Raw genomic sequence first — 288,358 nt, 5'->3', positions numbered from 1 at the left:
ATACTTAATACTTCAGATGATAGATAGGGATTGGCAGTTCCTTATTCCAAGCTGAAACCTGTCCTGGAATTTCCATCTATTTGTCCTAATCCTTGACCTCAGAACAATTTCCCATGTTCGTTCTTCAAATATTTGTTAATAACGACAATAATCCACTCTAAATCTGCTCTTCTGTGAGATAACCCACTCCATCAAATACTTCTCATTTGATATTACTTCAAATTTTTCTTCCTTGGAATGGTTCCATTTTGTCTTTGTGCTTTTTAAAGGGAGCTATCTAGAATGCTACTCTAGGACGGTTTGACCTCTGCAGTGACCTACAGGACCATTACCCCTTTCCTCACTGATGCACAAAACTCCAGTAAGGATGTCTAAAATCTCATTAATCATCCTCCAGCTCAATGTTATACTTTTATTTATTTTACCACACAAATTTACCTTCATCTGTTTTTCCCCTCATATGGTACCCCTAAGTTTCTATTTTCAAAAACAGTCTACCCTTATTCTGATACTTAGCATGTCAGTTAACCTGGGGTGAACCAGATGGGGAAGTAACTCACCACTTCCTTAGCACGTCGAAATTTATGGTCATTGTACTTTTTCATTCAACAAATACTTATCCAGACTTATTAAGTGTTGGGTGTTGGTGAAAACGATGTGTAAATTCCATTTAAAGTAAATTAGAAAGTGAACAGAATGTGAGGAAATGGAGACAAAGAGAATGACATAAATTTCAAGGGGTTTTTCTCTACAGAGAGGGAAATGGGGGCTGTTCCTGAAAGTGGACATGGGATTGAAAAGGGTTTTAAGATAGGAAATAATGTACTTCAAATGTAGATTTATGAAGACCACTTTGAGGCCCATTCTAAATAATCTTTTCTGTGGCTCAAAGTTCTTAGTTCCTTTAATCATTTACCAAAGCAGCAAGGAAATAATATCATAGACCCTCTATAGAGTCTTCCAGTGTTTAACACATAAAAGGCAAGTGATAAGTATTTCTAGTTGGGGTAATAAGGAAGAAAACAGCTTGAGATGATCATATTTTTGAATAAAGGGCTTCTAAGAGAGATCAAAAGGAACTGTGGAACTCAAGCGGGAAATTTCTTCAAGCACTGGGAACCCTAGCAGTATATTTCCAAATCGCAGTTATTAAAGAAGCACTTTGCAGCATCATGTGACTATGGTCTTCCCTGCTGCGGCTGCCCCTGTGGATGTGCAGCTAGGAGAATGGTACACTGCGAGGCAGAAACAGCTGCTTCCTTATCTGTGCAGACCCTGCATTTATACGTGCTTCTATGCTAGAATATTAAACTAGAAATTCTAATTTTCATTTTCTTTTCTCTCTTTCTACCAGAGTAAACTCTTGGAGTCATGGCCTTTTAAAAAATAATCTCCCGAGTTAAGCACACTGTTCAATCTAGAGGCATCTGATAAAATGGGAAAAATCCATTCATTCTGGGCACTTGTGGGCATCATAGACTTTAATAAGTTTGCAAAGGAGTGGTGGATGGGATTGTATCACACACCAGACAACAGAATACTATAAAACAACACATCAGCCTTCAGAATCATTCTTACTTGGGAGTCTTTCTTGGTCATTCCCCTCCAAGCAGAAGCGAAGCCTACAAAGGTTTGCTTGCTCTTTCTCCTTCGTTCTCTTGTCTACCCTCTCCATTCAATAACAAAACAACCAGTGTCATTCTTTGTCTAAAGCAAACCAAATGACACCTCGATCCTTAAGATACCACACCCAGCAAATTCTTTTCAGGGTATTTTCCCTTAAAAGATATTTCTTTCCCTAAACTAGATTCTGGTGCCACCTGTTAAGATAATAACATTTCCAGCATGTTACATAACAATTGAAAGCCCAGTCTTTGGAGAATGACGGATCTCAGTTCAAATCTCTGCCTGTGTGACTTTGAGCTAAACTTCACATTTTTGACTCCTAGTTTTCGTAATCTTTTCCCCAACACCCCTGGTGCCAGATGAGTTTTGGAGTTCAGACTTTTTTTTTAATTGTAGAAAAGTCACATGATGCATATATTGTTCATTACAGAAAGCTCAGTGGGGTCTAGGGTGGTACCCTCTAATCAAACACACTAGTAATTCTGCAGCAAAACATATAATATAAAGAAAACAAGCAGCCTTAAATCATCTTTTGACAAATCATCTTTTGCTGTGAAACGAGTTATGAAATAAAACAAAAACTTCTGTTTTTCAGAACTCTGTGTGATTTGGAATGAATTGGGAACAGTGGACCTAATGCCTACTTCAGGGAGGTATCTTGAGGAACAAAGAAGATGATGCATGTAAAGCTCAGAGCTCAGACTATGACACTAAAGCTTTAATCAATGGCTAGTGTTACTGCTGCCTGCCCTTTCTCTTTCCTCTTGTTGGTAAAATCTTTCTATATTGTACATTAAGTTTATAGGAAACTGCCGAACTGCTCTTACATTAACTATTTTTAAAGGGGAAAGACATCAGTGTTGGAGACCACCTCTGTTGGGCCCAGAACAGTTGCGAACACCTCCCATCCAGGTTTCCTTTTTGATAAAGCCATGAGTCTGACTTTCCAGCTACTTTGCTCTTCTCCCAGCTTGGCCCTGATTCCTCTCTGGCAATGATTAACTAAATGCTCAAACAAGAAAGAAGGAAGCACTCAGGTTGAGAAATATAAGTGTTTACAGGAAGAAAAGAAAACGTTTCTGTGATCTATGGAAACCAAAGAAAACTTCTATAGCTAAAAGTAGAAGCATATGTTTGGGGACAAAATATCAATACATAACTAACCACATTTCAAAGAAGGAAATACAGGATGGATATGGAACAACCACAGCATGAGGGAGAGAATGTGAAGAAAACGAAAACACTTGGAGTAGATTCTGACTTCTGATCCTTCCACTCTTAAGCTAACCTCTCACATTTTATTAATGAATTCATTCTTGCCAATTCAAATGATCTTTTTAGTCTTTCTTACATCTCTAGATACATAGCGTATGTCTGCAGACTCTACCTGGCTTTACTCTACCATGGAGCGTTTCCACTGATGCCCTTACATCATTTCAAGCGTACTTTATAAAACAAATCTGGTCATCATTCCTGTCACTCTTCGTTTTCCAAACTTTTTCTGTTGAGAGCATCATCCTCATTTCAAATCTCAGGCTTAAAGGCATCTTTGGTCCCTACTTTTCTGTGGCCCTTGATCTAATCATCCACCAATTTTCCTAGTGCATCTTTCATCCGCATCCTTCTTTCTATTTCTGTTCCATCACTCTGCTCCATGCTTGGATTATTCCCCTATGTTCTTTCGGATGGCCTCTCCTATATGCTGGATGCCCTGCATCTGATGGTCCTTAAGAGGCAGAGGACCTGAATGTATGACTTGGTTTGGCTACTTAACAACAATGTAATCTCTGTCCCCTCTCTATCTCTTATCAGTTTACTTTGTCCCCTAACATAGTCACCAAGTCATGTTGAACCTACTTTCAAAATCTTCACTCTGTTCTCTTCTGACACAGTATCTCCCTAGTGATACTTCTAATTCAGACCATTATCAACTCATTGAAACAGTCTCCTGTTCTCACTACATCCTGCTATTTTTTAAAGTAAACTCTTATTTTAGGATACTTTTATATTTACAGAAATATTGAAAAGATAGCACAGAAAATCCATGTAGACCCCTCACCCAGTTTTATCTATTGTTAACATTTTACATTATCTTGGCCCATTTGTTAAGACTACAGAATCAACACTGGTTTCCAAGTCTTGGCTATTGTGAATATTGCTGCAATAAACAGGGGTGCATATACCTTTTCAAATTAGTATTTTCATATTCTTTTAATAAACACCCAGAAGTGGAATAGTTGGATCATATGGTATTCTATTTTTAATTTTTGGAGCAATCTCCATTTTGTTTTCCATAGTAGTTGCACCAGTTTGCATTCCCACCAGCTGTGTATGAGGGGTCCCTTTTCTCCACATCCTCTCCAACACTTCTTATTTCTTGTCTTTTTAATAATAGCCATTCTGATGGACATGAGGTGATATCTCATTGTGGTTTTGATTTTCATTTCCCTAATAATTAGTGATGCTGAACATCTTTTCATGTGTCTTTTGGCCATCAGTGTATCTTCTTTGGCAAAATGTCTGTTTAGATCCTCTGTGTATAGGCAAAATTTTAAGCAGTTTCTTGGAATTCCCTGGACTCTAGCATTGTCATTCTTGCTGCAGATCCTGACCATAGTGATCCGTCCTGTCTCAAGATTCCTATCTTTTTTCTGTTTGAGTCTTGGTGAGTTGTTCAGTGTGTCTTCCTTTTGAAAATGTGATCTTATGTGTTTCTTATTCCTGCCTCCCAAGCACTTAAGCTTCTCTTTCTGAAACACAGCCCAGTACCTGGAACTCATTTACAAGGTGGAATGTTTTCTGTAAAATTCTGTTTGATTTTGGATCCCTGTAGACCTGTCTAGGAAGATGGAGTGAGTTGTGATCAGATGGACAGAGAAATTTGGTATATTGTCAAGGACTCATTTGTCTAGGAGCTGGGGTTTAGGCCTCTGTCTGGCTCCTCACTGAGCATGTGTTCTAAGGCAGCTGGCAGGGAGCAAAACAAATATTCCCAGAAATCATGCCCAGTGAAGACTAGAGAACTGAATTGAAGAATCTGGTGATAAGGGCCACAAACGAGGCCAGGGGGCTTATAAGTAAGGCTGCTTGGTACAGGTCCTCTTTGTTTTCTCAGGCAAGGCAAAGTCCAGCCACAGGGACACTTGCAAGGGCAACCAGCAGAGGAAGAAGGAAATAGCTATGGCCGCAAGGACCTGGAAGTGTCAGCTGGACCTGGCCAGTTGGCTTTGTCTTAACTTCAAGGCTACAATGATGTAGCAGCAGGAAAAAATGGCCGGAAGGAGAATGGAGCCAAAGACAAAATGGCTGGAGATCAGCGTTTGGTACCATGGAATATTGATCTCCTTCCAGTTGATGACTTCCTTGAGTTTCATTCCACAGGTCCTATTGTTTGAAGCAATAGGTGACTTCTTCTACCACAACTGTTTCCTTGGAAGACTAAGTAGGGGATGCAGAAGGAAATTGCCAAAAACCAGACTCCAAAAGCCCCCACAGCTGCTTTAGCTGTTGTGTGGTTGTTCCAGGACCAGATTGGTCAGAAGATCACAACCCAGTGGTTCATGGAGATGAAGATCAAAAGGAAGACACTGGCCAGAAAGTTAAGGATAGACATGGTGCTGCTGCACTTACAAAGCATCCAGCCAAAGGGCCAGTGGTAGTGCAGAGCCACCATGATGAGCTGGAGAGGCAGCGAGAGGATGATGGTGAAGTCAGTCACGACCAGGTTGAGATACCACACCATGTAACTGTGCAAGGCATGAGGAAGCCCACCATCTAGATGACAAGGCCATGGTCAGCCACGCCTAGGAAGAAAGTCAATGAGTAGCCTATCATGTAGGTCCATGCCCGGGATCTGAACCTGGCACCCCAGGCTGTGGAAGCAAAGTGCGTGAACTTAACCACTACGCCACAGGGCCAGCCCCAAGAACTGAGTTTTGAGCCTAGATCTGCTTAATTAAAACTTCATATTCTTGACACTTGTCTTTGGTTCTCTCTGTATAGTCCTCCCTCAGTGGCATGAAGGGGACTCATATTTATGTTCCCAATTTAATTTACAAAGGGGCTTTCCTGTACTTCACAGTATTTAATAATTCCAAAGATGGAATGCTAGGCAAAACAGGTGGAACCAGAAAAAAGCACACATAAGTATATTCACATAAGCATACATAAATGCATATATACATATAATATGTGCATAAGCATACATAATTGAATACATTGTTGCTATTATTATTTTGAACAAACTGTTATTTGTTAGATAATCGAGAATACAAATAGTAAAAGTTTTTATTTTTACCTTCACCTATTCCTTCTTTGATGCTTTTTTGATAGCTGGATATGATGTGCTGGGTAAAAGGAACCGCTGTAAATAGGCCTCTAGTAATATGGTGAAGTGTTGGGGGAGGGGAAGTGTTCTATATCCTGGGTTCAGATATTACCCCAGCTGGTTAGGCTCTGGTTAACTACTTCTTCTTGAAGGGAGGCCTTGTTAAGAGGAACATAGTGGGGGCTGGCCTCATGGCCGAGTGGTTAAATTTGCGCACTCCGTTTTGGCGGCCCAGGGCTCCTCGGTTTGCATCCTGGGTGCAGACCTACTAACTGCTCATCAAGCCATGGTGTGGTGGCATCCCACGTAGGGGAACTGGAATGACCTACAACTAGGATATACAACTATGTACTGTGGCTTTGGGGACACACACAGAATAGAGGAAGATTGGCAACAGATGTTAGCTCAGGGCCAATCTCCTCAAAATAGAAAGGAACAGCGCTCTTGCTTATTTCAAAATAGTTCCTTTTCCTCCTTCCTCTGAGGAAAGCTCATGGGATTTTTCTCTGATAGTTACTACAGGAATCTAGTCAAACTTCTGGAGGTAAATCTTACAGTACCGTGGGGGCCCCCATGGGGTTTTTAACTCTCAGACTTGTCCACACTGAGCTTCCAGCAACCATGAATTACAGTTCAGGTTTTCCTACCCCAGCACTGGCTCCCCAGGCGGGTTCCACTCATGAGTCTCTGCTCTGGGAAGCCCTGACTGCCTGTAATCGCCTGGCTCTCTCTCCAATCTTGGGGCAGCAGTTTGCGCTGTGTTCTCACCTGTCTTATGGATCCAAGAAGAGATATTGATTTTTTCAGCCTGTTTAGCTTTTTACTTGTTAGGACTGAGTGACGACTTCCAAGCTCCTTACATGTGGAACCAGAAAACAGCTCTACCCTTTCTAAACGCTTTCTCCTATTGTTCATGATAACATGTTGGAAGTCCTGGGTTTGGCACCCATCGCCTCAGGAATGCAGGGGCAATTGAATATTAATGCAGCCTGTGTTCACTAGAATGTCTTTTTATCAAGATTCTGGCATGGCAGAAGGATCCTGAAGGTCTCCCTCTACACTGCTGAATATTTAGGGATGCTGGAAAAATCTCTGAGGATTAGAGGCTTCCAGGCTTCCAGGAACATTAGTCAACTTGAATACTGTGCCATCACTGTCTGCACATCCCCCGCTACCCCAGATTTACCAATACACATGCACATCTCTCCAAATCCACTACAATCAGTTCTAAACCTGCTACATTTGGGAGAGTCTTTCTTTTAGCTGGGTTATTATCTGAAGAGTAAAACAGAAAACAAAAACAATAAGCCCCTCCTCCCCACTTTTGATTTTGCAATTCATTATTTTCCTCTACCACAGAGCCTGGCACAAAGAAGGTATTCACTGATCTGTTGTCAAGTTGTTTTGCTTTGTTTTGTTTTGTAGACAAACTGTAGCACAAGCTCTGAACTGGCCACAAGAGGGCACTTGTGAACTATTTTGAAAATAATTCATGTTCAACATTAGATTTCACAAACCCTTATGGTTTCCCCTGGTTTGGACTTCCTGTTCCTCCCTGGAAGAAATAAAACGAGCAGTTATGGGGCTTCTGCAGCAGGGAGGCATATCAGACAAATTCTAATCCAGCTTGCCAACCTGGAGCCCCAGGTCTCAGAACCTGTGATAGTCACTCTTTAAAATATTGGGGAGGCATTGAGAGTTATTTTAAATATTTCAAAAAAGAAATATTTTAAGTATTTAAATTGCTGTTGAACATCAAGTAGCTTTGCTTTTGACTTAATTTATCATGGCTTCACTTATTTGGTAGCCAATACCTTAAAAAATCGGAACCCATAGGGAAAAATAATTTGTGCATCAACATTTACTGAGTTGGAGACTTCTGCTTGCGATAGAGTCCTAGAAATGATGGTGGGAAGCTTCGCCAGTTTTAAAGTGGTTTGTTGAAGTCTTGAGCACTTTCTTCCTGAATTAAACTTCAGTAAAGGAAGTTGTTGGAATCTAAGATCGTAGAATTGGAAAAGGTAATGAAGACAACCTAATCCATCCTCTTATCTATTACTAGAACATTTCCTATAGTAAATATGACACTAGCCAATCTCTATTTGTGGGTTTCAATACTGAGTCACTAATCTGTACATTCTTGTAATTTCTAAGCACATTTCAAAAAAAAATCTCAAATTCTTTTCTATATCCGTCTATTCTTCCTTCATCGTGATAGCCCTCCAAGTATTTGAACAGTATCTTTAGGTCTCCTTGATTCATCTTATCTCCAGGCTGTATTAATTAACTGTCTCTCATGTGATCCTTTGAAAGCCTGGCACTCTTCTTAATATGGGTTTGTTGTGGATTAAATATGGCCACATACTCTTTGCAATTTCTCTCCCTTCATATCTGGATTGGTCCTATGACTTGATTGGAATAAAAGAATGTTGCATAAGAGATGCTGTGTATCTTTTGAGGCTATGTATTAAGACATCTGCAATTTCAATTTTCATATTTTGCAATGCACTTTCTTGAACTCATGGATGACCAAGGCCTCTTGCAGACAGTCCCTGCTGAGCTCCTAGCCAAAGCCAACCGCAAATGCCAGTATTTTGTATATCCAGCCGTCCCAGTGCCCCAGTAAACATCAATGAAGCAGACAAAAAATGCTCATTTTGAAGAATCATGAAAAGTAACAAACTGTGGTTGCTTCAAGCCACTAGGTTTTGGAGTAATTTATTATACAGCCTTAAATAACTGATAGGTCCAGGTTGCAAATCACTTCAAAGTGTTGAATTCAGATCCAACTATGCTGACTGTGACTAATAACCAGTAATTCATGAGATTTTTCTTCTTCTTTGATTTTGATATCACATTTGTATAATTCTTGTAGATTTTTACAGCTGTATTTTCACGTAATCTGTGGTGTTTGAAATGACATCTGAGACCAAAACACTTCTTGCTCATGTTGATTTAAAAAGAAAGACTGTTGAACTTAGGTCTACGACTTATTTCTCAGGTCCCTCTTCTGGAAATCAAGGAATGAGTCCTGAATTTTATTCTAGATTTCATGGAATTATAACCATGACTTTCCTTGTTGTAATAGCTAACTGCTAACCAAGGGCCTGAACATATACCATCTCAATTAATCTACACAACCATGTATGAGAGGCATTACTGATCCACTTTATAGGTGAATTAACTGGGATTCAGAAAGGTGAAATGATTTGCTACAGAAATTAAATGAGATTGGGCTGGATGAAAACTTCTTTGACCCCCATCAACTGTTCTTTCTATTTCATCACTGATAAAAGTGGACAGAACTAGTAAGCTCAGGTGTGCACACAGGAGAAGAGCAGAACAACTTCTTTCACTGGAGAACTGACTTAATTAAGAGAAGCGAGAGCATTCATGGGGTTTGGCCTCGGATTGGAGTCAGGGCCCAAATGGAGTAAGAAGGACATCCACTGAGGGGATGACCAGCAAGAGTCAAACCCTTGAAGAGTGAGGAGGGCATTTACAGATACCTACATATACACACATATATTCCCCAGCTCTGTCTACTGAGAGGGCCTTGGAGCAGGACACCCCTATTGAAAGGAGCAACCTAGTGCCTGGATGATTCCGCAGTGTCACTCTGCTACTAAAAATAACTAAAGGTCACTCCTTGGAGAAAGGTTTTATCCCAGGGCTGTGGCAGAGAATGTTGTAAATGAGCCTGGAATATCTTGTAGGGCCAGAAAACAAGGAAGTGCACAAAGAATGAGGGGGACACACCAAAGGCAAGGAGGCCAGGTTGAAGGGGCTGTCATTGGCAAAATTTGGGGCAACTGGGTTATCAAATAAAACATTATAGTGATGGTTTATAATCTATTAATAAAGTAGGAAACCATGAGTCCACACTGATATTTAAATGATAAACTGAAATTTGGTTAGGAATGGGATATTTACATAATTTCAAAGTACCTTCCCACAAAAGACTTGTTAATTACAACAGGAAAAAGAGTACGATGGAGAAGTCTGGCAGACTTCATCTTGATCAAGGGATCAAGACAAGCAATATACGTCAGTAGGGGGACAGAGCGTGTGCTCACCTACAGGCTCCAATGAGAACACTACTTGGCTTCTTGCATAATCTGAACCTAGCCTTGAGGAAACATCAGTTAAACCCAAATTGAGCAACATTCTACACAAAGACTGACTATGCCCTTCAAAAATGTCACGGTCACGAAAGTCAAAGAAACACTGAGAAACTCTTTCAGACTGAAGAAGACTAAAAAGATTTGGCAGATAAGTGTAACACAAGCTTCTGAACTGGATCCTTTTGCTATAAAAAATTATTGAGACAATTGGTGAAATCTGAATTGGATCTAAGGCTTACATGGCAGTGATATGTCAGTGTTAAATTCCTGATTATGGCCATGTAGGAAATGTCTTTGCTTGTAATATGCACTAATATTTGTGAGTGATGGAGCACTGGGTCAGCAATTCACTCTCCAATGATTCTGAAGAAAGAATTCTTCATACTGTATTCAGATCTTTTCTGTAAGTCTGAAATTATCTCAAATTAAAAACCTTATACCCCCAAACCCTCCATTATTTGTTTACTGGATACAGGGATTACCCATTCCCCACCTTCTACTCTATGTAGACAGCCAAAGAAATATGAAATTCCTTAAAGGGAGAATTATAAATAAAACTCCCCAAATCTCACTGAAAATTAAATAATTGAGAACTAGTGCTCATGAACTTGTTAGTAATGGTGGCTGCTGTGTTTGAGGTTGTAGTTAGGAAGCAGGAAAAGTAAAAGTGGAGATGGAGAGGGTCCAGTACATGGCCTAGTGGTAAAGTCTGGCATTCTCTGCTTCAGTGGTCCAGCTTCAGTTCCCAGGTGCAGACCTCCACCACTTGTCAGCAGCCATGCTGTGGTGGTGACCCACATACAAAAAAGAGGAAGATTGGCACAGATGTTAGCTTAGGGCACATCTTCCTCAAGCAAAAAGAGGAAGATAGGAAACAGATTTTAGCTCAGGGTGAATCTTCCTCAGCAAGAAAAGAAAAAAAGTAGAGATGGAGAGGAAGGTGATACTAATTATAATAATAATATCTAACATATTCTGAGGTACTGATTTTTTTTTTGGTAAACACTTTGCGTGTAACTGATTACTTCTCATAACAATCCTTTAAGGAAGTCACTTCTCTTAGCTTCATTGACTAAATTAATAAAAATGAGGCCCAGGGAGGTAAAGTAATTTCCCCAAAGGAGGAGTTAGGACATAAATCCAGACAGGCTGGCCCCAGGACCTTTGCTTTTAATCTCTAAAGGAAGAATAAGGTCATGCAAGGAACAAAAAAGAATAGTCTCAACCCTGGGACGATTTGGAGACACTGGAGACGCTGCTGAACAAACATCATTGACTATGTACATTTGTGTGAGGCCTGCCAGGAATCCACATACCTTAGTAAAAAGCCTCCCCCACCCTGTTCTGCTGGTCTTTTGACTCTTTTGAGTCCTAGTGTACATATTTGGGAAGAGGAAATGATTTATTGCTGAGGCGCTGAGTGAAGACCTGTAACTTGGCACCAGGCAACATGAACATCTGTTCCTCCTTGAGTCGCAGTTGCTGCTTCTTGGAAGGGTGTCGAGCACGCACATTCAAGACAAGGCAAGGCCAAGGCCTCAGCTGCTAAAGATACAGTGAGCCACTTTAGATGTAGACAGTTTGTCACTCATGTGGACAGCAAAGAGAAGAATAAACCGAAAGTGTCAGGACATGTCATCTTTGTCTCACACATCAAAAAGAATGATACTGAAACAGAAGGGGCCGGACGACTATCATGTGAGTTGCGGGATACCCTGTTGCTGAGGAGCCACTTCTAGACTACAGCTAAGAGGTCTGGTTTTATATTCTGCAGCTCTGTTCTGAGGGAGATAGGGCAGAAAGCCCCACAGCTCATAGAAGCTGGGAGACAGTGAGAAACGTGTTATAACAGCCTCCCGGGGAGATGGGAAGGTGAGTAAGAGATGGCTCATAGCAGCTCCTCCTGGCCGCCCATCCTCTCGGGTTCCAGAAGGATCACACGCTGTTTCCTCAAGACTCAGACAGCTATGGTTCAATCCTTTGCTTGCGTGGATCTCTGCAAGGTTTACAGGGCGCATGGTGAACTCATTCCCCAACATAAGACAGTTGAAAGGCGGGACTTAGGACGGGATCATGGCATGGACAATGCCTGCGGGACACTGGAGAGCTGCCCCCCGGTCCCCTCCAAAGATAGTGATATTAGCTGTGAAAGTAGCAGTGGACCACGGATTGGCAGCATGTGGTCATCTGTGCCAGGAGTCCCCTTGGTCACTGAAAGCCCATTCTGCCTCCCTTTACACTAATCTGCTGTATAGACTCCAATGACCAGGTTTCCCCGTGCTCAGGAATCTGTATTTCTCGCTGTTGATCAAGTCTTGCTAGAGACAGGCAACAAAAGCAAAAATAAGGAAGTGGGACTACATCAATCTAAAAGGTTTCTGCACAGCAAAGGAAACCATCAGTGAAATGAAAAGGCAACCTATGGAATGGGAGAAAATATTTGCAAACCATATATCTGATAAGAGGTTAATATCCAAAATATATAAAGACTCATACAACTCAATAGCAAAAAAACAAAGAATTCAATTAAAAAATGGGCAGAGGATCTGAATAGACATTTTTCCAAAGATATACAAATGGCCAATATGTACATGAAAAGATGCTAAACAGTGCTTATCATCAGAGTAATGCAATTCAAAACCACAATGAAATATTACCGCATACCTGTTAAAATGGCTATTACCAAAAAGACAAGCAATAACAAGTGTTGGCGAGGATGTGCAGGAAAGGGAACCCTTTGAACTCTTGGTGTGAATGTAAATTGGTGCAGCCACTATAAAAAAAATTATGGAGGTTCCTCAAAAAATTAAAAATAGAACTGCCATATGATCTATCAATTCCAATTTTGGGTATTTATTTGATGGAAATAAAAACACTAACTCAAAAATATAAATGCACCCACATGTTCATAGCAGCATTATTTATAATAGCCAGGATATGGTAAAAACCTAAGTGTCCATTGATGGATGATTGGATAAAGAAAATGTGGCATATATATTGTGGTATATATATATATATATGTTCCAATATATATAATAGAATGTTATTCAACCATAAAAAAGAAGGAAATATTACCATTTGTAACAACACAGAAAACAGATTGGTGGTTACCAGAGGTGGGGGTTGGCAGGGGGTGGGGGGTGGAAATGAGTGAAAGGACTCAAAAGTGAAGGAGGTCAAAAGGTACAAACTTCCAGTTGTAAACTAAATAAGTCGTGGGGATGTAACGTACAGCATGGTGACTATTGTTAATAATACTGTCTCGCATATTTGAAAGTTGCTAAGAGAGTAGATCTTAAAAGTTCTCATCACAAGAAAAAAAAAATCCTGTAACTATGTATGGTGATGGATTTTAACTAGGCTTACAGTTGTGGTCATTTTGCAATATATACAAATTTCGAATCATTGTGTTGTACCCATGAAACTCATATAACGCTATATGCCAATTATACCTCAACACAACAACAAAAAAGTCTTGCCAGCTCATGTGCTAGTCTCATTCAGGCAATCAGAGTTTAGTCTTTTATAGTCATACCTTCTCATCTAACTCATCTGACACAACCCACTCACTGTTTGATTTTAATCTAAACATTTCTTTGAAATCTGCCGTGGTCAGACACTGTGAATGAACAGTGCTGGGCACAGGAAGATGAAATAGACACCGTCCATACCTCTTTCTTTTCAGCTCACCAAATTGTCTCAATTTGTTTTCTAAATGAAAACATTGCATATCCTAGTTTTATTTCTTGTCTTCTCTGCTTATCTGAATCTTTGAATTCAAGAAGCACTTGAATTCTTGAAGTCTTCCTTGAAAAATCAAGCCTGGACTGATCACCTGTCTCCACGTCCAATGCTCCCTAGATTTTGTTTTGATTTGGTCTTGGTTCACCCATTATTTCCTGAATTTCGCCCCGCTGGGCTCACATTCCATTTGGATTTCTCTACAGTGCCTAGAAAGGGGCTAAAAGATAGCCTCTAATGACATTGGACTGATTTTTCACTAATTAGGATTCGATCAATGTAGAAGGGAGCCAGAAACAGATTGTTTTGCTTTTCTCCAAGCCTTATGAGGTTGATATACTGAGCCATGACATTTGAATATACGTTACGTGTTTGGGTTTTCAAAGACACAATTTAAGACTATTTCCTCCTTTTATGTAGGGGAAATATAGGCCAATTTTAACCATACAATTTTCAGCAAGTAGAAGAGAGAAGATAACAAGCTCTAGTTTGACCTTTCCAGTGTGACTTCAGCTAGAAGGCAGAGTGTTAGACGAAATCTCAGGCTGATTCTTTTCTTTTTCCTGATCTGTGTCTTGCATCTACACACAGTTCACTTCTTTATAACGGTCATTCCTCTTACAGAGGAAGAAAAAAGTTACCGACTTGCTTCTAACAGTTTTAATATAATTAAAATGAGGCAAGAGGGATGCCTGTTTTTGTTCTGTTGTCTTCCAGAATCTACCACAGAGCCGGATATACAAAACATGCTCAATAAATAATTGTTGGATGGCTAATTGAATTCCCACTCTCTATTATAAGTTTAACCTCCACAAAAAATCCATTGGAGAACCACATCCAAAATTAATGTAGAAACACTGGCATTCATTTCCTTGTTGTTTCATTTCTCTTCATGAATTAATTTATTTAACAAATGCTTACTGGAAATGCATATTAACTAAATGTTTAAAGGTAAAGAAATACAAATCAGCAAAGGAAGAACTCAAATGCTGGCCATATTATTTATTACCTACGTGACCTTGGCAAATAATTCATTGCTTCTAGCTTCAGACTTCTTATTTATAAAAGGGGGAAAAAGCTCTTATCGTCTGGGATTTCGTGAGGAAGAAATGGGTACTATGTGCAAAGTGTAGCACTGGCACTGATTAGTCGTTTCTAGTGATGTGCTCAAGTGCGTAAGGCTCTGTGTTAAGATCCCAAAAAAGAACAAGGCAAACCCCCTCCCGATGTTTACAAATTAGTCCTGGGAAAGAAGACATTGATACAAATAATTATGCTGCAAAGAAAGACAGTGTCAGTACCATAACAGAGGCACAAGAATGGGCTAGATGGCTGTTGTAAAATATGTTTTATGGTTATTCAGGCCAACAGATAGGGGATGACTACCACTGAAAAGATAGTTTGTTATACGGATTCCAAAACAAGGGGGCACACCCTCCTGCAGGAGGGTGGCGGGCAATGGGAAGCACGGGGTTTGTCAGGAAGGTTGGGGGGGGGCGGAAATTGGGCAAGAGCTGTTCTTGTAGTTTCCATGGAAAGGGTTGGGTGAGACAGGGTAAGCAGGTTTAGGATAGGCTAGTTTGAATAATTTCAGTGGGTTCTGGAGTGTAGGGCTGTCCCTAGTTGTCTGGTACCTGGCCCTGCAGTGATTAGGGCTGGGAGATAGTGGCCCAGAGAGCAAGCACTCCATAAAGGAGATGGTTGGCAGTGTGGGTTCTGGATTGGTTGATTTGCATATGGAAAGCACACTCCCAGGTGAGCTGTTTGCTGTCTCTAGGAACTAGCTAGCTCTGGGAGGAGCAGTCTCTCCAGGGTCAGCCAGGCCCCAAGATGTCAAAGCATCAAAAATAGAGAGTCAAAGATATGATTACTACAAGGGCTCAGAACATAAGAACCGTGGAAGCAGCCAAGGCCAAGTCTCTTTTCCAGTCTGACTATACCCCAATCCACTTGTTCTCTACTTGAGCACCTGATTTGCTTTTTTGTAGCACGTTAATCCTAGTACTAGTGGTTACATTAGTTCTTTTCTCTGTTTGTTTACCTGTTTATTGTCTTTTTATCCTGTTACACTGTCAGCTCCATGAATTAGTCCTAGTACTAGTAGTTACATTAGTTCTTTTCTCTGTTTGTTTACCTTTTATTGTCTTTTTATCCTGTTACACTGTCAGCTCCATGAAAACAAGAAATTTGCTTGTCTGGTTTACTGCTCCAGGCCTAGTTCCTGACACAGAGCCCAGCACACAGTAGATGCTCAATGAATATTTGTTGAACAAATGAGTGAAAACAGCAGTTATGTGATGCTTGATGGTAATATATGACTTGTGTGTGTGCATGCGCACATATTACTGTTCATATAGTGTAAGTATGTGGATATTTGTGTTTTTGAGTGTGTGTGGAGTAGGTTCTAGTCTTTGGTCTACATCATCCACGTCTACAACTAGGTTTCAGCCAAGACTACAAGTCTGGCAGGCTACTAGATAGGTCCATCAGAAATCTACGAGCACAGGGGACTGAGGAGCTTCCTACGAAAGAATTGACTTCTGGGACCAGCAGACAAGCTCAAGATAATCCCAAACACTTCAGATGTTGGAAGGGAGAGGCATCTCTGTGTGTGTAATGCTATAATTCTCTTGTATGAGTCTTGGCCCTCCCCCTTGTGGACGCATACCTTGGTTCTTGTGAAGAGAGCCCTATGTTTAAACACTGAAAGATCTGTTTTTTTCCAAATCTCTACAATATTTTACGGTGCTGTATTAGTCAGAATCCAGCCAGAAAATCAAAACCATGCCAGGTAATCCAATAAGAAGAATTTAATTTGGGAGATAGATAATTTACAAGGTGCTAGAAATGCACATAAAGCGACAAGGGAGGAGGTGAGTCAATCCTGAGATTGGAAAATGCCAGAAGCTGCCACTACTTCTTAGCCATGAGGGACAGAGTGAGGAGGTGGGCCCAGGAGCTGGGGACACACATTAGAAGCTGGAACAACGGTGAGTCTGCTTGGCTGGGTGGGACTACAGACAAAGAGCCTTTCTGGAAGGAGCTGGGGCAATGGAGAAGATGCAGTCTCTGAAGCAGAGAAAGGGAAAAATACCCTGGCTTCTCTCCCCTCCAGTCTTCTACCAGTGCCTTCCGTTGGCTGAACCTAACCAGACTCAGTTGGCAAGGAAGTCTGGAAACCACGGTTTGGAAAACTCAACTTCCTATACCGCAGAGCAGAGGAGACATTAAGGGGAGGGATTTGGAAGCAAACCGCCAAATGACAAGCACAGATGAGGGCAGTGTTGGTTAGTATCCCATAAAGAGATCATGACATAAAAATAAAGGATGGCATCAACTCACCACCACTTTGCCACACAACCCTGGCCCTTTGAAGGCTTAGGCAGATCACCATCCCTGGCTAGGTGGTAAACCCAGGAGAAAGAGAAGCAGTCTCTGGCATAGAAAGCAGTAGAAGTGGCAGGATTGAGTATGCATGGTGGTAATTCATGGTCTCTTTCATGCTGTTTACAAAATAGCAGAAAAATAAAGAAATGGCAGTTACAGTTCACTAACTTATAGGAATTAATAAGAGGTGACATATTAAGTATTAATTTTGTTTGGCACAGCTACATCCTCTGTCAGCATAATTTTATTAAATCCTCATAACAATACCAGACCCTCAAATGGGGCCCCAACACCTGGCCTCGTACTTGAAAGGGGCCTGTGACTTGGCACATCTCCTTCAAGGTGTCTGAGTCCCTCTTTGGCGGCAGAGGCGGCTGTGACCAGCAGTGCCAATTGACCAGGCAGCCGTGAGCTGAAACTCAGACATACCTGGGCCCTGAGCCACGTTTCTCTCCTTCGAGGTTATTTTTTCCTTGCATACAAGGCCCCCAAGGAACTCCAGGACTGGGGCTTATAAATAGAGTCATCCTGGGGCCCCATAGCTGAGTCCTGGTTCCAGAAGGCAGCCCTGCAAGCAGATTGCTCCTGTATCCAGCTTGTGCTGCTAGAATGGTTGTGAAATGATATTTTGGTGCCTCAAATTGCTTATGTAGACAGGGTCTTGAAAAAATGTTTTTCCTAAGGGTCCTCCTTGGACTGTCTGCTGTTAATTTCCCCATTTTAAATGAGGAGACCAATACCACGGAGAAAAAATGTCTAATCCAGGATTACACCAATGGTAAGTGCTGAATCCCATGTTTTTAAAAAGGCATTTGATTGTGGATCCTGAGCCTATTATTCTATATGAGGGCACACCCCAGAGATTCCCAATATGAGTGGGAGATACTAGAGAAGGTGAGAGATCTTGCCATAGCAGATGTGTGAGTGGGGACGGAGAGGGCAGAGGTGAATTCCAGAGAAATGTGGCACTGCATGCCATCAAGCTAAGTGTATTATACCAGGGACCTCTGGATTGCTTCTACAACTGGGGACCTCATTGGGTCACATGATTCTCCGAACTTTGAATGAATAGAAAGCTGGAGGGAAACAATAGAACTTTCACTCCTTTTAATCCCAATAGAAAATCTTCCCTTCTTTTCTTCCAGAAGGACTCTTAGCGCTCTTTGCCTTCCACTGGTGTCTCCATGCAAAGGCTTGTGAAAGAGGTCCTTGAGATTGCTTTAAGTTAGGGCTTTGTTTCTCGTGGGAACATGAGGGAAAACAGAAAAGTCGTCAGTTTGTTTAGTGAGGAAACATGACCTTCGTGCTCTTCTTCCCTGGGGCAAGTCAAGTGGCACCGATTAAAATTTTTGTCCTCAGAGGGTGTATAAATATGTGCTTGTGCAAAAGCAGCTGTCATACTTGGTACAGCAAGTGGAACCACTAGCTCCGTTTTCTAGTTCAGTTTTGAACTCCAGGTACATATCATAGATAACTTGTCATGAAGCTGGTAACTCTGTTCCTCCTGGTGACCATCAGCATTTGCAGTTACTCCTCTGGTAAGTAGCCTGGAACATATGCTATTTCTCTACTTTTCTGTTAATAGGAGTGCAAGCAGTAAGCCTAGGCTCCCAGGGGAATATGGTGGAGGGAGTTTTAGAACCACAGAATGGTAAAGTTGGAAGGAATTTCAAAGAACAGAAAGCTTTGAGGGTCTTCCCCCAGAGATACGTAAGTACAGAGAAGACCTTCACCAAAGTGTTTAAAATAAAAAGTAGGGAGGGGTCTGGCCTGTGGCTGAATGATTAAGTTTGCATGGTCCACTTCTGCAGCCTGAGGTTCACCGGTTTGGATCCTGGGTGTGGACCTAGCACCGCTGACCAAGGCATGCTGTGGCGGCACCCCACATAGATGAACTAGAATGACCGACGACTAGGATATACAGCTATGTGCTGGGGCTTTGGGGAGGAAAAAAAAGAAAAAAGAGGAAGATTGGCAACAGATGTTAGCTCAGGGCCAATCTTCCTCACCAAAAAGCATACGTAAAAAAAAAAAGTAAGGAGATTAATCATGAGAAATTGGGTGCTGCCTACAGTTATGATGGAAACTTTGGCTTGTGTTTTTATTGAGTTTTTGACAAATTTGTAGCTTCATCAGTTTCTGCTATTTTGTTGTTCTTTAGTGTCCAGGGACAAATACCTGTGGGCAGAGGTGGCAACAGAAAAATGGGTGGAGGGAAATAAATATTTTCCCTTTGGGGAGACTTTTGGAGGGAAACTAGGTTGTAGAAGATGAAGGGAAGATAGGTGCACAGGCTCCATTTTTACGGTTTGAATGAGGAAATAAAAAGGATTTCAAAGGAAAATGAACGATGGCAGGGTCTTAGCCAGCAGGAGGATGTGTGCTCTCATGCGCGTGCGCATGCACGTGTGTTTACATACTTGCACGTGTTTTATAAAATATATATTATACATATTTTTTCCATTTTCTACACTTTCCCTCTGATTCACCTTTTATGTGAAAGTTATCTTTCTCAAGGCAAAGATATAAAAGGCAATTGTGCCGCTTAAGAGTCTTGAGAGCTCCCCATTGCCCTTGGGGAAAGACTCCCAGACTCACGAGTATGGCATTCAAAGCTTTAGAAAAATCTCCCCTTGACACCCCACTGGCATTCTGTGCTCCAGTCACTCTGGGCAGAACACTCACCATCCCGTGTATGCACTTTCATCTTAACACCTCAGTGCTTTTGTTAATTTTGTTCTTTTTAAAAATGCTCCCTCCCTTCTTTACCTTAGGATCTTGGCATTTGCTTCAAGACATTGTTCCAGCAACACCTCTTCTGCGAAGATTCTGGCAACACAATCCTCCTTTAGAATTAGTCGTCATCCCTTCTTTTGTGTTTCCGTAGAGCTTTGTCCATAATGTTAGCACTGCACATGCCGCACTGTGGCTTGCACAGATCTTTATTGTCCCCTAGATTGTGTGAGTTCTCCGAGTGGAGCAGCCTTGTTTTATCCATCTGTGTAGCTGCACCAACTGGCATTGAGTCAGTGCCCAATTATGTTTGCAGCATTGAGTTGAATTGGTTGGGAGCAGTTTCCTGGGCTATAGTTGGATCCATTCACATCCCCAAGTGGAGATTCATTATGACATCTGCCCTTTGGCCTCAAAGCCGTGGGCTGTGGAGGCAGCCACATGCAAAGTATATCCCTACTCAGTCAATTGCCAGTATCTTTTGAGTGCTTTCTGTGTGCCAGGGTCTGTTCTAGGCATGAGGTACAACAGTGAATAAAACATAAATTCCTTGTCCTCATGGAAACTATATTCTAGTGAGATGATGAAGGCAAAAATCTTTTAATATTTTAGGTAATGGTAAGAAAAAATAAAGGAGGATAAAGGGTGACAGGTGGTGCTATTTTAGATACCTCTCTGAGGAGGTAACATCTGAGGAGAGACCAAATAATGTGAGGAAGAAAGACATGTAGCTACCTGGGGAAAGAAAGTTCTAGGGAGATGCAACAGCAGGTGCAAATATCCTGAGGCAGAAGTTTTCATGGGCAATCGAGATGAGTGGGGCTGGAGTGGAGCCATTGGTGGACAGAGTGGAAGGCAGCAAGGCCTTAGACAGGAACCAGATGTGCTCGTTTCACTTGGTTTCTCTTTTGCTCTGCAGTTGCTGCCTTCCTCATCAACCGTTTGCCAGTTCCTGTCGACAAGGTCTTACCTTTACCTCTGGACAACAGCGTTCTCCCTTTCATGGATCCACTAAAGCTTCTTCTGAAAACTCTGGGCATTTCTGTTGAGCACCTTGTGGAAGGGCTAAGGAAGTGTGTGAATGAGCTGGGACCAGAGGCCTCTGAGGCCGTGAAGAAACTGCTGGTAACTACAGCTTGTGGAGCTAATTTGTTGAAGAGCAGGGCTTAGTCATTCTGAAGACCCACCCTCCCCACCCCACTCCCATCCCATCCTGTTCTCACTTGTGAATGTGTATTTCCCCCTTACTGACGGTGCTCACATAAAGCGTGTGTGTCCTGGAATCTCAAGAAAAGTGAAATGTCCACATTTCTAGAAGGAACTTTGAGTGAGAGAGCCCTGTATTCTAGTTGAGACTTTGCCATTTCCCACCTCGGTGATTCTGTATGGGCTTAACCACTCTGAGCCTTTATTTCCCCGTCAGTAAAATGGTGGCTAAATAGGATAGTGACTATTTCTGGAAAAGTGCTGATTACACATAAGCTGCTCTCATTTTTCCTATTTTCCTTCTGCCTTTCAGGAAGCCCTATCACATTTGGTGTGACAGCGGATAAAGCAGGAGCGGAGGTGGAAGGAGGATGAATCGCTCCTCTTCTCTGGCCAAAACTCATTCTATCCAATTATAAACCAACCATCCTAAAATATAGTGACCTGTAACCCCTGAGAAGAACGAATAAAGCAATGGATAGATTTCGGTTTGTCCTGTTTTTATTTCTGGGGGCTCTATTCAGAAGGGCCAAACTAGATAATTTTTCCTTTGGGTCACAAATGCTAGAGAGCTGTTGCTATCAAGATAACCCACAATTTCAGTAGGACATAATCATTCCTTCCTCTCTCCTTATCTCAAAGCTAAACAGCTCCATGTTCTTCAACCGTTCTTTATCTGACAGTGTTTCCAGACCCCTCATGTTCTTATTCCCTGCCTTCTAAAGAAATTTTTAAATGCGAAAATATCTTACAAGACTAGGGTCTTACAAACTTCTTTGGTTTGGAGTCTACATCACCAGAATGTGAGTTTCTATTAAGTTTGTAGTTATACCAGGGTCGCTCCATAGCTTTCAAAGACCCTTCCTCCAAGTTAGGCCTTTACTGCATTGCCCTTTGCAAATGGATTCTCAACTATCCTTTCTTTTCCCCTAGGCTACCGGCACAATGATGCCAGAATTATCTTTCCAAGACATAATTCTGGTTACATATGACCACCTGTAAACTAGATCTCCAGCTCCTTAGCCTGGCATGTGAGACCCTATGTGACCTGACCTTAGCTTACATGTCTAGTCTCATCAATATTCCTCTCTTCACGCTTACTCTAGTCCCAGTCACACTGAAAGGATAACTAACTCTCTGCTAACACTTTCTGCCTTAATGAAAAGTCAAGTTTCTTTGCACGTAGAATGTCTGCCCTGGTCTGGCTTCAGAGCTGGTCTTGTACTGCAGTCTTGGGACTGTTTGCCCTTGGATCCACTCCCTGCCCTTCCCCTGCTCTGCGCTGCAATGGGGGAAGAGAGGGCATGATGCTGACCCCTGCAGATTGCATTTTTCAGGTTCCAGGTGAGCCGACACTTGGGCTACATTCTGCCCCTGGGAGGCCCAGGCAGGAGATTGGAGAGAGGAAAAGGGGAAAGCCAGAGTGTGGCCTCCCCTCCCTCTCTATTTGGGAGGAGTCTCTGGAAGTGCCTGTACCATGTGTCAGCTGCCAGGTCCTTCTGGATAGGTCTGCATTGGTTCAGCTTTTGCCAGGGGACTCCAGTCCCTGGCTCCGGTTACACCACCTCTTTTCTTTTTCTCTCCAGCTGAGATTGGTAGTGGCTTCTGCTTTTATCAGTTTCCAGGTTGCCTTGCCATCATCTTTTGACTTTTTAGGTCTTGTATCATCTATTCAATCAATTCTGTGTATCACATTCACTGTGTTCTAAGCATTAAAGTAGTTTGTTTCCTGATTGATTCCTGACTAACATGATATTAGTTGTGATCTCCTCTGTGAAGATTATCTTGATTTCCTGCCATTTTTTGACCCCCATGTTTTTTTAAACTAAAATTTTTGCACTTTGTGAAATTTCCTGTTTTGCTTTCTCATTTTGCCTGAGTCTGTAAGAATAGATAGGTTGCCCAGTTGTGGTAATAAATAACCCTGGATTTCAAGGGCTTACATCATAATGGAATAGTCTTTGTCTTGAGCCTTTCCGATTATCATGGTACATAGAGAAAGAGAACTTAGTGAACCATGGGCTAAATTCCCATGGAAGTGGTATATATCACTTCTAGCCCTTTTTTGCTGGCCAAAGCAAGTCACTAGGCTACTCCTGACTTAGTTAGGAAGGGGCTATATTATCCTCCTACAGGAAAGGAGGCTGCCAAATATGGGTTAACATAATGTAATTTACCACATTCCTTGACTACTTCAAAGTATTTGCCACCTGAGATACCTCATTCTACTTGAAATTTTCTGCTCTTATGGATTATCTTCCCTCTCATCTCTAGTTTTCTTCTTACAATTTGACCATTATTTTTCACTTTCTTTAAATGTCACTTATTATCCTGACCTCCTCTGAGTATAGATGCCTTCAAAGATCCTGACCTTCATTCCTCTTCTTTTTCAACTTCACTAGGGAGCTCATGCATTCCCATGGCTGCCAATATAATCTCCATGTTACGAACTCTAAAATCTGTAGCTACAGTCTATATTTCTTTTGTGAGAAGAAGAGATTCAGTTACTTAGAAGACACCTCCAACTGATGCCCTTTTTTTATGTTCAAGTCAGCAGACCTCTACCTGGACTCATTATCTTTCTTTCAAAGCATACTCCTGTAAGGGCCGGCCTGGTGGTATAATGGCTGGGTTTGCACACTCCCCTTCAGTGGCCTGGGGTTCATGGGTGTGCATTCTGGGCACAGACCTACGCACTGCTCATCAAGCCATGCTGGGGCAGCATCCCACATACAAAAAATAGAGGAGGACTGGCACAGATGTTAGCTCAGGGGCAATCTTCCTCAAGTAAAAAGAGGAAGATTGGTGACAGATTTTAGCTCAGGGCCAATCTTTCTCAACAACAAAAACAACAACAAAACAGGTTCTCATGTTCTAATTTCCTATCTCAGCATATAGCACAACTATTTTCCTGGTTGCCTGAGTCAGGAACTTGGGAATCATTCCAAGTACTCCCCCTTCTCAGCCTTACTTTCTAATTGGTAAGAAAGTCCTTTTTATTATAAACCTCTTTCGTATCTATCATATACATTTTTCATTATCACTAATGTTACCGCTCTTCCCCAAACCTTGTCATTTCTCTCCAGACTACTGTGTTAATCTCCCCAAAGGCCAATATATTCCCAAAGCTGATCCCATCCAATCCATCAGCCACACAGCAGAAAAAGTGGTTTCTTAAAATACAAGAATCATTTCCAGCTTCAAATTCTGTGCGAGTTTTTCAATGCTGATTGAAAAAAAGTCAGACACTATTTTAAACCCACAGATATGTTCACAACACAGATTTAGATATACTTATTTTCACACTTATTTCAAAGTCTCCTTTCTAGACTATGAAGTCATATAGAGAGGGACTTGAACTTACCTACGTCTGAATCCTCAGCACATAGCACAGAGCTTGATGGTAGTCATTATTGGGTTTGTGTTTATTGGATGGATTAATTAGTTTCTGTTATGTTTTATCTTGTTGGGCTGACCCTTTTCTTCCCTCCCATCACTCATACTATTAAGCCACTCGTTGCTCTTTTTCCCAGCCCGGTGTGTTTTGCATATTTGAGAAGGATGATTCTCTATGTCTTCATTCAACCTGCTAAATAGAGAAGACTGAGGATAGAGTTCTGTGTCACCCAGCTCTGAGCAATAGGTGTAATATGGCAATCTATTGTGGGTAGAGTATTTTTTCTGGGGGTGTACCAAACAGAGCGACTGAATTAAGAAGGAATTTGAGGAAAGACTATGTTTGGGAAGCTAGCCAGAAACTGATAATAAACATTATGGCAGAAATTGTTGGTAAAACTTACTGTGAAAGTAACAACACCAAAGCTGATGAGGACATAGAAAAATTGGATCACTCATACATTGCTGGTGTGAATGTAAAATAGTATGGCTACTCTGGAGAAAGAGTCTAACAGTTTCTTGAAAAACTAGACGTGCAACTAGCAAAGACCCACCAATTGTGCTCCTGGGCATTTATCCAGAGAAATGAAACATGGTTATGCAAAACAAAAACATGTACACGAGTGTTCACAGCAGTTTATTTGTAATAGCCAAAACCTGGGAATGACGCAGTTGTTCTTCAATGGGTGAAGGGCTAAACAAAGTGTTGTACCTCTAGAGGATGGAATACCACCAGCAGTAAGAAAGAACGAACTATTTATACACGTAACAACCTGGATGAATACAGAGAATTATGCTAAGGGAAAAAAAAGGCCAATCCCAAAAAGTTAAATATTGTATAATTCCACTTATATAACATTCTCAAAATACAAAACTGTAGAAATGGAAAACAGATGTATGATTTCCAGGGGTTAAGAGAACGTGGGAGTAAGAGGGAAGTGAGTGAGCTATATAAGGGCTATATGAGAGATCTTGACGGTGATGGAAATCTTTTGTGTCTTGTGTGTATCAAGGTCAAAATGCTGGTTTTGATATTATAGTATGGTTTTTGCAAGATGCTGCCATTAGGGAAACTCAGTAGAGAATATGCTACATATCTCTGTATTATTTCTTACAACTGCAGGTGACTCTCATTATTTCAAAACAAAAAAATTCATTAAAAATAGTATGAAGATAAAATATAGAAATATATGTTAAATACAATTAATATAAGTTTTATAACCATAACGCTATGTAACTATGTGCATAATTACGTATGTAACTTTCATTCCTTTCCTCCACAAGTCCCACAAACTAGAGGAAACCATTGTTAACAGTTTTACGTGATTTTTCAAGACATTTTCTGCACATTTAAAAGCATGCATTTATGAATGTCATACTTTAAACTGTAATTTATGAAATATTTAAATGCTTTCTAGTAATTTTTTTCTTATTATAAAGAGTGCTACAGTAATTATCCAAATATTTGCATTCGTTTTTTTATTCATCTCTTCAGAAAAATCTTGGAAGTGGAAATGCAATGCCAAGAATTATGTGATGTTTAAAATATTGATAGCTGCTGAAATTTTCCATTGGAGAAAGCAATTGGGATCTGAGGTGACTGAGGTCAGAGAAGTTCCACGCCTGAAAGACGGGATTAGAGACCCAAGACAATGCCTAGGATACGATTGTTCTGCCTGAGAAAGCAATAAAAACATCCCTTTTTACTATTTATTGGAAGGTCAGGAGACGCAATGTATGAATCATATTACTTCTGGCCTCCGTGTTTAAGTCGGATAATACAAACAGATAAGTAAAATCTATTTGATGCATTTTTTAATTTTAGAAAGAAATGAGTTGAAAAGCTCTCAGGCTGTCAAAACAGATTAAAGACAGCAGGGGGCGCTCTTGGGTCGTTGTCTGCATCAAGGAAGACATTTATGTGCATATATATTCGAGATATGTAATAAGAAATATCAGCACCTTCTATTGTATTAAACTTCTCCCTGGGAAATACAACTAAATGAAAATTATCTGATGCTCCTCCTTTTTAGTAACTAACTCTGACTTCATTTTGAGCATTTTTTAAAAGTTTCGCCTTGACTCTCCTCTGTCACTAGCTAGGGCTGTATGTTCATCAAATGAGAACTTGTTTCCTGCCTAGATGATAGTGACAACAAATATGACTAACAATCATAGTAATAGTTATTGGTCATTTATTGTGTTATATATATTTTTTTAATTCAACAAACGATGATTAAATATTGATTGCAATATCTTTGCTAGAAATTGAGCATATGGTGATAAATAAAGTAAACACCCCCACAGATTTTACAGCATAAAAAATGACACAGAAACTATGCAAGTAAACACAGGTAAATATATAATTGCAAATTCTGACAGGAACAATAAAGGAAAAGAATAGTAATTTAAATATGGTGATAGTAACAGGAGTGTCCCTATTTCATTTTGGGTGGTCAAAGAGGTCATCTCTTTGGAAATGTCATTTAAGTTGGGACTTAATGTCATTGGATGACTTAATGTCATTGAAGTTGTGGAGAACCCATCGCAGCCAAAGAATATTCTGGGTGGGAAGTCCTGAATTGTGAATATCCTGAGGACAAGGAGAACTTGGCTTCTTCAAAATACTGAAAGAGCATCTGTGTGGCTGAAGCCCTGGGAGCAGGAGCAGAGGGGTGTGAGATCAGGCTGGACAGATAGACAGACGTAAAACTGGGTATTGTGTGTTATGGGAATGGGCACTGTTTTTGTCCCCGGGACAAAGAACCCGGGAAAGCCATGGGCAGTTTCGCATCCAGTATTTCCCATTTCCATGAATGGCACCTCTGCACATCCAGTTGCGTTAGTCAAACAGCTGGGAGTCATCTTTGGTACTTCCCTTTTCCTGACACAGCACACCCAACAGATCACCATGTCCTGTCACCTACTAATGTTTGCTTGAATCCTCCCACGTCGCTCCATCTGCACTGACACTCCTTCATCCGTTTCTCATTTCCTGAAAGAGCTTCCTAGCAGGCCTCCTGCTCTGGACCCCTCAGTGTGATCTGCACAGCTGCCAAGTGATCTTTTCAAAATGTAATAGGGATCTTTCTCATTCTAATGCATAAAATCCTTTGGTGGCTTTCCACTGTTCCCAGAATTAAGAATAAAATCCTGACCATGCCCAGGAAGTCCTGTAAGGCCTGGCACCTGCTTTCCTCCCTTACCCTCATTTCCTTCCTTCTTTCATTGCTGGAACATAGGATACCTGATACAGGGCTTTTGCAAATGCTGTTCCCTAGACTATAAATACTTCTCATTCATTTGCTTCTCCTGAATTTTCTCCTATTTAGTTGTTCAGATCTCACCTTAAGTCAAGTCTCCTTTTCTTAGGAAACCTTCGCTGATCACCTGTGCAGATGAGATTCATTTGTTATAGGCTCTAAGAGAACCATGTTCCTTCTTTCCTGAGCACATCTCTCAAAAATAATTGTATACTTATGTATGATTATTTGATAATTATTTGTCTCTCCCACTTGTTTGTGAGTTCCAAGAGGTCAGAGTCCAGTATCTAGCATTGTAATATTCAATAAGCATTTTATGAGTAAATGAGTGAGTAAGATGAATTAACCTGTACCTATTAGATGATCCATTTTCTAGATATTCTAGATCATGTTTCATTTAAAGAAAGGATAGGATAGTGCATTACCCTCAAGTTAGGTTTCAAGTATTAGTCTGGCTTTAAGTTATAACCCTACATTCTCCACCCACATTGGTAAGAAGATTGCATTGATATTATGAAAAGCCAGAGGTGTCTCTGATTTCCCTCTCACCTTGCCTGGAGCTAAGGTGGATCAATAATGTATTGTGGCTTTCCCAAGGTAGCTCAGGACCCACATAAGCCAACTAGGCACACGAAGTTGCCAAGTGTTATAAGTGCCCAAGATGGGGTTGACTAAATGGTACGGGACAAATAAGTACTTCAAAATCAATCTCATCATTCTAGAAAACGCAAGCTAATCTCTAGTGTCAAAAAGCAAATCAATGGTTGACCGTGGATAGAATTGGGGGTGGTGACAAGGAGGAGTGAGTTACAAACGGCAAGACAAAACTTTGGGGAGTAATGGATGTGTTCATTATCTTGACTGTGGTGATGGTTTTGTGGATATATACATATGCCAAAACTCTTCAAATTGTGTACTTTAAATATGTGCAGTAATTATATATCACTTATACCTCAATAAAGTTGTAAAAGGTTACTCACGTGCTTAAGATACATGTCTAATCTAATTTTTGTCAATAAAGTGTCAGTTTGAGCCAATAAGAGAATTGCTACATTGTGAAGGTTTTCTGACAATGTCTATTACAATTTTAAAGAATGTTCTTTGATCTAGCAATTCAGTTTTTGGAAATCTTTTATAAAGAAATAAAAACATCAGTGCATGAGTTTACGGTATAAGGACGTTTATTGCAGCATCCTCTGAAGAGCTGGAAAAATGGAAACAATATGAATTATGAATGTCCATCAATAAGGAAATTATGATATCTTCAATTAGGAGCTGTCAGGTAGCTTTTTAAAGATTTGTATCTGTTTACTTAAAGTAAATACCATGAGATATTCTTAAATAAGAAAGGCAAGTTGCAGAGTAAAGTGTACACACAAGCCCCCTCTACATTTGTATGTGCGTTTGGATATGTTTGAACGGACAGGGAGAATGGAGTCAATGCTGGATGCTGAGAGGGCTGGTTTGGGGATAACGATGTGAGAGTGGAAGATGGTTAACTTTTAAAAATATATATATATTTCCCTTTGCCCTCCTCATTTTCTCTTTTATATGGTGAGCATATGCTACTTAATAATTTTTGAAGAGGAATTTTGAAGAAAACATTTTGTCAATTAACAGATATAAGATAGTAAGTCCCCCTTTATCTCAAAATAGAAACAAAAACAACAAAATAAAATCTTTTCACAGACTTAAAAAACAGTGAAGTAAAAACCAGGGGTTTTGGGGTCATACAGGATTTGCTCAAGTTCAGGTTCCAGTGTTAGTGATCTGGGTGATTTTGGGGTGGGTTCCCAAAACTTCCAGGTTCTCAGCTGCCTTATTTCAAAAGGGAATAATAATATCTAATTCTTGTTCTTGGTGTGAGGATTAAATGAGGTAACATTAATGAAGGACCAAGCATGTGAAGCATCTCAATGATATCTACTCTTTAACCATCTTAGCAGCTTTTTAGGGAAGTGTCTCAATGATATCTGTTCTTTAAGTAGCTTTTTAAAAAAATTTATAACCATGTTTTATTGATAGTCATCAATTGAGTTATATATTAACATACAATTATCAACTTTATCATATTGAAATATAAAATTTTCCCTTTGCTTAACTCTATTTTCTTTCTTACTTTGAGTTAGTAGAAAAAAGTCTCCCAATTACTTGTAAGTCATCCAAGTCGTGCTCCTACCAGAAGTTAAAACTCTCTCGTATACAAAAACAAAAAAAATAAGGGTTCAACTTATTTCCAAAAGCCATAGTCCTGATTCAAAATGGCATCACAGTTTTTCAATGCAGTTTTTTAAACTATCATAGAGCCTTAATTGTAAGCTTTATTTTCTACAGAAAAACTATAAAAGAGATCTGGAGACTGAAACTAAATGAAATGGCATGCAGGTGAGCACAGACACTCCAAATCCAGAGAGCTAAGAAAGCATCCAAAATGGTCAGTCACGTAAGTTAGGTAGCTTTTGAAGGGCCATCCTTGAAAGCCAAGCATAGTCATAGTCTGTGCTTTGGTTTAAGCTATCCTTGTGGTTGAATTGCCCTTCCCCTCCTTCTTCATGTCTCCAAATTCTTTCTCATCTATCAAGACGTGGCCCAAATATTGTTACTTCCAAAAGTCTTCCCAGATCTCCCAAAGGAGCATTAACGACTCTTTGTTCTAGTTCCCATGATACTATGTCTATGCCTCTGTTACATGGTATGGTGCTGAGTGTGGTTCGTTAATTATGTGCTCATATCTCCTGCATCAAGATTATGAGCTACTTGAATGGAAGAATCATGGGATGTTCAACTTTGTATCCTTATTATCTTGTCCTAAAGTAGAAGTCCTATGATTTCAATTTCTTTGCTTAATACAGAACACAGCAAATATTTATTGATAAGTTACTCTGCTAGACACTGTTCCAATTGCTCACTTTTGTGCCAGGAACATTGAACCAAAGAGGCAAAATCCTTGCCTCATGGAGCTTATATTGTATTGGGTGTAGGCAGAAAAAGGAACAAAGTAAATAAAGTTGTAACACTGTGTTAAAAGATGAGTGTTATTAAGAAAATATTTAGCAGCCAGAGGAGGTGAGAAATGGTGGGCCAGAGGGTGCAATGTTAAGTAGAGAGCTTAACGAAAGTCTCAACGAGAAGGTGATCTCTGAAAAAACTTAAAGAAATGAAGCAAGCCACGTGGCTGTTGTTGGGGAGGGGTGTGGCAGGCAGAAGGAAGAGTAAATGCAGGCTCTGAGGAAAGAACATGCTGGAGTGTTTAAAGAAGAGCAAGAATCCCAAATGTCTGGAGTGGAGGGAGCAAAGGAATGAGTAGTAGAAGAGGTGAGAGGCAGGTGGCTTAGGTAGGATCATAGCCACTATTGTAAGGAAATTAAAAAATAGAGCTTTTGCTCAGAATGAGACGGGAAGGAGCAGAAGGAATTGATACGATTTGAATTATATTTTAAAGGAAGGGCTTTTTCTGCTCAGCATTTCTGTAAAATGCAAGATGTAAATTCCCTCAATTACTGCTCTCCTGGTAAAAACTTTGGGATTGAGGACAGAGTAGTGATGCTGTGGGTTGTGTCCTCAAAAGTCACAGGGGAGCGCTGTGTTGGAGGTTAGACAAACCTGGTTGGAGTTCTCACTCAGCCTCCACCAGCTCTGCTATTTTAGGCATGACGTTGATTAGCCTCCCTGAGCATCAGTTTCCTCACCTGTCACGCGAAGAAAATAATGCTTGACCAGCTTACTCCAATGGTGTTGCGATTATGAGGTTACAGTGGGATAATAGTGTGAAAGGATCCTAAAGGAAAAACACTATGCAAATGCAAGAGATTCCTGATCTTCACAAACAGGTGTTCCTGCTGCCTGCAGAGAGGAGTCTTGATGGAGGGTAGGAGGAGAAGGTAACAAAAGGTAGGAAGAGGAAATGCGAGTTGTAAATCAATTGGGAAATCTTCAAAATCTCCCTAGATTGCTGGAGATCTTGGCCAGCTACTTAGAAGTGAACCAAATACAGCATGGATTTGGCACTTTTTTTTCTTTAACCAACTTGTAAGAGTGATTTCAAATTGTACAACAAACAGTTGAAGATAAAGACAGAGAAGCTCGGATAGGGCATGTTTCTCACAGAGAGGTACTATGCTGATTAATTTAGTTATAGTAAATGTATTTCCAGTCTCAAATGAGGCACTTAGAATTCATAAACAGATTTTGGGTCACATTTGTTAGGGAGAAGCAGTCTGTACATCAGATGGTGAACGCAATAGAAATCTTAGGCAATTTGGTTAAGAGAATGTGATATTTGAAATCAGCGCAGTCTCAAAACAATCAACAAAGTGAAAGGCAACCAATGAAATGGGAGAAAATATTTGCAAATCATATATCTGATAAGGGGTTAATTTCCAAAATATATAAGGAACTCATACAGCTCAATAGCAAAAAAACAAATAATCTGATTAAAAAATGGGAAAATGACTTGAATAAACATTTTTCCAAAGAAGATATACAGATGGCCAAGAGGTATATGAAAAGGTGCTCAACATCACTAATTATCAGGGAAATACAAATCAAAACCACAATAAGATATCACTTCACATCTGTTAGATGGCTAATATCAAGAGACAAGAGAACAAAGGCTGGCAAGGATGTGGAGAAAAGGTAACCCTTGTGCACTGCTGGTGGGAATGTCAATGGGTACAGCCATTATGGAAAACAGTATGGAAGTTCCTCAAAAAATTAAAAATGGAACTGCCATATGATTCAACAATCCCACTTCTGGGTATATATTTGAAGGAAATGAAATCACTATCTTGAAGAGAGTTCTGTACCCTCATCTTCATTGTAGCATTATTTGCAATAGCCACAACAGGGAAATAACCTAGGTGTCCATCTATGGATGAATGGATAATGAAGATGTGGTGTACATATGTATATATAATGGAATATTATTCAACTTTTCAAAAGTAGGAAATCCTGCCATTTGTAACAATATGAATTAATCTAAGTTAGACAGAGAAATACAAATATTATATGATCTCATTTATATGTGGAGTCTGAAAGAAATGGAACTTATAGAAAGAGAGAGTAGAATGGAGGTTGCCAGGGGCAGAGGGAGTGGTGGGAGAAAAGGGTGAAGGTGCTCAAAGGTTACAAACTTCCAGTTATAAAATCAATTAAGTCCTGGACAGGGGGTGGGGTGGCTGGCCCGGTGACATAGTGGTTAAGTGTGCGTGCTCCGCTTTAGTGGCTGCCCGGGGTTCACAGGTTCGGATCCGTGTCGCAGATCTAGCATGGTTCATCAAGCCACACTGTGGCAGCATCCCACATAAAATAGATGAAGATTGGCACAGATGTTAGCTCAGTGACAATCTTCCTCACAACAACAACAACGATCCAATAAGTCCTGGGGATCTAATGTACAGTGGTGACTATAATTAATAATACTGTATTGTACGCCTGAAAATTACTAAGAGAGTAGATCTTAAAAGTTCTCAGTACAGAATAATGGCAACTATGTGAGGTGATGGATGTGTTAGCTAATCTTACATGGTAATCATTTCACAATATACATAGATATTAAATCATCACATTGTACACCTTAAACTTACACAATTTTATATGTCAATTTTATCTCAATGAAGCTGGAAAAAAGAGAAATTGGCACAGGCTCTGGAAAATACAGAAGGTGGGTTGTCTGATATTACTGTGGAAAGTAATATGAATTTTTCAGTGTTTAGTAGGTGTTCACTCTTTGTTTAGCCACCTATATTATCACAGGTTCTTTGTGTTGCATGCAGACTTATTCTGGCTAAGTAAAAATAGGAAGACAGACAAACAAAGTATTTATTAAAAATACACTGGAGTTGCCTTCAGAGTCGAGCGCTTTAGAAGGAAAGGACCCAGGAGAGTTCTAGAGAACTCAGTAGCAGAAGCACATAGATCTTTTATTTTAGACTAGAGCTCTGCCATAATTGCATGGGGTTCTTTGAGTTCAGTCTTGCCTTACTGTTCGCATTAGATAATTCTGGGAGGATCTTTCTGTCTCAGTTGGGTCAGGTTTTGCAATGGTTCAATCCTCCATGACTAAGTAGGCATGGACCACAGCAATGGCCACCGAGGTCCCAATTCTATGTAATGAGGAGGTAGAATGAACACATGAAAGGCTGCACTAGACTCTTCAAAGACCCTTCCATCCCTGACACACTGCTGTTCTAGGAGAAGAATAAAGATTCTGTAGAACAGCAATAACCTTGTTAATTTAAAAAATGGTCAGTTTTTAGTTTACTAGCCCATGAGAGTGGGCTCATATATTTTTGAAAGACTATCCAAAAAGGATGAATAAATTTCAACTCTGAAACTTCCTACATTTTTAGGGCTTAAGAGCTTGTTCTTTCACATTCCCTTCCTGTCTTTTACTGATTCTGTGATTTAGGACTTGTTACTTTATCTAGGCTTTGGTTTCCTTATTTTGAGCCACTCCTTGATTATTCTGGTTAATAACAATTTTTATATATTTTATATATTTTTTCATTATTAAATACTTTAAACATGCTTAGGAAAAACCGCTACCGCCAACACAAATCTTCTCAATAAACTAGGATATGTGACGCCAAAAAGGACACTTTTATTCTGACTTCTGGAAGAAGAAATGCAGTCAGGGTATTCAAAAGAAGTTGTGTTTGATTGAAGCCAGGGCCTGAATCCTGAGAACTTGCTGAGAGTTGCTTTGAGGCCTCTGTCCTGGAGGATTTGTGAAGCAGAAGAACTGGAAAAGCAAGATTTGGCTGCCCTTGCATTATTCTGGAGCCATGTAGGTGTGTCCTTAGAAACACAAGCCAGAGAGAGGGAAACAATTACCAGCTAGAGCAGGCTTAAGACTTAAGAAAAATAGAGAGAGTTTTAATCTATTCTTTAACACTTTTATGACCCTGCACTTTAAAATGTGAGATGATTTATTATAAAATCAACTATAATACATGTTTGAGGAAATAACAACAACAAAAGTGAAAATACAAGATATATAAGGCAAGAATCAGCAACAAGGATGATGGGAGAATGCACATAGGTTAAACATAGGGATAAATAGAGTCATCCATTTCACTTTGAGTTTTCGGATAGACAGGAAAGAAAATAAAATAGACCAAATCACGTAAGTTTTATAACCAGAAAAGAGGGAGCAGTCTCTGGGGAAGACACACTTTTTCTTACTCTAAATTCTAAAAGAAAGTTTTCCCATAAGACTTCATGGAGTAGATATTGAGTGATGTCGTGTCCAGCTGCAGTTTTGTTCATTGCCTACATGAGGATTTCCTATTAAATTTATTTATTCCTAAATTCCTTCCTAGGAAGGTCTGACTCAGCAAGTCTAAAATATGTGATGTAGTATGTCCATAGTATATTTTTTCTTAATTCAAAAAATACGTATAGAAATTAAGAATTCATAAAGCTCTTTCCCATCTTTTACTTCTTTGATAATCTTAAAAGTCCTGTGAGATTCATCAGATTATTTTTTTAACACAAGAAAGGAAATTTATACTTTAGGATGTCATATGACTTAAGACTCAGAGGGACTTGTATCCCCATGATTTCAAGAGACACAGGACAGTAGGAGTTAAGGTTGTAAGTCTATTAACTTGAGGAAATCATGCCAATGTCATTGAGCTGAGGTTGGGAAGGTCTCAGATTGATTTGGTGTCCAATTATGGGATGATTTGGTTTTGAGACCTTGCCCCTCTCTGCTCATCATCTGAAACTGCATGCAGAAGTTCACCTTCTTCGTAAAGCCCTCCTAATGACCACTCCTTCCTCCAGGTGTCCCCACTTATCGTCTTTCTCCAAGGCCCTTTTCACATAACTTTATTGTTTCCTTCCACAGTCCTGGGGTGCACTGCATTAAGTGATAGCCTAGACTATAAACTTCTCAATGGCTGGACCATGTTATTTATCTTGGTAGCACTGGCAGAACCTGACACATAGTAGGCATGGATTAAATAAGCATTGAAGGAATATATAAGAAAGGGGCAAATGTTGTAGGAGAAAGATGGGATATCTATCTATCTATCTATCTATCTATCTATCTTAATTTAGGAAATACAGTACCTTGAACTTTGGCCAAATTTTCTACATTGAAGAAATAGGCATTGCTGTGAATCACTTAATTCTAAAATGATGACTTGCTTTTGATCAGAGGAGGCAATTATCAAACTAATGCAACTTTTAAAGCTACTTATTAAATACAGAGTCACTGGGATTTAAAGAGATACTCCTGATAAAACCATCCAAAATTTAATCTTTGATTTAAAGGCTTCCTTTTCTCTAATTTTTTTATATGCATAGATTGTGCCATTTCTTCTTGCCCCTTAGGGCATCTACAATTGGTTCACGAATGTACTCAAAGATTTTTTTATATGCAATTAAAAAACATCCCCGCATTAAGATCTGGAACAATTAATTCCAAACATTTTAAATATTATTAACAAGGAGTAAAGTGAGACTCAAGGAGGCCAAGTGACTTCCCCATGGTCACATAACCAATAGGTGGCCAAGTTTGAAGTTGAATTTAATCTTCTCTATGACGTTTGCTCTTTCTACTTCTTCATGTTGCCTTATCTGTTGGACTGTCTCATACATTGAACCTCTAGGATGATACTCCCAGGATTCAGAGCATGAGTACGAATGGGTAGAGGTGTGTACCAACAGCCTGAATGAAAGCAAAGGGTTAGGACACCTGCAGCAAGAGATAAGCTGTTCCCTGAGAAGATGGAAATGGAAAAAATGCAAACGTAAGTGAATGCTTTTAGAAGCTTAGCTGGCTTTAGGGTGAAAGTCAGGAGTGCCTGGGTTAGGCATGTCTTGATTCCAACACCCAAGCCTGATTTACTCCCTTAGAAATTTATGAAAGAAGGTGGGCTAAGTTCTAGGGTATGACAGTAACTTTCTGAGCTTACACTAGTCACGCTCAAGTTATAAAATGAAAATCATAGAGAAAAGGAGCATTCCTAGACCAGATACGAAAGAGAAATTGGGAGATGCTGTGCTTCCTGGAGTATGAGGTAACTCGGTTAACCAAAGGGATCGTGTTTTATTTCTGTGGGCACCTCCAGGCAGGTCTAAGATCAATAGCTTTATCACTGTCTCCTACTGCCTCCTCCTGTGCTTTGCTCCTCTGTCTTCCAGTAGCACCTTCACTTAGGGATAGAGCACAGACTCTGGCCTCAGGCTGCTTGAGTTCAAATCCTGCCCTCCTCCCTTATTAACTTGGCCATGTTAATGAATCTCCCTAAGCCTTGGTTACCTTACTTAAACAATTTAAGAAGAGGAATGATACCTATTTTTCATGGGGAAATGTTAGAATTAAATTAGGAACTAGGTATGTAGCACTTAGCTTAATGCCTAAAACAGTAAGTACTAAGTTCATGCTTGCTACTGATGTAATTATTTTGCCAGCGCTACCATTTCTGTTTCTGTATTTCAATATCTATTCTCAGAAGAGACTTGAGTAAGGAAACAGCAGGTATATCTCAGCACTCAAATCATATTGTTTGCACATAAATCTGACTGTATGGAGTTAGAGAGAACGCTAGTCCTTTCTGCTGGAATTAGGTTCAGCAAATCTCACTCTTCTCACCAGTAACTAATTGCACGTTTACATGGGCCCTTAGATTTGAGTGTCTATGATCCCTTCGTTTCATAGGCCGGACTCACACAAAGCAAGTTCCCAGCAGGGTTGTGACAGGACCAGGTCTCCTAACTTCTAGTGCTTGCTTGTTTCACCCCACAATTGTGCCTCCTCTCTTAAGAGAATCTTATTGTCAGTGACTTTAAGATGATAAAAATATACCTATTTAAAATTAATTTTAAAAACTCCAAGAAGAGCAAGGCGAAAACAAAAAAATATAACTTTTCTGCTTATAGGTAGGCATGGGTGCCCAAATTCATTAAATAAAATCAGATGGATCCTTTTTTCTTTTCCAATATACTATTATTTTAGCTGTAAATTATAAGTTAAAAATCACCTTGGGAGGTCACTTTGATGAATGTTCTCCTCGTTTATCATCAAATTCCGTAAATCCTCTTGAAAAGAAAAAACAAAGAGAAAAAAATGAATTATGATTTAGACTGAACAGGAATGTTAGAATGATCATTAAGGTGTCTTATAGTGTTGAGCCACACTTTTCTTCTCCATATTTTCCTATGTTATAAAAAAGTAAAACGTAAGTTTTCCACAATAGTTCATAGTTGAAAAGACATTTATGCATAATTATCTCTTTGAATCTGCCAACAAATCCATTAGTTAAGTGTCTATTCATATATAAACTCTACAAAGACAGATATTTGATTGTATTTGTTCGGTAATATATACCCAGCACTGAGAACAGTGCCTGGCATAGAGTATGAATTAATTAATATTTGTTGAATGTCTAAATGAATTAATTTTTATGTTTTTTTACATATGAAAAAGCCTCTGAAGCTCAGAGAGATTAAACAAACTGTGCAGGTCACATGGTTGGTAACATGCAAAGCACAGTCCAAAATCTTAGGTCTCCAGAATCATGAATGATGCCAGAAGCATGATACTCTGCTGTTCAAGGATTGGACATGGAGTAGCCTCTGAGAAGGTAAAAGACGACTAAAATTCAATCTGTGAGGAGATTATAGTCTAGCGGAGAAAGCAGATGCATTCCGATAGGAGTAATTTAAAACAACGAGGGGGAAAAGGCTGTAATGAAGGTTCCTACAAAGCATTATGAAATCTCAGAGTATGAATACCTGAATTTCCTAATTGTAGGGATCCGTGATGATGTCTTCACAGGGTTCGTCTTTGAATTGGACTTTAGAAAATGATTGGACTTGCCAGATGAACAGAGAAGAGTTGGGTTTGGGAGTCATGCATTACTGGCAGAGAGAAAAGCATGTACAAAGATGTTGGGGGTTTATACAAACAGGACCTGCTGTGAAGCAGAAATCATTTGTCATCGGGGCGTCAGGTGTCTGGCTTCATGAGTAAGAGGTGTGACTGAAAGATATATTGGCGTCAGGCAAGAACCTTTAACATTAGCTGAATGCACTTACTCTGATTTCGTATGCAAAGGAAATGCCTGAAAGGGTTTCAAGCATGGCAGTGATAGAACCAAACTTGTGTCTTTGTTATATAACTCGGGTAGTAGGTAGAGGATGGATTGGAGTGAGAAGAGACAGAAACAGTGAAAGTAATTATAAATCCAATAAAAAGAGCTCAGGAAAGAGACGATGAAGGACTCAACTAGACCAACAAGTCAGTGGATGGAAAAATAGTAATAGTATAGGAAAAAAATTCAAAGAACAAATATAATGAAAAAATATTCAGCAATTGGATGAAGGTGGTGACGAGCAGGAAGGATCCAAGAAGACCTTGAGATTTCTGGATTCTGGGTGGATGGGGATGTGACTTCCTGAGATAAGGAAGATGGGAGAGGAGCAGGTTTATAAGTGAGATGATGGGCTTGAGTTTAGATGAGTTCAATTTGAGGTATTGATGGAAAACCTAGGTGAGGTCTTGTAGCAGAAAATTAGTCATTTCAGTCTGTAGCTCAGGAAAAAGAGTGCAAAAGATATCTGGATCTGGAACTCATTAGATTATAAGTAATATTCCCAATGTGGAAGCTGTGATGTGAAAAACTAGGCAGGATACATTTGGAGACTTGAGGAGCAATGATGTTTAAGGGGCAGATGCACGAAGAAAAGTGAAGTCAAAAGAATGAGAAAGAATGGCTAGAGGGAGGGAGAGAACCAGGAAAATGTTGTGTCACAGAAACCCAGGGCTGGGGGGAAATTCATGAGAATTGGAGACTTATCAAAAGGTTCAGAGGAATTTTTTAGAGCACTGGTGACCAGAATGTAGTTCACATTGCTCCAAGGGAATCCAGAAGGCAATTGGAGTGAGCGGGTCTATTCATCGACCTGAAAGCACACATCTAGCATTTATTATATGCCTGACACAGTAATTAGTCATCAGATATATTAGAGAAAATAAAGCAAAATTTCCATCTTTATGAAGTTCCACCATTCCTATCATTCTCTCTTTCTAATCAAGTCTCATTGAGCCCTTTAAGGACCAAATTGAATCTCACGTTTGCCGTAAACACTCTCCTAAGCATCCTGGGTCCAGTGACAGCGCCTTTCTCTAGAAATTACCTGTGATGTTTGTCTGATATTTATCTCATTTAGCACTTTAGTTATCTTTGCAATGGCTCATGTCGTCTTGCCATAAGGACTGCAAATTCTTTGAGAAGGGATTTACAGTCTAGATTTTTCCTTCACAGTTCCTGCTCCTACTTTGCACATACTAAGTGCTTAGGAGTACTTCTTGATCCTCTCCTCCATTTTCCATTCTCCATTATATTTATGATCTTTCTGTAGACAGAGGGAAGACAGCTAGATTTGTTTCCTTGAGCAAGGACTTCTGTGTCTTTCAACAAAGATCCCTCAGTCAAACTGGGGTCGATGGGCTTTAGATCTGATCTCTAAGATATCTTTCCTTAACTAATTAATTCAACAATTATTACTGAGTGCTTGATATGACTTACAAGATACTGTGTTGTAGTAATGAGCTAGATATATCCAGTCCCTACTTTCATATACAGTAATGCGCTGCATAATGACATTTCTGTCAGTGGCAGACTGCATATATGACAGTGGTCCCACAAGATTAATATCATATAGCCTAGGCGTGTAGTAGGTTATGCCATCTAAGTTTGTGTAAGTATGCTCTATGATGTTCACACAACGATGAAATTGCTTAACGATGCATTTCTCAGAACATATCTCCGTGATTAAGTGACGCATGACTGTAGCTACATAATGCAAAGTACATAAATCATTTGAGATGATGATATATGTTATAATGACACTACCACAAAGTAAAGTGGTGGAGAATAACCAGGGAATGAAAGGAGACTTTATTAATGAATGGCTATAGAATCGTTTTCTGAGGAAGTGACTTTTAGATGAGCTGCAGGACAAAGCACTAGCCTTGAGAAAAGGAAAGAACATTTTAAGCAGAAATGAAAACAAGGGCAGAGAGCCTGAGTTGGTTGTAAGTTCCAGGAACAGAAAGAACATCATTTATTCAGAATATAATGAGGGAAAGAGAAAATGGTAGAAGATGAGTTCCCATTTCTGAACCCAGAGCTGACAGCAATACTTTAGTACTACAGATGGTCAACTTTTAGGGTTAACTGAGAAAAAAAGTGCTATTTCATAGTTGGATAATTCCCCAGGGAAGGAATAAAAAGAACTATTATTGTCTCAACCCCTTGCATTGCCGTTGTTGTGATTTATAACAAAATGAATTCAATTGGGGTCTAATATGTACTTTGTACATAATGGGTGTTACTGTTTGCTTGTCAGTTTCTTCCTTGTTTACATTAACAACCATGGGAAAGCAACAGTTGCATAAGCAGTCACGATAGTAAAAATAACATAACAATACAAAAATCAACACCTGTGCATTTCAACAATTTGTGCATGAGGATTGTATGCAGAATCCTGTCCGTCGACAAAACATATTGATTTAAGCAGATCAGAGATTATAAGATGGCCCTTAATTGCTTTTATATAAAGTAGTTCTTAATCTGTTCTTAGTCATAGACCCCTTTGAGAATCTAATAAAAGTCAGAAGCACTTTCCATAGAAAAACGTAAAGATTCACATTTACACAAAACATGAATATAAATTTAAAGGCTGTGTGGCCCTTTAAGGCCCAGCGGTGTATCCCAGAGCATCTAATGAATGGCTTTCAAAATTTACTGTATATCAGAATCACCTGAAAGCTTATTAAGAAGCATGTATTTAGCCTTTTCTCAGGAAGGTGCAAGAGGAGGCGAAGAAACATGCGTTTTGTATAAGTTCTCTAGCAGATTCTGAAGCAGGTGGATAATAGACCAAAAACTTGCTCTCTCTATGCAGGAGAGAATTAGAGAGCAGAGGCCCAGAGAGGTGGGGATTGAAAGTACCTGGAAGTTCAGAAGAACCAATTGGATCCTGGAGAGCTGAAATTGGGGAGAGTAATGTGGGGAGAATGAAGAATAGGTTGAAGTAGAAGTAAAAATCAGAGCTATGTAGACTGGAGTAAGATGTATTAGGAGTTGGGCACAGGGGCTTGGAAGCATGTTGAGAACATTGAGAAAATTCTGGGCTATGTGTGATCTGCCACCATGGCAATCCCTCATGATCAGAACAAACACTCCTCGAGAGGTTCCCAGATTGTCTTTGAGGAGAGATTAGCTACGGCCTCTGCTAATCCTCTTGAGTTACTCAAACTAGAAAATAAAGGCAGAATTTATCACATCTATCACCAATGAACACATCTCTACCCCCTACCTTCACCAAAGAATTACAGTGTCTGTACTTGGTGGGTCCTTTATTCCTTTAACTTTATAGAGGACAAAACCGAGATGCTCAGAGAAGGGAGGGTTTGCCCAACATCACCCAGTAGAGTAGCACCTGTGTCAAGACCAGAACCTGGCTTTCCGTCCCCTGGTCTGGTGTTCTTCCTCCTCCCTGCTTGGTCTTGAGATAAAAGTATTTTATGAAACCACTTGATGGAAATGTGCTCACCCCAAGAGTTCAGGGAAATTCATTCAGATGCAGATGTATGTTAAGATAGAGCAAAACTTTTCAAAAAAGTAATACATTGGCATGCACTACAATTTTATTTCTTGTTCATTTTAATGAGATGTGGTCATTACCAACAGGGAACTGGACAAAAGCAAGGTTTGTCCCAGTGCTTACGTGCTTCTGGTCATGGAGCGGAGGATGAACTCCACTGCATTCTCAATGATCTCCGTGCCCAAGAGGTTTAGGAATTTTGGGAACTCTGGTTCTGAAGATTTGCTTGAGTCATCTGGCTTGTCATTTGGTTTGTTGTCTGAAAAATACAACAGAATCTCAGAAGTGATTCTCAGCAATAAGAAAGGGAAGTCTCTTTTCTTTGTAGGAAGCCCTTAGAGTCCTTTATACTGCCACTCACTCATTATGGAGCCTCATATAGTTGCATTTAATGAACATTTAATGCCTGCCTGGTTAAAGTCTTCACATGCATTATTTCATTTATTCCTAAAAACAAACGAACAGATTGAGACTTTGATAGGCATGGTTCCCCTTTCCAGATGAGAAGACCGAAGCTCATGGAGTTCAAGTCACTCGCCCAGAGTTAAGCAGCTAGTAAATGCCAGTGCCGGGATTGAAACACAGAATGCCTGATGTTATGTCTCTTTCTCCATGCAATCCCTGGGCCGGTGGTAATGATAATAATGAGGATGAAATAATAATGGTTAACATTTGATGGGCATATACCTAAGACAGGCAATCTCATGCATTGTCTCATTTTATTCTCACAGCAACCCTATGCAGCAGGCAAAATTATTATCCAACTTAAAGGTAAAGAAAAAGAATTTGAGAGAGGTTTAGGAGCTGGTTCAAAATCACAGAGTTAGTAAGTGACAGAAACAGAATTAAATCCTATGTCTGGTATTCAACCCTGGATTCTTAAGGGCTCTGTGATGAGCTGCATAGTCATTGACGGAAAAGTTGTCATCTAAGTGCAAGTGTGTTCTAAGTTTGAAAGTAGTGTAATAATAATGATGACAAGGAGAAATTCTATCTGATAGTTCTGTAAATAATTTTATAAATACTGTAATTTTATCCTTGGCCAATCGTATAGGGTGTGGTTTTCAGATCACTGGACTAAGAAACTGAAAAGATTAAGTGACTTGCAGAAGATCTCACAATAACAAGAGAAGAAGATAGGACTGTAACTGCAGGAGTCTTACGTTTGACTCTTGATCAAGCGCCCTTTGGAACGTGGGTCAAGGATCCAGAGAGTAAGGTTGCTGATATGCAATGTCCCGGAGGTGGGGGGCAGAGGGAGACTTTGATTAGTGGTCTAAAGGGTTCAGGAAATTAAAAGGAATGGAAGAGTGGCAGTGAGCAGCTACAAATGGCCTTCACTCTGGATCTTGCTGCCAGGATGAAGTAGGACCTTTATCTTTCCTTTTATTATAGCCTCACAAGTAGTATTGCCAAATTTGGTAAATAAAAATACAGAATACCCAGTCAAAGTTGAATTTCAGATAAACAAAAAATACATTTTTAGTATAAGAATGACCCAAGCAGTATTTAAGACATACTTAAACTAAAAAATTAGTCATTGTCTACCTGAAGTTCAAGTTTAACTGAGTATCCTGTATTGTGTCTGCCATCCTCACCATAAGTTTTGACTTAAGAAGTCCCAACTTGTAGACAACACACCCCATGACTCTGAATGAAGGAGATGTAACTAGATTTTTGTGTGGAGACTGTCAAGTTACATTAGAACCTTGCATCTATAGTATATTGTAAAATAGAAACTTTTAGTAAAAAAGTATGGCTTTCAATGTTCAAATTTCAAAATATTTATTGTTTGCTATGTCACAACAGAAGATTTAATAGAAGCACCAATCTAGGACCAATAACCAAAATCAATATACTAATCACCAAATATTCGTTCATTCAGTTCTTGATTCTTTCATTCAACAAGTGTTTTTTGAGCCCATTCTTATCTACATAGCACGGGCTGAATTAAGGTGAAAATGGACACGATCCTCACGTAAAGTGCAGGGCAACCACAGAGCCCAGAAGAATCACTCTGTGTTCAACACGGGAAGAGGAAGGAAAGATACTACAGATCTGTGGTATGCCAACTGTGCAGGTACTAAGCTGGCGCTCTCATCACGTGCCTTAGTCCTCATTCACATCTGTGATGGTATTACAGTCTTATAGGAGAGAAAACAGATGCTCAGAGAAATTAAACGACTCACCTAAAATCACACATCTAGAAAGTGGCTGAGCTAGGGTTTGAACCTAAATTTTTTCAACTCCACAGAGCATGTTATTTACATGATATAATACTACCTTCAAGAAATTGTTCCCTGAAGACATTTACCAGGTGCAAAGCAGCAATTCCTTGCATGAAAAGTGAGTTCCCTTTATCTGTGTTCCTATATGCCTACTTGCACAACAATTTGATTTTACTGATTTTTAAAATTTTAATATGACGCTAAATACTAGCTTTTCAATAAGCAAGGAGTCCTGGATTGGCGTCTGTAAAAATCGGATCCTTTGCCCAGCCCTCGGACTGTAGGGCCATATATTAAGAGGTATTAGAGTTTGGTGGATCATATGTTTTGGTGTCCTACACACCTGAGTTTGATTCCTGTCTTCAACAAAGAATTAGTCACAAATTAGTAACCTTGCACATAATACTTAACCTCTCTCTCAGTTTCCTTGTTGTGTTAGTGTCAGGATTGAAAGGTATTTTGTATATCTTTCATATATATCATATATATGTATGTGTATATATATATATGCACATACATATATATACACATTCTATATCAGATATATACCACTTATGGCAGCACCAGGCTCAAGGTAAGTCCACAACAAATGCTTGCTGTATTATTACTACTTTTATTAATAACAGCAATGGCAACATGGCAGCGTGAGTTATTTCCTTTGTCTTTCCCCCTTTTGAACTACAACTAAATGGACACTCACTGACCAACGGAGGAAGCCCACACAGCACAAGAGGACACTTGCGAAAAACACACAACTATACAACTGAGGGTGGATGGATTGGCCCCCCGCGCCACCCCCACCCCCACCTAAAAGTGGTGGAGATAGGTGAGCACACCCTGCTCTCCCCCGGTAGCCCTGTGCACGCACACACTTTCCAATCTGGTGCAAACGCCGCGAAAGTGGGAATACTCAGTGGCGCGACCATAAGAGGAGGCGGCGGTAACCCTTTGCCGGCGTTCATGGTCGCTCTCCCGTGGAGAAACGGAGCCCACCGCGCCCCTGTGCCATAAAGGAGCAGCCGTAGGCCGGGTCTCAGCAAGGAAGCCCAGTCAGCCAAGCTCAGCGGCCCACGGACTGCGGATCGTAAACAGGGACCTCAGCAGATTTCCGCGCTGGGGCAAACACCTCCCAGGTGCGCGCAAACACTCACAGTGCAGCTGCACTCCCAAAGAGGGAACTTGTCCGGGCGGCTCCGGGAATAGGCAATGCAGTTTTGAACCCACACGTGCTTACATTCCTGGCAGGGAGGGGGAGCCCACCATGCCCTAGGGCCGGCAAGGAGCAGCCAGAACCCGGGTCCCAGCAGGGAAGCCCCGACAGCCAAGCTCAGTGTCCCCGCAGACTGGATCGTAAACAGGGACCTCAGCAGATTTCTGCGTTGGGGAAACACTTCCCAGGCACGCACTCACAGTGCAGCTGCACTCCCAAAGAGGGAACGTGTGCAGGGCGGCTGCAGGAATAGGTGTGGTAGATTTCAGTGACTGGTGATCTCTTTCTGGTGGGGAGCGGGAGCTCAGAGCACCCCTGAGGCACCAAAGAGTGGCCCTAGCCTAGGGAGAAAGCCCTGCCTGACAAGGACAGTCCACACAAGTGCCTGAACGCACCCCAGGCTGGGGCAAGCACCCATAATACCCCCACAGCTTCCAGCAGATGGGGTGGGGCCAGAAACACTGCTCCTGCTCCCGCCTAGCGGTAACAGGCGGAATCTGCATCCTAAGAATACCACAAATGCCCCACAAAAGATAGTTCATCAAACACCACGAGAAACTGCAGCAACAATTCAGACCAGAAGGAAAATGACAATTCTCCCAAAACCAACACTGAAAACACAGAAATATACAGCCTAAATGACAGAGAATGCAAAATAGCTTTCATGAGGAAACTCAATGACTTACAAGAAAACATGGAAAGATAATGCAAGGAGCTCAGCAATAAGATGAATCTTTTCACCAAAGAGATTGAAACTGTAAAAAAAAAGATCAAGTAGAAATTCTGGATGTGAAAAACACAATTAGTGAAATAAATAATAATCTAGAAACATTAGGAAATAGAATTGATCTTATGGAGGAAAGAATTAGTCTTCTTGAGGATAAAAATGTAGAAATTCTACAGAGATTTCTCCAAAGAAGATATACGGTTGGCCAACAGGCATATGAAAAGAAGATATACGGATGGCCAACAGGCATATGAAAAGACGCTCAACATCATTAGCTATCAGGGAAATGCAAATCAAAACTACAATGAGGTATCACCTCACTCCGGTCAGAATGGCTATAATTAACAAGACAGGAAACAACAAATGTTGGAGAGGATGTGGAGAGAAGGGAACCCTTGTTCACTGCTGGTGGGAGTGCAAACTGGTGCAACCACTATGGAAAGCAGCATGGAGTATCCTCATAAAATTAAGGACAGATCTACCATATGATCCAGCTATCCCACTGCTGGGTATTTATCCAAAGAACTTGAAAACACAAAGACATAAAGATACTTGCACCCCTTGTTCATTGCAGCATTATACACAATGACCAAGACTTGGAAACAACCTAGGTGCCCATCAAGGGACAAATGGCTAAAGAAGATGTGGTATTTATACACGATGGACTACTACTCAGCCATAAGAAATGATGAAATCCGGTCATTTGTGACAACATGGATGGACCTCGAGGGTATTATGCTGAGTGAAATAAGTCAGAGGGAGAAAGTCAAATACCATATGATCTCACTCATAAGTAGAAGATAAAAACAATGACAAACAAACACATAGCATTGGAGATTGGATTGGTGGTTACCATAGGGGAAGGGGTGATTCCAAAAGAGGTGATTAAGCTCACATGTGAGGGGATGGACTATAATTAGTTTTCAGGTGGTGAACATGATGTAATCTACACAGAATCTGAAATATATTCAACAGCCCACTTACTTCAGTGGACAGATTATCTAGACAAAAAGTCAACAAGGAAATAGTAGATTTAAATGAAACACTTGACCAGATGGACTTAATAGACATATATATATATAGTATTCCATCCAAAAATAGCAGAATATACATTCTTCTTAAGTGTCCATGGAACATTCTCAAAGATAGACCATATGCTGGGTAACAAGGCAAGCCTCAGTAAATTCAAGAGGATTGAAACCATCCCAACCATCTTTTCTGACCACAATGCTATGAAGCTAGAAATCAACCACAAGAACAAAACTGGGAAAGTCAGAAATATGTGGAGACTAAAGAACATGCTATTGAACAACGATTGGATCATTGAAGAAATCAAAAAGGAAATTTAAAAAATCCCTGGAGACAAACAAAAAGGAAAATACAATGTACTAAACTCTTATGGGATGCAGCAGAAGCAGTTATAAAAGGGAAATTCATAGCAATACAGGCCCACCTGAGCAAGCAAGAAAAATCTCAAATAAGTAATCTTAAAATGCACCTAACAGAGCTAGAAAAGAAGAACAGACAAAGCTCAAAGTCAGCAGAAGGAGGGAAATAATAAAAATCAGAGCAGAAATAAATGAAATAGAGACTAAAAAAGCAGTGAAAAGAATCAATGAAGCTAAGAGCTGGTTCTTTAAGAAGATAAACAAAATTGACAAACCTTTAGCCAGACTCACCAATAAAAAAAGAGAGAAGCCTCAAATAAATAAAATTAGAAATGAAAAGGGAGAAATTACACAGATACCACAGAAATACAAAGGATTAGAAGAGAATACTATGAAAAACTATATACCCACAAATTTGATAACCTAGAAGAAATGGATGAATTCCTAGACTCATACAGCCTCCCAAAACAGAATCAAGAAGAAACAGAGACTCTGAACAGACCAATCACAAGTACAGAGATTGAAACAGTAATCAAAAACCTCCCAAATAGCAAAAGTCCAGGACTAGATGGCTTCTCTGGAGAATTCTACCAAACATTCAAAGATTTGGTACTTATGCTTCTCAAACTATTCCAAAAAATTGAAGAAGATGGAACACTTCCTAACACATTCTGTGAGGCCAACATCACCCTGATACCAAAACCAGACAAGGACAACATGAAGAAGGGAAACTATAGGCCAATATCACTGATGAACTTAGATGCAAAAATCCTCAACAAAATATTGGCAAACCGAATACAGCAATATATTAAAAGAATCATACACCATGATCAAGTGAGATTCATTCCAGGGACGTAGGGATGGTTCAACATGCACAAGTCAATCAATGCGATACACCACATTAACAAAATAAGGAATAAAAATCACATGGTCATCTCAATGGATGCAGAGAAAGCATTTGACAAGATCCAGCATCCATTTATTATAAAAACTCTCAATAAAATGGATATTGAAGGAAAGTACCTCAACACAATAAAGGCCATATATGACAAACCCACAGCCGACATCATACTCAATGGCGAAAAACTGAAAGCCATCCCTCCGAGAACAGGAACAAGAGGAGGATGCCAACTCTTGCCACTCCTATTCAACATAGTACTGGAGGTATTGGCCATAATAATTAGGCAAGAAAAAGAAATAAGAGGAATCCAAATTGGAAAGGAAGAAGTGAAACTTTTGCTATTTGCAGATGATATGATTCTATATATAAAAAACCCTAAAGAATCCACCAGAAAACTACTAGAAATAATCAACAACTACAACAAAGTTGCATGGTACAAAATAAATTTTAAAAAATCAGTTGCATTTCTATACACTAACAATGAACTAGAAGAAAAAGAAATCAAGAATATAATCCTATGGACCATTGCAACAAAAAGAATACAATACCTAGGAATAAACTTAACCAAAGAGACGAAAGACGTGTGGACTGAGAACTATAAGTCACTACTGAAAGAAACTGAGGGAGACATAAAGAAATGGAAAGATGTTCCATGTTCATGTGTCGAAAGAATAAACATAATCAAAATATCCATATTACCTAAAGCAATCTACAGACTCAGTGAAATCCCAATCAGAATCCCAACGACCTTCCTCACAGAAACAGAACAAAGAATCCGAAAATTTAAGTGGAACAACAAAAGACCCCGAATAGCCAAAGCAATCCTGAGAAAAAAGATCAAAGCTGGAGGTATCACAATCCCAGACTTCAAAATAGACGACAAAGCTATAGTAATTAAAACAGCATGGTACTGGCACAAAAACAGGCAAACAGATCAATGGATCAGAACTGAAAGCCCAGAAATAAAACCACACATCTATGGACAGCTAATCTTCGACAAGGGAGACAAGAACATATGATGGAGAAAGGAAAGTCTCTTCAATAAACGGTGTTGGAAAAACTGGACAGCTATGTGCAAAAGAATGAAAGTAGACCATTATCGTGCCCCATACACAAAAATTAACTTCAAATGGTTTAAAGATTTGAATGTAAGAACTGAAACCATAAAAATCCTAGAAGAAAATATAGGCAGTACACTCCTTGATGTTGGTCTTAGCCACATCTTTTGAATACCATGTCTACTCAGGTAAGGGAAACAAAAGAAAAAGTTAACAAATGAGACTACATCAGACTAAAAAGCTTCTACAAAGCAAAGGAAACCATCAACAAAATGAAAAGACAACCCACCAACTGGGATAAAATATTTGCAAATCATTTATCAGACAAGGGGTTGATATCCAAAGTATATAAAGAACTCACACAACTCAACAACAACAACAACAACAACAACAACCTGATCAAAAAATGGGCAAAGGATGAGAACAGATATTTTTCAAAGGAAGATATACAGATGGCCAAAAGGCACATGAAAAGATGCTCAACATCACTAATCTTTAGAGAAATGCAAATCAAAACTACAGTGAGATATCACCTTACACCACTCAGAATGGCTGTAATTACCAAGACCAAAAACAACAAATGTTGGAGAGGATGTGGAGAAAAGGGAAGCCTCTTACACTGCTGGTGGGAATGCAAACTGGTGCAGCCACTATGGAAAACAGTATGGAGAGTCCTCAAAAAACTAAAAGTAGAAATACCATATGACCCAGCTATCCCACTACTGGATATCTACCCAAACAACTTGAAATCAACAATCCAGAGTAACATATGTACCTTTATGTTCATTCCAGCACTATTCACAATAGCCAAGACTTGGAAACAATCCAAGTGCCCATTGACCCATGACTGGATAAAGAAGATGTGGTATATATATATATATACACAATGGAATACTACTCAGCCATAAAAAAGACAAAATCATCCCATTTGCAACAACATGGATGGACCTGGAGGGTATTATGCTAAGCAAAATAAGCCAGACTGAGAAAGACAAAAACCATATGATTTCACTCAGATGTGGAATATCAACAAACGCATGGATAAAGAAAACAGTTTAGTGGTTACCAGGGGAAGCAGGGTGGAGGGTGGGCACAGGGGGTGAAGGGGAGCACTTATGTGGTGACAGACAAGAAATAACGTACAACTGAAATTTCGCAATGATGTAAATTATTATGAATCTCAATTAAAAAATAAATAATAGCCACAAAATGATTCACAATAGCTTTCTTCTCTAGTGATTTAGGAGATATGAAAATCAAAACATGCTGTTAAAATATTAAGAAATTTGAAAATGTGGGAAGACAGAACATATAGATAATAATAATAAAAATTAAGAAATTTGACGTACTAGAAACAAATTACAAAAGCCCATAGTTGAATATTTTCTCTTTTCAAATATAATATGGGATAGCCTTTATTTACGTTAACTACCTTGTTGAGTTTCTTAGTCAATATAATCGTAAATTTCTGAAAAAATACAGTGCCCCTGAGTCTATGCTCAAGTAACTTTCCCTCTGCAAGCTCAGTTTATTAACCTGTAAAAAAGGAAATGATAAAACTGTGCATGTTTCCTTAACAGGATTATTATGAGAATCTAATGAGATCATACATGATAATAATAACAGTTAATATTTATTGGCTGTTTATTGTGGACCAGATACTTTTCCAATTTGCTTTGTCTCTTTTATTTAGTTTTCATAGCTTTACGTAAACGTTAACTATTGATATTCACTTTTACATGTGAGGCTCGGAGAGGTTAAATAACATGTCTGAAGTCGCATTTCTGATTAGTGATGGAGCCAGGCCTAGGAGTCTTATTCCAGAGTATTTACTCTACACCTTTGAACTAATCATCAAAAAATAAACACCCCCTGGCTCTCAAGGAGTTTGTAATATAATAGTTACACTCTATTACATGAATATATAAGAAAAAATGGTTCCAAAGTTCATACATTCACTGAGGATAGAGGCTGTAACTGACGCATATTTGAATAAAAATTCTGCTTTCCTTTTGCTGGAAGATTTGCCTCTCATCTTCCAGTCCCGTGCTCTTTCTACAGTGCCCAAAGGCCCTTCCTCCTCCCTCCCGTTTATGTTCTGGATCTGTGCCACCAACCTCCTCCAGTCACGGCTAACTACCGCACAATGCAGGGGCTGTGATCAGGAACACTTACCTGCATGGCAAGTCGAGATTAGGACAAGTAGTCCCAGGACAATGGTCAGCCGAAGCGCTGAGGCAGCCATTCTTGTAGCACAGGGTATCAGTGCAGATAAATTGTTTAGATGCAACCAAAGCCTTGCTTCATTTATAAGTCACTTACAGGTGACATCATCTGCTATGGAATTTAGGTTGTTGCACAAGATGTCTGCACAGCTTGCTCTTGGATCTCTACTAATGAGCCCTGCCTATCCTTCAAACCAAAAGTTTTTCATACAGGGGAAAGAAATCCTCTTGGTTTTTCTAATGTGTGTTTATAAGTGGCACTGGAATAACTTTTTTGGAGGTAGTTCCAATGCCATCATTGACAATTAGATGGGTAAAAGGCAGAATTACTACTCAGTGCCAAGGAGTAAGCAGCTAATCAGATTGGCCTGGTGTGGCTACTCTCTCCTTGTGCATTCTGCTTCTTTTCCCATGCTCTGAGCTAATTACTTGTCCCCACAGGGCATGCCCATTCACACTCCCATGCCTTTGTTCATGCTTTTTGTTTTTCCTGGGATATCTCCCCCCATCATGCCTGGTGGAGCATTCCTACCTATTCCTCAGGCTCAGGTTCCAATGTTCCCTTCTCTGTGAAACCTTCATGGTGACCATTCCATCTTACTCCAGAGAGATGCTCTGTCATCTGTTGTATAGAACCCTTGACTATTGTTTGAGGACTTTAATAGCTCTCTTCTTCTTTAGCCTATGGATCTCTTAAGGGCAGAGTGTTTTGTTCACTTCTGAATCTTCATGGAGCCTAATATTGAGCTTGACATTGGTCTCAGCTTTAACTTCACTTCCTTGGGAAGCTTGTTCTGGTTCTTCCAGGCAGAGCTAGGTGTTCCTCTCCTGTGCCTGATAGGTGCCTGTGTAAATGTCTTCACCAATAGGCTGTAGGCTTCTGGAAGGCAAGGCTATCTTTTTCAATGTTGACTACATGTTACTTAAGGCATATAGCAACATTAAATAGAGGAAAGCAAAAATAATTAAATTATTGCACTCAGTGAAAAGAAATACTGGGTTTGAGATACTGCTAAGTATCTCAGGTATAAAATACCCTTCCTTTTAGGTACAGACACTCAAGGGGATAAAATCTAGTTCAAGTCTAGATGATACTGGTTGTCCTGAGAAATGCTATAATTTCTGTTAATAGGGATGAGGATTTGGGGGTTCCTAAACTTAAGATTGAACAAAACTTGTGCACTGTGGTGTCAGAGGGCCCTTTTAATAAATGTTGAAATTGACTGAGGTATGGAAACAGGAGCCTTGTCTAACGTCAAGGAGCCAAGACAAGGGTATGGTCCTCTTACTCCCAGTTTAATACTCTTTACAAGGCACCAAACCGCACTTGGAAATCATCAGGCAGCTCTGCTTGGACCCTCTCAGGCCTCTTCAATGTATCTTCTCAAGAAGATGCTGCTCCTATTTCTTCTAGGCAAAGGGCTGTGATCTAGAGATAGTGGTCCACAGTAGGAAGCTTTCAACCAGTTGGATTTAGTTCATCAGGATCACTATTTAGAATTGAGCAGTGTTCTTATCCAAGGAGCTAGTGGGGGAAATAATTCAAGTGTACTCTGTTAGTAATGCCAGGGCCCTGACATGCGGCTGTGGTTGCCTGGAAAAGGCTAGCAATACCTTTTACTTTGCACAAGCTTTGAGCCCTTAGGGCTTAAACAGCCCAGAAGACAGCATATTTTTCTAATTCACCACAAGAACACTGTCTAGGCAGGCCAAGGCTCTGGATACTGCAACCTAGGAGAGAGGCCTGCTGGGCTCAAGGATATCAGCTAAATGGGACATGCAAAGTCCTGAATCAGTTGCTTTCAGTGGTCTTGGGTCAAGAAAATAGCACTGTCCCAAGGGTCAGGATAGCTGGCTTCTATTCCTGTCAACACCACTGATTCACTGTGTGACCTGATTAAATACCCTCCAGACCTGACACTCAATTGTCTCTGTTTACTGTGTTCTTAGCTCTTCTCTTCTCTTGATTTATTCCTCTAAGCTTCAGATTTCAGTTAAAATGTCTACTCTTTGGGGAAAACTTCAGTGACCCTTTAATCCAGCTCAGATCCCTCTATTATAGTCTTTTATGCACTCTGTATTCTTCCTTATTAGCATTTAAATATTATTTTTTCTTTGATTATTTAATGTCTCTCTTTCCAAGAGATGTTAAAATTCAAGAAAGAGGGATTCTGGTCTATTGTTGTTCACTAAGACAGCTCTGGTTTCTCAGATAGTGTCTTACACACAGAATATACACAAAAAATACGTGCTGAATAAGTGAATTAATGAATAATTTTGAGAAGAGAAGCCTGGACTCATGCAATAGTTCTGTCAGTTATTATCTATGTGGCTTTGGCAAATGACTGATATGACTCTAAGTCTCAGTTTCATCATCTATAAAATTGGGACATATTATAATTTCCTGCCTATTTATCTGCATTATTTTAAGGATGTAGGAGATAACAAAGATAAAATGCCTGATAAACTATAAAGAACCTTTAATGTGTGCCATATTAATAACAGTTAAGAATCTGTGACTTATTCTATGTTGGCATAAACAAACGAATTTGACTTTAGATAGAAGAGATATTGAGATTATGAAAGACGATTTTAGTTAAACTGGGAGGAGGAAGATGAAGACCTTCTCCCAGAATGCCGTTCTAGTTTGGCAAGAAGGTAAGAGAATGAAAGGAATGTGGAATTCTTTAATATCTGTGGACATTTACATGTACAACTGGAAATCATCAGAGATCTTTCTCAGGATAAGAAAGAATTGCAATTTGGGTCGGCAATATCATAGAGAGATTTTAAAGTGTGTATCAGTGGTTAAGAGCATGGGCTTTAGGATCAGACAGAACTGGGTATGAGTTTCACACTTGCCACTTAAAAATTTCATGACCTTAGAAATATTTCCTACCTTCTTTATGCCTTAGATCCAATATCTACAAAATGGGAGTAATGATATCCCTCGGAGCTGTCATGAGGACTGGGTGAGAAAATATGTACAAACAGGGAGCACGGTGCCTTATATATACTAAGTGAAAAATAACTGGTGGTGTTGTTATTCTATCCTTTCCTATCCTATTCCATCCCATCCCATCCCATGCCATCTCATCTTATCCTCTTCTACCTTGGGTTGTCCCAGAGGAGGGAGTGACAATTAGCCATTTAAGCAGCATTAAGGCCAATAATAATAGTAATAATAATAATAATAATATGCTAATGCCGTTAACCTTGGGCAGGTATCAAACTAGATGCAACATATCAACAAAGATATTGGGAGGCTGCCATTATTATCCTCCTTTTATATGAGGAAATGCAAGCTTAGAGAAGTTAGGTAATGTGCTCAGGGTTACAAATCATGCAAGAGACAGAGCAAGGAGTTGAACTCAGGACATGTGACTCCAAAGTTCGTGCTCTTAACTGCTACATTATGTTGCACTGGCACGTGCTCAGTGCTGCTACTGGCAGAAAGCCTGGCTCAAGCAAGGAACCCTGCAGTGACTAGCCTGTTTGTCCACAGATTCAGCTGTGTCTGCTCTGTTTTTCCAATTAGTCTTTGGATTTCCGGTTGACCTCTGAGTCAAGGTCTGACCTGTATCATTCACCTCTGTTTTTAGCTCAATTTGATGTATCAAATATGCAGGGCATAGAGTGCCTTCTTAATCCTTGGCAGAAAGTAAATTGCATATAGAGCTGCAGAATAAAATACAGGATGCCAAATTAAATTTGAATTTCAGATAAACAATGAGTAATTTTTTTAGTATAAGTATAGCCCCAATATTTTTCAAGATACACTAAAAAAAATTTGTTGTTTAGCTGAAATTTAAACAACTGGGCATTTTGTACTTTTATTTGCTGAATATGGCAACCCTACCTGGAGAGCCCCTCATGAGTATTTTCTTACTTTAAACCTCAGATCAGAGAGTGAAAGATAGGACTGTGGGGGTCAAATAAAAAATTAAAGGGTAGTATGTAAGAAGTTAAAATTGTATACGGAAAGTGGAAGTTATTGAAGGGCTCTAGTTTCTCTTTAATATCATATCTGAGACATGTTTTTCGCCCGTATTCCTCATAAGGAAATGATCAGCCCCTCTCTTGTCCTTGGTTCACTCCAGCCAAAGTTTCAGATCAGCCCTGGAAGGGATGCATGTGGCTTCAGACAGGGCTCCCATCCCGTGGTGTCCACACGCTAACGAATGGCCATATTCTTTGTCACCCTAATCACCTTTCTGAACATAGCTTATAACTTAGTCAATCCTCATGCCACCAATCAATTTATTAATTTCTTATTCAGTGGCCTTTATTGAGCTTGCACTATTTGCCAGGTGCTCGGCTAGGTACTGGGAACAAGAAAATGCAAAACACCAGTTTCTGACCTCGCCTTGGTTGAGGAGGCATGCATGTCACCAAATAATTGCAATTTAAATATGAGAAATGCTAATGGAGTTATGAACAGATTCCTATATTGGGAGGGGTTAACATTGCAATCGTGGAGGTATCATTTTTGGGGGACCTTGAAAAGTGGGTTTGTAGGTGTTCACCATGCAAACGACGTGTGGGGAAGACACTTTAGGTAAGAGGAATGGCATCTGCAAAACACAGAGGCATGGAAGAACATAGCATGCTTCTAGGAATGAACCCTCAAATTCTTGAGTGTTGATATTAGGAGTGAAAATTAAAGTGAGCTAACTGAATCTTGAAATTTGTTTTAATTAATAAACATACTAGGAAGAGATAATGGAGAGAGAGAGGGAGAAGAAACAGAGAACATTATGGAGAGTAAGAAATCACAAATCACTAAGTATTAAAGCTCATAGTAGTTTTTCCTTTGTTCTTCTTTCCCTGTTACAATCTCAGATAAGCACATTGCCACCCATCCAATTACCTGAGTTAGAAATGTGAATTTTCTTTTACTTCTTTTTCACCACAGAACCCATTTGCTCACAAAGTCCTATCCATTCTCCTCTCAAATATCCTTCAAATTTACCAAATTCTCTTCATTTCTTTCCATAATAAGTGTCACAGTTTGGGGCTTTGTCTTCACTGTTGCAATAGCAGTCTAGTCTTCCTGATGTATGCTTCCCCCATCTCCTCAACATTGCTGTCATTTTTGTCTTTCTAAAACATAATTATGTTTACTTCTTCTGTCATTTCCCCTCTCTAATAACTTTCATGACTCCTTATTGGTATAGATAAAGGCCTTCATATCTTATTCTCAACCAGTAGTTCCAGCTTCATCTTAATCACAGTATGAATAAGCCTTAGAGCACAGGGTCTGCAGTCACGTGGCCTGGATTCCATTTCTGACTTCATCAGGGCTAGTACTTACCTGGTGTGTATTGGAATGCTCACACTGGTCAGTTATATCTAATCCATTATGAAGGGTCCTATGTGTACTCTCAATGTTATATAATTCAATATCCTCCAAGTTCCTAACAGCACAATTTGGCAAGTTGATAATACTCTCTAAACTTCAGTGCTCCAACTCCAATATGAAGATAACAAGAGTGTCAGCCTCACAAAATTTCAACGAGCATAAATGAGATCACGCTATCAGGAACTTAGCACAACCTGTGTCTAATACATGTTACTAATTACATTATAACTTCCCTCCACTCTCTGAGCATATCACTTCCCCTCTTACCTTCCTAGACATACCTCCAGATTGTTACTTATTCTATCACCCCGTTAGTTTTATTTGGATCATCTAACCTCCACCAACTCATCCTTCAAATATTACATGCTTCAGAAAAACACTGGGACCACATCCTTGACCTAATTAATGGCAGAATTAATGACTTTTGCTATGGGCTCACTCTGTACACACCTCTATTATAGTATGTATCACATTGAATCATAAATTATTGTTTTCTGACACCTTCATTAAGCTATGGGCTCTTCAAACATGAGCCATGCTTTATTTATGCTCAAATAGCCTTTGCCTGCAACTATGACTGGCAATCATTAAATGTGTGAATGGACAGTTGGGGCCAGTGGCAGAAGTGTTTTGAGAACTCCACTTGAATGAGAACCAAAGCTCAGGCCTGGAGATCACGTATAAACCAGGAAGGCAGTTAAGAGTCCAGTGGCTTTTGTTTTCCAGCAGCTGGAGCTATAGCTGAGGGTGGAGGCAATATTCCAGAAGAGGTCCTTGGTCATGTCTCACTTTTGGACATGAGATGGAATGAGGAGGGCTTTTTTTAAAAAAAACAATTAAGCACAAATTAATCACATGGAAATAGCAACTTTCCCCTAAATTATGAAGATCCTAGCACTGAATTCATAGTGTCTATGCCAGCCATATATAATTTATCTATGGAAGATAAGGGTATAGTAATTCTTAAAGCACAACGTTTCTCTAGTATCTAGTGAGGTAGTGGATAAAGAATTGCTTTGAAAAAATATAAATTATCAAACTATAAATTGAAAACTATAAATTGAAGAAAAACTGTGATTAATTAAAGGAGGCTCATCTATTGAGTCAACAATGAAGATAAAATAGATCTATAAAAAATAGCCATTTAATCCAAAAGTAGGAAAAAGGAGGGGAAAAGAAAGAATAGACGCAATCAAAAGAAAACTTCTAGCAACATTGTAGATTTTAATATAGCCGTATTAATAATTACATTAAATGTAAACAATCTCAACACATCAATAAGACAGAGATTGTCAGTCTATACTGTATATAAGAAATTCACTTTAAACATAAAGATAGAGATAAGAGTAAGTGAATGAAAAACATATATCATTAAACACTAATCAAAGGAAACCTTGAGTTGTTATATTAATATTAGAAAATGTAATATTCAGAACAAGGAATATTAACAGATTAAGATGGACCTTGCATAACCATAAGGGGATCAATTCACTAAGAAGACATAACAATCCTATATGTGTATGCAACTAACAATAGAGCCTCAAAATCTGTGTAGCCAAAATTGACAGACAAGAAAGGAGAAATATACAAATTGACAACTATAGTTGGAGACTTCAAACTAGTCTCTCAATAGTTGATAGAACAAGCAGATAGAAAATCAGTAAGAATACAGAAAACCTGAATACCTCTATTAACCAAGTTAACCTCATTGACATTTATAAAGTACTCTGCTCCAAACAGTGGAATGCAAATTTTTTCATTTGCAGAGGGGACATTGCTCAAGATAGACTTTACTGGGTCATTAAATAAACCTAACACATTTAAAAGAATTGAAATAATGCAAAGTATGTGTTTCATATAATGGAATCAATGTAGAAATCAAATAATCAAGCACATAAAAAGTCTCAAAATCTTTGGAAATTAAATTTAAAAGTCTTAAATAGGAGCTGGCCTGCTGGTGCAGTGGTTAAGTTCTCAAGTTCCACTTTGGCAGCTTGGGGTTCACCGGTTCGGATCCTGGGTGCAGACCTATGCAGTGCTTGTCAAGACATGCTGTGGTGGGCATCCCACATATCAAGTAGAGGAAGATAGGCATTGATGTTGGCTCAGGGCCAGTCTTCCTCAGCTGAAAGAGGAGGATTTGTGGCAGATGTTAGCTCAGGGCTAATCTTCCTCAAAAAAAAAAAAAAAAGTCTTAAATAACCTACAGGTCAAAGAGAATGCCCTGAAATACTGAAAGTTATTTTGAATTGGTTAAAAATAAACATGTGAGGGGCCAGCCTGGTGGCATAGTGATTAAGTTGGTGTGCTCCACTTTGGCAGCCTGTGGTTCACAGGTTCAGATCCCAGACACTGACCTGCACACGGCTCATCAAGCCATGCTGTGGTGGTGTCCCACATACAAAACAGAGGAAGATTGGCACAGATGTTAGCTCAGGGCTAATATTCCTCACCAAAAAAAAAAAAAAAGAAAAGAAAATTTATGGGAGGCAGCTAAAGCATTGCTTAGCAGTAAATTTATAGCATTAAATACTTATATTAAAAGAGAGGAAAATCAATTACCTCAGCTTCCACCTTAAGAAACTAGACAAGGAGAAAATCAAACTCAAAGTAAACAGAAGAAAGACACAATAAAGATAAAGGCATAAATCAAATTGAGAATGGAAAAAATAGAGAAAAATCAATGAAGCCAGAATCTGACTCTTTGAAAGAAATAAAATTGATTTGTCAAAGAAAGAGAGAGGGAGAAATTGAAGAAACAAAATACCAATATCAGGACCAAAGAGGGGACATCATTACAGACCCTACTGATATTACAGAATAATAAGGAATGATATGATCAACTCCATGTCCACAGATGTGACAACTTAGATGAAATGAACAAATTCCTTGAAACAAACTGAACAGGACCATCCAAGAAGAAATAGATAATTTCAACAGTTTTATATCTATTAAAGAATGAAATCCATATTTAAAAACTTTTCAACAGAGGAAATTCTAGAGTAAGACAGTTGTACTAATTAATTCTAACAAACATTCAGGGAACAAATAATAACTAACCTACAGAGAACTCACTCAGAATATAGAAGGTGAGGAACAGTTCCCAACTAATTGTTTGAAGAGCTTTGTTGAGATATAATTCCCATACCATACAATTCACCCACTTAAAGTGTACTGTGCAATGCGTTTAGGATATTCACAGAGTGTCATAATCAATTTTATAGCCTTTCATTACCCCCCAAAGAAACCCATACCCATGAGCAGTCACTCCTCATCTGTTCCTAATCCTCTTCCCTTCCAGCCTTAGGCAACCAGTAATCTACTTTTGGTCCTATAGATTTGCCTATTATGCACATTTTATATAAATGAAATCATACAATATGTGGTCTTTTGTGTCTGACTTCTTTCACATAACATAATGTTTTCAAGGTTCATCCATGTTATAGCATTCCTTTTCTTCATTCCTTTTCATTGCCAAATACTATCCAGTGTATGGATATAATGCATTTTATTTATCCATTCATCAGTTGATGGAAATTTGGGTTCTTTCCACTATTTGGCTATTATGGACAATGCTGCTATCTACACTCCCGTACAAGTGTTTGAATGGAGTATGTTTTCATTTCTCATAAGCATATATGTAGGAACAGAATTGCTGGGTCATATAATAACTCTATGTTTAATCTTTTAAGGAACTACCAGACTCTTCCAAAACAGCTACACCATTTGACTTTCCTGCTAGCAACGTATGAGGGTTCCAGTTTCCTCACGTTATAATCAACCCTTGTTATTATGTCTTTTTAATTCTATCCATCCTAGTAGGTATGAAGTGGTATCTAATTTTGATTTTGATTTGCATTTTCCTAATAGCTAATAATACTGAGCATCTTCCATTATACTTATTGGCCCACTAATTTTATGAGATCAACTTTGTCCTGCTACCAAAATCAGGAAAAGAACTACAAGACAAGAAAATTACAGATCAATATCCCTCATATTACATAAACATAAAACATAAAGAATAAATCTCCATCTATACCTTGTACCATATATGAAAATTAAATCAAAATGTGTCACAGACCTACATGTACAAACTTAAATTCTAAAATTTCTAGAAAAAATTATAGCGGAAAATCTTTATGTCCTTGGATTAGACAAAGATTTCTTAGATATAACACCAAAAACATGATACACACACACAAAAAGACACTATAAAGAAAAAGCAAAGACAAGCCACAGACTAGGGGAAAACTTGCATATTTGTTAAAGGATTTCTAGCGAGAATATACAAATTATTCTCAAAAATAAGTAATAGGAAAAGAAAGTGATTAAAAAGAAAGGGCAAAATATTTGAACAGACATATCATCAAAGTAGATTTGTTAATGACAAACAAGCACAGGAAAAGATAATCCACAGCATTTGTCATCAGATAAATGCAGATTAAAACCACAATGAGCTATCACTACTCACCTATCAGAATAGTTAAAATTAAAGCACAAAAACCAAACATTGACAATGGTAAGTGCTAGAGAGCATACAGAGAAACTGGAACTCTTGTAGATTGCTAGTGGGAATGTAAAATGGGAAAACAGTCTGGCAGTTTCTTGTAAAGTTAAATATATACTTAATCACATGGCCCAGAAATCCCACTCCTAGGTATATACTCAAGTGAAATAAGTACTTGTGTTCACACAAAAAACATAACATGAATGTTTATAGTGGCTTTATTGGTAATAGCCCCAAACTAAAAATAATCTAATATCCCTCAACCGGTGAATGGATAAACAAACTGGTATCCCACATAAAGGAATATTACTCAGGACTAACAGGAATGGACTACTGATACATGCAACAGCATGATGAACTTCAAATGCAGTATTCTAAATGAAAAGAATCAAACTCAAATGCTGCATACTGTAAAACTCTAATTTCATTTATATGACAGTCTGAAAAGGGCAAGACTAGAAGGACAGAAAACAGATCTGTGGTTGCCAAGCATTGAGGAGGGAAAGAAGGGATTACTGTAAATTGGCATGAGGGAATTTTTCAGGGTGATGGACATTTTGTGTCATGAGTATGGTTGTCGTTACAAAATTTTCCTTTTGGAAAAACTCACAGAACTTCATATTAAAAAGGGTGAATTTAAACTGTATGTAAATTAAACCTTAATATTTTACTATACATGAATTACCCTAATAAAGGGAAAGAAAAATAATTATAAAGCCTTGATGGTGGTGGTGGTTGGAGTGGTTAGAATATATAGTGGACTGGTGGCTTATATTTGTATTCCAGATCTGCAATTAACTTGCTGGTGATCTTGGGTGCTTCTTTTCCCCCTTTCTGGGCCCAATTTTCTCCATTTTTCCAATGAGAATGTGGAATGGGAAAATGACTAGAATGCCTTCTCACCTTAGCATCCTGTGATGACCGAAGAGGCAATTTCTCTGATTGCTTTTATAGTCCCTCATTCTTGGAAACCACGTGCTTTAGCTGAGGTCTGGGCTGGGCTCCTGTTCTGAGCCATTACCATACAGGACAGGTAGGTGTGTCTTGTGGACTGTGTCTAGGGCTGGGGCTAATTTGGCCACCGCCCTTTATGCTTCATGTGCTTTCTTCACCAGGCTGTTGTGGCTGAGCCGTGAACAGCTGCCACCAATAGCTACCCAGAGCCTAGGAACAAACAAAACAAACAAACAAAAAAGCCCATCTATCTTGCACACTGCTAGGCATGCTGTTCTCTGTCTCTCTTGATTGAATAGCTCATACAGTTTAACAAGAATAATTCCCATTCCTAAGGCCCTCTCTCATGTGAGAACTCATGAATTCCTCATAATTACTTTACTTGAAATGCAGGTCAGGATAGTTAGAATCATCCTCATTTTGAAAATTATTAAAAAGAAAAAACAGGGGCTGTCCCTGTGACCGAGTAGTTAAGTTTTTGTGCTCTACTTCTGTAGCCCAGAGTTTCGCTGGTTCAGATCCTGGGCGAGGACCTAGCACCACTCATCAGGCCATGCTGCGGCAGCGTCCTACATAGCACAACTAGAAGGACCTAGAACTAGAATATACAACTATGTACTGGGGGGCGTTGGAGAGAAGAAAAAAAAAAGATTGGCAACAGATGTTAGCTCAGGTGACAATCTTAAAAAAAAAAAAAGAAAAAACAAAAACAAACTAAGAGCAACAACGTTCAGTGATAAAAATGCATTTAACTGGGTTCTCGTCTGAAATATGGGAACCTGGCTACTTCTCATATATGTGTTTATTCATTTTTGCATTTACCGATTTATCAAAAGACCCTTTCTGATCTATACTCAGAAGAAAAGACTTTATATGAGGTGTGGATATGAGAGTTACCACCAAAAAATAAAGCCATGGGAGTAGATGAGACTATTCAAGGACGGTGGGTAGAACCAGAAGAGAAGAACAGTTAGGAAGAGCTTGAGGAACATCAATATTCAAGGACCCCATAAAGCAAGAAGCTCCAGTAGGAGAAATTTAGAAAAACTTCTAAAGAAATTTTAGAAAAAGCAATCAGAAAGACAGAAGGAAAAAAGAGGATATTTAGATGCTGTGGAAACCAAGGGAAAAGAAGTTTAATGAAAGGGAAACTGTGTGCTGTGTTGGATACTGCTCCGAACTCAAGGAAGATAAGGCTTGTGATGTTTTATTAATCTAGCAACAAGGATGTATTTGGTCACTTGCAGGAGGAGCGCCAGTGTAGTGGTGGTGATGCACCTCATTATGGTGGCGTGAGGGAGTCAAGGAAGTAGATTCCAGGAGGATAAGCATCTGTTAGGGTGGGCTTCCTTATCCATGAGGCACATGTGTTGACAGCTACTCTTCACTTCGGAAATATATGAAATGTAAAGAACTTTCATATAAGGCAGAATATGATAAAGTTATCATCTTGACATACAAAGGAGGGAGGGAAAAATCATATTCTGCTCCTGCTAATTCTGCTGCTTCATTCTTCAATGTCCTGTTGAAGTGATCACTGCCTGTAATAAAACTAGTTAAAGTCTCATGTGATTCAACTCCTCATCAGCTGCTTAGAGCCTCATTCTATTGTTCCCCCAAGAGTGCATCCAGACTTGGCTTGCACACTTCCAAGGTGGGTAGCTGGGGCAACCTAGTGGATGCTGCATACACAGACTCTGAAATCAGACAGAAATACATTTTGATGCTGCTCTACCAATGATATATGGGGCAAGTTATTTAAGCTCTCTAAACCTCAGTTTCCTTATCTGCAAAATGGAGATTATAATACTTAACTCTCAGACTTTTCAAGAGACTCAAATGTGATGATGGATGGAAAACAGCATAGCCTCTGGCACAGAGAGTAGGTTAAAAAAATGATAGATTTTTAAATTGTTTTCCTTTTAACAGCTTCAATTGGTGGAACACTTCTTAATTGTTTTGTCCTAAAATATTTCCTTCTAATTCTCAAATATTTGACCTAGTTTTTCTCTTGGATCTGGGCAGCGAGTCTAATCTACTTTCCTCTAACAGCTCTTCCATCATTAGATCTTCTCTTCTCCATGGTAAACAGCTCACTTTCTTCAAAACTTCCTCAAAGGCTATGTTTTTAAAACTCCTCTTCATCATTGTTGCTGTTCTTTGAATTCACTTCAAGGTGTCCCTATTCCTCCAGAGGTAACGACATTTGACCTGATCCTGGCAGGACATTTGATCCTATCCAAAACACCCAACAGACATTTGGTCCATGCCAAAAGGTCCTTGATATCTGGTCATACTTTATCCTGTCCAAACCATCCATGGAGACGTTCGGTCCACACCACCAAAAGGTCCTTGATATTTGCAGGACCATTTGATCCTGTCCAAACTGACTATCAGACATTTGGTCCATGCAGAAAATGTCCTTGATATTTGGTCCTATCCAAAACCATTTGGCATGGGTCAAATATGCTCATGGACATTTTAGACAGGATCAAACGTTAAGGGACTTTGGCGTAGACCAAATGTCTTGTGGATGCTTTGGACAGGACCAAATGTCTGCAAATCTATCTAATCGAAGGATTATTAATAGCAAAGGCATGATTTAGATGTGGAGTTGGCAGTGGGAGGAATAGACAGGTAAAATGCATTGCTGGCTGAGAAAACAACAAGCAAAGACATGAGGTAAATCTTTATGGGAAATGTTCAGAGATGGTTAAGATAAGCTGCAGTGAGGGTATGGGATGTGAAGTCTTTGAAATTAAGCTTGAGAATATAGGTTAGGGGATGAGATCAGGGAGAGGTTTAAATAGCTTTCTAAAGAGTTGACTGTATTCAGTTGACAGTAAAGATTCTTCAGTGTTTTTGGAGTGTTTTTGGAGTGAGTGTGAACCATGATCAGACAGTCATTTTGGCACATTATTCAGGAAGTGGTATGTGTGGTAGACGTAAGGGAAAAGAGAGAGAAAAAAGGCAATGATCCTTGGGTGTGAAATGAGAACCAATACTAACAGTAGCGTGACTAGGAAGAAATGACAGATGTGAGGTCTCTTAGCTATTCATAGGCAGCATTGTAACTTTCTCTGATTCCTAGAGTATAGAATATGGACACACTTGTATGTTTTTTTTTTAAATTCTTATTAATATCATTTATTTTTACAAATGATTCTTTTAAAATGCCATGGAACAAGAAAATAGAAGTAATAGATTGGAGAAGTTCACAGTTCTGCATAGTGTGATCAAAAAAAGGTCATAGAATAGGAGACATTTGAACTTGTAATGGCTGTGTTTATAAGGATGGCTTATAAGGATGTCTACGTTTCTTCTGTGTGAAGACAGACAATCAGGTACTCCAGGTAAAAAGGACAAAGTAAGCAAAGGAAGGTGGAAAGACTGGGTTATACTCAAGGAAAATTTCATTAGGTTAGAGTTGTGCTGCTAGACACGTGTCCAATTAAATTAAACTAAAAATTCACTTCTTCAGCCACACTAGTCACATTTCAGGTGCTGTTTAACTGTAGCTAGTGACTGCTCTATTGGCCAGCACAGATATAGAACGTTTCCATCATTGCAGGAAGTTCTATTGAAAGTGCTGAAAAATATAGAGAGAAATAGGTTAGTTGTTATTAGAGAGTGGACATATGCCAGATTTTGAGTTTGAACTTTATAGTGTTGGTGTATCACCTTGGGTATTTTTGGATATGAAAAATAGAAAATACAACTCAAATTATCTTAAACAACAAATGGAATTGATTAGCTCAAGTATCTGAAAAGACCAGAAATAGCCTGGCTTCGGATATAGCTCTTCCAGGGCTTTCATTCAGCTCCTTTTCATTTTCTCTCATCTTTTCTCCTCCATGTAGGCTTTCCTCAGGCTGGATTTCCTATGTAGAGAAAAGGCTGCAATCATTCTAGGTCTTAAGTTCATAAAAACATGATTTAGAATAAAGAGCTTATTGTCCTCTTGACCACAGGAAAGAAAATTCCTTTTCTTTCCTAGACTTGCCCCATTTGTGTCCATGTCTGGTCCTGTACTCTTTTACTGTGGCCAAGGGAGTGTCATGTGCTGATTTATCCCTGACTCAATCAGTGTGGCGTGGGAGACAGGTTAATGTAGATGGACTTTAGGCTGGTTGGGGCCAATCTTTGAGTGAGGGTGAGGTCAGTCCTACTCATAAGCACCCTGGCTGCCACCCAGCTGGAGGGGAGTTGAGTGAGATTATACAAGCAGTTCTCACTGTAGTTCAGAATATGAACCATTGTATGATTTTTATTTTTAAAATAACAAATCTTCACTTTATTTGACTCTATTGGGTTTGAAAAAGTTTAAGTTGTAATACTCAGATAAAATAGAGAACAATCAAATATAGTAAAAGAATACCAGAATTAATTAAACACACACACACACTGTTATGGCTTTGTTTAAAATATGATTTCACAGAAGATGACATCAGCAAGATGGCAGACTAGTAGGTCTCAACATTCATCCTTTCATAAAAATAATGATTAAACAACTACCTTGCAATGAAAATTGCTCTGGGAGAGCTCCAGAGTACAATGAAGAAGTTGCAACAAACCAGCGAAGCTCATGAACTGAGGATGGGTGCACTGAAAGTGTAGGAGGCATTTTACCTGCATCATCACATCTCCCAGTCTTGCACAACTGAGCACCAAGAGGGATGCCCTTGTTCACAACTTCCCCTCCCATAGGGGAAATGGAGAGCAGGCAAATCCTAGCAGCCTTTGCCATAGAGGACCCCAACAACCTTTGCCACTGTTGCAGATACTCAAGCTTTCATCACTGAGAACCCCCACAGTTTTTGCTGACACTGACCCAAGCTGATCGAAGTGCCTGGAGTACAAGCTGCTGTGCACTCCCTGCCCCAGGCCAGAGCAAACACAACTCCTAGCCCCATTGGTGTTAGAGTCATTGCACCCATTCTGGCACCACTGTGCACATGACTCAGACCCTGGCTCCACAGCTACTCCATGTTCACCTGTCCTATGGATCTCAGTACTGCTGCCACTCCAAGCCTTTTTGTGTATCAGAACCCAGCTCCACAAATATGTAGAAATTAAATAACACACTCTTGAACAACTATGGGGTAGAAGAGGAAATTAAAGGAAATTTTAAAAGTATCTCAAGACAAACAAAATGAAAACACAACATATCAAAATTTATGGGATACAGCACAAGAGTACTAAGAGGGAAGTTTAGAGTGATAGACACCTACATTAAAAAGGGACGATTTCAAATAAACAACCCAACTTTATAGCCCAAAGAACTAGAAAAAGAACAAAATAAACACAAAGTTAGCAAAAGGAAGGAAATAATAAAGATTAGAGCAGAAATAAATCAAATATAGAATAAATAATGAAAAATTAACAAAACTAAGAGTTGATTTTTAAAAAAAATATAAAACAAAATTGACAAACCCTTTCGCTAGACTAAGAAAAAGAAGAAAGAAGACTCAAATAAATAAATTCAGGAATGAAAGAGACATTACAATGGACACCTCAGAAATGAAAAGGATCATAAGGGACTATTAGGACCTATTATATGCCAACAAACTGGATAACCTAAAAGAAATGGATAAATTCCTAGAAACATACGATGTACCAAAACTCAATCGAGAAGAAATAGAAAGCCTGAACAGATCAATAAAAAATAAGGAGATTAAGTAAGTAATCAAAAACATCCCAACAAAGAAAAGCCCAAGACCACATGGCTTCCTGATGTAGAAGCTGCAGCAAATTATCCAGAAGATCTAGCTAAGATATCTAATGAAGATGGCTACACTAAAAAGCAGACTTTCAATGCACGCCTTCTATTGGAAGAAGATGCCATCTAGGACTTTTATAACTAGAGAGGAGAAGTCAATGCCTGGCTTCAAAACTTCAAAGGACAGGCTGACTCTTGTGTTAGAGGCTAATGAAGCTGGTGACTTTAAGTTAAAGTCAATGCTCATTTACCATTCCAAAAATTCTAGGACCATTAGGAATTATGCTAAATCTACTCTGCCTGTGCTCTCTAAATGGAATAACAAAGCCTGGATGACGGCACATGTGTTTACAACATGGTTTACTGAATATTTTCAGCCCACTTTGAGACCTACTGCTCAGAAAAAAGGATTGCTTTCAAAAGATTACTGCTCATTAATAATGCACCTGGTCACCAAATATGTACAGTGAGATTAATGTTGTTTTCATGTCTGCTAACACAACATCTATTCTGCAGCCCAAGGATCAAGGAGTAATTTTGACTTTCAAGTCTTATTATTTAAGAAATACATTTCATAAGGCTATAGCTGCAATAGGCAGTAATTCCTCTGATGGATCTGAGTAGTCAGTTGAAAACCTTCTGTAAAGGATTCACCATTATAGATGCCATTAAGAACATTTGTGGTTCATGGGAAAAGGTTAAAATAGCAACATTAACAGGAGTTTGGAAGATCAAACAGCATCACATGCTACAGAGAAACCACTTGTGAGAGGAAGAGTCAATCGATGCAACAAAGTTCATTGTCTTATTTTAAGAAATTTCTACAGCCACCCAAAGCTTCAGCAACCACCATCCTGATCAGTCAGCAGCCATCAACATGGAGGCAAGACCCTCCACCAGCAAAAGGATTATGACTTGCTGAAGGCTCAGACAATGGTTAGCGTTTTTTAGCAGTAAAGGATTTTTTCACTAAGGTATGTACATTATGTTTTAGATATATGCTGTTGCACACTTAATGGACTACAGGGTAGTGTTAAGATAACTTTTATATGCACTGGGAAACCAAAAAATTTGTGTAACTTGCTTTATTGCAATATTCGCTATACTGTGGTGGTCTGGAACTGAACCTGTAATATCTCCGAGGTATGCCTGTAATGACCATCCTATTGCAAAACCAGTAGCATCAGGGTGTCTGGTTTAGAATGGTCTAGTTATCTCTTTCTCTTTCTTGTTTCTTCTTTTTCCCTTGGAGCCCTTCTACTTGGTCTTCTACTCTCTTTTCCAACATAGTCATCATAATATCCATCCTGAAATTCTTCTGTCTTTGAATATGAGACATCTATTTCCTCATCTCCCTTTCCCAATCGTGAGCTTGCATCATCTTGCCCTCATTCTCCTCCTCTTCCTTATATGCTTTGGGTGGACCAGCTCCATCCTCCACATTATCTTCTTTATCTTTATTTCTATCCTCATCCTCTTCCTCTTCAGAGTTGATGTTCATTATCTTTCTTATCAAATCCCTCTAAGCATGTTTTACTGCAGCCATTAAAAAAATACTTTCTCAACTTTTAGGATTGTTATCTCATAGCTAAACAAGTTATGACTCTTCTATTTTTTACTACTTTGCAGAACATCTACTGAAGTAAGTGCTTGATTTTGGTTTCATTCAGATTAAAGTAGTTAGAATTTGAGCATTTCCCTGCCAGAGCTGCCAAGCCCCAGAAACAATATTATCCCTAAGAACAATGGTCAATGAAGTTAATTCCAGTTTAGCCATACTTAGAAACCCTGGTTCTTTAAAATAACCATTCATGCTTTCAACTTCCCAATTAATGATTGACAATTATCAAGGACCAATTTGATCACTCAGGGTCTACATGACCCCCTCTTCTTCTATTACCACTAATCTCATTTCTTCTTTCTTTCTTCTTGTACTATCTCCAATTTCAAAATTTGAAAAAAAATTGGAAATAAATGAAAAGGAAAACAAATACACCACTTATCACCAACAGGAAGATGTAGAGGACAAAGAACAGAACAGCGGATGGAATCCAAAGAGGTGGAACGCTAACTTTGCCTCCCCCTCCTCCTTATCCGTGTGCATTCCAGTTCCTTTCCTTTCAACAGCTGTTCATAAGCCTGAATGATTTTTTTTGATGAAGATATGATGTGATCAGAACTATATTTTTGGAATATTAATCTGATAGTGGTGTATGTAAAGTCCCTCCCTAGAGAGGGATAAAAACAAGAAGCAAGGAATTAATTAGGAAATTGTTTTATTAGCCCAGACAAGAAAAAATGAGGAATTAAACAACAATCTTGTCAGTGGGAAACAAGCAGAGGAAATAACTTCTGATCGTATTGTGGAGCAAGAATTCATTAGACTTGGCTTTGATCCTGGGTGATTAGAAGGAGACTGACGATGACTTCATCAAGAAAAGGAACAAACGAGGAAGATGAGGGAAAAGACAGTACGTTTAGTTGGGCACTTATTGAGATGCAAGGGCTTCTTCAACAACTAGATGGAGTTTCCCCATAGGTAGATGGCAAAATGCAACTAGAGGAATGGAGTTGAGAGTGAACCACAAAGATGGTTCAAAGCTTTGAACAGATAGAACATTTTGCAATACCAATTTTTAAAAAACTATTATATTTAAGAAGAGATGCCTAGGAATGGCTCTGAGACAGGAAGACAATTTGTAGGAAAATCCAGAGAGTTAATTCTCTAGAGGATGAGAAAGAAGATAATATACAGAAGTAAGAGATGCCTACTTAGAGGAAGAGAAGAGTAAAAAGTATTTGAGCTGATGCTAGGAGAACTGGCAAAAGGTTTACACTTCCAAATGAAGAGACATATATCTTTTCCACAAACAGGATTATGGTCCAGTTCTAGGTGAAATATGCAGGCACAAAACAGAAAAGTACACCTTCCATTGCCCTCCTTTTTTTTTTTTTTTTTTTTTTGACATTTATTCCACTCTGGGTGAACGTGAGCTTTGTCTGGTCTTTACAGGGAATCAGATGTGTGTTGGATAGCTCAGTTTGTACTTCCAAAGCCACCCTCTGCTTTTCTCTACTCAGCTCTTTGCCCTTTGAGGCTGACCTGGTTGGATGATATCAATGGGCTTCCTTGCCCCCTGTTTTCCTGTTGAGTTTGGCTAATGGCGATCACTGGTGGGAAAGCGGAAAAAGGGCAGTAAGAAAGAGCTATGGAGTATTTTCTCCCTGGTTCCCTCCATGCTACGTCCTTGTGTGTTGGCTATGTCACTTTGTGGTGCTTTGTGTAGTAGGTGCAGCGGAAGTTTGCCTTGATTTTAGCTCAGAGTAGTGATTTGAGCATCAATAAATGGCCTAAGAGAGAGTGCTTTGCAATATCTGGGCTTCATATTTCGAAGTTGACCATCTAAATTTCCTCTTTAAAACTCTAACATTCTATGATTGTGGACTAGTGCTTTGCTCTTCGAAGTGTAGTCTCTGGGATAGCAGAATCAACCTCTCCTGGGAGCTTGTGAGAAATGCAAAATTGCCTGCCCTAGCCCAAAACTATTGAATGGAATCTACAATTGCAGAAGATACCCAGGTGGTTTATATGCACATCAGGATTTGAGAAATACCGAGCTAGTATACTATCAGAGTTACTTACTAGATCTATGAACTTGTGACAAGTTACTGTCCCATTATGAATCTCAAGTTTCTAATCTGAAAGTTACAATAATAATCCTAGGGTTGTTGTGAAGAGTCAACAAGGCAAAGTGGGCCTGTATTGTTGTGCGATGCTCATTAATTAAACAAATACTTATGGATACTTTCAGTGTGCCAAGCACTGGACTAGATACTGAGTATTCACCAAAATAGACACAGTCTCTGGCCTCATGAAATTTACATTGTTTTTGAGTCTTGTGGACCAAAGTTATTCCTGTTCCGGACTGTGGCAGAAAGGTGTCGTAAATAGGTTATTGACTTCAAAGGCGAGAATCTATGGATTGCAGCCTTCCTTCTTTTGTTTATTTGTCCAGCTTTATTGAGGAATAATTAAAAAATAAAATTGGATATATTTAAAATGTACAGCATGATGATTTGATATAATATACATTGTGAAAGGATTACCACGATCAAGTTAATTAACACATCTATCATCTCACATAGTGAATTCTTCTTTTGTGTGTGTGGTGAGAATGCTTAAGATCTACTCTCAGCAAATTTCAAGAATACGGGCCATGTTATTAACTACAGTCACTTGCTGTACATTAGATGCTCAGACGTTATTCATAACTCAAGATTGTATCCTTTGACCTATATCTCCCTATTTTTACTATCCCCTAGCCCCTTGCAACCACCATTCTATTCTTTGTTTCTATGAGATTGGCGTTTTTTTTTTTAATGGTTGGGATTTTCTTTTAGATTCCACATAAAAATGATACCATGCAGTATTTGTTTCTCTCTGGCTTATTTCACTTAGCATAATGCCCTCTAGGTTCATCCATGTTGTTGCAAATCAGTCCTCCTTCTTTTAAATGCAGACTGTAAGACCTTAAACAAGTCATGTCAGCTTTCCAAACGTTGCAAATGGGAGTTTAAGAGTATTGGACCACATTGGCCTATCCCAAAGTGCGTTTCATAGAACACTAAATGAGTGCGCTTCTCCATGGAGGGAATAAAAAAGATATCTGTGGTCAAATAAGTTGAGTAACTTACTCCCCTATTAGAGGATCAGAATAACCTTTTACCACATTAAAGACTTCAAGAAGTACCAAGGACAACATCGCTTTAACTTGCTATAATCCAGTATTTCTAGCACTTATTGACAAGCATTTCATTCTTTCCTTCTTTCCTTTCTTTCTTTCTTCCTTTCTTTCTCTCGCTCTCTTTTTCTTCCTTCCTTCCTTCCTTTCTCTTCCTTTCTTCCTTCCTTCCTGCTTTCCTTCCTTCCCTCCTTTATTTCTTTTCTTGCCACCCTCCCTTCCTCCCTCTCTTTCTCTCATTCTGTCACAATAATTCGGGAGGTGCTAGACTGGCTTTCTAAGGCCATTTGTGGATATGATAGTTTGCAGATCTATCTTACAAAAGTCAGGAAGGAGGGAGGATTTTGCCAATGGTGCTCCTCCATAGTTGCTGGTCAGGATGACTCCCAGTGGTTGTTGGGTTTCCCAAGAGGAAGCACCAAGGTTCAACAAAAGGGCAGGGGATTAGGAGAAGTCTTTAGGAGCTGCCTGTCATTGAGCAAGTCTCTGGCCCTCAGTTTCTGTGTCTGTAAGAGGGCGTGGGATCAACCTGGTGACTCTGTCATGGTCTGGAATGCCAGGGTTATGTCTGAGCTGTGTAGGAACATAATGTTGGAAATGCCTACTTGCCCATGGGAGAGGAGAGTGCTATGTGTGGTGTCTGTGAAATTCAGAAGTGAACTCTAGTGCTTTTCTTTTTTGACTTGGAAAAAGGGTTTTCCCCAGTGAAAACTTGGCCTCCTCTCCCAGTGTAAGGATTAGAGAGTCCTACATTTGGCTTGAAGAGGGCCTACTGACTTAGATTAAGTGCCCAAACCTGCACCACTTGTTTAGAGTGTGGGTTTCAGAAATATGGCCAGCATCCAGAATGAAGCTTGTCTCAACAGGTATTTTGAGGTTGTCTCTTCTCCTACATAAAGTTCTCAAGCTTTTAATGTGAAGAAAAGAAGCATTTCTTATCAATTTCTACTTCCTGAAGTTTATTTTCCTACATATTGATAAATAGAAACTGTATAAGCAAGTATAACGCGACTTAGTGCAGTGAGAAAAGAAGGTAGATGGTGACACATCAGCACTTTCAGACGGGATTCAACAGATGAGAGGGTATAGGTATGGAGAAAGGGTACTGAGGTAATGGAGGAGAGCCTACTGGTCACATTCACAGGAGGAGTTCTACTTACCTAGATTCAAGACAGAGGCTCAGGTACAGGGACTACACAAAGGTCCCACTAATCTAGGCAGTACAAAGCAGTTTTTAAGAACATGGCTTCTGAGGAAGACAAACTCTGTTTGGAGGAGTTCACTGAGATGACTCAACCGCTGGTTGACTCATGAGCTAGACCTGGGCAATCGGAGGCTCCTTACTCCCTCTCCTGTCCTTGGAAGGTACATCCTGCCCATTGTGCCTGGACTGGAAGCCATTTCAAGGACGCGGCCTTGAGAGAGTAATGTGTTGTTGAGACCATCTGAACAGTATATGTGACTGAATCCAATTAAGGTCTCTATATAAACTTTTAAGATTCTGGTGGGTGGGTGCAGAGATCTACTTGTTTTGTGGCTGCCCAAGAAAAGCCTCATTTGTAAATTCTCTTGCTTGTTAAACCTGCCACCAGGCAGACCTAGAGTGGTCTGCCTCTTTCTTCAGGCTCTCCTTGCCCTCAAAGTATAGGGGTCAGTTTTGAATTTTACATGGGAACTCCTAAGTTTGAGAACCAAGGGAATCCAAGTTCTACAATTTATTGGGTACTTTAGGGCAAATTACTCTTCTCAGCCCCTGGTTTTCTATTCTTTAAAATGGGGTAATTAAAGTAGCCACTTCATAAGGCTGTTTCAAGGATTCAATAAGATAATGCATACATTTTATGTACATTAATATCCTTAGCAGTTGATGCTTAGCCAACAGTTAATGTAATTTGTTACTGCTTTTGTTTTTATATTAGTGTTGCTGCTATTATTATAACTTTCTAATGCAGGCATGAAATATACCAGGTGAGCATTATATCTCAGAGAATAGATCCTCACAGTCACTCATTCATTTTTATAATTCAGTAAGAGATTTTGAAGCCACGCGGTTCTGTGAAAAAAGAATCTATCTCATCTGTGTTCAAATCCCGGTTCTGCTACTTGCCAGTTTTGTAAAGTTATTTAAACCTCTCTGAAAACTTGCAAGGTTAGGAAGATTAAATGGAGGATGAACCTACTTGCCTATAATTAGTGCCTGCCTTATGTAAGCCTTCAGTAATAATGGCCATTATTATTACTAATGCAGAATATTGGAGTTATAAACTACAAATAGATGAAGTTGGATCAGAGTGGAAAATGATTTATCCAAGGTTATAGAAAGGTTGGGACTGGAACCAAGTTCTCTAAGCTCTAAGCCAAGTGCTTTTGCCTCTACACACTCAACAGTCTCCATGAAGCAGTATTTGAAGCACATTTGAACGGTGGAGAAGTGTGGTGACAGGTCTCATGGAGCCCAGTGGACTTGCAGTCAGAGATTGAAGTTAAAATCGGGCTGTGCTACATACTGAATATGTGACCTTGTGCAAGCCATGCAACTTCTTTCCCTCATCTTGCCAAGTGGTGATGATGACCCTTGCTTGCTTTCCAGGAATGTTGTGGAGTTCAAATGAGATTAAAAAAAAAAAAGTTTGGAAACTGTAAAAAGCAGCAGATGTGGAAGGGATTTTTGTTTTCATGTTACATACTCAAAAGTGGCAAGGGAGAATAATTTTCTTAATATTGGTTTATCAGTATTTTGAAAATGACTTACTTGATTGGTTCTGCTTTGGGACAGGGAGAAACAAAAGAGAGAAGAATTGCTCATGCTAGCAAGGTGGGTGCATGAGCAGGTGCCTCTGATGAGTGTTGCTGTAATCAGAATAAACCTGAGAACTCCAGCTGGCTGAAGTGCTCTGTGTGTCCATCTTCAAAGAAACCAAGTTTGAAACCCAAAATAAATTAAAAGTGACTCACATCTTTACCTGAATCTCTTGGCAAATATCAACAGGGATGTAATTCGTACTCAAATTTTCTACAGTCCTCCAATCTTTGCATCTCTCCTACTCTCCGACAAAAATGGTAAGATTTCCTTGTTTTTTATGGCTGAATAATATTCCACTGTATACATAGGTTTCACCCACTATCTGAAATCAGAGTATTCCTATGAAATCTTTTGTAAGCTGAAATGGCATAAAGCAAAGAAGCAATTACTATTTATTTATATCGGACAATTTTTAAGTGCTCCTAGACCCCAAAAATAATGTACTAGAACAAAATTGAGAGAAAGCACAGACGCTCACACACAGTTCAGAGCACTGGTAGCGTGATGCTGAGATGCTGAGTGTAGTTCCCAGGGAAGGAACTTGGCACCACTCTCCCTGCTTGCAGTGTGTGCTGCCTCCGTACGGCTGGCTCCAAACAAACACTGAATGCTATTTTTACTTTTTCCCTTTTTTTCATAAAAGTGAAAATCCTCTTCAGATTTCCATCGGTTAGTGAAAACAGAAACTAGTGAGGGTCTTTTGTAAAAGTGAAGTGGGCGTAAAGTGAACTTTTGGAGAGCAGGGGAAACCTGTATATACCACAGCTTCTTTATCCATTCATCCATCCATGGGCACTTAGGTTGTTTCCAGCTCTTGGTTGTTGTGAATAATGCTGCTATGATCATAGGGATGCAGACGTCTTTTCGAGTTAGTGTTTTCATTTCCTTTGGCTCTCTTCCCAGAAATCTAAGCTTTTATTTTATTTATTTTTATTATTATTATTTATTTATTTTGAGGAAGATTAGCCCTGAACTAACTACTGCCAATCCTCCTCTTTTTGCTGAGGAACACTGGCCCTGAGCTAACATCCGTGCCCATCTTCGTCTACTTTATATGTGGGATGCCTACCACAGCATGGCTTTTGCCAAGCAGTGCCATGTCTGCCCCCAGGATCCCAACCGGCGAACCCTGGGCCGCTGAGAAGCGGAACGTGGGAACTTAACCACGGTGCCACTGTGCCAGGCCCTAAGCCTTTATTTTTAAATTTCACTATCAATCGTCCACAAAACTCACCCTGATTAAAAAAAAAAAAAAAAGCTGAGCCTTAGTGACTCTTCATTTTTCTTCTCCCTTATCCTTTAACCTCTATATTTTATGCTCTTAGTTGACTAAGGATTTACCATTCTGATGAAAATTCCTTTTCTCTCTTCTCCATTTGTCTCTCTTCTCATTTGCCAATTCTATGTCAAAAATAGGCCAGAAGGAGAACTGGAGCACTCTAAATCCATCTTTTGAAATTGGGGAGGGGTTAAGGCCTGCTGAAAAACCCAGAACAAAGCAGAATTCTCTTTAATACATTAAGGAAGGGTAAAAGATAAGGGACATTTATAAATTAATATATACGTAGCTTAAATTTATTATAGTTTGTTTTCATCTTTTCAAGAGGATGACTGAATTTGCAATGCAGATATGGCAATGTGAAACTTGTGTTATGGGACCAAACATGGGGTAGTTGTAGAAAGTTATTCATTTTTGGTGAACACAAAGATTTTTCCTTCCTATTTTCTTCAATTAACAATACAGATATGGCAATGTGAATTTGTGTTATGGGACCAAACATGGGGTAGTTGTAGAAAGTTCACTTTTTGTTGAACACTCAAAGATTTTTCCTTCCTATTTTCTTCAAGCTTTTAAGTGCCTCTCTTGTGCCCTACATTTGTGCTACTGACAAAACGACTTATCTACTTTCCTTAAATACTGGCTTAAAGTCCTGCTCTTGGAGGAGAATACCTTTGTTAAAAGAACTGACTCACCACCATGGGCATCATTTTGGCTTGCTTATTTCTCATGCCTCAGAGGGCCTAGCAGAGCAAGTCACTCTCTGTTACTGGGCGCCACCAGAGAAGGAGCTATGATGGTGTAATTGGTGTGTCGCAGCAGTGTTTGGGGGAGAATTCTTGGATTAGAATTCTTCCTCTACTACCTGCTAGTTGTGTGACTGTGGGCAAGCGACTTAACCTAACTGTGTCTCAGTTTCCTCTGTCAATGCAGATAATCTACCAATCCCACGGTGCCTGGTATAAGCAGGCACTATGAGTAAGCACATAGAGATACCAAAATGATGTCTTTGTCTATCACAGTTTCAGGGCATTGTCAAGTAAGACTAGATTGCTAGATAAGAGCAATCATAATAACAAGTGTTAAAAATATTATTAGTAAGATAATAACGGCCAGTATTTACTGAATGCTTGTCTTTGGCAAATGCTGTGTTGTGTTCCTTACAGGAAATATTTCACTTAATCTTCACAACAGTCCTTTGTATCAAACACTGCCATTAAGTTCAATCCGCAGATGAGGGAGCTAAGATTCTGGGGTAACTGATTTGTTCAGAGTTACGTGTCTAACAAAGGGAAGAGTTGAAATCAAACCCAAGTCTGACGTTACAATATGTCATCTTAAGTGCTCTAAGATGCTTGTGGGAGGATTGGGCAAGGAAATAATATTTTTAGGGAGAAGACAAAGTATGTGTGTGTGTGTGTATGTTTGTGTGTGTGTGTATGTGTTACACACAAAGGGAGCAAGAGGAAGGAGAACAGTAGAGGTATGGTCATTGTCTTCAAATTGCTAAATAGTTGTCATACAGAAGGGATACCATATTTTTCCCAAATGACTCCAGATGTTATAATATTTGAGGTAAGCAGATTCCTGCCCATTTACACAGCATGATTTTCTGATAGCCAGAATTGCTCTAACATGGAGTGATCTGCCCTTGGAGACAACGAAGTCTTCATTTTTTAAGCAGAGTCTGCTGATACTTGGTAGAGACAGTGTAGGGACTGTGTCTCATGGAGAGGGAACACCAAGGTATTTTCTAATCTTCAGAGTCAGTATTTCTACAATAAATTTCAAAATGCAATAGTCTTTCTGGACTGCAGCAGACTTCATGGCAGAAGTGATCCTTCAGCGGGATTTGTGCATTGGATAGTACACTCTTGATTACAAGTTGTAGAATAAAAACTGCGTTAAAGAAACAAAAGTTAATTACGAGGATTAGGAGGTATCTCAAGAAATCCACGGGCAGGAGAAAGATAACTGAAACTAGGGTCTGCAATACCATCTGTTTTCTCTCTCCGTCTTAAATTTATGCTCCTGCCTACAGATTATATTTCTTTCTTCTCTACTTCTCTGCAGACAGCTTTCTCTCTGTTCCTCTGTCTATTTGGTAGGCAGTAGATATCCATTTTATTGTTTCTGAGCTGACATGTCACAGATGCTGCAGTCTTGACAAAGAGAGAAATCTTACTTTTGGTTCCAATTCCAACTTTCTTTTTGTTATGTATTTTTTTTAGTGAAGTAAAATTCACATAACAGAAAATTAACCATTTTAAAGTACACAATTCAGTGGCATTTAATACTTTCCCAGTGATGTGAAACTGTCACCTCTATTTAGTTCCAAAATATTTTTATCACCCCCAAAGTAGATCCTTTACCTGTTAAGCAGTCAATCCCCATCCCTCTGCCCCCAGGGCCTGGCGATCACTAATCTGTTTTCTGCCTCTGTGGATTACCCATTCTGGATATTTTATATAAATGAAATGATACAATATGTGACCTTTGTGTCTAGTTTCTTTCACTTAGCAAAATGTTTTCGAGGTTCGTCCATATTGTAGCATGTGTCAGTACTCCATTCCTTTTTATGGCTGAATATTTTTTATTCTGTAAATATATCACAGTTTGTTTATCCATTCATCTGTTGGTGGATACTTGGGTTGTCTCTGCTTTTCGGCTGTTTGGAATAGTGCTAAAATTTTTGTTTGGATGCCCCTTTTTAATTCTTTTGAGCATATCCTAGAAGTGGAATTGCTGGATCATATGGTAATTCTATGTTTAACATTCCGAGGAACTGCCAAGCTGTTTTCCACAATGGCTGCACCATTTTACAACCTACCAGCAATGTACAAGGACTTCAATTTCTCCACCTCCTTGCCAAAACTTGTTATTTTCTTTCTGTTTTAAAAAATTATTGCCATCCTAGTAGGTGTAAAATGGGATCTCATTGTCGTTTTGATTTGTATTTCCCTAATGACTAATGATATTGAGCACCCTATTTTCCCTCAGTTTTACTGAGATATAATTGACATACATCATTGTATAAATTTAAAGTGTACAGCAGAATAGTTTGACTTGAATATGTTGTGAAATGATTACCACTACGTTTACTTAGCATCCTTCATTTCATATAGACACAACAAAAAGAGAAAGCAAAAAAGGAAAAGAAAAAAAATTGTTTTTCCTTCTGATAAGAACTCTTAGGATTTACTGTCTCAACAACTTTCATATGTATCATACAGCAGTGTTAACTATAGTCATCACGCTGTACGTTACATCTCTAGTACTTACTTATCTTGTAATGGGAAGTTTGTACCTTTAAAATTTTTTTTTCTGAGGAAGATTGACCCTGAGCTAACATCCATGCAAATCTTCCTCTATTTTGTATGTGAGTCACTGACACAGTATGGCCACCAATGAGTGAGGTAGGTCTGCCCCTGGGAACCGAACTCGGGCCGCTGAAGCGGAGCGTGCTCATCTTAACCACTCGGCCATGGGGCTGGTCCGTGGAAGTTTGTACCTTTGGCCACATTTCTTTTACTCCTCCTCCCCCACCCTTCACCTCTGATAACCACACATCTGATCCCTTTTCCTATGAATCCGTTCTTCTTTTTTAGATTCCAAATATAAGGGATATCACAGAGTATTTGTCTTTCTCTGTCTGACTAATTTCACCTAGCATAATGCCCTCAAGATCCATCCTTGCTGTTGCAAATAGCAGGACTTCTTGTTTTTTATGGCTGAATAATATTCCATTGGATATATATCACAACTATTTCACCCATTTATCGATCGATGGACACTTAGATTATTTCCATATCTTGGCTATTGTAAATAATGCTGCTATGAATGTGGGGTGCAGACATCTTTTTGAGTTAGTTTTTTCATTTCCTTTGGATATAGCCCCAGAAATGTAATTGCTGGATCATTCGATAATTCTATTTTTAATTTTTTGACAATCCTCCATACTGTTTTCCATAGTGGCTGAACCAATTTACATTCCCGCTAACAGTGAGCACCTTTTTAATGTACTTATTGGCCCTTTGTACATCTTCTTTGGAGTAATGGCTATTTAAGTCCATTGCCCATTTAGAAAACCTGCTTTTTTATCTTATTGTTGTTGAATTATAACATTTCTTTATATATTCTGGATAATAATCCCTTATCAGATACAGTTGATCCTCATAATTGCAAATTTGCTATTGGCTAAAATTTATTTATAACCCCCAAACCAATAGTTTCATGGTCATTTGAAGACATACAAAGCAGTGAAAAATTTAGTTGCCAAATACACATTCCCATCTGAGGTCAAATAAGATGTCACTCTGCCTTCTTCTTCCAGCTCTCATACTGAAAGCACCAGAGGATGGAGATGGCAGGGGCAGTGCAGTGCAGTGCGAGAGGCTCCAGATCTGAGGCCAGTTGGACAGGGTTCAAATCCCAGCTCTGCCACCTGTTAGTGAGGCAACCTTAGGTGAATCACTTAACTCTTCTGAACTCGTTTCTCTTTTATAAAATAAAGAAAATAGCATCTGCCATGTTGTGTTGTTTTTAGGATTTAAGATTATAATCTATGTGATTATATCCCTTATCTCTCTATATCCCTTCTCTCTCTCCCTGTCTCTCTCTCTCTATATATATATGCCTAGGAGCAATATGTCAGTTTTTGCTAGTTCAGTGTTTGCAGTGACTTTTAGAATGTAAGTACTGCAAATAACAAGAATAGATTACATGATTTGCAAATATTTTCTGCCATTTGGTAGGTTGTCTTTTCACTTTCTTGACAGCGTCCTTTGATACATAAAAGTTGTTAATTTTGATGAAGCCCAATTTGTGTATTCTTTCTTTTGTGGCTTGTGCCTCCAATTCTAACTTTTGAGGGGAAGTGACTTTGCTTAATTCAATGATAGATGTAGCAACTATGCTTAAGTGTGTGGTGTCCCATTCATTGATAAATGGCTGCAGAAGTGCTTGGAAAACAAGCTTAATTGATTTTGCCAGAGTTATACAGCTACTGAAGGGCAGAGTTGAGAATCAAACTCACTCCTGATGTTAACGCCTATAATCTTACCTTCTCTAATATACAGAGAAGGGATCATTATGGTGAACTAAAGAAAAACCTAAAGTATGATCAACTTTCTCTCAAAGAGTGGAGCATTTAGACAAAGAGGAGAAAGGAAGCACTGTTCTTTGTAGGGGATTCCTGTTTGTAGAAGATGTTCACTCAGAGCAGATCTTTATAAATAAGGAGCGACAAACCTTATCACCACCTCAACTTCTTTGTTCTATGTATTTCACCCCACTGCCTGAGGCCTTATCAGATGTCCATAATGTTTAGTGGAGTTGGCATTGTGACCACTAATTATGGACACAAGAGGGTGCTAAAAGAGCTCTGCTTTCCTGGCTCTTTGGGCCCGGGTGTAGGAAATCCATGTTCTCTTTCCATTAATTCTATTTCCATTTGCAGAAAAGACCTTAGATTACAAAACTCAGGAAAATATTGATAGAAATAATGAAAATACAGCCTAATATACAAATGTTTAGATATCAAAATTAACTAAGTCCAGGCCCAGAGTTGTTGATGATTTGGCACCATTTTAGATGAATGTAATAGAATTTCATAGCTAGAAAGAATATTTAAGATTACTTTTCCTTTAATTTGAGATTACTTCTCCTTTCCTGCTCCCCTCCCTCCCTCTCTTTCTCCTTCCTTCCTGGGACACTTTGTTGAATGCAGTCTTTCCCTTTTGGAAGACAAAACAAAATATTAGCAGAGCTATTCTTCTTGAAATGGAGGTAGGATACTGAAACACAATCTTTGATCTTACTTTCACTGCCATGGCAGGCCTTGAGGCATGTCTGGGTAACCCCAGGTGCCACATAAAAAATTTTGAAAAATCGTTGTTGAAGGTCAGGTGGTTGGCAAACTACATTCTTGGATCAAATCTTGCCCCTTGCCTATTTTCGCACAGACTATGAGCTAAAATGGTTTTTAAATGCTTTGGAAAAAATAAAAAGACTATTTCATGAAGTGAAAATTTTATGAAATTCAGTTTGAGTGTCCGTAAATAAAGCTGTATTGGAACACAGAAACATTCATTCATATATATATTGCCTGTGGCTGCTTTTACGCTACAATTGCAGAGTTGAGTAGATGCAATAGACTTTGAATCTCAGTTTCTTTAATATATATAAAATTATATAAGATGATAATTATATTAAAGTGATGTTAGATTTATAATAGATATGATATAATATGTGTAATAACAATAGCACAAAAGAGTAAATAGGGAATAGAACTGTATAGGAATAATATTTCTATGTCTCACTTCAATTATGTTAGTGTAAATCTGAAGCATATGGTGATAAATTAAAATGTATATAGTAAGCCCTACAGCAACCACTAAAAAGAACAGCAAAAAAAAAAATCATTAAAGGAATTAAAATGCTACATTAGCAAATATTCACTTTAATATAAAATAAATCAGCAAAGGAAGAATAGAAGAACAAAAAGGTTTGAGACATATAGAAAAGAAAAAGAAAAATGGCAAAGGAAATACAACTCTATCAATAATAACATTAAATGTGAATGGGTTAAACCATCCAGTCAAAAGGTAGAGATTGTCAGACTGGATTAAAAAACAAGATCCAGCTGTGTTCTGTCTACAGGAGACACACTTCAGATCCAAGGATACAAATAGGTTAAAAGTAAAAGGATGGAAGAAGATATATCATGTAAACTGAAACCATAAGAAAGCTGGAGTGGCTATCCTAATATCAGACCAAATAGTCTTTAAAATAGAGACTGTATGGAGTGCAAAGTCTAAAACATTTACTATTTAGCCCTTTACAGAAAAAGTTTGCTGACACCTGCTCTAGGTGCTTATGATGATTCACTGGGATGAAGGAAAACAATATTAAAATTTTTATCACATTTACAAAATCTAATTATTTAAACACTTTTATTTGTGGTATGTTTTATACTATGTGTAATATATTAGAATAGTTTATATGTCTGATTTATAATTAAACAAAATATACATAATTTAATGTGCATGTGCAGAAGTGTTTTTCTGATCAAGGGGTGTAAAAAAATACATTTGGAAACCACTCTATTCTAATCCTACTGTTTAACAAGTGAGAAAAATAAAATCAAGAGAGGAAAAATGATTGTTCAAGGTCCCAAAGCAAGTTCTTGGCAGTCAATTTCAGGCTCCTGCTCTTTTCACTCTATCATTTTACAAAGATGTCCACTCCATCTTTTGCTGCCCTCTAGCCTGGGTTTTCAGAAGTAAGTATCACATGTGGTGACTTCAGATTCTATCACTAGTCCTGTGACTATATAATACATTAAAAAAATCTTTTTCTTAGTCTTTTTATGGGTCTTGGTATGTTCTGGCCATGGGAGTGCTCTTCGGGCTCTAGAGAGAGGTTGAGGCATACCCTAAATTGGCCCTAAATATCTTCTCTGAGCTGGCAGATGTCTCACAGACAGATACAGCAGAAAGCTGCACATAGACTGCACGGTACAAACATCCTTTGCTTTAGGAGTGTATTGCCAGGAACAACATCAGAAAAATTTCTGTAGTTGACTTTGGGCTTCTTTGGTTGGAATGACACAGCTTATTTAGGAAAGTCACAAGTCAAGAGGGATACACAAAAACTTGTACATAATCTAAAGAAGGTCTGGGATAATGAAAAATGGAAAACACCGTGTCTATGAAGAAGAGTAGAAGGAACTGGGTGGTGTTTAGCTCAGAGATGATTCAGTTGCCAAAATAATTATCTTCAGGTATTTGAATTAATGTCCTGAAAGGAGGAGCTTAGCTGCTCCGTAGGCCCAGAACCAGGACCTATGAGTAGAATTTGCTGCGATTTAGATTGTTTACTAGTCAGAGTTATCTAATGATGGACTGGATGTCATAAAGACAATGACATCAGAGATATGTGTATATGATTCCTGTCTTCATCCCTTGCTGCCTATATGACCCTGAGAATTATGGTTATAAAGAGGGATAATACTTTGCAATATTGTATATATAGCTCTTTCTTTTTTCCTCTCTCTCATGCCCTTGTATCTCATGCTCCCACTGCCAGCTTATACTGTCAGGATTTTGAAACTCAAGGCTGAGAAAAGTGGTTTGAGAAAAAGGGTTTTCAGTACCCAAAGTCTGGCTGTAAGAATCACAGCCTAGAACATCTGGAAGGAAGTAGACGCTAAAACAATAGGTTTGGAAATATAGAGTGGGAGTCACACTGTACCACCCCCAAGACCAAATAAAAATTTCACGAGCTAGAGATTAAGGTGTGGAGGAAAGACAAAGTTGAGGGAGGAGGTTGGTGAAGCTCAGCCTGTCTGGGGCTCAACGTGCCTGAAGGAACCGGAGGGAGAGCAGTGGAATCAGTACTAAGACTCATAGACTAACAATAGGAAAAAACATCTATCACAAGGTGGGAGGCAGGTCATTAATGCAGATCATGGGATTGCATTAGACATTTGGACCAGCGTTATAAATCATCCAGGTCATACAGCTATAATAGCTGTTGTCATTATGTCCTGTAAATATCTCCTACTAAAATACCAGCAGAGTGGTGCTCATTGTCCTATAAGAGTTACAGCTCTTTGGGACCCAAATTTCGCTCAGCACCATCCAACCTGCCCTGTGTGGAAACAACTTTTGTTCACCAGATGTGTTCTAAGGCCCAGCTGAGATGACAGGAGTGATTCTGTGTGAGGGAAGTCTCACATCTGTGCCTTGGGAGGAATAAATAAAACTGGTTTGACATCCACTCTGCTCCATCCCAGTCACACTCAAAACAGCAATTCCAGTTACATGTTAACCACACTCTTACTCTTCCCATCAATGGTTACAGTTAAGTTTTCTAGATCTTTTTTTCTGTTGTAGCTTATAATGTTAATCATTATTTTTATAAGATTGCTCTGAGATTAAGTGAGATAATGAATAAAAAATTAGCACATTGATTGTCTTAGGATATGTTCAGTAAATGGAAGCTGTTATTATTATTCAAGAGATGTTGAGATTATGATACTTATAGATGTTCTTGTGAAGCTGCATGGCCACTTGGTGCTCATGTGGTAAAGAACATTTAAATTTCTAAATGTGATAGTGGTATTGGTGAGTGGCTTGTCAGTTTAGATTAAATATTTTTCAACCTACTGTGCATGGGCTAGTGTAGGCTGGCTGTATACAACACCTAGGATAACTTTAAAAGCTACATGGATCTGGGCCCAAATCCAGATTATCTGATTTAGAGAAGTGTTCAAGATTCTGTTAACAAGCTGCTTCCTTCTGGAGGCTCTAAAAGAGAATCCATTTGCTTTTCTTTTCCAGCTTCTAGAGGCTACCTGCATTCCTTGGTTCATGGCCCTGCATCACTCTAAATTCTGCTTCCATTGTCACATTTCCTTTTCTGACTCTGACCCTCCTACTTCCTTCTTATAAGAACTTATAGGGAATCATATCCTTTATGATTACGTTAGTCCCTCCAGGATATTCCAGGGCTACAGTCCCATCTCAAGATTGTAACTTAATCACATCTGCAAAGTCCCTTTTTCCATGAAAGCAATATATTCACAGATTCTGGAAACTGAGATGTAGATATCTTTGGGGGGCCATTATTCTGCTCATCATAGATGGTAACCTATTTTTTTGAACTGTCAAATACGTGGAAAAATCCCTAGATGATTTCATTCGTTCTCACCTAAGACCATGTGTCAGGGTTTTTTTCTTCTACACCACCATCCCTCTAAGTGTCCATTTCATTGTTATACAAGTGTTCCAGGAGGCTGATGAAGAGTTGAAAATTCTAGGGTTAGCTGGATGGAAACAGAACAAGCTTAAGGGATATGAATGGTTATCACTCCTGCTAGATTACTAGGCTAGATGCTGACTTCTGTCAAAGGGAGGACCTTATCCTAGCTCCTCAGTGCAGGCAACATATAAGACTTCAGTCTGAAGGCAGTAGTGCCTGTCCCTGGGCTCTGGCTACAAATGATGCACACTCAGATGGACATTGTCATTCCCTGGATGTTGACTCAATACTGTCCTCACGATCCCTCTGGCTTTGTACCCTCATTCTTTGCCCAACCATTCTCTAAGTCTCTCCTATCTCTTTTCTCCCAGCCTTGGGAATCCATCCCTTGTCTTGAAGGTAGGAAAATATTCTGTTATCATTTATATCATCATCATATCATATATTCTCTCAAAATCTCATGTATTTGTAGCTGAGTGATAATATATGTGTCGCTAAACTCAAAAGCCAACTGACCCTCTTTTCTTTCTCTACTTTCTGCTCTCAGTTAATCTCTAAGGGAATGATGGAGAAAGCTTAGCTGAATGAATGAGGGAAGGAACAAGGGTTGAAGCAAATTCTGGAAACAAATCATACTAGTTAACATTTCAAAATATTATCCATCTTCATGTTTTCTAAGATTAGTTCCAGTATTGAAATGCAAAGACACAGTTTCCTAAGTCCATGACTGGTACTCGTTCTATTGCACCACACCCCTTTGTGTGCTGTCTTTAGCTAATCCGTTTCAATAACCTTTTCAATAACTTCAAGACCTCGGATTTCCAAATTGGCAATGGCATATGGCACCTTCACCAACACACCTCCCACTGTTGCTAAATTTCCACTCTCGCTGTGACGAGAGCATCTTGTTCTCCGGTTCCTGGGAAAGGCTGAGTAACAAGAGTTCTGCACCACCCTGGGTTAGGCTGCCAGTCTGCCTTTCTACATTTTCAGCCAACACTCTCTCTGACTCAGCTCTCTATCCACAAATCAGGCAAAGACTTGTAGAAAACATCTCCTATAGTTTCTCTTCTCCCAGGGAGAATACAATTAGCATGCAGCACACCGAGCAGAGGGCAGCTCCTTTTTAGTTTGTTTGTCTGGTATTAAAAGGGGATGGGAACTAGTTTAAGGTCTGAAATGAGTTCCTTCCCACAGATACCTGCCCACTCTCTAATACCCAGGTACACGTCAAGAATGTGGACTCTGCTTGGCAGTTCAACTGGTCCAGCTTCCTTAGTGCAAGTGGTGGCTTGTCTAACTCTGTCGCATCATTCCAGCTCTTCTCATCCAATTTTAATAACAAAGTAGTCAGTACAGGGAGGCAGCCTAGATTAGTGTGTAACTTACCCTGCGTTTGCATCAGAAAAAGTCCCGATTCTGCTACTTACTAATTATATGACCTTGGGCAAGTTATTTAACTTCCCAAAGCTTCTCTCTGCTCTTCTGTAAAACAAGACTGAAGACACCTACATCATTGGATTGCTGTAAGTATGAAATAAAATAAAATATATAAAACACTTGGTGTTATGCCTGGCACACATTGCTCCATAAATGGTAGTCATTGTTATGTTCTGTTTTATTCAATAAAATTGTTCTGTGCCTTTATTATGAATAATACCATGCTTGGTACTATGGAAGTAGGTAAAGAAGAAAGATACATGTTTCCTGTCCTCAAAGAACATTGCAGAACAATGGGAGCGAGAGAAAATATCAAAGTACGTAAAAGGAATGGATGAAGGGGGTAAAGTCAGGGGAAGAACTCATGGAGATGAAGTTGGAGCAAAGCCTGGGGGACAGTACAGAGGGAAATCTCATTGCAAAGATGTGAGAAAGGGCACCTTGACATTATGTCCCATCCTGTGGACCAAAGGTTTCCCCATGTCCCTGTGTGAGACTCTTCTGCTCAATAGTGCTGCAACCAGATCATGAAAATGGATGCCTCTATTGTTCTGTATTTTGGAGGATACCCATGGATTAGAGCTAGAGTTAGGGGCTTCTAGGAAAATGAACAAAAAAGATCTCTTTCTTCGTAGTCCACCTGTCTTTCCCTTACACTACTGTGATCATTTGGTTCATAATTTAAAAGTTTAGATTTTTTGGCTAGCTGTATTCAATCACAGATAGTTTCCTGGCCAAGTTTTAGCCATCTCTAAAATTTGGCGTGAAAATTAACTGAAGTGTATGTATGCCAAGCTCAATGCTTGTATGCCCTCTCTACACGCGATAAAGCATGCAGATTCTCTGAATGCCTGACCGGATAGTCATCGTGTGTGTGTGCTGAGCAGTACTCAGGGAGATGGCTGGCTCATGCCTCAGCTGATCAGCACAAAAGTTACAAAATTCTCCTGTTCCCCAAATGTCACAAGGAGGCAGTGGAGTATTATGAGAATCAGGGCACCTATAATTTGGTATCAGCCCAGCTGTGACAATTGTATGTAAAATCAGGCAAATTTTCTTAATTGCTTTCTCAATAAGCAAAATAGGTGAAATAATCCTTGCCCACGGCTCTGTAGAACACAAATGTAATTTTCTTTGCCAAATCTGATATTTCTTCTCTTTTTTTTTCCTTTGAGGAAGATTAGCCCTGAGCTAACATCTGCTGCCAATCCTCCTCTTTTTGCTGAGAAAGACTGGCCCTGAGCTAACACCTGTGCCCATCTTCCTCTCCTTTATATGTGGGAACGCCTGCTACAGCCTGGCTTGACAAGCAGTGCACAGGACAGCACCTGGGATCAGAACCGACAAACCGCAGGCCACCAAAGCAGAGTGCACGAACTTAACCGCTGCGCCACTGGGCTGGCCCCCTGATATTTCTTACTTATCAAAGAGTAGGAAATGATTAACTTCAGCTTGGCCCACTTCACCTGGTTGTTGTGAAGATCAGATGAACATAAAGGAAAAATTTTCGGTAACTTTGTTTCCAACGTTGGTTTTTAAGTGTCTGAGAAGATTGACTATATTCCCATTAAGATTTCTCCAGCTTGCTCATTTCCTATTCTTCCTTCCAATCTCGTAGGACAGGGTTTCTAGTTCTCTGTGGACCCTCCTAAGCTGGTCACTCTAGGCTGGTGAATGGGTTGTTATCATCCACCATATACACATCTAACAGAGCATTAATCAGCCTCAGGTTCTCCACTTCCAGTAGGCAGACAGGAAAGGGAGTGTCTTCCAGGATTTGAGTTTCTCAAATAAAGCATTTTGTAAATATGATAACCACATTTCAATGTACGTAAATCATTCTAATGACTTCTCCTTCTCTGGGAATAAAATCCAGACACATTGCCAAAGACTGCCAGCATTCTCATGCTCTGGCCCTGGCCTCCTTGAGCAACCTGCATTATGATGTAGTCACACGGGCCTTCTCTCTGTTCTCCATACATGCCAAACCTATTCCTGCCCTAGGGCTTTTGCTCCCATTCTTCCCTCTGCCTGCAATGCTCTTCCCCTAGATCTTTGCATGGCTTGCTCCCATTTCTTCATCCTCATTCCTGTCTCAATTCAAATCTCACTTCGTCAAGGAATCCTTTCCCAATGATCCTACTAAGGTTCCCCACTCCATCCTCATTACCATTTCATTCCTTTATCTTATCACAATCTGTAATTGAATTATGCATTGTTTCCTTCACTTGTTTACTCTGTATCTGCTCAATAGAATGAAACCTGTTCTTCCAGAGTGATGTTCCAAATATTTAATAACCAGTATTACACGCCACTAATCAATCAGAATTGACACTGGCCAAAGTCCTGAAACAGAGTCCAGGAAGCCCCTCTATCTGCTTTTTAATCCTTAAGTTGCTGGCATGTGAGGAGGCTGGGGAGTCCTTAGGGAGGGTTTGGAGTAGATAGTGTACTGCGTGCGAACTAAGGAACTCAAGAAAATGGCTATGTACCCCTTAGTATGAAAATACTCCAATATTTTAGCAATCAGTACAGTCACTAGTTTGTACTGGTTGAATGTCAACCCTACTTGTTACCCACATTCAGCACTATATCCTAGAGTTTCGAAGAGTTTATCAGTCCCTCATGGTGAATTACTTGAGTATCATCAAGTCTTGTCCACATACCACTTTCTCTAATTTGATATTTTGTAGAAGAGCTGTAAGGTGCCCTGGGTTCATAGGTCACTCAATGCGGTAAGTAATCGTGTATTTAGGCCATGAGATCTGCTTTAATGATAACTAATATCTGTAACTCTTCACAGTTTACAAAATCGACACATCAGTTGCCTCATTTTATTTTCACAATCATCCTGAGAGGCTGGCAGGACAAGAATTATTCTATTCGTTTTTCAAAGTGATAGCTGAAGAGTTGGCAGAGCTGTGAAATAGCTCTGGTCTTCTGGGCTGTGACTGTGTTCTTTCCACTAGGCTATGTTCTCTACCCCAAGCCCTGGATGGATCTGAATCTGAGTATAGAAGCAGCTGCTGGATATGAGTGTAAATAATCTGCACTCTATAGTTAGGGTAGTATATGCCCTTATAGAACAACAACTGTGGCTGGGTTAAAAAATATGGTGTTTCAAGCAAAAGTGACCAGTTTACGAGAATCTAGAGGAACCTAGAAACCTTGTCCAAGAAATTGGATGAACAGAGAAGCCTTCATGGAGATATGGTTAATCTTCTCAGAGACTTAAAAACCAGCCGTGAAGACAAGATTGCCAAGACTTTTTCTTGGCAACCTCACAGGGCAGAGTTAATACCAACAGTGAAAAATAACTGCAAAAATCAAATTTTTGATTCAAAAATATACGTTTAAAATTGAGAAGTAATATCGTTTAGGGCAATATTTACTAAAATATGGTAAATACAAAATGGTGCTAGGGAAGATACTATTACTTAGAACACGGTTGAACGTTTTTAAAACTTTTATTAGTTATGAATTTATTTTAATATATATTAGGCAAATACATAGCTAGTAGGCAAATTTTGTGATTTCAGATATATAAGAAGTAGTTAAGGGGCCAGCCCTGTGGCCTAGTGGTTAAGTTCAGCACACTCCACTTTGGCGGCCCAGGTTCTGTTCCCTGGGCGTGGACCTGCACCACTCGTCAGCAGCCATGCTGTGGCAGTGACCTACATAAAAAGTAGAGAAAGATTGGCACAGATGTTAGCTCAGGGCAAATCTTCCTCAGAAAAAAAAAGAAAAGAAAAAACGTAGTTAAAGTAGGTATTTAATAGGTATTTAATATTTTTTAAAAAATGAAAAGATCATTCAGAGAAATTTTAAGTGCGTAATAGTAAAGGTGACTCACAGGCATATTAGAAATAAAGCAATAGATGAGTGAACAAAATTTTTGATAGTCATATTCTTTGAAGCTAGCTCTATCACTTTGCATGACCTTGAACACATTCTTAACATTATGTTTAATTTCCTCACTTGTTTAATAACTTTCTGTCAAGGATTCAATGGTTCACTGCATGGAAAGTATTCAGCACAGTTTGGCACATAGAACTCAATAAATGTTAGCTATTGTTTTTACTTGTTATCAGTAACAATGAGAACTGTTGAACCATGGAAAGCTGCCTTGTGAAACAGAAAGCTCCTCATCATTGAAGGTGTGTAAACAAGACTGGGTGGGAATTTGTCAGAGATGCTGCAAGGGAGACTCCAAGATGAGTGGGAGCTCAGCTAGAACTTTGAGGTGATTCCAACTTGGAGATTTGTATAAATCTGCTTTTTAATGAATTCCAGGATGCAGGAGAGACTTGGAACTAGAGATTTTCATCTGCTCATCAGGACTCAAAGAGCCATTGCTCTGTAAGCGCCATTGTTGGCTGTGGCACCCAGACTCGGCCATTTCATCACCCATGTCACCGTCAAGGAAAGCTGTCTGAGAACCACATAGCTATTGTCCCATAGTTCTTGCCCAACCAGGAAACATGCCTGTTCTGTGCTCACATCCTTCCTTACAACCGTGGGAAACATTATGAGGATTTCTCATGGGTACAGAGAGGATCCATCCTGTCTAACTCTCAGCTGGAACCTGGTCTTTTCTCAGTAGTGGCTTCCGACAGGCAACCAGTTCCACCTTGAGCGCTGTAAGGGAAATCCTTCTTTAAACAAGCTGAAATGTATTTCTCTGTAGCTTTCATCCACATGTCCTAGTTTCATCTCTTGAACCACAAAGACTAAGGATCCCCATTGCCTCCCATGGGAACCCTTTGGAAGATTGCAGAATGATGGAACATTTGCCCTGTGGTTGTTAATTTCCTTTGTTCCCACTGATACACTGCTCCTGTCAAGCATAGTTTCCAGTACCCTCCCTTCCTGGTCATTGACGTCATGTTCTAATACAGTTTGTCTCTACCCTTTACGAAGGAGAGAGATTGTGGAATCTGAGCCCCTTTTTCTTCATAAAAGGAATTGCTCTCAGTAACAGTTCAGTTACAGAGGATCTAGTGAATGTATTTATGTGAAGCCGTTAGTGATAGATTGTGGCATATATTTGGTGGTCTTTAGTGCTCTGGCCCCTGGGGTAACCACTATGCCAGCTTCTAACATCAGGGATTCCTTTTTTCCTGTTTTTGAACTTTAATTAAGTACATTCATCCAGTGTGTGCTCTTTTTGTATTTGGCTTCTGCTCTACATTGTGTTGATATTCATATACTACTGCATGTAATAGTACTTTGTTCACTTTCCTGGCTATATAGTATTTCATCACATCTGCATTCTATTTTATGACTATATAAAATTCCATTGTAAGGATATACAATAATTTATTGATCTAGTTCCTTACGAATGGATACTTAGACTGTTTCCAATCTTTGATATACAAACAATGCTGCAATGAACAATCTCGAATTCACATTATTTTGGGCATATGCAAATGTAACTAAAGAATACATTGCTAGGAGTACAATTACTGGGTCACCAGGTATAGGTAATTTTAATTTTGAAGGATATTGACAAATTACCCTCTATACAGCATGTACCCTTTACACTTCTACCAGCAGAGTATTTGAGAGTTTATTTTCTTGGGATTGTAAAGCTTGGAGACTTGAAAACCACATTGTAGAGCCCACTCATCTTACACAGAAAGAAACCAAAGCCCTTAAAGGTGGAAAGACTTTCACAAATCCATAGAGGAGGTTAGTTTTCATCCCCAAATTCTGAAGGAAGAGGCCTGGATGCTGGTCTTGCATATAAGAGAGAGCCAGCAAAACTTCAAGCATCCTGTCCTGCTATTGGCATGCTGCCTCTCTCCCCGCTTCTTCCCCAGCTGCTTTCAAAGACCAGCACAAAAAGGCCCAGCCACACACACCAGGGCCACCAACCTAAGCCATGTCCTCCAGTTCTGCTGCCCTAGTTTCCATCTATAAACTGAGGATTCTAATAACTAATTCTAATGTCATTTCTCTCTGGGTTCCAGGATTGTGTACAATGGTTTCCTGGATATCTACACATGAATATCTCGCAGGTGTTTCAGTCTCATGAAGCTCAAAACTGAACCCATTCACTTTCTCTTGATTTCTCCATCTCTGCAATTAGGATAGCAATAGTACCTTACAGGGTTGTTATAAAGATTAAATGAATGAATGTGCCTAAAGCACTTAGGATAGTAACTGATGAATTTACTCTGTATGTTGCTATTATTGGTGGGTTTAGGAAAACAAGTGAATAAAATATAATATGTAAAGGGTGATGTGGAAAAAAATGAAGCAGGAGAGGTTGAGAAGTGCCAGTAGGGAGAGAAGGATGGCACAAAGCAATTTTGGAAAAATGATTATATGATCCTCAAAGTGTTCTTCTTGTGGGAAATAAATGTCTGAAGAAATTCTTGGCAAACCATAAGGATATATGGAAACCATTATGGTTGTTTGGTCATTCTGAGTGTCTTTCAAGTTGATCAAAATGCTCAGCATGAGGGGCCTTCTGCCCTATGACTAGAATCACATATGGGTATATGTTTTCATTTAATTTAAAGCACTGATTTGTGATGAATAGAAAACAAACATGAACAAAGAAAAGAAAGAAAACGACAAATCATCCGAAAACCCTGAGTCAGAGTGTGGAGTGATGAGTTCTAGTCCCGACCTTGACATCAACTCATATGAGACCCTAGGCAACTCATTCGTCTTTGGGGAATACTAGCCTCACCTGTGGATTAAGAGTCTTTGAATAGCTGATTTTTAGTTTCCATTTCAGTTCTAAAGATGACATAGTCTCAAGAATCCTAGAAAATTTTTCAAACAGAAATTAACTGAGTAAAGCTCCATTGTTTGATTTCGAGGCAAATAATCCTGCTTTCTGGCAAAAACTTAACCACAGCCTTGACCTTGAGTGCTTTTCTTCAGATCCCCATAAGCAGCATCTTGTTTTCTTCGGGTGATTGTCTCCCAGTCTGTCATCCTTCATTGTAAAGATCTCTTTTTCTTGCTGCTCCCAGGTTTCTCCCTTGAATTCAAATATTTTATAGGGAAAATCTTCCTCTGCTGGGTGTTCATGGACTGATGATCTTGAATTTTCCAAGAATCCCTTTGAAGATGTTCTCTGAATAAAATCTGAGAGGACAACATTATAAGGAATTTAGATTTTATTCTAAGAGTAATAAGAAGACAGAGGATAGTGCTAAGAAGGGGAGTGACATGATATGATTTATGTTTTCAAATATCACATTGACTGACCTTTGAAGATTAGATTGTAGGGGGACAAGAACATATACAGAGAATATACAGAGGCTATGGCAGTAGTGTAGGCAGGATCTAGTGGTGGCCTATGGGACATAAAGAAGGTCATAGGTCACGCTCTCTAGCTTATTCACTAGCCTTGGCAGTACCGTGGCGTGGAATTGTTTATACGTCCCAGATGTGGCTTGTCTTAGCTGGATTGGGATTATAGTTTTTTTTACGGGGGTATAGGTAGTGGTTTGTGAGAGTTAACATTAATTCATAAGAAGTCATATCTTGTAATTATTGCTGAGTGTCCCATTCATATGAGTTTATAGAATCAGAGAAGGTGCAAGCAAAGAAGAACTATAGATGCAGGGTTTCAGAGGGGAAAGGCCTTCCATCCTTTCAACTCTTCCACTTAGAAAATGAAGCAACAAAGTGCTGCAGTGTAGAAGCCAAAAGCATCTCAGACAAAGTGCTGGCTTGTTGGGCTCTTGGGCCTGGGGCTACTGAGAAGATGAAGAGGCCTGCCTTTGGGGATCAACTGCCTTCAGTCACGCAAACCCCACATTAGCTTCAAAGGCATTAGCATTCTAGGGCATGGAGCCATGCAACCCATTATACTTTGGACTCTATCCAGGCATTTCACTGGGAAATACAAGACTTAAGGGAAAAATTAAGGACTCCACCCAGGTAAAGGCATTCTGGTGTAGTAAATTGGTTGGAGATTTCCATCTGGGGAGATGTTTGACCCCACAGACAACCAATATCAGCAAGTGCACAATGAAGAGAATAGATCTGGATGAGGAAAGAATCTATAGATCACATGAAGAGAGGCAGTGGTAAGTGATGCAAAGAGGCTGGGCTTCAGAGTTTGACCTGAGATTCGATTCCCCAGTCTTTCCTCTGCCGGCTTCTAACTTCAGCTTCTTGTCTAATTATCAGAGGCTGCACCTTCTCTGCAAAATGGGATAATTGCCCATGGCATGGTTGATGTGATGTGAGAACTGGATAAAAGTTTTGTAACCTTTGAAAAGCCACAAACTGTTTGGTTATAAGAATAAGGCCTCCACTGGGTTGCAACAGACTATCAATACTATTTGAGGAATGTGTATAGCTTGCTTGGTCACAACACTGCTAAGAGAAACTTGAAAGATACTGTGAGAAAATACCTGTAGGTGTGGAATTGCATAATGTATAAATATGGTGATTTTATGTGCATGCATGTGTTCATGTGTTTGTACTATATTAGTGCCACACTTATGCTCAAATATTAATTAAATTTTGATGGAATGGGATCAGATGTAATGTGGGATGAAGTTTCAAAACAAAGGCTTTGAAGTCAGAAAGACAGGTGTTCAAACTCTACCTTACAGGCTTGGTGATAAAATTACTTAATTTGTACAAACTTTAGATTCCTCGTTTGCAAAATCATGAGAGTAATATCTACTTCATAGTGTGGATGTGAGAATTAAATAGGATAATGAATATGAAAAATTTAGCAAGTACTGAGAAAAATAGAAGACTCCAATAAATGTGAGTTATTGTCGTGGTGGTTGTTGCATTTCTAAAAGAAGCCTATGGGTTCTGAGACTTATGGCTGAGAAAAATAAAGGAGTAAAAAATTTTTCTATAGCATCTTCTGAAACCACTCACAGAAATAAGAAAAATGAATAAGGAGACCAGCAAGGAAGGTGATGGCACTGATCCCATTGAAGAGAAGAGAAGGAGTGGGGCCGGTCTGGTGGTGCAGGGATTAAGTTCACACATTTCACTTTGGTGGCCCAGGGTTCCCCGGTTTGGATCCCTGGGGCGGACCTATGCATGGCTTACCAAGCTATGCTGTGGCAGGCGTCCCACATATAAAGTAGAGGAAGATGGGTACAGATGTTAGCTCAGGGCCAGTCTTCCTCAGCAAAAAGAGGAGGATTGGTAGTAGTTAGCTCAGGGCTAATCTTCCTCAAAAATCCCCAAAACACAGGAAAGAGGGAGTGACATGTCGGCACAGTTGGTGGGGCTGTCCTTAGGACTAAGGAGTTAGGAGACTAAGTAAGACACACTTGTTAACAGAAGTGACTTTAACATGAGGCAAAGCTAGGTTCAAATTCCACTTCTATCACTAACAATGTGTAGATGGGTGAGTTACTTAAATTCTCTGTAACATACAAAATGCAAATAAAAATAACACCTTCCTCACTGAAATGAAGTAATATATGTAAAGTGCTTGGTGAAGTGATAATATTTTTGCTTCTTTTAATAGCTAAGAATCAGAAACTTCTCCTTTAGAAATTTAATTCCCTAAAATTATTATTTTATTTTTCTATTTGGCATATACTGATGAAGATGTTCCTTTAAAAAATGCTGCTTCATGGGGGGCCTGGCCCGGCCTGGTGGCCGAGTGGTTAAGTTCGCCGGCTCGGATTCCCCTGCCCAGGGTTTCGCCAGTTCGGATCCTGGGCGCAGACATGGCACCGCTTGTCAAGCCATGCCATGCTGAGGCGGCATCCCACATGCCATAACTGGAAGGACCCACAGCTAAAAATACACAACTATGTACCAGGGGGCTTTGAGAGAAAAAGGAAGAAAATCAAATCTTTAAAAAAAAATGCTGCTTCACATTTTTCATATGAAGATCATCAAAGAAAAAGGATTTTGGTTCAAGTGAGGACACAATTGTAAATGGGGGAAGGAGTAGGGTCTACTTGAACCTAGGCATGAAACGGTGGCAGATATCAAAGAGAAAAACCCCACAGGGAAGGGAGGATTCTGGACTACCGGGTCAAGGCTGCTAGAACAGTCACACCTCTTCTTCTGGTGATTATAATCCTGGCACACCTCGCTTTTAAAATCTTGGAAATGTTTATAGTCTGATTTAACCAAATAAATTATTGCCTGATCAATTGCTTTTCTCTTTCTGTTCTTCTTTTTATTTTACTTGTCCCATAAATAATTATTAAATGGCGGTCTGTTCTTGAACATCGGAAGACATTGGAATAATGACAGTTCTTGACATTGGAAGAAACAGAGAGGACTATGATTTCTGTCTCCAAACAACTGCAACATGAGGCAGCATATGATAGGAATCCTAAAGGAAAAAGAGTTTCATGAAGAAGGATGACCTGGAGCTAGAATTTGAATTATAGTGCTATTTAATAGGTCATGAAAATAGGATTTTAGACAGAGGTGATGTGAAGACAGTAGTGTAGTGTATTTTCAAAGACTAGTAAGTAGCTGGTTTGGAGGACTTAGTTTTAAGGAATGATTCTAGAATTAATCCCTTATCAAGATATTGAAACATATAAGAGTATTGGTCCTGGTGTCTAGACTGCCTTATTTGAGTATCAGCTTTATTTTCTAACTAGCTTGTGTGATCTATGGCAAGTTACATAATTTCCTTGTGCCTCAGTTTCTGTATCTATAAAATGGAATCATAATAATATTAATAACTCTTAGAGTGATTGGGAGGATTAGATTTGGTAATCAATGCAACATTATTAGAACAGAGCCTGGCACATTATAAGCTATCACTAAGTATAAGTAGTTATTATCATTTTATCATTCTGAATGATTTTTAAGGAGATAAGAAGATTTTAAGTTTCTAGTAAGATTTATTTTAAGATACACAGCAGTTTCTTGAAACTTGGACTATAAATGATTTGTTCAGAAGATACAACAGTGAAAGGATCCTTTTAGAATATAAATCCATCTAAAGGTATAACTTGAATCTCTGTTTTTCTTTGCATAAAGCACATGTGATATAGCTGCTTCTATATCTGTTGTGCTCTGAACCAACAGAACATAATTATCCCTCATTATACGATGTTAACAAGAAAGACAATGGTGTCTCTATGCCAATTTGAACTCAGCCAGTGCTCTACTCTCTTCTGCCCTATTTGGGTCAACCTGGTGATTCTTCTAAGCCTGATTAAACAGTCTTTCTTTTGAGTTAGTGTTTCTGGTAAATTTAATGACGGTTTTGTTTTTTAAATACATTTAATTAACATACTTTCTCCTAAGCAAGACGTTCAAAAATAAAATTATTTTATTATTTATAATTGTTTATGAAGATATTAGCGAATATTCTTGCATCAGCGCTGTACTTTATAACAAACCAAGTGGCAGAGCATTATGTTTAAGAGCTTGATTTTAACCCCGTCTCTGGTACCCAGGGCTATGTTGATGCCCGATTTGAGGGATTGCCATAAATATAGACTAGGACATCAATGGTGCCCGTTAGAGTTTCTCACTATGGTGATTCTTACTGGCAAGTTATTTAAACTCTTGTACCTTTGTTCCTTATTTTTTATCTTTTTAAAATCCCTAAATATTACAGAGTTTTTGTAAAGTTTAATTGCGTTACGTAGATAAAATATTGACCATAATATTTTACACATAGTAAACCATAAATGGGAGATATAATTATTGTGATCATGATCACTATCTCCCTTAAACCTTAAGGCAATTCTCTGAACTTGTTAGCCATTTTTATATCCACTTTACAAAAAAGGAAACTGTGGCACTGTAAAAAATAATTTTTTTCAAAGCAGAAACAAAGTGTGCTTCTAGGCTGAGAGATTTTGCCATAAAATTAAGTAATATAATAATATTATTTTTAATAGAATTAATTTATACATTTAGTATTTTTTAAATTGTGATTTTTCTTTATTTAATTAAATTGTGGCTTTTGCTGTTGAGTGAAGCTACATGAAAACTAGCATCTAAAGCCCAAGCATCAAAATAGCTCAGTGGCTGTTTTGCCACTTTGGCCATGGGAATTAGGTGGGAATGTGCTGTTATCTTCACATTCCTGAAGCCTGAGAATCCTTAGGCATGTTGACTCCCAAGACACGTCATTTTGAATGCATCTTTCTCTTGATGGCACCACATGCGACAATACAAGCACTGACGAATACAAGCACTGACGATTACAGTTGTTCCCTCTGACAGAACAATGTGAAAGTTCACATGAGGAAACTATTCCCTTAGTCATTAGATTTGTTAATAGAAGGCTTTAGTACTCTATGGGTTAAATGACGCATTTATTGGTGAGTGGTATTCTGAAAGATTCTGATAATTACGGTGAAAGAACTTGTAATATTTAGTAATGGTGGGAACAGAAATGACTCATGAGTGAGAGATACAAATAGCAAGAAAAAAATTTGTAAAAATGTTGAGCAGGTCAACTTTACATTAGAATGATTTCTTCACATAATTTCAATTTTGTGCTTTTCCATTAAATAAGAAGGCTACTTCATAATTGTATACGATTTCATCAATTTGAATACTCTTTTAGATAATTATTTTATTGGAAAAGGTTTATTACGCACCAGCTACATGGCATGCACTTGTCAAGGAGCTAGGGACATATTATAAGATGAATTAGATATAATTCTTGCCCTGACAATCAAGTGGGGAAGACAGATAATGAAATGAATTATTTTAAGAAGATAACGAGTGCCAAGGGACCGTGTCACAGGGAGAGCTTATCTTGTCTGATGGGTCATGGAGGACCTTGCCTGAGGAAGTCATGTGCAAGTTGTATCTGAAAAATGAGCAAAAATTAGCTACATCCTAAGGCAGATCTAGTTCTGTGCACTCACTCTTTCATTGATTCACTCATCCTTTCTTGTGAGGAATGTGTGTTGTTTCCCTACACCGAGACATGCTCTATTCTAGGCTCTAAGGACTCAGGAATGAACAAGAACTCCCTTTCTCGAACAAAGGAATAAATAAATAAGTAAACAAACATATGAGAATTTCAGGTCCTAGGAAAGACTAAGAAGGAAGAGGAGAAGAAAATTCCAACAGGAGGATGTGTTCAGGGATGGTCTGAGAAGGTCGCTCTAAGGAGATGACATTTTAGATGACCTCTAAATTAAGAGGAACCAGCCGTGCAAGGAGCCTTTTAAAGTTATTCTCAGTATTGCACCTCCTTTCATTATCCACCAAGCTTTAGTAAATTCTAGTAAAAAAGTAGAGCCTTTGTTCAGGGATGTTTTGAGTAGCAAAGGCAAAACCGTTTGGGGAACACCATCTTCTCCAGCTGATGTGAGAAGAAATAACAATGGTGAGCGCCTCTGGACAACAGCTGTAGCCAATAAAATAATAATTTCCAAGGCCCACCGGTTGTAAAGACTGGAGTGGTGGCATGGCAAAGAACTGAGGGCAGATGAAGTAGAAGTTCTATTTCCTAACAACATGAATAGCAGTAATGGAGAAACTCTCAGAAATACTTGAGGGGCCTATGGAGGATGGATGATTTTTGACTGGAGGATCATTAATCTCATCCCAATTTGATTATAAAAGGGGAACAAGACCTTATTTTATTGTCACATCCTGGTGAAGCCTGGAATATGTGGATTATACTCAGCGATGACCATTTATATTCAATACACATTCAAAGACTACTGATGCTATAATTATAGATAGCACTTACTGAACATTAACTATGTGTCATCCTCCCCTCTAAGTGTTTACATATGTTAACTCATGCAATACTTATAACATCTCTATGAGGGAGCTACCACTATTTTTTGTATTTTATATCTGAGGGAGAGAGGAGTTAGAGAATTTGTCCAAGTTCACAGAGTTGGTAAGTAGATGTTCTAAGAGTCAAACGCAGGCAGTCAAGACCCAGGGCTCTTAGTCATTTTGCAAGCCTGTTCCTTATATGCCGCATCAGTGATTTTTCCCCTCATCAGCCACTAGGTAAGCACCAGGTAAGCATCAATGTGTTCTTGACATGATGAGGAGTGGATTGTGTGGGAGAGAGACAGAGAGAGAGAGACAGAGACAGCGACAGAGACAGAGAGACAGACAAAATGAGAGTGAACGAGCATGTGGATAGGTTGCAGCATCAGAATTATCCCTATAAAAAAATTCTAAATAAGGAAAGGAAAAGCACGATTTTCCAAGTACTGTTCTAGATGAATTGCTTGTTTCTCTTAAGTCTCAAAGCAAACAAACAATCGAGGTGTTTTTAGCCCCATTTTACAGATGAGAATATAAGGGTCAGAGAACTTCAGCAACTAGGGTCTACCTTATACTGAAGTTTATACTCCTTGAGTTACTGCTCCCTAGGGAGGTTTGTAAAAAAATGAAAAACAGAAATAAAGCCATCCTCTTACCTGTCCTCCAGCCCTCCGATCATGATGTTGAGATAGGTTTTCACACACAAGTGAAAAATTGAACGGTGCTTTTTGTTATAGACCACCTAAAGTATATTTGATCTCATAGAAATCTACATGACTCACTAAATACCAAAATACGCTTCAGGGAAAAAGTGAGGACACTTCAACATTCTCACTGTGATGCTAGGGGCCTTACCAGTGTCACACAGGGGACGTTGGCCTGTCCTTATTTTTTCCACTGATGCCACATGTACTTATATATGTGTATAGATATATATAGATAGATATGAATACACACACGAGGGAATAATGAAACTGCTCTTGTAGCCCAAGAAAAGGACATACACACAACTGTTTTGAGAAAAATGTAAACCATGTAAGAGGCTTAACACACAAAGGCCTTTTTTAATTAAGGAAAGTTTCTAAATGTCTCTACTGCCTCTAACATAAAATGTAAAAAAGAAAAGACAGTGGCCTTAAGTTACATCTCCCTTGTTATTATTATTTTTGGGTTTGATAAGCTTTTTTCTTACATATTTTGTAGTTTGGATTTTTTGATAGTTTTTTGATAGTCTTCAATGCTCTTGGACTATTTTAAAAACTCATCTTTTAAATGACCATTTTACTAATGCATCCTCCCTTCAATATTATAAAGTTTATACAGTGTTTTTTTCTTGATTAGATTCCATGATTTGAGTCTATATTGCTAGTCATATTTAAACAATTGTGCTTGACTAATTTAAATGCGCTTCTACTTTATAAATTAGATATAACAATTTTATATACTTCGTTTTCTTCTATTTATTTTCTTGTAGTGTGGTTTTATTTTCTTTTTGGCTCTGAGCAATTCTTGGACCAGATTCTATAAGTTCTACTATGTAGGATTTAAGCTTTTAGGATTTTAAATATTTTTCAATGGTATGTTTTTGTCACAAATTTCTGTTTCTTCTGCAATAGATTCATTTTGTTGCATTATAAAACTTTGTATGTGCTTCTGATCATTCTTTAAATATGTGTAACATATTTTGTTTTACACATTCCTTTCATTCATAATGTTTTTGTACGTTTTCAAGTTATTATAACTTTAATTACTATAAAGTAAACCTCTGAAAACTTCTTATTATGTTTTGTTTAATCTCTCTATTTTTTTGTCTGAGGTTGATATTGGCAACCTTGTTCTTCTTTTGTATAAACATGACTTTTTCGTCCTTTCCCCAGCCTTTTAAATTAATTAAATAATTAATTGATTTGTAATTTTGTTTTAGAAATGCCTCTTAAAAGCAGCGTTGCCTAATTTCTTTTGCAATACAGTGGGAAACTCCTTGTCTTTGACTAGGGAAAATGAGATCATTTGTATTTACTGAGTAATTTTTCATAATCTGACTTCTGTCATCTTTTTGTCTACGTCCTTGGATTTATTTATATTTATTTATTGTTTGTTTGCTCATTAGTGTATGGACTATCTTCTATTTGATTCTATATTTAAGATTGTGAGGAGAAAGAATCTTCTTTTCTGTGCTGTTAGTTACTTCCTAACATAATTTCAAATATTGCTAACCATACAATTATCTATTTATACTCACCTAAAATACATTTTTTACTTTTATAGGAAAAAAAGACAATTCTTATTGGTACTTCTTTGTTTCGCTTTCTTTAATCTGAAGAATGAAACTCCGTCTTCGACTCTTTATTGTTGCGTTGGTCATTATGACTTAAAGTTCTTCAAAACGCTACATTAATTTGAAATAATTATTAGCTTCAACTCTTAAGATTTGCAGTAAGTGTTTTATTTTATTTTATTTCTTTCTCTAATGTTGGTTGGTTTCTTTGACCATCGTAAGTGGTTTTACCTTTAATATTTTGTGTTCGGTCTGTGTTAGTTTTCTACCACTGAGTGACAAATTATCACCGACTTAGTGCCTTAAAATAACACGGATCTATTATCTCACAGTTTCTCTAGGTCAGGAGTCTGGGGGTGGGTTAGATGAGTCCTGTGTCCCAGGTCTCACCAGGCTGAAATCAAGATGTCAGTTAAAGCTGAAACCTCATCTGAGGCTCCAGGTTTTCTTCCAAAGGCACTGGTTGTGGACAGAATTTAGTTTCTTGCAGCTGCTGAACTGAAACCCTCAACTCCTAGGGGTCACCTTTCATTACCTGAGAAATGTCCTTCTTCAAAATATAGTAGTATAATTTTCAAGATCTGGAGGTGTGTGTATGCTACAGCTTCGAATCTTTCTGACTTTCTGTCTCTGACCTCTCTCTAGACCCTATTTCCAGGGCTCACCTGATTAGGTCAGGCCCATCCTTGGTGTCTCCTTTTTAATTAATTTCGAGTTAATAGATCAGGGGCTTTAATTACACCTGTAAAACTCCTTTACTTTGTCATATAAACATTGCCTAATCTTGGTGGTGGTTTACTCTTATATTCATAGGATCTCTCCCACCCAAGGGCACTCACAGGTTCTGTGCAAGAGGCAGTGGGAATCTTGGGGGCCTTCTTAGAATTCTGCTTCCTACAAGGTCTAATTTAAATCATGCAAGTTTTGCATGATCTCTGGAGAAATGTTTTTCAAATCCTATTTGAATTTCTTTCTGTGTGAGTGTCTCTTGTGGCATTTGAAAAAATTCTTACAATGCATTCTTTATCTTTAAAAGTTTTGTAAAAGTGCCGTATATATAGATGAAAGAAAAAGAAGAATGTATCATACGGTATTGGTAAACTTGTAATGAAAAGTGTATTCTAAAACGCTATTTAATTCTAATACCTTTTGCTGTCATTATAAATTAGCATAGCATTATAAAAGATTAATTTTCCTTAAATTGTTTATGCTTTTTGGGTCAATAATCCCACTCATAAAAATCCACACTAAGAAAATGATTGAAGACAAGTAAAAATCTTTGTGTACAAAAATGTTTATTTTAACAATCTATTATAGTAAAAATTTGAAATAATCTCCTAATACAAAGTTGGGGAAATGTTAAGGCGCTTAGGGTGAATTCCTTGGATACATATTGTATGAGAAATATCAATATGATAAGAGTACAAAAGATGTGTACAGCATAGGTGAAATACGGAACATAAAATTATATGTGCATTCATTACAGCTATGTAAAATATGTAAGTGGTTGCTGTAGAACTAAAATAATTTATGGGAAATTAGAAGCAGTTGATGAAACAAGTTGGCATATCATGTGTACATTTTTAAACAATTTCTTTAAGGCTATCAAAAGGTTTTACAATGTATAAAACGAAATTAGGTCAGATTCCGAGTGTCTGGGAAAGAGTAGGTGTGGACCTACTTGGCTTCTGATTCTCTTTCATCAGAAATCTGCTGAGCCTTTACTAAGCGAAGGGTGAAATCTTCTATTGCCATTGATGAGAACTAAGTGAATTATATTGGGAGTAGACAGACCCAGCCCTTCCTTCAAGATGATGACTAATTGACAAACCTTCCTGATGGGATGTGACCTAGGGCTGACCCTTGATGACTGGGGATGGGTTAAAGACAGAATGCTCACTTTTCCCTGGTTTTCTATGAGGTTTCAAATGGAACTTGGTCATTGTGATCAAGAAGGGGTTACTAGATCCTTTTAATAAAAATATCAGCACTGAAGGGACCAGAGATGATAGTTTAGTTACAAAGTCAACTCTTTCATCTAATGTGGAAATTCCTCCCAGTGCCTGGCTGAAAGAGATCACCACCTTGCCTCTGTTGGTGTAACGTGTGCTTGCGACCACTAAATGTAGCCTGGTTTTGCTAAGCAGCAAACTTATTTGACAACAGAACACCCTTTTCATGGAATACATCCTGGCAGCACTGTCCTTTGGAACTTAACTTGGGAAAAACTGGATTATGAATAATCCTTTAATCCTTGTACAAAGAGCCATGTCAAATAAAGAAACTTGGGATGTGGAAGAGGGATTTTATTTATTTTTCCAGGTCCCAAGGGGGTTAAAACTAGAATAAAAGGACAATTTTATGAGTTAAATAACTATGTAAAAAGATGGATTTGTTCTAGAAATCAAGCTTCCCATTACTGGTAGTGCTCAAACATGGATTTGATAATCATTTGCTGTGAATGTTATGGGGAGGATTCAAGAGTTAGACTAGAAATTAGAAGAATTTGGAAGGCTTGTGACTTTCAGCCCTGACTGAGCATCAGAAACTTCTGGGAAGTTAGTTTAAAAAAAGAGAAAGGAAGGAAGGAAGAAAGGAAGGAAGGAAATACCTGAACTCTATCTAAGCCCTATTGAAATGGAATATCTGTGTTTTGGGTGCAGGAATTTGAATTTTTAATAAACTATCTAGATTATTCTCATGTATACAGTTCAAGAAACTAGCAAATGAAATCCAATAGGCCAGATGGCTTTTTAAGGATACCTGCAGCCATAAAAATTTTTGTTTCCATAGTACAAATAATATGGCAAATTAGGCAACTAGGAATGCTATATGGGTGGCATTGCTTGTCTTTTTGGAATCAGAAAATAGAAATAATCTCCTGGTTTCTGAGATTTCCAGTCTAGGCACAATGGGACCAGTCTATGCTACTGAATTTCTTATCCTAAGAGACAGGAGAGAGATGAGAACTAGGGAAGGAGGAAGTGGCCCGGGAGGGCAGTTTTGGAAGAAGCCTTCTCCACCCATGGACAATCCCTTCCTTGCACTCTGCTGTACAAACCTAAGATTTTGATTACTTGAACCTACAGCTATTGCTTCATGGAGTTTAATGAGGTTCATCCCATACAGAGAAGCTTCAGGACTTTTCAGATGGTGATTACGGGGAGTGGCTTCTTGGATCACAGCCATTCATTTAATCTCTCCTCTGCCAACAAGGGTCTGGCAGGTTGTGTCTGTACTACCAAACTTCCAACTCCAACAGTAACAGTGCCATCTGGTTTTGCCCAAACCAAGGGAGTGACCTCAGACATTGTTTGCCATAAGTTGCAGTCATTTCTAACTAGAAATCTTAGCCCTGCCTAGAGTTAAATAGAGATCTAGGAAAAGAGACAGCCACTTGTGCACCTAGATACTGGTTCTGGAGGTGGCTAGGAAACCTGGATGCCTCTCCCAGAAAACCCAAGCTCTTTACCCAGGTATGTGAGAGGGATGCCTAAAGTCTGAGCAGCTGGAAGGTATTTGCCAGACCCATTTATCCATTTATTTATCTATATTTTTCAAGTGTCAACTATGTACCATTCACTATGCTATAGGTACTGAAGATAAAATAATGAGTAATAACAGACAGCCAGGAGTTTGCAGTCTGGTTAAATTTCTGTACGGGCTCTGACTTGAAACTGGCTAGCTCCTCTTGGTGATCATCATCACCTCATCATTAACATAATAGTAGCTAACATTTTGGACTCAGCACCTATGTGCTAAAAAATTTTTAATGGCATATTCCTAATGAGGTAAGTATTATTATCATACCCATTTGTCAGATGAGAAAAGGGAAACACATAGATAAGGTAACTGGACCAAGACACATAGCCTCTATTCATCATGGGGTGGGCATGAGAAAGCAGAGGTTTAGAATTCCTTTACCACATCCTATGAGCTTAGGTCTTGCTTGCTCTTGATCTCTGGGTTTAGGGTCTAAACCAGGCCAGGCTCAATTAGTATTGCAATAATACAAGCCAGTCTCCAGCCCCAATGAGCATCATTCTGATGAATGGGGATTATATTCAGGCCCCGAGTAAGCGAAGAAAAATGGAGTTGACAGTAGCTAGCTTTGGAATCTCAGGGGAATGAATAGACTCAAGAGGGGAAGGAAGACTCTCAGAGTTTGGAGATGGATACAGGTTTTCCTTTGGATGGACCAGAGGGTGAGGCTCTTTCTACTAAACTCATATTTTAACAAGTCAACAGGACACCTAAATCTGACTTCCTGGGTTCAGAGGTTCAGCTGGACCTAACCCCAGTGGGTCAAGGACACTAGCCAAACCTGAAGAGCAGGATCCTGGCCAGGTAGCTCGGATTTAGTCAAGTTTTGTTTCTGTAATTCTGAAAAAGCCTCACGGATGTGATTCATTTTAGTGAGATTTAGGTGTAATGCAACAGAGTCAAGTTTCTTGCAATTTGTAAATTCAGAACTATTTTATGAAGACAATAATATCTTTTAATATAAACCATGATTCTCATTTTAAAACAAGATTCTCCCTATGTTCTTAAATTATCAACTTTTTAGCTGCTCCTTCAAAGGAGATTTACCATATCCTTATTTATAGATTACGTATTTCTCTTCACCAAGCCAAGGATGGCAGTGCTTATCTTTGCAGTGGCATTCAAATATTTACTGAGTACTTTTCAAAAATAAAGTTGGAATCATTATACTATCCATGACTTTGTATTATTTTCCTCCCTTAGCATTTTCAATAGTATTCCAGAACATTTTCTTATGTCAGTCAAACATTTATTACGCATATTATTTTGGAGGAGTGAATGATATTCCATCATACAAGTAAACTGTAATTATTTAACAGTTTTTCTCATACTATTTCCAAGTTTTCACTCTTTCATTTTACCATTCACATTTATAACAGTGACAAAACTCAGGAACAATCTGGATGCTAACACCATTTTGAATATATTTGTCCATAAATCTTTCCAATAAGTTGTTATACTAGGTCAAATACTGATACTTTAAATTTTCTTGTTGTTTAGCATCTAAGCAATTTTCAGAATGATTATATTATTTTAATTAGTAACTGAGAAAGTTACTTAAACTTTCTGTGCTTCAGCTCCCTCATCTCTAACAATAGAACCTACTTCACAGAGATGAGTTGATATACGGGAAGTACTTAGAACAGTGGATGCAAAGTACTTGGAATGACATATTCTATATAACTCATTGCTGCTTTTATTAGGCTTCCGCCAACACTGTACATTAATGCCACTCTTTTGTGGCAAGTGTGACAGCTTTTCCTTTTATTATGTGTTAAAAAATACTAGCTTAACGGATAAAAGTTACCCCCTTTTATTTGCACTTCTTTGACTACTAGTGAAGTTTGACATTTTATTTTATTTTGTATTTGTTTAGCCTTTTTTTTTAAATCTCTGTTTCATGAATTTTATTCATTCTTTAACTGGATTCTCACTGTTTTTCTTATCAATTTTGTGCGCTCTTTTTATGGGGACCCTTGCTGTCATTTATGTTAGACATACTTTCCTGGTTTGTGTGCTCTAGTTATTTTTGATTGTGGATCAGAGAGGACTGTGAGGGCTTCTGGGAAAAAAAGTCACACTTGGGCTGCTTGTTGAGCAGAAATGAATGGACTTTGCAAAGTACAGGGCAGTGACTAAGTTGGGGAGAAAGAGTCCTGCACCAGGGACCCAAGACCATAGTTTCACTCCAGGTTTTGTCCCTTGGACAAGCCAGTTAACATCTCTGAACTCTAACATACTCATCTATAAAATGAGCTCTTATTAATGATTGTAGAGTAACCATGTGGATCAAATGAGTTAGCACATAATAAGTTTCTGCATAAACTAAACAAACCTCATGCACCTGTGAGCTCACTGCAATTTTTTTTTTATTTTTGATATATACGTATGTAAGAAGAAGGCCACATTTGCATTTAGAGCCTGTTGTGCTTGCTCACAATTTACATGGAGATGGAAAAGCAAATGTTTGATAAACAAATGTTTGCTGGCCTTCTATCTTGAAGGCTGTGAGGGGGAAGGTCAAAGTTTCTTTCAGAGTCTTTTATTCTTAGAAATAATCAAACCAAAGAGACATATTTTGGGCTTGCCAATTTTGATCCCGCACAGCACTATATGGCAGAGGGAGAGAGAAACTCACTACAGGTACTAAAATGTTAGTTCTGGAAAGAGGCTATTAGATGATCCCAGGTAATGTCCTCAACTTTACAGTTGGGAAGTTGAGGCCAAGAAGAGGAATAGAACTGCTAAGGCTGCCCGACATATGCCATATTAGCGGCAACGGGAATCATGAAGACAGTTTTCCTGAATCACACTTATTGTCTTTTCTAACTCAGTGACTAAGGGAATGTGCCTTTGCCAGAAACAATGGAAGTGAGTTAGTAAGGGGATATTGAGCTCTATTTTCCACAGTTTGGGTTTGGAAAAATGTGAGATAATCAAATAAAAATGGCAGGCAGTTTAACATGTGGTAGGAGGGGAGTCGGGTAGGGAGGTCAGAGCTCGGATTACATATTTTAGACTTGGTGGCACAGAGATAGTGACTTCAGATGAGCTGAAATTTTTCATTATGAATTCAATTATTTTTGAAAAAAATCAAGAATATTCATGGAGATTTATTAAGCCCTTACCGTATGATAACTACTTAACCAGCATCTTATCTTGTTATTAACCCTATGAGGGAGATACTATTATCCTTGTTGCTCCATTTTACAAATGAGGAAACAAGGTCAAAGAGGTCAAATAACTTTCGTAATGTCTATCAAATTCCTAGAAATCCTTTAAAGGAGGGTTTCTCAATCTCAGCAGCATAAGCATTTTTGGCTGGGTAATTCTTATTGGGGAAGGGTTCTGGGAAGCTGTCCTGTGTATGGGAGGATGTTTAGCAGCATCCTTGGCCTCTACCCATTAGATGCCAGTAGGACTCACCCTCCAGCTGTGACAACCAAATCAGTCTTCAGACACTGCCAAATGTCCTCTGGTTGGGTTCAAATAGGCTTCCTTATTAAAAATCTTCCTGAGAAATTTCAACGTTAGTTGGTATATTCTTCTTCTGTATTCTTGTGCCACTTATTGCCGAATTTTAAATAATGTTTTTGATTTTGTTTTGTATGCATCTTGTCTTCCCAAGAAGCTTAAGCAGTTTTTGAAGACAAAGTCTTTCGCATTTAACACAATGTTGGATGCAAGTATCTTTCACCTTTGTCCCCTCTTCCTCATTCTATCAGGGAGGGGGAAATTCCTGTCTTCTAACCTTCCTGTGTTCTTATGACTGGACTAATAGTAAAATAGACACAAGAACAGATCAACAAGAGGAAAACCCAGTTTAATACATATGTATTGGAAACCATAGAGAAAGGATGCTCAGAGAGTAAACAAAGCAGGCAGGATATATATCTTTTACACAAAGAAACAATACATTTGTGAGGAATGATAGAAGGAAGAAACTTAGATTTGAGGTATGTAATTGGTGGGGAATTGAAGCAGAGTTTAGGCTGGAGGTAGTAAATTAGCAAGGTTTGTTTCTGCAGGCTTCGCATCCTGGATCCCCCAGCTCTGTGATAAGGACGCAGGGAGAGCACCCGTCAGGGGGGAGACTTATTTCCTGCTTTCATGGGGAACAGAGCAGAGGGTCAAAATGCCTCTTTTTACATTGGCTGCTTCTCAAGTAACTTTAATTAAAAACAATCAATATGCAAATGTGGGATATTATGGGGTGGCCTGTCCTGGGCCCCAACAATTCCTACTGTTATTTCCCGCTTAATTTAGACCCTCATAATTTTTACCTAAACTGCTGAAGTAACCTAGCTGGTCTCCCAGCCTGTATTCTCCCCTCTTCAAACTACATCATTCATTCCCTAATTGGAAACTCTCCCTGAAACACAGATATGATAATGCATGTCTTTTCTGTTTAAAACCTTACCCAGAAACACATTCTTAGCCTTATATTAAAGGTATTCCACACTCTGGTCTCAGTATTCCTTTGAAAAGTGATTTTTCATCACCCGCTTATGTGTAAGCTTGGCTCTAGTCAAGAAAAGATGTTTACTCTATACCCTATGCCTTCCTGTCTCCAAGTTGTTCCTGCTCTTCTTTTTCTCATAGTCCTTGGATTTCTCTCCATCCTTCAAAGCTAAGCTCAAATATCAAATGTGCACATTCCCACTTTCTTTCCTCAGGCACAAAGGGATCCTGTCCTTCTTTAATACCCACTGACCTCTATTGATACCACTCTTAAGGCTCTTAGCAATATCTATTTGTATCAGAATTAGGTATGTGCATGTATGTGTTTTGTTTCATGGGTTTCAAAGTCAAACAGACCAGTGTTTGAATCCTAGTACTCACTTAGCCGTGTTACCTTGGGCAAATCACTTTAACTCGCTAGCCCTCAGTTTTATTTCTTCACACTTAAAATGAGGATAAAGTAGCAGCTACCTCCTCGTATGGTTTGAGGATTCAATAAAAACGCAGCAAAAGTGCTTGACATAGATCTTGACAGATAGGAAAAACAATAAATATTATCTACTAATTTTAAGCATGATCATTATCATTATTATCAACTTCCTCTGGAATAGTCAAGCCAGATCAATTTGTTTTATACTTTGCTGGGTGATTATGGGTAAGAGATTTACTTGTGAAGACTGGCAAAGAAAGTGTCAGGAATTTAAAGCTACTTATTATAGAACCAATATGGAAATGATATGTGCCAATAATCTAACTCTTCAGAGGAAAGCAGCTTTTGGAAGGATTTTGCAATAGAAATTTGGGGATTTAGTGGATAATGAGACTAGCCCTATGGAGAGTACTCATAGGAGCTGATGGAAGGTTCCCATGGCACAGAGAGAATGCTGTGAGCTAAGGGAGGTGGCACAACGTCAGAGAGCAGTGGGCGGATAATAAGCATGGAGTTGAAATGCAAAAGACTGAATGGGAACGCATGGTTCAGGGAACATGAAATGAAACTCCACTTCTTCGGTTTGAAGTAGACAGTTTCACTTGGCTGCCAGAATCTGTTTCTGTACCAAGTCCAGTATGTCAGATCAGACAATGCAAATTTGTCATTGAAGTCATTACCAGGAGCTCAGTTGATGGATCCATCACAGACTTTTGTCAGAACCAAAGCTAATCCTCCCAGTGGAACGTGGAACTGGGTAGAGCAGGAAGAGGTGGGATTTTGAGACTTGATACATCAGTGAGGAGCAGGCTAGGCAATCTAGCAGGACCCCAGAAATAAGTTAAAAGAGGGCTATGATATGTGTAGGTGGCTCTGGCCACATACAATATGTAGATCAGGTTTGTCAGTGGCTTCATAAAACAGAGCTAACCCACATGAATTGACATTTGGAGCAAGCCCTTGGAGGACAGGTAATTATAATAATGGCTAATATTTACTAAGCAATTACTGTATACCAGCCACAGTGCTAAGAGCTGTGTATGCATTGTGGCGTTTAATCTATGCAGAAACCCTGTGAAGTAGGTGCTATTGCTATCCCCATTTTAAAGATGCATTAAGAAAGGTACAGATCTTAAATCGTTTGCCCATCACACATATGCAGTAAGTAGCAGAGGTGAGGTTTGAATCCAGGTTGTTTATTTATTTATTTTATTGTAGCATCTCTGCTCTTAACCCCTAGAATCTTTGGCATTCAGAAGTAGAAGAGACTAAGAGACCATGTGGTCCAATTTTCTGATTCTATAGGAAAGCTAAGTAAAGTTCAAAGGCAGAAGTCACTGCCCTAAATTCCTTGGAGAACCAACCCATGACAGAACTGGGGTGGAAGGCTCAGATGCCCTTTCTATTATGCTTTTCAAAAGCAGGAGGGCTCACCTAGCTACTTAGCCTTCTATTTCTCTTGACCAGGACCATGGTTGGCTGAGAGCCTGGGCAATGTAAACCTGAAGGAGTACCTGTGTGACCAGGACACACAGATTTAAGGGCTGTACGTACAGACAGCCTAATAGCTGGCCCCTTCGTGATGGCCAATGCTACAGAAGAAGTGAGTGGGCAGATGGGGTACTTATATCCCCCTTTCATTCTTTTTTTCTTACTTGAGCATATTGGCTCACAAATGATCAATCAGACCTTATTTTGCTAGAAACTGAATGAACTACAAACTTCAAATGCGCCATCATTTCCCAAGTGGAGAGAAATTTCTGTGCCCTTTGCATCAGATATGGGAAAAAGGTATTGATTTAAAAGACAAAATGAACTTATATAAGAAATCATCTATCAGAAAAAATAAAAATGAAATTAAATGTAAAACTATCATAAGGCATGATAAATGAGATTACAACTTTAATTTTTTCTCAACTTCATGTTCAAAGAATTCTCAGTTAGTATCTTCTTGAGAATGTGATGCTTATTAAAATCACTTTCACAGAATAATTATTACAGTTACAATGACAGAATTGTGATATATCGCATGGTCAAGAGCAATAGCCCACCAGAGGCCTGTGTTATTTCAGTGGGTTGGACAGAAGTGAAAGAAGCTTTGCAAAAGTCTGATAATTTCTGTTGCTAACATTGTAAGTTTCCCAATGGACTATATTCCCCAAATGTTTCCATGGATGGGATAACATTTCTTAATACTTAGTTTCAATAGTGGATAGCAGACATAGGATTTAGACTTCTACTTTCTGAATTTGTGTATGAAGGGTCATAAAGAAGTATGCCTTGCAATGTTTTTGCTCTTGTATGATCTTTTTCTTTAAAATGTCTCCTGATCCAACCAGCACTGAAATTCCCTATTATATTCCTCATCACAATGTATTATAATTCTGTTTAATTACCCATCTCCAACTCTAAGCAACCGCAAGTCCCATGGGGGCAGGACCAGATCTCTTTTGTCTTCTGCAAGAATGAATTTACTCTTCAAAATCCAGCTCTAATTTAACCTACACCATGAAGTTATCACCATATTTTATTTGATTTAATGGTTACCTTCTTTTGTTTCTATTGCACTTTGCTCTGTTAGAGCAGCGTTTATTGTGTGGTATTATAGTGGTATATGAATGTGTCCTGCTTCTTGCCATATATTTAATTAATTTTGAGCAAAAATCTTCCTTAGTCATATTCCCAGTACAGCACCAGTGTTTTGAACTTAGTAGCTAGACCCACCTCAGAAATCTCTCACTCTGCATGTCCAGAATTGATCATGATTTTACCTCTAAGACATACGCTTCCTTTTATATCCCTAGTCTGGTTGATGGATCTTCATCTACTCATTCTCACATGCTAGGACTCTGGAACTTAATCCTTTCCACCTTTCATCATCCAGTCTCTACATCCAATTAGTCACTAAATCCTGTTAAGTTTACATTCTGAATAACCATTGTCTCCATTCCTTCCATCTCCATGGTTACCTGACTTAATTGAAAGTGATCTGATCTATTGCTTTTCAATTGGGTCTCCAGCCTCACCCTTCCCTTTACCCATATTTGGCAAAGTTTTCAAAGTAACATTCTAAAGAAAATAAGTAAAATCAGATATTTTTCCTGCTTAAACTTCTTAAATACTCCAAATCCCACACCGTTACCTATAGAATGCACCCAATACTTCCTAGTGTAGCCAATAAAGATCTTTGTGATTCAAATAATTTTTTTGGATTGACTAATGCCATGGTCCCTATTTTTACATTTCACAAACATTCATGGAGTATTTATCTTATATCCATTTTTTGCTAGCCACTGGGCAAGACATTGTGTATAATATATCCTGGAGATATATATATATATATGTATATATACGCAAGTATATATAAATACATACATATGTGTGTTTATAATATCATATATATATCTGTGTCGCATATATTGGGCGTATTAAGATGAAAAGGATGTGATGAAGACTTTGAGAAGCTAATTAGAGTAGAGAAGACCCCTACGTAAACTCACACATATGACTAGATGTCATATGACGAATACCATAATAGAGGAAACACAATTTCATGGGTGTGAGAGGAGAGATGTCTCTACTTTAGAAAGTCAGAAGGCGTCAGAGAAGACATTTGAGTAGTTAAGCAGGAATTTGTTAAGTGGACAGAGGAAATGAAGTCATTCCAATCACAGGTGATAGCACAGACAGACAAGGAGACCTGCAGGAACTTAACTTAGTGTGTTTAGAGAAAGAAAAAGTCTAGCGTGTGAGAGTGAGGTTGTTGTAGTGAGGGGCAATCACCAGAAAGGAGACTGGTAAGCTCTGCTGGGCTAGATGTGAAGGAACATTTATGCAACACTAATGATTATGGACTTTCTCTGAAAGACCTCTGCGGTTCCCTATTACTCACTCAGAGAATAGTGAAACTATAATATCTGCATGTCAAAGAGAGAACCCTGGTGCTACTGCGTGGGATGAGAAGGAGGAGACACACTGGAAGCACAGAAATCAGTAGAAAGACAATTGAAATGGGCTCGGCTTGAGACCAGTGAGAATGTGAATGAAGGTGGTGCTGATGGTAATGAAGAGCAATGATGGAATCCAAAGAAAATCTAAAGCTTGAGTTAGCAGGATTTCATTAAATTCAGGTACATTCAAAGATAATTAAGGGAAAGAATATGGTATGATAGGTGAATGAAACTGGTGAAACAACATGAAAGGAAGGCATGATTCTCCATCAGTGTAACCTAACCCTGAAGGTCCTCGACATTCATTTCAATAAGTGAGAATTTTGGATTTTGAACAATGAAATAAAACATAATGAAAAACAAAACAAAGCAAGCTAACAAAACCAGAAGGCCACCTTCTCTTCGTAGTGCTCACTTATAGTGACAGATAAATTTGGATTACTGTGAACTGTTTTGAGACCCTCATCACAAAGATGAAGGTGAAACTTTTAAGAACATGCAGATAATTACAAAGTGAAATGAGAAGTCAGTAAATACTAATTAAAGGAGGTAATATAGCTTACTAGTGGCACTCATACCCAGCAGGATTTTCCAGAATTGTGTATCATCTTGCTTTTACATATCTTATACCACTCCTTTTCACACCCTACACTCAGCCATGCTAAGTGTATTCTGTATTTTAGTTTCTTCAACTTGTCAACCTCTCCTCACCTGTGCACATATTCTTTTGTTCTCTCTGCTTGTAGTATTATTTATGGAGCATTATCTCCTCTGCTACACCCGGGGATAAAGTGAGAAGCAAAAAAGACAGAGAGGAAAGTGAACTTCACTCCTGGAGAGTAAGGATATAACTAGGATTGGTCCATTGTAAGCATGGACGTTCTTTAAAAACTTTTTTTAATTAAAAAATTCAGACAAATGTGTTATTATAATCTATGAGTTATATATACATACATATACATATGAATTATATATACATATATTGGTTTCTATGCCCTAGTTTTTCTCTGAATGTTTGAGTAACACTGATGTTTCGTTTAGAAAGAGTCACCAAGCTTCTCCTTGAATTTGCATATCCCTTGGTACACTACCACCTAATTGTGGGAGAATGCATACTACAGTTTGAGAACAATAGCTAGGCCAATTTTTTTTAACAACAATAATATATTTTTCTAATATTAAGCTTGGGAAAGTGAGGAAGAGAAACACGGAATTTTCCAAGCTCACAAATTAGCTTGCTAGTAGTGGTGATGGGGAGGACTTCCACTGGAGTCCAGATCATCTGGGTCCTGGTTCTGCTCTCTCTCTTTGCCAGGGTACTTGGGAACAATGAAGAATCCAGCTCTGCAAATAAGATAAACAGTGCATACCTGTAGTTAGAAAAAGAATCCTAAAGTATTAATAATAATAGATTAGAGATTTTATATTAAAAGCTTTTCAAATTCCAAAAGATGATTTCTTAAAAATATGATTACTTAGGAAATTTAAAAATTTATCTTAAGTTTAAGGATTGCAATTTTGTGTTTTTCTCTGTGGTATTAAATGCAGCTAGTACAGAATGCAAAATTGGGAATTTGAGACATGGCATATTTTATTACATTCAAAATTTTGGATTTAAGAACTAAAAGTAAATAGTGAAAGTATCACATAATTCTAAAACAAAACAGAATTTCTACTGAAATGAAATCCAATTGAACTTTACTACAGCTATAAAAATAGCAATTTTTAATGAAATTCTTCAAATAAAATTTAGATAACTTGAAAATTACGTGAATCAATAGAAAGATTTAGACTTACTGTTTCTGGGTAAAGATTAAGAATGCAATTATTAGGGAGAAGCATGAGAAAATTTGGGGGGTGATGGACATGTTCATTATGTTGATTGTGGCCGTATATGTATACACATCTTAAAAATTATGAAATTCTACATTTTAAATATCTAGGGTATGTCAATTATATCTCCAAAAAAGAAGGGGGCTATGCATATTTGTAATTTCATATATTTATAATGAACAGAGAAATTTAGTTAATTGAAATAACAACTTTGTGAATAAATTTGAAATAGTTAATCGAGTAATTGATTTACACTTATCCCTTCAGGTCTAGATATTGCTGTTTTTCTCAGTATTGAAACATCTGATAGTTAAGTTTATCAATTTTACTAAATTTATAAAAATTTATTAGTACGGAAAAAGTGCTTATTTGTTAAATCAACTAATTAATATGCTTGAAAGGGAAATTATGTTTATAAATGTAGTTTTAAAAGTTTTAGGGTATTTAGTTGACTAAGTTTTAAAAAGATATCAAATATTTTTCAGAGGTTAATTAAAAGTGATTTTAAAAACTTGGTTTTTAAAGTATTTCATGAGTGGAACAAAAGATTTGCACGCTAATTTAATTGCTTAAAAGGGAACTTCTGAGATTTTGATTCCTGAGGCAATTTTAATCTAGAGAGAAAGGTTATTGCTCTGTGGCTTCTATAGCAGACCTCAAGGTACTGCAAATAAAGGTTTGGTGACAGAACAAATAACCTCAGGACTTGTGTTATTGACTAGGAAAACCACAAAGCTAACAGCACCAAACGCACTGTTTTCTCCTCACTTCTCGCTAAGTCCATCTCTTCCAATTGTCTCTTACAGGGATGGTGAACAATTACACCATCATTATAAAATTTGTAGCCTAGTGGGCATATAGATGTGATTATGTTGATTGTATGTCTACAGACTGGGGAATCAAAGATGAAGATCTCAGCCCAACAGCCCTGCAGTAAATTACAGTGCCTTACGTCAATAATGGAGGTGGGGTGGTTGAGGGGCTGGAGTTTAAAGTCTCAACTAAAGACATCCTTAATACATAATGTAACCCTTTGATAGATCATAATTTTTTTACCAGACAAATTCACAGTCTCTTCCAAACGTTCGCACCCTTTCCAAGTAGCCCTTTGGACTTTGCTACTTAGGGTTACATCATCCATCTTCCTCTCCATTTTCCCAATGTCATGAGGTGTCCTTTTCCTGTGAGCACATTAAGGCCTCTTATCTCGTGACAAAAAGGCAACCTCAGAGCAGTATTCAGATTATAATTGTGTACGAAAGTAAGTCTATAACTTTGATATTTTAAGGACCTTGGATGAGGTGGTTGGTTGTCGTGCTTGGCTGGCGAGCACTTATTTTCTTCCTCTCAGCAAAGCAGTTACAAACATAATTTAATAAAGGATACAAGTATTCTTTTAAAATTCTAAATCTGTGATCTTATTTGCTATCACAGAAACTCCAAACGGTTAAGAAACATAAAGTAAATCATGGGGGCAGTTTTAGTTGAATGAAGAAAGCAGCTGGAATCTATGCCCAAGAGACTTCCCCTGTCTGGACATCAATTCCTTCACCTCTGCAGAGTGGGCTAAGGACAGATTTAGCACTGGCATTCCTTGACCCTAAAAAGAAAACCTAGCTGCATGGGGGGCGGGGGGGGGGGGCGCCTAGCAATTTTATATGCATTTACAGTTTCTCAAGTTGGTGGAAAGCAAAATGGGGTAGAGGTTTGAGATTTGAGTGGGACTGGAAGACCAGGATGAATAAAGATTTTGATTCTGTTCACCCTTCTGAATCTAAAATCTATTGGAAGTAGATTAAACCTCTGCTGTGGAAGTTGTTTTGTTTTTAAACTATCAAAACTAAGACTTCAGAAGATCAGATTTCAGCACAAAATCTTTACCTTTTTGAGTAAGACCTCCAAGGTCACAGGAAGGATTATAATGAAGCTTGCTTAGTCTCCCTGAGAGATCTAGATTGAAGTCTAGTCCTAATCGCAAGATTCAGCAAACTTTTTTTTTTGAGGAAGATTAGTCCTGAGCTAACATCTGCTACCAATCCTCCTCTTTTTTTTTTGCTGAGGCGAACTCTCCCTGAGCTAACATCTGTGCCCATCTTCCTCTACTTTATATGTGGGCTGCCACAACAGCATGGCTTGACAAGCGGTGGGTAGGTCCACACCTGGGATGCAAACTGGTGAACCCCAGGTTGCCGAAGTGGAGTACACGAACTTAACCACTACACTATCAGGCCGGCCCTCTCAACAAACATTTTTGTAAAGAGTTTTAGTAAATGTTATTAGCCGTGCAGATTGCAACTACTCAACTTTGCCCTCTTGGCACTAAAGTAATCTTAGGCAATACTTCAATGAATGAGTGTGGCTGTGTTCCAATAAAACTTTATTTACAAAAGCACATAGCAGGCCAGATTTGACCCATGGGCCATAGTTTAATGATCTCAGTGAGTTGAAAGACTGTTGGCATAAAAATCAATTTGATGGTGCATTGGTCTTAATCCTGCTCTTGGCCAAATATATGACTTCAGGAAATCCCCTTTCCTTCCCTGGAACTTGTAGTTAATATTGATTGAACATTTCTTTTGTTGCTATAACTTTATGAGCCTCGTCTATTTAATGTTCGTAGCAGCCCAATATACAGGTGCTATTATTAGCTAAGAGCACAGCTAATGAGTTTCAGAGTGACAATTTAAACCAGGTCTGTTTATCTTTAAAGCTCACATTCTTAATTATAACCAAACTGTCTCCTAGTAAAGCAGTGGATTTGTGCTTAATGTTCCCTAATTGCTCTTCTGTAGCTGACAGTAAGTTTTTGGTAGAAATAGATCTTTGTAGGATATCTTCATCTTTCTTTGGTCTGGTACTTGGGACTTTTCTTAAGAGGTGTACTGAATTTCTTTTATTTTGTTTGTTAGCTCTAAGCTTGTTTTGCACTGGAATGACAGACTTTGAGGAAACACTGATGCTTCCCTGCTAAGAACAAGGTTAATCAAGCCTCTGCAGACGCCTTGCCCATGACTGGCTTCCTCTTCCTAGTAGTGACACTTACTTGGACTTTAACTCAGAATTTTTGTGCATTACATTTTTATATTTTTATGCTAATGAGAGATAAGGCACAGTCTTTCATTAAGAAAGCCCCTTGAGGGGCTGGCCCGATCGTGTAGTGGTTAAATTTGTATGTTCCACTTTGGCAGCCTGGTGTTTGCAGATTCAGATCCTGGGTGTGGACCTACATACCGCTCATTAAACCATGCTATGGTGGCATCCCACATACAAAGTAAAGGAAGATTGTCATGGATGTTAGCTCAGGGACAATCTTCCTCAAGCAAAAAGAGGAAGATTGGCAAGGATGTTAGCTCAGGGACAATCCTCCTCACCCAAAAAAAAAGAAAGAAAGAAAGAAAGAAAAGAAAAGAAAGCCACTTGAAGGCCTATAGGAGGCCATGCATAATTTTTCTATCTAAGACCTACAGGCATTCAACTTTCATTGCCAGGGCAATAAAAATATAAATGCTCTAATTAGCCTGTGCTCATTTAGAAACAAAGTTTCCCATGAAATATCTTTAGAAATCAGATTAAGCATAGGGTTAGATAGGAAAAGCAAAGGCTTTAGAACTTGCGTAATATATTGAGCAATTTGTACACAGTAGACTCTCAAGAAATGACAAGATTAATTTCTTTTTGCCATTGCTCTTAGCTATTAACTTAAAGAGAACTATGTTGATGAAATTATCCATTTAGAAAATGTGAAAGATTAACAAACACAGCTGGAAAATAATTTACAAGCTTACGATACTACGTGATATAATGTTTTTTAATCTATTGTATTTAGATTAAGTAAAATATTTTCATATTTAGTTGAAAAGTCTATTAGAAAAAAACATATTCTAAAGATTTTTTTCCTTTCCTTTTGGAAATTGAGGGTCAGAAGGGGATGGATGTCAGGAATTAAGTGATATGGAAGGTGAAACTTGAAACATAAGTGGAGTAGAGCCAGAAAAAGAAGAAGAAAACAGTGTCTAAGATAAAGACAATTCTTCTAGAATCTAGTTGAGAAAGAGAGAGACAGAAATGAGACAGAAGAAATCAAAAGAAAATTCAGAGACAGATCACGGAAACTGTTAAAATTCAGGAAGAAATATAAGAAAAAAAGAGAAGTTGAGAAAGAAAGGAAGGCAGAGGAGAAAGAGAGATGGAGAGGTCAGAAAAGGGAATAGAGGAGAAATGAGAAGCTGCTGCAGAGTGAAAAGGGTGACATCAGCAAAGAGTCAAAAGTTCGGAACAAGATGGGCAGGTGGGAAACAGTCACAGAGAGATTTAGGAAGAAGGAGAAAGAAGAAACTCAAGGAAAGAAAGGAAAGGGGAGGAAGTGGAGTGTGAGAACCAATTACAGGTGGCCCTCCCTAATCTCATCTTTCTAAATTTCCCCCTCCCACACAGCTTCCTCACTTCCTCTTCCTTCTCCTCTTCATTTATCTTAGTTTCAGACCTGACACCAAAAGGGAGCAAGCTGATGAGACACTTGAAGGTAGGCCAGAAAGGCTTCTGGGAGGAAGGCAGAAGTCATTGTGTCTCATGACCTGTTTTGGTTGGCAAATGAGTTTGAATTTAAATGCCAGCTTTGATTGATGACAGTGACCCTGGCATGGAGGAGTCTCCTGGGCTCAGCAGAAAAGGATGCAGAGATCAAAGAGGGAAGCTTCTCATGTGCTTGGTAACAAGTAGTGGTGTCATCCAGACAAGTATTTGTCATCCTTGCACTAGAACCAGAAATGAACTGACAAGCTTGTCTCTTAAGACCCTTCTTTTGTCTTTTTTTTCCCTCAAGTTCTTTCCAAGTTTGATGATGATTTTTCCAATTCCTGGTGTCTCACCTCTGAAAAGTCCTATTTTTCAGGAATTTTGTCACCTGAGACCCTCTTAACTCTAGTCATTCATTATGATCATTTACCAAGTATTGAGCCTTCACTAGCTGTGTGACACATGGGGGAGAATGGGATTAAAATGAAGAGTAACACAGAGTTCCTGCACCTACGTAGCTTGTAGTCAAGTGACATAGTCTGACCAGTAATAGGACAATGACAGGGAGTGAGAAACATGGTGTGTCATGGGAAGGCCTAGGTGGGACATCTCACCCAGACTTTCAGGGATGAGGGTTAGAGGACAATGAATGTCATAGAGAAAATAACACAAAAACTGAAACTTGAAAGACTCATGGCAGTAGAGTCAAGGAAAGAAGAGAATAAAGTGGTGTTCTAGGCAAAGGAAGCGCGTGAATTATTGGGGAACAAAAAGTAGCTCATTATGGTTGAAAAGGAGAGGATGCGGTTAAATGATGCATGGTATGGAGCAGTGGTATAGGTAGATCTGTTCTCAAAAAAAAAAAAGGAAAGTCTTAATTTGGAACTTTTGCCAATTTCTGTGGTATAAATACTACCACCACGGCCAAATTCAAGCTACCAGGGGTTTATCAACTGGCTTGCAAAATTCCTGTTTTTAAAAATCCTTTCTCAAAAGTCAATAGGAGCCAGCTCTAGCACAGCAGAAGTAAGCAGTAGCCAGGTCAAGATGGACTCCAAGTCCTCAGCTTTATCCCAAAGGCTCTGAAAGATGTCAAATCTGAAAGCGGCATGGTCAGATCTTTCCTTCAGGATGGTTATGCCACCAGCTCTGTAAGCAGACAGATTGAGGGAGGGCAAGGACAAGGCCAGAGACAGCCTCTTAACCAGCCTTCCTGGGATCAAATCCTAACTCTGCTCCTTTTGGTTGCATGAATTTGAACAAATCGCTTACCTTCTCTGGTCTTTTGTGTTCCTTTACCAGGAAAATATTGATAATATCACGTAGGGCTGTTTTGGAAACATAAGAGAATCTATGGAAACATTTTGTTAAACGTAAAATTATTAATTCATTCTTCCTTTACTCTCCCCTGTCCCATCCCTTTCTGTTCCTCTGTCTACCTACCATTCCCATAATCCTCTTCTCTGACTCTGACAACTAGAGAAAGCATTAAATAGAAGCAAGAGTGCCTTAGATCTGCACATTGCTCAACCACCAATCTAATCATTCTGGTCCTTTACTATGTTACAGATTAGATATCTGCCTCCTAATTCTCAAGAGAAAAAACATTTGCTGAAAAAATAAGAGAAATGAAATTTTTCTTTTTTGAGGAAGATTAGCCCCGAGCTAACATGTGCTGCCAATCCTCCTCTTTTTGCTGAGGAAGACTGGCCCTGAGCTAACATCCATGCCCATCTTCCTCTACTTTTTATGTGGGACGCCTACCACAGCATGGCTTGACAAGCGGTGTGTAGGTCCACACTTGGGATCTGAGCTGGCAAAACCCAGGATGCCAAAGCAGAACAAGCAAACTTAACTGCTGTGCCACTGGGCTGGCCTCCAAGACAAATGAAAATTTGATTGATTTAATTACCTATATGTCTTGTGCAGAGAGGATGTTTTAGTTAAAATGATTGAAAGCGGTTGCTCCCCTTCCAGCTTTTTTTCTTTAGCAAGGCAAGCGATGTGTGAGCAACAGTGAAGCAATATTAATTTTGACTTAGTAGATAAGAAAGTGGCCTGTAGATAGAGTACACTATGGAACAGAATAAAATCCTGCTACATTTATTCACTAGGTGACTTAAATCTTGGAAATTCTGCCCCCCATATTAGTATTTTTCTTGGCTGGTAAATCAAATACTTTTGCAAGGTATGTATCACCATTAGTTTATGTCTTTTGGAAATTTGGTTTAGCACAGTGGTTTCTGTTTTTGCCACCACCAAGTGGAATTTGTTGTCTTTTAAAGACTCACCTGGACAAAAATGGAATGAATACCTCTGGAGATAGGAAATCTCCTGAGGTATGCGAGCGGACTGCAGGGACATTTTTTGGCAAGGCTATAGAGCAGGGGTCCTTACAATTTTTGTACATGCTGTGGATACCTGTGGTGGTGTGGTGATGCCTGTGGTTTTCTTCTCAGAATGCTTATAAACGCATAAAATAAAATGCACAGGATTACACGGAAACCAATTATATTGAAATGCAGTTATCAAAATATTACAAATTTGTGATCTAGTAATGTATTTGATTCTTTTTTAATATGCTAATAAATAGGTCAGCCCCTCTAATAATTACCATATTTCTAAGTGGCAAAGAATATAAATATTTCAAATAGTGTGATGTGAAAATATCTGTGATTTCTATTGGTGACAAAGTCAGAGTACTGCTTATATTGCTTATACTATTGCCTATATTGTAATTAAAATGTTTGCTAAATTTTGGTTTGAGATTAGTAAAACATTTAAAAAATATTTTTAAAAAGTTTTTGAAAGTCATAAACCATGAAGGTTAAAACTCCTTTAGAGGAAGTTTAAACCTCAGGTGGTGGGGTCTGGGGGAGGTTAGATTAGATAAACTTTAGAGACTTTTTTTTTATTCCCTAGATTTTGTAATCTGTGGTCCTAGAAGATAAAATACATCAACATTCCTCAACCAAGGTAATGTTGGTGTTACCGCTGTTGATCAAATCGCATCTGGCACTTTTTGACCACTCGCTCTATGCCAAGCACTGTAGCAAGAACTTGACAATGATCATTTTATTAATCCTCCCAATAAAGCGTGGGTAGGCACTACTAACATTTCCATTTTGCCAATGATAAAAGTGAATCACTGAAAGAATATATAAGCTACTCCAAATCTTATACATCTAGAAGTTGGACTGGAAACCCAAGTATGTTTGACTCCCAAGTCTGTGTTTTGAACCATTTTATCAGTTTCCCATACTTCAATCATTCTATACCATTTTCAATAATTTTTATCATATCACCTATACTATTATTTTCTTAATACTTTTTCTTTAGCTTAAAATATTTTTAATATTTTTATTTAAGTTGATTGATTTTAAAAGAAAAATTCATGCCATCGTTATACTTGGAAAGTTCATGTCATTTGCCATAAAGAGAAGGTGATCATAAGAATATAAGCCCAATAAAACAAAACAAGGGCCCAGCCCAGTGGTATAGTGTTTAAGTTCATGTGCTCAGCTTTGGTGGCCTGGGGTTTGCCAGTTAGGATCCTGGGCATGGACCTATAGGCTCCTCATCAAGCCATGCTGTGGCAGCATGCCACACAGAAGAACTAGAAGGACTTATAACAAGGATATACAACTATGCACTGGGGCCTTGGAGAGGAGGAAAAAAGAGGAAGATTGGCAACAGATGTTAGCTCAGGGCCAATCTTCCTCACCAAAAAAACCCCCCAAAAAACCAAAACAAAATAACAAAACTGCCCACTCTCAATTTCTTAAAAATGGAGATTTATCAAGTCACGGAGATGCTAAGATTATATTAGCACCATCTGGAGACTTTCTCTTTGAAGTAAATGTTACCGAACCTGAAGTGAGTTCGCTCACCCGTTGCACAGCAAGCCAATCTCTGACACCGGGGGTGGTGGAAGAAAGTAGGAATTTTATTTTTGCACAGCACTGAGCAAGGAGAGAGGGCAGCTAATGCTGAAATCCCAAACTCCCCGAAAAGCTAAAAGGAAGGGTTTTTATTTGGGGTTTTAGGTAGGGGAGCGGGAGCATGTGGCCTTGCTGGTCGGAGCTTTCCCACCAGGCTGTCTTTGGCCTTGAGACTACTTGCAGAGAGTAAGGAGCTCCTGACCTTGCTGGTCAGCAGCTTTTCCACCAGCCCATATCTCTTTGCGGGAGGAGATAGTCCAGGTGCTTGTCCTTGACGGTGTTTGTCTCCATGGAGGATAGTGGATTCTGGAGCCAGGAAGCCAGAGAGTAAACAGGGAATGAGTGTTTTGGTTTTAACCCCATATATGCTGGGTTTAATGTGGGGAAACTGATATCAGAGACTGTATCATAAATAAAGAGATTTTAAAAATTGGTAAGGGAATTATTTTTCCATTATGTGATTCAACATTACCTAAAACCAACCAAATCTTCTTGTAGGCTACCAGGGTAGGGGGGCCCAAACTTTGAGAAACACTGCCCTGCCCTGTCCAAGGGCCATGGGCTAAGGTTACCGTTGTAGAAAACACACAGCAGCTATAGCAACACTAGCACCGTGTTGAGGAAGCAGAGACTAGGAGACACAAGCATGCATTAGACGTAGTGGAGTAACACAGGAGTATTCCACTGGGGCCTGCCTCTGACGCCCCCTGGCTGGTTTTATCACCTATAGAAATCAAAGAGGGTTAACATAAATATTTTTAATGTAGCCTCTACCTCTATCACTTTAAATACTTTGAGGAAACCTTATTGAACTTGATACATTTTGTGGCCCTCTGAAAGAAATTAGGCAATACATTATTTACAGGTTATATTCAATCTTGTTGCCAAAAGAATTTAGGGATGGTGGAAGAGGGTAATAAGAAAATGTTTTCAGGGGCCACCCCAGTGGCTCAGTGGTTAAGCACGCATGTTCTGCTTTGGCGGCCCGGGATTGGCTGGTTCAGATCCCAGGTGCAGACATGGCACTGCTTGGCAAGCCATGCTGTGGCAGGCGACCCACACATAAAGTAGAGGAAGATGGGCATGGATGTCAGCTCAGGGCCAGCCTTCCTCAGCAAAAAGAGGAGGAGTGGCAGCAGATGTTAGCTCAGGGCTAATCGTCCTCCAAAAAAAAAGAAAAGAAAATGTTTTCAGGGACATGGAAACAGAGAAGTGATATTTTATCTTGCCTCATTGAAAGTTTCTTTGCTCTGAGCTAGAAATCCTCAGAGCATTTGGTTGAGCTATAGACTCTGAGAAAATTCCTTTCCTGAGCTGAGCTTAGGATCATCCTTGTGAAGGATAGGTCAGCTCACCAGAGCTAACGGTAAAGAAACTCATGCCCCAGGTATAAGAAGTGACATCTTCAAAGTCAAAGAGCAAATTGTAGTCAGGAAGGAGGAAAAAACTCCAGAATTCTCAGGTATCAGCAGGTACTCCCATCCATGGTATAATTTTGGGATAAAGCTATAACCCTATACTTTCTAGTTGGTGCGTTCTCCTGTTTATTCAGTCAAGGCTTCTAGATGGGAGAACCTTCAGAAGGTCTTTGTTCAAGTGCCCTTATTAGTAAGATTTTCATCTTTTTCCCATAATGCTGTCTTAAATGTCAGAAAGCAGACTAGTTTAGCAGCATGTTACTAGGCAGTAGGCAAAAACACAACAAAAGGCACAATTCTTGGCTTCATCTGAGAGCTACTGATTCAGTGGGCCTGGGTGGAGCTAAAGAGTCTGCATTTTTAACAAGCATCCCAGGTGATTTTGATGTAAATAGACGATGGACCACGTTTTGAAAAATACTGGTTGAACCATTAAAACTACAGGCTTTGGAGACAAAAAAAATCTTGGCTCAGCTCTTTCATCTGTTATTACTTATATACCTGGGGCAAATTGCTTAATCTCCTCTGAGTTTCAGTTTCCTCATCTGTAAAATGGTAGTGATAATATTAATAATAATGATAATACCTACCTCAGGGGATTTCTGATGATTCAATAAGATTGTATTTGTTAAGTGTCTAAGTACTTAATACAAGGGATCATATTTATTATCATTAATTTTTAACTACCTAAGCTTTGGGTTCCATTTTTAAATGATCAGACTATTCTTTATAAAGAGTTGCCTGTTGTGTCTTCAGCAAATATGGCTTGTAATCAGTTAGCCTTCAACCTCGCTGGTCTTGCTGGAGCTGCACTTCGGAAACTAGCCATGCTACTTATCTATGTCTTTATGCAATTCCATTTTCAACTGCAGTGTAATGTCTGCAATTCTTAAGGTGTTGAAGTCACTTCTACGTAACAGGGTCAACAGTAAAGATTCTTCATTTTACTGCTGCTAAGATGAAAGTAAGTATATGTTTATTAATTATATTTACTCATGACTTCTCATCATTTATGTACATGCCATTCATTAGCCTTGATCCAGTGTATTGTACCATCCTTCTGCTTTCTACAGGATAGGAAAAAAAGTGTTGTGTTGTAATAATTGACATGTCTGCCTCCACCTCCCCCCAACACACACATTGATGAATTTATGTAGGTATACTCACTGTCTAGAACACTACCCAGCATGTAGCACTTGCTCTGTGACTGTCAAATTGATTAACGAACTTTATGAAAGATTACTAAAAATAATACGTTATTATTGTAATTCTTGCATCCGTTACAAATGATCATTTTGTGTCATTCAAGTTAATAAACCATGGAAATCTACTTATTGTATTGTCACTCTAAAATGTCAGGTATTGGCTTCAATTTTAAAGGAATGTATGAAGCAAATGGTATCATCTAATCTTAGGACTTCCACTGAAGCATTCTTTCAAGTGGGTCCTGCTCCCACATTAGAAGTATGCCGTGTGTTGGCCTCTAGTGACCACTGTTGTTTCCCTACTCAGCTTGGATTCCAGCCCCCTCCCAGTAGAAGGCTGATATTGTTCTGTTCATCTCTGCATATAGCCCTGTGCCTGTATGCAGAAGCTGATCTTACCCAGCTCCAGGCTGGGCCTGACTGATTTGAGGGAAATACTGTTCCTCTTGCCAGTAATGAGCTCAAGAATGACCTGAACTCAGTACAGGTCAATGGAGTGTCTGCGTGGGCTTCTGGAAAAGTTTCCTCTCTTCTATAAGGATGCTTATAAGGGAGAAGAGATGGCCTTTTTCTCCATGCCTGGAACCACTGCAGCTACTCAGCCCCCTGCCTGAGGATGATGCAAATGGTGCTACTGAGTCACCCAGTCTTGAAGCTTACTCCACCTCTGGACTTCCTGTTATGTGAAATAATGACTTCCTTTCTGATTAAGATCTTGTAATTGAGACAGGTTCCTTTCAAACAGGCCACTTTGCAAACCGCATTAACATAGTGGTTCCCAGTAAAGGGGATGGAGTTTCTGTGGTGAGGAGAGATTCCTGAGGTTCTGCAGTCTGCTGAGGAGTCCATACGCACATCAGGTATTGTTGGCAGACTGCATAAGTGAAGATACAGTTTTTGACTTGTGGAATCCTAAAAATTATTTGATCGCTTTAAAATGAGGTGCTCTGAGAACATCAAAGAGTAACAAAGCAACTAATATTCAGGTATGAGAAATAAAATTTATGTTTCAGGAAAAGTCCTTAAGTAGTAGTCTGGACTCTTCCAGCTCCTATACAAGGGACCTCAGGCAAAATACTTAACCTTGCCAAACTTTAAGTATCCGTTTGTGAAATGAAAAAAATACATCATTGACTTGTCTCCCTAGCAGTATTTGAGGATAAAATGAAATACAGCAGATAAAAGGGCATTGTAAGTAAGAAAGCCATTCCATGTGGAAGAGGTGATTTTTGATGTGATGTTATTGCTAAAGCTAATAATTATTCATTCGCTATCCACCCCGACTCTCACTCATGTCCAGATTGGTTCTTTGCCACAGCTTTCCAGGTGGTAATTTGAGGCACTTTCCCCTTTTCAAAATTTGCCAGCTTTTTCGTTTACTTTGAATGATAAGACTTCAGCATGAAAATGTCACTTCATCCAATCTTAAATTCCAAGCTTATACTGGAGTTTGTATACACCCAGAAGATGATAGCTGATCATTCCTGCCCCATCTATAAATTAAAGACTCAGTAAAATGACCACATCCTCACTTCAAAGACTTCTAATTCACAGGCTTAATATTTAGGATTGGTACTTGAATTTCATAAGGGAAAGATGCATACACATTTTCTATAGAAAATGCTGGGAGGTCTGGGAAAAATAAACAAAAACAAAAGGAAAACTTATTTATTCTTTGTAAAAGGAAACTTGAAACTTAAATCACAGAACAGAACATTGAAAAACAGAATACTAAGCCTTAACACCCATAGGCCTGGGAGGTGTGATGGCATTAATGTCGGATGTGTGAACCCTGGCAGATGCATGCAGGAGGAAGGGGAAGGAGCTAACTGCCCATAGGAGGTTAAATTAGGGCAGATATGGTACACCCTAGAGGAACGCTGCTATAATAAGAGGGCACAGCTGGATCAAACTGGGCACACAGAGCTAAAGCAGAAATATATATGAATACATACGTAAGTCCCTGGGGGTCTATTGTTTAAGATTTGGTACTCTCACCACCATAGTCTGGGTTCCTTTCCCTGTCAGGAAACCACACCACCCATGCCTACCACAGCATGCCTTTTGCAAAGCGGTGCCATGTCCACACCTGGGATCTGAATCGGTGAACCCTGGGCCGCCGAGAAGCAGAACGTGCACACTTAACCGCTGTGCCACCGGGCCAGCCCCTCTTTTCATTTTCTTTAGTGTATAAAATGGTGAACTGATCAACTAATCAAATGTAGGATTAGTCCTTAAATTAATGGTGGTTTGGACTAAATTACTTTAAGATCCCTGGAAACATTTGAGACACTCTGATCCTGGATAGAGAATAGAAGGAGCCTTGGACTCTGAGTCCAGAAATATCAGTTGAAATTCTAACTCAAACCTGACCAGCTCTGCAACCTTAGACAAGTCTACTGGGTCATAGGCTCTGGATCGTTGAATGTGGCTGCTTCATACACTGAATGGATTATTGTTCTAGCGTATGGGATAATGTGGTACAAAGAGGTGGTGAGTAAGGGTGAAGAGGCTGGTGACATCTTAGCCTCAAGCTATCATACAGAACTGAATTTCTATGCATTTCAACATATGTGATGGATTGAACTCTGTGCGTATTGTTTTCCATATTCCTTGCCTAACTTAAATGCATTTGAGGGGAATTTAATGTACCGTGCTTTGATATATGAGTCAGAAACTGGGTCTGGTCATGGTTTTGCTACTTGCTAGCTATATTAAACCCAGACTAGTCAAAGTAATTATCTGTGCCTCATCTAGAGAGTGGAACTTATGACCTATGTGGTGTCAATTTCTCAGAGCTTTTAGGAAGATCAAGTAGATGATGTGACATATAATTCCAAGCATAGCCTGGCTAACTTCAGTGGGATTTAACCACTGGGAGAAGTTGGAACCTGGAACTCCATCCACCCACTTGGATGGGACAGTGGCAGGCAAGGTCTCAGCTGCAGGTGGTGCGGTTAGGAATTTTAGGCCAGCTAACACTGTTCAATATTTATATGAAGGGTACTGTGAGAGGCTGGTGGTGGTTAAGGTAGACTGTCTAGCTGAGTAGTTAAGAGCATGGCTCTTAAAGTTTAACAGACCTGATGTCAATTCTTTCACTTATTAACTGTGTAACTTGAGTAAGTATTTAGTCTCCCCAAGCCTCAGTTCACTTATCTGTAAAATGAATGTAATAATATTTTTCCAACAGTAATGTTGTAAGATAATACATATAAAGCACTTAGCAGTCTCCTGGACTCAGCAAATTGCGTTGTTGTTATTATTATGCTGTTAGCATTAGGGGAATTTAGTATTAAAGTCTAGGAGAGTGGTTTCCCATGGGGGAGGCTAAGCATTATGATGGGAAGTTGAGTGGACATTACTTGGGCATCCAGTCAAGGGACAGCATCAGAGAACTCTATCAGCAGGTCTGGGCTCCATCTAATGTTCTGGGACTCTGAGGCGATAGTGGGGAAAGCAATGCAAATCCCCAAGCTGAAAGGGTTTTTATTCAGGTCAATAAGGCCGGGGGCCAAGCAGAAGTCAAGTTAGCTGCACTTGCCCCAAGGGGCAGAGGAGAATACTAAGAAGAGTGCCTCATGGGGAGTCCTGGAGCCGTAGACAGGAGGGATCTAAATCAGGAGCCCAGAAGTCTCAACAGCTAGTAGAAGAACATAGCAAGCAAGAACTAGCTGAGGTCTGATGGCAAGTCTCTGAAGACCTTTTAAAAACTGCAAAGTGCTAATCTTATGTAAGATAGTGTTAGCACTAGCAGGAGGAATGTGGACTCAGTTTCTTCCCAGGAGAAAGAGGGCAGCTGGCAATGTTTGAAGGAGGCCTGTGACATCACGCAGACACCTGCAAGGAAACATCTATTGGAAAAAGGATTTGCATAGGCAGATAGCAGTCATGGGAGTACATTCTGGGAGCACCAAAGATTGGATTATCCTATGGCACTCTTTTTGAAGATAGTTTCAGTGTCTCAGTCTGGTGAGACGTGTTTGGCCTTCATTTTGACTCTGCTTCTTTAAAGGAAACGTTGACTTTGACTCTGCAATGAATTAAATCACATAGATAGGCACTGACCAGCACATGTGCCATTTTTCATACATGATAAAGAGAATTTTAAATTTCATCAAGTTCACTTACTTTATTGGACAGGTGAGAAAATTGTGATGTGGTGAAAAGGAGTTTTGGCCTTGTTTCTTAGCTGTGTGACCTCCTGCAAGCCACTTAACCTTCATGAGCTATATTCTCTTGACAGAAAAAATAAGAATATAGTAGTGTCAATATATTTCAGTGTTTTTGTTTCTATCAAATGAGATATTATAGTGAAAGTGTTTATAAATGTTGATGTACACTTTGTAGATAAATGGGTAATCCGTTGGTAAGATTCTGAGATATCCTAAATCTAGACTAGAGGATCAGTTTCCTATTTCTGGGAATATGTTGACTGGCACTAGCTGTTTGCCTTCCTAAATTCAATTAGAAATCTAAATCTTTGCTTTTTCCTGGCCATTCTCTTAGGACTGTGCTTCTCAAATTTCACGTTAATGAAAATTATCTGGAGAACTTATTAAAATACAGTTTTTATAACCTTTACCCAAGAGATTCTGGTTTAGTAGCTAGGTTAGGGCCCAGGATTCCAATACTGGTGGACCATGGGCCTCAATTACAGAAATACGAACTGAAATTTTCCATGGTGAATTAAATTCCTATGAAATACTTGGCTGTGCATGTTGTAACACGAGAGTCCAAACCTGGGAATCTGGAGACCTGGAATTTATCCTGACTCAGATACCAACCCAGTATTTAGAACAAGGTAGGAGTTCGATAAATATTTACCTTAATGAATGGATGAAATAACTTGTCCTGGGAACTTGGGTAAGTACCACGTCCCCTCTATAGTCTTCAGTCTCCTCATCAGTAAAAGAAGGGGTTGAACTAGATAATCTCTAACACCATGTCCAGCTTTGAATGTCTTTGACCTTCCCAACTCTGAGGGCTCTTATGGAAATAATAGCTCCTCAAGTGTTGTTTAAGCATAGAAAAACTGCACTTATTCTTTCCAGCAAATAAAGGTTTTCAGTAATATAATTTAATTGCCTAGTTGGCGTCCTGTTGACCTGAGTTAATGCAATTTGTAAGTGTGACTAATTTCATTTCATAGGGTAGCTTTAGCTAAAGGAGAATATTGTGGTTAATTTCTTATGATACTTAATCTTTAGACATTTAGAGATAACTCTTTAAAAATCCCCATACTTTTCTCATGATATTAGTAAATGAGCATGGTCTGTCCCAAGTTAAGCTACAGCTGTGGGATTTGATAACTAAGCAATATTTAATCATTTAATAATATCAAGGACTAGGGAGAGATACAAAGCAGTCTAATTAGTCTGATCAAGCTACTTTCTTAGTCCAGACCCTTATGTCTTTTACCATAGCCTCTAAATGGTTTTCACTGCTCTCCATTCCAACTATTCTTTGCTCTGCTTTCATGATTTTTTTTCCCAAAACATGTTTTGTTTTGTTTTTTTTCTGAAAATGTTACAAATCTTCAGTGGCCCTCTCACTAGGATAAAAGTCTCTCATTATGATATTGGGATGACACTTGAAATGTCTCTCTAAATTTCCAACCCATTCTCTTTGGCTGTTACTCCTCTCTTCAACCATACTGGACTCCTTGACTGGTGATTGTCCATATCACCATATGATGGCTATGGCTATGTTTTAGTTCAAGCTGTTTCTTCTGCTCTGAATGACCTTTCTTTGACTCTGTTTATAGTACTCAAAATACAAGCCTAGTTCAAATGTCGCTTCTACTCTGTGCCCTTCCTTTATTACCTGGCCCAAATTAAGCTTCCACCTCTGAACTTGCACAGTATTTTTAAGAGTCAGATTCCACCAGGTGGAAAGGGAGGAAGGTCATTTCAGGCAAAAGGAATAGCAAGAACTAAAATATAAACTAAAAAATAATTATATGGTATGAATTTAAACATTTACTACATGTAAATAATAGTAATAGTAATACTAATAATATATACTTAGACCAAGCTTATATAGAATAAAAATAATATAATCAAGATCATGAACGATAATGATAATATAATGAAGACTCATGTACCCACTATCCATCTTAAGAAGTAGCATATTACCAAATATATTGAAGCTCCCAGATCTCATGGCCTTCTCTTATCTCCAAAGATAACCACTATCCTGAATGTGGTGTGTGTGAGATTTTGTCCATTTTGGTGTGCATATTTCTACATATATCACATTTTAATTGTTCTATACTTTTCCACTGTATGAATAAACCACAACTCACTGATATAAATCTCTTGCTGATGACTATTTGTATTGATTTACTGTTTCTTTCCCTTTTTTTTCTGTTGCAAAATACATGATACTTGAATATTCTTGCACCTGTCTCCTAGTACAGAGGGGCAAGAGTGTCTCTGAAATATTCATCCAGGATTTGCATTTCTGGCTCATGTGGTATATTTATCCTCAACTTTACTGGATAGCGTCAAGTCATTTTACTAAGTGTTTTTTGAAATTAGTAATTTGTAATTAGCAACTGGCAATTAGTTACGATTAAACTCTTGTGTTTAGGAAGACTATTGGGAAACAAAGCTGGAAAAGAAGGTTGGAACCAGACTGTGCAATAAATTGACATGCCAAGGTGTTTGGATTTTATTCTAGAGGCAAAAGGAAGTCATCAGTTGTGAGACCCTGTATATTACTTACCCTTTCTGAATTTTAGTCTCCTTTTCAGTGAAAAGAAGGCAATAATTGGTTCTTCACAAGATTGTTGTGAAGATCTTGGCGTGTAATTATTGCTTAATAAAATTTCAGATGTTACTATAAGAAAAATTGTGAACTCAGTATGATATACACAGATTTATATTTTAGAACTCTAATGGCAACTGGTATAGAAGGATGTTTCCAGGAAGACAGGAAGCTATTGTGGTCATCTACCTGGTGGGAAATCTTCATTAATCTTTTAAGATCTAATTCAGGGTTTCTCCACCTTGGCACAATTGAAATTTGGAGCCAGGTAATCCTTTGTTTTGGAATGCTGTCCTGTGTATTGCAGGATGGTCCCTGGCCTTTACCCTTTTGACACCAATAGCAATCCTCTTCTCATCCAGTTGTGACAATCAAAAATGTCTCCAGACATTGCCAAATGTTCCCCGGGGGACAAAATCACAACCATTTGAGAACCTCTGATCTAATTCCAATGTCAACTTCTCCATGGATCCTTGCTTGTCTCTTTTAGAAAGACTGAATTGTTTTCTTCCTACCAATGCGTTTTTAAGACATCTCCCACGTAGTTTTGTAACTGTTTGTCTACTTCTGTCCAAGACATATGTCCTTGCAAACCACATTGATCATTTTTGTATTTCAAGCGTTTAAAATATAGTAGGAATTAAGGTGGATTTTTAAAGTATGAATTATCAAATAAATGATTCAGCAATTATTATTGAGCATATCCCTTGTCCTAGGGACTATATCAAGTGCTGAAGCAGCAATGTAGAGCAGAAAGATATGGTCACTGACCTTGTAGAATTTATAATGTATTGAAAGACAAGCAATAGAAATGTAAGCAATAAATTAACAAAATAGTTACAGGTATGATAAATGCCATGAAGGAAATTCCAATGGTGCTTTTGTAGAAAATAATGAGGGCCTTTACTTTAGATAAATTTTTCAGGGAAAACAGTGACACTTAATTTGAGACATGAATGTTAAGATAAGAAGTAAGTTATGGGAAGAATCAAGTAGAAGAGCTTTCCAGGTAAAGGAACTAACAGGAGCAAAATCCCTGAGTTCCGAGAGAGTTTGTGATATCTTAGAAACAGAGAAAGGTGGTGGAATCAGAGCCAAGCGAACACAGGCAAGAGTAGCATACGATGGAGATGAAGAGCCAGGCAAGGATGACATTGTGCAGGGCATTGTTGGTCACAGTAAACAATTTGGGTTTAGTTATAAATGTAAAGGAAATCTGTTGGATGGTTGCTAAGAAAGGACACGCATAACCTGATTTCATTTAGAGATTTGGCCATAAGCGACTTACTTTAACCCCCTGAGCTTTGGACTTTATAGGACTGTTGTGAAGATGAAATGCCTGGCATGTATTTGATGAGTCTGTATCATCATCAATTTCTTTTAAAAAAGGCAATATGCCTGTGTATACAGAATGAGTTAAGGGTTAGGAGTGAAAGTAGGACAGCTATTTAAGATTTCAAAAGTTAGGCGAGAGTCTTTGGTACCCTAACTAAAGGATAATAGTAGAGGTAGAAAGAATGTCATGTTGGTTCATGATCGTTATAAGGTGGATCTTCAAGAATAGATGATGGATTGCATGTGTCGATAGAGAGAAGTGAAAAACCCAGGACAATTCCTAGGTTTTTGTCGTTATCGACTGGGAGAATGATGGTGTGATTTACTGTAATAGGACAGACAGTAGGTGAAGGCCAGGTTTGGGTAGTGAAGGTCAAGGGTTCTATCTTGAATGAATAAAAGCAAGTAAGCAAGCATGCATGCATTGATCAAGAAGATAAGAGCACAGGCAAAGATCTGGGATTTTATGGATAAAATTGATAGGATGTTTTGACCACTTAGATGTTGCTGGATAAAATAAAAAGATGTTAAAAGTGACTTCTAAGTTTCTAGCTGGCGGTGGGGAAGCTCTAACTACAGGGAACAAAAGAGGAGGATACAGATGTGAGGAAGAAACAGTGAGTTCAATTTTGGAAATGTGAGTAATAATGACTGATGGAGAGTTAGAAGTTTGGATCAAGTGGGAAATTGAGATGGAAAATAAAGATTTTGGGTTAACTTCACACAGGTGAAACTCAGTGGGCCAGGAATTAAATTGTGAGACATACCAAATTTAAGAGGTAGACAATGAAGGAAAGAAAAACAAGTAAATGAGACTGAGACAGAATGTTCCGTATGGTGGAAGCATAGTTGAAGAGAGTAGTGCTACTGAAATGAAAGGCAAAGAGAGTTCAGAGGAAAGCGCAGTCATTATGTCAAATTTTGGTGAGAAATTAAATAAAATGAACAAAGAATTTATCTTTAAATAGGTCAATGATTTTCCGTAAAATTCTTGGAAAGAAGCAAAATTAGATTTGGTGAACCTTGGCAAGATGAGAAGCAGGGGAGAATTGGGGAAATTAAAGAGAAAGATAAAGCATGTTTGTGGGTTAAAGGGAAAACATCCTGTTGTGGTGAGAATAATATAAGGAAAATTGATAAGGCAATGCATTGCAGATGTAGGAGTGCTTGGAATACAGGAAAGATGAGAGATTAGCCTTGGAGAATTGTAGTCATCCTTCTCCAGAGGCAAAATGGAAAAAGGAAAGGTTGACTGAAATTGTAGATATATTTTGCAGTAAAAAGAAGGAAATGCAAGTGAAATTAATGGCCTATTTCATGACATTAAGGAGGGTAATCTTCACTTTCATTCAAGAAATGCTCATTTTGCATCTGATATTTGTCTGGCACTCTGCTGGGGACACAGCAGTGAATATACCATACATGCAGAACTGAGCCTCAGAGAAGTTAAATAAATGATCTCAGGTCTTCGAAATCGTGGAAGAACTGGAATTCAAAATAGGATGTGCCTGAACCCAGAGCCTAGTTTCTTAAATATAAACCACGTGCCCCACATGAAAATAGTTGACCTTTATTGACTAATCATGGAATTTTGCAAAAGGAAATGGTGGAAGTTCAAGATCACGTGATACGGGAGTTGAGATAATATGCGATATGTTTGAGTATTATATTTAGGTTGGAATAAAGAAAGAGAAAAACTAAAAAGGGATATTCAGCCAGAGATAATAGGAAGGGGAGAAGGGACTTTGGGTGTGATTAATGTGAGGAGCAAATTGAGTGACAGTTAGGGAAGGGAAAGATAGAAGGAAGGAGATAGGATCAGAAAAGGCACCTTAAGTTTTGCATCGTGGGGCTGGAGGATTTGCGTGTAATAGTGAGAGCTAAGCTGTGGCAATATTGTATAGGTTACCAAAGTAGAAAGTTCCACAAAGAAGGCTTGTAGGAGAACTCAAAGAGCACATGAGTTTGGGTATAAAACAGTGCAGGGTAAAGAACCCCATGTGCTTTAATAAAATCCAGAGAGTGTAACTGCATTTTAAACAGCTGTCAAGGATAGATGAAATTATGTGAATTATTTTTTATTCAAGGAGACAAAACATGTGTGTATAGATTTTTAGACTATTTTCTCCCTGGACGTGGATGAGCCATATGGCACGTAAAGGGTCAATCCTCGACTATTCAGAAATCTTGACCATATTGAATAACTCATCCTGGATGATATTGGCTCTACTGATACCACTTTATTTAAATTATCCCCCTGACCTTTATGTTCAGTAGATGTGCTGTCCCTAATCTTATAACTGATTCTTCTGTTACACACGGTCAAGTTGGCTATGTGTCTGTCAGGCCTAGTGCCAATAGGTACAGGAGTTCTCTCAGTTGCTCAAGAACCTCCTCTATTTTTGGTAGATCTCAATTGAGTTACCTTTCCACCACGTTTGATAAACTCTTCCCTCCTTCAGATAACTTCTCAGGAAGTTCCCACCCACATTCCACCTGAAAGTCCCAGCTGCTTCCTTCCCACTCAGATATTTTTGACAGCTCCAAAAATATCTCCTGCTATCTAGTTTTTCTGTCTTCTTCCTGGTACAAGTAAAATTCCTCAAGTCATAAGCACAATAACAAATATACGTATGTACGGTGCAGTTTTCAAAATGCTTCCATATGCACGTTTTTGTCCTCACTCCAATCATGTGAGAAAGCTGGAACTACCTTGAATTTACTGACTGATGAGAGAGGTCAAATGACTTGTCCAAGGTTGCTTCTCCTAGTAAGAAAAGGTCACCATTGTGAGAACTTAGGTCTTCTGAAGTCAAATCTCACCCCCAATAGCTTCATCTTCTTAAAGAAATATGGAGTATTAGAGTAGGAAGAAAATGATTATAGGCATCGTCAATTGCAATTTTTTGTTTATTGTTAATATCCTACCCTCAATATCCTTGCAGAGGTAGACAGTACATCACTTCTTGAGGCAAGTTAGTCTACCTTGGATTATTTGCTTTTCCTTATAATGAGCTGAAATTGGTCTCTTCATGATTTCTACCCATGGCCCATTTCACCTTCTGTAGCCACATAGACTCAAGAAATCAGTACCCAGTTTCCCTAGACAACATTTCAGTATTTTCAAGTACTCTTCTCTGAGTGTAATGTTACTGTTTGTTTTCTATTATTTTACGGGACATATCTTCCAGACTCTTTTGTGGAAATAACCCTCCTCTAGATCTGTCTTATTTCATTAACCATATCTCTAAACATAGAATCTACAACTGAGCACAGCACATAGTTCAGATGTGTTCTGTTCATGGATTAGAGCACAATGCTGCTACCACCTCCTTTGTTCCAGTGATCTGTATTGTAAGTAGTCCAAAGTCGCATTGACTTTTTGGGGTAGACACTGATGACTCATACTGAGTTTAGAGTCAAATGGGAATTTGGATGATTGAGTTTCTTGTGATAATCCTATAGTAATTGTACCTCTAAAGCCGTAGATCTGATAGAGGCCATCAAGGACTTTGTAGTAGAAACTACTAAACTAGGAGAGGTGACATTTAGAGATTCTTTGAAGTTTAAGAGTTGGAATGGGGGCCGGCCCCGTGGCCAAGTGGTTAAGTTCACACGCTCTGCTGCGGGGGCCCAGGATATCACTGGTTCGGATCCTGGGCGCGGATATGACACTGCTCATCAGGCCACGTTTAGTCAGTGTCCCATATGCCACAACTAGAAGGACCTGCAACTAAGATATACAACTATGTACCAGGGGGGATTTGGGGAGATAAAGCTGGAAAAAAAAAAAGAAAAAAGATTGGCCACAGTTGTTAGCTCAGGTGCCAATCTTAGAAAAAAAAATTATAAAAAAAAAGAGTTGGAACGTTATGTCTCATTCACATAAACTACAGAAATTATAGGTGGTATCCCTTATTACATATTCAGTTTCAGTTTGTTAATTTTATTATGAGTCCAACTTGTTAACCATGCTTTATATTTCCCCACTTTTATTTTTCTTTTTACTTATATTTTAAATTAAAAATAGAATTATATCAAGTCACTCCTCTCCCCTCCAAAGTTAGAATTTATCATGACTAATGTTGACTTGTAAAGGTTTTTATGGTTTTATTATATACATAAAATGTGCATATAACATTTTTAATTAGGTTCCTAAAACTAAACATTCCTGTTTAACCAGTATTTCTTCCCACTCCCTTCCAGTCACTGCCTTTATCAAGGGTGACTACTCTCTTGATTTATGTTATAAAGTAGTTTTACCCTTTGATGAATTTTATGTAAATGGAATTATACTGTATGTAACTTTTGTTTTGCTTCTTTTATTCAATGTCATATTTATGGCTTCTGAATTGGTGCTATATTTGTACATTATTCACCTCCATTGCTGTATAGCATTCCATTGTGTGAATATACCAGATCCATTCTTCAGCTAATGGACATTTGGGTGATGTTTAGGTTTTAGATATACAAATAATGTTGCTGTAGACATTCTAGAACATGTATTTTAGTAACATGTGTTTGCATTTCTGTTGGGAGTATAATTGAGTGGAATTATTGGGCAAAGGGTATGCATATGTTCAGATATCACCAAACAGTTTTCCAAGGTGTTTATACCAATTTACTTTCTCAGTGTTTAAGAGTTCTGGTTGTTCTACATGCCCACCAAGACTTAGTTTTTGCCTTATTTATTTTAGAAAATTTGGTAGATGTGAAATTATATCTCATTGTAATTTTACTTTGCATTTCGATTGTGACTAATTATATTAATTCCTTCTCAACTTTGTTGATCATCTGGATATCTTCTTTTGTGACAAGTGTGCTCATGCATTTTTAAAAAATTGAGTTGCCTGTACTTTTTCTTTTTGATTTATTAGAGTTTGATTATGCATCCTTTGTTGAATAAATGCACTGCAAATATCTTGCCACTATTAGTTGCTTTTGCAACTCGTAAAGGTGTTTTAGTGATCAGAAGTCCTTAATTTTAATATAGTTCCATTTATCTTTAAAAAAAATATATGGTTACAGATTCTTTAAAGTCAAATTTTAATGTCCAGAGGGAAATCTCCTATGTTTTCATAAAAAGTTTTATTGTTTGACCCTTCACATTTTGATCTTCAATCTGGAGGTGCTTTTTGTTTGTGCGTGTATTCATTCCTACTTGCGTATCAAATTGATTCAGCACCTTTTCTTGAAAAAACTTTATCTTTTCCAATATAGCAATTCAGTTCAATGTTGCCTTTCTCATAAATCAGGTTATTGTTTATGTGTGAATCTGTTTCAGGATTGATTTTGTTCCATTGGATATTTTCTCTATTCTTGCACCAACACTATGCTATATTAGCTATTTTAGTTTTAAAATATCTTCATATCTGGTATTACAAGTGCTCCAGCTTTCTTACTCAAGATTGCCCCAGCTCTTCTTGGCCCTTTGCGCATCCATATGGAACATAACTTCAGCTACTCATTCTCTACAATACGTTTTGCTAGGATTTTGAATGTTATTGAGATGAATTTATATATAAGTTTAGGGAGATTTGAAGTTTTTACAATATTAAGTCTTTTTATCCGCGAACATGATGTACTTTTCCATTTATTTCAGTAATCTTTAACTTCTTTCAAATATCATTTCATAGTTTTCAATATAGTAGTTTTGTACATCTTTCATTAGATTTATTACTAAAATGTTGGTGGTTCTGATGCTATTGTAAATGGCATCATATTTAAATTTTGTTTTGTTTGTTTATTACTGGTTTATAGAGCTACAATTCATTTTTTAAAAAATGAGTATTGATTTCTTTTTTTAAAAGATTTCATTTTGCCTTTTTCTCCCAAAGCCCCCTGGTACATAGTTGCGTATTTTTAGTTGTGGGTCCTTGTATTTGTGGCATGTGGGATGTCGCCTCAGCATGGCTTGACAAGCAGTGCCAGGTCCGGGCCCAGGATTCGAACTGCCGAAACCCTTGGCTGCTGAATTGGAGCATGCAAACTTAACCACTCGGCCATGGGTCCGGCCCCTACAATTGATTTTTTAAATGGCCCTATGTAAAGCAATCTTACTAAATCCACATATTCATTCTAATAACTTATTGATCCTTTTGAATTTTCTATGAACACCATTGAGTTATCTATGAATAATTACAGTTTTATTTCTTCCTTTCTTATTCTTATTTCCTTTTCTTACTTTGTTACATTGACTAGGACCACCAGCACGATGATGGATACAAATAGTATTAGCAGAAATGTTTGCTTCATTCACTCTTCCAAGTAAAAGTTTTAATATTTCACCTTAGAGAATAATGATTATTTTAATTCTTTCCTCACATTCTTTATGAGATTCTAGTTTGCTAAGCGTCTTTACATGTACTGAATTTTGTCAAAGGCTATTTCTGCTGTTATGTGATCACAGGGCTTTCTCTCTTTTCTTTGCTAATATGACAATAACATTGAGATTTATCTGTTTTATTAAATTTTTCAAGGAACATATGTTTGGCTTTCTTGCTTTTCCTTACTCTGTGTTTGTTTTCTATTTCACTAATTTCCACTCTTTATTATTCCTCTCCTTTTAGCATTCTTAGGATTTATTTTCTATACATTTTTAGTTTTCTTAGGATTGAAGCTTACATCATTTAGTTCTTGCCTCCTTTTAAAAAAGTAATTATATATTTAAGGCTATAAATTTCCTTTTTTTTTCCTTATTATAGGTATTCCTAAGCAGACATCTTCTTCTTACCACTCGGTTCAAATGTTTTCCTCTTTCTGTATGAAATTTCTTATTTGACGAATATGTTGTTTAGAAGTTCTTTTTTGTTTCTAGGTAAGTTGAGTTGTTTAACTATCTTTGTTTTCTTGGCTGTACATAAATATTTTTGAGGTATAACTTATATACAGGAAGGTAGAGATATGATAAATTAGCAGGTTGATGGATATATTATTTTTACCTATTTTTGAATGTAATATGAATGGAATCATATAGTATATTCATTTTTTGGTGTCTGGCTTCTTTCACTCAATGTAATGTTGTGGATGTCTATTTATTTGGCTATATGTATGCCTGTTACTATTATTTGCTGAGTAGCACTACATTTTATGAGTATTCTGTGACTTACTTACCTACTATACTGCTCATTGACATTTGAAATTTTATGATTTGGGGATGTTATGAACAAAGCTGCTAATGTAGATTCTTGCACACATCTTCTAGTGGACATATGCATTCATTGCTCTTGAGTTTATACCTGTGTGTTTGGTGAATGTGTCATAGGGTAGGTAAATATTTGGCTTCAGGAGATATTGCTAAATAGTTTTCCAAAGTAGTTGAACCAATTTATACTCCCATCAGGAATGTATGACAGTTCAAGTCGCTCAGTATGCTCCTCAGTACTTGACATTATTAGTTCTCTTAATATTAGCTCTTCTGGTGGGAGTATAGTGATATCTCATTGTGATTTTAATTTGCATTTATCTAACTACTTTTAATCCTTTGTACTTTTTGATATCCACATTGGCCTCTTGGATATTATATTTTTTGAAGTGCTGTTCAAGTCTTTTGCCCATTTCTTAATTGGGTTTTCTTTTTCCTATTAGTTCATAAGAGTTTTTCTGGTTTCACTATTTTTTTCTATTGGTCTATTTTTCTACCCTTACACCAAATTCATATTGTTTTAATTATTGCACCTTTCTAGAAGGTCTTGCAACCTTGCAGTTTAAATCCCACAAATATATTATCTTTCTTTAATATTGTCCTGGCTATTCAACCTCCTTTGAATTTATGTATAAACTTTGAAATCAGTGTGTCAATTTTCACACAAAAAATCTGGCTTTTTTAAAAAATTCAGATGCATTGTATTTGTAGACAAGTTTTGGGAGAATTAACACCTTGAATATTGAATTTGTTGATCCATGAACACAGAATATCTCTCCATTTATTTGAGTCTTTAATTTCCCTCATTAATAGCTTATGGTTTTTAATACAGAGAAAAATCTCTTGCATGATTCAAATCCTTTTGAATTTGTTGAGATTTGTTTTATAGCCATAACATGATCTATCTTGGTGAATGTTCTATGAACATTTGAAAGAAAATGTGAATTCTTCTCTCATTGGGCAGAGTGCTCTCTAACTATCAATTAAGCCAAGCTGGTGATAATGTTACTGTCTTCTATCTCCATCCTGATTTTCATTTGCTTGTTCCAGTACTGAGAAAAGACTTTTAAAATCTCCAAGTCTACTTGGAATTTGTCTATTTCTCCTTTAGGTTCTATCAATTTTTGCTTTATGTATTTGACACTCTGTCATTGGGTACATACAAATTTAACATTATGTCTTCTCAATAACTTAATCTCTTTTTCTTAATATAATATCTCTCTTTATTCCTGGTAATATTTCTGGTTCTGAAATCTACTTTGTTTGATATTAATATAACCACTGCAGCTTTCTTTTGATTGATATTTATACTGTATATGTTTTTCCATATATGTTTTTATATTTAAAGTGGATTAGCTGTAGATACTATGTATTGGGTGTTGGCTTTTTAAGCAATCTGAATACTTTGCCTTTTAATTGGGGTATTTAGACCAGTTACATTTAATGTAAGTATTGATAATATTAGATTTGGATCTACCAAGTTTCTACATATTTTTTAAGTTTTTTCTCATCTGTTTTTTGTCCCCTTTTTCTCTTTTCCCTGCTATCTTTGGATTGATTGAGTATTTTTCTATGATTCCATGTTACCTCCACTCTTGCTTATTTGTTATAACTCTTTTAACACTTTTCAGATTTACTCTAGTGTTTTCAATATGCATTTTAACTTTTTGCAGTCTATGATTAAATATTATTACAACCATTTATTATGTAATAATCTTACAATAGCATATTTTCATTTCCTCGCTCCAATCATTTTTAGAAATGTGGTCATATGTTTTATTTCTTCATATGTAATAAACCTCCAAATATATTTAACTATTTCTTCCTTAGGACAAAACATCTTTTAAAATCAATAATAAAAAACGTTTAAATTTGGGCTTGTGAGTCAGTAAAAGTGAAGTTTCATCTCATTTCATTTACTTTTATTTTAGGTGTCATTCACTAAGTTTGACATTTTCCCTCATCCTTTAAAAAGGTCCCTTCCATAATACATTTTTGTGTTGGGAGATTCTAATAAATATTTCAATGTAGTGAGAATTTAGTGGCTAAATGCTTTTAGAAAATGCTGTATACTTTATTTTTCTCTAGGAATTTCATATATATATTAGCATTTGAAAGAAGTCCTGCAGTCAAGCAAAGTTATTTAATTTGTTTAAACCAAGATTGGCAAACAACATTTGACTCTAAAAGGCTTTTTTACTGATGATACAATTGTAAATACTTAGTTTACTATAGAACATATTTTGAAGGTTACTGTTTTAGAATATATAAAAGATTTTCATCTTTATTGTTCCTAAATTCAGACAAGTTAAATGATTTATCGTATTTCATTCAATCATCCTTTCACATAGCCCCTTAAAAATAAATTGAATGCCTACCATGTGACAAACATTGTAATTTATAAAAATAATGCTAAAGTTTATCTTTGAATACAAATTCTCTGGATTCAAACTCAATACTCCTTCTACTGTGCTTTTTCTACATTATTGCAGGGGCCTCCATCACTACTTATTTATAACTTCAGATACTTAATAAGCCCTTATGGCATGAAATGTAAAATCTAAACTTAGCTCTTTCCTTATTACATGATCTTGAGTAAATTTCTTAGCTGTTCTACAAAGCAATTTGTTATGTCTGAAATCCTAATGTAATTCCTAATGTACCACAAAATAGTCTTTGGGTATTATTCAATGAAAGATAAGATTCAGACAAGCATCTTGGTATATAGGCAGTTACTTTCTTTTTTCATTATCTTTTTAGATATAATTTACATACACTAAAAAGTACAAATCTGAAGTATACAGTTTGATGCAGTTTTATGTATGAATACATCTGTGTAATCACCATTCAGATCAAAGTATAGAACTTTTCTACTGCCTTAAATGTTTCTTTGAGCCTCTTTATAGTCAATGCCTCTTATCTCAGTCATGGAGGTTACCATTACTTGAAATTCTATCATCACAGATTTCTTTTGTTTTGTCTGTCTGGAACTTTATACAAAAGGAATTATATACTCTGTAGTCTTTTATTTTTTTAAACAGGCTTAATTAATTTTATTTTTCTTGTATATAAACATCATGTGATGGCCCATATAGTCTCTTGTGTCTGGCTTCTTTCACTCCACATACTGTCTGTGAGATTCATCCACATTCCTAACTCATGTTTTAACATCAGTAGGGCTTCAGTTTCTTAATCTATACAATGAAAGGGCTTGGACTAGATGAACTCTAAGGACTTTTTGAGTTATGACAATAGTGAGACAGTATTTCCACTGTTTGGCAAGAATTAAAATGCAGGAATTCTGATTTGAATCAGTTGCCATGATACCATAACAATATTGAGAATGACAGGTTTGACTGTGTAATCCAGTGAGAGCATTGACGTTGCATGTCTGGGCTGGGAACATTTTATGCACCTGCGTTAAGTAAGAACAGAAACTGTCTTCTCCCTCAGGATGCCCTTACTGACTTCTGAGCCCTCCCACATCCAGCATTCTTCCAGTGTGATTTACTAAGTTATATTGCCCATATTACAATTTAAAAAGTCATTGACAAACAGTCTGAAAATAGGACTCTAGTGAAAAGCTCCATCCTAATTTTGTTTAGAATCCATGTGTATAGTGTTTAAAAGTAGTCCATGGTGTTAGGGAAACTCATATTCAAATCCTGGTCCTTCACTTCTACCTCGTGACCTTGGGCAAGTCTTAGACTCTCTGAGTCTGATTCCTCAAATGGAAATGGAGATGCTAGCCACCTCACAGGGTTCTTATGAAGATCTAAATGAGACAATGCATGCAAAGTGCCTAGAATATGGGGAGTGCTCCATCACGTATAGCTATTAGTGCTGTTACTTCTCCTCAGCAAAGTTTGTCACCCTGTGCTCCTGCGACTAATTTTCTCACTGAAGTACCCTTTCTATGCCAGTCCTTTTTGTTCACATTCGCTGGGACAAAGGTGAGCGTAAGCAGTGAGTAGTGAACAGCCATAAGACTTTTAATGAATTCTATGAAGAGGAAACTTTCAGTAGAGAATGGAGTGGGACAGTTAAATTAAAAGAACAACCAGTGGTCTGGGGGATGGGAAACAGGTTCTAACAATTTCACTAGTCATGAAACATTTCATGATCTTGACTGTGGCACTAAATCTCTTTGGAACAAACAAAATAGTTCATTGATTTAGCGTATGCATTCTTTATTCAACACCTGTTTCGCAACTTACTTTCAAATTCCTCAAACTCTCCCAAAGGAGATTTCTTCATATGTGAAAGCAATGTAATATAGAAGTTAAGAAAATTAGACTGATGAATTGGGTTTGTGTCCTGACATTGCCATTAACTATATCTGTAAAATATCAGACAAGTTAATTAATTTCTCTGCTCCTTGGCATCCTGATCTGTAAAATGGGTTAGTTAGCTGTTATGAAGATTGTTTAACATAAGAAAAACACTTTTTTTTGTGTGTGAGGAAAATTGTCACTGAGCTAACACCTGTGCCAATTTTCCTCTATTTTATTTGGGGTGCTGCCACAGTGTGGCTTGAGGAGTGGTGCTAGGTCTCTGCATGGGATCTGAACCTGCGAACCCCAGGCTGCTGAAACAGAGCTCGCAAACTTAACCAGTATACCACTGGGCCAGCTCCAGAAGAACACTTTTAACACTGCCTGGTATATAATAATCAGTCAACTAATGTTAACAATTATTCACAGAATAAGCAAGATACCTATCTCTTCAGGTTATTGAGGGTATTTAAATGAGATAAATGATTCATAATAAATGACTGACACAGATTTTAATCATACTTCAAGTCCTATTGCTATAAAAACATTGCAATTTATAAAAAGAGGGGTATGAATGTGATATGATGAGAAGATATGAGGAAAAATAAAAATCATCATCACCAAAGTAATGGATTTACTATTTTTTAAATGGGAGTATAAGAAAAAAATGCGTCAGAAAGTTATATTTATGTTTCATGAGATCTATGTAAAGGAATGCTCTTATTTTTGCTCTGAGATAAGGAAAACCCAGTGGAAATTCTCGTCAGACAATAAGTAATAACAATAATGATAGTTATAATAACGATACAAAGAATCATGAAATACATTTTCAGGGAGTAAAATCTGAAAAAGAACCAAGAGTTCTTTCTCAAGTGAGGTCCTTGCTTTATGGAGACTATATTCTAGTGGGAAAAACAAATAGTAAAGAAGTAAACAGCTTAATAACAGGAAGATTCCAGGTAGTGATTAGTCTACAAAGAAAATAAAATAAACTGTGTCGTGAAAGCGACCGAGATTAGAGGTGCAGTAGATGGAGGGTGGGCTTTAGATTTGGTTGTGATGAAAGGTCTATCTGAAAAAAAATATTTAAGTTGAGCCCTGCATAGGAGTCAGCTACTCATAGATCCAGGGAGGAACTTTCCAGGAAGAAGATTAAGCTGGCATAAGATTCTAAGGTAGGAATGAGCTTGGCATTGGAGAAAGAGGAAGAGGGCTGATGGTACTGGAATATAATAAGAAGGGAGAAGAAACAATAGTACAAGTTGACATCAAAAAGATTCAATAGCATCTTCTGGCCACAGCTGGAAATTTGGATCTAATTCCACATGTGAGGTTTGATGGAAAACAACCAGAAATTCTAAAAGGTGGTTTAATTGATCTGATTTATGTTTTTAAAAGATATCTCAGACTACTGTGTGAAAAATTGATTGACATGGAGGTGAGAATGGAAGCAAGGAAACTGATGAAGAGGCTAGAGCTGCTGCCCATATGAGAGATAATAGTGGCTTCGTTCAGTTAGAACAGTGTAGAAATTCAAGGTATGTTGTAGAGGGAGAATTGGTAGGACTCACTGAAAGAGCAGATAGAAAGGAGTCAGATAAGAATCACAGGTTTTCAGCTTGAGAAACTGAATTGAAGCTGAAGACGTTTACTGAGATAGGCTATAGTAATGGAGAGTTAGGATTCAAGAGTTGATAGATTTAAGTCTAAATAGCTGCATTATGAATATTCTATGGTTCATTTTACCATTTTTCCCCTTTTTCTGTATATTTAAGTTATTTTCTTTTATGTAGAACTATGCAATTGTCAAACATGTTCAGGTTAGTGCATTTGATCTATCATTTCATTAGCATAAAGGAGTTAACTTACAAATTAAAGATGCACCCATTTAAAATATTTGTGGACTCTCTGTTGCTCTTCTGAAAGGCTGTACCAATTCATACTCCCACCGTAGTGTATCAACTGTGCTAGTTTCCATAAAGTCTCCCAGCATTGTCAGGGTCTTTCTTTTTAAGACTTGTGAATCCAAATTGAATCCTATTTCAAGTCATTAAGTACTGAGGATCCTCTCTTTCACCATCTAATGCTAAATGTTTTGGGAGGGAGTTGGGAGAGAGAACAAAGAACGAGCTAATAATAACAGCGAATACTTACTAAGAGCTTATAATTGCCAGGAATGAGTCCAAGTACTTTGTATATGTGTTAACCTATTTAATTTTAATTATTTAACTATGAGATAGCTACTATTATTATTCAGAATTTATAAATGAATAAGCTGAGGCAAGGAGAGGCAAAGTAGCTTGCCTAACTTTACACAGTTTGTTAGCGGCAGATGCAAAGCTAGGCAATTTGCTTCCAGAATCCACACTTCTAATCATTAAGTTCTATTGACAAACCACAAAACATCTGATTGGTGAACGTCTCATTTACACAAAGACAACAGCATGAGATAGAATTTGTGTTTCAGATATCAAGTACTCTAGTTAGGGAAAAAATACATGTGAGCTGAATAAGTCAATATTGGTTTAGGTTGGACTTGGTTGAAGTATTGAAGAGAGAAACTTTCTCTACTCTCTGCATCTCTGCTCAGTTGTCAGAAAACTATGATTTTCATTATCACTATCACTACCAACTATTGAGTGCCTACTATGTGCCAGGCCCTAAGTTATAAGCACTATAGGTATTATCAGCAATCCTTATGTTACAATCACCTTTTCACAGATGGAGCTAGATTAAGTCAAACCCATAAGACCCAATAGGTATGAAGTGGCACAGCCTGTATTTAAACTCTGTCTGTGTCTAGCCTTAAGATCCCTACTCTTTCTGCAGTGACAAATGGAGGAATAAGAAGACATAGTCATAAAAGAGGACATCTCCAAGGTCAAAGGACTCACATAGATTCCAACAGATAAGCCACAGCCAAATATATGGACTTTGAAAAGCAGAGACGAGTAGGAAGATCTTAATTCTGAGGTTGGGAGGAGTCCTTGGAAGATTTTTGTGGATGGAAGTCACAAGGTAAGATTAACTTTTAAGTTTTTTTCAATTAAGACTTTATTTTTTAGGGCAGTTTTAAGTTTTAATTGAGGGGAAGGTACAGAGATTTCCCAAATACTCACTGCCAATCTCCACACACATAGCCTCCTCCATTAACAGTACACCCCACCAGAGTGGTACATTTTTTACAATTGATGAACCTACATTGATACATCATAATCACCCAAAGTTCATAGTTTACGTTATGGTTCATGCTTTGTGTTGTATATCCTATGAATCTGGACAAATGTGTAATGACATGTATCCATCACTGTGGTATCATACAGAGTATTTTAACTGCCCTAAAATTTCTCTGTGCTCCAATATTCACCCCTAAGCCCAGCCTCCAACCCCTGGCAACCACTGATCTTTTGACTCTCTCCATAGTTTTGCCTTTTCCAGAATGTCATCTAGTTGGAATCCTACATCTAGCCTTTTCACATTGGCTTGTTTCATTCAGTAATGTGCATTTAAGTTTCCTCCATATCTATTCATAGCTTGATAGCTCATTTATTTTTAGGTGAAATAATATTACACTTTCTGGATGTACCGCAGTTTATTTATTCATTCACCTACTGAAGGACACCTTGGTTACTTCCAAGTTTTTGCAATTATGAATAAAACTGCTATAAACATCCATGGGTAGGTTTTTGTGTGAACACAGAAGTTTTCAGCTCCCTTGGGTAAATACCAAGAAGCGGCATTGCTTGATTGTATAGTAAGAGGATGTTTAGTTTTGTAAGAACCTGCTAAACCGTCTTCCAAAGTGGCTGCACCATTTCGTGTTCCCACTAGCAATAAATGAGAATTCCTGTTGCTCCACATCCTCGCTAGCATTTGGTGTCAGTGTTCCAGATTTTGGCCATTCTAATAGCAATGTAATGATATCTCATTGTTGTTTTAATTTGCATTTCCCAGATGAAATATGATGTGGACTATCTTTTCATTTGCTTACTTTCCATCTGTATATATTCTTTGGTGAGATGTCTGTTAAGGTCTTTGACCCAATTTTAAGTAAGGTTGTTTTCATATTGTTGAGTTTTAAGAGATCCTTGTATATTTTGGATAACAGCACTTTATCGCATATCTTTTGCAAATCTTTCTCTGGGTCTATGGCTTGTCTTCTCACTCTCTTGCTGTTGTCCTTTGCAGAGCAGAAGTTTTTAATTTTAATGAACTCCAACATGTCAATTCTTTCTTTCATGGATCGTGTCTTTGGTGTTGGATCTAAAAAGTCATCACTGTACCCAAAGTCATCTAGGTTTTCTCCTATGTTTTCTTCTAGCAGTTTTATACTTTTGCATTTTACATTTAAGTCTGTGATCCGTTTTGAGTTAACCTTTGTGAAGGGTGTAAAGTCTCTGCCTAGATTTATTTTTCTTTTCACTTATGGATGTTCAGTTGTTCCAGCAGCATTTATTTAAAAGACTATCTTTGCTACATTGTATTGTCTTTGCTCCTTTGTCAAAGATCAGTTGACTATACTTACGTGGGTCTATTTCTGGGCTCTCCATTCTGTTCCATTGATCTATTTATCTATTTTTCCACCAATACCACATTCTCTTGATTACTGTAGCTGTATAGCAAGTCTTGAAATCAGGTAACATCAATTTCCCAACTTTGTTTTACTTGTCAACATTGTATTGGCTATTCTGGGCCTTTTGCCTCTTCATATATACTTTAGAATCTCTTTGTCAATATCTACAATATAACTTGCAGGGATTTTGATCATGATCACTTTGAATCTATAGATCAAGTTGTGAAGAACCGACTTCTTGATAATATTGAGTCTTTCTGTCCATGAACATGGGATATCTATTCATTTATTTAGTTCTTCTTAGATTTCATTCATCATAGTTTTGTAGTTTTGCTCATATGGGTCTTGTACTCATTTTGCTATATTTCAACCTAAGTATTTCAGCTTTGTGGGTGGTAGTGTGAATGGCATTGTGTTTTTAATTTTAAATTCCACTGTTCATTGCTGGAATATAGAAAAGTTATTTGCTTCTGTATATTAACCTTGTATGCTGCAAACCTGCCATAATCACTTATTAGTTCCAGGAATTTTTTTGTTGATTCTTTTGACTTTCTACATTGATGATCATGTCATCTGTGAACAAAGACAGTTTTATGTTTTCCTTCCCAATCTATATACCTTAATTTTTTATGGAACAAATAATAGCTACCATTTATTGAGTACCTACTAAATCCTAAGTGTTTTCAAATATTATCTAATTAATCCTCAAGAGAATTCTATGAAATCGTTTAATGTCAGTGAAGGCTCAGAAATTTTAAGCAATTTTCTGATGTTTTCATGGCTGGTAATGGTGGATTCAGGACCCAGAATCTGATCTGTCGAGTTTTAAAGCCCATATTCTTCACTTGCCGTGCTTCCTGGCTTGTAAAATGTAAGAGGAATGTAGATCACTTAACGCTGTGCAAGGTTTGAGGCTGTTGGAGGCATCAGATGTAATAATTAAGGTGAAAGTGTTTTAAAATGTCTAGAACCAACATTAATTACAGAAACTGTTCTGTGTAGACCAGGAAGCAATCATCGTTATAAACACATTCAAAGTATTTAAATTTTTAAATCTTGGGAGAACAAAAAATGAAAAGTTTCCTTTATCAGCAAGTATTCACTATCTTTAAATGCTCTGTCAGGTATTGTGACTATGAAAGTATATAAGGCATTGACTCTGCTTTGTTAGATACACAGCTGCAAAAGCAAAAAGCAACTCATAATTTAATCATTAAAATAACGTGTCAAGTGGGTGATCAAGTCAATATGTGTATGCTAGAGAAGGTCAGAGGAGGGAGTGGTTCCTAAAGCCAGGTGGACAGTGGAGGATCTTTGTAGCAGCTGAAACTCTCCTCCACTTCAATTTTAAGATAGGAGGTACATTCCCTGATTGATGCTCTGCTTTCGTAATAATGCTGCATCTTAAAATTGGGAAGAAAATGAAGAATCAACTAGTCCTACTCCCTCATTCCACAGATGTGGAAGCTGAGGCTCAGAGAAGACGACTTTTACAGAATCTAACTTTTTGGATGATGAAATCAGTACTCAATTCTAAATGTATCTGGCTTTCAGATCATTGTACCTTAGCACTTCTTTCCTTTTCTATAGCCAATTGTTTCCTTGGGAGACTGCTGAGAGAGTAAGCTCTCTCATGTTTATGTCACTGTTTATATCCAGGCAATTTGATTTAAGAGTTGAGCTGTCTGCCTCAAATGCTTTTTAGAACAAGGAGGGGTGGAACTAAGTTAGTAAATGAGCATAAATAGACATGAGTAGTCCTGGATAAAACGATTCTTTAAATCTTAGCAAATCTTTTATGATGAATCATGCTTCATGCACTTCACATTATAATTTGACCTTGGAGAGTCTGATGGGTATTAAGGACAATGTGACTTAATTCTTAAGAAGAAGGTGGATGGGATGTGGGACAGAAGAGGACAAGAACAATCATTTATTGAACACCTTTTATTTGCCAATTATTGGGGTAGATTTCATTTAACTTTAATGCTCACACTATCCTGTAAGATCAACGTCATTATTTCTCCTTTCTTAATGGTGCTGTGTAGAAGTTCGTACACCTGTTAAGTGGAGAAGGCACGCTCTAAAGCACGTGTCTTTTTCTCTGTAGTGGTTTGCTTTATAGTCTCCAGATTGGCCAGAATCATAGGTTTCCTCTTTGCAAAATGGGGATGATATCACCTTTCTCATTTGTACCCCACATAAGAACAAGTAAAATGGTCTTATTACCCAATGGGCTAAAGACATGAAAGTATTTTGGAAAATATTACACTACTATTTTCAGTTAGAGGTGTGGGATCACAGCCTGTTGGAACTTCACATTTGGAAGGCAGCACAACAGTGTGGTCTCTGTGGTCACACATTTCTAGGTTTGAAGCCAGTCTATGCCACTCTCTAGTTTTGTGATTTGCAGTAAGATTCTGAGCCTCAGTTTCTAATTTTAAAATGGAGATAATAATGCCTCATAGGTTTACGGGGAACATTAAATCAGATGACAGATGGAAAACATTATACTAGTTGGTTCTCTAGGTTACAAGGAGAAGAGGTTTTATCCAAGCTACCTCTAGTAATGGGAATGTATTGTGAGGATGACATGTAGCAATAAAAAAGAAGGATCCTGGAGGGAAAATGTGGTATATAACATACAATGGAGGAAATTCTGTCACATGTTACAACACAGATGAACCTTGAGAACGTTATGCTAAGTGAAACAAGGCAGTCACAGAAGGACAAATACTGCATGATTCCACTCATATGAGGCGTCTATAATAGTCAAACTCATAGAAACAGAAAGGAGAAGGATGGTTGATAGGGGCTAGGGGGAGGGGAAAATGGGAGTTGTTGTTCAATGGGTATAGAGTTTCAGTCATGCAGGATAAATAAGTCCTAGAGGTCCACTGTACAACATTGTACTTATAGTTAACAATACTATATTGTATGCTTAAATATTTTTAATTGGGTAAATCTCATGTTATGTAGTTTTGACCACAATTTAAAAGAAAGAAGAAAGAGAGATACTTGGGAATCCTGGAAAGGCTTTAGTTTGAGACCAAAAGCAGTTAAAATAAATGATCTAATGGGAAGACTGAGAATATGCTTAAGGGACCTATAAAGCCTGGGTACCAGAATTTTATTTTTCAAGGTTTTGATATTTCGTTACAATCAGTGCATAGTCATAAAGGGAAAACTCAAGTGTGTAGGACTGCTGTACACATATTTTGGTGTTTAGTAATTTTACAATTTTGAATTCCTTATTTCATAGAGACGTGTATCAATATAATCACAATACTTAGAACCCCTGCCTTCATCTCTGGGAACAATGGGTTTTCTTCTCATCCCTTTCGCTAGTTCTTTTGACTCCATTACTCTCTTGGCCTCAGCTACTTTTTTGTATCTTATTTCTTTTTCCATTTGTCAGCAGGTTGATTCTCTCCATACTACACCACTCAAATTCCAGCAAGGGGATTGTTTAGCTAAAATAATGTCTATTGCCCCTATTATGCAGAAGTCTTTGTGCAAAGTATCCTTGGCCTATGGATTGACTGACCTTGGACTATATGTCCACCTTCGTCCAATTAGCGGCCATGCCTCCACATGCCCAAAGAACAGCCTAGAACTTCTTTTTCCTCAAAGAAATTAGATGGGGCAATTTCTCATAGACGTGTTGGGCATCACAGAAGAGACAATTACTATTAATGTCATTTCTTGAAATTAGAAGTCATTTTGTCGATTCTCTATATGGCATAAATGAGTAATCTCTGATCTAGAGGACAATTCAGCTTGTCCAAGGCTAGATGACTTATAATTAGTAGCCAAACTTATAATCTGTGTCTCTGGATTTCCACCTCCATTATTTCTCGTATACCAGGTACTGTAAGCTTGGTAGTCAGCATTGTTAAGGAAAAGCAGCATGTAGCAACACTTTTTCCTAGCAGTAGCAATCTGTTATTACATTTGTCATAGTAACTGTTATCACCACTGAATGTTTGGATCCATAGATGGAGAGAGACAGGTATAGATAGATACTGATATATAGATATACAGGTGGATTTAAAAACCATAAGCTTGCTGTATACTTTTAAAATAACTTTGATAATTTTTCATTTTACTTTTTTCAAAATATTATTCATAAAACTTGGCTCATTTCCAGTAAAATTGCTTATTCAGTTCCATTTTTAAATGTCATTTGTGTTAACTTTGGCCAAGTTTTTAATAATATTTCCTTATTGATTATATGTGTAACTGTTTCCACTGATTATATTCTTCAACTTATGAAAGTATATCAGATTACTCTTTAATTTGACATTCCAAAATTTGTCTATATGCAGCAAATACTTTAAACAGAATAATTAATTAAGATGTTTGTTTTAATAGGACATTAACCCAGCATACAGACTTCCTATAAGGAAAAGATTTAGTATTAAAAGAAATCAGGTAGACAAAGCAGTGAGAAACGAAGCAGAATGAGACCAAGATCCAGGTATTGTGTCCGTTACATTTTGGTCCCAACATCCTTTTCTAATTGTATCTATCATTATTTTCATTCACCTTTTGTTACAGTCAAATTAAACTCTGCAATATCACTTTTCCTCCAAATATACTTCTTCTGAGCCTTACCCTCATATATGTGTGTTTAGATCATTCATCTCACAAGGCATTTGTAAAATTTCATGTCTCCTATAAATCTTTTCTTAATATTTCAACTGACAGTAAATTTTCCCAGTCCAAACTCCCATGGCAGTTTTTCTTTTAGGAGTTATCATTTTTCACTTCAAAGTAGAGCTATATTGGGGATATGCTTTATCTATCCCATTAGACTGTAAGACACTTGACTTGAGAGCAAGGCTTACATCTGATTCATCTTCAGTAACGTCCACAGATTTTGCAATTGATGCTCAACAATGACTCAGTGGATTAATGCATGAGTAGACTTGGTATATGTGCTGCGGAAACAAGCACAATGAATGAATAGTTTGGATAGAGATAATGGAAAATGAGAAATGGACTTTAATAAGAAGAAAGGGGGCAGCAAATCTGAATAATGTGTTCACTGGGGGAAGATATAATTCTTCATAACATGAGGAATATTCAACTGATACAAGATTCAACACACCTTAGAGCAATTGAGATATACAGGAAAATGTAGCAGGGAGAAAAGTCCACACTTGGTATCATTGTGATTTTCAAACTGTTTATGCCTTTTCCTCCTTTCTTTTTGACCAACAAATATGTATATACTTTTTTTGCATGTACCCCCTGTGCTAGATGCTAGATATATACTGGCGATTTAAAAAGTCATGATCTCTGTGATTGTAATGAAGGGGGAGGCTGAGTGAGGTACACTGGTCCTCTCATCTCTATTGCAAAACAGAACACCTTTATTTTTTATATATGTTACGGTTATATTCAAGATTTTATTTGAAAAAATTTTATTGCTTAGGTGTTCAATTAGATATAGCAAAGATAGAAGTATTGCAAGCCCCAGAGAAAGAACAGAAGACACGTAGAAAAGTTCTAAAGGAGCAAAAAGAGTAAAAGTTAGGAAAGCAGTCTTTGGAATGCAAATTTGCGGTAGACCATTGTTAGAATACTGAAGAGAGTCAGAAATACAAATACACCTTTAGAATGTGACTCACTGTGAATCCCAAGGTAGTGTGGTGAAGTTTCAGCAAAGATGAGAAGCCATTCAAAGAAGATCTTTGGAAAGAAAGGGTCTGGAAATTAGATCTCAGAGGAGGTCACCCTTGGAGAAGCTAGTGACAAAATAATGTTTGGAAAACATGAAGGAAAGGGATAGGAAGAAAGCCAAAGTAAAATGTCCAGTATTCTACATCTTCTCTTGAGAGTGGTCCTATCTCTGCCAAAATGGGTTGTTGATGGATTCGAGGTTTTTTCACGCATTGTGCACCCAGATGAGCATTTGATTTATAAAATCAGAAATGAGAAACTGGCCAATCTAGTAAATCATTCAAAAATAAGTATGACTTGTATTTTCTATCCATACTACCCTTATCCTCTCTTTAGCTATAGCAGAGTCCCTTGTTCCAGAATCCATAATCTAATCACCAAGATAATTAATGAAACTTTAAAGCTAATTCTGGTTAGTAAGCATAGAGACAGTTTCTGAACATCTCTATTGGCATTTTGGACTAGATAATTCTTTGTTGGCGATGAAGGGTCTATCACAACATGTTTAACAGCATCCCTGGCCACTATCCACTGGTTGCCATAGAAAATCCCTAATTGACAACCAAAAATGTCTCCAGATATAGCTAAATGTTCCCTGGGGAGCAAAATTGCCTCCAGTTAAGATAGAATAAAGCTAACAAAAATGCAAACTAGAGGACAAACCCATTACATAAAATGCTGTATATGAGATGAGTCTGCTTGTTCCCTGGAATACAGGGTGGTGAAAGAAGAGCTGATACCCAAATCAGGCATGAGTGGGTGTTTGAATAAGTTGTGGTTTGGAAAAACACGTGGGGCTGGGAGTCAGGAGAAGTGATATGAATTCCAGCTCTGCTACTGTCTAGCTAATTGTCCTTGAATCTATGGCTTCCCCTCATCAGGCCTCACTGATAAAATGAAGATATTTGAATACACCAGCATGTACCAAGGCCCATTCCAGTTCAAAGATTTGATACATCAGTGACCATTCATAAATATACACCTGGTTCTTTGGGTACTGAACTGTCTCAAAGACTACACTCAAGACAGCTGAGTGTGCTTTCTTGTCAGGGCCTGATCTGACAGGTTTTCCATCTTTCTTTTTTCCTTTTCAAGCAGGGCTCATCCCTATATCTACCCTCACTGCTTAATTCTGTGAGAATTGGAAGGAAAAAGTGTGCTTTGGCAAAGGCATCTATTTTGTCTATTTTACCCTAAGATGATGCTCATTTTTTCCCCTCTAGAGAGGAGGCCTGGAGCTCAGCAGTTTTGGTTACGTAAGCACTTTTTGCTGAGCTCAGAAGTGTAAACTAAGTGGGCCATCAAGGGCAAACTTCCGTGAGTTGTACAGCCCAGTTCTCTCCACTTGCCTCTCTTCCCAGAAAACACACGTGAGAGAATATTCTGCATTTCCGCCATTAGTAGGCTGCCATTTTTCCATTGCATCACAACTCTAAGATGAGAGATTACTCTGACTCCCAAGAGTTGTTTTCAGAGCACACCAGTTAATTAGGCAACAAGACAACAGGGTGGAGTGATACTTTATTATTCTGGTTGTCTCCACACCCATGATGGATTTAACATGGTGCTGCAGCCAGCCCCCTCAGAGCAGTGGCATCTTACAATGCAACCACACCCAGATGACAACAGATGGTATTTTTTAAGGACTAACTTTCATTAAAAACTGCATGTATTTATTAGTTAATCTAGGGGCAAAAAATATATATATATATATTTCAGCTCCTCCCTCCCACCTTCCTCCCACACACAATTTTCTTGAGATTTTGAGATGTAATGAGCTAGCCTAGTAAGTGAACCTACCTGATAAAGGCACACAATACCAATCTGGATTAGGAACAGCAGCTAGTTTTTGCTTAACACCTTAAAGCTCATGGAGTGCTTCCACTTATATCTTCACGATGTAACTGATATGTAGATGGCAATGTTATTTGTATTTTATAAATGAGAAAATGGGCTCAAAGATGTAAATAAACATGTCTAACATCACATAGATAAGTTGCAGGACCCAGTTTTTGACTGTAAATCTCATGTTTTCTTACTTTTTTGCACAGCTGTTCCCATAGTAACTTAATGGCAGAATGTTCCCGTCAAAAGGGTCATCAATTAATTCATTATATATTAATTCACTCTATGTTCCAAATATTGCTGCCTTTGAAGGCAATATATCTTTAAAAAATTTTATTTAATAGATTTCATTTTTTTTAGAGCAGTTTTGGATTCACAGCAAAACTGAGTGGAAGGTACAGAGATTTCTCATATGCTCCCTGCCCCCATTCATACATGGCCTCCCCCATTATCAACATCCCCCACCAGAGTGGTATATTCATTACAATTGATGAACTCACGTTGACACATCATTATCACCCAGAGTCCACAGTTTACATCAGGGTTCATTCTGGATGTTGTATATTCTATGGGTTTGGACAAATGTATAATGACGTGTATTCACCATTATAGTATCATACAGAGTAGTTTGACTACCTTAAAATCCTCTGCGTGAAGGCAGTATTCTTATTACAATGTTTGATACCATTGATTAGTACGGTTTAATTGGTCTACCTTCTTTTTGTTCCCTTTATCCATTTCCCAACGTGCCTCACCTCATGAGCAATTTAGGAATTTAGTCTGTGTTCACAGTCTCGCTTCAGCTAAAAGTGAGAACCGGAATTAAAACACAGATTGCCTAATTCCACATCAAACACTATTTTGCCTGCATTCATGAACTTGCTAATGAGTTTGAGGCATAAGAAAGACCCACAATAGTAAGAAAAGGCATTTCCTGCATCTCCATCCCTGGCTGGATGATAAGACATTTCTTCTCTTTAAAAGAAGGAAAATGCTTGAAAAGTTAAGAGCTTAGACTGAGCTGTTTGATTTCCTGACTATTTGAAAAGGTGTCACTTTTTCAGGGCTCAAATGACCTGTCAGTCCATCCATGTGTGGCTGTCGTTCATTGAGGGTGACCCAATTTCTTGTGAAGGCCTCACCACCTGGAGTATAATAAGCTGTTCAAAGGAAGGGTCACTAGTGAGGAAATGACTCCTGTGCCCTGCAGGCTATTAGTTTGTGCTTCTAAAACTAGGCACTGGTTTTTGGCACGTCCTGCAAAATATTCAAGACTTTAAAAGACCCAGGGGCTGGCCCTGTGGTACAGTGGTTTAAGTTCGCTCACTCTGCTTCAACAGCCCAGGGTTCGTGGGTTTGGATCCCAGGCATGGACCTATACACTGCTCATCAAGCCATGCTGTGGCAGTGTCCCACATACAAAGTAAAGGAAGATTGGCACAGATGTTAGCTCAGGGCCAATCTTCCTCATCAAAAAGAAAAAAGAAACATTAATAGACCCAGAAGTGGGTTTCCCTATTGTGGTCTCCAATTCAATGTAGGCTAACATGAAGACGTTTCTAATAACAGCTAACACTGTGCACTCTCCATATGCCAGGAACCATCTAAAGGCTTTACATGAATTACGTCATGTAATCCTCATGGCAATCACTATTACAATTCTCCGTTTAGTGGTCAAGAAATTGAGACAGAGAATTTGGGTAAATTGTCCCTAGCCACACCTCAGAAAAGCCAGTTTTTGAACGCTTAGCATTGCTCCAAAGCCCACCACTTAACTTCTAAGTTATAGCTCCTTCTGGTTCTCGAGTAGGCTTTACTATGTATGACGAACTGTTACCAATTATAATAGCTGCTTTAGCTTTTTCACACAGCCATCTCAATCTGCTCAACAGTCCTAAGTGGATGATACTCTAAATCATGATTTGTTTGAGGTCAAAATGCTAGCAAGTCACACATTTCCAAAACTTCACTGGTCTTCTATGGTACAGACTAGAGAACTGATCTCTGTCCAGACACTGTCTGGATCCACCTACAGGAGATGGTCCAGGAAAATGCTGAAACACCTTACTTTGGCACTATAAAGTGGGAGTTTTGGAAGGGTGAAAATCAACCCCATCCCATCAAAATGAATCATGACATTTGCAGTGAGATCTTATAACTTAGAGGAGGGAGTATTGGGAATGTGTGTTTTTAAATTTAAGTAATTAGGAAATATCACTCTAGTTTTCTTAGCCCGCACATCATCTGTAACCTAAAGCGGGGAACTGGATGACTTTCAATGTCCTATCTATCCCTAAAAATAATTTTTTTAAATAGAATTTTTGTTCTTAAAATTAATACCTACTTAGCAAAAAATACTTATCAGATAAGAAAAATAGAGAGACATAGAAAAATCATAAGTAATTCCACCAGAGATAACAAATGTTAGGATTTTTTGATAAATCCAGTTCTATCTCCCTTAGCACATAAATATATAAATGTTTTTAAAACTAGTATTGTATCACTTGTGAATTTTTTCTAAAGTCAGGTTTATTGAAGTAAAGCTTCAAATAAAGGCAAAATTCAAAATTGTGGGTGCGCAGTTACTTGATTTTTGACAATCACTTATGTAACTATTGGAACAATCAAGAAGTAGAGTAGTTCCATCACCCCAAAATATTTCCTTGTGTGCCTTTGTGGTCAATCCTCTTCCTTGATTCCCAGCCTCTGGCAACCTCTCATCTGATTTCTGCCCCTATAATTTCATCACCTTAAAAATGTCATATAAATGGAATTATAAAGTACATAACATTTTGCATCTGTCTTCTTTAACTTAGAATAATGCTGTTGGTGTTCATCCATGTTGTAGCAGGCGTAACAGTTCATTTCTTTTTATTCTTGAGTAGAAATCCATTGTATGGATGGACAAGAGTTTGTTTATCCATTAACCAATGGATGCACGTTTGAATTGTTTTTATTTTTTAGTGATTATGAATAAAATTGCTATAAATATTATTTTACAGATTTTGTGTGGACATATATTTTAATTTCTTTTGGTAAATACCTAGAAGTGAGATTACTCAGTCATATAGTAAGTATCTTTAACTTTATAGAAGGAATGTAGGATTTTGTAATCTACATTTTTAAAAACTTTTTCTTCTTTTGGAAATAATTATAGATTCACAGGAATTTGCAAAGGTAGTACAAAGAGGTCCTATGTACTCTTTATCCAGTTTACCTCCATAGTTAAATCTTACATAATTAGAGTACAAAATCAAAACTGAGATTTTGACTTTGATTAAATGCTTGTATATAGTTTAGTGTTATTTTATAGCATGCATAGTTTTGTGTAATTACCACTGCAATCAGGATAGAGAATTTCCCATCACCACAAAGATCTCCCTCATCCTACCCCTGTATCACCACATCTACCCCCCTGCCCTCATCCAATAGTCATCCTTAACCCCTGGCAAACTGTTATTTTTTTTTTTCATGTGTATAATTTTGTAATTTTGAAAATGTTATATAAATTGAATTATAGTATGTGAATTTTGGAGATGGGCTTTTTTCACTCAGCACAATATGCTTGAGATCCATCCATAATACCTTGAGATCAAAGTTGTTGCATGTATACAGAATTCATTCCTTTTTATTGCTGAACAGGATTCCACAGTGCAGTACTAAAGTTTGCAGTACTGAAGTTTGTTTAACCGTTCACCTATTGAGGGATATTTTGGCTGTTTCTGATTTTTGGCTATTACATATAAAGCCACTGTGAACAATTATAATGAACGTTTTTCTGTGGATATTGCATTTCTCTGGGACAAATACCCAGGAGTACAATTACTGGGTAGTGGAATAAGTATATGTTTAGTTTTTTAGGCAACTGCCAACCTATTTACCAGAGTGGCTGCATCCTTTTACTTCCCACAGCAATATATGAGAGATCCGGTTTCTCCAAACACTTGCCAGCATTTGATGGGGTCACTATTCTTGATTTTAGCTATTCTGACATTTTACTCTTCTAAAATTATTTTCTATTCTTGCCTTTCTCATATATACATGCAGTCAAAGGTACCACATATTCTTTCATGGAGACCCCACATTATTTTTCTTCTGGGACTTCGCTTATACTGTTCTGCTGAAAAATCAGCCACATTCCCATCACCACATGTTCAAATATCCTCAAGCCTCAAGGCCCCATCTAAAGGCTACATCTTCCAAAAGAATCATTGCCTATCTCCCAGATAGAAATAATATATCTTTCCTGGACACTTCATCTGTGGATCTTTTGTGACACTTTTATGTTTTATGCTCTATTGAATCATTTCTTTTCTGATATAGGTATTATCTTCCTTACTAAGTTATTCGATTCTTTAGGGCACAATAATTTTTTTTCCTCTTTTCTCTCTTTACTTTCACTACCTAGCGTTTTCCAGGTTTCAATTAATAAAATTCAGCGTCACTTCTACAAATTGATACTGATCTAAAATTAATTGACATTAATATCTTTGTAGATAAGGCTACAAGAGAAAAATGCTTAATTTCAAATCTTTGTGTTGAACATTTTCTTAACCCATACCATCTTCATTTTTATTACTTCTAATTAATTTCTATATAACATTCAAATTTTATAGTTTAAAATCCACTTATTCTACCCTAGAAGGCACAGGATCTGTGAAGTGTTAATTATGATTTTTCTGCTCTCTCCAGAGGCATAAAACAGAATCTCTCTAAGGCAACCATCTGCTTTATTTCTGGACAGATATTGTTAAAGAGCTTCCCCTTTCAGCGGACTCATATCTGCCTCTAACTAACTCCAGGCAGATTCTAGCTTTGGTTTCTTGGGTTACAAGGGGTAAAACGTTTTTTTTTTTCTCCGCTTGATCATGAAGAATTTCAAGATTTTCCTAAGTATTCAAAATGCCAATGGATAACAATTCTGGCTTAAGGTGAACTATAAACAGATACTATGATTTATACGTATATATGAACACTTCGTTTTAACCTAACAAAACAGTAAAAAATATATTCTCACCTAATTTTTACAGCTCTTGGCTACCTCTCATTTATTAGATACAAGACATTTAGAGTCACAAAAATGTCCTCTTGGTGAGTTGATCTCTTTGTCATCATGAAATGATTCTCTTGATCCCCAGTAATATTCTTTACTCTGAAATCTACTTTGTCTGATATTAAAATACCCACTCAAACTTTCTTTTGATTAATGTTAGCATTGTATATCTTTTCCCATCCTTTTACTTTTAATCTATTTGTATCTTTATATTTAAAGTGTGTTTCTTGAAGGCAGCAAATTGTTGATCTTCCTTTTTTATCTAATTTGACAATCTCTGTCTTTTAATTTACATATTTTCATACAATACACACATATTTATGTAAAACACATTTACATAGAATATATTTACATTTAACATGTAGAGTTTACATAAAGTATGTAGGTTTATCTATAATACAGATTATTGATATGGTCAGATTGAGTCTACCATCTTATTATTTACTTTCTATTTGTCCTGCTTGTGGTTTTTTTGTTCCCTTTTTCTTTTTTCTGATTTTGGGTGAATCAAGTATTTTATCATTTCATTGCATCTCCTTTATTAGTTTACTATCTATAAATTTTTGGTTATTATTAAGCCGTCAGTTTAATTGCTGATTGTTTAAGCAGTCAGTTAGTTTTAAAAGAGATTTAAACAATAAGAAAAGTTCTCATGTATTTACCCATATAGTTACCCTTTCTAGTGTTTTTCTTTCCTTTGTATAGATCCATATTTTCATGTGGTATGTTTTTTTCCTCCTGCCTGAAATCTTCCTTTAGCTTTTGTTCTAATGCAGGTATGCAGTAAGGAATGGGTTCTTTTAATTTTTATGTGAGCAAAAGTCTTTATTTCACCTTCATTTTTAAAAGACAGTTTTACTGGGCATAGAGTTCTAAGTTGACAATATTTTCTCTCAATATTTTAAAGATGTTACTCCACTGTGTTTTTACTTGCATTGTTTCCAACAAGAAGTCTTCTATTTTCCTAATTCTGTTATTCTGCATATAACAGAGTCTTTCTCCCCCATGGCTGCTCTTAAGATTTTCTCTTTCTCACAGTTTTTGAGCAATTTGATGATGATGAGCCTTGGTATAGTTTCTTCATATTTCTTGTGTTTGAAATTCATTGAGATTCTTGATCTGTTGGCTTATAGTTTGGAAAATTTGGTGCTATTATTGCAGTCATATGTCACTTAATGACAAGGATAAGTTCTGAGAAATGCATGGTTAAGCAATTTCATCACTGTGCAAACATCATAGAGTGTACTGAAGGGGAATAAAATTTGGCATCCCACATGAGGATTATTTTAGGCTGATTATTTTTGAGAAACAAAAGACTTAGTTTTTCTTGTTACCTCCTCCTTAATTGCCTAAAAGAATTCATATAAAAAAAAACCTGTCTCATAAAGTGAGCTATCACCTTAGCATAACATGAACTACAGGGTAGACAGAGAGGAACCTCGAAAAGCCTGTTTTTGGGCTTCCCTCTGTGTTCTTCTGTTTCTGTGTGGCCAAACACTTGTTTTCCAAATATTTACTCCTTTTCACCCACCTGTGTATTCCTTCCTTCCCTTTGAAGTCCTTTTACATTTCTTAACATTGCAACACAGCTGTAACTATTTTAATGTCCTTGTCTGACAAGTCTTACATTTGTAACAGTTTTGAGTTAGTTTTACTTGTTTTTTCTCCTCATTATTTTCTTGCTTCTTTAGCATGTCTAGTAATTTTTTATTTAATATCAGACATTATTAGTTTAGCATTACTGAGTAGTGAATTTTTTTTTTATTTCTAAAACTAATTTTAAATTCTGTCCTGGGACACAATTAAGTTACTTGGAAATCATGTGAATTCTTTTAGGCCTTGCTATTAACATTTTTTAGGTAAGACTAGAGAAACAATCAGTCTAGAGCTAATTGTCCTCTACTATTGAGACCTGACCCTTTGAGTGCTCTCCCTAATGCCTTATGAATTTTAAGGTTTTCCAGTGTGGATGATAGGAACAGACACTATTCCTGGCCCTGTGTGAATACTGAGTATTTTCGTCTTTAATCATTTGAGATAGATCTTTCCATGGTCTTGAATAGTTTCCTCATATGCATTTGATGATCAGTACTCTGCTGAATACTTAAGCAATATTCATATCTCTTGGGTTCCCACTCTGTTCAGCTCTCTCATGTCCAGTACTCTGTCCTGTGAACTTCGTCAGTTTTGGCCTCCTTCAAACCCCACATGTCACCTTAACACAGAGAGTCTGCATGGCTATGCCTGAGTTGCTCCTTCATGCTCTATGGCTTGGAAATTTTCTCAAGACAGTAAACTGGGGCAATTTTAAGGCTCACCTTTTTTACTGTCTTTCATAGATCATTTGTCTTCATTTCAAGAGACTAATGTCCAGCATCTTGAAAACCATTGTTTTATATGTTTTTCTTTTTGTTGTTGTTTGTTTGTTCACTTGTTGAAGGCAGGAGTATAACTCCATTTCCTGTTACTTCATTTTATCTGGAGTCATGAGTCCAGTCAATTTCTTTTGATTGATTTTTCTTCACATTATGGGTTCTATTTCTTGTTTTTTTGTTTGTATGGTAATTTTTGATTGTTTGCTACTCATTGTGTATTTAGTTTTTTGGGCAATGAATATTTTTGTATTCCTCTAAATGTACTTGAGCTTTGTTCTGGGACACCGTTAAGTTACTTGGAAATTGTTTGATTCCTTCAAGTCTTGCTTTTAAGCTTTGTTAGGTGAAACCAGAGTAGCCTTTGGGGTTAATTTTGCCCTACGACTAAGGCAATAGTTTTCTCAGTCAAAGGTTTTTCCCTTTGACAGGTAGGCAGACAACCTATCTTCTCTCCTGTTTAAGCTCTAGATATTGTTCCTTCTAATTAGTAGGGTGATTTTTCCCCCAGCCTTGAGTAGTTTTCTCACACACATTTACTTATTAGTACACAGTTGAAGGCTCTAGGTGCACAATTTGATGCGGATCTCTGAAGGCCTCTCTTCTTGATTTTATCCTCCTAGTACCACGCCACGTGAATTTTAGCTCCCTTGGTCTCCCTGGCTCTCAGCTTTGTAGCCTCATCTCAAGGAGACTGTTAGACTCTACCTGTGTTTCCTGTCTCTGTGCAACAAGCTTGAAACTCTCTATAGACAGTAAGCTGTGTCAATGTAGGGCTAACTTGGTTTTTGTTCCTTCTCCCAGGGATCACTGACCTGCACTATCTGATGTCCAATGTCAAAAAACTATTTTTCATGTAGTTTTTCTGTTTGTTTTCTTTTTTCATTGTTTCAGGTGGGAGGAAAAATTCTTTACTTATTACTCTATCTTGGCCAGAAGCAAAAATCTTATCATTTCAAAACAAACTGGTGTATCCTTTAGCATATATGCTAATTTCTGTTTCTCTTTTCAGGATATAAATGAGGTATTTTAATTTTCTCAAGTATCTTCTCAAAGCCTTCTCCTCATTTGCTTCCTAATGAAATTATGAAATCTATATCCTTAATCATCTTTCATGCCAAAGGGCATAGGGAAAAGATAATAGAGTCTTGATTCAATAGACTTCTGATTCCAACTTTCCCACTTACTATTTGTAGCTTTGGGAAAGTTCCTGTGTGTCTCTAAATTTCAGTAAAATGAGGATGCTACCAATAATATGTGTCCAACCTGCTCAACAGGTTGAGCATGAGGTCCAAATGAGAATATATATTTTTAAAAAATCCTTCTAATTTGTAAAACATTTTATACACATTAGCATTGACCTCCATCACCAAGATTGATTTAAATTTGTTTATTTTCTCTTTCAATGCATTTGGTGTCCTTCTGTTCTTTTTCTTCCTTTCTGAATACATGCCTCTTTTTGTACTCTCTCTATATTTTCTTCTTTTTTCCTGTTCTAATCTCACTGAATTAGTGTTTAAACCTCTTTTAAATATGAGAGAGTGGAAAAAAATATCAAAAAAAAGAGTTAGGAGGCTTGAATTTCTGTTGTAGCTCTTCCCCTTATGGCCAATAGATTTGAGGAAAATCATTCAACCATGCTCATTTTCAGTTTACTGACCATGAAATGGAAATACCTTATTATCTGCTTACCTTAAAGAGTTAATGTGAGGTGCAAATATATAAAATATAAACAGTATATAAATATTTCTATATGTACATGTTGTGTACAAATTGGTAACATACTATAAATTATTCTATAAATATTATTCTATAATAAATTTTGCAAGTAACTGCTCTATAAGTACAATAATAAGGTGAATGCCTTTATTAATGCTAACAGCTGCATAGAGTTCTTAAATAATTTCCTTTATACTTTAAAAATACTTCTCCCAGAAGCGTAAGTAGTATTTTCCATCTAGGAGTGAGTGAAAAAATAATCCCTATTTTATACTGTAAACTAGAGATAATTATTGCATTTTCCAAGGTTGTTTATGTTATTGACAAATGAATGTCCACTACTTACAGCTCCTTGCTCAGAAATGTTAAAATTATGAAATTTTATTAAATATTTTAAATAATTAAATAATATTAAAGTATTATATTTATATTAAATAATATTAACTAAATTTTAAATATTAAATAATTGTATAAGTATTAATTTTATTAAAATATTAAAATTACTTTCTTTTCTTAAATAGAGCAGTTTTACAGTCAGGATTGGTGATGAAATGCAGTAATATCATTAACATGGGAGATGTCACTTAAAATAAACCAAAAAATCCCACTAAATGCAAAATAATTACCATGTTCAATTTTAGTTTCAACTCCTGCCCTCCAAATAGTGTTAGATAAATAACTAATGATACAGCAGAAATGAAAAATGTCGGATGAAATAAATTACCAGAGCAAAACTTTGGTTCTCGTAATTATTTAAGGAATGATTCATTCTGATTAGCTGAATTTTTCAGATAGAGGAGGATATATACCTTTTTAATCCTGGCTTGTTTTTTAGAATTGAGCCTGGTTTCATCATGAAATCCGTCAATAGAGGCCAAATATCTGTATTATATGTTAACTTTACTCTATGGACATCTTTTTAAAAGCACTGTCACAAATTCAATTGAGCAATGATTTGTATGATCATTTTCCACCTGTTCCACTAGACTATAATTTATTAAAGGTCAGAGGCCATATCTGTTTTATTGACACGTTTAACGCTGCACTCTCATACAGTGCCAGACAAATGTAGGCATTTAGTAAATATTTGTTGTACTTATGTGGGGAATACTATGGACTCTATTGGAGTACCATGATACCTAACTTTGGACTTACATTTTTAACTTTTTAGATTACATTTTATTAATTTGGTTCTATATCTGAGAATTTTCTGATTTCATACTTACGATTCATTTCTTTATTGCTTTTTCTGTCTAATAGATCAAGACTGTGGTATGACACAATGGTTAGTGTTATTTAACATGTTACTTGATTGAATAAATATTTTAAGGGTTAAGACCTAGAGTCTCAGCCTGACCACTTACAAGCTCAATGACTTGGTTTAAGTTGTTGTGCAAACACATCCTTTGTGTCTCTCTGTGTGTCCACATTTCCTCTTCTTATAGGGACAGCAGTCAGTTTAGGTTAGAGTCCAACACTAATGTGGCCTCATTTTAATTTAATCACCTCTTTAAAGGCCCTACCTCCAAAAACAGTCACATCCTGTGTTACTGGGGGTTAAGGTTTCAAAATATGAATTTTGGAGGGACACAATTCAGTCCACAACAGTGAGTGTCTGAGATATGTTAATTACAGGTGTAGGTAGTGTGGTTACTAGAACGTGTTGTATTTAAGAAGTTGAGCTCTGGGATTTCACTGCCTTTATTTGCATTGACTGTTATCATTTGCAAACATCACCACTTACAGTCTGTATGACCTTGGCAAAGTTATAGAATCTCACCAAACCTTAATTTCTTTTTTTTTTTTTTTTAGGAAGATTAGCCCTGAGCTAACTACTGCCAGTCCTCCTCTTTTTTTTTGCTGAGGAAGCCTGGCCCTGAGCTAGCATCCATGCCCATCTTTCTCTACTTTATATATGGAATGCCTACCACAGCATGGCTTGCCAAGCGTTGCCATGTCCGCACCCGGGATCAGAACGGGCAAACCCCAGGCCGCCGAGAATCGGAACATGTGAACTTAACCACTGCACCACCGGGCTGGCCCCTATTTATCTGTGAAAAAAGAAGGAAACGGTGCTTACACATTAGGTTTATTGTTGTACTTGTGACAGTAAGTGCACAATAAATGCTGGAAAATTTTATATTTCTTTGCAAATAATTTTATAAAGATCATGTTTTCTTAATTTTGCTTATAAATCTAATAATTTTGTTCTTGTTTATTGTATACACACACATAAGTATTTCACATATAAAATACAAAATACTCTTGTGCCAAAATTCAGTATACTAGCTTCTTCAGAATTAGTTCATCGTGATTGTTTTCAAAGGACTGTAGCTCCACAAACTTCTGTTTCCTATAGTCAGGATGAACCTAGAAGACCTTGGAATGTACTGAATTTTCAGGTGATGGAGAGTGTGGGGTCATGGAACAGGGGTTCCAGTAGCATCAACTGTAGGGGGAAGTTGGACATTGTGCTTAAGAACCAAATACAAGCCAATATGTAAGACTTAATACAGTTAAAAATCAGATCTTGAAAGTTTCCTGTTTTCTTAATCCTAATCTAATAAAAGCAAAAATTATATCTATAAATAGCAGAGTCTGTATGCTTAGGGATCAAACAGTGCCCATCCCATCCTGTTCTTAGATAAAATGAGATGCTTATCTCCATAGCTTCTAGGCCTTTCTAGACAAACAGAAAGGAATTCTCAGAAAGGGAACGAAGTTAGCTGTTAATGGAATATTTCAAGATAAGCAGGTGGCTAAAGGCTGTTTTCCAGTTAGTATCTTTCAAAAAGGAGAATACAGATGTGTTAAATTAATGGGTAAAAATATGAGAATTATAGAAAGAGAATTTAAAAATTAAGCAAATAAACAAGAAATTACTTCATCTTCTAAGATCTGTTAGGACATATACTTTTCAGTCATGGTCACAGCACAGTTCTTTGCACAAGTCATTGCGAGTGTCTGGTTGTGTATGTGTGTGTGTAGGAGTGTGTGACAGAGAGCAGAGTATTAGAGGAAAGAAGTATATTAGCAAAATACTTTATGTAGTTTAAAGCACTATAATGTCTGGATTCTCTTTGAACCACAGGAAAGGCTATGAGATAGCCACACAGGGAGTAAAAGATGAGAAAGAGACAAGGCCAGGATTATCATCCCAGCTAGTTCCTATTCCAGGATGGGTTAATGGTACCATTTTTGGCAGGTAAGGAAAGGATCATAACACCTACTTTGCTACCTCACAACATTGCATGAACAAATTAAGAGAGCTAATGAATGGTGGATCGTTTTGAAAGACATGGAAGGTGATTTAATCGTGAGGGGCTTTAGTTGTTTATTAAACTTTTGTGATCACCAAGGATATCTCTGCATAGAAAAAGACAAGATTTGGAAAATGATCAGATAACTTTGGGTTTTGAAAGTAACCTTTGTCTTCAGTGACATTACTGGTCTACAAAATCTTGTTTACTTCATAGTTTTCTCATCTCTTTCCTCCATGTCAGCATCCTTGATGTGAATTCACATTCTGGGCTATTTGATACTTGTATTGAATTGTAAAGATTATACTTCTTTTTAACCTAGCTCTATTCCTTTTCAATGAGAGGAAAAGGGGTTCTACATGTTTGATGAATGATTGAAAGAGTCTAAGAAAAAGATAGAATATAGAATTTAAGAAAAGCACTCTAATAACCTAATAAGAAAGTACTCTGATAACCCAAACTTCAATTCTCTAAAGCTTCAATACCATTCATTCAAATTTAAATTCTGTGGTTTTCAGGAGAAAGGAGTGATTAATAGAGTATGTGATGAATCACCTCTGTATTTACAACATTCCTGAAATGAAATGGAGAAAAAGCCCAGAAGCTAAGAGCCAGCTGACTTGTACCTCCAACATTAGGGGTGCTCACTGAATCTCCTTGTGGCTATCTTCTCCTCTTGGAAGACGTTATCAGTTTCAAAATTCTTATTCATCATTTCAGAAGGTTCTGGGTGTCAGTGACAAATTGTTTTCCAGTAAGAAGGAAACCAACTCCTTCAACCTTTCCTCATAGCAGAGATTCTTTAGACATGGAATCATCTTTTGGTTCTTTTGTTCCACCCTAGCAGCACTTCCATGTCCACTCCTGGGAGTACTATCCATTTCGGCTAGATTTGGGGTTCATCAGAGCATATTACACAGTCACCAATTCTGTTAGAAGGCATTAAACTTTCCTACTACCATAATAATGTGTATGGTTGGGACACAATTTATATGGTCTGACAGAGCAGATGAAAGATGAAAACTTAGTATTGATATGTTAATATTTAGAAGAGGCTTTTACAGAGAGATATAAGGAATCAATGGTGATCGAAACCTAGCAATGACATTGGCAAGTTTTAAACAGTTAATGCTTTAATTTGCTTTAGATATTGTGGTTTAGACCATAATGACAAAATGAAAAAGAGAACTTATATCTTGACTTTTTAATTTCACTTCAGAATGGGTTGGGAATGTTATTCTGTGCTAAGCAAACTTAAATCTGTTGTTGAGGTCCGACTTCAAGAGATGCTGACATTTCTTGGAATCTTAGAAATTAACCTAGTATAACCACATCATTATGACATAAAAACAGAAGGCCAGCTATTATAAACTATAAAGTTTGTCACACATAATTGGAATTGTTCTAAGCATTACACACACACACAAACACACATACATACATACACATGAATTACCTTCAACGCTTACAACAGTTGTACAATGTAGTTTTATTATCCCTATTTTATGTTTTAGGAAATTGAGGCTGAGAGAAAACAAGTGACTTGTCCAAGACAACATAGCTAGAGATTGATGAGTCTAGATTTGGACCCAGATCTACCATGCTCCAAAGCCAGGTTTGTTTCCATGACACTGTGTAGTTGCAAAGAAAGGAATACAAACAAATTTCCTGACTCCCTGTTCTATTCTTTTTCCATTAACATATGATGGATATCAATTTTCTAACCTATCACAGTAATGCAGTGAACTTGCTTTCCATGGCACTAATTTTACTGAACCTTTGGAAAGACACAAGGCTAATAGCACAGATTTTGTAACCAGTGATTATATTTTTATAGGAAATAAATTACTTCACAAAAAAAAGAAGGAAGTACTCTGGCTTTGATGGTATTCAGAATATTGACATGATCTCAAAGTTGGAAAACCTTAGATAATTTTCTGAAACAGTCTTTAAAAGGGATTTGATCTAATGAAGCCCAAAACTTTTCTTCTGTGGTTGTAGAGACCCTGCAGGTACTGGAATTAAACATTTGGCTGTTGCTTCAGTTATCTTTGCATACTTCTTCAGGTGCTTTCTTAAGCTGGTAGAGTAAAATAAGCTTGTAGACAAAAGATATTAATTATAGAAGGGAAGAAGGAACTAAGGAAAAGATACTTTCTCTAGAAAAATGTCACATTTTGTATTTACATTTTTTAATACAGTAGTCACCCCTTATCCATGGTTTCGCTTGCCTCAGTTTCAGTTACCTATAGTCAACTCTGTGGTCCGAAAGTATTAAATAGAAAATTCCAGAAATGAACAAATCAAAAGTTTAAAGTTGCACACCATTCTGAGTAGCATAACAAAATCTTGTGCCATCCGGCTCCATCCTACCCTGGACGTGAATCTTCCATTTGTTCCACATATGCGTGCTGTGTCCACTACCTGCCCATTAGTCACTTAGCAGCTGCCTTGGTTATCAGATCGACTGTCGCAGGATCACAGTGTTTATGTTCAAGTAACCCTTATTTTATTAACTAACAGCCCCAAACTGCAAGGGTAGTGGTGCTGGCAATTCGGATAAGGAAAAGAGAAACCATAAAGTGCTTCCTTTAATTGAAAAACTGAAAGTTCTCAGCTTAATAAGGAAAGAAAAAAAATTGTATGCTGAGGTCGCTAAGATCTACTGTAAGAACAAATCTTCCATCCATGAAATTGTGAACAAGGAAAAGGAAATTCATGCTAGTTTTGCTGTTCTACCTCAAATGTGTATATATAGGAAAAAACGTAGTTATAAAAAAACGTAGTTATAAAAACGTAGTTTTTATAGTTATAAAAAACGTAGGGTTTAGAACTATCCACAGTTTGAGGCACCTGCTAAGGGTCTTGGAACGTACCCCTTATGGGTAAGGGGTGACTGCTGTATTTTATTTCTTCTTTCCTTCTTGGGAGACTAAATAATGAGACAATACAGGAGTAAACCTAATTTAGGGGAAAACTGATTGAGCCAAGTTTTTCAAAGAGTAATTTGAGGAGTGGTGGGCTGTGGAGAGTTAGACCTTGAGTTTCTAATGTTTACATTTATCATGTTTGGTTAGACTATAAGATAAGGCTTTAGAATATAAAATATCTTTCAGATTGGGAATTTTTCAAAGTATAGATGTACAAGCTTTGATTTCATGAAGTTTCTGCCTTCACTAACGTAATTGGTGAAGCAGTGTGTGGAGTTAAAAAAAACGTGGAACCTGCGGTCTTCGTCAAGTGCCGCCTCTGCTTCTTCCATCTATACTGTGTATTCTTGGGAAAGTCATTGCTCCTTCTCTGAGTTTCTGTTGCCCCATGTATTCAATGTTAGAATTTTGCTAGGTTATCTCTTAGTGTCATTAACTCTAACTTATATATGAATACGTGACACTGACTTGAGACACTTCAGAATATCCTCAGATAGAAGCAACAGGAATCCTTGCTTCCCTTACTATTAATTAGCTTTCTCCAGAAGCGGAAATCTTTAAATCTTTACCTGACTGGAAGGACAACCAATCTATCTTCTTTTTCCCTCCCATCACACTTATGAAGAGAGCCCAATTAGAAACATATTTGTCTAAAGGGTAATATGTCTTGACTGGGGTTGCTGAGGAATTCACTTCTTATACAGGACTACAGAGCAGGGTCCTTGGACTCAATCTGTTGCCTTTTGGTGGAGATACCATGAAACCACATTAGAACTACTTTAGAAATAGACATTATCTGTTCAAATCTGCCACCTTGACAGGATCCTAAAGGATGGAAACTAAATTGATGTGGTGTATTAAGTTTAGCACAACCTTGAACAACTGGTTTTTCTTGTGGGTGTCACTAGTGCTTGACAGTATATATAAAAGTAAGCTGCAGCTTCACGGGTTCAGTCTTAGAGCAACAGCTGGTGAGCAATGCACGGAGCAGACTTGTAACCGACTTACATCATCTTCAACATGAAGATAGCTACAGTGCCAATGCTTCTGACCCTGGCTCTTTGCCTCATACAAGGTGAGCACTTTGCATGTAATCTAAGCCTCTTGTCACACATACAAAGCCTTGGGCAGATGCTTGTCTCCCTACGCTTTTCTCCTGTGTGTGTAATCTTGAAATATCTTGCCAGACACAGAGTTTTGAAGAACTATATATGTGACTTTACAACTATGCTGTTATCTTTAGAAATGGCAAGTAGTTTGAGATCATTTGAATTTTTAGCTGTGAGAAATCCTTCCATTAATTCTGCATTAGTTCTGAAAAGCTAATATATTCTTTTTTATCTTCTCCTCACCAAGCATATCAATTCATAATGATAGGAATTATGTATATAATAGATATTTAAAACTTAGATGTACATAATATATATTTTAATACTATATATAAATAAAATATTAAAAAGTCAAATTCAATGATCTATTCTTATTTTAAAGCAGTAGTATCTTCTAGCATATTCTATTTTTGTGTTTTCAGATCCTAAATGGATTGAAAGCATTTCTCCTAAAGAGTAAGGGAATTTTGTGGCAGGCAGGAAGTTGGTTTTTGTATTTGCTATTTGAATTTGAAGGAAACATGGACTGCCTAGACTTATCTTGCTCTGAAGTGTTTACACTTTTTAAAAGGAGCCCTCAGAGATGGAGAGTCAGGAGATCATTAAATATGAATGATGCCCACTTTCTAAAGTAACTGTAAAAAAGGAGTCTGTTAATGAGAGAGTATAAAGTCTGTGATTTAAATTCACCTTAATTTTTATCAGATCTCTAATTTTTGTGTCTGTTATGAGGAGGTAGAGTTACCAGAATTCAGAAAATTTAATTTTATATGATATAAACTTTGTGCCACATTGTACTTTTAAGTTATAATTGATATAATATATTTGATACGTGTATCATGTTATAATTTTATCAAATTAAAAATATTATTAAATTTTAAAATTATTATTAAACTCAATTAGTATCATTTTTCAAAGTAATTGGATCTTTAGGAGGCATTGGACCTTTGTGATTACATATACTGATGTCCTAGTGGAGTGTCCTCATTTTATTTGCCATGGTACATTTTAGTGTGTTCAAAAACAGTTTGTGATTTTACGACATATTGCTCTCAGAATAAGCAAGACCTTGCACTAAGTGGATTGGGTTTTTTTATTTATTAAATATTTTACATTCCCTTAACTTTGGTTTCTGTATTTTTGTCCCAGATGCTGCCAGTGAGGATGAAAATCAGGTTAGTCCTGCTTTTTCTGTTCATTGAATCCATTCCAAGCTCCCTAAAGAGAAATCGTTTGTGGCCAACACCTTCATGTTAATAATGCAGACATATTAAATGGATAGGTACTAATGGCTTGTGTTAAAAACACAGAAACAAGTCTTTATGAATCAAGACATGAATCACACACACACAAATCAATGTATTAATGATGATGGACATCTGTGAGAGGTAATCTGCCATGCTAAAGGAGTGCTTTAAAATTTCATAAACAAACTAGCGAATTACTACTGTTCAGTTTAACAGCTGAAAAAAGTCATGACACACGTAGGAAACTCAACTATGTGTTCTCTTGTGATCATTATGCAAAAAGGATTTGTCTGTATCTTGTATATAGTCAGTGTGTATATTCCATTCAATAAATATTTACTGAACATCTATTATGCGTCAGATCCTGTTTGAGATGCTGGGGTTATTCTAAAGTAAAGAAAATAGAAAAGAAGCCCGCCCTCATGGAGCTTATATCTGAGGAAAACAGACATGTTAATAAGTAAATTAGTAAAATATATAGTACATCAAATAATGGTTAGTGCTGGGAGAAAAATAAAGCAAGATGGAAAGTAGGAATTTCTGGGGATGGAGGTAGTATCAATTCTTCCTGGGATAGTCAGGTAAGTTCTCCCTGAAAAGGTAGCATTAAAACAAGGCTCTGACGGTGATGAGGCAGTAAGTTGTGAAGATATGTGCAACATGTAGTAGATCAGGCAGAAGCACCTGTGATGGCAGAGGCCCTGACTCTGGGGGGCGCTTTACCAACTCTTAGAGGTCTTTGTTTGAGCAAGAAAAGAATCATTTTCTATAGGAGTTAATTTTTTTTTCTATTAGAAAAAAACTTGAAAGGGCCAATCACACACATACACACACACACACACACACACACACACAACAACGTTGTTCATTCAGCACTTAAAACAGTGCTAGGTACATAGCAAATATTTGCTATGTCTTTTAGAAGCCATGAACATTTAAACAATAAAACAGTAAAACAACCCTTTTCCACACTGAAACTCCTAGAACTATGGTTAAAATACTCTCTTGCAGTATTTTATTGTAACACTTTTTTTTTTAAAGAAACTTCTTACAGGAATGTTCTAGAGAATTTCATTTCAGTCTCTATTATTTCACCTGAATTTGCTGAGTAAGGAGAGATTCAGAAAGATCCATGGTATAAGTAAAGTGGTATGGTAGAACAGACGAAAAGGCCAGATTTTTGGCAATCAAAGAGGATGTTCACTTGGATGTTTTACACTAGCAAAAAGCAGAGTGTCGTGCAAATCTCTGTGCATGAAGCCATATTTTCCTCTTCAAAGTCTATGCTAATGGGTGATGATTTCCAGTGGATATTTCAAATTTTGCACTGGTGCTTTTTTATACCATTAATCTCTACATCACTTAAAAATGTTTTAAAAACTAACTGTAGCCACCTCTTATGTTGGCATAAGCCAGAAGAACACAAAGAAGTAATTATTTCTCTGGAAATATTTCTGATCTATTCCGGATATTTTTTCAGAAATGAGAGCTATTGATTTGGTCTTTCTCATGGTGCTGGAATTTTTTTTTTTTTTCCAAGTCCTGTAGCTTTAGTTCTTTCTAGTACCAGAAAAGCGTGTTGAATGTTACAAACACGAGCTACAACAGCACGGAAAAGCCCTGTGGTAATCTGCAAGGATCTTTACCATATGCCGAAGTTTGTCTTTACAGAAGCAAACTTGTTAGTGCTCTAACACAGAGAAGGGGAGTGCCAGCTCCCGGGACATTTTATTACGATGTCTGGGGTGAAACAATGGAAGACAGTGGGCTATGTCACACCGGTGAAGGAAACAGAAAGACTTTGACCCAGAGGGTTCCAGTTTCCTGAGACATGTGGAGAAAACAGCAACAATAGCAAAACAAAATGAAACAAAAACAAGCCAAAGGCTGGAAGTTAGACTGCAAGTAAACAGTGACTGAAAAGTTCTCTCCCTACCGCAGGAGGTCTCTTTGGTCTAGCTCTGCCACTGTTTCAACCTCTCTATTATGGTAATTGGAGGGATATTACATTTTTCTGAGAGAAAAACCCAACAGCTGCCTTCCATTTTTATGGCCTTTTCCTATTTCCCAAGAGCATACATTGAATAATTTCGTAACTCAGAAAAATAGCATTGAGCTATCTTAAGTAATTAGACAGTGTGAACAAGTTTCTAAACCTTCTCTCTGGGCCTCGTTTGTCCGTTTGTGAAAGAAGGGGGGTCTTTCTAGGAATCAGGTGCTCATCTAATTGTGACATTGGAGAAATCCAATTCAGGAATCACCCTGATGGATAAAGTCCTTTTTCACTTGACTACTAAAAACTATTTAAAGCTTCATTCTAGTGTTATCATGAATCTTTGTTTTCAATACTTTCTTTAAGACCTACCTCACAAGGGATATACTTTTATTACAAAGACTCCAGAGTCTTCTCTGATTCTGTAACAAGGGTTTTTGTCTGGATTGTATAGAATCAATTATATCCGGCAAGCTAAGCAGTTAACTTGCAAGTTGGCATAAGATACTATAGAATCAGAGACAAGACACAGATCTAAGATGCCCAGTTGCCAGTCTGTTGCAGAAATTATTACCGTGCTACTCAGATAAGATCGCTGAGTGGTAATAATAATATTTTGCATTTATATTTTAGTAGGTCACCCTTAGCAAAATTTCCCAAGGCTGCTCTCTGATATTGTTTATTATCCTTCTTCACCACTAATCATTCTGCAAGTGTTATCCATTCCTTCCCATGTTTAAGAGGCTAGCTTAGGTACATCATTATCCATTAGATGCTAAGCATCATTTAAGCAAGGATCCTTCTGCCTTATTTACTGATATATCCACGGCACTTAACAAAGTATAGTAATGTCATAATGTGTTTGTTGACTGATTGAATGATTACTATAAAGATATAGAAAGCTGAATAGAATTCTATAACCTTTGGGAGAGGTTGTATTTATCAAAGTTGGAGCAAAGGCTCAATTTAATTTTTTTTCCTGATACAAGCACCTTGAAAGAGGATATTTTTTTTGTCAAAATCAAAACAAAACAAATTTAGATTCCAAAATCTTGCTATAAAGGCTCAGTGGGTTTTCTGTATAACATTTTAAATCAGTACTTTACTAGGTAGTGCAAACGTACTATTGATTTTAAGCTCTTAGAAAAGAGTGAGTGACATGTACTGGACCTTCAATAATATATATTGAGCCTTTCCAACAACCTTTTCATATTCATTTTTACGGCAGTTGTTATTAAGCTACTGTATGTTAGGTATTTTGTATGTGTCAACTTACTATATTCCAATAATAATAATGACTACAGCAACAATAATAATAAAATAAAGGAGGAAGAAGAGATGAAGAGAATCCGATATTGGACCTGAAGTGAGTTTGATCACCTGTCAGCAGCAAGCCAATCTCTGGAACCAGGTGTAGTGGAAGAAAGTAGGAATTTTAGTATTGCACAGCGCTGAGCAAGGAGAGAGGGCAGCTAACGCTGAAATCCCAAACTCCCTGAAAAGCTAAAAGGAGGGGTTTTTATTTGGGGTTTCAGGTAGGGGAGGGGGAGCATATGGCTTTGTGGGTTGGAGCTTTCCCACCAGCCTGTCTTTGGCCTTGAGACTACTTGCGGAGAAGAGGGAGCCTGTGATCTTGCTGGTCAGCAGCTTTCCCACTGGCTTGTACCTCCTTGCTGGGAGGAGATAACGAATCCAGGTGCTTAGCCTTGGCTGTGTCTTTCTCCATGGAGGATAGTGGATTCTGGAGCCAGGAAGCCAGGGAGTAAGCAGGGAATGAGTGTTTTGGTTTTAACCCCATATATGCTGGGTTTAATGTAGGGAAACTGACATCAAGGCCGGTATCAAATCTACTTATTGATTATCTACTATGTATCAGGCACTCTTTGAGGGCTTTTTGTTGTTGTTAGTAGTTGAGTCGATTCCTAGGGACCCTGCGTACAGCAGAATGGAACCCCGCCCAGTCTTTTTGCTCCATCCTCTCACCGTCCGGTGCTACATCAGACAATGCTCTGCTGCTATTCATAGGGTTTTCATAGCCAATTTTTCGGTAAGTGGGTGGCCAGTTCCCTTCCTAATCTGGAAGCTCCACTGAAAACTATCCACTATGGTGACCCTACTGGTATTTGAAATTCTAGCGGCATAGCTTTCAGCATCACAGCAACATGCAACCGCCACAGCATGACAACTGAGGGCTTGCATACATATAATGTTTAACCCTCACGAAACCTATGAAACCTACTTATATCCACTATTTTTACCAATAGGGTAAGTGAGACTTTGAGAAGTTAATTTGCTAAGGCTTGTAAATGAGAACCCTGGAAAATAAGCTCAGATCTTTTGACTCCGAGTCTTTTGTTTTTTCCATTTCACTAGTCGTTTTAAATGAATTCTTATTAGGTGAATTTGCAATCTCCAGCAGACAATCCAGTCATTACTTTTATTTGCATTATTTGTATCAACTGAGGGAATATCTTCCATACAAAGTGAGTAGTGGTCATTAAATAATATTGCTCAAGGAAGTTCTTCTAGAAGATAAAGTCTTGCTTTGATGAGGTTTCAGTCAACACAACTATTTTTCACCTTTTCCTTAGGAAACATGCAATGAATATCGGGCATTGATGAAAAATGGAAAATTGTTCTGTTCCAGAGATAAAAAATTTTTTGAAAGCCCTGATGGAATAATGTTCATCAACAAATGTGCCTCATGCAAAACGATATTGTGAGTAAGGACTTGCTTTTAATTGCTTGACTTACCAGCTATTCTCTGAACTAGAAAATGAGTTCTTTTTTTCCGTGGGGTATATTTTTCTAACTCTAAATGGTTAAATAAAAATGCTTAGCAGATCACTCTGACACCTCTAATTAGGTAAAGTTGGATAAGTGCCACCTACCTGGAATGATTTTAATAATCACTCAAATGGTATTCTGAAACATCCCAGAGGGCTCAGTATTAATAGCTTATGCAGCACTTAATAGTCTTTTGAAGATGCGGTTTCAATTTGAGTTTTCTAGCTCTAGGAAAAAAGAAAGAAAGATTTTTGGGGGCCTCTTAAGACCTGCCTCTGGTCTACACTGGGGACTGAGAAAAGCCCCTCAGAAATGGTGCCAAAGTCTCCTCGTTGCCACGAGCAGGAGTTAAGCATGATACACTCTGCCTCTGGGAGTTGCCCTGTCTTCAGATATCTGGGATTATGCCAAGTTGAAATGAACTAGAGTTGATTGTAGCAACTCAGAAAGAATTAGCATCCAGGAAATTTACCAACATCCATGCAATGTTTCTTAATTTGATTTCCTTCTCTCCAATGACACCCCAAAGGTGGAAGAAGGCTTGAGTTATCCATTGGAATTCTCAAATCAAAGTTTCTTAATTTGTTTTTGAACAGGAGGTCATTCTCAATTTCTGACTACCATCAAAACTTCAACACTGGTATCAAGCTGATACTAAGTTTACTTAAGATAATTGTTATAATTAATTTTTAAAATGCCAGGTTGGTATGTGTCAGGGGATTTAATTTAACAGTCAATAACATTGGGATAATGAAGCTCTGATCACATGTGCTATTTCTGATGAAGACACTGTGGGAAGATGAAGGCAGGCAGGGTAAGATTTAGGGTCGGGGGAGGCCTGGGGCAGGTTGGATAATCTTTTCTTATTTTCTTGAACTCTGAACGTAAACCAGCAGGTGTATTATTCACCATAAAGTTTCCTCCTTGTTACACAGGATGTTTTGAAAGGAGACTGAAGGTATGAATATAATAAATTTACTGAAAACTAATTTAAAACAAAAATAAAATGTCTTAAGACACGCAAAGCAGTTTTTCACTTTGAAGTCACTCACTCAATTATTATTTTTATTACCTGTGTAAATTATGTTGGTAAAAACTTGGTTTCTTAACTTGGAAAGAAGGAGACTGTATGAGGCATAAAAGCTGTCCTCAAATTGCTAAATTTGCTCTGTGGGTCCTTAGACCCACAACCTTAGAGGTTCGAACTAGGACTAAAACAGGCAGGTAGATATTTGTTCAATATGAATACGGTCTTTCAAAGAGAAACATTCCAACAATGGTACAGATGACTTTTAGAGTAGATGACCATCTGAATGTCAGAAGTATTTAAGGGATGCAGTCTGTTAGGCAGTTGAAAATAGAGATTCTTCTTTTAGTAGAACTATGTTTGAGACATTTTTCAGTACTGATGAAAGATTTGTGGTACCTGTGCTCATTTCTTGACATACCTCCATTTCTGACATGCCAGATTGGGCTGAGGAGAATGGTCAAAATTAAGTTTACTATGTATGCTGATATCCCTAAACGTTGGGCAGACATGTCTAATCTCTGCTATTCCTTGCTGTCTTCCAGGGAAAAAGAGGCAAAATCCCAGAAAAGGGATTTAACAAGAGCCACCAGGGCCACTGCCCCAGCAAAGGTGAGAATATTTGAAGTCGATTTGTCATATTTGCTTTTGAGATTATGTTTGATTCTATTTAGAAGTATCTATTTCCTAATTACTAGGTCATACCTGTTATGAAGACAACTACAGAAGGGAGGGAACATGGCTTAGTCCAGGGGTGGACTAAATATCTGGTATAGCTTGTCCATAGGCCCAACCCATGACTCAACTCTCTGAAAACATTTCAGGCACTGGCAGACACTAAGAGGTGGAGTTAGCCAGTGTGATATCTGCCTTCTGTAGCCTTTCTCATTCCTCTTGTCCTGTCTTTTCTCTAAGAAGAGCCTTCATAGGACTGTAGAACTAAGGTTTATGTCACTTGGTCAATTCTGTATCTCTAGGTCTCAGTTTTTTCATCTGTGAAATGGAATGTGGATCAAATAAGAAACTAAGTTTAAAAAGCCAGCTGAAGTGTTTAACATGCGTTAGCAAGCGTTTGACTCATTTTATTTCTTTTTTCTTTTCTTCTTTTACTTCCTTCTGCATATCTTTTCTAATACCTGGAGAGTTCCCCTAATTCATCTAAAGCTGTTTGTTTATATCTGTTTTGCAGATTAGGACTCAGGTTAATATTTGTTTGAGAAAAGCATTCTGTGGTAAAAAACTTAAAAGTGGAAGAAACTACAGAGATGCAACCCTTCATACAACCAATTTCACTTTGTAAATATTTTTTATATTTATGCAAAAATTTTTTATTTATACAAAAAAATAAATTCTAGGCCCAACTGGGGGAAATTTCTGGCCTATAATGTCTCACAATAAGTTATTGACAAAACCAAGGCTATCACCATGTATCCTGAAAACTACTCACATGATTCCAGGTATCCTATGTAGCTTAGTCTCCAATATCTTCTTTCTCTTCCTCCTTTCCTATCCCTAACACATAATTAAAATGATCAGTCAGGGCAGGCACACCCAAATTACTTTAACATCCATCGTCTAACCAAGCTACCATTTTCCTGTCTGTGTTACTCAGGAAGGTCTGAGAACCTCAGCCTATGTAGTAAATCTAGTCAACCAAGTTCTTTGCTTGGGCTCAACCAGTCTCACTTTTAAAACAATAACATGGTTACCATTCAATTGGTCAATCACTGCACATCCTTTATCTGAACAAAACGGAGCTGCTTCTGCTCTACAAAATCTGTGGAGGTCAGAAAGGTTTACTAGTAACTTTCAAATTGGCCTTTCCTTGTCACATTTAGAGAGAGCTTCATTCTGTAAGACCCATTCTCCCCTTCCTCCTGCTCTTTTTCCTTCATGGGAAACTGATACATCAGTGGTGTTGAAAAATATAAAACACAAGCAAATGACAAACAAAGACATGAAATACACACACACGCACACACACAAATACACACCCCAATCCTAACAAACCTGCTATTTAAAAAATATTACTGGTCAGATGTTTTCATATGTAGACATACATTTACTGAATTTTAATCAAATAAGATTTTTAAGGAAAAATTATAAAATTTTAAGACATTATACCTCTCGGTTAACATTTTATGCCTGAACTATAATTTTTACCTGTAGGTAAAGTTCTAATGGTTGGATGTTTTGATACCTAGGAAACTACTTACTTATAAATTAAGGGATTTAATATTTGGCTATGTGCCTTTCAGGTAATTTCTGTCAAGATTTTTACTTGTCTGTGTTTGAATGAATTCATGCAATTACACTTTGTTTTTGTTGTTATTTTTTTCTCCACTATAAGAGAGACAAATCTACTCACTTTCTCTGCTTAGATTCCTCCCATCAAAAATCAACCCTGAAACTCATTCTCAGAATAAGGTGCTCCACCTGTCCAAGAATTTTCCTCCTACAGGTATCCTTTCTCTTGCATCATCAATTTCTCCTTCACTAGTATGTCAGTCTTTCACCTCCCAACTCTAATATCCATTCCAACAAGTCTTGTTGGTATTGCCTCCAAAGTTTGTCCCAAATTTGTCTCCTTTTTACCATTTCCACTTCTACCAACCCAGTCTAGTTCTTCATAATTTCTGATCTCTAACGTATTTGGTCCATGAAGAGACTTTTGTTCTTCAGTTGGTTGATTCATTCAATGTTTCTCATTGATTTAGATTGCCAACTTTGTAGGATATTAAGTTCATATGTGTGTATCTCTGAGTTCCTTATTCTACTCAGATTAGTTCATTGCTTTAATACTAATAAGACAAGTTCCCTTTCTCAGTTCGTCTTTTTCAAAGTTTACTTACCTGTGCATAGATATATATTCGTCCACATGTTTATTAGAAATAAAAAGTTTATGAAAAATCTGGCTTGAATTTGGGAACCCAATGTGATTAAGGATAAAAATAATTTATAAATTAATTCGAGTAAAATTGACTTTTTATAATATCAACCTACCCAACTCAGGAGGACAGAATACCTTCTCATCAATTTATATAATTTTTGTGTACTCTATGAAATCTATAAAGTATCCTCCACAGAGATTTTTATAATATTTGCAAATACCTAGAAAATTTATAATTTTATTGCTCTTGTGGTTATTTTGTTGTTTGTGGTATTTCTATCTGGTTATTGTTGGTATAGACAAATTCTATTGATTTCTACAAGTTGATCTCATATTCAATAACTTGATCATATCTTTTCCTAATTCTGATAGTTTATCTGTTAATTCTATTTTTTTTCTTGGTAGTTGATCACATTATCTGCGTATAATAGGAAATAATAGGAGTTTTATAACTTCTCTTTCAATCTTATCACTCTTTTATTTCTTTTTCTTTTCCTTATATCATTGGCCAGAATCTAGAGTTTAATAGTTAAACAGTAGTGATGATAATGAACATCAAACTTCCCTCTCTCCTCATTTGTTAAAGGAAATACATCTAAAGTTTCTCCATTAAGTATAATGGTTAGGATAGATGTTTTTTCTTTAAACTTTAGCAAGTTTAGGAAGTTCCATTCTGTTCTTAATCTTCTAAATATGCCTTGATTATTATCAAATGCTTTCTCGGTAACTATTGAAATAATTTTCTGATTTGTCTCAGTCTACTACTGTAATAAATTTCTTGATAAATTTGCTAAACACTTATTGTTTTGTTAGGGTAAAAGATACTTAACCGTAACATATTCTTTAACACACTGTCGAATTTGGATAGCTAATATTTTATTTAGAAAATTTGAAACTACTTTTATAAGTAAAAAGAATCTATACTTTTCCCTTTTTAATTATTCTTATTTGGTCTGAGAATCAGTATAACATTATCCTGAGGGGTGGGACTTCAGGCTGTGGCTGAATAAGGAGGTATGAAAACCCTTTCCCTAATAAGCAACTATAAGTCTAGATAAAATTGTCCAAAACAAGCATTATAGCATCCTGGAAATTGACCAGTAACTTATGTCAATCTGACAAGCATTTATGCTTGAAAGATTGGTAAATTTTGGATTAGAACAATGGGAGTCTGTGATGTTCTTGCTTAAGAATACTCCCATCTCACCTCTGTTGCTTGGTTGGTATGGAGAATTTACCAAAGCAGGGCAGGCTATGAGTGACAGGAACTGCACTACCATTGTTGAAAGGGGCTTATCTAACTGGCAGTAGTGGGCAACAATCATACCCAGAAATGTTTTTGGTGGAAGTCATGCTATTCACAAAGAGTAAGGATTATGGCCTGAAGTTGTAGCATGGTTAGTGCAAGCATATTTCTGGCTGAAATATGAAAAAAATACACAGACAGCAGAGATCAAATAGGGACTAAACAATTCACAAAGTCCTGGTTGACCACAAGGCTATGCACAAGCACTTAGAAGACAGAAAAATATCCCATTAAAAAGCAAATGCTGGGACAGATGTAAAAATGACCTGAACTTTGCCCTCCCCAGTATACACAGGCCCATCTCCAGAGGATGGAAGCCTTACTGGCTTGAGGTGTTTGAGCACAAACTGTGTCCAATAATTGCCCAACTGCTAAGTTCTACAGATACAGGGGTAAAAAACCTAAAGAGCCAGGCTTAAAAAAAAACCTGTAAACATTTTCTTAGCAGACACATTAACAACTGTACACTACGGGAGAGCAAGAAATCAGAGTTTTAGCCCAGCCAAAGATACAAACAAACAGTAAAAAAGCAAAAATAATCTTTACTGTAAAATCATAATTCTGAGTCACTATAATATATTACCCAAAAAGTCCAGTATCCAGCAAAAATTATAAAATGTGCAAAGTAATTGGAATGTATGGCTCATACTCAGGGAAAAATAAGTTAATGGGAGCTGTCTTGAGTGTCTCCAGATGTTAGATTTGGCAGACAAACATTCAAGCAGCTGTTTAAAAAGTGTTCAAATACTAAATAAAACCATATTTAAGAATTAAAGGAAAGTATAATAACAATGAATAAACAAATAGATATTCAGTGAAAAGATGTATGTCTTAAATGAAAATTCTGGAGTTGAAGAGCACACTAAATTAAATGAAAAATTCAAGCTCTAAAGCAGCTTTGAGATTGCATAAAAAAGAATCAGTAAACTTGTAGAAAGATCAATAAAAGTTAACAATGGAAGTATATAGAGAAAAACCACTGATGATAAGTGTAGGCACAGAGTCCTTGAGATAACAATAGCATGCCAATACATGTGCAATAGAAATTTCAGAAATAGAGGAGAGAGAAAATATAAAAATTATCTGAAGGAATAATGGGTTAAAATGTATCAAATTTCATGAAAATAATCTTTACTTTCAAGAGTTTAATCAAGTCCCAGATGGCATAAATACAAAGAGATACACACCTAGGCCCTCATGATCAAAATATTGAAATGGAGAAAATTTTAAAAGAGACAAGAAAAAATGGTACATTGTATACAAGTTACAATTAATGACTGGCTTCTCATCTAAAATAATGAAGGCAATGGAAAGACATGCTCAAAGTGCTGAAGAAAAAACTTAAACAATATTCTATATCCACCAAAACTATCCTATAAGAATTAAGGCAAAATAAAGATTTTCCCATATCAATGAAATATGAAAGATTTGTTCCTGACAGACTTGTTGTACAAGTAATAATAAAGGTTGTCCTTTAGCTGAAAGGAAAAATGACTACTGGATAGTAACTTGGACTTACAAAAAGAAATAAAAGCACCATAAATGGTAAACATATGGTTTAATATGAAGTACTCTATGCATATATTTTCGTTGTTTTTACCTTCCTTCTTTTAAAGATATAATACTGTGTAAATAAATAATTATAATGTTGTTTTAATAGGAGTATAGATACAATATATATGATAACAAAGGGGGATGGAGGAAACAGAGATATATTGGGTCAAATTTTCTATATTTTACCATAATTAAGTGTTAACCTGTAGTAGATTGTGATAAGTGAGGATGTGTATTGTAATCAGTAGAGTAACCACTAAGAAAATGGCATATATAGTAAATATATAAGATCAACAGGAGAATTACAAAGACGTATAAGAAATATTTAACCTGAAAGAAGGCAGTAATGGTAGAGAACTAAAAAGGACAAGAGCATATTGAAAACAAACAGAAACACAGCAAATATAAAGACAACCATATCAATAATTATGTTAAATGTAAATGCTATAAACAAACAGAAACATAGCAAATATAAAGACAACAATATCCATAATTATGTCAAATGTAAATGCTATAAACATACAATCAAAAGACAGAGATTATTAGATAATAAAAAAGCAACTATAAAGTGTCTCTAATCGATATTCCTTAGATTCAAAGGCACTGAAATTCTGAAATGATGAAAGAGTAATAACTTGCCAAATATAATCATAGGAGAGCAGGATTTGCTATATTTTTGCCTGATGAAATAGATATTGAGATAAATAATGTGGTTAGAGACAAATAAAGACATTTCATAATTTTAAAAGTATCAATACATTAGAAGATATAACAATTATGAATGTATATGCACCAACTGATAAAGCTCAAAATATATGAAACAAAATATGCTATAATTAAAAGAAGAAACAGACAACTCAACAATAATTGTTAGAAATGTTAATGCTCTACTCTCAAAAATTGATAGAACAACTGGACAAAATATCAAATGTATGGAATACTTGAACAACACTACCAACTAACTCAACCTAAACTGAAATATGGAGAGTGCTCCCCTAATATTAGCAGAAGGTGCATTCTTTACAAGCAACAGTGGAACATTCTTCAAGATAGACTATACACTAGGATATGAACTATATCTCAATAAATTTAAAAGAATTAAAATCATACAAAGTATGTTTTCTGACCACAACAGAATTAAATATAAACCACCAAAAAAGGGAAATTATGGAAATTCCCAAATATTTAGACATTAAGACAAATACTTTTAAATAACTCATGGATCAAATAAACAATCACAAGAGAAATTAGAACACATTTTGAACTGAATAAAAAAAAACACAACAATTCAAGACTTACGAGTTTCAGCTAAAGCAGTATATAGAGTTTAAATGCATGAATCAGAAAAAGAAGAAAGGTCACAAATTAATAATCTAAACTTCCACATTAAGAAACAGAAGAAGAAGAGTAAACTGAACCCCAAGCAAGCAGAAGGGACATAATAAAGATTAGAGCAGAAATCAATAAAATACAAAACATAAAAACAATAGAAAAAACTGATAAAAACAGAAGTTGCTCCTTCGAAAATATCAACAAAGCTGACAAACCTTTAGATAAATTGACATAAGGAAAAAGAGAAGAAAAAAATTATCAAATTCAGGAATGAAATATGAGATATCAGTATATGCTCTAGAGAAATTACAAGGATTATAATGGAATATTATGAACAAATTTATGCCAAAATGTAGACAACTGAGAAGAAACAAATTTTTAGAAAGAAGTGAATTACTAAAAACTGATTCAAGAAGAAATGGAAAATCAAAATAGACCTAGAGCAAGTAAAGAAATTGAATCCATAATTAAATCAAAGAAAAGCTCAGGTTCAGATGATTTCTCTGGTGATTTTCATCAAATATTGAAAGAAGAAATAATACCAATATTTTATAGACTCATTCAGGAAATAGAAGAGGAGGTAACACTTACTAGATCATTCTATGAAGCCAGTATTATTCTGATACACAATCCAAAGGAAGATAGGACAAGTACAGAAAACTACTGACAAATATCTCTTATAAATATAGATGGAAAAATCCTTAACAAAATATTAGCAAACAGAATCCACAACATAAAAAGGATAAACTATGACCAAGAGGGATTTATTCTAGAAATGTAAGGTTGATTTAACAACAGGAAATCTAATACACCATATTGATCGAATAAAGGACAAAACTACATGATCATTTCAAAAGATGCAGTAAAAGTATTTAACAAAATCCAACACTCATTCAAGACAAAAAGTCACAAAAAACCCCCCACCAACACACATAAATGAACTTAGATTTTTACATCACATACAAAACTTAACTCAAAATGGATTATTGTCCCAAATGTAAGAACTATAATTATAAAATTTCTAGAGCAAAACATAATGGAAAAAGTTCATGAATTTGGGCTGGATAGAGAGTTTTTAGATGTGAAGTAAAAAATTTGGTCCATGAATACAAAATTAATGTTAGACTTTATCAAAATTACAAACTTTTGTGCTTCAAATGACATCATTGAGACAATGAAAAGGCAAGTCATGGGCTGAGAGAAAATATTCATGAATCAACTATTGGGTAAAAGACTTCTATTCCCAATATATAAGGACCTCTTACAACTCAATTATAAGAAGACAAAGAACTCAGTTAAAAATAGACACTACACTAAAGATAATTTAATGGCTAGTCAGCACATAAAAAGATGTTCCACATCACTGTTACTTAGAGAAACGCACGTTCAAACCACAATGAGATACTGTTACACACGCACTATAATGGCTATAATCGTAAAGACAGAAAATACAAAATGTCATTAAGGTTGTGGAGAACCTGAAACACTTATAGATTGCTGGGAGGAATATACAAGGACATAGCTACCTTAGAAAATAGTTTGGCAGTTTCTTAAAAAGTTAAACGTAAATTTACCATTTCACCTAGCAAATTCAGTCCTAGGAATCTGACCCAGTGAGGTGAAAACATACGTCCATACAAAGTCAAGCATGTGAACGTTCATGGTAATGTTGTTTTTAATAATCCCAAACTGGAAACCATTCAAATGTCCAAATGTACCCTGGTGAATGGATAAACAAAATGAGCTACATTTATATAATGAAATATTGTTCAGCTATAAAAAGGAATATACGACTGATACTGTTACAACATGGATGAACTTCAAAAATGTTACACAAAGTGAAAGTAGCCAGAATCAAACAATTACATACTTCTGATTCCTTTTATGTGAAATATCCAGAAAAGATAAATTGAGAGTCAGAAAGTTCAATGGTTACCTAAGGCTTGAGTTGGCAGCTGGGATTAACTGCCAATGCGCAGAGGGGAAACTCTTGGAGTGATGAAAATATTCTAAAACCAGGTCATGATGATAGTTAACAACTTCATAAATTTACTAAACATCATTAAATTTTACACTTAAAATTGGCGAATTTTACGTCATGTAAATAAAACCTCAATAAAGCTGTTTATAATTTTTTTTCAGTTTACACTCCAATTTTTAGAATAACTTGTAAATTATTATTATTCAATACAAGTTTTCCTTTTTTCTTAAAACTTTAGCAAAATGGATTTTAAAGCTACTAGGACTGGGCCATTGGGAGAGGGAAGATCTCAGACCAATATATGAATTGATTAATGCTTATTGGTCTGTTGAACTTTTCTCTTGTTTATTGAACCAAGGTAGGTATTTTATCCTTTTTTCTTTTTTGTAGCCATATCTCCATCTTGGTTTTCAAATGTATTAGCGTATGGATACTCATAATATGATTTCATTGTAATTATTGCTCAATGTGTATACAGTTATTTCCAATTATCATTTTATGTATTTTTTATTTTCTTCTTCTCTTTCTTTCTCTATCAGTCATACTAAAATGGATCATATCGGCTTTTTTGTTAATCTTCTCTATTGTTTTTATTATCTATATGATTCATTCCTGTTTCTTTATGTTTACTCTGTTGCTCATTTTACAATGGAGTGAGCAATATCTAGTTTTTTAAATTTTAACTTTTTAAATTTCATGACAAGAATATTTAAAGATATTAATGATCATCTATCTCAAGATTTGTACTTGAAGTGTTTCCTTTTGTCAATCTTTGCCAAACATTTCTTAATTTTCCTCCCTCTTACAGTTATTTATTAATACATCATTTGATTTTCAAATATGTGGTAGTTTTTCTATTTTAAATTATCTTTTAATCATATTGAATTTTGGCCAGAGAACATAGATCATATACTATTGATCTTTTGGGATTTCCTAAGACTTTTGTTGTGGCCTGATAAATATTTTACTTTTATAAATGTTTCAAACGTTCTGAAAGAACATTTATTTTCTGTTTCTTGGATGTATTTCCTATGAAATCTAATGGCTTAAGCATCTTAATTTTTTCATATGATATATCAGTTTCTGAGAAGTGTGTGCTAAAATCTCTAAGTCCAGTTATTGATTTATCTAATTCTATCACATTCTGTTAGTTATTGTTTGAGATATTTAGAGCCTGTATTATTAGGTGAATGTATGCTCATGGTTATTATCATGGTTATTATACCTTCTTGTTCTCTTTTTCCTTTTACTTTATATAATGTTCTTCTTTGTTACTTATGATGCATTTTGGACTGAAGTCTATCTTTTCAATATTAATATTGCTGCCTCTGCTTTCTTCTTACTCATTTTTGCCTTGTATCTTTTCTTATTCTATTGTTTTAAAATTTGTGTACCTTTTAATTTTTCTCTTTTGATCAATACCCGGTTTAACCCAATTTTTAAAATCCAATCACAAATTGTCTTTTAGTCTGTGGGCTTAGCCCATTTACATTTTTTGTTATTTCTGTTATACTAGGACTTGGTTCTCCCTTTTTTTCATATTTTCAGTTACCAGATTTTTTAAAAACTTATTTTTAAAGTAGTTTCTTCCTTCCAGGTTTTCTTTGATAATGATTTAAATGTAACTTACCTATTTTCATTAATATGAACCAAATACCACATTTATACTTATATATCACTACTGCTAATGTCTGTGTTTATTGTCAGTGTCTCCATCTTCCCCCCAATGTATATAGTTTGCTATCAATTCATTTGTTAAAATCCCCCCAACCTCCACAATTTTGTTGTTGAATAGATTTTAGCTTTGAGTTGCTATGACTATTTCTCTCTTTCTCTTGTTCTTTCATTTTTCATTAATTCTAGAAATGTTCCCCATTTCTTCAGATATTTATTTCTATATCTGTTTACCTCCTTTTTGGGACTTTCTAATTTTATTCTTTATGTTTTTTGTATTTTATTTTTTATTTTAAATTAGTTTTCTTTATCATTGCCTTCTGTCAAAGTTTCTTGATCTGCTCGTCTGGTTCCCAAAGTCATTGTGTATTTGCAGCTATTCTACTTTTAGTCTTTATATTGTTTTATTTATTGCTATTTAAATATTTCCCATATTGAAAACTTTTACTTTTTTCTTCCTTTATAACTTCTTTTTTCTTCCTTTATATTGTAGATATCTTCTCTTATTTCTCTAAAGCATAGTTACACACTTGATAAATTATTTCTCTATGCATCCCAATAATTCTGCTTCAGTTGATACTGCATATTGTTCATATTAACATATTTATTTTATGCTGTTTTACTCCTCAGATAAATAGATATTTTACTGTAAGATCCCATAATGGCTTTAGTTACTTTTTCTGCCAAAATGAGTTAGATAAAGTTCAAGCTGAGCTTCAGTTTCTGCCTCTCCTGATGAGTGTAAGGATAGGAAAAGAGATAAGGCTCAGAGCTGAAGGTTTTGAACCAGTGCAGCCCAATCTAGTTTGCTGCCACTTCATGAGGTCAGGAATCCACCTGTAAGCCCTCAGAAATTGTCTGCACTAGGAAAAGGTGTTCCCTGTAGGCTGTGATCCACCAGCCCTTGGGGTTTGGAGGTGAAGGAAGTGGAGTGGTAAATGCTTGCACCTGTTCTCAACATGTCCCAGCTGGGCTTTTAATCTGCCCTGGCATCACCCTGCCAACACCTGTGACCTAGTATGCTACTGTTGATTTTGCTGGTGAAGGGGGATAAGCAATGATTGGCTCAAGTTAATTACTTCAATCTATATCCTCGTGCTTCTGTAATTTCTCCAGAAATGATATTCGAGCGTAAACCAGCAGCTCTCCTGCTTTTTCGTTATGCTCCAGCCACACTTGTTTTCTTTCTGCCCCTTAAGCAGGACAATCTAGTTCTTATCACAAATCCTTTGGAATTGCAGTTCTCTATGCCTGATATGTTCTTCCCTCACATCTTTAACAGCTGCCTCCTCCTCATTAATCTCATCTCACCTCAGAGGCTACCTTTGCAGAGCAATCTTTCTCGACACCATGTTTAAAATGGCCACCGTTCTAGGTACTATCCTATTGCTCAGTTTATTTTTCATAGCACTTATTATAATTTAAGTTACCGTATTTATTGCTGATCTCTTCTGATCAGGGTGTAAGTTCCTTAGAGCATGTACTCCATTTCTCTTTTTTGCTGTGTCACAGTCTAGTAGAATGCCCAGAGCCTAGTAAATGCGCATGGATTTTGAGGAATAAATGAACAAATGAAATAACACTATGGCCATTACTTACCCTGTTTTCACTCTATTTTTAACTTCTTCCTAAACGTATGACATGAACAGTGGGGTATGTTCTATAGCTTTTCTATTTTAAATTCTTTTCCCTTTTTAATTGTCTTCTAGGAGAATCCTCAATCTAATCTTCTGGTCTGCAATTTTGTCATATATTTGTATTCATTCCACTTTTATTCTTTATATTGTGTGACATACTAGGTGACAGGTCTATATTATAAATGTTTCATATCTATAATGAAATGATTTTTATTATGACAATAATAAGATCAAAAATTTTATTTTGCAATGTGATATCATAAAGAAAAAGTCTCCAGTCTGATTCTTTGGTTTCAGATGGAAATGAAATCCAGGTTAACTCTGTATCTTCTTTAGCTGGCTTATGTCACAACAGTGAGTTGCCAAATAGTATTTCATAAGTATTCATTTGGTCTTCACCACAAATCTATAATGGTATGAATTTCCACTTTTCAGATAAGGAAAGTAAGGTTCAAAGAGGTGAAGTGAGTGGGTGGCAGATGTGAGATTTGGACACTAGTCTTCAGTTGTTACCTGGTGTAGTTGTTTTTCTCACCAAACAGGTTTGTCTCTAAGTGTATGTCATATTATCAGAGCAGAAATTTAGAGATGTCTGCCATCATCCCTAAAACGTGTTTAGTTTTATTGGCTTGATTGTCAGTAGAGAAAACATTTAAAATAAGAACAGCAGCAATAAATGGTTATGATGTGCTGGGCACTATTTTAAGTGCTGTATGTGTACTAATATATTTAAATCTCTTTATAATCCTGAGAGGTTGGTAATACTATACACATTTTATAGATGAGGACGCTAAAGCACAGTGGGGTTAAGTAACTTTCCCCAAACACACAGCTAGTAAATGGTAGAGCTAGAATTATGAACCCAGCAATCTGGCTCTTGATCACTACCCTAATTTATAATAATAGAAACTTTATTGCAGCTTATTGTTTATGGAGGGCTTTCATATCCATTATCTATTGGACTTTACTACCACTCTGTAGAGAAGGCAGGAAGGATTTGGTAAAGAAACAGTATACTAAGTTTCAGAGAGGTGACTTGGCCTACTTTCCTGGTTTGCAGGAAAACCAGGTCCCAAGTTGACATAAAAAGTGAAGGAGAATGTGAAAAGGGTAACTCAGAGAAGGTGAGGCCCGATATCAGGGGGTGAGAAACATTGGGGGGCTGACTTTGAAGAGAAAGAAGATGCTCAGCTCTTCCTACTTTGGTGGGGTGTTTGGAAGGACGTAATTCTTGCTCTCCTTGAAATGGGTTACTGCTTGTTTAGATAAAAAGCAATTGATAATTCCTGAAACTGGAGCAGATTACTTTGGTAATTAGAACTTTCAGCTCTATTTCTGCTTTCTATGGGGGAAAAAAAAAGAAAGAAAGAAATCAAAAGAGAGCTACATCTGTGGTAGAAAAGAAGGCACTACACTTGAGCCACTTGACCTGTTGAAACCCTGGCACTGTCACTTGCTGTCAGGAGACCTTGGGCAAACTACTTAACCCACTGTACCAGTGTTTCCGTATCTAAAAATGAGATTTGGATTAAACAATTTCTTTCCATGCTAAAATTCTGTGAGCCTGTGATGATAGGGGAAGGAAGTGAGCATCTCATACATTTATACTTGACTTTTTCTAGATGAATGATTTTCATAAGTCAAGGTTTGTGCCTTTCTATATGCAGCTGGAGCATCTGAGCTCGCCTCCACCAAGACATTTAGCACATTGTATTTTAAATATCTCTTTCTCTATGTCACCCAGTAGATTATGAGCAAATTGAGGGCAAGCAGTGTATTCTACCTTAGTTCTAACACATAGTAGGTTACTCATGTTTACTAATAAATGAACTAATAAGTAAACGAGTTCCATACTTAACCATATGAATTGTACAATACTTACTGAGCTAGTTCTACCTGTGTGGTGGCTAGTGTTCACTGCGCAGAGAGGCACTCAGTTCTATAAAATTTCTCAAGACAGTGTTGTAAGCATTACAATTAGGATAGTGAATATCAAATTCCTTTCCCTGTTCTTCAGGATGTGTGTAGTGCTTTTCGGCCTTATGTGAAGGATGGAAGACTTGTATGCACAAGGGAAAATGATCCAGTTCTTGGTCCTGATGGGAAGACACATGGCAATAAGTGTGCGATGTGCGCTGAGCTATTGTAAGTATCATTATCCCCAAGCAGGCTAAGCACGTGGACCTGATAAGGATGCACTTGGTTGCTGTCCTGAGAACCACTCCATGGAGAGATAAAGATCTTTTCACGAAGCATGCAATCCTTTGTCTTTATGATCTGAAATAGTTCTTGCTCCCAGAGTGGCTTCTTCTCTTTTTAATTCTTATCACCTACTAAAGTTTCTTAAAAGGAGTGGATAAGGTGGGTATGCTGGTTATTAAATTCAAGACTCTTAGTTTGTTTAATTACAATGACTTGAAAATGCTCAGTGTTTTATAGACACAATATTTTAAAAATTTAAGAAGCACTTTCATATGGAAGAATCTAGGTCACTCATTTGACATACATTGCTTCATTTGGGCATGCATAGAGTCTCTTACTAAAAATGACAGCCTAATTTATTTATTTACCTATTATTTTTTTGAACCCTTATTTGATTACTTTAATTGCACCATTAAACATTTGACTTAAATTATTTGACCATTCCAGTTGTTGTGCTGTTCTAATTTCTCATTGTGTAGGCCAATTTGCCTCAGCCCGCATGTCTTGTTCACCGGTCTTTATAATTTTTGTTCAGTAACTAAAAGCAAAGGACTAGATGCACTACTGTGTAAAGAGATTACACATGACTGTACCCTATTGCACTTATCAAATAGTTGTGGGGATTTATGATAGCTTGCCATGTTTCACAAAATAAACATCTCATCAAATACTAGATAAGCATCTAAGTTATTTCACTAAATCCTGTTTAGATAATAGGGACAGAATAAACAATGGGTACAGGGTGCTCACCGGGGCCCTCAGACTGCCTGATTTAAAATAATAATAATAATGATGACATTGACTGAATTCATTATTAGTATAAAAGTTGGAACTTTATGAAAGGGAGGAGCTGTTGGGTTAATCTTTCTCTGAGTACCTGACTGCTCTGAGACCTAGATATGAATAAGATCCAATGAGTCTTTAAGATTTTGGCTGGTAAACAAGGTATACTCTCTAATCCATGTGTCAGCAAGGCTTAAAGTGCTCTATTTACATCACTGGATCTTTAAAATCAAGACAGAGAAGGATTTAACAGATTAATAAACTTCACACCTGCCTTTGAAAATTAACAGTGTGCTGTTGTAGAATTCAAGGGCATGTCCTATCAGGTTTATAAAACAGTGATTATAACTGGTTTCCAGACAGAACATTAGCCTAATTTCCACTTTCTTATCTAGGAGGTGTGTGCTTTTAGTGTTCAAACCTGCCCTAATTCTGTGACCTTCTCTTTTCCTGCACTAGCTGAAAAAGAGAATTTGACTTCTCTAACTCATGGTTGGTTTTTTCTTCTGTAGAATTAAGATAATAATGCCTATCTCCAAGTTGAGGCTGCAATTAGAGAATATATATGAAAGGACTTAGAAGCGTAGGTCAATGTAGCTTCTATTAACAAGGATTCTTTTACATGAAGGCAAATACTTTACAAGGTATAAAAGCTGTACATAAAGGTGCGGATGCCAATACTTGAGATGCTTAGTTTGGTTTCACCCTTGTCACAGCATCGTTTGAAAGCTCTTGGTTCTGCCTGGTAAAGGGAATTTTCCTGACAATTTTCTGTTTGTCAATCAAGGAGTCACACCCACCCAGTTTTACAGAACAAAGCTTCTAATTGACTGTCAGTGAGTCAGTTTCACGCCCTTCCTTATCTTTGGCAATTTTCTGCCTCAGACATTCAAGACAGGAAAAAGTTCATCTCATGTAAGTGGATCAGCTTAACAAGTTATAGCAAAGAATGTGAAACTACTTAGCACCGAACTGGACGCTGAAAATGTGATAGAGCCATAAACTGACCAGCAGCTATTTTCTTTAATTAACAGCTTAAAAGAAGCTGAAGAAAATGCCAAACAAGAAGGTGAGACCAGAATTCGGCGAAGTGCTGAAAAGGTAAATTACTCACCAACAAAATTTGTTTTTTGTGGCCTTAGGTATTCACAAACTTATGCTTAAACCTTTCAGGTAATTCAATAATGCCATTGTCCATTATTACATTGAATTTTTTCCCTTTAATTTCAAAATTCCCCAAGTTGACTATTCTTAGTGTATTAACCATTAGATTCAAAGTTAAAACATAATTTTCTACTTAAAGTTCAAAATATGCAATTTACTTCCTTGCTTAAAAAAAAGGGAGGGGCTGGCTGGGTGGCCCCAGCAGTTAAGTGTGCATGTTTGCTTCGGTGGCCCGGGTTCGCAGGTTCAGATCCCCTGTGTGGACATGGCACCCCTTGACAAGCCATGCTGTGGTAGGCGTCCCACATATAAAGTAGAGGAAGATGGGCATGGATGTTAGCTCAGGGCCAGTCTTCCTCAGAAAAAAGAGGAGGATTGGCAGCAGTTAGCTCAGGGCTAATCTTCCTCAAAATCAATCAATCAATCAATCAATAAAAGGAAGAATGTAAGACAGAAATTTTATGCACATTAAATTCTGCTTAATTTTCACCAGACTTCTCTCTGACAAATATACACAGTGTATCTACTGGTGTATTTTATGCATAATCCCATTAATACAAATTAGAGTTGTTCATTTGCCCATTATGGTTATTACATTCAGTGAGGCCTGCATTTATAAAGGTCCTGCTTCAATTCAAACAAATATTGAGATTGTGGTTTTAAAAATACTCTTAAAATTAAGGTTTTCCAAATTATTAGATGATTTAATTTTTCCATTTAGTACAAAAAACTATTCCTTTTGTTAATTGAATAGGCAATGTAGGTAACACAGCCTTGCCAACAAGTTGCTTCTGACCCCTAAGACCCTGTGTACAGCAGAGCAGAACCCTGCCCAGAGGTTTTGTGCGATTCTCTCACTTTACAGTGCTATATCAGACAATGCTCCACTGCTGTTCATAGGATTTTCATGGCTGATTTTTTCCAGAAGTGGGTGGACAAGTTTTTCTTCCTAGTCTATTTTAGTCTGGACACTTGGCTGAAACCTGTCCACCATGGGTGACCCTGCTCGTATTTGGAATACCAGTGACATGGCTTTCAGCATCACAGCAATATGCAGCTGCCACAGTATGACAGTTGACAGAGGGATGGTATGGTTCCCTGACTGGGGAACAAACCCAGGATGCAGCAGTGAGAGTGCCGAATCCTAACCATTAGACCATCAGTGCAATGTAGATTTCTTAAATCACAAAGGTTATTAAACCCTACTTTCAATAAAGGTGATAATAGTTACTTTGGTAAGTGACTAGCTTTTTGTTGAGAAGTCAGAACACCTGAGTTTGAGCCTTAGTTCTGTCATGCTGCGGGTGTGTGAAACTGAGCAAGTCATCTCTTCTGAGTCTCAAGTTTCTTGTCAGCAAAATGACCTTAATTTTACCTTCCTGTTGGATTTTGATTCTATATCCTGCACCCTTCCATGCTATTACAAGTATTTTTTTTTTTCAAGATTTTATTTTTTCCTTTTTCTCCCCAAAGCCCCCCCGGTACATAGTTGTGTATTCTTCGTTGTGGGTTCTTCTAGTTGTGGCATGTGGGACGCTGCCTCAGCGTGGTCTGATGAGCAGTGCCACGTCCGCGCCTGGGATTCAAACCAAGGAAACACTGGGCTGCCTGCAGCGGAGCGCGCGAACTTAACCACTCGGCCACGGGGCCAGCCCCACAAGTATACTATTTTTGTAGATTGTAGGGCATAGGTTTTCCTAAGGGGAGACACAGATCCAGTTTTTGGTAGTTAAGAGCTGAACTTCCACTTCCTAATGCTATTCAACAAAGCGAATTTCCCATCCTAAACAGGGTATTCAGAGTTTAAACTAAGAAACATGGAGCATTCAGAATTGTCAATAATTTGTACAACACTCCCTGGGATTTGATTAGCAGTTCTTTTGTGGTGGTTGTTAAATTTCAGTCTAAAATTTTGGGTCATCTTGTGATATTTAGTATTTTATTACTCCGTGAACACAGAGAGTTCCTTTTCCTTGTCTTTCATCATATCTCAGCTCTTTTTCCCTCTTCCTCTCTGTGGCTGGGATCATTGTTTTGGTGAGGTCATTGGACGTGATGATGTTGAATAGGACGACTTTGTAATGATGGCTCAATATCTGCCCCATAATTAACTCGTCAGAAGGTTGCTCACAAAAGTATTTCTTCAGAAGCTCCTTGGATGAATCACAACTTATAAACTGAAATTACCATTGTTTCTCTTATGGGAATCATTGAGCATTAATTTTATTACTATGCTATGATTATCAGATGATTGTCTTCTGTGTCTATATTCCTAGACTGTTACAACCAGGAAGTTTAGAGCACACCCATTTCTCCTCCAAAAACAAATATCTTTTTATTCAGAGGCACTTAGGATTAAAGTGTTCCAATGAAATATGAATTATTAAAAACAAATCAGAGAATACTAGATCTAGAAAAGGCCCCAAGAACATCTACTCCAAAAACCTCTTTTGTGTAAGTGGTGAGATTGAGGGCTCGTGTGTGACAGGACTTTAATGTTCTCCCAGTGAGTTAGAGCCTCAGTCGAGCGCCATTCTAACTCCAAACTACGTGCTTTATGCTCTTGTTTTCTTGGCTGACCCGAAAGATGAGAATCATCCAATTGAAAAGAAGGCTACAGAAAAGCATTTTGTGTAGGTTATATTATAGTAATATATGCTATTATGAAATATATTTATTGACATAGAGATTCCCAAGCCTAAAGTAAATATATAAATATGTCTTTAATTGTAGGCCTCATCGAAGAGTAGAATTTTCAAAACACAGAGAGAAACCCGAAGGTACTCAGCCAAAGCAATCAGGAAATCGGGGTACAAACCTCTCTTGGATTTTTTGGGGAGAAGTCACAACCTTTTTAGATTTTCTAGATAGAAATTTGTCTTGATGGTTCATATTTGTAAGTGAGAAGTGAGGGGAAGTTAGATTCACTCTCTCTGAGGTTTCCACCTACAATATTAGAGAGGAACATCAGTAAAAGAGGCAGAATTTATAAAAATGATCCACAGATCTACAGAGAAAACAAACTAAAATAAGCGTAATATTGTTGTATACTACTTCATTCCTTTTTCCTTTGCAAACTAGGTTGGATTGTTCTTGACTTTGTCTATATTAAGTAGCTTTTAAACATTTCATCTCACAGATTCTATATTCTACTCATTGGCAACATTTTATTTGTCTTGCTTGCTGCATTTTGGCGTGTCTTTGTTGGAACCCCATATCAGATCTTTTATTTTGTATTATCTTTTTTCATAGAATTGAAAGTTAACAAGAACTATATGGTTTTAGGAAATATTTGCTCAGCCCTATTCTTTCCTAGGCTCTTTTAACTTTTAATAAATATATCGCATAGCAGATACAGGTACCAGGTAAGTTGACAGTGTAATTGCTATTTCTTATTAATTTTCAATATTTATCTGTATGTGTTTACCAATACCTTCTAGACCTGACGTTCTTTGACTATAACTCCATGATGTACATTTTCTAGATTAAAGAGTAGAAAAGTGCTAAATGTAATTGGTCTTGTTAAAGGATTTTTGCAAGGAATACGAAAACCAAGTGAGGAATGGAAGACTGTTTTGTACCCGGGAGAGTGACCCAGTCCGTGGCCCTGATGGCAGGATGCATGGCAACAAATGTGCCCTGTGTGCTGAAGTTTTGTGAGTACAGTTGTGACTTCTTTGCAGTGACTCAAAAGGTGAAGTGGAGATTTATTCAAATGATGAGTAAGAACTGTGATGAGGAGAACACTTGTTGCTAAGAATTTTTGAGCAGTTTTATGTCCTCTACAAATTATATCACCACCTAATAAATAGGCCCTAATAATGTATATCTATTTTTGAGTACAAATGGATTCGACTTTCCAGTTGGGAGACTGGATTATAAAATACTTCTTAACATTTTCTCCTATGACCTTTGTAAGTCTTCTTATAGCATGAGCTACTCATTCAACAGAATGAATAAAAAGGAGGTACCAAGACTTTGATTGTTTTCCTTCTGTAATTATCCCATTGTGACCAAATAGATGGGATGCCCCCCGAAAATTCATGCTCATATATGAATTGGATTAACTTTATCTTTTCATCTTGGACATCTGACCTTGGGGGAAGTACAAATCTCATAACATGTAAATTATAGTATTTATGAAGATACCTCAGACAAGATCTCATCAGACTTATTTTCAGACCCTTGAACTCTGTAAACTCTTTCCTATGTGCTGTCCTACTGCCAGTTCAAGTCACTCTTGGCCAACTAATGTCCCCTCTTCTGGGGATTGCATTTCAAAATTATCCTTCCTTGGATAAGACCTCCTAAAGCACCTTCTTGAAATTCAATCTTTATAACACTGAATAATTTTATTTCATAAATTAAATCATCACAGTTGGTATTTGTACAATTATTTCTATGCCTATTTGTTGACTGTCAGTCTTCTCTACTGGGCTGTAAGTTCCAGGAAGACAGGGTGTGTGTTTCTATGCTGTGCTACTGTACTGGATGCACAGGGCCCTGGCCAATGCTTGCCAAAATTATTTACTAACTAAATGTTGAATGAATAAGTGAATTAATGAATGAATGTATGAATGAAGATCCTTGCTCTCAAAAAGCTAAGGCTAATAGCCGAAATAAGCCATTGATGTGAGTGCACCCTCGTGGGCACAGATGCACACACGTGTTGCAAGACAGAATGAAAACCGTCCAATGAGAGAAGAATTCCAGGTATAAAAATACAGTGATGAATGTAGAACTCATTTCCACTCTAAGGTCTTGGATGTTTTCTTAAAGAGGGTAAAATTTAAGCTGAGGAGATTTAAAAGAAGGCAAGATGACAAAAAAAGATCATTATAGTGGCAGGAAATGGCACACATGAAAGCAAAATGATAGGGGTTCTTTGGGGAAATAGTGAAGATTTTGGTTTAAAAGTGGCTTTAAGGTGATTTGAAAATGTTTGTACTAGAACTCAGGAACACTTAGCTGTTTCTCCACCTGCACCTAAATGACTATTTTGTAGCGTGAAGATTTGAAACATCTAATATTCACTTATTTATTTTTGTTTCTTCAGCAAACGGCGTTTTATAGAAGAAAAAAATAAAGAAGATAAAACCCGGAGAGAGGCTGAAGAAAAAGCTAAAGTTAAAACAGAAATTGAGGTGAAGATTAATTTGATTAATGCAGTTATACCTTTTGTGATGTATGTGTGTGTATTTTATGCTAGAATGAATTTTCAATGTTGGTTCATTTTTCTTCCACTACTGATGCACTTTTTGGAAACTAATTTATAGTTATTATTTTAGAAGAGTTAAAGGACTAATTATGGCATTACAGTTTTTAACTCTACTTGGATGAAATTAATCAAATCATGTTAGTAAAATAGATCCACACTCCTAAATGAAGGTGATATATCAAAGCATTGTCTTAATTCAATGTTTACTATGTATTCTTCAAATGAATGGTAGCTGTTTTGGCGGTTTTCATTTTGAAAGCAGTATCAGTGTAAAATTTTAATATACTTTCTTTAAAATCATACTACATTCTACTTTCTACACATCTGTTAACTAGTCATCTGCCTTTTTTCTACTGCTACCATCTTAGCTCAGATACTTAATAGCATTCCTTTGCATTGATGCATTAGCATCCTGCCTGGTCTCTATACTTCTAGCCAACATCTTCCTCGATCCTCAAGATTCAATCCGTATTCCATGTTGTTTTTATGGAGTAGGAAATATTTCCATGCACCAATGGCCTTATGAAAATCCCACATTTGAAGATATCCTAGAGTGTATTTGGACCATTTCACTCCATGAATAAACTCTATTTAACTAAGTTCTTACAGAAAGTTATCTCACCTTCTATGATGTGTAATAGTTTCATAAAATACCCCACTCCATTAGTCCACTTTCTGCCTTCATGTAGCGTCATCTTTTTGCCTAGCCCTTATTTTCAACTTCTTTCTTCCCCTCAATCCTAGGTTATGAAGTCCTTTTAATTTTAGTTCTCAAATGTCCCTCAACTATCCTTTTATCTTTCATTTCCAATTTCTTTCTTCCTTTCTCTCTCTTCCTTCTTCTCTCCCTCCCTCCCTCCCTTCTTTCCCTCCTTTCATTTTGTTCTGTAGCTGCCCTAGCTTAAGTCTCTAGACACTCAAATCCCCCACACATCTGGCTGGGTAGTTTTTCTAAAACAAAGATTGGATTATGTTCTTCTCTGCTGTAAGTATTTACTATTTCTCCATTTCCTAAGAACAAGGTCCAAATTCCTTTCAAAATTTAGTCATCTCGTTTTGACTTATCATCCAGGTCTCCTTTTCGACTAGTTTCCAAACCCTCCTATCTTTGCCCAACTAATTCTTTAGCCATTATACTCATGGCTATAATAGATTATCTCAAAATAACATGTTCTTTTATACCTCTATGTCTTTGCATATCATAATTTGTCTTGGAGGACCTTTTTGCCACATTGTTTTCCTGGACACATCCTAAAGATACAACTCAGATATAAGCTCTTCTCTGAACTTCATGAATCATTCTTTGCTTTGTGCTTATAACACTTAATTCACACCTGTGTCATATCCCTTAGCTTTTTATATTTCAATTCCTTATCTTTCCCGCTTGACTGATAAAAGAGCTAAATCACATTCATGTTTACATCCACTTAGCTTAATACATTTGTTGAATACTTAAATGGGTGAATGTTACAAGGAAAGAAATATCACAGAACTTTTGGATGTTCCTAAATCCAAAGCATTTTATTTTTTATCTTTGATTCCTCTTTTCCAATATCTTTGACAAAGAGCACCTAAAATTAATAAACAGGAAACAGATAACTATATCTAAACTGTCTCATTTTCATTACTCAGAAAATGTGCAGTGAATATCAGAATCAAGCAAAGAATGGAATACTGTTCTGTACCAGAGAAAATGACCCTATTCGTGGTCCAGATGGGAAAATGCATGGCAACTTGTGTTCCATGTGTCAAGCCTTCTAGTAAGTATAGAGTTTTAGAATATCAAGGAGAGAAGGGACCTTACAGCTTGCTTCATAGATGGGAAACTGTGGCTCAAGATAGGGAAGGGATTTGGATAAGTTACCCTGAGAATGTTAGTAATAGAGCTTGGAGTGACTACCTAGAGCTATTTATTCCAAGATGTCTGTTTTCCCTCGACCCTCATTCTCTTAATAATGGAACATCCTGACAAATATGAGCAAGGGCAAATATCAAATTCTCCCTTCTGCTGAAGCTTCATATGTTGAATCTGTTGTACAAGTTCACAGGCATCTCATCCTCCAGAGGGGATAGGGCCCAAAGTTAGCACTTCATGCAGAAATTGATTATTAAAGTTGCCCACAAAACAACCATGAACCCTTATAAAATTAGAGTAAATGTTACTTTATATAATATAACATTTCTCAATAAGTTAGAACTGAGTTTGGCTTCAAAATTTGGGGCTGCTCTTAGCTTATTTGGTTGAGATCAGATTAAGCAGTTGGCTTCATTTAGAATCTATGGCCTGTTGTTTTGATTGACAACCATGAACATATGGTTGAAATATCATCAGTTAACTGTACATACCATGCAATTCCATTGTACAAAGCAGATTTGGGCTTATTTGGTTTATCAGTGTATGGAAATTATTCGCCTTTTCCAACCCGCCCTACATTCTGTCTTTTGGATAACAAAACCGTAAGTAAGCGATACATTTAAATTGAATTAATAAAGCTAGGATGTGCATGATGTGGTAAATGGACCATAGAATGGAGGGGAGAGATCTTGGTGAGTTGCAGTTGTATCCTGAGAGCATAGCCAAAGCCCTCACTGCCTCACCTCCTCTCTGTGAAACAAGGGGACCAGTCAATGTGCTTGATTAACACCACTTTCAGCCTCCAGGTGTAATGTCACCATGGTACTATTTTTGATATCTCCTTGGTGGACATTTCATGATGTTTCTTTTCTGACGACAGACGAGAAAGGTAATTCATAGAAAGAAGGTTTTCCAGATCCACAATTACCATTTTTCTTTCAATGTTAAGCAGAAACTATAAAGAAGTTATGGAATCTTACTGTTCTGGAGGCTGTTTTGTTGCTTTCTTGGTATGTAGTGTAAAGGGACCAGGTTGCTCCTTCCTAAAGAGGGAGGATATATTAGCAATGCAAGAGTATGGATGGATCATTGCCTTTGTTTGGTCCTATGGATCCTTCTCATTTTCTCTCTCATTCAGCCAAGCAGAAGCTGAAGAAAAGAAAAAGGCTGAAGCAAAAGCAAGAAGTAAAAGAGAATCTGGAAAAGCACCCTCATATGCAGTGAGTAGTGTCCATTCAATGAGTCCTACTTGGCACTATAACTTTAACATACTTCGAAGAGTCTAAAGGCTGGAATATTGCCCCGCAAAAATCCCAAGAAAAATCTTAACTCGTCAGTCTAGAGATGACATTGAGATGAATGCTGTGAGAGACTGATCAAGTCTTGCTGCTTCAGAGACTAATCCTGTACAACAAAAGGAAGTTTGCAATCTGAAAAATTGAGTTCTCATTCTAGTTTCCTCACTTACAGACTATGCTAACTTTTGCTAACCATTTTCCAGAGACTCTACATAATATATTTTCTACATATGAATTTTTGAAATTTCATATCAGAGTTGGGATAAAAATACCTCGATTCCACACAAAAACCCATGATTTTTACCTTTGAAATGTTACAATGTCCATTTCTATAGCCTTAGATAAGTTATAACCTACTTTTTAGATGATCAGAGTCTCCTAATCTTCCCTCTGGATTCTTCTTTTTCCCTTATCCAACCATCCTCCCTAACACAGCTAGAGTAAAGTTTCAAAATATTAACCAGATCACAATACTGCTCTGCTTAAAACCCACACATAGCTTATCATCAACTGCATGATACATTTTAATATCCTTGTCTCTCTTCTTATTTGGCTCCTTACCTTCATTCAGAAATTCATGGTCTTCTTTATTCTATCTAGTTTCCTACCTGTGTCTCTCAGCTTATTTTGTTTCAACAACCTAGTATGCATATTCCCAATCCATTTCTTTCACAGAAAAATCCTATTTATTCTTCACAGCCTCACTCCAACTATTGTTGTTGCCTGACATCTTCCCTGGTTTCCACAATCAAATTTCATGGTCCCAAGCTCTGAGTTCTCAGATTTTCTTGTACCTATATGTTTGCACTTATTTTATTCTGTTTAGATTACAGTAGAGTTTACTTGTCTATCTCTTTTATTATATTGTGACATTCTATTACATCTTATTTGTCCTCATCTCTTAGCAAATGATGAATTTTGTGTATTGGATTGAATTTTACAGTGAGGGAAGCACAACTAAAATCCTGGGCTCAAAGAAACATAACATTAGTTTCTGCCACTGTAGATGTTTCAATCTTCTGTTTTGAATAGGAATAAAATGTATGCCCAACTTACTTTCTCTATCTCGGCAGGAGCTGTGCAGTGAATACCGTAAGTTTGTGAGGAATGGAAAACTCCCTTGTACCAGAGAGAATGACCCCATCCAAGGCCCAGATGGGAAAATGCATGGCAACACCTGCTCCATGTGTGAGGCCTTCTTGTGAGTAGCACTGCAACTGGGGAAATGAGAGAGGGTTTTCTTCTTTCTGCTTCATTTCTTTTTTTTTTTTGAGCTTTATTGTATTTTATTTCTTCAATTGCATTTGTGTCTTGTAAATGACTTTTTTAAACACATTTTTGCACAATTTTATAATTATCAAAGAATAATTCTTGCATATTAATCACTAGTTGAGTTTCTGTGGAAGGGTAAAAGATGTACAACAAGGATCTTACCCTTGCAGAGTGGGATATGAAATCACATAACAGATCACAAAGCAAACATGTCAATATGCAAAACAGTACATCTGTTCATGCACAGGACCTGGGGGAATGATTTGGAACAAGGAATGACTAGGATCTAGCGGAGTTAACTCCTCTTATGTGTCTTATCTGTTTGAACAGCATTGTTGAGGTTTTCTCTATTCCCTTGACCCCTGAATTTACCCTTCATAGTAACCAGGGCTTTTTCTCCATAGTACTAATCACAGTCTGCAGTTGGACATTTATATGTATGACTATTTGTTTAATATTTCTCTCTTCTACTAGACAATTATTGTTGTTATGGAAAGGATTCTAGAAAACGTGAGCACTGAGTTCAGATTAACTTTCTGCTTAATTTCTGTCTTCAACTACAAGAGGACCACTTCAACAGGAAAATAAAAACATAGTGAGAGGAAATCTTTGATTGGAGATATATATGAAAACCGTGTCCTTTGAGGACTATGAAGGCTTGGCACACTTAGCAAGGGGAAAGTCACCATCTTGAAATGTCCAAGCAGTTTTTATTTTTAAGTATAGAAACAAGACTAGTTCTAAGTTGTCTCCATGAGTGAAAGTGGGCCAATGAGTGAAAGGCTCTAAAGACAGGTTCTGGCTCAATGCCAGGAAGAAGTTTCTAAGAGTTTGAGGACTTCAAGGATGGAAGGACCTACCATGGAGTTTAAGGATGATATAGGTAGACAATTTCATGGTGGATGAAAGCAGAGCTAGACAGCAATCAGAGATACAGTTGTGAGTACAGGGAGTTTAGAAAACTGCCTCTGGATAAGGGTTTAAATCCTTAGTCTGCACTAATTAGCTCTGTATTCTTGGGCAAGTTATGCATACTATCTGTCAGTTTTCTTGTCCATAAATCACGGTTTAAATAGTAGTTTTGCCTCATGCAGTTGTGAAGATTTCATAGTATGAGCGCAAGGTTAGGCTCATAGTGAAAATTTAATATATGTTAACTGTTAATAACTAAATGATATTTGAGATCACTTTCAATCTGGAGATTCTATGATTCTTACTCATCTCCTTTTTGATCGCTCTCTTTTAGCCGAGCAGAAGAAGAAGAAAAGAAAAAAAAGGAAGGTGAATCAAGAAATAAAAGACAATCTGAGAATACAGCTTCCTTTGAGGTGAGGGGACCCTCTCCAGCAAGTCAGAGACGTATGGACCTGGGATCTGTAGATGGCATTCAGGGAACCCATAAGTTTCCTGAAACTGTATGAAACATTTGTACAGTTTGTTTGTGTATGTGTTTATATGTGTGCATGTATACATGTACATATGTGACCATTTCTAGGTCGAGAGTCCATAACTTTTATCATTTAAAAATATTCATGTCTTCAACGTTAAGAATTATTCTAAAATAAGCCACTTGCTGACCTCATTTAAGGAAAAAAGTCTGAACGTTAGTTATTTTTGCATTCTGATCCAACCTGTGTTCAATATCTTGAACTTCCCTCCATCACTTCACAGGAGTTGTGCAGTGAATACCGCAAATCTAGGAAGGATGGACGTCTTCTTTGCACTAGAGAGAACGACCCCATCAAGGGCCCAGATGGAAAAATGCATGGCAATGTCTGTTCCATGTGTGAGGCCTTCTTGTGAGTAGAGTTCAGGGCTTTTGAGGGAATGGGGATAGGGAACTGCTGAGGGAAGTTTTCAAACATTTGTGAATAATGCAATTTTCTCTTCAGTGTAGCATTAAGTTTTGGGTGTCACGTTTAAACTAATTAAAAAAACAAAAAAATCAGAAAACCAAAAAGCAAGTGGAGAACTTTCAGATGATAACTATTGTGATGTAAAGAGATGTAGAATAATTTCTTTCAGGACATTTCTGAAAGAACTCAGAATCTTTTATTCAGAGAAGAGAATATTCTATGATAACCATGCTAATTGCTTTTAGTTTTCTGAAGACTTATCAGCTGAAATAGGAAATGGATGAGCTTACATGTAATTTTGGGAGTTTTTTTTTTGTTTTATTTCACTACCTTTCTTCCTACTCATTCTATGTCACCTCATGGAATAGCGTTAAAATGGATGAGAGCTATAGGGAGACAGATTTGGGCACAAGGTGAGGATGAACTTTGCCATAGTTAGAGTAGGGAAAGGCTGCTTTAGGAATAGAGATTTTGTTGTGTGGGAGTTGGATATTTATATATAGGTAACTGAATTATGACTTCAGAATAGCTGATGTGGTATGTCCCCTCAAACACGAGTCTATGATATACTTCACGTCTTTTGATCTTTGTACCAGGGGTTACTCTAATTGATTTCCTATAAGCCCAGAATCTCTGAAAGGATTCAGTCTTTCATCTTTCAGTCTTCGCTGGTAGGGAGCAATATGACCTAGCAGATTTGTCCCCTAGTGTTTGGGCCGTGGAAGCACTAAAAGTCTGTTAGGTGGAAATCAAGACAATGACCACATAATCATCACAACCCACATTTATTGAATGCATATACTTGGCATATACTTGCTAAGAGCTTTTCTACCTAATCTTATTTAATCTTCACAACAACCATATGAAATATATTCTGTATCATCACAAGTTATAGGTAAAAACGAAATAAGACTCAGAGAAGATGAGAATGATGGAAATATCAGCACAGGAAAAATGAAGAAAATGATAACGTTTATCATTGTAGGGTGTATAAAGGATATGATCATTTAGCACAGCCATTATCATCTTCCGATAGTGACATTTGCTTGTATTTAGGCTTGTTTTAATTTGTTTTTATTCTCCTCTGCATTGATCTTTCAGCAACAAGGGAGTAATTCTGCCACCTAGTGGTCAGCTCTGGGGCTCCCTCTGATAATTTTCCATTATGGAAAGAACATGCTGCTTAAATGTTTTAGTCAACTTAGACTCACAGTAAAGTTTAGATCAGTTTCCATATAAAGAAGGGTGGGAAACCACACAATTTTGGAGCTATTTTAGTTTCTCCCATCAATATAAAAATTCCTTATCAAAAAGAAAGTTTTATTACCTCATATTTTATGGATCTGTTAACAAAGTCTTAATAATTGTTCTCTCCACAGTCATTTCTTGCTCACTTTCATAGCATATGCAAATAGTCTTTTCAACTTTTAAAGAAGTTGTAATTTGATCAGCGAGCAAGTTTCATGTTCATTGGAACATATTATAACATTTTCACAAATTATTTTTTTCTGTCTCTACAATATGATTGAATTATTTGCATTATAGATCCTATTACGCCATAGATCAAGTCCACTAAACTTGATTTGCAACACTGTTAGTTATCTCAAATAGTTAAGAGCTAACCCTCACACTTCATTTCCATCACATGACTATTTTTGGAGGGCTCACTTTCAATCATGATTACAGTATTGATGATATCACTTTTATCAATCGCTTTATTATACACCAGATACTTATTCTAATTTCTTTACGTGTATCAACTCTTGTAGTGCTTGCAACAATACTATAAGAAAACTATTCTTATTTCCTCTCTTGACCCTCCCCTCCGTTTCCCCACTTAAAAATGAAGAAGACACAGAGAGGTTCAGAAACTTTCTATGTTTCCTATGCAACCTGGCTCCAAAGTCTTTCCTCTTAAACACCATGACGTCCTGCCTCCCAGAAGCCAAATATTACCATTTTTTAAAAAGCTGTTGCAGATGCAAAAGAATCAGCAAATAAAAAAGTGCTATTACATGATATTTGATGGAAAGATAAATAGATTTAATCATTAATTAAGAGATTTTCTCTTGCATATCATTCTCTTGAGGTGAGGTGAGGTGAATCATTCTAATTTATTATTCAATAAAAATACAAACTATGATGACTGGATTTTTGGAGTTGCTTGAAAATAGCCAAAGCAATAAATGACCCACTTGTGAATGGTAAGGATCTACTCTACCGTATTAAGATCTGTTTCTTCTTTTTTTCTCTTTTTTTCCCCTGTTCCTTATAGTCAACAAGAAGAAAGAGCAAGAACAAAGGCTAAAAGAGAAACTGCAAAGGTAATTTTCTCAGGAATAGCTGATGTTATGTCCTGACATTTTTTTCTCTACAATAGCATTCTAGATAACTCATTAGCGTAAATGTTTTCCTGTTCAATTTTCATGCCCGACATGAACAAAGAAAATCTTTAACTCGAAAAAAGGTCTTGATTAGAAGTTTCCTGAGTACCAATTGTATTTCATGATAACTCAAATTTTGAGGTTTGTTTCCTAAAAAGTGTAGTGTTGACTTACTTTTAAGGCATAGTCCCCATATTTTGCTTTTCTTAGATTTCTGTTGTCAGACACAGATTATTAATATTCAGTTTTACAATATACTTATTTCAATTTACACAAGTCATACCTGTATTATTCAAATAGAGAGTACAAGAACCCTATCTTTCACATTAGCGCAATTATACAAAACAAAATGCACATATATTATCATATTTGACCTTTGTCACCACTTAGCTATGGAGGCAGTACTAGTTTTCTCACTCCAGATTAATGGTTATTGTATAAAACCTTTGATTTTCTAACTATTTTTAATCTACCGTACATGCTTCTATAATTTTATGGTATTACAAGTAGCAGAGTCTGTCTGTATGTAGATGTTGAATTACTCTAATATAATAGCCATATATACGATTTATCTTTATTTATTCTATTTCCTAACAATAGCTTCCAAAGTATAAGCCTAATAATTATTTTGGGAAAGTTGACACAGTTTAAAAGCTTACTTTTAAACTGAATTTCTCAATAACTACCTTTATTTTAGCTGGAACCATCTTTTTATTGGTGATTTAGAATTGAAAACTTGTTTTGTCCATAATATCTGAACAATTGCCAAGTCCGCTTAGATTTTCCAAATGGTCCTAACACATTCCTCCTTCTCTCCACTCTTGTTGTTTATCCAGGTGTCATACTTGTTCTGTCCTCCATATCTTTATTTCAGATATATTTTTATTTCTTAGTTTGAGCATGTTTTTTTTCTCCATTCTCAGCCTTCCAGAGACAAATCAAAGTTTGGCAACATATATATATTTTGGTACATTATTTTGATGTTATTATTTTCCAGCTTTATTGAGATATAATTGACATATAACATTGTATAAGCTTAAAATGCACAATGTGTTGATTTGGTACACTTACGTATTGCAAAACAATTGCCACCATAATGTTAGCTAACATCTCTAACACCTTCATTACCTCACATAATTACTGTTTCTTTTTTGTGTTGAGAACGTTTAAGATCTACTCACTTAGCAACTTTCAAGTATATAATACAGTATTATTAATTATAATCACCATGCTTACATTAGATCCCTAAAGATTATTTACCTTATACCTGGAAATTTGTACCCTTTGACTAACATCTCCTCATTTCTCCCACCTCCAGCCCCTTGTAACCACCGCTCTACTTTTTGTTTCTATGAGCTTGGCTTTTTAAAATTCCACATATAAGGGATATCATACAGTATTTGTCTTTCTGTTTGACTTATTTCACTTAGCATAATGCCTTCAACGTCTATCTAAGTTGTCACAAATGGCAAGACTCCCGCCTCATGAAGACTCAGATTTTTCTCAGTTCCTCCAGGAAACGTCCCTTGTGGGCCTATTGAATCTCCTCACCTTTGACCTTTGGTAGCTTTTATAGACTGTGATGTACAACACAGCACAAATATATATATTTATACTAGTCTCTACCAATTTTGTCAGCCTTCCTCTGCGCCCAGATTATAAGTTCCCCCAAGGGAATGATGATAAATATTTATAGATCTAATATACTGCCAGGGTGATCCTGAGTCCATGATGGAAACTTTGTAAATACTTATTGATTTACTGGTGCATCTAATCACTTTTCTTTTTTTTCTTACTCTGCGTTACTTATTCCTCACTTTTTCCTCATACTAGACAAAGGTGCAGAAAGGATAGAAAACTGTTCTGAGAAAATATTTTCATTTTCCAGGAACTCTGCAGTGAATTTCGGAACCAAGTGAGGAACGGAATGCTCATATGCACCAGGGAGAATGATCCTGTCCGTGGCCCAGATGGCAAAGTTCATGCAAACAAATGTGCCATGTGTGCAAGTGTGTTGTGAGTATCTACCTTCATCTCTCCCACTGAAACTCTTCATTATTGATCATCCCTGAGTCTCGGTTTCTTCAGAAATGTGTGGAATATGTACCATGGATGTATGCTAGATGATTTTAAAAGTACATGGACAAGACATTAAGTAATATTGAATCACATAGTGACAATGTTATTCTCTATTCAATTATCCTTCTGTCTTCTAGTTAAGTTATGAGAAAAGTCTTAATGTAGTGCTAATATGTTTTTAACACTTGATAATCTTCATTCACAACAGAGAGCAGAAGTTTGACGATCTGGATGGTATGATCTCTTTGATCTCTCTCCCTGGCGCATTATGATTCTGTGACTATATTCAGATATTCGTTAAGGGAAAGCCAGTTAGACAGAGATCTGTGGGGACAGTATGTAAAGACTATTAAAATACCCTGAACAACAAATGGAATAGAGAGGATCATATTTATCCTTTTAGGGACGTAACCATATGCAGGTGAAATAAGTTCTTTGATAAATGGCTTAGAGTAGAGGGTGAAACCCCTAAGACACAGGTCCATGAAATAGGTGCTTATTAAAGTGTTTTCTTGTTAAGCCAGGTCTGGAGCCTTCTAGGCCATTGTTTGCTGAGCAGCATCAGAGCTCCCCTGCATTTGGCAATATAGGAGTCATTGATTATTACCACCTCTGGTTCTCCTCCTTCTTAGACTCCTAATCCCCTGCCAAGCCTCATGCTAAAATAAATGTTGAGATAAATATTTAAATAATATCCATTGAAAGAGGTGTGAAGTTATTGCCCCTTAACTTTCACATGTGTTGGTCCAATCTTAAGCATATGCACACAGTTCCTTAAAGGAAAGATTGGCAAAGTAGGCCAGTAGATTTCACAGTGGCCCGAGATTCAAGATATCCGAATTCTTCTCTCACCTGCTCAATTTGCTAGTGCTATGATAATCACTAGATTAGATATGATAAATGCTAAGATTTTTTCCAGCTTTGATATGATCCACATCAGTAGAAAATGGCAAGAATGCCAGAATCTTAGGCTCATGATTGACCTAAAAAAATTTGCTTGTTCAGTCTTCTTGGACTCGAACCATTATTGTGCTCTAAAACTCAAATTTTAAAATAATATTTCAAATTTATACTTTATAGTAAAACATAGTTTATTTTGATTATGGGCCCATTGTCTGATTTCATATCACTCCTTGCTTCCATCATTGATATGGTATTTATTTAGACCAAAATTTAATTAAGGCAATTATGGCTTTTTTCAGATCATTGACTGAAGTCACTGACCTAAAGAAAAAAGATGACCCAATGATCACATACTGATAAAATGGCATGCTAGTTTTATTTTTTAAAGGTGGATTGTAAACTACTGAATTTACCTGCATTATTGGGCAAAGCAATAGAATCTCTTAGACTGGATAAATTTGTGCTAAAGATTGAGTCTGATCTTTGGTCTGGAAGATCCTCATTTTTTTTTTTTTTTAAATACATTACTAAAGAGAATGGGAAATTGTATTTAGCTTGTGTTTTCTGTTTTTATTGCAGCAAACTTGAAGAGGAAGAGAAGAAAAATAATGGCAAGGAAGAAAAGGAGAAAGTTGATGCTGAGAAAGTTAAGAGAGAAGCAGTACAGGTAGTAGTTTCAGATCGTCACAGCCATGTAAACATTTCATTTTCTCTAGGCAAGACTCATGCTGCCTCCTCCTAATTCCAGCATTCTTGGTGACTGTGCAAAAGAGAAAATGTATTTGGATTCTCGTGTATAAGAAGATCCCTTCTTTGTTCAGTTCATTCCCACTAAATCTGATCTAGGTGCTTGTGCATTAGAGAGGAGGTCAGTCATGCTTATCGCTACTGATCATGTGAGTTATATTATCCCCCAAAAAGAAGTAGGTACACATTCTTATCTTGTTATCTAAATGCAAACCAATAAAGGCTGATTTCAAATTTTGCTCCATCATTTTTTGGGCAAGGATGTTTAGCTAATAATAACAATAAATTTTTAAAACTAGGTTTCATCACAATTAATTCTCTATGAGCTTTTGGGAAAATTACGTAAGAGCATCTTTGAGCCTTGGGTTTACATTCTTTACATCTCACGTGGTAATGATGATGACAATGGTGATGGTGATGGCCTATAATTTTTCAGTTGTTACTGTATGCCACATGGTATAAAACTTTTATGACTGATCTTTTCAGTAACCATTCAAGGTAGGTATTATTGTCTGTATTTTATAGAAAAGGACTTGGAGGCTCAGAAAAGAAGTTAGGGAATATGTTACTAATTTCAGAGCTAGCAATAGGATTACAAGTTCTGGCTTTAAAGCCCATGATGCATTTTAGATTTTGTACCCAACTGCCATTTGTGACGTTCCTGCAGGCTGTGCCTCAGGTCTTCGTTGCTTCTTTCCTTTACCTTTTTCTAATTTGGGAGATCTCATTTCTCACTACTTTCCCTCCCCTCCCCTTTGCTCCCTAGAATCTACTCTCAACTCTGACAAAGTAACTATTTAAAACCATAAGGCTGATTATGCCACCCAGTGGCCTCTTATCTCACTCAGAGTAAGAAGCAAGGTCCTACTAGTGGCTCACAGTGTCATACATAATCTGACTTCTGCCACCTCTCAGACCTCGTTTCCTACTATTCTACCCATCGCTACCTTTATGCCAGCCAGACAGGTCACCTTGTTGCTTCTTGGACATGCCAAGCATTGATTCAAGTCTTCCCATCTTGTGGATTCAATAGGACTGTGGTTAAAAAACTGGACTCTGGACTCAGATTGTCAGGTTTCAAATATGGTCTCCATCTCCTTACCAGTAAGGTCAGACAGTATCATCTTTATGGCTTAGCTTCCTAATTTATAAAATAAGGATATTATTATGTATATTATTTTTATGAAGTCCCAAGGAACTCATCCATGTAGCAACAGCACAGTCCCTCGCATATCTTAAGTCCTCAATATTACACATACAGTGAACTTCACTTTCGACATGGCTTTCCTCATACTCAGTCACGAATGTATCTTCCCTCTATCTGTCAAAATCATGGCCACTTTTCTTAGCTCAGAGTAAGAATTAACTGCTCCCTAGAGATTTCTCCCATTTATACAAGACATTTAACAGCTCTATCATCTACTATGCAAGCAGTTTTCCTTTATTTGTCAATTATATCATTTGTTTTATTCTAACTTATAGATGTTTCTATGTATTTTCTTCAAAGAAACTAAAAACTCGGTATTAGGTTTTCATGGTTGCTTTAATAAATTGGTACAAACTTGGTGACTTAAAACAACACAAATTTATTATCTTTGGTTCTTAAGGTTAGAAGTATGACATGGATCTCACTGGGCTAAATGAAAGAGTTGGTAGGGCTGCATCCCTTTCTGGAATCTCTAGGGGAGAATCTGTCTCTTCGGTTTTTCTAGCTTCTGGAGGCCATCCATGTTTCTTGGCTCTTGGTCCCTTTCCATCATCTTCAAAGCCAATACCATTGCATCTCTGTCTGTTCCTCTGTAGTCACATCTCCCTCTTACTCTCTCTTCCGTCTCACTCTTCCAGTGTTAAGCACGGACCCTTGTGATAACATTGGGCACATTAGGATAATCCAGGATAATCTTCCCATCTCAAGGTCCTTAACTTAGTCATATTTGGAGAGTCCTTTTGGCCCTGTGAAGTAATATATTCATTCACAGATCCTGGGTATTAAGAATTGGACAAATTCAGGGGGTGGCTGGTATTATTCTGCCAACCACAAATTCCTTTACAAAAAGGATGATAAATTATTCTTTTTTGTATCTCTCACGGTGCCTAGCCCAGAATAATATTTGAATTAAATTGAAGATTTTCTAATGAGATAAATAACAGCAATCTTATATTCCAAATAATGTGTGACCTAGGCCTCTGAAAAGCATCTTGGCTAATATCAACCTTCTGCATCACCTTTTTGATGCATCTATTATGTTTTGTGGCATTATATCATAGGAATAATGTGGAGGAAGCTTTCCAATATTTAGTTGCCTCATTCTTAAATCCTCCCTCATTTGGCAGGAGCTCTGCAGTGAGTATCGTAACTATATGCGGAATGGACGACTTCCCTGCACCAGAGAGAATGACCCCATTGAGGGCTTAGATGGGAAAATTCATGGCAACACCTGCTCCATGTGTCAGGCCTTCTTGTGAGTAGAGCTACAGCAACTTTGCTGCTGAGTGTAAAAGAAGATAGACTGGGGTTGGGTAAGAGAGATGATATTGAAGATTTTCTCTAGGAGGTAGATAATGAAGGCTATCTTTGCATTGAGTTTGGGGATATACTGTTATAAAGCCATATGCTTAGCATATTTCTTTCTGGTGTTCTTAATGTTCTGAAAGGTACTTGAATTGCCATCAAGGGAGAACCATGTGCTAAGAAGGGCAAATTCCCCCAGAGTTAATGGCAGACAATGATTGGAATTTCTGTTCTCTGCGTATATACTAGCAAGAATAATCCAAAGATGTAATCACTTGGTGCTAACAGATTGAAAGTTTGCTAACATCTAGTCAATATTTTTAAGTATTCTGGTTGCTTTCAGGGGAATGGGACAGTATCTTTATTTTCCAAAAGAAATACAGTAGTGAAAATTTATTTATTGGTTTGCTATTGCATGTGTGTTTTATTCTTTAAGCAACATTAAAAACAAGAAGAATAATAAGGAGGGGTATGCGTTTATCATCCTACTCCCAAGCTAAGTTGGTAGAGGCATAGAAGTAAGGGAATATTTCTGTCCAGAGAGATTTCCCCTTTAGGCTAATATGTGTTGGGTGCTAGAAATGATTCTGTCCCCCTCCTTCCCTTACAGCCAGCAAGAAGCAAAAGAAAAAGAAGAAGCCAAATCCAGAGCAAAAGCTAAGAGAGAAGCTGAAAAGGTATTTGTCCTGGAAGGTTTATACCACAATGAAAGCGTGAGGTTTTGCAGTTTTTCTTTAAAAATAAATCATGGAATTACTGAAGGCCTAGGTGTGAGAACTCAAGGTTTATTTACTCCAGGAGTTGACAAAATTTTCCCAAAGGGCCAGATAGTAGATATTTTAGGTTGTGGCCATTCAGTCTCTGTCACAACTACTTGACTCTACTGCTGTAGCTATAAAGCAGCCACGGACAGTGTGTAAACAAGTGGGCGTGGCTGTGTGCCAATAAAACCTTATTTACAAAGGAAGATGGTGGGCCAGATTTGCCCCCGGGCCATAGTTTGCAAACCCCTGATTTACTCCATTTCCTTATTTTTAAATGAAGATTTAAAATCCAGAGAGAAAGCAGAACTTGCTTACAAAGGTAGTGGGAATACTGGTATCAGGATCCATATCTTAATCTTTCAAAATTCTCGCAGTTGAAAGTGGAAACAATAGAATTTAAACACAGACTTCCTGACACCAAATCTAGCATTATTCCTAACAAATTATGTAGTTTTGGATGACCACATTTGGTCAAAGCAGGTGTGTTCCTTGCTTTACCTTTAATTATTTCTGGTGCCAGCATTTTGGGGAAAAAATAGAAAAGCAACTTTCCCAAATAAATTTTTTCTCGGTTTCAAAAAGACTGATTTTCAAGTTTTGTGGTCATTTCTTTGCCCCTATCAAACACTATTGGTATGAAAAATAACCTCCAAAGAAAAGTATCACACTTGGATTCTGTACTGTTTACACTTGTGTTTCCCACAATTGTAAGTCTGAATTTAAAAACAATATGAGTAGCTCTTATGTTTCACTTTTCAACATTTGCAAGAGGAAATTCTTCAGTATGAGACAATTTGTGATTTCACCTTAGTTACCACAAACAACCTTTCCTCTCATATCATATTTCTTTTTCTAAATATGACCAGTTAAGGAATGTGGCAGTGAACTCTGAAGCAGAGCTGGGAAAAAAACTCATTCTTGTCCTCACTGAGTTTCGACTTGAACTAAAAGATACAGACAAAATCACAAATTCATTCCTAATTGCCACCAGTAATTAACTCTCTGATCTTGAGTGATTTGCTTATTCCCTCTCAATTCCTCATGTAACTCTGGAGCTAGCATTTGCTTAGTTTTTCCTAGATGTTAGTTATTATAGATTTACATACATATATTATCTCATGTTATTCTCACAACAATCCAGGACATATATTGAATATTCAATGCGTATTGGCCACTATTATTTTAACCAGGTGAACTAGATGCTATTATTATTTCCATTTAATACATGAGGGAACTGAGGCACAAAGGGACAACACCTCTGACCCAAAGTCTCTTGGTGGCAGATTGAAACTCTAACTAACAATATCATATAGCTGTCAATGTGCCACTTCTGGTCCAGCCATACCTGGAATATTATGTTGAATTCTTCAGGAAGGGGAAAGAATTCAGAATGAGAAATGGTGGAAATGATTGAAACAGAGAGACTGTGGTATCTGGGGATGTTTAGCTCTTGGAAGAGAATGTAGGGAGGTATGGGAGAAGGACAAGAAAGTTTTCTCCAAATATCTGAAGGACTGTCATGGGGAAGAAGAAAAATGGCCTCAATTTCTCTGAAGGAAGTCAAATACTTTGACTTTGCTTATGTCTGAAGGAATATACTCATCCTATTTGCAATGACATTTTAGAAAAATAAAACCCTAAGAGCAGGAATCCTATAGGATTTATTAGAGTCATTTTCCAAGATCCCCCAACGGTAGCACTATGGCTAATTTGTGGGAACTATCTAATTAGAATGAACTCTCTGGAGGGTAATGGCCTCCTTATTCCTGCAGGTGTTCCAATGCACATTAGACAGCTTCTTGACAGGCATGACCTAAAGGGGACTGAGATAGAGTATGGATGGTTGGACCAGATGAACTTTGAAGTTCTATCCAAACTTGAAATTTTTGATTCTACGACATATACAGAGTTTTTTTTAATTGTATTATAATATAATAAGGATGGATAATAAAATGCTGAGTAAGGACTGTGACCAGTCCTCAGCGAACTCACTTTGTTAAGAGATTCTTGCTTGTGTGATTGTAGGTTCAGTCTGGATTTCGAGACGAACTCTCAAAGAAAAAGAAACAGAGAGCTTTTTTTAAGTCTTGCATTCTTAGTAGTAATTGAATGAAATAATTGCCAGGAAAAAAATTCCTTGGGTCCTTTTCTCTTTTTTCCAGGAAGTTCTTAGTAGGAACCCAACAAAGCTAACTTCAAAGAAAATACTCAAGCTCTTGCCTTTTCTCCTCCCTTTAGGATGCATGCAGTGAATTTCGGAGCCTTTTGCAAAATGGAAATCTCTTCTGCACACGAGAAAATGATCCCGTGCGTGGCCCAGATGGCAAGACCCATGGCAACAAGTGTGCCATGTGTAAAGCAGTCTTGTGAGTGCACAAATGCAGCCCCTGGGTAGGCAGAGTTGGGGAGGCAAAGAGCTGGGAAGATAATATATTGTGTTTGTCCTTTCCTTATACATAAAAGCAACAAATGATTATCTGTAAAGCATTTTTAAGTGAAGCTTCCTTTAAAAAGGCTAAGATTCACTATTCCAGAAATAGATAATATATGACTAAGTTATTACATTCTTCATTAGTTGTAGGGTGGAGCCTACCAATAGATCACAACATCTTCCTTGATAAATTTATAAGTCCTTTGCTGTCAGGTGGATCCCGTCTCTGGATTATCTTGTAAATCCCATTGGGAAAAAACACAGAGATTTTACTATCAATCTGATTCCTCTATCTACAGTTTGGAAAATATCACATCTTCAGGAAATGAACAATAACTCTGTACACGAAGTTTGGAAGTAAACCTAAAATATTTAAGTCATTCCATGGACATTTGCTGAACATCTACAATGTATAACGTGCATAATGATTATACAAATATGACACAGTCTTTCTAGAAATCACAGTTTACTAAGGATTAGACATGGGCATAACTTAATATAACACTAAGGAGGAATTGCTAAATGAAAACTGATATATACAGTGGGTTATGGTACTTCAGGGAAGGGAGAGTTAGTAAAAAGTTCTAAGGAGAGATAGAACTGGCCCTTATAATTTGGATAAGATATGTACAGTACAGGAAGGAATGAGAGGAAAAGAGAGGAATAGTATAAGTAAAGGTCTAAAATTAAGAAAACTGTAGCATGTACATTAAAGAGCAAGTCATTTTGTTTAGTTGGAACTTAACTTTACCATCTTTGAATGCCAGACCAAGGATTTTGAAGTCAATTCCATATATAGTTGGAAGTTGCTAAAATGTTTCAAGTAGGATAGAAAGTGGCATAAATGTGGTTCCTTTAGGAAGATTCATAGGAGGGAAAGGACTAAAATTCAGAATGCTATCGGTGATGATAGGGGATTGCAGTAACCCAGGGAGAGGTAACCAGAGCAAGAGAAATAAGATAGAAGGTGAGTAGATCAACATAGGAGACATTGTGAAGATGAAATCAATGTTGTATAGCAACAGGTATGTGAGCTAAAGGAGAGGGAACAGTTAGATATGGTTCCAATGCTTTGTCCCTAGTGAAAAAATAGAGAATCTAGGAGGAAGGGCATTTTTGGCAGAGAAGATAATTATTTTGGGACCTCTTGCATAGGAGATATTTGAGAGAAATCTCATCAGAGATTCACAGTGAGCATTTATAAAATGCTCATTAATTGCTCATCTAGTCTTGCTTGTGTTTATGTAAATGTTGGTTTTCTTCTACTGCATTGAGAACTCTTCCAGGCAAAATTCATCTTTTTATTTTCAGAGAAGAGGGCCTGCAACATAGTAGATGTTCAATAAATGCCGGTGAATTATATACAAATAGAATTTGGTGATATGATGAGAAACTCATAGAAATGCATTCCCTTCTCTGGAATCTATTATTTCCTACCTCCCACTTTCTAATTTCCAGTCAGAAAGAAAATGAAGAAAGAAAGAGAAAAGAAGAGGAAAATCAGAGGAGTGCCGGAGGGAATGGTTCCAGTGGTGGTGGAGGAGGGAAAGCTCAGGTGAGAGCAACCTCTAGTTTCCAGAACCAGTGGGCTCAACTCTGACAATGGGACCACAGCACAGCCTATAGTAAAAGGCGAATGTATGTACTGATGAGTTTGAAAGCGTCTTTTGAAGAACAGGGGATTTCCCCCTTAAGACTGTAGTGTAATATCTCAGCAATTTTTATTCTCTCCAGGGCTCATTTTAACTTCTTTAAACCTGGAAATAATTAACGTGATGACCTTATCCCAGTCTCCTGACTCTTCTTTCTGTAATCTAGCTCTCCTGCCAATAATCAATCACAGAAGAGTAAATGGTGTAAATTTAGAGATGTTTCACATCAGCATCACATGCTCTTCATTTTTATTATTCCCTCTTTCCCTGAATGGGGCCACCTTTTTGAGGTATATTTTCTGTTGATACAAGGCAGCATAAAATGGTGAAAGAGCATAGGTTTTGGAGTCAGATAGTTTGGGGTACAATCCTGCCCCTGAAACATGGGACTTGTGAAGCACTGAATAAGTTACTTCATCTCACTGAACTCTATGTCCCTTATTTAACAATACTAGGACACTAGTTTTCAAGTTTACATATAAAACTTCATATATGAAGACAAGCAGCAGGATGGATTAGTCCTGTAGGTATAGTTTGCTGACCCTTGATCTATGCTGCTAAATCCCAACTAGCTTTGTAATTTCACTATATAGAACCTTAAAAGCAACATTATTAGCCATGACAACTGATGTCTTAGAATATGGATGATTCCAGACCCTCGTCCTCTGTGGATAGCAATCCTAGATGTTATATTCCTTATAACAGGAGGTAGACAAGAACTTTTCTTACTCCAATTGTTTAACAAACAATAACAATACAACTGACCGAGTAATCCAGGAGGCCTGCTCTCTTCGCTTTTTTCAGGACCAATGTGCTGAGTTTCGAGAACTAATGAAAAGTGGAAATCTCAGCTGTACTCGGGAGAATGATCCCGTACGTGATGCCGATGGCAAATCATACAACAATAAGTGTACCATGTGTAAAGAGATGCTGTAAGTAATTCTCTCAACAGGCATATCTAAATGATGGCCACATAGTCCTCCTGAATTAATGCTATTGTTCAATGCTCCTTCCGTGAAAATTTTTCTTTATGTTAATTCCAAAATACTCTCTCTTTTTCTTGCGTCCCTTAAGGAACAATGAGCCCTAGCAAGTGGCTGATTCCTACTCTATTTTCTATCATAATTCTGTGATCTGTAAGTGACATCATGATACACACTTGCTCTTTGGAACACATCATGCCTTAATCCTAAGGAGACTTTGCAATAGTCATTTGGAATAGTTGACCAAGTATAGCTTAAGAGGACTGTTTCTTATCATGTATATGGCACACATTTATCGCATAATCCAGGATTGTTCCTTCTATTTATTTTCCCTTGGAGAAAAGTACTGAATTGGAGCGCTTTATGATCCAGATCAGCCACTCTTGATTTGTGTTACTGGGGCAAGTAACATACTACCATTAGTCCCTCTGTATATTGAGGTAGTTTTCTAGGTGACCTTGATGGGTACTTGTAGTTTTAAAACTTGATGCCTATATCACAATGCTCTTAATTATGGCATTTAATTGATGTTCATTTAATAAGTATTTAATGGTTCTCCACACACATTCTTCACTTTTCTCCTTGAAAAAAAAAGTTACAATCTTGTAGTTGTGTAGGCCACGTGAGAAAATCTTACTAATCCAAATGCTGCATTTTACAAATAAAGAAAAACTTAAGTTAGTTTATTCAAGGTCTCATGGGGAGTGAGCCTCAGAGCCAAAACTAGAATCCAGTTCTTCTGAATATCAGACTAGTATTTCTCCCACATTATTAAAATTCTTTAATAGAAGAGAGTGGCGGAGTGGAGCAGTGCTAGGGTTTTAGCATCAGATGGCTGTTTCAGCTCCGTGTTCTCGGTCAGTTTATTCTACGTGCCTAGGCTTCAATCTGCTCATATTTGTAATGGGGGTGAGGGCAACAAAAATCCTAGTAGTCATGTAGTGTTTCTTTTTAAAGTTAAATGAAAAGAATCATGTAAATCTCTTAGTACAATGCCCAGGACAAAGTAGGCAAACAATAAATGTGAACTGTCACTATTAGCACTGTCATTAGTGTTTAGTAAATAATAGGTATCATCATTAATGGTAATAAATAATGACTAATGTTACGATGCCTTACACTGTACCAGGTTGTCTATGTACAAGTCATACTTCGCAGATATGACAAACATAATTGAGATAGCTCTTCACTTACGACTTTGTTGCTTTATGCCTCACATATTAATAGTAGATAATTTTGTGACAGAACAAATGATGATTCTTAGATGCAGAAAATTATTAAGATAAAGCTGTGCTGGGGCCGGCCCTGTGGCTGAGTGGTTAAGTTCGTGAACTCTGCTTCGGCCACCCAGGGTTTCACCAGTTCGGATCCTGGGTATGCACATGGCACTGCTCATCAGGCCATGCTGAGGTGGCGTCCCACACAGCACAACCAGAAGGACCCACAACTAGAATACACAACTATGTACTGGGGGGCTTTGGGGAGAAAGAAGAAGAAGAAGAAGAAGGAGAAGGGGAGGGGGAGGGGGAGGAGGAGGGGGAGGGGGAGTGGGAGGAGGAGGGGGAGGGGAGGAGGAGGAGGAAGGGGAGGAGGAGGGGGAGGGGAGGAGGAGGGGGAGGGGAGGAGGAGGGGGAAAGGAGGGGGGAGGAGGAGGGGGAGGGGAGGGGGAGGGGAGGGGGAGGAGGAGGGGGAGGGGGAAGAAGAAGAAGAAAAGATTGGTGACAGATGTTAGCCCAGGTGCCAATCTTTAAAAGAAATAAATAAATTTTAAAAAGAGATAAAACTCTGCTGACATAATCAGTGTCATCTATGTTATAACATAGTTACCTGGAGTATTTAACAAAACACATACAAATGGGAGTATTTTTGTGGTCTTTGGAAACCATTCATCTGACAATAAATGGTTTTTGACTGCCTACCATGTAACACACAGTCTTCATGAACAAGTACTCTTCAAGTGAACAAGACAAAGTTCCTGCCATTATGGAACTGTAATGTAACATAAGGAAGACAGATTGTAAACAGATAAGCAAAGAACTGCTTAACACAAGGCCAGGTGGTAAAAAGAAAAACAAAGCAGAGCAAGGCAACAGAAAGGGATTGGAGTTGCTACTTTATTTATGGTGTTCAGCGAAGGCCTGGTATGTGAGGGAGACTGAAGAGTAAGTGAAGTGGATCATTTGGCTATCTGGAGGAGGAAAGTTTCAGGCAGAGCAAGACCCAGTGCAAAGGTGTGAAGATACGTATGAAATTAACAAGCTTAAGAAATAGAAAGGAGGTTACTGTTTCTCAAGATTATGGCATGGAAAATTGCAGGAAATGAATTTGCGAAGATCACAGAAGGCTTTTTAGGCCAAGAAAAGAGGAGTGGATTTTATTGTATGTGTGATCAGAGGCCACTGGAAGTTTTTGAGCAGAGCCAGGACTATAACCAGAATTCTACCAAACTGAATCATTATAAGTACTGTCTTTATCCAATAGTTTACTTGGTTAAAATGTCATGACTGTATACTTGTTTGAATCTTCAGGATATATTTTGTTATACATCATATACGTATCATATCACACATATATATGTCATGTTACATACATGTTTGTTTTATATGCAAAATCGAATGAAACTTTGAAAGAGAAATAGATGTACCAGAGTTTTACAGTATTTGGATCTTGGGAAAACCTGGCTTTCTTGTTAAAAATCAGGTTACTGAGTCCCAATCCAGATCTTGTCAATAAGAATATTTTGATGGTCAGTGAATCTGAATTTTTAAAAATCTCACAGGTGTTTCTTAACGCATATGAAAGCTTAGGGACCTCTGGCATAAATATTTTATCAGAAAGGTAAGAGGTTTTAAAATAAACCCATGATCTTAAGGTACTTTCTAGAGTGCTTGTCTTCTTCCTATCTTGACCTCCACACTTTAAGAAATAATATTATAATGGGCTGACCTACAAATCAAGGAACTAGAATGGTGAGTTGATCTGGAATGAAAAATGACAGTTTATGATGAAAAGGTGAAAGAATTGAGGAAGCTGGACTTGGAGAGCTGAAACTTGCCTTTAAATATCTGAAGGATTAATATTGGGAATAAGTAACGGATTTACCAGGCTTGTTCTATATTGTCCTGAGAATGGGAAATAAGACTAAAGGATGGAAGTTATAGGGAGATAAATTTGGACACAAATAAAGGAGACTGAAATTACTTGAGTTGATCTCCCTAGAATATCTGCCTTGCGATGAAGGAGTTTCTTGATAACCAATCTAACTGTCCATCTCAGGGATATGCAGAGAGATTCTTTATGAAGGAAGTAGTTTAGGATACGTAAGCTCTAAGGCATCTTCCAAACCCGAGTATGTTAACAAGATGACTATTGGCTCTTTTCTATCCCAGGCAAAGAGAAGCAGAGGAAAAAAATAAGCATTCCGGTGTCAGATCAAATGGGACTGACTCAGCATCCAAAAAAGTGAGTCATTAACTAGGTTTTGGCAAGAATGGGCTTTCTGTAAGTCAACACTTGCCTATCAAAAATATGGCAAGAGGATGTCAATGTTGCCAAGCAAGATCCTACCCTTCGAAAGTCAGAAGCCATCATTAGCTAGATTACCAGTGGTAACTTGTCCAGTGTAGAAAATTAATCCCACCTGGAAATCTTTCAGTCTAACACTTTACAAAGCACTTTTACGAATAATAGTTTATTTAATTCTCTCAACAGCCTGGTCAAAAATGTTTTCTTAAACTTCTTTCATGGATGGGCAAAATGAGGTTCAGCTGCTGTAACAAATTGATACTGACAGTGGCTTAAAATAAATCAAATTTATTATCATACATTTCTGGAGTTTGGAAGTCCTAAACGGGTCTCACTGTGTTAAAACCAAGATGTCAGTAAGGCTGCCCTCCTCCCTGTGGGAACTCTAGGGGAGGACCTGTTTCTTTGCCTTTTCTAACTTCCAGAAGCTGCCAGTATTCCTTGGCTTGTGGCCATCTTTAAATTCAGCAATGGCCATCGGAATCTTTTTCATGCTGCATCATTCTGACATTGACTCTCCAGCCTCCCTCTTGCACTCATAAGAAGCTTTGTGATTACACTAGGCCCTCCTAGATAATCCAGAATAATCTCTCCATTTTAAAGTCAGCTGATTAGCAAACTGATTAAGCAACCTTAATTCCTCCTCGCCGTGTAAGGCACCATATTTATAGGATCCAGGAATTAGGACATGGATGTCTTCATCGGACGTTATAGTGTCTCCCACAGCAAGGTTAAGTGGCTGCCTGATTCTTGAGTTGAAATCTTCAGATTTTCAAGCCCAATTAAATACTATGTGAAAACAGCATTTCTAATATAATCTTTCCATTTTTTTCAGGATGAATGTGATGAGTTTAGAAGCCAAATGAAAAATGGACAACTTATCTGCACACGAGAAAGTGATCCTGTCCGGGGTCCAGAAGGCAAGATGCATGGCAATAAGTGTGCTATGTGTAAGGAAAAACTGTAAGTATTTTTCAAAAATGGGTCTTTAATTGTGAGGCTCAACATATAATAATCATTTCTCATCAGTTTGAGAAAATGATGGTTTTTTTAAAAGCAGATCTAGTACTTAATGAGGTGTTTAATTTGGTTGAAATGTTTATTTCCATTTTTTCTTTCAGGGAAAGGGAAGCAGCTGAAAGAAAAAAGAAAGAGGATGAAAACAGAAGAAACACAGAAGAAAGGAGCAATGAAAAACAGGTCATATATGTCAGACATGCTGACACTTAAATCTGCATAGTTGGTTGTATGGTCAATTCATTCAGCAAATATTTATGGAATGCCTACACTGTCTCAATCATTGTGGATATAATGGTAAACAAGCAAGCCATGGTCAGATCTTGCAAAGAAATAGCATGCTATCCAATGCCTGCAGAGCAACTCTGATGCAATTATCACACATTAGTAGGACCAGTGACAATTGTCAACTTATTCTTATTATCAAGTGAATTTCTTTTCTGAAGTTTTAAGACAAATAAATAAACAAGCAAAGAGTCACCAAAATTACAAACAAGAAAGCAAGTATCAAAAATGTGGAGCTCCAGCTGATAAATTCTTGAGTTGACATTCCAGTGCCATCTTGTGTTCAATTTGGGGCTTTAAGAATAATGTTCAATACTTTACAACAGCAAAATGTAGAATATGACACAGCACAATGTCTTCTAATCCATCTATGGACTTCAAGTAGAAAAGTGAAATAATGACATTTCCCCACGAAGGTTTTCTCCTTAGGGGGGAAATTTTTCATTAGATCTATACTGATTAAACAAAATGAAACATTAGTAGTAATTATCATGTTTTAAAAATATTGTGGGAATCTCTGTTTTGGTAGACGGCATTTTGGCAGATGAATGGCTATGAGAAAAGTGTTTATTGCAGAACTTCAAATGATCTCTACTGGCCATTTATTCTATTTATAATTGTGGTCAATTTATTTTTATTTTTTAAATATCTATTTTATGAATTTCAAACAAAAAATACTCTATCTATATGTATATACAGAAATCCAGATATTTTGTGTATGTGTGGCAAAAGAGAGTTATGGTCTTATCTACATATGCAAAGTAAAATAAGCTTTCCAAAGCACACGCATCATCATATTTAAATCTCCCCAAAATCTATGCAGAAGGTAATATTGTTCCAATTTTACAGTTGAGAGAAACCCAGAGAAGTTAACTACACACATAATAAACAAAAGGGCCAGAGATTGCATCCATAAAGCAAAAGTTGCAATACAGGCAGATGGATGCAATCATACACATATACGTATGTGGTATTTGGGGCATCTGGAAAAAGAAATAATTCTAGTAACTTCTAAAAATGATGGCTCTGAGACATTTAATATATTGATCAGGTATTCAATTCCATAGAATTTTTTAAATTCTGCAGATGAAAGTAGGTCTGGAGTTGCTCACGGGTATCAGAGTTCAAATAAAGGAAGATAACTACAATCTGTTTACTAGCAGTATTTTTCAAGGTAATCTTCCTATATCTCTACTTTGGCTCTTTCAGCTTAAAGGAAGTTTAAGACAAACTTCTACAGATGTCCAAAAATTTTAATAGAGGCCAGATTCTGGGGACTCATTTCCATTGGCTTCTTTTAAGTTTCTTATTTTTCAGTGAACAAAAAGTCCCCTCCATCTTCTTACAAATGTAGAGGAGTTTTATTCCCTGCCAGGTAAAAGCAAAGAAGACAAGGAATATAGCCCGATTGTTAGCAGGTTTCTGATCACAATTCCAACGTCGATTTTAATGACTTAATCTCTCTGAGCCTTATTTTTCTCATCTGCAAGATGGGGATAATGAGTGTTTATCTTACAGCTTTTTTATGACAACCAAAGGAAGTCCATTAGAGAACACGACAAAGTGCCTGGCATATAATACAGATGTGATAGAAAATCTTTTAAAAATTTTGTTCTTGAGGGACAAAGCTAAAGTCTACATCTTTATATGCCTTGCAAAAGAGCATCTTTCAGTTCATTTCTGGGCTTCTATGAGTGGAGTAATGAGTAGAGTTACAGCGAGATAGATTTGGGGCTCACCCTAGTGAAAATTGTATGAAAATTGCATGGCCTGCCTTAGGTGGGAGTGAAATGTCATGGGGGCAAGACAGTTATTTGAGGGGGATGCTATGGAGAAGATTCAAACTCCTTAAGAAGATATTGAATAAAGTGACTTTAAAACACATTGCCTCTTTAAATTTCATTTTCTCTGGGATTTTATTTTACCGTTCAAGTGTTAGGAGTTTATATCTAACCAACCAATTGTGTTTTCCCTTTTAAAGATCAGACAATCGCATTAACATCTTTCTTTTGCTCCTATTGGTAGGATCAGTGTCACGAATTCCGGAACATGGTGAGAGAAGGAAAGCTTATCTGCACCAGAGAAAATAACCCTGTTCGAGGTCCAGATGGCAAGATGCACGTCAACAAGTGTGCCATGTGTCAGAGCATCTTGTACGTGAAGAGGTTTACTGATCAGTTTGATATGTTGTGCCTGTTTGCCAGAAAATAGTTCCCCTTAATTTAAAACCTAAGGCATTGGCATCACATTAAAAATATAACAATAGCTCCTCGCTTTAGAAGAAGATAGTGTTTCTGAAGCACTTTCACAAGAAATTTTTATTTTGATGATGAGAAGCATAATCATACCTGGAGCACATGAGATAGGGAGCCAGCTATTGTATAGGACCCAAATCACGGACTTTCAAAGAGGAAGCTTATCAGCTAAGTGACACAACAGGCCAGTTCACTTTGCAGAAACTCAATTTCTCGTATATATAAAGGGAAGAATAACAACACAATATAGTTTTCATAGGGATTCAAGGAGATAATATTTTAAAAGATGTTTATAAACTTTAAAGCGCTCTACATTAAGGAGAATCAATAATGGAGAGTTTAGTTGTAATTTAAGAAGAAAAGTAAAAAGGAGAAATGAAGCAACTCTTTATATGAGAGCCATAAATGTGTTCAATTAAGGAAAAGAAAGTAATTGCCTTTTAGGATCATATCATTCTGGATGAGAAGCTATTAACTGAATTTATGAAAGTTTATAGCATTGCCACAAATATGCTATGCAAATTCCAACAATCAGAGCTCATTCGTAAAAAAACAAAAGTTTAAATATTTTTAGATATGAGAAAATAGTGTTATATTTGCTTATGTTCAGAATTGAAGAAATACTTGGTTAAAAAAAAATCAATAATAACCCTGGAAAAACTACCCTATCCTTTTTTATTCTGCAGTGAGCGAGAAGCTAGTGAAAGAAAAAAGAACGATGAAGAAAAATCAAATGCCAAGCCCTCAAAAGATGCAAAGGTTATTTCTTAAAAGATATCAAGATAACGATTTCACTTTTCATCCTCAGAATGTTGCATTCTCTTTCATAATAATAAAGATGCTAATCTTTTGCTTCAAAGAAAATCGATTTTGTCAATATTGTCACTTTGGGTTATAACAAGATTGTTTTCTGGCTCTGAAGTTTAATGTTTTTCTCAGTTTTGTAGAGAATTCTCCTACAGTGTGTGTCAATTATTGCCTTAGTCTCTCCTCTTTGGGAGAAATGTGAATTGAAAACTAGAGGCTAAAATTCCTTACCACCTCTACTGCATGCTTATCTCTGATGCTTTGAACGTGAAATGAGGCTTTAGGTAGCTTGTTGATAATGATTTTAACAGTTCAGATAATATACACTACTCTTAAAGCCTCCTCTTTAGCTTCTGTCCTTGATGTATTTTTTCTCTTTTCCCCGGATGGTTTTTTCAGCATCAACGAATCAATAGTGTGCATGCATGATGCTTCCTTTGGTATTTTCTTTTTAGGACTGCAAAGATTTCTTCCTTCAAACTTAACGGTGATAATCACATTTGTGGAGTTAGATTCCTGTGAGATTGCCCTTTGGTCAAGAGTACGCCTCATGTGGGAAATGGAGAATAGGAAGGATGGAAGGAAAGGGCGGGGGAGACAAGGAGGTCTATCGAGTGTTGTTTTATGTTTCCGTATGTCTCCAGGACCAGTGCAGAGAGGTTCAGAGTGAAGTGGAGGACAGAAAATTTAGACAGTCTGAGCGTTCCTTGGCCTCCACTGTCAGGAGGAGTGCAGTGAGTCTGAGCCTAGAGCCAAGAGAGGACTTCCTAAAACCAAATTTGAGAAAGCCACCAAGCCAAGAACAGAAAAGGCCATGTTCACTTCCCCTTTCTCATTTTCTAGGATAACTGCAGCAAGTTTCGGCAGTACGTGAGGAATGACGAGCTCATGTGCACTCGAGAGAATGATCCCGTGCGTGGCATTGATGGAAAGTTATATAAAAACAAGTGCTACATGTGCAGAACTATCTTGTGAGTAAGAGGATCTTGTTACCCCTTCAGTTAGTGGGGCAACTGTGTTTTTAGAAACTGCTGATTTAATAAATACGTGCTCATGAATCCACGGGGTCCTTAAAATAAGTCTTTAGATCAAGTCACTTAAACTGAGAACACCTGATAGAGGAGAAAGACCACCTGGACTTGGAGACAGGAAATCCAGCTGTAAGTTCCAACCATGACGTTTACTAACTGTGTCACTTGAAAGAAAAATGTTTTTTCCAACTATCAGGGTCATAGTTACAAGAAATTGTTCCAGATCTTTGTTCCACAGCTAGATCAGACTGAACAGAGAAATTTTTTAAAAATGCAGAATTAACACCCCAAAATGTATTGTCAGAATCTCCAGGGCTAGAGAAACTTTTTTAGAAAGGGTTTCTCGATTATTCTGATGGACAACCATATTTAGGGACCAATGGACACGATAGATAATGATGATGACGACGGTTGTGAAAACCACTATGGACACAATAACAATAATCAGTATATTTTTAGCTCTTCCAGTACAGTAGTTTCCCCTTATCCGCGGTTTTAGTTTCTGCGGTTTCAGTTGCCCGCAGTCAACCGCGATCCGGAAGCAGGTGATCATATGGTCAGACATATGGTCAGAAGGTCAATAGTAGCCTAATTCTATGTCACAATGCCTATGTCATTCACTTCACTTCGTCTCATCACATAGGCAATTTATCATCTCGCATCATCACAAGAAGAAGGGTGAGTACAGTACAAGAAGATATTTTGAGAGAGAGAGAGGCCACATTCACTTAACTTTTATTACAGTATATTGTTATAATTGTTTTATTTTATTAATAATTATTGTTGTCAATCTCCTACTGTGCCTAACTGGTAAATTAACTTTGTCATAGCTATGTACGTGTAGGGAAAAACAGGATATATAGGGATCAGTACTTCTTTAGTTTGAGGAGTCCACTGGGGGTCTTGGAACGTATCCCCTGCGAATATGGGGGGACTGCTGTATGTTCCTTGAGGCAGGAATTACCAATACCATCCTCTTTTTATGTTCCACTGAATTAAGCTTGAGGAATTTAAGCAACTGGTCCAAAGTTGAACATCTATTAAGTGAGGAGAGCTCTAAGCCAGCTCCCAGTTGTTTACTTTTCTTAACATGTCATCTAGGTCACTCTCTGGTGAATTTTCTATGGTTCTATCATATTATATTAGAATTACTTAACTTTCAACTGGAAGTTATAGGAGCTGATCTTTGTGGATATAACTTTAAGTTACTTTTTGTTTTTTCCTCTAGTCAAAAAGAAGCTTCAGAAAGGGCAGGAATTCGAGAAAAGCCATCCCACACTAGATCTTCTGAAGAGGAAGAGAGCCCAGATTCCCTCAATACTCTGGTAAGAGTGTCTGTTTCTGAAAATCTACTTATTAACTTAATTTTCTGATTTGGGGGTCCTGTTGCCACTTGCCCTCCATAAACCTCATTTCCATAGAAAGGTCTGGAAAAGGCTGATTTAGTACAGCCTCAAGTCCTTTGAGGATTAAATGTAGTTCATGCTTAGTGAGAGTCTGGGGTGACTCATCAATGCATTATTCTGTGCACTTTGAGATTCTTAGCCCTGCTCCAAGCCAATTTAGTACATTTGTGAAATTTTAAAAAGTGGGTGTGTAGTGAATGTGACTTGCACCTGTGGTCAAATCAGTAGTTAGGAGCCTTAATTCTGTAATTTCAGCAGACCAAAAAGGCTCCTCACCTAGCTTCCTCTCATTTTTTCTCCCCAAACCAAATTCTTTTCCCAATAGCCTGGACTACAATGCTGAGCGTGTTCATGCTTGTGAAATTCTGCCAACCAGCAATTCATAGTAATTAAAACTTTTTATTGAAAATATAGGCTGATGCCCACCAGCAATGTATACCTTAGTGTAAGTTAGCCTAATCAGATTGCTTTTTTTAGAGCTTTGCCAAAGTCAGGAATAGAAAGGAACAAAGGGGATATGAGAGAATGAAGTATATTTATCAAGTGGAATCTCAAATTGAGCCCTAGAAGGGACCTGGTCCCTTAGAAAAGAAGGGAGACTTAGAAAAGAAGAAAGAAAGGTATAAAACATGAATTTTATCTAATTATTTGCCCAATTCAGCTAGGATAATGGGTGAATTGCACTAGTGAAATACTAATTACGTATTGCTAGTAGATTAGGCACTACACTAGAAAAGCCTAAGCATGGAGAAGAGCTATTCACAAAATCAGTTCTTTTTTTTCCCAGCTTTAATGAGATATAGTTGATACATAACATTGTGTAAGTTTAAGGTGTACAATATGTTGATTCAATACACTTATATATTGCGAAATGATTACCACCATGGGGTTAGCTAACACCTTCATTACCTCACATAATTACCATTTCTTTTTTGTGGTGAGAGCATGTAAGATTTGCTGACTTAATAACTTTCAACTTTATAATACAGTATTATTAGCCATAATCACCATACTGTACATTAGAGTCCCAGAATTTATTCATCTTGAAACTGAAAGTTTGTACCCTTTGACCAGTGTCTCCCCAATTCCCCCAATCCCAGCCCCTGGTAGCTACCATTCTATTCTCTGTTTCTGTTGAGTTTGGCTTTTTCAGATTTCACATATAAGTGATATCATAGAATACTTGTCTTTCTTGTCTGATTTATTTCACTTAGTGCAGTGCCCTCAAGTTTCCTGCAAGTTGTCACAGATAAGATTTTCTTTTTCCTTCCTTCTATGGCTGAATAAGATTCCATTGTGTTACACATCTTCTTTATCTATTCATCCATTGATGGACACTTAGACTGTTTTCATATGTTGGCTATTGTGAAAAATAAAATCTGTTCTTTTTAAAAAAACATTTTACTGAAGTATAATAGTCATATAGAAAAAGTGCACATATCATAAGTGTACAGCTAAATGAAATATCACAAAGTGATCACACCTGTGATATTCGCACCTAGGTCAAGAAATAAGATATCCCCAGTAGATGAGAAGCCCATCATGCTTCTTCCTAATGTACAATCTGGTTCTGAGCTGAGCTTTCTCTTGGAGAAAAGAACCACATTCGTTATTCATTTGTCATCCACTTAGCCATCCATTTATTCATTCTACGAATATTTGTTGAGCATCTACTATTTTCCAAGCATTACATGTGTGTAGGAGAACAATACCCATAAAAAAAAACAGACATAACTCTCTACACCCTTGAAGTTTATATTAAAAGAACATAGATAATAGAAAACGTGAACAAATGAAATGTAATACTAAGGGAGAAATAAAGTAGAAAAATGATATGGTATAAGGCAGGGATTCAGTTTTAAAGCCTGTACAGGAAAGAGTTCTCAGAGAAGGTGACATATGCACCAAGGCCTAAAGGGGTTGATTCCATATGTGTAAGTGAGGGGAGAACATTCCAAGAAGAGGAACAGCAAAGTGCTGAGGAAAGGGTTGAAGGACAGTATAGCAGTGTAGTTGAAATGGAGTGACCTCAGAGACAGTTACAGAGGAAGAAGTCATTAAAGTAACAGGAGACCATGTTATGTAGGATTTTGTGGCCTGTTTTAAAGATGTTGGCCATTATTCTGAATGAAGATTTTAAAAAGAGGAGTGATGTGATTGGGTTTATGTTTTATAAGAATAATTCTGCCTGCTGTATTGAAAATACACTGCAGGGAGGCAAGAGCAAAAGTTAGACAGCTATTTAGTTAACCATGACAGTAATCCACAGAAGAGATGACGCTAGTTTATACCTTGGTCATAGTGGTCATAATGAGAGGTGGTTGGATCCTCAGTCTATTTTGAAGGTGGAGTCAATCAGGATTTGTTGAGTTGATGTACTATGTAAGAAAAAAAGAAGGCTTCTGTCTTTTTTGCTCCTTTGTAATGCTTTATCCCAGTAGTTTCGAACCTTGTAGCAGAAAATACGTGAAAACTACTAAGGATATACCTAGTTCAGTGTTACCTTTGCCAGTGAGTCATAGAAGGTGCTTGTCTAAATTTTCCCTGAATATCTCTATCAATCTAGAACAGACTACAATCTAAAGCAGTCCATTTAGATGTCTGAATTATTCATCAAAACAAACTAGCAAACAAATACTTCTTTACGCTTCTGAAATGAACATCAACAGATATCATACTATTAAATTCTCTATTTCTTCTCTGTTTCAGACAGTGGTTTTCATGGAATTTTTTAATTTCATCTAAGTTGCCAAATTTATTGGCATATAGTTATTTATAACATTTCCACATTATCCTTTTAATATCTATATTTATATAGTGACACCCTTTTTATTTTTAATATTGGTAGCATATCTTTCTTGCCTTTTTGGCAATTTTGCAAATGGTGTGTCAATTTATTAACCTTTTCAAACAACCGATGTTTGGCTTTGTTCTGTTTTCTATTTCATAAATTTCTCCTCTTTATTATTCGTTTTCTTATATTTTCAAGCTTAATTTGCTTATTATTTGCTAGCTTCTTGAGATGGAAGTTTAGATCACTGATTTTAAAACTTTCTTCTTTGCTAATTATGCATTTAGTTATAACTTCCCCTCAAATCACTGCGTTAGCTGCTGCTATTTGAGAATTTATATTTTTATTATCATTCACTTCAAAACATTTCTACATTCCATTATGATTATTTTGAGTCATGAGTGATTTGGAAGTGTGTTGCTTAATTTCTACATACCTAGGAACTTTATAGTTATCATATTTGTTACTGGTATTATTGCACTGTGGTCACAGAACTTACATTTTATGACTTTAATTCTTTGAAATTTATTGACACTTGCTTAATGGCCTAGAATATGGTCTATTTTAGCAATAATTTTGTGTACACTGGACAAGAATGTGTAGTCTGCAGTTGTTGGATATAAAGGTCTGTAAATATCATTTAGATCAAACTGGTTAATTTTGTTTTTCAAATATTCCGTATTTTGATCTTTATGTGCTATCAATTGCTGAAAAATTATGTTAATATTTCCATCTATATTTGCAAATTTGCCTATTTCTCCTTTCAGTCAGTCAATATTTGCCTCATATATTGTAAAACTATACTTTAGGTACATACATGTTTGAGATTGTTCTTAACGAACCTATTATTTTATCATTAGAAATCCTCATCTTTATCACCTCACTGCAGTCAGAATGACTATAATTAACAAGACAGGAAACAACAAGTGTTGGAGAGGATGTGGGGAGAAGGGAACCCTCATATACTTCTGGTACAAGTGTAAACTGGTGCAACCACTGTGGAAAGTAGTATGGAGTATCCTCAGAAAATTAAGAATAGATCTACCGTATGACCCAGCTATTCCACTGCTGGGTATTTATCCAAAGCAGTTGAAAACACAAATGCATAAAGATACATTCCCTATATTCATTGCAGCATTATTCAAAATAGCCAAGAGTTGGAAGCAACCTAGGTGCCCATCAACGGACAAATGGATAAAGAAGATGTGGTATATATACACAATGGACTACTACTCAGCCATAAGAAATGATGAAATCTGGCCACTTGTGACAAGATGGATAGACTGTGAGGGTATTCTGCTAAGTGAAACAAGTCAGAGGGCGAAAGTCAAATACCATATGATCTCACTCATAAGTAGAAGATAAAAACAATGACAAAGAAACATGTAACAACAGAGATTGGATTGGTGGTTACCAGAGGGGAAGGGGGAGGGAAGAGGGTGAAAGGGTGATTAGACACACATGTGTGGGGATGTGTTACAATTAGTCCTTGGATGGTGAACATGATGTAATCTACACAGAATTTGAAATACATCATCATGTAAATCTGAAAGTTATATAATATTATCATCCAATGTCACTGCTATAAAAATAAAAATTTAAAAATAAATAAATAACTAAAATAAAAAAGAAATCCTTATCTTTATCTCTGCTAATACTTCTTGTCCTAAATTCTACTTTGTGTGATATTAATATAGATAGACTAGCCTTTAAATGATGAGCATTTGCATGTATATATTTTCCATCCTTTTACTTTCAACTTATTGGTTGAAATATAAAGATATATTAAAAGTATACTTCTTGTAAACATTATATAGTTGAGTCTTTTTGTTTTTTCTAGTTTAGCAATCCCTGTCTTTGGAATAATTAGTCTTATTAATATTTAATGTAATTGCTGACACCATGGAATTTAAGTCTTCTGTAATCCTGTTTTTAAAGTTTCTCTATCTCTTTTTTTCCTTTGGTCCTATTTTGTTTTAATTAATAAAATTATTATTATTGAATTCATACTTCCAAAAGACTACAAAGAACAAATATGTTCTTTTTTTTTGAGGAAGATTAGCCTTGAGCTAACATCCACCACCAATCCTCCTGTTTTTGCTGAGGAAGACTGGCCCTGAGCTAACATCCATGCCCATCTTCCTCCACTTTATATGTGGGACGCTTATCACAGCATGGCTTGCCAAGAGGTGTCATGTCTGCACCCAGGATCCAAACCACTGAACCCCGGGCCGCTGAAGCTGAACGTGTGAACTTAACCTCTGCACCGCGAGGCCAGCCCCCCAAATATGTTCCTTTTTCAACATGAGAATTTTTTTACCTTGGGAAATATACTGACAAGCATACTACATATACCGAACACTTTGTGTGTGCCAAACACTGTGTTATACGTGCATTTAAATCCCCTAAAACAACAGTATAAGGCAAGAACTATTATTCACGTTTTTCAGATGAGAAACTAAGACTCAGAGTAGTTTAATAAATCAATCCTCTAGTTAGTGGCAGAGCTAGGACTCAAAAGCCCATGCAATTAACTAGTATTTGCCTCTGAGTCTTTCCTTTCTAGATTGTATATAACCAGTGCCTTCATTTAAGTAATAAAAGAAATTATTTCTTGCATGATTACCATCCTTGTTTTCATCCTAAGGGTGTGCCTCAGTTTGTCTGTGCCTGATATCATGTAAGGTTTCTGCTTTCTTACTGCTTTGTTCTTCTTTGTTTTTTGGTTTAGCTACTTATCTTCCCTTGTAAAAAGAAGCCAAATCCAGGAGGCTAAATCTACCTAATAATGATGTGAAAAGAAACATGTGAATTTGTATGACCTATGTTACAATTCCTTTACTAGTCATTTATTCAAATGTCGCTGAGGATATCAAAAGGTTTTCCCAAACTCATCCCTCTTGAGTGTCATTGAGTAAATCTGATTTATGTTTTGCTTTTTCAGGATTCTGAGATGTGCAAACACTACCGAGTATTGCCCAAGATAGGTTACCTTTGCCCAAAGAATTTACAGCCTGTCTGTGGTGATGATGGCCAGACGTACAACAATCCCTGCATGCTCTGTCATGAAAATCTGTAAGTATACAAGTCACATCATCCTATCTTCCAGCGTAGAGGCTCTTGACCACAGGGTTGACCCACAGTAGGGTACTGATATCAATTTGAGGTATGTTTCAACTAATTTGCTAGTAATAGCAGTTAAAAATTCAGATTTTGTGAATGATCTTTGTCATTTATAAAATAGGGAGGATTTAAGGTTATCTCTTTAATAAAAGTGCTAATGTACTTTACTGAGTGGAAGAGAAAGGAAAAAGTCATGAGGTTACAACAATTAGAGAAAATCTTTATAAGCCCATGTACACTCATGGAAGTGTGAACATCATCCATCCTTTGCATAAAGAGAAAAAAATTTGAGAATCATTGCTATACAGAGAGCCCAACCTATAATCTCTAATGGGCCTTATGACTACCTGATAGGCACATATTTCCCATCCTGTAAGTCTTCTCGGAACAGGAAGTGTATAAAGCAAAAGAAAGTGCACTGGAGCAAATGGAAGACCTTGTGTCTGTTCTCAAATTTGTTACCATCTGTGGACATATTATCTCATCCTTCTGAGATTCAATTTCTTCATTGGAGAAGTGGAGACAGTTCTCTGAGCCAGTTGACTTCACAGGGTTATTGAGAAGAATTTTTAAGTTCAATACAAGAGATTCATTTTAATACTTCTGTTATTGGTTGTAGCTTTGTGTTGCTTTTCTGTTCAAATGCTATCTTGTCCTTATCTTCATACATATTCCTTACCTTTTCCTAGCTTCATTTGACCAGCTTTAAATAAGAGCATAATGGCAAATCTTGACTTTTCCACCTCACCCCACCCCAGACTTACATTGCAGCCTTGTATGTCTAAGAAGCCTATCCTTCTTAGGACACTGTGAGCAAGGCCCAGAATGTGAGCATGGCCTGATATCCTGCTTTTCCAATTCAGGGAAAATATTTGAACTTACATTTGTTTCTTTTTAAGTCAAATTACTCATAAAAGAAACAGCCACTCCACAGTTGATATATTTGGGATAAAACCTGAATATGAATGCTTTATACCTTACATCTGTAGGTAAGGCCCTCTCACTGAATCCTCACTACCTGCTATAGAGTAGTTCTATCTTCACTGTTCTGAGGTGAATCTGAGGCTCAGAGCGTTCAGGGAACTTGTTTAAAGTCACAAAGCCAGCGAGTAGATCAGACAGGATTTTAACCTTGTTGATTCGGACCTAAACACGGTTTCTTTGCTCCCTACTACACTATTGTTGTATCCAAGGCAGTAGTTCCTTAAACATTTGGGAATCAAAGATTCCTTTTATAATACGGAGGAAGTTCTCTCTTTCCAGAAAAGAAAATGATGTGACATTAACAGCTTGTCTGCATAGTACCTGTGGGCACATAAATCTGTTGAAATCCATCCGTGGATCTTACAGAGTTTTAACAATTAAGAAGTCCCTGTTTAAGGAATAAGTACAACCATTCAGGAGTTTGTTGCTATATATGACTTATCTTCAGCCCGGAAGTCCTTCAACTTCTCTTTATTGTAAATGTCAGAGCCAAGCACTCTGTTAACTGTATAAACCCCTAACAAGTCTACTCAAGGGGAACTGTAGAGACCACAATACTCTATCAAGGGGAACTGTAGAGTCAGAAACTCCAATGATGAAAAGATTACTAAGGCAAGCTTCAGGATGGATTATTTAGCTAAAGGAATTGGGAGTATGTATTATAAAGAGAAAATTCAAGCTATCCCAGGCAAAAAGGAACAGTGTTGACTTCTGTGGTCTTAGCGGAAGATATGGGGAAGCAATTTCAACTTGAGCAATGTTCAAAGACAAAAATGAATGGCCTTGATGCAGAGTGAGTTTCCCATCACCAGAGGCAAACAAGTAGGTGTTTGATAGATAATAATTCTTAAGGGAGAGGCACTAAAATTCATACCTTTTAAGATTTTTTTCAACTATAAAATTTAGACTGTATGATTCTGTACAGTTTTATTTTGTAAAATATAGAGAGAACCTATATTCTCTCTATATTTTATATATTTATATATTTACATAAAATATATTTTATAAAATATGTTATATCTTTTAATCCCAAAATCACATCATAGGTATTCAATAAAGTCAAACTTCTCTAGTACTTAATTTTCCCATCTATAAAATAGCAGCTTTTAGACTAGATGATCTCAAAGTTTATTTCCCACATTCAACAATTCTATGAGTATAGAGGTGAATGAAATGTGACGGGATAGATCCAGGGCTGGGGAACAATCTCGAGCTAAATCAGAAGAGAGAGATTAAACCTGGATGATGCCTATTGGAAAACAGTTGAATGCAGATCCCAGGGCCTACCCCTCTTTTCAGTTCTGGTTTGATGCCCAGATGTCACCCACATTGACCCTTGTTTTTTCTCATTTTAACTGTGAGTCTTCCCATCTTGGAAACCTCCTCTGTTCTGTTTTAGAATGCGCCAGACTAATACACACATACGCAGTGAAGGGAGGTGTGAGGACAGCAGCACCCCAGGAACCACAGTTCCCAGCGTGCCAGCATCTGTAAGTACATTGGCATTCGTGCTTACAGTGTTAGAACCAGTCAGTTCTGCTTCTGTTCTCTTGTACTGGGTGATGGACATTTCTCTGGCCAGGGACGTGATACTGGGTCAGGTAACCCTAGAATTGTCTATGTCTTTGTTGTGAAGATAATTCAGTAATTACTGAAATAAGTGGGAATAATAATACAGTAGTTAACATTTTTAAATGTTTACTGGGATCATTAATAGATTGTTTATGAGCAATGTCCCTAATCTAACACTTTCGCAAAGTAGGTTTTAGTTTTGTGATCTATAATAAAAAGATGAGACAGAGACCAGGAGAGGTCAGATCATGACAGAGCTGGATTTGAACCATTTCTGGGTAACCCCTGGATCCTTGCAGTTTACATTGCATTAAACTGTCTCCCAACATGAAAAGTTGACCTTTTCTTTGAAATCCCTGCAAGGATATTCTGACACATTATTGAGTTTAACATTCTCCTTGGTGATTGCACTTGAGGAATCTCTTTCTAAGGCAAGATGATATGTAACTTGGAGAAAAACAAGAAATTTTCAAATAAGATAAAATTTTATGTTACCAGATTAATATGGGTTCAAATTCTCATTTTTGATGTTCTTCACCTATGAGACCTTTGGAAAATCTCATAAACATCTAAACAAAGATCACACCAAGTTATTGAAAATATTCAATAAATGTTGACTTTTAAGCATTTGGCACAGTGTCTACAAATTAATGGAATTTATTGTTATTATCACTATTATTTTATGCCTAAGAGTCCAAAGTATGAAGTTAGAGAAAGAGAAGAGTCTAAAGTATGAACTAGAGAAACAGATTCTGGCACAGTGCTTATTTATTTTTAATAATTTTAGTGAATTATACTTCAAAAAATTTACATTGGATGTTTTAAAATATATTTCTATTTAATAAAAGCAAACAATATTTTAATAAATTATATTTAATAATTATTTATTATTATTCACAACTTTTTTTACTCCATTCCACAGCTACAAAAGCTTTGGCAATGATGGAATTGGAAACTATTCTGCCAGTTTTGGGGATCTTAAGTAATAGGAGATAAGGCCGTATTCAAAAGAACTGCTCAGTGAGCCTTGATATGGGAAACCAGAAAAACAAGAGCTATTCGCTAGGTGTTTCTGGTTTCACTTTAGCAGCTGGAAGGCAGGATCGAGTAGACAGACTACTGGATGACATCAGGAGACCTTCATTTCTTTCTCGTGTGGGCTTGACAAAGTCATCTATCTACTCTGGGTCTTTACACACCCATGAAGAGAGGGTTTAAATTTTTGCTCCATTGTGTTTGCTATCTCATTACATGTGAACTCTTAGTGGTTTGCTCCTCATTGTATCCACAGAATATACTGTCCCCCATCTCACAAACACACCTGGTTACATGTATCATAAAACAGTAAAAAAGAATCTTTATGCAAGTCCTATTGACCACACTTTAGACCACACCTTGCTGCAGTCTCATGTAGACAACTTGACAAAAAACTACATTATGAGGAACTTGCCATAGGATAATACTGGTAAGATGTATTTATTCAAATAATGACGAATCTTGCCAGGACTAAGCACAAAAGTTTTTGTGAGGGAGTTCCTTTCTTTCATTTTTGAGTGTTTTCTTTCCACTAGAAATATATAACAAGCATTCTTAGTGATAGGAATTATTTATGATGTTAGCTGATAGAAGAAATCATTAGAACACAAGATGTCCTGGGCATGGGTTCAGTTCCTTCTGTTTGATTCAGTGATGTAATCTTGGATATATCAAGGTGGTACAAGTGGGTCACAGCCCAGCATTGCTCTGATGACTACTATGGATGCATATCTTGGAGGTTGGAACCTAATACCTAAACTTTGTTCCTGGATAGAAGATTTTCTAAGAGTCTGGAATCCCAAGAATGCAATAAAAGGCCAGGCAGTCACAACTTTTCTGGAAAAACAGATTGAAGATCCTGGAACCCATACTTTTGCTTACTATCTAATAAATATTTTCTATTATTCAATAACTACTAAAATTTACGTAACTCTTTAGAGTTTTATGTGCTTTTTCCTTTTGCATCCTCCCACTAGTCCTGTGATTAGGGCAGGGATGATTATCCTTCACATTTTACAGAAAATCAGCCTAGGGGGAATCCTGCAACTTATCAGGGTTATTCAGTATGATATTTTTGGTCCAGTGTAGATCTTCTGACTTCATTTCTTATGCTCTGCCACCATCCCTTAGTCGTCAAGAGATTCTGAAAACTAGGGGCTTTGGAGAAGGCATTATCTCAATTAGGTAAAGATTAGCTACATTGGAAGGAAATTTCTATGTCAAGGAAAATACTAGTACTATTTTGTGAGATGAATAAGTGACTATTCTCTATTCCATGACAAAGATTTTCAAGGATTCAACCAGGCCATAGCTTGCTGCTTTCAAACCAAAAGAAACTTCCTGGGGTCGAGGTGAGAACTAAAATGGAGGTTTGAGTTTGGAATGATACAGACACTAGTGATCCAGGTGATACTAGCTGGTGCTGTACAGTTATATGGAAGAAAAATGCCTGAGGACCTTACCACCTTTTAAAAAAATTGTATATGTTGATGTAGTGTTTTAAATGTTGATCTCAAGATTTTAAATGTTGATTCAAATAAGAATACATGGGTGAGTCAGGCAAGGAGGATAGCTGATTAAATTCTCATGGCCTAAAACAAACTATAACAGTAAAGCATTAATGTTAGAGGAATTTGATTCAAGTCCTGACTGAAGGTGAGACCTTGGCTAGTCTCTAAACTTCTCTGATGCTCAATCTCCTCCCCTGTGAAATGATGTTAATGACACCTACCTCTTTTTCTTACCGTCAGGGTCACATGTAATCAAGAGCAGAATTCATTTTTATATGTACCTCAGTGAGTAGTACATAGTAGGTGTTCAATAAATACTCATTGAATCAATTGAATAAAATGTGAAAGTGATTTTAAGTTGTGAATTCTTGGCAGAATGCAGGAATCTGTGGATTTCTTTGACTACGGTACAGCTACAAATTTATAGCCCACATTTCTGTAATGTCTCTGAGTTTCAAGCATATAATCTACCTCTCTTCTTTTCTAGGGCAAATGATGTGAGAATTGGTGAAAGCCATGAGGGAAAATGTATACCCCGATTCTGAACTGCCTACCTTATCCATCTGTATATACAAATAACTCTTCAGAGCTCATCTTATTTACTGTAGAAAACCATACAGAACTGTTGGGGGAATGGACTCACTGACTTTCAGTCTTCCATCTCTTTCCTCCTGGATTCTTTGATCTGAGGGCACAGAAACACTTCCACCCAATCTGTGCTCTGGAAAGCTCCTGATCACAATGCTGTCTGTCCAACTGCTTGTTCAATAAAAGTAAACCCAGCAGAACACCATGTCTGGGATTTCTTTGCCACTGCCTGGATGTCAGGAACTTGTTTTTTACTGAAGCTGAATAATCTACCCTTTTGTCTTGCAAAGCCCATTGGTGGACAGAGAATGCTCACTTTTTTTCAGATTCAACTTGCTGTCATAGTTGGAAAAGAATATCTAGAAGAGAGGTAGGGAGGTATGGGCTCCCAGGCAGCCAATGGCTGTATAAAGCCCAAGCAGCTATGAATTAACCTCACCTTCCAATGACACAAAGCAATAATTTCTCATATCCAATCATGTGGCCTCTTGACAATTTCCTGTGTCAGGGCCTTGGACCCATAGTCTGGGAGAAGACTAAGGAAATGAGAGTTACCAACGTGTGCAAGTCTCTAGAGCAGCGCTGTCCAATAGAAATATAATATGAGCCACATATGTGATCTCAAAATTTTTAGTAGCTACAAAAGAAATGGGTAAAATTAATTTTAATAATGTATTTTACTTAGCCCAATATACCAAAACTATTATCAGTTCAGAAGATAATCAATATAAACTTTTTTTTTTTTACTAAGTTTTTGATATTGGTATGTATTTTATACTTGTAGCACATCTCACTTTGGACCAGCCACATTTCAAGTGCTCAATAGTTACGTGTGGCTAGAAGCTACTAAACCAGTGCACTAATGCATGTGAGAAATCCACCAGGGAGTGCGCACATTAGGTAGGGTGGCATGGAATAACTTGTAAGCTCCTGCCACAATGCCGAAACTCTGTCATGCTCCAAATCTTGCTACTGGTGTCCTGTGACAGCACCAAGTTATGTGGTTCACTTGCAGATTCTGGGCTTGTGCTGAGCGTACTCTAGAGGGAGAGAAAGCTTGTGCAGAATCCATCGTGGTTCAAGTTGTTCTCAGCTACGGAAGACCTGTGCCCAGAATGGCAGGCCTGCTTGGATTTGAGAAGTTAATTTTGTATTTTTCCTCTGCTCTTTTTCTTTTAGATAAGTTGCCACTAGGCCCATTTGAGTAGGATTTTGTGATCTTTGTCTTTTGTAACTGAGTGAAAATAAATCAATCCCTATCCTGTTTTTTTTCCTATTTATTGTTAAGAAAAAAGAAAGACGCTTTGTAAATCATTTTTCAAGCATAAAATACAGAATTATTTCAGAAAAAAGGTGAGAAAACAATGTTGTTATTTTCTTTGGAAATTCTAGAATATGTGAGATGGGTTTAGAGATTGTACGGCATATGAGATTGTATCTCCTTCTTGGTTATTGCTAGGGAATCCAGAAACTCTATTTTCATGGCTAAGACATGGTATTTTTTGAGAAGTTAGTTGCTTTGTTATGTCATTTTGAATATTTTACTGAGATATAAACAACAAACCCTTTACACTTCTTTTGTTATTATTATTTTGATTATGATTATTAGGTAATGTGCACATGAGACTTTGTTATCCCACACTTGAGACTTAACCAATCCTAAATCAATTCAATCATTCTGAGCACCAGGAAAAAGTGTGGCTTAGGGTAGGGTGGAGGATGGAGTGATCTGGAATGAGATGAGGCAAGGAGATGGAGCAAGGCCCAGGGACCCAGTGAAGATCAAGGGTGAAGTGGGGGGTGCAGAGGTCAGGAACGGGATGGGGATCAAGGAAAATGAAGTAGAGAATGGACCAAGGCTCAGGGATCTGGGTTAAGAGTGTGAATGTGTTGAGCACGTTACTTGGGACTTAAAAAAATGAAAGCCGATTTTTATTTTGGAGGCACAAACTAGGGGTGAGTATGAAATGTCATCTGTGTCAAAATACTCACAACAAAATAGCGGCATTAAATATTAGGTAAACTCATTTCAAGTTGCTTCTTGAGCTGTATCATGATGAATGGGAGGCAAATGAAAACCAGACTCATCTCACTGAGGTTTCACAAACCAACCCTAAAATTCTAAGCCGGGAGGTGACAAATGATCCTGAGCTGGAAGTAAAGAAGGCAAAACTGCATCTCTCACCTCCGCCTGGTCACTCCCACTACACTTAGGCATTTCTCTATAGCTGATATTTCAGATTCTATTTTCAGAATGAGTTTTCATAGATCTATCACTGTCAAACTCCTTATTTTCTCCTGTAAGGAACTCACCTGAAGTCTTTCTCTCAAGGCTTCAGAAACACCCAAGGAGAGCACTTGTCTAGACTATGTGTTGGTGAACCTTTTCTGTAAAGAACCAAATAGCAAATGTTATAGGCTTTGCTGAACATATAGTCTCTGTCACAACCACTCAATGCTGCTGTTGTGTAAGCAAATTACTTTACGTTATATAAATAAACTTACCTGGCTGTGTTCCAGTAGAATCATATTTACAAAAATAGGTGGTGGGCTGTAACGGCTAAGAGTCTGTCTCTTGTCCTACTTTGTAACTCAATTGTGTTCTCTTTGCTCCCTTCTCTACTCTTAAATACCAGCTACTCTTCTCATTCTATGATAATCATAATAGAAAATAATAAATTTTGACATTTCTAGACATTTAATCTGTGCTCGAAACTGAGTAAAACATATGATAAGACTCACATTTGTACCCCAATCCTATACTCTTTGTGACTTTCTTGGTTGACTTAGATCAATGCCAGTCTCATGCATTACACAGTTATGTTATGGCAAATAAAGTGAATGTGTCCACAGAGAACACTCCCTGTGGCCTTTCACAATGATGTATGATATCTGTTTCCCTCACAGGAAAAAGCATAATAAGACATCTTGTCCTTTCCTTGACACTATCCTGGCGCACAGATCCCTTTTTCTCTCCAGTACTGAAATTAAAGTTCTATCTAAATAATATGCAACCATAAATCATTCTTCAAATATGAAGAGAAAACAGAGAGTCAATTGAAGATCAGTCCCAGGAAAAATGTCAAATAAAATGTTTACCATTCTTGATGGAATTTTCCTTTGACAATAGAGCTCCTTCTGGATTATTTTGAGGGATGATGTGCTGTCTTCCTCCAGGCCATTCTATGGGCTCCGTTTGCATCTGTTAGAGTACTTGTAAACATCTTTCAAGTCGATAGACATTGTGCATTTTACCTTATTTTTTTCTTTTATGAATTTTAGACTCTCTTTTTCTCTTAATTGGACTTTTTCAATGGGTAACAGACTTGCTTGTCTCTATCTCTGGCAGCAGTCTTTTTTTTTTTTTTTTTTTAAATCTCCAAAACCTCTTCAAGACACAGATCTGTTAGATTCCCCAGTTTACATTTTTTGAAAACTCCTACTAAGCAGCCACAATGTACTAGAACAAGCAAAATGAGACAAACCTGAAATCTAGGCATTGTCTTCCTCCCTCTCTTTTTTCCTCCATAGAGTTAATCACCAAATCTGATAAACAATTTGGTTCAAGCTATCATCATCCTTTCATGATTGACCACCATAGCCACGTAAATGATGTCCCTTATTCAGTCTTTTCCTTTCCATCGCATTCTCCACTGCAGGCACAGTAATGATCTGAAATCCAAATTTGGTGGTATTATGCTTAAAACTTTTATATGGCTCCTCTAGCCCCCAAGATGAACTCTAAACGCCTCTTGACATACAAGGCCTCTGTTCACCTCTTTCGCTTCAACTCTTGCATTGCCTTCCTTCTCTTCTACTCTTGCATAATTTCTTGAACTTGTTCCTACATACCCCTTCCTCCTAACATATTCCCTTTAGGCACCTCTGGTCCTTCTCCAATTTTTTCCTTCCACTTGACGAGGTCCATCCCTCTAAATTCTAGAACAATTTGTTCTCACCACACTAAAGGTGAGACTTTTCTCTGGAAGCCTTCCATGACCTCTTTCCCCTCAGAATACGAATCGATTCTTCCTTTGTTATGCTCCCGTAACATCCTGTCCTTACATCCATATAACCAGCTGTCTCTGTTTTGCAGTTGCTTATTTCCAAGTCCATCTTTCTCACTAGACTGTGACTTCTTTAGGAAAAGAGACAATTTAACGTTCTTGTTTATATCCCCAGTGCTAATACAATGCCTAGCATGGAGCAATTGCTCATTAAAACTTATTAAGCAAACTTAAATCCTTAAGATAAGAGTTTTTCAAATTTCTTTTTTTTGGTGAGACAGGTTGGCCCTGAGCTAACATCTGTTGCCAATCTTCCCTTTTTTGTTGCTGAGCTAACATCTGTGCCAATCTTCTTCTATTTTATGTGGGATGCTGCCACAGCGTGGCTTACCAAGTAGTGCTAGGTTTGTGCCTGGGATCTGAACCTATGAACCCAGGACCACTGAAGTGGAGCGTGTGAACTTAACCACTAGGCCACTGGGCCAGCCTCTTTAAGATAAGAGTTTTAAAAGGAAATTAGGACAGACACTTTCAGTTCTGGTCAATGACATAAAACCTACAAGGATAGAGGAGATAGCCTACAAAGATAGCCTATAAGGATAGAAGTCAACGACATAAAGCCTACAAGAATAGAGATTCTGCGTTCCCTTCCTAGTACGAGTTAAAAATCACTGGCATGATGGTTAGAGACAAGCTAGTTACATGAAAAGATGAACTAATAAAACGTATCTTCCCACCTCAAGGAAGGCTAGATTCATGAGGTTTTTCTAGAAATAGTAGCAAAAACTGCAACAAAAGAGTAATGCAAAGAGCAGCATGAGCCCAGAAAAATATGCTGTGAAGTGTATTGTTGTAATTAACATCATACTGACTTTCAACTAATTAATTGCTTTTTATCAGCTAAATATATGACATGTAGTGATAAAGAAGATCTCAATCAGGGAATAGTTATTTTATTTCAGGTTGATAAAATCCTAGATTGACGGAGCTAGAAGAAAATTAGAAACAATTTATCCAGCATGTTTAAATATGGGACTCCTGAAGCCATGAGAGGGAAAATAATTTTCTGAGCTTACTCAAATGGGTGTAAATCAGAAATATAAATTCAAGTAAATGGTTTTTAGTCTCATCTTCCTTACACTAATCCCCCTGGCCTTATGAACTCCAATTCCATGCTCTTCATGCAAATAATATTATCTATTTGATTACATTTTCAGACAAAAGGAATGGATTTTGTATCCAGTGATCCTAGAAAATTGTTCATTAACTACAGAAATGTTCACTTCTGTTTGTTTGTGGAATATTTCAATTCCAAATCTTTGGAACATGTGGCAGGAGAAAGTACACATGAAGATTTTTTACTAATGAGATTAGCAGTGAAAAGTGAATTCCAATGGTTTGAGCCATAGGAAAGAAGTAATAAAATGAAAACTTGCCAGCTATTATATTCTCATCTCTGGATCCACTTTGCTCCAAGAATTTTAAGTGAAAAAGTTGCCAGAAATCCTACTGTCGTCTCTAAAAATGAACTATTGACAAGTTGTGTCGACAAAGGATATTTGCTTAGGTTCTAGCCTTTGGTCATAGGACAAACATTGATGAATCAAGCAGGAAATGCCACATCCTCCTCCACCCAGTGGCTGTTCCTATGTACTGAAAGAGGTGCAGGCGGCTGGATGAGCTCCAGTTACCAGCACCCACTGACAGGTTTGTCGTGACGTTGCTTACTGCAGATTAGCACTTACCTGGAAGCGTAAGACAAGATTCTAAAGAAGAATGAATTTTTATAGTCATTTTAACACCAATATGTAAACAAGAAAGAATAACACAGCATTAACAATGAAAACAATAGTTAAAAGCTATTAACTAGTTTTCTTTATATCTTTCCTTTTCCCCAATAACAAAGCTGGCAGAAAAATACGTGTACTTTTGCTTTAGAGGATATTTGAGTTGAACTAGACAAAAGCATAAACAATGGGCAAGAAACTACTTTTAAGGACTTGGGTACTTTAGAAAGTGACCAAAACAGAAAGAATAAAACTTTCAAGAGAAATGACTGAGACCTAGTTCTAACACCACCCAAGGCTGCTGCTTGGCAGCATCCTGAAAAGGCGGAAGACTGCTGAGTGTGCGACAATAGAAAAGTGTCTGCTGAACCCTAGATTCAGGAGTCAGTCAAAAATCACCCTATCCCATGTGTGGCACAGAATCAGGAAGCAACCTCAGTAGAGGAACTATTTATAGCTGGCTTGGACCATCAGGATGCAGGTAGCATCTATGATGGTCCAGAGATTAGAGAGCTTGCTCTCATTTTCTGTGCACTGCTTAAGCATCTCAGATCCTCACAATCGCCAATAATGAATGAGACCAAATCTCCCCAAACCCAGGAATAATGGAGGACTCAGAATCAGTTGTAATTTTATTTAGAAGAAAAGAAGGAATAGATAATTTTTTACATCTATATTTATTGATCAAAACCCACACCTACTATGTGCGGGACCGTCTTGGGGATTGCTAGGAATTCATGTGCAGTGCATATCCACATCAAGGGCTGGCTGCCCTAGAATCATAGCCATTCAACTCATTTTGAAACAAAAACCTTGAGCCTATTAAGGAACTGGTAATAGAAATGAGTGTGGATTCTTTGAAGTGACTTTTGATTTGGGCAATGTGATGATTTTAACATAATTCCATGTGTTTTTTTTTTTTGCTGAGGAAAAGTCGCCCTGAGCTAACATCTGTTGCCAATCTTCCTTTTTGTTTTCATATGAGCCTGCGCCATAGCATGCCCACTGACAGACAAGTGGTGTGGGTCTGCACCCAGGAACTAAACCTGGGCTGCCAAACCAGAGTGCACCGAACTTAACCACTAGGCCACCAGGGCTGGCCCTTTCACATACTGACTTCAATTCCTTAGACAGTTACTGAGAAGGTGGCAAAGAGAAGAAAGAAAAATTCAGTCTTGGTCAAGTTTGTTGACAGGATTCATTTCTTTCTCATTCCTATGAGAATTTCCAGAAAAAAAAGAACATGAGAAGTGGATTTACAAGCCATTTTTCTTGAACTCTGAATTTAAAAGCTAAGTAAGTAAAACAAAACAAAACAAACTATTCTTCCTGGAGAGGAAGGCACACATACTAACTAAAAACCAATTGATGAGAGATTAGATGTGAGTGCGGAAATCAGAAAGGAAATGAATACTCCTAAATTTTCCTGGATTGGGTTACTACTGACAGATATTAACAGGGTGAAACTGGAGAGAAGCCACTAAAAATGAAATTCAGCAGCAAGGTCTTTGGGGAACATGTTGACCTGGAAGATCGTATGGGATGTCCGGAAGGTGATGTCCGATATGCAGGAGAGAACTGAACTCAGGGCCCAGGTGCAGATGCTCCCTCACCTTCGTGGGGAAAGTGAGTAGAAGCAGACATCACATGTTGACACAGGGCTGTGTAGTGGTGTGAGAAGGTATGGCATAGCAGAAAGAAACTTGGACTCGAATCAGGGGACGTGATTCACTGAGCGGCCATGGGCAAGATACTCTCCTTCTCAGGGCCTCACTTGCTTTTTTTTTGCAGTCTAGTTTCAAGTGTATTTCCATGGATCCTTGAGGTGTGTGGTAGAAATGCAAGTACTCTTGAGCTCTGTCTTGCTTCTGTTTAAGTTACTGCCTTAAAAAAAATCTGTTTCATTTATTGTGTGCCTCATCAAATTACATTCGAGAGGAAAAAAGTTCCTTGTTTAAAATTAAATAACAACAATGAAAAGTTTAAAAACCACAGACCCACATGTTGTTTTTGGGCCTTGCCAGCTCTAACATCCTCTGAACCATTGTTCTTACTTCTGTTATCTATTTAGAACACGGTCAGTCTAATCAGATGCTTCACTATAACTGGGGAGATCATTTATCTCATTCAGAATAGTTTCTGGAGAGCATTTAATTGTAGTACACATATTTCAAATGATGATGAAGCATTGAAATATGGGTGAGGTATAAGTATTTAAATTTTACAATGGAAATTATAGAATTCTATCTGAGAAAAAGAAGTAGTATTGGAAAATGGAAAGTATGAATGAGAGAGAGACACTTTAAAAATTAGAAACAAGCATGATCACTTACTGGGAGAGCATAGGAACTGAAATCTGAAATTTGAAAACTGAAGATCTGATTGTTGGTGAAGATTCTATCACTCAGTAGCTGTCTGCTTTGGGGAATTTGCTAAACTCCTCCAATCTTTGAGTTTGTCCTTCGTGAATTAACTCTATCTTAACCCTATGTTAACTCTGTCTTCTGGAGAGCTGATGTGAAGACCACATGAAATAAGAGGGGTAAAAGTGCTAAGTAATTGGAAATCATTGGGCCTATATTTATTAATATTGAAAAAATATTGGTTATGTAGATAGAAATATATACATATGGATGAAGGGAATTTGTTAAACAGAATATCATGGTTATAATCTTAAGAAGCACGAGTATGCTAAAATCTGGATTTTCATTATAAATATCCATTTCAGTTATTGAAGGACTATATCTTAGTAAAAAGAAAAAGAGAGAGAAAGACTTTAGAAGAGAACTACAGGCCCCGAGGATTTTGGAGAACTGGCTCCCCTAGCTGTTAACTATGTGACTAAAAAGAATACACAGTGAGTGACATCAGCGACATGGCAGAGTGAGCTGCTCCCTTTGTCTCTCTCCCTCTTGAACTACAGCTAGGTGGACAGTCTTTGACCAATGGATGAAGCCCACACAGGACAACAGGACGCCTGAGACACACGCATAGCTCTACCTCTGGAGGTGGATTGACTGGCCCTCTGGAAAGTGGTGGAGTTAGGTGAGTGCTCCCTTCCTTCCCCCAGTGGCTCTGTGCACACCAGTGAAAACTTTCCAACCAGCGCCCTGAAAGAGAGAACATGCACCTAGGGACTGTAGGAAGAGACAGTGGCAGCCCTTAGCCAGCTCATCATCACTCTCCCAGTGCAGGGGTGGGGGAAGCCCTGCTGCCCCAAGGAATGGCCCTAGCTTGGTCTGGCGAGGAAGCCACACCCACTGGGCACAGCAGCTAGCAAGACTGCAGGCAGAGACGGCAGCAGATCTACATGCAAAAGAATGAAAGTAAACGATTTTCTTGCACCATACAAAAACATTAACTCACAATGGATTAGAGACTTGAATGTAAGACCTGAAACCATAAAACTCTTAGAAGAAAATATAGGCAGTACATTATTCGACATTGGTCTTAGCAGCATCTTTTCAAATACCATGTCTACTCGGGCAAGGGAAACAAAAGAAAAAATTAACAAATAGGGCTACGTCAGACTAAAAAGCTTCTGCAAAGCAAAGGAAACCATGAACAAAACAAAAAGACAACCCACCAACTAGGAGAAAACATTTGCAAATCATTTATCTGACAAGGAGTTGACCTCCAAAATATATAAAGAACTCATACAACTCAACAACACAAAAAACAAACAACCTGATGAAAAACTGGCAGAGGATGTGAACGTTTTTCCAAAGAACATATACAGATGGCCAACAGACATTTGAAACTATGTTCAACATCACTGACTATTAGGGAAATGCTAATCAAAACTACAATGAGATATCACTTTACACTGGTCAGGATGGCTATAGTTACCACGACAAAAAACAACAAATATTGGGGAGGATGTAGAGAAAAGGGAAACTTCATACACTGCTGGTGGAATGCAAACTGGTGCAGCCATTATAGAAAACAGAATGGAGAGTTCTCAAAAAATTAAAAATAGAAATAATCATACAATCCAGCTATTCCACTACTGCATATCTATCCAAAGAACTTGAAATTAGAGATCCAAAGAGATTTATGCACCCATATGTTCATTGCAGCATTATTCACAATAGCCAAGATGTGGAAGCAACCCAAGTGCCCTTCTATGCATGAATGGATAAAGAAGATGTGGTGTATATACACAATGGAATACTACTCAGCCATAAAGGCAAAATTGTCCCATTTACAACAACATGGATGGACCTTGAGGGTATAATGTTAAGTGAAATAAGTCAGATAGAGAAAGACACTGCATGATTCCACTTATATGTGAAAGTTAAACAAACCCATGGATAAAGAGTACAGATTAGTGGTTACCAGAGGGGAAGGGGGTTGGAGGGAGGGTGAAAGGCATAAAGGGGCACATGTGTATGGTGAAGGAAAAAATTAGACTATTACTAAGCATGATGAAGTCTATTCAGAAATTGATAAATAATAACGTACATCCCAAATTACACAATGTTATAAACCATTATGATCTCAATAAAATTATTGGGGAAAAAAGAATGCTTAATCTTTCTGACTTTGTTGTTCCACTTGCAAAATAGCAATAATTCTGGTCTGGATATTTTGCAAATTTAATAAGTTAACAAGCCTTCATAGAACATTGTAAAATATCTTGATACTCTAGTAAAGAAAGGTCTTGGAGTGATAACTATTAATGTTGTCTACTACGGTACATTTTAAAGAAATGTTCGTATTACTTCTATTTTCTATTTCAACTTTCCTGCATTTAATATAACCTTAATATCCTTTATACACGTCATTTATTTATTTATTATACAAACATTTATTTCTTCTTCACTACACATATGATTTTATTTGGTCTCATATAAAGCCATGCCATTATATTTGCTGAGAGATAAGAGCATTATTACACAAAACATGTTCTGGCAGATTAGTCTCAGGGTGTAATTGTTCCGATTGTCTATAAATCAAGTTAAGAAGGACGTTTTCCGTGACAAATGAAATAAATACCCTAGCTTGGGTTAATAACTGCTCATCATCGGAAAGGTCAATATTTAATAAGGGTGGGACCCTGCCTGTGTACTGTGTATATATGTGTGTGTGTGTGTGTATTTGGCAGACTGCTTTCTGTCTTTCTGTCTCTGGACTTCTTGCTTCACAGCAGCATATCTCTAACACTCTGATTCATCATCACTATGAAGAAGATCACTGCTTTTGCCATCCTTGCTCTGGCAGCCACTACGTGGGCTGCCTCTCCACCTGGTGAGTTAGTATTCCTTTTGAATACTCATATCTTTGTGCTAACCGAAATATATTCAGCCTTCAGTAATTATAGAATACTAAAGTCAAAAGAAAATGTAGAAGATATCTATTTGGATTGGTCTGATTAGCAAAGTAGGGATGGGTCAGACCTTCAGGTAGAGGAAGAATGACTGAGAAGAAGTAAAAAAGGATTGTGGGTTCTTTGCTCAGTCCCTGATCAGGATCCCTCAGGTTTCTGACTTGCCATTTCAGAAACCACTTATGCAACTTGGAGACCATTACCCAACCCTACCCTGGGCATGTTCACAGGAAATCCTAGAGATCTGTGACAGCCCTTTCTCCAGTGACCAGGGATTTCCTATCAGAATCACATACTTCTCTGTCTTCATTCTGAGTTGGCCCTGAGTGAAGAAATGACCTTTCATAGGTCTGATCTGGGCAAGGGATATTTGGAAATAGATTTTAGTTTCTGTGAACAATGAACTCAGCTTTGCATTTCTAACTGTGGAATTTGCTCTTTCTCCAATTCCTTATCTCCAATTGCATCTCATTCCACTCTCTTCCGGTGATCAAGCAGTAGGGACAGAGGTGAGTGCAACCTTCTCTGTGTGGTCTTTGTAAAAATGAAATCAGAGCTAAGATGTAAATGGAACTGTGAAAGTGGTTAAGCTGGCTCACAGTGGACTGAAAAAATTCCTCAGGAGATAAAACAATTCCTACTCTACTCCTCGCGGTGTTTCTTTCTTTCAAGATCGCAAAAGGAATCTCCTTGCAAAAGCAGAACAGCAGACAAAGTAAACTTTTACTATTGGGTAGCATTTTAAACTTTTCTACCTACTTTTCACATTCATTATTCTATTGGATTCTCATTATAACTCTAAAAGCAGAGATTAATATTTCCTTCTTAAACAGCTAATTGCCATTTTATTCAAGGAATGTTCTGGGTCTGATTTATTTTTGTAGCACGGCACCTGGTCTGTAGAAGATCTAGACATGTTTGCCCTAAAGTTGTAGAGGCTAGTACTGTTTCCTATTTCTTCTCTCTCTCTACCATCCTTATATGAGAATGACTGCAGAATTGAAGGAAGAGAATGTAGGACATTATTTTTTGTTCTGATTACAGGTGGATTGCTCCAAATACAACAGAAGAAGTTCCAGGATTATATGCACAAGGGAGTGGGAGCCAATATGTGGTATAGATGGGAAAACGTACGGGAATGAATGCATATTTTGCTTGCTAAACCGGTAAGTATAGTATTCCGTTCAGAGCCCCCCGCCCCCCGCCAACTATTTTTAAAGATCACAAAGTCCACGCCGGCCAAAATCTGCTTGGTTTTTAAAAACATGGTTTGAAAAATCCTACCTTTTGTCATGCTCCTCTAATATTCTTTGGATGTTGCTTTGTTAGAATAAAAAAAAAAACTATATCTCTAAAATTTTATATATATATATATATATATATATATATATATATATATATATTTCTTTGCTATCCAGTCAAGTTCTCATTCATAATATACACTATCACTGGGCCTTAGCTGTTACATATAGACATTCTTATTCCTACATTATATTTAAGGAAACTGAATCTCAGGCAGGAAGTGTATCTTGTCAAAGTTCCAAGAATCTCCTGTGTTACATCTCTCTTTTGCATAATGGGAAGTCAGAAGACAGCTATCTCTATTTAGGCTGATAGCCATGGACTCTGTTACAAGACTTTGATCTATCATTCATACCCTTGAGGAAATCTATGTTGCTTCTCATGATTATCTGGAAAAGTCTAAGGAAGAGAGTAAAAGTACAAAGGGATAGTTGGAATCCCCACCACCACCAGCCCCACAAATTAAATATTGTCTTCACTGAAAACAGTATCTCAGCTTCTAGGAGAATGAAAGAATGGTTATTACCAGCCATCTCAGCAATTTGAATTCATTACTTTATGATTATGTGTTAAAATCATGGGCTTTGGTGTCAGACATCTGGATTAGAATCCAGACTGCCCTTAGTAGATCTGTTACATTAGGCAAATACCCAATCTACTACATGCGTCAGTATTTTCACCCATAAGATAGAAACTACAACAGTGTTTAGAATTCACTGTGATAGAACACGTCAAATCTTAGCTCAGTAGTTGACACAGAGTGAATGCTCATAGAAATGAACTCTTCTTCCTTCTTATTACTTTCTTCCTTCTTTTCTCTTATTTCTAGCCTTTCTGAAAATTTACAGTCAAGTGTAATATCAAGTATTATCCAGAATAAATTCTCTCAGGATATGCAAACTCTTGCACTAAGAAAACCATAAGAGAGTAAAGACTGATGAGATCTTATTGATTATGTTATCTTATATCCTCTTTTTAGAAGGCAAGGATCTAATATTCAGAAAGGAGAGTGACTATAGCAAAATTATAGATTATATGTGGCCAGAGATGAATTTGAGTGTATTTTTTCTTAACTGAAAAAGTGTTTTCACGCTATGTTATGCCTTTGATTTTAATCTAAATATTCATGGACTATTTAAAAATACCATTTTAGAGTTAATCTCCTTTTAGTGTTAATCTTATTTTCTTCTATTTTTATTTGTTTGCAAAGTGATCATCAAAGATGTTAATGGTCCATATTAGACAACTAGAGTAGAATATTAACCAGAACTCCTCATTTGCAGTCCAGATCAGACAACACAGAATGATATATGACTGTATTTCACTCTGTAGATTAAGAAATATCAAGTAACTGCATTACCCATTCAATAAAGTCTTCTCTTCTAGAAATAAAGGAATTCCACTCAGAAAACTTTATGATGACAAATGTGTAAGTATATGCAGAAATCTTATTTATTCTTAATATAAAATGCTACAATAATTCCTCACTTTCCTGGAGTAAAACCATTTTAAAATACATATTCTAGGAATTATCTATGACTACAGTCAGAGATAAGACACCTGGCCAGCTTAAACAGAAGAGCTGAAGTATAGTTAATTAATTTACACAGAGGAAGACTCCACATACTTTACTCATAACCCTTAATTGGGGCAGATTGGTTTACATGTGGTTATTTTCTCACACTGCAACCAATTAGCAGATTAGGAAGAGGACATTAGGGACTCAAGGATGCTCTCATAACAATAAAGGAAGTTATAAAAATAGCACAGGGCCGGCCCTGTGGCCGAGTGGTTAAGTTCGCGCGCTCCCCTGCAGCGGCCCAGGGTTTGGTTCCTGGGTGTGGACAGGGCACCACTCGTCAGGCAACGTTGAGGCGGTGTCCCACATATCACAACTAGAAGGACCTGCAACTAAGATATACAACTGTGTACAGGGCGGGGGTTTTGGGAGATAAAGAAGAAAGAAAACATATTGGCAACAGTTTTTAGCCCAGGTGCCAGTCTTTAAAGAAAAAATAATTTAAGAACAAATGTAAAGACAGTTCAGGGGTAAAGAACTATGTGACTGGAATAATAATCCTAATAGTTTGAAATGTGATATAAAACAATTACAAACATGAGGTTGTGGTAGTAAAGACAGTTCATTTTAAGTAGGGACACGAAACTCTTATAAAAGTCGTTAAACTGACTTTTAAGGAGGAATAGAGTAGTCTCATGCATAAATTGGGTAAGGTCATGTAATATAGGGAAAAAACCATAAGCAAAAGCACAGGGATATACAGGAGTTGGAAACATTCTGGGAATTCAGTCCTTAAGTTTAGATAGAGCAAGAGGGAGAGCAGATGAGACTGGAGAGACAAGCCCGGGTCATGAGGAGACTTCCTGTTGACGGGGAATCAGTTAAGTACTTGAAGAACAAGATCTGATTTGATTTAAAAGATCACCCTGGCATCAGTGTGGAAGGTGACTGAAATCTCAGAGAAGCATGGAGGTTGGGCAATAAATTGGCAGACAATTGCAGCTGTGTAGGCAAGACGTATCGAGGGCCTGAATAAAGCGGATGACAGTTTGGTGAAGAGAGGACTAATTCAGAAATTAAGCACAAGATAGAACCCACAGGATGTATTGTATTCATAACTTAGATGTAGAGAATAAGTGAGAGGAAGGCCTTCATCTTGGGCTGAGCTGTTTTTTGCTGTGATGAGGACGTGTCTTTTTGCATGTGGGGTTTTGGGCTAAATGATCCCTCAAGGCCTTTAAAAAGTTCATTTTCTATGATTTAATGATCTGAAATCATTTTTATTTTTTTCTGTTTTTGGACGGGGCAGATTGACTGCCTAGAGTATTCTGATGCATGCAGCAAGGATTACCTGCCTCTCTGTGGATCTGATGGAATAAACTATGCCAATAAATGTTTGTTTTGCAACGCTGTTGTGTAAGTGCTGCATTCAATATATCAGTTACAGAAAAAACCTCTCTCACAGAACCAGAAATCATTTTAGCTACCTAATAAGTTAGATGCTGCTGTGAAGCATAAGAGATGGTTTACTGATAATCATAATATTTTGAAAAAAGAAGCAAAATGAGAGAAAGAGAGGGAGAGAGAGAAAAAAGTGAATAGTAGGAAGAAACTGAAGCTAGGAAAACAAGACTCGATCAACATCATAATATTATTAAATGATAGATAAAAGAGAAATTTACAGATTTTTTGGCTCCTAACACTGGCTTTTACTAGCATGTTGAATTGCTTTTTCTACCATGCTGAAGCTCAGTGATTAATTGCTCAGCCTTTCTTGCTGTGTACTTATTGGGCTGGCTTGATCTAAGAATATAAAACTTTTAATTTAAGCTCTCCAAAGCCTTTCTTTTAAAAAAAAATGATTTCTCTTATAGGATGAGCCGTGGTGCCCTTTTCTTGACAAATTATGGACCATGCTGAGTCTCCCTGATGCTCAAGGGTACCGGAGTCCCTTTGGCAGATTCCACTTAGAGAACCAGATTTTCTAGGATGGCTGTGGGGCAAACATATGGATTTGACTGTTCAATAAAAGATTCTTAGCATAAAACTGTCAAGCTTCTCTCTGTGGATATGATTCTTCTTTTAAGGAGAATATCTATGGTTATTTTCCTAAACTCTAAGTCACATGGAAAGATTTCCTCTGTTTCTACTTAAGTTTGGAGCTGGGGAGATTATATACACCCTGGTGAGAGAAGAATCTACTCATAGCATCCCATCTGAAAAAGACTTTTTTTTTTTTTTAAGTAAACATGGGTCAAAGGGTGGATCTGACCATTAGTCTTACATTACCCTTAGCTACACTAGTGAAAAGTGGAAAATTCAGACTTGGAGAAAGATAGAGTGAGAATCCCTAATACTATAAACTAATCAGAACAGACCAGGAGTAATATACAAATTTTAAGTATCACCATTTAAAGAGGACTCAGTCACATATGGGCATCTGCAAAAGAAGGTATCTTGTTAATTATGTTGGGGACGAGATTAAAAACAATATGATCCGATTAAATGTTGAAGTCACTAAAAAGGCCAGAGGAAAATTCAATGTATGGGAAAGTTGAGGGTATATGTAGGACTGTCATGAGATAGATCAGAACTTTCTCTTGTCTGGAGTTCTGTAGAGAGGACTCAGATCATTAATGTAATATGAGGAGATCGATATTTTGCCTTGATAAAGAGAAGACTTTTCTAACAGTGAGTCTACAAATAGGAATAAACTTATGCCCTATAAGGTCATGTGTCCAAAGCATAATGGTATTTTAGCATAGGCAGGTTAAATGCTTGCCAGCTATGCTTAGAGATTTGTATGTTTTTTCTAACAACACATATAAAAAGATCACTAGATGTCAATCAATGTGCTATGTGAGGAGAGGCAATATAAACGGGCAAAAAGAAGAGTCCACGTCATTAATGAGTTTGTAGATGAGTCAGAGAGACACACTTTTAAAGAGTTGATTGCTATACATTGTAAAAAGACTATAATCCAGAATTATTAAAGTTTCAATAGGAATGGAAGGAAGACTTGAGGTGGTAGTCACAACATGAGCTAGTGGATTAGTCTTCTTGGGCTGCCATGACAAAATACCACGGATTGGGTGGCTTAAACCATAGCAATTTATTTTCTCACAGTTCTGGAGGCTGAGAAGTCCAAGATCAAGGAGCCAGCAAATTCCATTCCTGGTGAGGGCTCTCTTCCTGGCTTGCAGATGGCCACTTCCTCACTGTGTCCTCACATGGTAGAGAGAAAGAGAGAGAGTGAGAGAGAAAGAGAGCGATAGCCCTCTTCTTGTAGGGCCACCAATCCTGTTGGATTAGGGCCTCACCCTTATGACCTCATTTAACCTTAATTACCTCCTAAAGCCTTACCTCCAAATACAGCCACATTTGGGATTCAGATTTTAACATGAATTTTAGGGGAACACAGTTCAGTCCACAGCAGCTAGGTTGCCAGAACTTTATTTTCATATGTTAAAATAAAATGGATGACAACATACAGGCTGGGAAGGGAGTGATGGGGCTGAGAGCAGGCCGCTCCAAGGTGTGCCACTCTGGTATGTGGACTATTTCGAGCTGAAGACAATGAAGCCTCAAAAGACCCAGAAAGAGCATCTGACCTTCCCCCAAGCTGCCTAAAGAAATTTAAAATAAAGGTTGTCTCCAGGACAGGCCATCACCGTAGATAACTATCTAGGACACTTGGGGGATCCTTGCCAAGTCCACTCTTATCAAAGTCCTGCTTATCAAACTTCTGGATTCCATCTCTATGACGATTGTCTTTCTCCCCCTTGAAGCCCCAGATCATTATGTGCTCCTTGTCCGTAGCTGAGGGTACTTAAATGGGTGGACTCAGCCAGACGGCCGAGTTACTCAGTTTACCCTGAGTTTCTCCCATGTATACATGCTATTAAATTTTGTTTGATTTTCTCTTGCTAACCTGCCTCTTTGATTATTTGACCAGCCATAAGAACCTTGAGGAAAAGCGGTGGGGGGAATTCTCCCACTTCCCCGACAGGAGAAATTACAGTATTCTGTTATAAGGTTCTATGCTAAGTGGTCTAATACCGCTGAAAGGTACACTGTGAGAAGCTAATAATATATACTATAAATCCTAAAGCAATACTAAATAAGCCAACAAGGGAAATAAAGTGGAATAATTTGTTTGTATTCCGCGGAGAATAATTTAAATGGAGGAAAGGGATTCCAGCAGAAGCAGCATTCCGGGAAGCTTCAGGAGGAAGGAGAACACGTGGGCAATGGTAGTGAGAGCTAGTTTATCTTTATGGGAGCTTCTGAAACTATACAATTCCAATTTTTCTTTGTGTGTGTGTATGAGAAGACAAAAGCTAGAAAGAGCAACTGATGGAATAGAGTAGGTTGTAAATAAATGAGGATATTGGAGCAATTTCTAAGAAAAAAGAAAACAGCTGTGGAGATGGAAGCTTTTGAGAATGCAGGATTAGTATGAGATATGGGAACACTATGGGGAAAGTGAGCAAACTGCAAAATTGAGCAGTTGAGTAATTTCAGGATCAGCTAAAAGTAGAACAAATCTTAAGGGATGCAGACAAGAGGGTAATGAGTTTCTGAAGAGCTTGGATGGGATGACAGGAAAAAATAGGAAAATTTTTAAGAGTCCGGGAAAGGCTGAAGGTAGAGTCAGTTGTCCCGCTAGCCTGCCTCCTTTCTTCTTTACTCCCTTCAAAATTTCTAAAAAGTTAGAAGCAGCTGAAGATAGGCACTAAAGTTTCTGTAGAGCCACAAAGACAAAAGAATCTCAAATGTTAAAGACAAGATTAAAAATTTTATTGCAGGAACTATTTCAAACAAAGATATAAGGACAAGAGAAGCTGAAGTAATGAGAGAGATTTGAATGATGGGAGGAATATGGGAGACTGGAATAGCTGATAAGCTCTGAGAAATTCAGGAATTAGGAGCATCTACATATCTAGGAAAAGCTGGTGAAATGTGAGCAACCGAGGAGTGAACAGCAGGTGAAAAAAAAATGTGAGGAGGACACAGGTTGTGTGAATAGAGAATAGCTGACTAGTGAGGTGTAGCTAAAGGGAGGTAAACCAAGAAAATCAAAAGAGCCACAGTTCTTGAACAGAACATTTTTCAACATTGTTGGTCATATTACACGTCAAAAATACAATCAGCATTCAATAAGACCACAGATTTATTTATGCTGAAAATGTTGGATGTTCTTGAAAGTGTAAAAGTAGGGAAATGCACATAGTACTTTAAAGTATTACTACTTAAAAATTCTCAACTATAAGATAGTTCTACCAGCTTGTATATATTGTTGAAAATTTTAAGCTAAATCAGGTCAACGCTAATCACAATGTTACTGACTTGAAACCAATCGCTAGCAATGAAATTGAAGCTTACAGTTTGAATTCTATATGTAAGAGAAGTTGTTTGATTTCTTTAATTCCTTGTGATGCGGGGTCGGTGAGCCGAGGAGTCGAAAGAAAGATTTCTTTAGACTCTTAAGATCTGGCAGTAGTGCTCTTTTATTTAGAGAATAGTATAGAATAGCATGGGGACAGGACCCATGGGCAGTCAGAGCTTCTGCTGCCGCCGCTTCTGCTGCCCCCGCTGGCATGGGGACAGAGCCCATGGGCAGGCAGAGCCGCTGCGTGGGGACAGGACCCACGGGCAGTCAGAGTTCCTGCTGCTGCCCCTAGTTGAGGGTTAGAGCTAAATTTAAGGCATAGGTATATGATTCATCTCTTTACAAGACAAAGGAAAGAACATGAAAAAAAAAGTTAAAATGGTATCAGTCCAAGTGGGGTCTGGTCATTGAGTGATCCCATGACTTTTAGACGAGAATCAAATCAGATTAAGTAAATGGCAGAAGTCACCGCTCAAATATTATCTTCAACTAAAGACAAAGGAGGATTTTGGGGTGGGGGTCAGTTACATGAGGTTGCCAGACAGTAAACAACTTAAGTTCTTGCCTTCCCCATTAAGAATTTCCAGAGATAAGGCCATCCCCCCTTCCTCCTGGCGCAGAGAGGGAGGCATGGAGATTTCCTTCACAAATGCAATTGTCTCTGATCAAAGGGCAAACAAATTCCGCTCCTTGGAGCCTGTTTTTTATCTGTAGTTTTAAAAGTAACTAGCCTAAAAATCCTCGTCATAAACCGTTTTAAAAGTAAGCAGCCTAAAAGTCCCCATCACCTTGAATATGTATTTCCTAATAATAAAGTGTCTGCTTTTAACAATACTTTTAAAAAATTCTCAAAAGTTACTAAATGTATTTGAAAAATGCTACATTTTCCTCCAAATTGTGGAGATATGAATTGGTCAAGTATGCACTCATTAACTTTCTCCAAATCTATTACTACTCATCAATTATTGAACGTGAGGGTCTGATATTCATCGCGGTTTAATTTTTCAACACGTTGTTATGAAATATCAGCAAATACAAACAGTTGAAAGAATTTTACAGTAAAACCAGCAAACCCAACTCCAAGATCCTGCCATTAATATTTTATTCTACCTGTTTTCTCACACAAGTGATTTAATTTTGAAATTTAAAAACAAATCTTCTATCCCTCTAACAAGCTTATCATTTGCCGTAATTGACAGGTATTTCAGGAAAGCAAAGAGAGCTGCTTGAAAGCATCTTCAACTGTTTATCTGGGTGAATCTATGTGTTCTAGATACGGAACGGTATTAGTGTGCTGGGACGTCCCAACAATGCACCACACACTGAGTGGCTTAAACAACAGAAGTTTATTTTCGCAGAGTTCTGGAGGCTAGAAGTCTAAGAAGAGCGTTCATCAGGGTTGATTTCTTCTGAGGCCTCTCTCTTCAACTTGTAGACGGCCATTTCCCTGAGCCTTCACATGATATTTCCTCTGTGCTTGTCTACTTCCTAATCTCCTCTTCTTATAAGACCAGTCACATAGAATCAGGGCCCAACCAATGACCACAACTATCTCTTTAAAGACCCTGTCTCAAAAACAGTCACATTCTGAGGTACTAGGGGTTGGACTCTCAACGTATGAATTGTGAGGGGTGACACAATTCAGTCCACAACAGGAAAAAAAACAAAATTGACAGGAAAAGTGAAACCTGAAGCTGATGTGGGCTAAAATATCAAACATAACTATAATTATATTTTTTCTATTTAATCAAATGTCTTGATATTCATATTGTTTGATTTCATAACATGCATATAGTATAAATGAAATAATTCATAATCACATAATACTCCTTATGGGCTTTAAGAAAGTAAAGATTTAAGGTTAGCATCAAATAAATACTTTCTAAGCCAAAAATAGTAAGCAAAATAAAGATAGCAATGATATGTTGATAAAATAATCATAAACATGTGGTGTCATTAAATGAATGGAATGGCTACTGCATTTTTAGGAAAAAAATTTTAAATACTGGGAAAAATTTGTTTAGACAAAAACAGAGTTCGTGTAAGCAAACTCACTTTTTCAACTTGTAGGTTAAAAAAACAACGTTATGTAATAATCACATAATTATATATTTTAAAACGCTGTACAAGTAAATCTACAATATATAAATACAAATAAATTATAATATCTTAATTATATGTCACAGAGCTTATTCTATTGCAAAAACACATTCTTTAAAGTTTCCTTGGAACAGTTACAAACACTCATCTACTGAGATGCAAAACTCAAGAGAAAGTAAAGATAAACTTTAGGCCATATTATTAAAATATGAATCTATAAAACCGTTTACTATTAACAAAGCATAAATCAAAACTTAAAAAGATTAAGATAGTCAATACTTCTGTAAACTTTTGAGCCTACATTTTGGGGTTTTAGTCCTTTTCAAGAAAACATTTCTTTTTGTATTGAAAACACATTTTTCTAAAATGTTTCTAGATATCTTCTCCCAAATACCTTCTTCTTTTAAAATATCTTGAATAAACATCCTCTAAATTGTTAAAATATACTTGCCAAAAATTTCTGACATCAATTTATGTTGGTTTAATCTTCAACATTGTTATGGCCACTAGCAGTCTACTCTGTGCAAAGGACAGGTCTGAACAGAGCAAGGGACTAAAATTTTTGATTGTGTACTTTTATTACTAAATCAATCTTGAGTATACATTGCCAATATATGTTCTATGTAAATAAACTGTTGGAATCTCTGCTGCTGGAGTGAATTGGAGTCTTTGCCGCCACAAACTGTGGGACCTCCTCCTGCTACCACTTGGAAACTGCCAGGTGACCACAAGTGCTGTCCGTAGGAGTATGGTAACTTTGCCTCACCTTACCGCATCCTTGTCACTGGCGTGGCTATCCACCGTCTCAGAGTTTGTCAGCCAGTTTCCTACCAACTCTATCATCACATTGCAGCCTGCAGGATTGGGGTTTTAGAAGACTCCCTTACCCACCTGGGCGTATCCTTGCCCCTCATCTTGATTCCCTTTATGCTCCTCTGCTGTTCTGCCCTCAGGAAGCAAAGATGGCTCAAATCTGGAGCAACTTTTAGTTAAGGGGAACAGTAGTACACCAGGCTTTACCACACTCAGTTACCGTGGTTATGGTTATGGTAATTATAATGTGCAATAGCTTTATTTGATTAAGCTTCAGAACTGTTTTGTAAAATGAAATGGGATAGATTTTGCATGTAAGAGTCAAGATTTCATGGGGATGGGGGTCACAAAATACAGAAACACAGCAGCACGGCTTCCAAGAGTAATGACAACTCAATATATTTCAGAGGCTTTTGTTTTTGCTAGGTGAGAAATGCTGTTTTCATAAATGAGATTCACACCATTGTTTACTTAGTTCTTCGTTCTTCACATTGTCACTTACATACACTACAAAGGGTCATATTATAAAAAATTCAAACATATACCAAAGGAGAGAGAAAAGAATCATAAATGTTCATGTGCTCATCATCCAACTTCAACAATTAAGAACTTATGGCCCAAGATCTTAGAAGTTCATGAAATATGATTATCATCTGAGAATAAAACTTTTTATCATTTAGGGAAAATCAAGCAGTGATGCTAGTTTATTAAAATATATGGAGGTTTTCCTTACCAAAAGGAATAGCTCCAAAATCAGACGAGACATGACAGAAGAATTTAATACGTGTAAAGAAAGGTCGTGTTGGCCAAGTAGAAACAGAAAAACCAGGAGTAGGAGAGGCAGTGCTGTCGTCTTCATTCTAGTACCAGTCATAGTCAGGGGCACTCTCTCAGAGTGCTTCAATCCTCCATACACTTCATTGATCTAGGTACCTCTTGTGGATATATAAGCATCAACTGCTATTTTGCATGGGTTGGGAGTCTAGGCTGGTGGTTTGCCTTAGTGAGATATGGGAAGATGTTGGTGCCCCAGAAAGTAATGGAAAGAAGGGATGAAACTCAGTTTCAGTGACTGTAATTTGCTACCCACTATCACCAGACCTTGTGCCAGGTTCTCAGGATTCAGTGATGCCCAAGACAATGTCTGCCTTCACGGATATTAGTCTTCCTGGAGGTAAGCAGCATAGAGAAATCCAAGCAAATAAACAGGGGGAATGCTAGATGAGGAAATGCAGAACTACATTTATGGTAGTATTACAGTCACAGCAGGAAAAGAAAGAAACAAAAGATGAGAGAACAATAGAACATCTCTTTCCGTTCTTCAGTGGGGAGCCTTGGGAGATCAAGGATTCTTATCTAAGAATTTAAGTCCTCATTAAAGTGGCTTTTTTCAAATATACTAAATATAAAACTGATAGAATAGTCCATGTAGGGGTATTGATTCCTTTCTTATTCTAGCAGACTTGAAAGAGCTCCTTCTGAAAACTTGAAAGGAAATAAACTTGTTTTCTCCTTGCAAGAGGTACACAGATTGCAGATAGCAAAGTTTTGTTTCCTTACTTGCAGGTTTATTCTAAGGGCTTTAAAACTTTCTTGACTGTGACCCACAGGAAAAAAAAAGAATGTATTTTACCTTACCACCTAGAAACACACACACACACACACACACTATTCAAGTTGCACTGTAATTTTTATTTTATTCTACTCTATTTTACTTTGTTCTTTTATTGTATTTTTTTAAAAAATAGTGGTGGTAACCTATTTCATAACCCACTAAAGGCTCACCATATGCAATTTGAAAAACTTGTGCTGTCCTGTCCTGTCCCATCTTAAGGGTTAATGCCTAATCTTGGCAAGTGTGGATTGTGTGTGTCTGTGTGTGCATGCTCATACTTGTGTGTCGGGTGCAACTTTGAAAAGCAAGAAGGATATCTTCAACTCACACTGATCACAACATTGCAAAGGGGAGTTGATCCAGAGGGTCCACACATAACCTAGGCCCTCATCAAGATTTAGATTGCCAACACCTCTCTCCCAGACACTCTATCAGATACTGTGAGCAGGATTTGTTGTCCCAAAGTGAAATGGAGAGAAGCAAGTCAATCTTTGGAAAGGGACATACATTTAAGGGAAGAAGAATGAGATCAGACACTAGGCGAGCTCACCATCACGGCCTCGCCTTAAGGACTTAGTTATTTTCCTTCTCATCCCTGAGGAAACCCATCTCTATGTTGTAGCTTTTTAGCTTTTCCTCTTCTCTTAAAGATTTCCCTTTCTCCACACTTTTAGTAAAAACAATTCACGTACATCTGTACAGCTGAGGGTGGGGGTTCTGGGAGAATGAAATGTTAGGGCTTAAAAAGGAAGAACGGCCTGTCCCAATTCCACCTCTTGGTTAATCCTTGAGGACAGGGAGGAGCAGCCAGGAGTTACCCAATAGGGACCAGCAGGCCAGTGCATGGTAGTTCAGGGAGGAGCTCAGATGACAGAGAAGGTAAATAAATGGACAACTTAGGAAAGAAGTAAGGTTGAAAAAGAGTGTCTCCATTTTATACTAGAGGAACTGCAACTCAGAAAGGGGGGAAGGCTGACGTCAAATTGCACAAGGCCCAGCATTGGTCTTAAAAAGAAACAGTGTAGAAAATAGCAACAAAGCAGTGATTCTGTCCGGAGAGAAGAGATAGGAAAGTACATCTTATTTGGCATACGAGATGGTCCTATGAAGACAAAAATTACACTGGTCAAAGTTAAATAGGCAAAGAAGCCTTTACTCAAGGCTGCTGCAATAGGTGAGAGAGGCCAGAACTCCGTCTGAACTCAACCCTGCTAAAAAAAAAGGAGAAAGAGGGTTTTTAAGCTCTGAGGTGAGTTAGTGGAAAAGTACCAGAGGAGGTCAAGGGAAAGTAATAGGACATCTGTGTTTACTAATTGGCTTTATCTAAAGGAAAACAAACTTCTAACCTCTTTTTGATAAGAGGTAGTTTTGCAACTTGGAGTAAGGTACCCGCGGAAGTTAGGCTCCTGCCCTTCCACAGAGACTAGGAGACAGCCTGCATTGTCTTCCTTGATGGTTACACTTCAAAGGGATGGCTCCCAAGTTCTTGAGAAAGACCTTTCTAGGTTATAAAACTGGCAAGAGGCTTCTAAAATGATTTACATCTCAAAGGAACAGAGAAAGAATTTACAATTACAAGTTTTCTAAAATAAATGCTCTAAGATAAGAGGGATCAGGAGCCTAGAGTCAGAAAGAAGCCTATCTAAAGTTTAGTCAAGGGCCCCGCCCATGTCTGAATGGCTCTGCTTCAGCCACCAGGGTTTTGCTGGTTTGGATCCTGGATGCAGACATAGCACTGCTCATCAGGCCATGCTGAGGCAGTGTCCCACATAGCACAGCCAGAAGGATCCACTACTAGAATGTACAAATATGTTCTGGGGGACTTTGGAGAGAAGAAGAAGAAGAAAAAAAAAAAAAAAGATTGGCAACAGATGTTAGCTCAGGTGTAAATCTTAAAAAAATAAAAAGTTTAGTCAAGCTGAGGGGCCCATTAAGGCCATCTTTGGTCAGTCCAAAGAACAGGTCAGGAATTCTGTTACCCAAATCAATGCTCAAGACTGGAGCAAGAGAATACAAAAGTTTGGCTAATGCTGTCAAGTTTGGCTAATACTGTCCTGTGGCTTCCATAAAAACCCTGAGAAAGGAAAGACCTTACCCTATAGCCTGGGTTGGGCCTGATCATTTATGCGGTCGCTGCTCCGTGAGGGAGAAACAGCTGCTGGGACCTAAGGGAAGGCAGCTCAGTACTGTGGTGGAAATATAATTGGCTAACAGAGGGCTAGACTATGGAAGTTCCACAATTTGAGAAGTGGAGTTTCTGCAGGAGAACAAGGAAGCTGTAAATGAAATCCTGTGAAAGATTTTGGCATCCTTCAAAGGTGATAAGAATCTGATTTGGACTAGAGAGTGAGGAGTTGGTTTTTGAAAATGTTGGTTTGAGGTGACACTGGAACATACAAATCAAATTATTTCATAGCTAGGAATAGGAGCCTGGTATCCAGGAACAAAGCCCCAAGATGTAGCTTTTGGAAGTAAGCCACGGGTGTGATAGATGAAGAGGAAGTCACAGACTCAGGATTCTCTGAGGGAGATGTGGTCCCTATTGACTCTCCTCTCCCAATATTAGTTCAACTGGAATTTGGGAGAGTTTGGAAAAGCTAAAGATATTTTAGCCTTGTTTCTTTCCTAAGATGTTTCACTTTTTCCTCTGTATGCTTTAGAATTAAATCATGTTTAGAGACCACTTTCTCTTACCTTATTTTTGGATCTATTAAATAGAGCCACATGGTGATAATATGCAATTCCTTTTATCTTTAAGATATTTTGCTTTACTTTTATCTAGTTGGTATATTGCATTTGTGGAATTTATTCTGTGATTTCTCAATGCTGATATTGATGAGAAACACAGGGGCCGTGAATAATGCCTGAATGTCACAGGATTCAGAAACCTCAAATATTAGAAATTATTTTCTCAAATCTGGCTTCCATGAGTAATTATTTGTTTAATGATTTTCCCCTGCTGTGGTATAAACTCTGTTAAGGTAAGGAAGATGCCAGTCTTTTTCACTGCTGTCTTTCCCATGCCCCAACTGCTGACAAATCAGAATCCCAGACAGTCGAAGGCTGTTGGGAACTCACTTAACCAGTGATGCTCTGCTAATAACAAAACGCATGACAAAACAAAGCTGAAAAAAGTGTAAATTATTTGTTCTCAGGTAGGAAGTAAATTCACACTCGTTGTTATCTTTGAATATTCATGCAATGCAATGAATCTGTGGCCCTGGGCCTACAAGGCACACATCAGTAGCTGCGGCAAAGAGTGAGCCACAATAAGTAGCATCTATTGATGGCTAATCTGGACCAGGCAGTTTTTCAAGCTGTTTAAATGTTAGCTCAATTAAACTCTCAAGGAGCCACTTAAGGAAAATTTGATTACTTAATCATGCAAATGGAAAAATTCTTTCCCGAGAGAAGAAATTACTTTCCAAGTTGACAAAATACTATAACTAGATCTTCTGTTTTTATGTCCAGAATTCCTTCTAAATAATGAGTAGAGTGCCTCTACTTCTCTGAACGGGGGAAAAAAGATTCAATTAGCAAGGTGACAGGGTATTTTTAAAATGTTCCAAGTTAGATTATAAGCACAGAACCCACAAATCGGATGAAAACCACCTCTTTCATTTTCTAGGTGACCCAGGTCCTTTCTGGAAGTTTCCACTAGCTTTGTCTTTAGGCATTTATTAAAATGAAATAATAAGAGATAAATTAACTGAAGTAAGTAAAAATTTATTCATTCTAACATTGTTAATAATAATGAAAATTGGAATCAACCTAATTGAGCAACAACAGAAAAATGTTAATGTAATAAAAATCCATATTTGTGACAGAATATGACACCAGGCACATAAATTCATGTTCTATATAACTATATTTAAAGATCAAGAAAATGTCATAGTGCATTTCCAAGTAACAAAAAGCAGAAAACAATATATACTGCAAAAATTTGATTGACTGTGAAAATAAGAACATCTATATGTGTCCTTTTTTAAAAAAAACTGTGTACATTTTTTAAAAAACTGGAAAGATATAATTCAATATATGTTTAACAGTTATCCCTGGGTTTTGAGATTTCATGTCTTTTTATTTCTTTTTTTATATGTCTTTTTTGAATTTTTCAAGTTAACATGTATTTCCGTGACACAAGAACAATTGTACTTTACAGAAAGGAAGAGGCAGGAGGTTCAGATAACAGAAAGAAACTCAGCTATGATGACGTATCTCTCTTGTTACAAAGCTGCAAAGGCCTGGAATGCTACAGAGACGAGGCTGGACCCACTTGCAAATGTCATCCACGGACCTCATCTGTCACTGCAACCTCCTTCTGTCTCTCACCTGTTTCCACATTGTGCGTACTGGCAGAAGGCACTCATTGTTAGGGAACATGCTCTGCTTTTTCTGCTGTGCTCTTTCCTACTGTGCTATGTTTCCTCATACCGTTGTCTCTTTGGATTGCCTGCCAAGATCTGTCCTGTCCAGCGATCCGTTCCCACCTCCCAAGTGTTCTAGGCAGCTCTGTGCTGCCTTCTTCACTGCCTCCTGCTGAGGATTGACTTTGACTCAACCTGAATGTTGGACCTCCCAGGGCCTGCTCAGCCCACCACACAATGCGTCATTGCCTTCTCTCTCCTACACGGCTATTCTACACCCTGCTGAGGCCCTCACACATGCTCCTTAAAGGAGAGACCCAAAAGAGCGTGTTACAGCTCCTTTTTCTCTTGTTTCTGAGGTGAGTCAACTGGAGCATAGGAGGTGGGGAAGGTGGGCACGTGGCATTGTGCTTTAGTACAGCTGGATCTTCCACTGTTGAAGCTCCATTCTTGAAGGATTCCAGGGAAGATGTCAGGAAGAGATGAGGGTGTGCTTAGCCAAAACATGATATCCTAGGTTGTCTCAGGAGCAGGCAGAGTAGGAAGCTCTGGACATTGTGCTGAGAACCTCTAACCATCCTGAGGAGGGGAGTACTCTGGAGACATTTCCATGTCTTGGATAATGCATGTCACACCACAGTATATGGGCAAAGACTTTATGCAAATTACCTATTGACACATGCTACAGAGCAGAGATAAATGCCTAGAGGACATAGAGAGGACCAGGTCACTTCCAGGATTAGGAAGATAGGGAGAGTTCAATGTAATCCTTGGTTAGACCCTGGAATGTGCGTATACCTTTCTCTAGGGTCAGAAAGGCTGCTACAAGGGAAGGCAATCCCATGGGAGCATTTGCTCACTGACCTCTCTTTCTGTGTCTGGATGAAAATAGCTTTGGGGCCCCCATGAGATGGCACAAAATGGTTTTTCTCCCTATGCACACTCTCAGAATGCTCCAAGAAAGTCTAGCATTCCAAGTCAGAAGATTCTCAGCCCAGCCAAGTATGCCTGGAATATTAGAAATCTTTGTCTTAATCCAAAAAGGTCATCTCTGCTTCCTCTGTTGAGAAGCTCTTGTTGTTTAGGAGCCTCAGTATTTCCTTTGTATCCTTTCAAAGGAAAAATATCTGGGTGAATCTTCAGGTAAGGAGTTGCTTTTTCAAGACACTTAAAATGCCTTCTTACTAAAATAATATAGTTATGTCCATAGAGTAACCTCTGGTTTACTTCTGTCTTCGAAGTAGACACAGATCTGTCCTTGAGGTCTATACTTTTATTTATGGCTAACCACACTTTAGCTTTTCCTGAACATTTGTTCTTGGGGGAGGATGAATAGGTGGTAGACAGAAGTTACAATGGGCAGAGTGAAGATGAATATTCACTTCAAAGATGGCCTTAATATCCTGATTATTTCTGCTCTGGTGATTGTACTAGAGATCAACATCCTAAGGCAATATCTCAGAGCATCACTCTAAGGAAACACCAGGAGGAAAAATGGCCAAATCTTTCCCAGTACTCAGCTCACTTTCATTCTTCATCATGATACGTTTGGTGTTAACTTCTGGTGAGTAATTTGGCTCGTTCTGGCAGGCATGTAAGGTTAATTTGTGGGCTCTGAATTGTAGTCTGAAAGAGAATGCTTTGAAACTCTTATCTATTTAAATATATCATTTTACTGTATCTATATATCTGTGTCTATAGAGAGAGAGAATGGGGTGTGGTCCAAAATAAAAAGTTCTGGGCCAATGAGCAGGGACCTTTTTTTCTTGTCTATTAATGCAGATTATGAGACCTACCTCATGGGAACCAGGGGGCTTTGGTGGTTCAGTGAGGTAACATGTGAAAGGGACTAGCAATATGCACCGTAGAACATCTCAAAAATTCACACGTTTTGAAAATGGTTTTCCATGGATTTGAGTGGGTCATTATCATTCATGTCCTCTTTTAGAAAATAGTCATGTAGGGAGTTATAAAAAGATCTAGCCACAAGGACTGGAAAACTTGGTTTTTCACATATCTACCATGAATTCCTGGGTATTTCCTAAGCAAGTATCTTTCTCCTTTCTATAAAATATGGGGATTGGGCTAAAAGATCTCTTTAAAAGTCTACCATTTCTTAATTTCTTTGATATATTGGCTTTTATGAATCTTCTCAAGCCCAGGCTAATTACTGTTAGTCAAAAAATTATTTACTACACTGGACTGGCAACGTTTATGAGCAGTGCTACATCTATATAGTCCTCTGCTGATTATTTATCAGTAATAGAAGAGTCATTCTGCATTTTTGGAAAAAAAAATGAATGAATACATGTGTAAATGAAACAGTGTTTTCACTTTTTGCAAGCTTCCTTGGGAATAAACTCGAATTCTTTTATTCTGCTGACAGTTAAGCTATGATTTACCAGATAGAAGATTCTATAACTATCTCCATTTATGTCTTAGCTGCAGGTCCCCGGCAATGGTGGCCACCACATGGACCTGTTAAGGTAATCTCCCACTAGATTTCCTGGGACTAAGATTCTAATATGAGTTTTATTTGGAATTGCTATTTAGAACCTTACTACAGCAAGGTCATCTGTGATGTTCTTCAAGGTCCACTCAAGTGAATGGGGCATGTACACCACACGTATAGGAGTCCAGAGTAGAGTGACCCACTAAGCTAAGATTTGGTCATATGTAGACCAAAGAAACCTCCATATTGCTCAGGAAATGTTTCTGAGTACTGACAATTGCCAGGGACAGGGCAGGTTCTTAAGAGCCCACAGATGTGGGCAGGACATGGCTTTTTCTCTCCAGAAGCTCAGAGTTTGGGGGAGGCAATGCGCCTAAATGCCCTGAGATGTGCAGAGAATGCCTATATGAGTTGTGAACAGGGAGAGCAACCTCTGCGACATGGATTGAGGAAAATGTGGAGGCACAGGAAATCTCTGCATAGAGCCTCAGATTCTGTTTGCAACTTGTATAAGGGTCAAATGAAGGAGATGCCGTCTTCATTTTAACCTACCCCTCTGAGTATTGAACATATTGTGAAGTCAATAAATGTGTGATAAATAAGGGATAAGGTAAATGAGAGATTATTATTTTGTCTTTTTTTTTTTTTTTGAGGAAGATCAACCTTAGCTAACATCTGCCACCAATCTTCCTCTTTTTGCTGAGGAACATTGGCCCTGAGATAACATCTGTGCCCATCTTCCTCTATTTTATATGTGGGATGCTGCACAGCATGACTTGATACATGGTGCCAGGTCCACGCCCAGGATCCAAACTGGTGAACCCCGGGCCTCCGAAGTAGAGCTCACGACCTTAACCACTACGCCACCAGGCCGGTCCCCTATTATTTTTTTTAATGTAGGTTTGCATCACTGTGCTTCTTCACTTTGGGAGTGTTCGCACTTTAAGTTTTTGTCTCATTAATGATTTTTAAATTTTACTTCTTAAAAGAAAAAGTCGATCATGAGTTGATTGGTGAGAATGATAGTTTGAGGGCAGCGTGGCCTTGAAGGGAACTTGTCAGGAGCTATAGGTCCAGGAAAAGAATGTGTAGAATTTGTCCAAGATCTATGATTGCATGGAATTCAGTACTGGAATGTATTTTCTTCTTAAGAAGGTCCCCTACAGGCATAGCCCTTCCCTTGCCCATCTATCCGTAAATAACAATAGACTTATTACTTACTTTCTTTAAGAAATATTTATTGCCTGTGCTGTGCCCTAGGAAACAATATTGAGGAAAATAGATATATTCCTTTCTCTCATAAAGCTTACAAATAACCAGAAAAGAGGAAGGCAGCAGCTAGTATTTATGGTAAATTCTACAGATGAAAGAGTAGGATTGTCCGATATCTGTTGGGAGTAGAGATACTACTGTAAACAATGTGATCAGTGAAGGCCTTTCTGGCCTGAAGGGTAAAAAGGAGCCACCCAGGCAGAGAGCAGTGAGGAAGACTTGGTCCACTTGAGTCCCTGATCAGAGGCCTGTGTGACTGGAACACAAAGGGGGGAGGAGTGTGCAGCAGATGCTACAGTTACAGCAGTAGGTGGGGACCCTCACCTGACAAACACATATCCTGCTCAAAAGAGAAAAAAGAGAAGCTGTATTTGTAGACAATGATACTAACTATTCTTGCTTTTATTTGGTTACTCTATATTCATTCTAACTGAACTATTTTATATCTTATTCATTTTGCAAATATTTATAGAGCAATGACTGTGCCGATATATGTGCTGGACACACAGTGATTGGTCTAATCAAACACAGACCTTACCCTTATGGGCCTATAATCCCTTGGCGGTGTGGAATTAGTCAAACAATTACACGAATGCTTTATTACACACTAATTAGAGGTATAAAACTATAGAATGGAGAGTTGGGATTGGATTTTGAAAAATATCTCTGAGAAAGTTGTGTAACCTGAATTCTGAAGGTAGAATGAGTTTAGATTCAGAAAAAAATAAATATATATTTGATGAGGTCATTACAAAAAACAGAAGACCCTGAGATGGAGGGAGCATGGCATATTTGGGGGAAAAAAGCCTAAGCTAGAAAGGCAAAGAGCAAGGTGGGATATAGCAAGGCTGGGAGAGTTGGGAGGGTCTAGCCTACATAAGACCTTTCAGCCCATACTAAGCAGGATTTTCTTTATGTGCAATGAAATGCAATTAAAAAACCTTAATTGCAGGAATAAAATGATTCAACTGATGTTTAAACTATGGAAACCAGAGTACATGAGGAATAAAGGAAGTGGAGAGATTAGTCGGGTGACAGACATACAGGAGGCAGACGATGGCAGCCTGGCTGCAGTGGTGGTGTTGGATAAGGAGAGAAGGAAGAAGATTTTCAAAGCTTAAGCATGATCCTTCTTTCTCTAAATACTCAGCCAATACTCCTCCTCACTTTGTGTTGGAGTTATTTTATCTATCTACCTATGGCACTCGTGCAGCCTCTGAGACCACCGTCCTCAAGCTCTATCATCCCAGAGTCACTTCAAGCCTCACTAACACCAGCATTGCAAGCAGATGTGGCTTCTAGTCTCTGATAAGATACATCCCTTCCTTTGTTTTCAGTTTTCCCTACAAAATTGGGAAATTAGTCTAAATGATCTCACATTTCACAACTTCAAGATAGGAGTTGATTTGGGATTTTGAGAGTGGATAAAATGTGATAAATAGTTTAAATCAAGGCATATGGATTCCTTTTTCAATTATGGGGCTTCCATTTCCTTAGCTGAGTTTAGCTTAGAAAAATCTCTAAGAATATTCCCAAGTCTGTTAGTCTGGGAATAAAGGAGAGTTAGAGAGAAGCTAAATTTCCCAAATACATTCTGATTACCCACTCTTACTTTTCCCACTATTGCATAGCAGGCTTCTGTTTTCTATTACCATCAGGAGGTCCTGACAATGAGAGTACCATGTTGGTATTAGATGGGATATACATAGGTTCTGGTTCCCTTGCTTTGTGGAGGGGGGAGCTGTGAGAGCTTTTATGAGACTGGGATATGATCCTGACTATGTTTAGATTTTCCTAATAAAGTCCAAAGGTGATCTATCTGTCTATAATTGTAATTTTAATCATATAATTCTTTTCAACCCAATTCAGGTGAAATGTCCATTTAGGAAAGTAGACTTGAGCTGGTTCAGTGGAACAGTGAACCCCTGCCCTGGTTTATATCAACCTATCTGTGGCACCAATTTAATAACCTATGAGAACCCCTGCATCTTGTGTGTTGAAAGCATGTGAGTACAATTTGGGGAGAAGAAGAGAACAACGACAACTTAGCCCACAGCAATTACGATCTACCTCTTCTATCAAGTACATCAGCCTCGAAGCCAGGAATTTGCTCCAGTTTGCACAGATAATAATCAGTCCCCACTCAGAAGAGCATGTGGTAATATAAAGGCCACTGGAGTAGAAAGCTGACTCATTGTACTCAGTGGTGATCATCAGGTCCTTTCTTCTCTTTGATTCTTCGTATTTCCTTACGCCAATTGACGGATTTTCACTTGAAGCTTCAAATATCCTTTTGAGTCCTGAAATTCTTTGATTTTAAGACAAACTGTGATTTTGCCTTCTCTCAGATATCTTCAATCTCTTATGTGCCTGAAACTCTGAGTTAGGATGAGGTGACTGCAAAGTTTGGGTCCTTCAGCTAAGAGTCAGTGTTTAGTTTTTTGGATTTACGTGACCTGATTATTGGTGATTAGACACTGGGGTCTCACAAAACCATGGCTTCAGGTTTGATCTCTGGACAAGCCAATGCAGTTTCCAGGGAGAACAACTCTTCCCATGGCATCAAACTGGAGCCCTCAGCCCAACAATCATTTTGTAATTTTGTACAAGGAACAATGACAGGAATGCATAAACCCTAAGTCATCCCTACTAATGAGTAATTCAGCCAAAGTGTGACAATATTGATGGAAGAAGATGAGGATTGATATGCCTTATATATCACAGGCTCAGGCCTGATTAAATAGCTTATTTTCAAAGAGATTATAGCATAGGTCATAATATCTTCAGTGGCATCTTAGACTCATGGAAAAATAACTGTGTAGGAAATCCAATAACCTTACTGTTGTCTTTCGTCAATTCCCTTTATGCTCTGGCTCTTAGTTTCCTCAAATATAAAATAAGGGTGGCAGAAGTAGCTAATTTTTAAAGTGTTTTTGTAGCTCTGACATTCTGTTAACCAAATATTTATTCTGATTCTTCCTTTAGGAAATCTCGGGGAAAAATTAGATTTAAACATGATGGAAAATGCTAGCCAACTGGACTTGGATGTGAAAGAAGCTATCTTCTCTTTCTCTCCATCATGACAATCCTCCTCTTGCAAATCGCCCCTCCTTTCATGTGTTGTTAGTGACAGAGCTACCCCACTGAGCTTGTATCAGAGAGCTAAAGGTTTCTTCTTTAGACCTCTTCCGTCACTGATTCACTCCCTTCCATCTTCTCCCTAAGAAATAAACTTTTCTGAAAGTCTGATTTAGCTTGAGTTTCATATCTGTGTCCAAGTCTCAGAAGCAGAACAAATTGAAAATTTGAGCCAAGGGGAAAAGACAAACATTGGGCTTAATCAGTTCTCTGATACTGTGAACAGTGGGGTAATCTATGTAGACGCTCCAGGTGTCTTCCAAGGAACACGACAGAAATTTTTTCTATATTCCTTTGGCATTTTTAAAAACCAATTAATAGGAACTATGGAGCACTGTGCTCTTTCCAGCCATTCCTGTTGTCCAGCTTCTGCAAATTCATTAAACAAACTTCACTAACAAACAAACAAACAAACAAAAAAACCAACCTCACTTTTAGACTCAGCCTTGAGGCAGAGGCATTTATGCCTGTCCGGCTTAGATGAACAGGGCCCAACATTTTCAATGGCTCCACTTTTCTCCATAGAAGGATGCTTATAACAATGGTATCTATGAGTATCCCGTTGGTCACTGGTCTTTTTTCTTCAATTCTCTTGACACATTGTAACATCTGAAATATATGGAACATATTCTTTGGCTTATAATTCTTCTTCTTCTTCTTCTTCTTCTTCTTCTTCTCTCTCTCTCTCTGTGTGTGTGTATATATATATATATATATATAAAAGTCTTCTCTCCATATGAGGAATATATATTAGATCCTAATATATATTCCTCATATGGAGAGAAGACTAATATGTACTAATATGCTCTCTTTTTCTCAGCAGCTTACTTCCTGCTGGCTTGGGAAAGAGCATCCTTTCTGCTTTTGAATATCCTCTAAGACTGTACTCAGGGAGTTTATATGTTCTGTTAGCTCTTTGACCTTAACTACCATACTGATTACACGGTGGATACATGGCTCCACTAAAAAGGAAACAATCACATTTTTGGTCTATCCTCTTTAGAATATGAAAGGCAAATAGCTCTGGGGAAAATTAAATATTCTCTAACTTTACAGCATGTCAGTTTCCATTGCTCCAAGTCCTGGCCCATGCATGAACACCAAGAACTTCAGGGAGAATAGTTTTCCAACACTATTGCTTTGACTTCATGTTCACAAATTTGTCTTCTACAATAATTAATCTGCCATTAATGTCACGCAGTAGATTTTTCATCTCATTGTAGTTTTCATTGCCATAAGTTTGGTTTATATCTTCCTTGTTTCTAACTGTTTTTAACATCTGCAATACAGTTAAACTAATAACTACTTTTATAACTTTGATAATTCTAACATCTGCATCGGTTCTAGGTTGGTTTGGGTTGGTTGATTTTCTTCTCATTATGATAGCAGATGTTATGAAATTTATCTTGTTTGGTTCTGAATATTTTTGTATTTCTAGAACTATTCTTGAACTTTGTTCTGAGACACAGCTCAATTACTCAGAAACAGTCTGATCTTCTGGAGTATTGCTTTTAAGAGTTGTTAGGTGGGACCAGTGCAGTATTCGCAAAGTAGGCTAATGATTCCTCATTACTGAGTACTCTACTCAATTCTCTGTGAATTATGAGGTTTTCTAGTCTGGCTAATAGGAGTAGACACTATTACCAGCCCTGTATGAGATCTGGGCTCTGTCATCTCTAATCCTCTCTGGTGGCTCTTTCTTGGCTTTGAGCAGTTTCCTCACACACATGTGCCCATTAGTAATCTCGTGAACTTTCCGTCCAGCTCTCCCATGCTGTTGTCCTAAAATTGTAGCCACTTTGATTTGTCTCCTTAATTCAGGGAATTCACTTGCTCCATCTGGGTTCCTCTTTCCTAGAATCTCTCACAATGCAGAAGCCAAGGTCAATCATAGAGCTCATCTATTTATTTCTCATGTCTCAAGAATCAGTACCTTTCATTGCCTGATATCTAGTGTCATTGTTTCATATGTTCTGTCTGACTTTTTGTTATTATTTCAGGTAGAAGGGTATATCTGGTTTCTCTTACTCCATTTTATCTGAAAGTAGAAGTCAGATTATCTTTATCATGTCATCATCCTTATATTTTCCTCTGATACTTTCTAAAGTCTAGACTAGAGAGCAATGTCATTAATCTACATTTTCTAAGGATTCCAAAGGATGACTTGTGCCCTGCAGTAATACAAATCTTTTCAGTGGATAATGATGCTTTTACTTCAATTTGCTATACACAACAGTATAAAGGACTTCCACAATAATTTTTTTCTGTCATTTGATAGTAGACATTTCCTAAGAATGAAAGGAGGTAAACATATTTATCTAAATGGAGGACTTCCTTTCAATGCAATCCTTAGAAGCTGATCACTTCCGCACATATCTTACCACTGCCAGTATAAAAAGAGCTTCCCGCTTAACCGTCCTAGTTCTGATAACCACTGCCTGAGTTCTCTCTCTCTCTCTCTTAGTCTTTCATTCTCTCTCCCCTTCTCTGGCAGATGTTTTGAATTTTGAAACCCCTCTGTCTGGTTCCCCTTATTTTTTTTTATCCTGTAATCATTGATCAGTTCTAGGTTTTTGTCATTGCTATCTTCTCTTTCCCCATCCTACTTCTTCTGCTTGACAATCCCACTCACATCTATAATTACTCTATTGCCTATATACTTGTAACTCGCATGTCTACATCGTGAGACTGTACCCTATCTTGTAGTATCTGATACTAGCCAGCTTAATTTCAATGACTCATAGAATATTTAAAATCAATCTATCCAATATAAGTCCTATGTTTTTCTTTCTAATTGTGCTCCTCCACATGCTTTTATTTAATGAAAATCAGTGTCACTTCTCTCTCTGAGTCCTTTCTCACTCAAACTCAATTTCAACATACATTTTCTATATATTATTTATTTCATCTTAAGTATAAATTAAACCTGTGAACATGTATTTAATCCAAGTCTTCATCATGTTTTAATAGGTTATTTTGATATTCTTCTTAACTGTTACCTCAGCCTCCATTTTATTCTCCCAACAATAATCCTGTCTCCACTATATTATCATTTGGATATGACCTGTTTAAAAGATCACTATTATTTGTGAGTTATAAAACCAAGAAATATCTTAGTATAACTTAGGAGACACTTTATTTCATCCGCTGCAGGCACTCTCTAAAGCCCAATCTCAACCATAATGAACTCTTGTAGGATTTGTAACAAATCCTGTTTGCCCACAAGGTGGCAGTAAAGCACTACTGTTTAAACCAGTAACTGACAGTTGGCCAACTCTTCACACATCAACAATGTGATTTGGCGCAACTTGCTAAGGCTCTACCAGCAGCAGATTTCTCATCACTTAAAATGATGATAATAGTAGCACATACCTGATTTTGAGGGGAAGTGAAGCTTCAAAAAAGTTGAAATATGGATGTACAGATGAATAACAAATGGCAGCAAAATCTTAGGTAGAAGCAAGACGGCCCTCTTTCATTGTCTAACTGAATCCCCATTTCTGAACCCAGTTAAGGGGGAGAACTTGAGATAGAGAGAGATGTGAGCAATTTCTGATGTTTTTCTGTTTTTCTTCTTCCCAGGAAGGTGAAATCTGCTAACATACTCCACACTTAGCTCTTATACAGGTCTCACATTGGATGAGAGAGTTAGGAAATGTTTTCTATGTAACTAACGGACTAAACATTACTCTTCTAATTCTATGGAGTTCTTTTTTCTCCTTCTGATTTGATCATTTT

At 37.6% G+C, this 288,358-nt stretch overlaps 5 protein-coding genes across 8 annotated transcripts; 4 read left to right on the top strand and 1 right to left on the bottom strand.

Moving 5' to 3' along the window:
• Positions 1-18,556: 18,556 nt before the first annotated feature.
• SCGB3A2 (secretoglobin family 3A member 2) lies at positions 18,557-21,628 on the top strand. The gene is made up of 3 exons (XM_001503848.5): positions 18,557-18,743; positions 20,858-21,063; positions 21,458-21,628. The coding sequence occupies exons 1-3, from the start codon at positions 18,686-18,688 to the stop codon at positions 21,479-21,481; spliced, it is 288 nt and encodes a 95-aa protein (XP_001503898.1). The 5' UTR covers positions 18,557-18,685; the 3' UTR covers positions 21,482-21,628.
• Positions 21,629-32,060: 10,432 nt separating this feature from the next.
• On the bottom strand, positions 32,061-52,295 carry C14H5orf46 (chromosome 14 C5orf46 homolog). The gene is made up of 4 exons (XM_001503845.5): positions 52,116-52,295; positions 42,552-42,687; positions 37,796-37,853; positions 32,061-34,601 (listed from the first exon to the last, which is right to left on the bottom strand). The coding sequence occupies exons 1-3, from the start codon at positions 52,183-52,185 to the stop codon at positions 37,805-37,807; spliced, it is 255 nt and encodes an 84-aa protein (XP_001503895.1). The 5' UTR covers positions 52,186-52,295; the 3' UTR covers positions 32,061-34,601; positions 37,796-37,804.
• Positions 52,296-96,639: 44,344 nt separating this feature from the next.
• Positions 96,640-249,727, top strand: SPINK5 (serine peptidase inhibitor Kazal type 5). The gene is made up of 34 exons (XM_014730588.3): positions 96,640-96,790; positions 152,347-152,535; positions 172,580-172,876; positions 175,542-178,032; positions 179,216-179,241; positions 183,898-184,025; positions 185,666-185,732; positions 199,512-199,639; positions 201,514-201,580; positions 205,172-205,299; positions 206,700-206,787; positions 208,494-208,621; positions 209,855-209,936; positions 211,088-211,215; positions 212,533-212,614; positions 212,958-213,085; positions 215,418-215,466; positions 217,415-217,542; positions 219,088-219,175; positions 221,590-221,717; positions 222,378-222,444; positions 224,770-224,897; positions 226,421-226,517; positions 227,419-227,546; positions 230,987-231,059; positions 231,958-232,085; positions 232,244-232,322; positions 234,450-234,577; positions 235,366-235,438; positions 236,330-236,457; positions 237,746-237,842; positions 243,659-243,789; positions 246,221-246,311; positions 249,427-249,727. Exons 4-34 carry the CDS (start codon positions 177,978-177,980, stop codon positions 249,433-249,435), a joined length of 2,985 nt encoding a protein of 994 aa, XP_014586074.2. The 5' UTR covers positions 96,640-96,790; positions 152,347-152,535; positions 172,580-172,876; positions 175,542-177,977; the 3' UTR covers positions 249,436-249,727.
• Positions 249,728-260,427: 10,700 nt separating this feature from the next.
• Positions 260,428-265,518, top strand: LOC106781592 (double-headed protease inhibitor, submandibular gland). Its single transcript, XM_023617474.2, has 6 exons — positions 260,428-260,571; positions 261,146-261,159; positions 261,695-261,816; positions 263,339-263,381; positions 264,781-264,887; positions 265,346-265,518. The coding sequence occupies exons 1-6, from the start codon at positions 260,505-260,507 to the stop codon at positions 265,389-265,391; spliced, it is 399 nt and encodes a 132-aa protein (XP_023473242.1). The 5' UTR covers positions 260,428-260,504; the 3' UTR covers positions 265,392-265,518.
• A 12,415-nt stretch (positions 265,519-277,933) lies between these two features.
• SPINK14 (serine peptidase inhibitor Kazal type 14 (putative)) lies at positions 277,934-284,731 on the top strand. 4 transcript variants are annotated; one of them, XM_070233089.1, is made up of 6 exons: positions 277,934-278,117; positions 279,193-279,322; positions 280,207-280,244; positions 280,981-281,106; positions 283,352-283,488; positions 284,468-284,731. In XM_070233089.1, the coding sequence occupies exons 2-6, from the start codon at positions 279,253-279,255 to the stop codon at positions 284,511-284,513; spliced, it is 417 nt and encodes a 138-aa protein (XP_070089190.1). In that variant the 5' UTR covers positions 277,934-278,117; positions 279,193-279,252; the 3' UTR covers positions 284,514-284,731. The 4 variants fall into 4 exon arrangements, with proteins under 4 accessions (XP_070089190.1, XP_014585914.2, XP_070089192.1 ...); XM_014730428.3 differs by having other exon boundaries at positions 277,938-278,117; positions 280,201-280,244; XM_070233091.1 differs by lacking the exon at positions 280,981-281,106 and having other exon boundaries at positions 277,941-278,117.
• Positions 284,732-288,358: the final 3,627 nt, after the last annotated feature.

Source organism: Equus caballus, chromosome 14 (genome assembly GCF_041296265.1).
Source record: "Equus caballus isolate H_3958 breed thoroughbred chromosome 14, TB-T2T, whole genome shotgun sequence".
Lineage (NCBI taxonomy): Eukaryota > Metazoa > Chordata > Mammalia > Perissodactyla > Equidae > Equus > Equus caballus.
Note: the sequence above shows the minus strand (reverse complement) of the source record. Positions and strands in the feature narration are given on the sequence as shown.

Bases quoted from the DNA above. Each gene is read 5' to 3' on its own strand.
- SCGB3A2 (XM_001503848.5), top strand. From the start codon at position 18,686: ATGAAGCTGGTAACTCTGTTCCTCCTGGTGACCATCAGCATTTGCAGT. The intron at 18,744-20,857 runs GTAAGTAGCCTG...TTTGCTCTGCAG, and splicing joins CATTTGCAGTTACTCCTCTG to TTGCTGCCTTCCTCATCAAC. The intron at 21,064-21,457 runs GTAACTACAGCT...TCTGCCTTTCAG, and splicing joins AGGCCGTGAAGAAACTGCTG to GAAGCCCTATCACATTTGGT.
- C14H5orf46 (XM_001503845.5), bottom strand. From the start codon at position 52,185: ATGGCTGCCTCAGCGCTTCGGCTGACCATTGTCCTGGGACTACTTGTC. The intron at 42,688-52,115 runs GTAAGTGTTCCT...TGTATTTTTCAG, and splicing joins AATCTCGACTTGCCATGCAG to ACAACAAACCAAATGACAAG. The intron at 37,854-42,551 runs GTAAGCACTGGG...TTTCTTTTCAAG, and splicing joins CGCTCCATGACCAGAAGCAC to AGGATTTACGGAATTTGATG.
- SPINK5 (XM_014730588.3), top strand. From the start codon at position 177,978: ATGAAGATAGCTACAGTGCCAATGCTTCTGACCCTGGCTCTTTGCCTC. The intron at 179,242-183,897 runs GTTAGTCCTGCT...CCTTTTCCTTAG, and splicing joins CCAGTGAGGATGAAAATCAG to GAAACATGCAATGAATATCG. The intron at 212,615-212,957 runs GTGAGGGGACCC...ATCACTTCACAG, and splicing joins AGAATACAGCTTCCTTTGAG to GAGTTGTGCAGTGAATACCG.
- LOC106781592 (XM_023617474.2), top strand. From the start codon at position 260,505: ATGAAGAAGATCACTGCTTTTGCCATCCTTGCTCTGGCAGCCACTACG. The intron at 261,817-263,338 runs GTAAGTATAGTA...CTTCTCTTCTAG, and splicing joins ATATTTTGCTTGCTAAACCG to AAATAAAGGAATTCCACTCA. The intron at 263,382-264,780 runs GTAAGTATATGC...TGGACGGGGCAG, and splicing joins AACTTTATGATGACAAATGT to ATTGACTGCCTAGAGTATTC.
- SPINK14 (XM_014730428.3), top strand. From the start codon at position 279,253: ATGGCCAAATCTTTCCCAGTACTCAGCTCACTTTCATTCTTCATCATG. The intron at 279,323-280,200 runs GTGAGTAATTTG...TTTATGTCTTAG, and splicing joins ACGTTTGGTGTTAACTTCTG to CTGCAGGTCCCCGGCAATGG. The intron at 283,489-284,467 runs GTGAGTACAATT...TTCTTCCTTTAG, and splicing joins ATCTTGTGTGTTGAAAGCAT to GAAATCTCGGGGAAAAATTA.